General features: G+C 49.0%; 1 protein-coding gene and 238 non-coding genes across 239 annotated transcripts; all 239 read right to left on the reverse strand.

Annotated features, from left to right (window-relative positions):
* Positions 1 to 8,342: 8,342 nt before the first annotated feature.
* TRNAS-AGA (transfer RNA serine (anticodon AGA)) lies at positions 8,343 to 8,424 on the reverse strand. Its single transcript has one exon. It is a non-coding gene; the product is annotated as a tRNA-Ser (tRNA).
* Positions 8,425 to 20,143: 11,719 nt separating this feature from the next.
* TRNAS-AGA (transfer RNA serine (anticodon AGA)) lies at positions 20,144 to 20,225 on the reverse strand. Its single transcript has one exon. It is a non-coding gene; the product is annotated as a tRNA-Ser (tRNA).
* A 203-nt stretch (positions 20,226 to 20,428) lies between these two features.
* TRNAS-AGA (transfer RNA serine (anticodon AGA)) lies at positions 20,429 to 20,510 on the reverse strand. Its single transcript has one exon. It is a non-coding gene; the product is annotated as a tRNA-Ser (tRNA).
* Positions 20,511 to 20,713: 203 nt separating this feature from the next.
* On the reverse strand, positions 20,714 to 20,795 carry TRNAS-AGA (transfer RNA serine (anticodon AGA)). The gene has a single exon. It is a non-coding gene; the product is annotated as a tRNA-Ser (tRNA).
* Positions 20,796 to 20,998: 203 nt separating this feature from the next.
* TRNAS-AGA (transfer RNA serine (anticodon AGA)) lies at positions 20,999 to 21,080 on the reverse strand. Its single transcript has one exon. It is a non-coding gene; the product is annotated as a tRNA-Ser (tRNA).
* A 203-nt stretch (positions 21,081 to 21,283) lies between these two features.
* TRNAS-AGA (transfer RNA serine (anticodon AGA)) lies at positions 21,284 to 21,365 on the reverse strand. The gene has a single exon. It is a non-coding gene; the product is annotated as a tRNA-Ser (tRNA).
* A 203-nt stretch (positions 21,366 to 21,568) lies between these two features.
* Positions 21,569 to 21,650, reverse strand: TRNAS-AGA (transfer RNA serine (anticodon AGA)). The gene has a single exon. It is a non-coding gene; the product is annotated as a tRNA-Ser (tRNA).
* A 203-nt stretch (positions 21,651 to 21,853) lies between these two features.
* Positions 21,854 to 21,935, reverse strand: TRNAS-AGA (transfer RNA serine (anticodon AGA)). The gene has a single exon. It is a non-coding gene; the product is annotated as a tRNA-Ser (tRNA).
* A 203-nt stretch (positions 21,936 to 22,138) lies between these two features.
* On the reverse strand, positions 22,139 to 22,220 carry TRNAS-AGA (transfer RNA serine (anticodon AGA)). The gene has a single exon. It is a non-coding gene; the product is annotated as a tRNA-Ser (tRNA).
* A 5,445-nt stretch (positions 22,221 to 27,665) lies between these two features.
* On the reverse strand, positions 27,666 to 27,747 carry TRNAS-AGA (transfer RNA serine (anticodon AGA)). Its single transcript has one exon. It is a non-coding gene; the product is annotated as a tRNA-Ser (tRNA).
* Positions 27,748 to 27,949: 202 nt separating this feature from the next.
* TRNAS-AGA (transfer RNA serine (anticodon AGA)) lies at positions 27,950 to 28,031 on the reverse strand. Its single transcript has one exon. It is a non-coding gene; the product is annotated as a tRNA-Ser (tRNA).
* A 5,084-nt stretch (positions 28,032 to 33,115) lies between these two features.
* TRNAS-AGA (transfer RNA serine (anticodon AGA)) lies at positions 33,116 to 33,197 on the reverse strand. The gene has a single exon. It is a non-coding gene; the product is annotated as a tRNA-Ser (tRNA).
* An 8,002-nt stretch (positions 33,198 to 41,199) lies between these two features.
* Positions 41,200 to 41,281, reverse strand: TRNAS-AGA (transfer RNA serine (anticodon AGA)). The gene has a single exon. It is a non-coding gene; the product is annotated as a tRNA-Ser (tRNA).
* Positions 41,282 to 42,054: 773 nt separating this feature from the next.
* Positions 42,055 to 42,136, reverse strand: TRNAS-AGA (transfer RNA serine (anticodon AGA)). The gene has a single exon. It is a non-coding gene; the product is annotated as a tRNA-Ser (tRNA).
* A 203-nt stretch (positions 42,137 to 42,339) lies between these two features.
* On the reverse strand, positions 42,340 to 42,421 carry TRNAS-AGA (transfer RNA serine (anticodon AGA)). The gene has a single exon. It is a non-coding gene; the product is annotated as a tRNA-Ser (tRNA).
* A 203-nt stretch (positions 42,422 to 42,624) lies between these two features.
* On the reverse strand, positions 42,625 to 42,706 carry TRNAS-AGA (transfer RNA serine (anticodon AGA)). The gene has a single exon. It is a non-coding gene; the product is annotated as a tRNA-Ser (tRNA).
* Positions 42,707 to 43,478: 772 nt separating this feature from the next.
* On the reverse strand, positions 43,479 to 43,560 carry TRNAS-AGA (transfer RNA serine (anticodon AGA)). Its single transcript has one exon. It is a non-coding gene; the product is annotated as a tRNA-Ser (tRNA).
* Positions 43,561 to 44,048: 488 nt separating this feature from the next.
* TRNAS-AGA (transfer RNA serine (anticodon AGA)) lies at positions 44,049 to 44,130 on the reverse strand. Its single transcript has one exon. It is a non-coding gene; the product is annotated as a tRNA-Ser (tRNA).
* A 1,386-nt stretch (positions 44,131 to 45,516) lies between these two features.
* Positions 45,517 to 45,598, reverse strand: TRNAS-AGA (transfer RNA serine (anticodon AGA)). Its single transcript has one exon. It is a non-coding gene; the product is annotated as a tRNA-Ser (tRNA).
* Positions 45,599 to 46,371: 773 nt separating this feature from the next.
* TRNAS-AGA (transfer RNA serine (anticodon AGA)) lies at positions 46,372 to 46,453 on the reverse strand. Its single transcript has one exon. It is a non-coding gene; the product is annotated as a tRNA-Ser (tRNA).
* Positions 46,454 to 46,656: 203 nt separating this feature from the next.
* Positions 46,657 to 46,738, reverse strand: TRNAS-AGA (transfer RNA serine (anticodon AGA)). The gene has a single exon. It is a non-coding gene; the product is annotated as a tRNA-Ser (tRNA).
* Positions 46,739 to 46,941: 203 nt separating this feature from the next.
* Positions 46,942 to 47,023, reverse strand: TRNAS-AGA (transfer RNA serine (anticodon AGA)). The gene has a single exon. It is a non-coding gene; the product is annotated as a tRNA-Ser (tRNA).
* Positions 47,024 to 47,795: 772 nt separating this feature from the next.
* On the reverse strand, positions 47,796 to 47,877 carry TRNAS-AGA (transfer RNA serine (anticodon AGA)). Its single transcript has one exon. It is a non-coding gene; the product is annotated as a tRNA-Ser (tRNA).
* A 203-nt stretch (positions 47,878 to 48,080) lies between these two features.
* On the reverse strand, positions 48,081 to 48,162 carry TRNAS-AGA (transfer RNA serine (anticodon AGA)). The gene has a single exon. It is a non-coding gene; the product is annotated as a tRNA-Ser (tRNA).
* A 489-nt stretch (positions 48,163 to 48,651) lies between these two features.
* On the reverse strand, positions 48,652 to 48,733 carry TRNAS-AGA (transfer RNA serine (anticodon AGA)). The gene has a single exon. It is a non-coding gene; the product is annotated as a tRNA-Ser (tRNA).
* Positions 48,734 to 53,842: 5,109 nt separating this feature from the next.
* Positions 53,843 to 53,924, reverse strand: TRNAP-AGG (transfer RNA proline (anticodon AGG)). Its single transcript has one exon. It is a non-coding gene; the product is annotated as a tRNA-Pro (tRNA).
* Positions 53,925 to 55,266: 1,342 nt separating this feature from the next.
* On the reverse strand, positions 55,267 to 55,348 carry TRNAS-AGA (transfer RNA serine (anticodon AGA)). The gene has a single exon. It is a non-coding gene; the product is annotated as a tRNA-Ser (tRNA).
* A 202-nt stretch (positions 55,349 to 55,550) lies between these two features.
* On the reverse strand, positions 55,551 to 55,632 carry TRNAS-AGA (transfer RNA serine (anticodon AGA)). The gene has a single exon. It is a non-coding gene; the product is annotated as a tRNA-Ser (tRNA).
* A 203-nt stretch (positions 55,633 to 55,835) lies between these two features.
* On the reverse strand, positions 55,836 to 55,917 carry TRNAS-AGA (transfer RNA serine (anticodon AGA)). The gene has a single exon. It is a non-coding gene; the product is annotated as a tRNA-Ser (tRNA).
* A 773-nt stretch (positions 55,918 to 56,690) lies between these two features.
* Positions 56,691 to 56,772, reverse strand: TRNAP-AGG (transfer RNA proline (anticodon AGG)). The gene has a single exon. It is a non-coding gene; the product is annotated as a tRNA-Pro (tRNA).
* A 203-nt stretch (positions 56,773 to 56,975) lies between these two features.
* Positions 56,976 to 57,057, reverse strand: TRNAS-AGA (transfer RNA serine (anticodon AGA)). Its single transcript has one exon. It is a non-coding gene; the product is annotated as a tRNA-Ser (tRNA).
* Positions 57,058 to 57,545: 488 nt separating this feature from the next.
* TRNAS-AGA (transfer RNA serine (anticodon AGA)) lies at positions 57,546 to 57,627 on the reverse strand. Its single transcript has one exon. It is a non-coding gene; the product is annotated as a tRNA-Ser (tRNA).
* Positions 57,628 to 62,738: 5,111 nt separating this feature from the next.
* On the reverse strand, positions 62,739 to 62,820 carry TRNAS-AGA (transfer RNA serine (anticodon AGA)). Its single transcript has one exon. It is a non-coding gene; the product is annotated as a tRNA-Ser (tRNA).
* Positions 62,821 to 63,023: 203 nt separating this feature from the next.
* TRNAS-AGA (transfer RNA serine (anticodon AGA)) lies at positions 63,024 to 63,105 on the reverse strand. The gene has a single exon. It is a non-coding gene; the product is annotated as a tRNA-Ser (tRNA).
* Positions 63,106 to 63,308: 203 nt separating this feature from the next.
* Positions 63,309 to 63,390, reverse strand: TRNAS-AGA (transfer RNA serine (anticodon AGA)). The gene has a single exon. It is a non-coding gene; the product is annotated as a tRNA-Ser (tRNA).
* A 203-nt stretch (positions 63,391 to 63,593) lies between these two features.
* TRNAS-AGA (transfer RNA serine (anticodon AGA)) lies at positions 63,594 to 63,675 on the reverse strand. The gene has a single exon. It is a non-coding gene; the product is annotated as a tRNA-Ser (tRNA).
* Positions 63,676 to 63,878: 203 nt separating this feature from the next.
* Positions 63,879 to 63,960, reverse strand: TRNAS-AGA (transfer RNA serine (anticodon AGA)). Its single transcript has one exon. It is a non-coding gene; the product is annotated as a tRNA-Ser (tRNA).
* Positions 63,961 to 64,733: 773 nt separating this feature from the next.
* On the reverse strand, positions 64,734 to 64,815 carry TRNAS-AGA (transfer RNA serine (anticodon AGA)). Its single transcript has one exon. It is a non-coding gene; the product is annotated as a tRNA-Ser (tRNA).
* Positions 64,816 to 65,588: 773 nt separating this feature from the next.
* On the reverse strand, positions 65,589 to 65,670 carry TRNAS-AGA (transfer RNA serine (anticodon AGA)). Its single transcript has one exon. It is a non-coding gene; the product is annotated as a tRNA-Ser (tRNA).
* Positions 65,671 to 65,872: 202 nt separating this feature from the next.
* On the reverse strand, positions 65,873 to 65,954 carry TRNAS-AGA (transfer RNA serine (anticodon AGA)). Its single transcript has one exon. It is a non-coding gene; the product is annotated as a tRNA-Ser (tRNA).
* A 203-nt stretch (positions 65,955 to 66,157) lies between these two features.
* Positions 66,158 to 66,239, reverse strand: TRNAS-AGA (transfer RNA serine (anticodon AGA)). Its single transcript has one exon. It is a non-coding gene; the product is annotated as a tRNA-Ser (tRNA).
* Positions 66,240 to 66,727: 488 nt separating this feature from the next.
* TRNAS-AGA (transfer RNA serine (anticodon AGA)) lies at positions 66,728 to 66,809 on the reverse strand. Its single transcript has one exon. It is a non-coding gene; the product is annotated as a tRNA-Ser (tRNA).
* A 203-nt stretch (positions 66,810 to 67,012) lies between these two features.
* TRNAS-AGA (transfer RNA serine (anticodon AGA)) lies at positions 67,013 to 67,094 on the reverse strand. Its single transcript has one exon. It is a non-coding gene; the product is annotated as a tRNA-Ser (tRNA).
* Positions 67,095 to 67,297: 203 nt separating this feature from the next.
* On the reverse strand, positions 67,298 to 67,379 carry TRNAS-AGA (transfer RNA serine (anticodon AGA)). The gene has a single exon. It is a non-coding gene; the product is annotated as a tRNA-Ser (tRNA).
* A 203-nt stretch (positions 67,380 to 67,582) lies between these two features.
* On the reverse strand, positions 67,583 to 67,664 carry TRNAS-AGA (transfer RNA serine (anticodon AGA)). Its single transcript has one exon. It is a non-coding gene; the product is annotated as a tRNA-Ser (tRNA).
* A 203-nt stretch (positions 67,665 to 67,867) lies between these two features.
* Positions 67,868 to 67,949, reverse strand: TRNAS-AGA (transfer RNA serine (anticodon AGA)). The gene has a single exon. It is a non-coding gene; the product is annotated as a tRNA-Ser (tRNA).
* A 203-nt stretch (positions 67,950 to 68,152) lies between these two features.
* Positions 68,153 to 68,234, reverse strand: TRNAS-AGA (transfer RNA serine (anticodon AGA)). The gene has a single exon. It is a non-coding gene; the product is annotated as a tRNA-Ser (tRNA).
* Positions 68,235 to 68,437: 203 nt separating this feature from the next.
* Positions 68,438 to 68,519, reverse strand: TRNAS-AGA (transfer RNA serine (anticodon AGA)). Its single transcript has one exon. It is a non-coding gene; the product is annotated as a tRNA-Ser (tRNA).
* A 203-nt stretch (positions 68,520 to 68,722) lies between these two features.
* Positions 68,723 to 68,804, reverse strand: TRNAS-AGA (transfer RNA serine (anticodon AGA)). Its single transcript has one exon. It is a non-coding gene; the product is annotated as a tRNA-Ser (tRNA).
* A 773-nt stretch (positions 68,805 to 69,577) lies between these two features.
* On the reverse strand, positions 69,578 to 69,659 carry TRNAS-AGA (transfer RNA serine (anticodon AGA)). The gene has a single exon. It is a non-coding gene; the product is annotated as a tRNA-Ser (tRNA).
* Positions 69,660 to 70,432: 773 nt separating this feature from the next.
* TRNAS-AGA (transfer RNA serine (anticodon AGA)) lies at positions 70,433 to 70,514 on the reverse strand. The gene has a single exon. It is a non-coding gene; the product is annotated as a tRNA-Ser (tRNA).
* Positions 70,515 to 70,717: 203 nt separating this feature from the next.
* TRNAS-AGA (transfer RNA serine (anticodon AGA)) lies at positions 70,718 to 70,799 on the reverse strand. The gene has a single exon. It is a non-coding gene; the product is annotated as a tRNA-Ser (tRNA).
* Positions 70,800 to 71,287: 488 nt separating this feature from the next.
* Positions 71,288 to 71,369, reverse strand: TRNAS-AGA (transfer RNA serine (anticodon AGA)). The gene has a single exon. It is a non-coding gene; the product is annotated as a tRNA-Ser (tRNA).
* A 203-nt stretch (positions 71,370 to 71,572) lies between these two features.
* Positions 71,573 to 71,654, reverse strand: TRNAS-AGA (transfer RNA serine (anticodon AGA)). Its single transcript has one exon. It is a non-coding gene; the product is annotated as a tRNA-Ser (tRNA).
* Positions 71,655 to 71,857: 203 nt separating this feature from the next.
* TRNAS-AGA (transfer RNA serine (anticodon AGA)) lies at positions 71,858 to 71,939 on the reverse strand. Its single transcript has one exon. It is a non-coding gene; the product is annotated as a tRNA-Ser (tRNA).
* Positions 71,940 to 72,142: 203 nt separating this feature from the next.
* Positions 72,143 to 72,224, reverse strand: TRNAS-AGA (transfer RNA serine (anticodon AGA)). Its single transcript has one exon. It is a non-coding gene; the product is annotated as a tRNA-Ser (tRNA).
* Positions 72,225 to 72,426: 202 nt separating this feature from the next.
* Positions 72,427 to 72,508, reverse strand: TRNAS-AGA (transfer RNA serine (anticodon AGA)). Its single transcript has one exon. It is a non-coding gene; the product is annotated as a tRNA-Ser (tRNA).
* A 203-nt stretch (positions 72,509 to 72,711) lies between these two features.
* TRNAS-AGA (transfer RNA serine (anticodon AGA)) lies at positions 72,712 to 72,793 on the reverse strand. Its single transcript has one exon. It is a non-coding gene; the product is annotated as a tRNA-Ser (tRNA).
* Positions 72,794 to 73,281: 488 nt separating this feature from the next.
* Positions 73,282 to 73,363, reverse strand: TRNAS-AGA (transfer RNA serine (anticodon AGA)). The gene has a single exon. It is a non-coding gene; the product is annotated as a tRNA-Ser (tRNA).
* Positions 73,364 to 73,566: 203 nt separating this feature from the next.
* On the reverse strand, positions 73,567 to 73,648 carry TRNAP-AGG (transfer RNA proline (anticodon AGG)). The gene has a single exon. It is a non-coding gene; the product is annotated as a tRNA-Pro (tRNA).
* A 203-nt stretch (positions 73,649 to 73,851) lies between these two features.
* On the reverse strand, positions 73,852 to 73,933 carry TRNAS-AGA (transfer RNA serine (anticodon AGA)). The gene has a single exon. It is a non-coding gene; the product is annotated as a tRNA-Ser (tRNA).
* Positions 73,934 to 74,421: 488 nt separating this feature from the next.
* TRNAS-AGA (transfer RNA serine (anticodon AGA)) lies at positions 74,422 to 74,503 on the reverse strand. The gene has a single exon. It is a non-coding gene; the product is annotated as a tRNA-Ser (tRNA).
* A 202-nt stretch (positions 74,504 to 74,705) lies between these two features.
* On the reverse strand, positions 74,706 to 74,787 carry TRNAS-AGA (transfer RNA serine (anticodon AGA)). The gene has a single exon. It is a non-coding gene; the product is annotated as a tRNA-Ser (tRNA).
* A 203-nt stretch (positions 74,788 to 74,990) lies between these two features.
* On the reverse strand, positions 74,991 to 75,072 carry TRNAS-AGA (transfer RNA serine (anticodon AGA)). Its single transcript has one exon. It is a non-coding gene; the product is annotated as a tRNA-Ser (tRNA).
* A 488-nt stretch (positions 75,073 to 75,560) lies between these two features.
* On the reverse strand, positions 75,561 to 75,642 carry TRNAS-AGA (transfer RNA serine (anticodon AGA)). The gene has a single exon. It is a non-coding gene; the product is annotated as a tRNA-Ser (tRNA).
* Positions 75,643 to 75,845: 203 nt separating this feature from the next.
* Positions 75,846 to 75,927, reverse strand: TRNAP-AGG (transfer RNA proline (anticodon AGG)). The gene has a single exon. It is a non-coding gene; the product is annotated as a tRNA-Pro (tRNA).
* A 203-nt stretch (positions 75,928 to 76,130) lies between these two features.
* Positions 76,131 to 76,212, reverse strand: TRNAS-AGA (transfer RNA serine (anticodon AGA)). Its single transcript has one exon. It is a non-coding gene; the product is annotated as a tRNA-Ser (tRNA).
* A 488-nt stretch (positions 76,213 to 76,700) lies between these two features.
* Positions 76,701 to 76,782, reverse strand: TRNAS-AGA (transfer RNA serine (anticodon AGA)). Its single transcript has one exon. It is a non-coding gene; the product is annotated as a tRNA-Ser (tRNA).
* A 203-nt stretch (positions 76,783 to 76,985) lies between these two features.
* TRNAS-AGA (transfer RNA serine (anticodon AGA)) lies at positions 76,986 to 77,067 on the reverse strand. The gene has a single exon. It is a non-coding gene; the product is annotated as a tRNA-Ser (tRNA).
* Positions 77,068 to 77,270: 203 nt separating this feature from the next.
* Positions 77,271 to 77,352, reverse strand: TRNAS-AGA (transfer RNA serine (anticodon AGA)). Its single transcript has one exon. It is a non-coding gene; the product is annotated as a tRNA-Ser (tRNA).
* A 488-nt stretch (positions 77,353 to 77,840) lies between these two features.
* TRNAP-AGG (transfer RNA proline (anticodon AGG)) lies at positions 77,841 to 77,922 on the reverse strand. Its single transcript has one exon. It is a non-coding gene; the product is annotated as a tRNA-Pro (tRNA).
* Positions 77,923 to 78,125: 203 nt separating this feature from the next.
* On the reverse strand, positions 78,126 to 78,207 carry TRNAS-AGA (transfer RNA serine (anticodon AGA)). The gene has a single exon. It is a non-coding gene; the product is annotated as a tRNA-Ser (tRNA).
* Positions 78,208 to 78,410: 203 nt separating this feature from the next.
* On the reverse strand, positions 78,411 to 78,492 carry TRNAS-AGA (transfer RNA serine (anticodon AGA)). The gene has a single exon. It is a non-coding gene; the product is annotated as a tRNA-Ser (tRNA).
* A 203-nt stretch (positions 78,493 to 78,695) lies between these two features.
* TRNAS-AGA (transfer RNA serine (anticodon AGA)) lies at positions 78,696 to 78,777 on the reverse strand. The gene has a single exon. It is a non-coding gene; the product is annotated as a tRNA-Ser (tRNA).
* Positions 78,778 to 78,980: 203 nt separating this feature from the next.
* Positions 78,981 to 79,062, reverse strand: TRNAS-AGA (transfer RNA serine (anticodon AGA)). The gene has a single exon. It is a non-coding gene; the product is annotated as a tRNA-Ser (tRNA).
* Positions 79,063 to 79,833: 771 nt separating this feature from the next.
* Positions 79,834 to 79,915, reverse strand: TRNAS-AGA (transfer RNA serine (anticodon AGA)). Its single transcript has one exon. It is a non-coding gene; the product is annotated as a tRNA-Ser (tRNA).
* A 203-nt stretch (positions 79,916 to 80,118) lies between these two features.
* On the reverse strand, positions 80,119 to 80,200 carry TRNAS-AGA (transfer RNA serine (anticodon AGA)). The gene has a single exon. It is a non-coding gene; the product is annotated as a tRNA-Ser (tRNA).
* A 488-nt stretch (positions 80,201 to 80,688) lies between these two features.
* On the reverse strand, positions 80,689 to 80,770 carry TRNAS-AGA (transfer RNA serine (anticodon AGA)). The gene has a single exon. It is a non-coding gene; the product is annotated as a tRNA-Ser (tRNA).
* A 202-nt stretch (positions 80,771 to 80,972) lies between these two features.
* Positions 80,973 to 81,054, reverse strand: TRNAS-AGA (transfer RNA serine (anticodon AGA)). The gene has a single exon. It is a non-coding gene; the product is annotated as a tRNA-Ser (tRNA).
* A 771-nt stretch (positions 81,055 to 81,825) lies between these two features.
* Positions 81,826 to 81,907, reverse strand: TRNAS-AGA (transfer RNA serine (anticodon AGA)). The gene has a single exon. It is a non-coding gene; the product is annotated as a tRNA-Ser (tRNA).
* Positions 81,908 to 82,679: 772 nt separating this feature from the next.
* TRNAS-AGA (transfer RNA serine (anticodon AGA)) lies at positions 82,680 to 82,761 on the reverse strand. The gene has a single exon. It is a non-coding gene; the product is annotated as a tRNA-Ser (tRNA).
* Positions 82,762 to 82,964: 203 nt separating this feature from the next.
* TRNAS-AGA (transfer RNA serine (anticodon AGA)) lies at positions 82,965 to 83,046 on the reverse strand. The gene has a single exon. It is a non-coding gene; the product is annotated as a tRNA-Ser (tRNA).
* Positions 83,047 to 83,534: 488 nt separating this feature from the next.
* On the reverse strand, positions 83,535 to 83,616 carry TRNAS-AGA (transfer RNA serine (anticodon AGA)). The gene has a single exon. It is a non-coding gene; the product is annotated as a tRNA-Ser (tRNA).
* A 203-nt stretch (positions 83,617 to 83,819) lies between these two features.
* On the reverse strand, positions 83,820 to 83,901 carry TRNAS-AGA (transfer RNA serine (anticodon AGA)). Its single transcript has one exon. It is a non-coding gene; the product is annotated as a tRNA-Ser (tRNA).
* Positions 83,902 to 84,672: 771 nt separating this feature from the next.
* Positions 84,673 to 84,754, reverse strand: TRNAS-AGA (transfer RNA serine (anticodon AGA)). Its single transcript has one exon. It is a non-coding gene; the product is annotated as a tRNA-Ser (tRNA).
* A 203-nt stretch (positions 84,755 to 84,957) lies between these two features.
* On the reverse strand, positions 84,958 to 85,039 carry TRNAS-AGA (transfer RNA serine (anticodon AGA)). Its single transcript has one exon. It is a non-coding gene; the product is annotated as a tRNA-Ser (tRNA).
* Positions 85,040 to 85,527: 488 nt separating this feature from the next.
* TRNAS-AGA (transfer RNA serine (anticodon AGA)) lies at positions 85,528 to 85,609 on the reverse strand. Its single transcript has one exon. It is a non-coding gene; the product is annotated as a tRNA-Ser (tRNA).
* Positions 85,610 to 85,812: 203 nt separating this feature from the next.
* Positions 85,813 to 85,894, reverse strand: TRNAS-AGA (transfer RNA serine (anticodon AGA)). The gene has a single exon. It is a non-coding gene; the product is annotated as a tRNA-Ser (tRNA).
* Positions 85,895 to 86,665: 771 nt separating this feature from the next.
* TRNAS-AGA (transfer RNA serine (anticodon AGA)) lies at positions 86,666 to 86,747 on the reverse strand. The gene has a single exon. It is a non-coding gene; the product is annotated as a tRNA-Ser (tRNA).
* Positions 86,748 to 86,950: 203 nt separating this feature from the next.
* Positions 86,951 to 87,032, reverse strand: TRNAS-AGA (transfer RNA serine (anticodon AGA)). The gene has a single exon. It is a non-coding gene; the product is annotated as a tRNA-Ser (tRNA).
* Positions 87,033 to 87,235: 203 nt separating this feature from the next.
* On the reverse strand, positions 87,236 to 87,317 carry TRNAS-AGA (transfer RNA serine (anticodon AGA)). Its single transcript has one exon. It is a non-coding gene; the product is annotated as a tRNA-Ser (tRNA).
* Positions 87,318 to 87,520: 203 nt separating this feature from the next.
* On the reverse strand, positions 87,521 to 87,602 carry TRNAS-AGA (transfer RNA serine (anticodon AGA)). The gene has a single exon. It is a non-coding gene; the product is annotated as a tRNA-Ser (tRNA).
* A 488-nt stretch (positions 87,603 to 88,090) lies between these two features.
* Positions 88,091 to 88,172, reverse strand: TRNAS-AGA (transfer RNA serine (anticodon AGA)). Its single transcript has one exon. It is a non-coding gene; the product is annotated as a tRNA-Ser (tRNA).
* Positions 88,173 to 88,375: 203 nt separating this feature from the next.
* Positions 88,376 to 88,457, reverse strand: TRNAS-AGA (transfer RNA serine (anticodon AGA)). The gene has a single exon. It is a non-coding gene; the product is annotated as a tRNA-Ser (tRNA).
* Positions 88,458 to 88,660: 203 nt separating this feature from the next.
* TRNAS-AGA (transfer RNA serine (anticodon AGA)) lies at positions 88,661 to 88,742 on the reverse strand. The gene has a single exon. It is a non-coding gene; the product is annotated as a tRNA-Ser (tRNA).
* Positions 88,743 to 89,230: 488 nt separating this feature from the next.
* On the reverse strand, positions 89,231 to 89,312 carry TRNAS-AGA (transfer RNA serine (anticodon AGA)). Its single transcript has one exon. It is a non-coding gene; the product is annotated as a tRNA-Ser (tRNA).
* Positions 89,313 to 89,515: 203 nt separating this feature from the next.
* Positions 89,516 to 89,597, reverse strand: TRNAS-AGA (transfer RNA serine (anticodon AGA)). The gene has a single exon. It is a non-coding gene; the product is annotated as a tRNA-Ser (tRNA).
* Positions 89,598 to 89,800: 203 nt separating this feature from the next.
* Positions 89,801 to 89,882, reverse strand: TRNAS-AGA (transfer RNA serine (anticodon AGA)). Its single transcript has one exon. It is a non-coding gene; the product is annotated as a tRNA-Ser (tRNA).
* A 203-nt stretch (positions 89,883 to 90,085) lies between these two features.
* On the reverse strand, positions 90,086 to 90,167 carry TRNAS-AGA (transfer RNA serine (anticodon AGA)). The gene has a single exon. It is a non-coding gene; the product is annotated as a tRNA-Ser (tRNA).
* A 488-nt stretch (positions 90,168 to 90,655) lies between these two features.
* On the reverse strand, positions 90,656 to 90,737 carry TRNAS-AGA (transfer RNA serine (anticodon AGA)). The gene has a single exon. It is a non-coding gene; the product is annotated as a tRNA-Ser (tRNA).
* Positions 90,738 to 91,224: 487 nt separating this feature from the next.
* TRNAS-AGA (transfer RNA serine (anticodon AGA)) lies at positions 91,225 to 91,306 on the reverse strand. The gene has a single exon. It is a non-coding gene; the product is annotated as a tRNA-Ser (tRNA).
* Positions 91,307 to 91,509: 203 nt separating this feature from the next.
* Positions 91,510 to 91,591, reverse strand: TRNAS-AGA (transfer RNA serine (anticodon AGA)). Its single transcript has one exon. It is a non-coding gene; the product is annotated as a tRNA-Ser (tRNA).
* Positions 91,592 to 92,362: 771 nt separating this feature from the next.
* On the reverse strand, positions 92,363 to 92,444 carry TRNAS-AGA (transfer RNA serine (anticodon AGA)). The gene has a single exon. It is a non-coding gene; the product is annotated as a tRNA-Ser (tRNA).
* A 203-nt stretch (positions 92,445 to 92,647) lies between these two features.
* Positions 92,648 to 92,729, reverse strand: TRNAS-AGA (transfer RNA serine (anticodon AGA)). The gene has a single exon. It is a non-coding gene; the product is annotated as a tRNA-Ser (tRNA).
* Positions 92,730 to 92,932: 203 nt separating this feature from the next.
* Positions 92,933 to 93,014, reverse strand: TRNAS-AGA (transfer RNA serine (anticodon AGA)). The gene has a single exon. It is a non-coding gene; the product is annotated as a tRNA-Ser (tRNA).
* Positions 93,015 to 93,217: 203 nt separating this feature from the next.
* On the reverse strand, positions 93,218 to 93,299 carry TRNAS-AGA (transfer RNA serine (anticodon AGA)). The gene has a single exon. It is a non-coding gene; the product is annotated as a tRNA-Ser (tRNA).
* A 488-nt stretch (positions 93,300 to 93,787) lies between these two features.
* Positions 93,788 to 93,869, reverse strand: TRNAS-AGA (transfer RNA serine (anticodon AGA)). The gene has a single exon. It is a non-coding gene; the product is annotated as a tRNA-Ser (tRNA).
* Positions 93,870 to 94,356: 487 nt separating this feature from the next.
* TRNAS-AGA (transfer RNA serine (anticodon AGA)) lies at positions 94,357 to 94,438 on the reverse strand. The gene has a single exon. It is a non-coding gene; the product is annotated as a tRNA-Ser (tRNA).
* Positions 94,439 to 94,641: 203 nt separating this feature from the next.
* On the reverse strand, positions 94,642 to 94,723 carry TRNAS-AGA (transfer RNA serine (anticodon AGA)). Its single transcript has one exon. It is a non-coding gene; the product is annotated as a tRNA-Ser (tRNA).
* Positions 94,724 to 95,211: 488 nt separating this feature from the next.
* On the reverse strand, positions 95,212 to 95,293 carry TRNAS-AGA (transfer RNA serine (anticodon AGA)). The gene has a single exon. It is a non-coding gene; the product is annotated as a tRNA-Ser (tRNA).
* A 203-nt stretch (positions 95,294 to 95,496) lies between these two features.
* Positions 95,497 to 95,578, reverse strand: TRNAS-AGA (transfer RNA serine (anticodon AGA)). The gene has a single exon. It is a non-coding gene; the product is annotated as a tRNA-Ser (tRNA).
* A 203-nt stretch (positions 95,579 to 95,781) lies between these two features.
* TRNAS-AGA (transfer RNA serine (anticodon AGA)) lies at positions 95,782 to 95,863 on the reverse strand. Its single transcript has one exon. It is a non-coding gene; the product is annotated as a tRNA-Ser (tRNA).
* A 203-nt stretch (positions 95,864 to 96,066) lies between these two features.
* On the reverse strand, positions 96,067 to 96,148 carry TRNAS-AGA (transfer RNA serine (anticodon AGA)). Its single transcript has one exon. It is a non-coding gene; the product is annotated as a tRNA-Ser (tRNA).
* A 488-nt stretch (positions 96,149 to 96,636) lies between these two features.
* TRNAS-AGA (transfer RNA serine (anticodon AGA)) lies at positions 96,637 to 96,718 on the reverse strand. The gene has a single exon. It is a non-coding gene; the product is annotated as a tRNA-Ser (tRNA).
* Positions 96,719 to 96,921: 203 nt separating this feature from the next.
* On the reverse strand, positions 96,922 to 97,003 carry TRNAS-AGA (transfer RNA serine (anticodon AGA)). Its single transcript has one exon. It is a non-coding gene; the product is annotated as a tRNA-Ser (tRNA).
* Positions 97,004 to 97,206: 203 nt separating this feature from the next.
* On the reverse strand, positions 97,207 to 97,288 carry TRNAS-AGA (transfer RNA serine (anticodon AGA)). The gene has a single exon. It is a non-coding gene; the product is annotated as a tRNA-Ser (tRNA).
* A 773-nt stretch (positions 97,289 to 98,061) lies between these two features.
* On the reverse strand, positions 98,062 to 98,143 carry TRNAS-AGA (transfer RNA serine (anticodon AGA)). Its single transcript has one exon. It is a non-coding gene; the product is annotated as a tRNA-Ser (tRNA).
* Positions 98,144 to 98,346: 203 nt separating this feature from the next.
* On the reverse strand, positions 98,347 to 98,428 carry TRNAS-AGA (transfer RNA serine (anticodon AGA)). Its single transcript has one exon. It is a non-coding gene; the product is annotated as a tRNA-Ser (tRNA).
* A 203-nt stretch (positions 98,429 to 98,631) lies between these two features.
* TRNAS-AGA (transfer RNA serine (anticodon AGA)) lies at positions 98,632 to 98,713 on the reverse strand. The gene has a single exon. It is a non-coding gene; the product is annotated as a tRNA-Ser (tRNA).
* Positions 98,714 to 98,916: 203 nt separating this feature from the next.
* TRNAS-AGA (transfer RNA serine (anticodon AGA)) lies at positions 98,917 to 98,998 on the reverse strand. Its single transcript has one exon. It is a non-coding gene; the product is annotated as a tRNA-Ser (tRNA).
* Positions 98,999 to 99,486: 488 nt separating this feature from the next.
* On the reverse strand, positions 99,487 to 99,568 carry TRNAS-AGA (transfer RNA serine (anticodon AGA)). Its single transcript has one exon. It is a non-coding gene; the product is annotated as a tRNA-Ser (tRNA).
* Positions 99,569 to 99,771: 203 nt separating this feature from the next.
* On the reverse strand, positions 99,772 to 99,853 carry TRNAS-AGA (transfer RNA serine (anticodon AGA)). Its single transcript has one exon. It is a non-coding gene; the product is annotated as a tRNA-Ser (tRNA).
* Positions 99,854 to 100,625: 772 nt separating this feature from the next.
* On the reverse strand, positions 100,626 to 100,707 carry TRNAS-AGA (transfer RNA serine (anticodon AGA)). The gene has a single exon. It is a non-coding gene; the product is annotated as a tRNA-Ser (tRNA).
* Positions 100,708 to 100,909: 202 nt separating this feature from the next.
* Positions 100,910 to 100,991, reverse strand: TRNAS-AGA (transfer RNA serine (anticodon AGA)). Its single transcript has one exon. It is a non-coding gene; the product is annotated as a tRNA-Ser (tRNA).
* A 203-nt stretch (positions 100,992 to 101,194) lies between these two features.
* TRNAS-AGA (transfer RNA serine (anticodon AGA)) lies at positions 101,195 to 101,276 on the reverse strand. Its single transcript has one exon. It is a non-coding gene; the product is annotated as a tRNA-Ser (tRNA).
* Positions 101,277 to 101,479: 203 nt separating this feature from the next.
* On the reverse strand, positions 101,480 to 101,561 carry TRNAS-AGA (transfer RNA serine (anticodon AGA)). The gene has a single exon. It is a non-coding gene; the product is annotated as a tRNA-Ser (tRNA).
* A 203-nt stretch (positions 101,562 to 101,764) lies between these two features.
* On the reverse strand, positions 101,765 to 101,846 carry TRNAS-AGA (transfer RNA serine (anticodon AGA)). The gene has a single exon. It is a non-coding gene; the product is annotated as a tRNA-Ser (tRNA).
* Positions 101,847 to 102,049: 203 nt separating this feature from the next.
* Positions 102,050 to 102,131, reverse strand: TRNAS-AGA (transfer RNA serine (anticodon AGA)). The gene has a single exon. It is a non-coding gene; the product is annotated as a tRNA-Ser (tRNA).
* Positions 102,132 to 102,334: 203 nt separating this feature from the next.
* TRNAS-AGA (transfer RNA serine (anticodon AGA)) lies at positions 102,335 to 102,416 on the reverse strand. Its single transcript has one exon. It is a non-coding gene; the product is annotated as a tRNA-Ser (tRNA).
* A 202-nt stretch (positions 102,417 to 102,618) lies between these two features.
* Positions 102,619 to 102,700, reverse strand: TRNAS-AGA (transfer RNA serine (anticodon AGA)). The gene has a single exon. It is a non-coding gene; the product is annotated as a tRNA-Ser (tRNA).
* Positions 102,701 to 102,903: 203 nt separating this feature from the next.
* On the reverse strand, positions 102,904 to 102,985 carry TRNAS-AGA (transfer RNA serine (anticodon AGA)). Its single transcript has one exon. It is a non-coding gene; the product is annotated as a tRNA-Ser (tRNA).
* A 488-nt stretch (positions 102,986 to 103,473) lies between these two features.
* On the reverse strand, positions 103,474 to 103,555 carry TRNAS-AGA (transfer RNA serine (anticodon AGA)). The gene has a single exon. It is a non-coding gene; the product is annotated as a tRNA-Ser (tRNA).
* A 203-nt stretch (positions 103,556 to 103,758) lies between these two features.
* On the reverse strand, positions 103,759 to 103,840 carry TRNAP-AGG (transfer RNA proline (anticodon AGG)). The gene has a single exon. It is a non-coding gene; the product is annotated as a tRNA-Pro (tRNA).
* Positions 103,841 to 104,043: 203 nt separating this feature from the next.
* Positions 104,044 to 104,125, reverse strand: TRNAS-AGA (transfer RNA serine (anticodon AGA)). Its single transcript has one exon. It is a non-coding gene; the product is annotated as a tRNA-Ser (tRNA).
* A 488-nt stretch (positions 104,126 to 104,613) lies between these two features.
* Positions 104,614 to 104,695, reverse strand: TRNAS-AGA (transfer RNA serine (anticodon AGA)). Its single transcript has one exon. It is a non-coding gene; the product is annotated as a tRNA-Ser (tRNA).
* Positions 104,696 to 104,898: 203 nt separating this feature from the next.
* Positions 104,899 to 104,980, reverse strand: TRNAS-AGA (transfer RNA serine (anticodon AGA)). The gene has a single exon. It is a non-coding gene; the product is annotated as a tRNA-Ser (tRNA).
* A 488-nt stretch (positions 104,981 to 105,468) lies between these two features.
* Positions 105,469 to 105,550, reverse strand: TRNAS-AGA (transfer RNA serine (anticodon AGA)). The gene has a single exon. It is a non-coding gene; the product is annotated as a tRNA-Ser (tRNA).
* Positions 105,551 to 106,323: 773 nt separating this feature from the next.
* TRNAS-AGA (transfer RNA serine (anticodon AGA)) lies at positions 106,324 to 106,405 on the reverse strand. Its single transcript has one exon. It is a non-coding gene; the product is annotated as a tRNA-Ser (tRNA).
* A 203-nt stretch (positions 106,406 to 106,608) lies between these two features.
* On the reverse strand, positions 106,609 to 106,690 carry TRNAS-AGA (transfer RNA serine (anticodon AGA)). The gene has a single exon. It is a non-coding gene; the product is annotated as a tRNA-Ser (tRNA).
* A 488-nt stretch (positions 106,691 to 107,178) lies between these two features.
* On the reverse strand, positions 107,179 to 107,260 carry TRNAS-AGA (transfer RNA serine (anticodon AGA)). Its single transcript has one exon. It is a non-coding gene; the product is annotated as a tRNA-Ser (tRNA).
* A 203-nt stretch (positions 107,261 to 107,463) lies between these two features.
* On the reverse strand, positions 107,464 to 107,545 carry TRNAS-AGA (transfer RNA serine (anticodon AGA)). The gene has a single exon. It is a non-coding gene; the product is annotated as a tRNA-Ser (tRNA).
* A 203-nt stretch (positions 107,546 to 107,748) lies between these two features.
* TRNAS-AGA (transfer RNA serine (anticodon AGA)) lies at positions 107,749 to 107,830 on the reverse strand. The gene has a single exon. It is a non-coding gene; the product is annotated as a tRNA-Ser (tRNA).
* Positions 107,831 to 108,033: 203 nt separating this feature from the next.
* On the reverse strand, positions 108,034 to 108,115 carry TRNAS-AGA (transfer RNA serine (anticodon AGA)). Its single transcript has one exon. It is a non-coding gene; the product is annotated as a tRNA-Ser (tRNA).
* Positions 108,116 to 108,318: 203 nt separating this feature from the next.
* TRNAS-AGA (transfer RNA serine (anticodon AGA)) lies at positions 108,319 to 108,400 on the reverse strand. Its single transcript has one exon. It is a non-coding gene; the product is annotated as a tRNA-Ser (tRNA).
* Positions 108,401 to 108,603: 203 nt separating this feature from the next.
* TRNAS-AGA (transfer RNA serine (anticodon AGA)) lies at positions 108,604 to 108,685 on the reverse strand. Its single transcript has one exon. It is a non-coding gene; the product is annotated as a tRNA-Ser (tRNA).
* A 488-nt stretch (positions 108,686 to 109,173) lies between these two features.
* On the reverse strand, positions 109,174 to 109,255 carry TRNAS-AGA (transfer RNA serine (anticodon AGA)). Its single transcript has one exon. It is a non-coding gene; the product is annotated as a tRNA-Ser (tRNA).
* Positions 109,256 to 109,457: 202 nt separating this feature from the next.
* On the reverse strand, positions 109,458 to 109,539 carry TRNAS-AGA (transfer RNA serine (anticodon AGA)). Its single transcript has one exon. It is a non-coding gene; the product is annotated as a tRNA-Ser (tRNA).
* A 203-nt stretch (positions 109,540 to 109,742) lies between these two features.
* TRNAS-AGA (transfer RNA serine (anticodon AGA)) lies at positions 109,743 to 109,824 on the reverse strand. Its single transcript has one exon. It is a non-coding gene; the product is annotated as a tRNA-Ser (tRNA).
* A 488-nt stretch (positions 109,825 to 110,312) lies between these two features.
* On the reverse strand, positions 110,313 to 110,394 carry TRNAS-AGA (transfer RNA serine (anticodon AGA)). Its single transcript has one exon. It is a non-coding gene; the product is annotated as a tRNA-Ser (tRNA).
* Positions 110,395 to 110,597: 203 nt separating this feature from the next.
* TRNAP-AGG (transfer RNA proline (anticodon AGG)) lies at positions 110,598 to 110,679 on the reverse strand. Its single transcript has one exon. It is a non-coding gene; the product is annotated as a tRNA-Pro (tRNA).
* A 203-nt stretch (positions 110,680 to 110,882) lies between these two features.
* Positions 110,883 to 110,964, reverse strand: TRNAS-AGA (transfer RNA serine (anticodon AGA)). Its single transcript has one exon. It is a non-coding gene; the product is annotated as a tRNA-Ser (tRNA).
* A 487-nt stretch (positions 110,965 to 111,451) lies between these two features.
* On the reverse strand, positions 111,452 to 111,533 carry TRNAS-AGA (transfer RNA serine (anticodon AGA)). Its single transcript has one exon. It is a non-coding gene; the product is annotated as a tRNA-Ser (tRNA).
* A 488-nt stretch (positions 111,534 to 112,021) lies between these two features.
* On the reverse strand, positions 112,022 to 112,103 carry TRNAS-AGA (transfer RNA serine (anticodon AGA)). The gene has a single exon. It is a non-coding gene; the product is annotated as a tRNA-Ser (tRNA).
* Positions 112,104 to 112,306: 203 nt separating this feature from the next.
* TRNAS-AGA (transfer RNA serine (anticodon AGA)) lies at positions 112,307 to 112,388 on the reverse strand. The gene has a single exon. It is a non-coding gene; the product is annotated as a tRNA-Ser (tRNA).
* A 203-nt stretch (positions 112,389 to 112,591) lies between these two features.
* On the reverse strand, positions 112,592 to 112,673 carry TRNAS-AGA (transfer RNA serine (anticodon AGA)). The gene has a single exon. It is a non-coding gene; the product is annotated as a tRNA-Ser (tRNA).
* Positions 112,674 to 112,876: 203 nt separating this feature from the next.
* Positions 112,877 to 112,958, reverse strand: TRNAS-AGA (transfer RNA serine (anticodon AGA)). Its single transcript has one exon. It is a non-coding gene; the product is annotated as a tRNA-Ser (tRNA).
* Positions 112,959 to 113,446: 488 nt separating this feature from the next.
* Positions 113,447 to 113,528, reverse strand: TRNAS-AGA (transfer RNA serine (anticodon AGA)). The gene has a single exon. It is a non-coding gene; the product is annotated as a tRNA-Ser (tRNA).
* A 203-nt stretch (positions 113,529 to 113,731) lies between these two features.
* Positions 113,732 to 113,813, reverse strand: TRNAS-AGA (transfer RNA serine (anticodon AGA)). The gene has a single exon. It is a non-coding gene; the product is annotated as a tRNA-Ser (tRNA).
* Positions 113,814 to 114,016: 203 nt separating this feature from the next.
* Positions 114,017 to 114,098, reverse strand: TRNAS-AGA (transfer RNA serine (anticodon AGA)). Its single transcript has one exon. It is a non-coding gene; the product is annotated as a tRNA-Ser (tRNA).
* Positions 114,099 to 114,300: 202 nt separating this feature from the next.
* On the reverse strand, positions 114,301 to 114,382 carry TRNAS-AGA (transfer RNA serine (anticodon AGA)). The gene has a single exon. It is a non-coding gene; the product is annotated as a tRNA-Ser (tRNA).
* Positions 114,383 to 114,585: 203 nt separating this feature from the next.
* TRNAS-AGA (transfer RNA serine (anticodon AGA)) lies at positions 114,586 to 114,667 on the reverse strand. Its single transcript has one exon. It is a non-coding gene; the product is annotated as a tRNA-Ser (tRNA).
* Positions 114,668 to 114,870: 203 nt separating this feature from the next.
* Positions 114,871 to 114,952, reverse strand: TRNAS-AGA (transfer RNA serine (anticodon AGA)). Its single transcript has one exon. It is a non-coding gene; the product is annotated as a tRNA-Ser (tRNA).
* A 203-nt stretch (positions 114,953 to 115,155) lies between these two features.
* On the reverse strand, positions 115,156 to 115,237 carry TRNAS-AGA (transfer RNA serine (anticodon AGA)). Its single transcript has one exon. It is a non-coding gene; the product is annotated as a tRNA-Ser (tRNA).
* Positions 115,238 to 115,440: 203 nt separating this feature from the next.
* Positions 115,441 to 115,522, reverse strand: TRNAS-AGA (transfer RNA serine (anticodon AGA)). The gene has a single exon. It is a non-coding gene; the product is annotated as a tRNA-Ser (tRNA).
* Positions 115,523 to 115,725: 203 nt separating this feature from the next.
* On the reverse strand, positions 115,726 to 115,807 carry TRNAS-AGA (transfer RNA serine (anticodon AGA)). The gene has a single exon. It is a non-coding gene; the product is annotated as a tRNA-Ser (tRNA).
* A 1,058-nt stretch (positions 115,808 to 116,865) lies between these two features.
* Positions 116,866 to 116,947, reverse strand: TRNAS-AGA (transfer RNA serine (anticodon AGA)). Its single transcript has one exon. It is a non-coding gene; the product is annotated as a tRNA-Ser (tRNA).
* Positions 116,948 to 130,648: 13,701 nt separating this feature from the next.
* TRNAS-AGA (transfer RNA serine (anticodon AGA)) lies at positions 130,649 to 130,730 on the reverse strand. Its single transcript has one exon. It is a non-coding gene; the product is annotated as a tRNA-Ser (tRNA).
* Positions 130,731 to 130,933: 203 nt separating this feature from the next.
* TRNAS-AGA (transfer RNA serine (anticodon AGA)) lies at positions 130,934 to 131,015 on the reverse strand. The gene has a single exon. It is a non-coding gene; the product is annotated as a tRNA-Ser (tRNA).
* A 5,962-nt stretch (positions 131,016 to 136,977) lies between these two features.
* On the reverse strand, positions 136,978 to 137,059 carry TRNAS-AGA (transfer RNA serine (anticodon AGA)). Its single transcript has one exon. It is a non-coding gene; the product is annotated as a tRNA-Ser (tRNA).
* A 1,056-nt stretch (positions 137,060 to 138,115) lies between these two features.
* On the reverse strand, positions 138,116 to 138,197 carry TRNAS-AGA (transfer RNA serine (anticodon AGA)). The gene has a single exon. It is a non-coding gene; the product is annotated as a tRNA-Ser (tRNA).
* A 203-nt stretch (positions 138,198 to 138,400) lies between these two features.
* TRNAS-AGA (transfer RNA serine (anticodon AGA)) lies at positions 138,401 to 138,482 on the reverse strand. Its single transcript has one exon. It is a non-coding gene; the product is annotated as a tRNA-Ser (tRNA).
* Positions 138,483 to 138,684: 202 nt separating this feature from the next.
* Positions 138,685 to 138,766, reverse strand: TRNAS-AGA (transfer RNA serine (anticodon AGA)). Its single transcript has one exon. It is a non-coding gene; the product is annotated as a tRNA-Ser (tRNA).
* A 203-nt stretch (positions 138,767 to 138,969) lies between these two features.
* On the reverse strand, positions 138,970 to 139,051 carry TRNAS-AGA (transfer RNA serine (anticodon AGA)). The gene has a single exon. It is a non-coding gene; the product is annotated as a tRNA-Ser (tRNA).
* A 488-nt stretch (positions 139,052 to 139,539) lies between these two features.
* Positions 139,540 to 139,621, reverse strand: TRNAS-AGA (transfer RNA serine (anticodon AGA)). Its single transcript has one exon. It is a non-coding gene; the product is annotated as a tRNA-Ser (tRNA).
* A 203-nt stretch (positions 139,622 to 139,824) lies between these two features.
* Positions 139,825 to 139,906, reverse strand: TRNAP-AGG (transfer RNA proline (anticodon AGG)). Its single transcript has one exon. It is a non-coding gene; the product is annotated as a tRNA-Pro (tRNA).
* A 203-nt stretch (positions 139,907 to 140,109) lies between these two features.
* On the reverse strand, positions 140,110 to 140,191 carry TRNAS-AGA (transfer RNA serine (anticodon AGA)). The gene has a single exon. It is a non-coding gene; the product is annotated as a tRNA-Ser (tRNA).
* Positions 140,192 to 140,679: 488 nt separating this feature from the next.
* TRNAS-AGA (transfer RNA serine (anticodon AGA)) lies at positions 140,680 to 140,761 on the reverse strand. Its single transcript has one exon. It is a non-coding gene; the product is annotated as a tRNA-Ser (tRNA).
* Positions 140,762 to 141,532: 771 nt separating this feature from the next.
* On the reverse strand, positions 141,533 to 141,614 carry TRNAS-AGA (transfer RNA serine (anticodon AGA)). Its single transcript has one exon. It is a non-coding gene; the product is annotated as a tRNA-Ser (tRNA).
* Positions 141,615 to 142,102: 488 nt separating this feature from the next.
* Positions 142,103 to 142,184, reverse strand: TRNAS-AGA (transfer RNA serine (anticodon AGA)). The gene has a single exon. It is a non-coding gene; the product is annotated as a tRNA-Ser (tRNA).
* Positions 142,185 to 142,955: 771 nt separating this feature from the next.
* TRNAS-AGA (transfer RNA serine (anticodon AGA)) lies at positions 142,956 to 143,037 on the reverse strand. The gene has a single exon. It is a non-coding gene; the product is annotated as a tRNA-Ser (tRNA).
* Positions 143,038 to 143,240: 203 nt separating this feature from the next.
* On the reverse strand, positions 143,241 to 143,322 carry TRNAS-AGA (transfer RNA serine (anticodon AGA)). Its single transcript has one exon. It is a non-coding gene; the product is annotated as a tRNA-Ser (tRNA).
* Positions 143,323 to 143,810: 488 nt separating this feature from the next.
* Positions 143,811 to 143,892, reverse strand: TRNAS-AGA (transfer RNA serine (anticodon AGA)). Its single transcript has one exon. It is a non-coding gene; the product is annotated as a tRNA-Ser (tRNA).
* Positions 143,893 to 144,095: 203 nt separating this feature from the next.
* On the reverse strand, positions 144,096 to 144,177 carry TRNAS-AGA (transfer RNA serine (anticodon AGA)). Its single transcript has one exon. It is a non-coding gene; the product is annotated as a tRNA-Ser (tRNA).
* Positions 144,178 to 144,664: 487 nt separating this feature from the next.
* On the reverse strand, positions 144,665 to 144,746 carry TRNAS-AGA (transfer RNA serine (anticodon AGA)). The gene has a single exon. It is a non-coding gene; the product is annotated as a tRNA-Ser (tRNA).
* A 203-nt stretch (positions 144,747 to 144,949) lies between these two features.
* On the reverse strand, positions 144,950 to 145,031 carry TRNAS-AGA (transfer RNA serine (anticodon AGA)). Its single transcript has one exon. It is a non-coding gene; the product is annotated as a tRNA-Ser (tRNA).
* Positions 145,032 to 145,519: 488 nt separating this feature from the next.
* Positions 145,520 to 145,601, reverse strand: TRNAS-AGA (transfer RNA serine (anticodon AGA)). The gene has a single exon. It is a non-coding gene; the product is annotated as a tRNA-Ser (tRNA).
* A 203-nt stretch (positions 145,602 to 145,804) lies between these two features.
* TRNAS-AGA (transfer RNA serine (anticodon AGA)) lies at positions 145,805 to 145,886 on the reverse strand. The gene has a single exon. It is a non-coding gene; the product is annotated as a tRNA-Ser (tRNA).
* Positions 145,887 to 146,089: 203 nt separating this feature from the next.
* On the reverse strand, positions 146,090 to 146,171 carry TRNAS-AGA (transfer RNA serine (anticodon AGA)). The gene has a single exon. It is a non-coding gene; the product is annotated as a tRNA-Ser (tRNA).
* Positions 146,172 to 146,374: 203 nt separating this feature from the next.
* TRNAS-AGA (transfer RNA serine (anticodon AGA)) lies at positions 146,375 to 146,456 on the reverse strand. The gene has a single exon. It is a non-coding gene; the product is annotated as a tRNA-Ser (tRNA).
* Positions 146,457 to 146,944: 488 nt separating this feature from the next.
* TRNAS-AGA (transfer RNA serine (anticodon AGA)) lies at positions 146,945 to 147,026 on the reverse strand. The gene has a single exon. It is a non-coding gene; the product is annotated as a tRNA-Ser (tRNA).
* A 203-nt stretch (positions 147,027 to 147,229) lies between these two features.
* Positions 147,230 to 147,311, reverse strand: TRNAS-AGA (transfer RNA serine (anticodon AGA)). The gene has a single exon. It is a non-coding gene; the product is annotated as a tRNA-Ser (tRNA).
* A 772-nt stretch (positions 147,312 to 148,083) lies between these two features.
* TRNAS-AGA (transfer RNA serine (anticodon AGA)) lies at positions 148,084 to 148,165 on the reverse strand. The gene has a single exon. It is a non-coding gene; the product is annotated as a tRNA-Ser (tRNA).
* A 203-nt stretch (positions 148,166 to 148,368) lies between these two features.
* Positions 148,369 to 148,450, reverse strand: TRNAS-AGA (transfer RNA serine (anticodon AGA)). Its single transcript has one exon. It is a non-coding gene; the product is annotated as a tRNA-Ser (tRNA).
* A 203-nt stretch (positions 148,451 to 148,653) lies between these two features.
* TRNAS-AGA (transfer RNA serine (anticodon AGA)) lies at positions 148,654 to 148,735 on the reverse strand. The gene has a single exon. It is a non-coding gene; the product is annotated as a tRNA-Ser (tRNA).
* A 203-nt stretch (positions 148,736 to 148,938) lies between these two features.
* Positions 148,939 to 149,020, reverse strand: TRNAS-AGA (transfer RNA serine (anticodon AGA)). The gene has a single exon. It is a non-coding gene; the product is annotated as a tRNA-Ser (tRNA).
* Positions 149,021 to 150,078: 1,058 nt separating this feature from the next.
* On the reverse strand, positions 150,079 to 150,160 carry TRNAS-AGA (transfer RNA serine (anticodon AGA)). The gene has a single exon. It is a non-coding gene; the product is annotated as a tRNA-Ser (tRNA).
* Positions 150,161 to 150,362: 202 nt separating this feature from the next.
* TRNAS-AGA (transfer RNA serine (anticodon AGA)) lies at positions 150,363 to 150,444 on the reverse strand. The gene has a single exon. It is a non-coding gene; the product is annotated as a tRNA-Ser (tRNA).
* A 203-nt stretch (positions 150,445 to 150,647) lies between these two features.
* On the reverse strand, positions 150,648 to 150,729 carry TRNAS-AGA (transfer RNA serine (anticodon AGA)). The gene has a single exon. It is a non-coding gene; the product is annotated as a tRNA-Ser (tRNA).
* Positions 150,730 to 151,502: 773 nt separating this feature from the next.
* Positions 151,503 to 151,584, reverse strand: TRNAP-AGG (transfer RNA proline (anticodon AGG)). Its single transcript has one exon. It is a non-coding gene; the product is annotated as a tRNA-Pro (tRNA).
* A 203-nt stretch (positions 151,585 to 151,787) lies between these two features.
* TRNAS-AGA (transfer RNA serine (anticodon AGA)) lies at positions 151,788 to 151,869 on the reverse strand. The gene has a single exon. It is a non-coding gene; the product is annotated as a tRNA-Ser (tRNA).
* A 772-nt stretch (positions 151,870 to 152,641) lies between these two features.
* TRNAS-AGA (transfer RNA serine (anticodon AGA)) lies at positions 152,642 to 152,723 on the reverse strand. Its single transcript has one exon. It is a non-coding gene; the product is annotated as a tRNA-Ser (tRNA).
* A 488-nt stretch (positions 152,724 to 153,211) lies between these two features.
* TRNAS-AGA (transfer RNA serine (anticodon AGA)) lies at positions 153,212 to 153,293 on the reverse strand. The gene has a single exon. It is a non-coding gene; the product is annotated as a tRNA-Ser (tRNA).
* A 204-nt stretch (positions 153,294 to 153,497) lies between these two features.
* Positions 153,498 to 153,579, reverse strand: TRNAS-AGA (transfer RNA serine (anticodon AGA)). The gene has a single exon. It is a non-coding gene; the product is annotated as a tRNA-Ser (tRNA).
* Positions 153,580 to 153,782: 203 nt separating this feature from the next.
* Positions 153,783 to 153,864, reverse strand: TRNAS-AGA (transfer RNA serine (anticodon AGA)). Its single transcript has one exon. It is a non-coding gene; the product is annotated as a tRNA-Ser (tRNA).
* Positions 153,865 to 154,352: 488 nt separating this feature from the next.
* TRNAS-AGA (transfer RNA serine (anticodon AGA)) lies at positions 154,353 to 154,434 on the reverse strand. The gene has a single exon. It is a non-coding gene; the product is annotated as a tRNA-Ser (tRNA).
* A 203-nt stretch (positions 154,435 to 154,637) lies between these two features.
* TRNAS-AGA (transfer RNA serine (anticodon AGA)) lies at positions 154,638 to 154,719 on the reverse strand. Its single transcript has one exon. It is a non-coding gene; the product is annotated as a tRNA-Ser (tRNA).
* Positions 154,720 to 154,922: 203 nt separating this feature from the next.
* TRNAS-AGA (transfer RNA serine (anticodon AGA)) lies at positions 154,923 to 155,004 on the reverse strand. Its single transcript has one exon. It is a non-coding gene; the product is annotated as a tRNA-Ser (tRNA).
* A 488-nt stretch (positions 155,005 to 155,492) lies between these two features.
* TRNAS-AGA (transfer RNA serine (anticodon AGA)) lies at positions 155,493 to 155,574 on the reverse strand. Its single transcript has one exon. It is a non-coding gene; the product is annotated as a tRNA-Ser (tRNA).
* Positions 155,575 to 155,776: 202 nt separating this feature from the next.
* Positions 155,777 to 155,858, reverse strand: TRNAS-AGA (transfer RNA serine (anticodon AGA)). Its single transcript has one exon. It is a non-coding gene; the product is annotated as a tRNA-Ser (tRNA).
* A 203-nt stretch (positions 155,859 to 156,061) lies between these two features.
* On the reverse strand, positions 156,062 to 156,143 carry TRNAS-AGA (transfer RNA serine (anticodon AGA)). The gene has a single exon. It is a non-coding gene; the product is annotated as a tRNA-Ser (tRNA).
* Positions 156,144 to 156,631: 488 nt separating this feature from the next.
* Positions 156,632 to 156,713, reverse strand: TRNAS-AGA (transfer RNA serine (anticodon AGA)). Its single transcript has one exon. It is a non-coding gene; the product is annotated as a tRNA-Ser (tRNA).
* Positions 156,714 to 156,916: 203 nt separating this feature from the next.
* On the reverse strand, positions 156,917 to 156,998 carry TRNAP-AGG (transfer RNA proline (anticodon AGG)). The gene has a single exon. It is a non-coding gene; the product is annotated as a tRNA-Pro (tRNA).
* Positions 156,999 to 157,201: 203 nt separating this feature from the next.
* On the reverse strand, positions 157,202 to 157,283 carry TRNAS-AGA (transfer RNA serine (anticodon AGA)). Its single transcript has one exon. It is a non-coding gene; the product is annotated as a tRNA-Ser (tRNA).
* Positions 157,284 to 157,486: 203 nt separating this feature from the next.
* On the reverse strand, positions 157,487 to 157,568 carry TRNAS-AGA (transfer RNA serine (anticodon AGA)). The gene has a single exon. It is a non-coding gene; the product is annotated as a tRNA-Ser (tRNA).
* A 487-nt stretch (positions 157,569 to 158,055) lies between these two features.
* TRNAS-AGA (transfer RNA serine (anticodon AGA)) lies at positions 158,056 to 158,137 on the reverse strand. The gene has a single exon. It is a non-coding gene; the product is annotated as a tRNA-Ser (tRNA).
* Positions 158,138 to 158,340: 203 nt separating this feature from the next.
* Positions 158,341 to 158,422, reverse strand: TRNAS-AGA (transfer RNA serine (anticodon AGA)). The gene has a single exon. It is a non-coding gene; the product is annotated as a tRNA-Ser (tRNA).
* A 203-nt stretch (positions 158,423 to 158,625) lies between these two features.
* On the reverse strand, positions 158,626 to 158,707 carry TRNAS-AGA (transfer RNA serine (anticodon AGA)). The gene has a single exon. It is a non-coding gene; the product is annotated as a tRNA-Ser (tRNA).
* Positions 158,708 to 158,910: 203 nt separating this feature from the next.
* TRNAS-AGA (transfer RNA serine (anticodon AGA)) lies at positions 158,911 to 158,992 on the reverse strand. The gene has a single exon. It is a non-coding gene; the product is annotated as a tRNA-Ser (tRNA).
* Positions 158,993 to 159,195: 203 nt separating this feature from the next.
* On the reverse strand, positions 159,196 to 159,277 carry TRNAS-AGA (transfer RNA serine (anticodon AGA)). Its single transcript has one exon. It is a non-coding gene; the product is annotated as a tRNA-Ser (tRNA).
* A 488-nt stretch (positions 159,278 to 159,765) lies between these two features.
* Positions 159,766 to 159,847, reverse strand: TRNAS-AGA (transfer RNA serine (anticodon AGA)). The gene has a single exon. It is a non-coding gene; the product is annotated as a tRNA-Ser (tRNA).
* Positions 159,848 to 160,050: 203 nt separating this feature from the next.
* Positions 160,051 to 160,132, reverse strand: TRNAS-AGA (transfer RNA serine (anticodon AGA)). Its single transcript has one exon. It is a non-coding gene; the product is annotated as a tRNA-Ser (tRNA).
* A 203-nt stretch (positions 160,133 to 160,335) lies between these two features.
* TRNAS-AGA (transfer RNA serine (anticodon AGA)) lies at positions 160,336 to 160,417 on the reverse strand. Its single transcript has one exon. It is a non-coding gene; the product is annotated as a tRNA-Ser (tRNA).
* Positions 160,418 to 160,619: 202 nt separating this feature from the next.
* On the reverse strand, positions 160,620 to 160,701 carry TRNAS-AGA (transfer RNA serine (anticodon AGA)). The gene has a single exon. It is a non-coding gene; the product is annotated as a tRNA-Ser (tRNA).
* A 203-nt stretch (positions 160,702 to 160,904) lies between these two features.
* On the reverse strand, positions 160,905 to 160,986 carry TRNAS-AGA (transfer RNA serine (anticodon AGA)). The gene has a single exon. It is a non-coding gene; the product is annotated as a tRNA-Ser (tRNA).
* Positions 160,987 to 161,189: 203 nt separating this feature from the next.
* On the reverse strand, positions 161,190 to 161,271 carry TRNAS-AGA (transfer RNA serine (anticodon AGA)). Its single transcript has one exon. It is a non-coding gene; the product is annotated as a tRNA-Ser (tRNA).
* Positions 161,272 to 161,474: 203 nt separating this feature from the next.
* Positions 161,475 to 161,556, reverse strand: TRNAS-AGA (transfer RNA serine (anticodon AGA)). The gene has a single exon. It is a non-coding gene; the product is annotated as a tRNA-Ser (tRNA).
* Positions 161,557 to 163,184: 1,628 nt separating this feature from the next.
* On the reverse strand, positions 163,185 to 163,266 carry TRNAS-AGA (transfer RNA serine (anticodon AGA)). Its single transcript has one exon. It is a non-coding gene; the product is annotated as a tRNA-Ser (tRNA).
* Positions 163,267 to 169,003: 5,737 nt separating this feature from the next.
* On the reverse strand, positions 169,004 to 169,085 carry TRNAS-AGA (transfer RNA serine (anticodon AGA)). The gene has a single exon. It is a non-coding gene; the product is annotated as a tRNA-Ser (tRNA).
* A 6,304-nt stretch (positions 169,086 to 175,389) lies between these two features.
* On the reverse strand, positions 175,390 to 175,471 carry TRNAS-AGA (transfer RNA serine (anticodon AGA)). The gene has a single exon. It is a non-coding gene; the product is annotated as a tRNA-Ser (tRNA).
* A 203-nt stretch (positions 175,472 to 175,674) lies between these two features.
* On the reverse strand, positions 175,675 to 175,756 carry TRNAS-AGA (transfer RNA serine (anticodon AGA)). The gene has a single exon. It is a non-coding gene; the product is annotated as a tRNA-Ser (tRNA).
* A 7,106-nt stretch (positions 175,757 to 182,862) lies between these two features.
* On the reverse strand, positions 182,863 to 182,944 carry TRNAS-AGA (transfer RNA serine (anticodon AGA)). Its single transcript has one exon. It is a non-coding gene; the product is annotated as a tRNA-Ser (tRNA).
* Positions 182,945 to 183,147: 203 nt separating this feature from the next.
* Positions 183,148 to 183,229, reverse strand: TRNAS-AGA (transfer RNA serine (anticodon AGA)). Its single transcript has one exon. It is a non-coding gene; the product is annotated as a tRNA-Ser (tRNA).
* A 6,400-nt stretch (positions 183,230 to 189,629) lies between these two features.
* LOC142570306 (uncharacterized) lies at positions 189,630 to 190,800 on the reverse strand. Its single transcript, XM_075678701.1, has one exon. It carries the CDS (start codon positions 190,709 to 190,711, stop codon positions 189,665 to 189,667), a length of 1,047 nt encoding a protein of 348 aa, XP_075534816.1. The 5' UTR covers positions 190,712 to 190,800; the 3' UTR covers positions 189,630 to 189,664.
* Positions 190,801 to 195,587: 4,787 nt separating this feature from the next.
* Positions 195,588 to 195,669, reverse strand: TRNAS-AGA (transfer RNA serine (anticodon AGA)). The gene has a single exon. It is a non-coding gene; the product is annotated as a tRNA-Ser (tRNA).
* A 1,056-nt stretch (positions 195,670 to 196,725) lies between these two features.
* On the reverse strand, positions 196,726 to 196,807 carry TRNAS-AGA (transfer RNA serine (anticodon AGA)). Its single transcript has one exon. It is a non-coding gene; the product is annotated as a tRNA-Ser (tRNA).
* A 203-nt stretch (positions 196,808 to 197,010) lies between these two features.
* TRNAS-AGA (transfer RNA serine (anticodon AGA)) lies at positions 197,011 to 197,092 on the reverse strand. Its single transcript has one exon. It is a non-coding gene; the product is annotated as a tRNA-Ser (tRNA).
* A 488-nt stretch (positions 197,093 to 197,580) lies between these two features.
* On the reverse strand, positions 197,581 to 197,662 carry TRNAS-AGA (transfer RNA serine (anticodon AGA)). The gene has a single exon. It is a non-coding gene; the product is annotated as a tRNA-Ser (tRNA).
* Positions 197,663 to 206,278: 8,616 nt separating this feature from the next.
* Positions 206,279 to 206,360, reverse strand: TRNAS-AGA (transfer RNA serine (anticodon AGA)). Its single transcript has one exon. It is a non-coding gene; the product is annotated as a tRNA-Ser (tRNA).
* Positions 206,361 to 211,711: 5,351 nt separating this feature from the next.
* Positions 211,712 to 211,793, reverse strand: TRNAA-AGC (transfer RNA alanine (anticodon AGC)). The gene has a single exon. It is a non-coding gene; the product is annotated as a tRNA-Ala (tRNA).
* Positions 211,794 to 258,787: the final 46,994 nt, after the last annotated feature.

Raw genomic sequence — 258,787 nt, forward strand, 5'->3', positions numbered from 1 at the left:
TCTAGGTCGAGCTGAAGTACTGCAACACGGCCACCTATGACGTCACAGCACTCGAGCACACATCGCATCTTATGGATGTTTGAAAAAATAGATCGCCCTTTGATGCCACAAGTTTGATGGTCTGCGACTATTTCCTTGATGACGCCTTGAAGCCTGCTAGCTAAAACCTTCATAAATATTTTATAATCGACGTTTGTTAGTGAAATCGGTCTGTAGGATGACACAAATCTGAGTTTGTCTAGTTGATCGCTCTTCGGTATTAGAATGGTGTGCGTTTTTCCAAAGGAAGGTGGTAATGATTTCTTTTCGTATGCGTCATTAAATACATGCGCAAGCAAAGGCGCCAGCTCTCTTTTAAAAGCTTTATATAGACCCGCGCTGAGTCCATCAGGTCCCGGTGATTTACCCAAGTTCAAATCGTCGATTGCCTTTTCGACTTCTCTCTCCCTTATTTTTTCCTCTAATCGCTTTTTTACGTCATCGCTCAAACGTGGCATGCGATGCAGAAAACCTGCTTTAAAACCCTCAACATTCGCTTCCTGAAATGCGAAGAGCGAGTGATAGTACTCAAAGAAGGCGCGCTGAATGCTATCACTGTCTTCAACGACATTCCCATTCACTAAAATCTGCTCGACATGGTTTCTTCGTCCATACGCCTTCTCAAGACCCAGCGCCCTTTTAGTGGGCGTCTCCCCTGCCGCTAGTGCATCCGCTCGTGCTCGCACGATGGCTCCTTGATAGCGTTCCTTGTCAAACAGTTCAAGTTTTTCTTTGACGTTTCGCACATCGTCTTTGTACGCACCAGGCTCTTTGCACTCAAGCGTTAGCAGCTGCCCAAGCAGTGTTCTGAAACCCTTTTCTTTCATTTCCTTCTCGAATTTTTTACAACTGGATCTTTCTATTGCTTTCATTTTAATCTTTTCTTTAAAACATTCCCACTTCTCGACGATTGTTCCCGCAGCATCACATTGAACTTCATTAATCGCATCCCGTACTACCTGTAAAAAGGGCTGGTCATTTAGTAACAAGGCATTCAGTTTCCACATATCCCACTTAAATACATGTCGCTTTTTCATTATACCTACGTTACATTTCACAAGGCAGTGATCTGAAAACGACACTGGTACTACACAGTAACCGTGGCATCTTGGAATCATATCCAATGAAATGTACATTCGGTCCAAACGCGCATGGCTGCTGCCCTGAAAACGTGTAAAAGTCACTTGACGCCCCCCTTCCAGACATTCATAAACATCATCGAGTTCATTTTCATTAATTAAATTTGATAACACTTCACTGCTTCGGTCACGCACACCTGCATTATTGACTCTGTCTCCAGCACTCAACACACAATTAAAGTCCCCTAACATCATCACGCGCATATTACAACAAACATATCGTGAAAGGTTCGAAAAAAAACGGGCGCGCTCATCTACTGAATTCGGCGCATATACGCATATGATGCGGAACTCTGAATCACCCATAACAATATCACAAAGAACAATCCTTCCTGACTGACACGAAAAAATGCTCTGAATCTGCAGTCCAGGCAGCTTCTTCACAAGAAGAACGCACCCTCCAGCCGTGCCTACAGCATGGCTAACCACCGCAAAATACCTAGTCGTGAAACGTCGCACCATGCTCCCGGTCTCCTCCTCTCCTTCAACCTTAGTTTCCTGGACGGCTAGTACGTCTATGTCGTGGTCAGTGACCAAACGTAGGACCTGACTTTGCCTACGACTAGCCGCCAGCCCTCTCACGTTTAATGTGGCAATCCTCAGGGACGGTATTTGAGCCATCTTGATCTAAAAGAAAAGTAAAGTAGGCCCGGAGCATGGTGCTTACCGCTCACGACTAGCCCTCGGCTAGCCGCCTCCGGGACCTCCCGGTTTGTTGGTGTCCTTAGACGTGGCCGCTTTGTCGGCAGGCTTCCTTTCAGGCGGTACATTGGGCTTTGGCTTGTAGCCCATCCGCCTCCCATGAGGCGTCTTCGTCGGTGGTCCCTCACTGGTGCTGGGTGCCCGATCCTCGCGGTCCTTCGTCTGGTCGTGGGTGCGCTTGACGGAGGCAGCAAGAGCCCCAGTACGGTCGTCGTCGGTCTCGCCCTCGTCATGCTGCATTGCGGTCGCGTCGTCAGTTGCGTCTTCACTGACGTTTCCCGTCGCCTGCCCCTGGGTCGTAGCATCCCGTTCCGTCCTACTCGGCTTCTGAGTAGCCTCAGCCGCGTTGCCGTCTACCTCCAGAATCGTCGTCCCACTACTTGTCTCTGTCGACACCATGTCACCGGTTCCTTTAGCCGCGTCCTCCGCCTCGGCCACATCCATGAGGTGCTCTGCCGCAACATCATTCACTGGTGGGCCTGTCACAGCGGCATAGGACTTCACGCATTCAGCGTCGACGTGGCCGAAACGTCTGCACCGGGTACAACGCGGTACTCTGCACTCACGGCGGACGTGTCCCGTGCCGTGGCAGCGCAGGCACTGCATCGGTCGACCGGGAACGACGACCAAGGCTAACTCTCCACCGACGCGGATCTGATGGGGGAGGTCTTCCACCTTCATGCTGGCCTTCAGCTTGAGAAGGACGGTCCTGGTGGTTGAGGTCTTGGTTCCCATGTCTTCAACGCGCCACCGTTCCCGGCTCACCTCCTCCACCTTGCCGAAAGCCGCGAAAGCCGTCCGGACGTCCTCGTCGGCAACGCCGTAGAGCAGCCAGTGAAGCCTAAGCTTCACCTGTTGGTCCTGCGGGTCAATGATGAGGCACCGTCGTCCCTTCACTTGAAGTTCCTTCAGGGCAAGCAGCCTTTTCGTTGCAGTTGCATCGCAGAGGGTCACTGCCCAGACATGGTTGATTTGGTACGCCCCTATGCATACCACATCCGGCAGCAGGCCCGTCGGCAGAAGGGCATCCCTGAAATCCTCCACCTTGTACGGCCTCGCACGTACATCACCGTGCAAAAAGACGGTGTTAATCACCAGTTGTCCTTTAGGCAGCTGCGGCAAAATAAAAGCATAATCCTTATCATCGTTGAGCCTGTTTCCGCGGCCAAAAGTGGCCGCTGTCGCTGCTCCACTGGAGCCCATGATCCTGCTGACCGCTCAGCTCGGCTGCCGGAAGCAGAATGACCGCTCGGCCACGACTACTTCTTTTTCTTTATTGCCTGTTTTACACACAACGCACGTACAAAAAAGGTAACACGTTTGCTCTTAGTAGAACATTCCACGCGTTATAGTTAAAAACAGAAAGAGATAGTTGTACTTCGGTAAAAACACCGGCTGCATTTTGGGTAATGCAGCTTGGTTAGGGGAACCGAACTGTGGCCAATTTGTCTAATATGAGTAGCCACGCTGGTGGCTCCCCTTTGGCCTTATGTATGTCGCGTAGGTGCAGGATGTTTTCCACGAAATATTGCTGAGCAGAACGAGGTTGAAGAGCTTCATGCCTTACATCCATTCTTGTCTTCCAGACACTGTGCATGCAGAACAACATTATTGTGTCGCCCGGCACGTCTCCCGTCTCTTCAAAGGGCAGAAAGCGAATACCGAATGGTGTCAGAGGGAATTCTTTTTTGATGGTTCTTCGTAGGATGTCCCACAAGAACACTGAGCCCCAACAGTCTAGGAATATATGGTCTATAGTTTCCGGTTTATGGCATATAACGCAATCGATACTCCATGGTACAAACAAATCCTTCTCTCTTGGCCATGGTTTTGCGGGAAGCGTGCCGCTGTGCACAAGTAAGAAGAAATATTCGGTAGACGGCCTGATAGGCTTACTATTTACGCGTTCAAAGACATTGCGTTCAGGCACTAGAGCGTACGTTGAGTGGTATATAGGCACGGGGCACAAAATATCCACGAGGTCTTTATACAATTTCTTCCGGCCAACAATAGACAAATATTCGAGCCTGAATGTGCTTTGAACAAACGAAAAGTGCGTACCACTTCGCGCACATATCCTTTCACCACTACTTGTGGTGTTTCACATGATGTAACAATGAACTCAGATAATGCATTGTGTACTTGGACGTGTATAACAGATTCTAGAAATGGATTCCTTTGATCGCGAAGAAAAATAAACCTTGAGACATCTTGCCTTAAAAACAAATTGCACAAACCAAGACCTCCGTTATTCATGGTATGAAATAAGTTTAGCCTGCTTGTACGTTCCCATCCCGATCCCCAAACAAACGTTGCAAATATCCTGTGCAATTTTTGGACACACATCCTAGACATACATAGTACTTGTAACATATAGAACACTTTCGCTATGAGGAATGAGTTACACACAGTTGCATACGCAAACATTGAGAGATTCCGTCCTCCCCAGTTTCTTGTTTGCTCGTTTGCCCGCTCAGTTTCTGCTGTCCACTGCTCGGTCGGGCCGCGATAATGTTCGAGTGGTACGCCGAGGTAAGTAGCAGGTGTCTCGCAGAAATTTATAGTGTCGAAAATTTCTAGCGTAGATTCTCATTCACCATGCCAAAAACCTAAGCATTTTTGCCAGTTCATTGCACTTTCTGTAAGGCTTCAGAAAGTTCTTGCGGTATGCATAGCTACCTGAATACTTTCCTTATCAGTACAGAATACTGCGACATCGTCAGCATAGGATAAGGAAGCCGCGTATCTTTTTATTCATCATTAGATTTAAACACAGCTGTTCCAGGTAAATTTCAAATAGCAATGAACTGGCAGGGAATCCCTGTTTTACGCCAGAGTGTGCTGTAATGCTTTCGGTTAATTCTTTATTAATAATTAGTTTTGAAGAACAGCCAGTGTGGGCCATTTTTTCTCCATCACAAATGATGGTACCTACGTTGATGTATTCTAAGAGGGAGAAAAGAATGCTGTGGGTTACCTTATCGAAACCTTTTTCGAAGTCGAGTTGAACCATGGCTACCCGTTCGTGCATTATGTCACATAGTTCCAATATACTTCTGGTCACATGAATGTTCGTGAGTATGGTTCTCCCTTTGATTCCACAAGTTTCATGATCACCGACCAAGTTTGTAATCACAGACTGAAGTTGTTTAGATATAACTTCCATAAAGACCTTATAATCCGTGCTAGACTTATTGGCCGGTATGCTTCGGCTGACAGTAAGTTTACAGGGTCTTTGGTCTTTGGTAGTAGTACGACATGGCTTCTTTTAAATGACGGAGGCATCATTTTGGATTCATAAGCTTCTTCTATAAATCTGAGGAGCATTTCTGCCATTTGATGCTTAAAGAATTTATAAAAAGTGGCTCCCAGCCCGTCGGGACCCGGAGCTTTCCCTGTAGGCAAGTCATCTACCACATTTTCCAGTTCACTAACACTTATTGGTCTTTCAAGTTGCGTTTTCACTTCATCTTCTAATCGTGGCATGAACTTGAGAAAATGGGTCTCAAAGCCCTCTCGCACATTCGCCTTGCAGCCTAGCAGGTTTCTGAAACGTTCCACAAGCGCTCGTTCAATAACCTTTTGGTCTGTGCAAAGCACACCTTGGTAGCGCAGCTCTGTTATTGCATTTCTAGTAGCGTAGCTTCTCTCGTCGCTTAACGCTCGCTTAGTAGGTGTTTCGCCCATCTAGAGCCGCTCAGCACGCGACCTTATCATCGCAACTTGATATTTTTCCATATCAATATTCTCGAGTTGCCTTTTGACTTCTTTAACATTGTTTGCAAGAAGGCGAGGAAAGGTGCTTTCCGCATTTAAGAGATAGTCTAGAGTACGCTGCAACTCGGTTTCTTTCTGTCTTGTCTTGTAGCGTGAGACACTAGTTCTTTCGATTGCGCTCATAACTTCAGACTTAAAGTGCTCCCACAACTCGACAGGGCTGATTAAGTCGTTTTCCTGCATTTGTTTAATTTTTGCCGTTATTACTTCGATAAAGCTTTCGTCTTGCAGGAGGCTATCATTGAATTTCCAGAGGTCCCAATTAAAGATGCTCGTTTTATGCTTTGTGCGTATTGTAACGGTTACTAAGATATGGTCGCTAAAGCTTAGATGCTTAACGGCATATGTGTTAAAAAAGATAAAAGGATTGCTGTCAGATATACTCGGTCAAGTCGGGCGTGGCTTGTGCCTTGTAAATGCATGAACTGAACTCGCTTTTCTCGCAGCACATCACCTATATCGATTAGGTCGTATTGCAGAACGATTGCGCAAAATTGCAATGCGCTCTTATCATGTATCGGTAAGTTCTTGGCGTTGTCTTCAGCCATGCGTACAAAATTGAAGACTCCTAATAGTAACACATTTCTTTCGCATTTCAAGAAGGTTTCGATGTATCTGAAAAAATCTATGCGCTCACTAGCTTTCTTTAGTGCATAAATGCAAATGATTCGCCGTAGTGCCTCTATAACATAAAAATTGCAAACTACTAACCGACTACTTTCACAAACGATGACAGACTGCTCTACAATTCCAACGGAGTTACGCAAGAAAATTGCGCACCCCCCTGATTTACCCACGGCGTGGCACACACAGAGATTATATCTTTGCCGAAGGATTTCCAACATCTTATCAGTTTGTTCCTCACTTTCAATTTTTGTTTCCTGGATAGCCAGAATATCCATATCATTTTCTAATAACAGGCGGGTCAGTTGAACTTGCCGCCTTCGAGCTCCGAAGCCGCGTACGTTTAGTGTTGCACCACGAAGGGCTATTCTAGGATTAACGGCCATTGTAAGTATAGTTTACACAAACCGACACAAAATACTGTTCAGATGAGTGGAAACTTACAACGCTAGACCAGTGACCACCGCTACCTTTGCTGCACCCGATGCAGCACGTCGCTTGATTGAGTTGCCATCCGTGACGGTCCATTGTAGATGTAAGTCTTTCACCGCTCCAGTAACGAAGCGATTAGCCGAACTATGCTCCCGCTACAGCGGGGGCATAGACGGCGGCAGTTTCCTGTCTGGTGGCACGGTAGGTTTTGGCTTCAAGCTAGACCTACGGGTGGATGTTGTTCTGGAGGGAGGTTTTTCTGCACACTTTCAGTCAGAGCTCTGGTCGTCGCTACCCGCTTTTTCTCGCGGGCGCTTAGTGACTGCCGTAGCCGGCGTTCCCATAGTGACGTCGGTGCACGTTACTTCCTTCTTGCCTTCCCGTGCTTCGCAGGGTCCAGGCTCTTTGACAGTAGTTACGCTTGCGGTATCGTTTGCAGGTGTAAGCTTTTGAGGTAGTTCCTCAGTGACACTCTGAAGTTTCTGCGCTTCGTCTACATCGGGGGGCGTGTCCTCGGGCGTCTTGTCTTTGCAGGGATGTGTTTACCTTGCTGCTGCAGTCTCTCCGGCGTCGACCTGATCCATCAGGTGTTCCTCTAATACCTCACTAAGACCCGGCCCAGTGACGTTCGCGTAGCTACGCACGCACTGGGTCTCGTCATGGCCGTAGCGGTGACACAGCCCAGAGCGCGGCACACGACATTCGCGTCGTATATGACCAGTACCATGACACCGAAGGCAAGGGGGAGCTCTTCCTGGCACAATGACAAGTGCATGATCCTCTCCTACACGCACCTGGTGCGGTAGGTCTTCGACTGACGTCCCTGCCTTCAAACGCAACGACACTAGGCGTGTATGTGACCCCTTGTGGCTGCAACGGGTAACACGCCATTTTTCTCTGGAGCTTTCGGTCACGGTTCCGAATGGTGCCAGGGCTGCTTTGACGTCCTCAACGGGCGCGGTGTGGAGAAGCCAGTACAACTTCATTCTCACATCTTGGTTGCAGGGGTCTATCACAGCACAACGCTGGTCTTTCAAGCTAAAAGCTTTGGTAGACAAAAGCTTCTTCGTACCTTGAACGTCTTTGAAGGTGATGGCCCAGACGTAGTTCATTTGGTAGGCCCCGAGGGCAACCACTTCCGACATGGGCTGATGGCGAACTAGTGCATCACGAAAATGCTCGACGCGAAAAGGCCTTGCCTTCAACTCACCGTGTAAGAACACATTAGTAAGGACAGTAGTTCCTGATGCCCCCCCCCCCCAGCTGTGGCAAAACAAGTTGATAATCCTGTTGGGTCATTTCCGGAAACCTGATTCCGCGGCACGAATGGGCCGCAACAGCCGCTCATGCGGAGCTCGACATTCCACGACCGTACCGTACGGTAGCCGGAAGTAGAATCTCTCTCGGCCACGACTGCAACTGGCAACAGGGTACTCTGAATGGCCATTATTTGGTACTATTTCAGTTGCAAGACGCTCGTGTGTTTCTTAGGTTTGCTGAGGTCGGGCATGTGCCCGCGCTTCAATATTACGCGAAGAGACGTGGAAAGCGTGGAAACTAATTATTCTACAGTTGCTTCCTCTGCAAAAATGCGCACGAAGCCACACAGGCTCGCAAAAAAGGTATGCACGCAGTCGACAGGATTCGAACCTGTGCGGGGAGACCCCAACAGATTTCTAGTCTATCGCCTTAACCGCTCGGCCACGACTGCAACTTTTTTTTTCTTTATTGCCTGTTCGCAGCACAAACCAAGAACACATTCAAATGCTAAAACATGTCAACCACACTTTGGCTAACATTATATATTAAAATCGCTTCAGCTTGATCAGTTCATCAAGAATAGTCACCCACTCGGGAGGCTCACTCTGGGCACGATATATTTCCCGAATATACGCGACACTTTCGATGAAGTTTATTCTCGCCGGACGGGTATCGACATCCGAGTGTCGCACTGCCATTCTCGTTTTCCACAGACTGTGGAGGCCAAGGAGCATAAACATATCGTACGGAACTCCTCCTTCGTTATCGGTTGGCAAATATCGAATACCAAGAGGTGTAATCGGTAGTTCTTCTTTAAGTGTACGTTGTAAGACATCCCAATAAAATATTGGATCCCAGCAACCGATGAAAACGTGTTCAATGGGCTCTGGCTTTTTACAAAGTAAGCAGTTTACTGTCCATGGCACATATATTCCTTTTTCGCCTAACCATGTTTTTACGGGTAACGTGTTTGTGTGTAGCTTAAAGAAAGACGTTTTTTGAGAGGGTCTAACTGGCATTTTCTTCACCCGTTTCAGTACATCATCTCCTTGGCCTCCCCATTTTACAGACCTGTACAATGGTATTGGCAACATTGTGTCAACTAAGTCTTTATACAGTGTTTTTCTTGTCACAGAGCACAAATATCCCATGGAAAACCGCACAAGCAACATACGAAATGAAGCAACCACTTCGCGCAGATATCCCCTAATACTTCCTCCCTTCACATCACTGGTCGTTACAACATATTGCGGCAGTGCTTTTCCCAAACGGACTTGAATTACTGTGCGTAGAAAATCATTTCTCTGATCCCGAAAAAAAAAAAGAAAACGCGACACAATTTGTCTGATAAACAAATGCGACAGGCCTAGCCCACCACTTCGAGCTGAACGAAACAAATTGGTTCTGCTTATCCTCTCCCAACTAGAAGCCCATATGAATACGGCAAAAACACGATGCATTTTTTGCACGCTTGAACGACACATTGATAACACTTGCATAATATACCACACTTTCACCCGCCGTGGTTGCTCAGTGGCTATGGTGTTGGGCTGCTGAGCACGAGGTCGCGGGATCGAATCCCGGCCACGGCGGACGCATTTCGATGGGGGCGAAATGCGAAAACACGCGTGTTCTTAGATTTAGGTGCACGTTAAAGAACCCCAGGTGGTCAAAATTTCCGGAGTCCTCCACTAAGGCGTGCCTCATAATCAGAAAGTGGTTTTGGCACGTAAAACCCCAAATATTATTATTATTACCACACTTTCGCTACTAAAAAAAAATTGCACACAGAAGCGCGTCCAAACATTGACAAATCTCGGCCAAGCCAACCCTTTGATTTTTCACTCATTCTATCAGCTTCATCGGACCAGTACTGTGCGGTGTCATTATAGTGCTCGAGCGGCACACCCAAGTACTTAGTTGGTGTTGTTGACCACCGGATGTTTGCAAAGTGAGCTGGTATAATGTCCCAATGACCGTGCCATATACCGATGCTCTTATGCCAATTGATCTGGGATCCAGATTGTTCACAGTTCTTCTTTACAAGACGTACAGCTTCAAGAACGCTATCACGATCCTTGCAGAAGACTGCGATGTCTTCAGCGTATGCCAGTACCTTGACTTCAGAAAGCTGTAGCCGAAATCCTCGGACGTTGTCATTGCGTATCACTGCTAAACAGAAAGGCTCGAGGTACAATGCAAAAAGCAATGGACTTAGTGGACATCCTTGTCTAAGGGAAGATCTTAGTGACAGCTTCTCGCTGAGGGACTTATTATAATCATCTGTGTCGTGCACTGGTCGTAGACCATTTTGACGCCATCTAAGATTACTTTCCCTACGTTAACATATTCCAAAACAAGAAGAAGAGCATCGTGGGACACACGGTCGAAGGCTTTCGCCAGGTCGAGTTGCAACGAAGCAACGCGTCTAGCGAAAACGTCGCAACACTCTAGAACGCTTCGCGCTACGTGGCTGTTTGTTGTAATAGTGCGGCCTTTTATGCCGCAAGTTTGATGCGGACCGACAAGATTTGTAATGACTGTTTGAAGTCTCTTTGCCAATACCTTCATGAGTATTTTATAATCGGTATTTGTAATGCTAATTGGCTTGTATGCCCCAACCGATAAAAGCGCCTTGTGGTCATCTCTTTTCGGTATTAAAACCATGTGTGCACTTCTGAAAGAAGGTGGCAGTCGCTTGTATTTATGTGCCTCAGAGTATACAAGCTCCAACACTTGAGCAAGCCCAGGTGAAAATGCCTTATAAAAGGCGGCTCCTAAGCCATCGGGACCCGGTGATTTGCCTGCAGGAAGTTCTTCGATCGCGTATTCTATTTCCCGGACGCTTATCGGTTCCTCGACACTGGCTTTTACGTCGTCATCAACGCGCGGCATAAAATTCCCGAAACTTGCTTCAAATTTAGCTCCCACGTGGATTGGGACGCCTAACAACTTGCGGTAGTGTTCGGTAAAGGCCTGTTCAATCATATTCGAGTCGGAAGTAACCTCATCCCGATAATTAATCTGTCTTATTTCATTTTTCCTTGCGTACCTCTTTTTATCGGCAATGGCGCGTTTGTTCGGCGTTCCATCAACCCACAGTCTTTCCGTCCGTGCCCGAATGACTGCTGCTCTATATTTTTCCGTGTCAATAGCTTCCATCGCGCTTTTAACTGTTCTGATTTCATCACTAAATTTTCCAGGTTCCGCACTGTCCATAAAAATCAGAAAATTGAGTTCCTTCTGGAGCTCATTTTCTTTCATTTTTTCATTGTGTCTTCTAACAGTTCCTACTTCATTTGCAACCATTTTCACGCGAACCTTAGTCTTCCCATACTTCTGCCCAAGGTACACTCTCATTACTCAACATGTTTTTAATTTCGCGCTTTACGTCGTTTATAAATTTGTCATCACTTAGGTGTTTTCGTTAAATTTCCAAAGTGCCCAATCGAACCGCGGCTTTTTTGGCTTGGCACCGAGTGCGAACCACACTATACAGTGATCGCTAAAGGACACCGGCTTCACGACATATCGCATAGAGGCACAAGATCTAACGAGATGTAAGCTCTGTCAAGTCGTGCCTGGCAATCTCGTTGATAGTGTGTAAATTGCGGCTGTAGAGTACTGGCCAAAAGGCGACCAACGTCTTCTAGGTTGTAGTCATTTACTAAGGTGTTCGATATCACTGCACTCTTGTCCTGCGGGAATTCACGTTTAGCACGATCTTCTGCATGACACACACAATTAAAGTCACCAAGAAAGATGATGTATTTGTCACAACGAAGGTACTCTTCTAGATTCGAGAAAAAACGACATCTTTCATTGATATCATTTGGCGCATACACACATATCATCCTCCATTGTGATCCATTAAAAGAAAAATCAAGAACAATAAAACGCCCACTTTCGCTCACAGTAACCATATCTTCATTTATACCAATACCCCTTCGAACCAAGACAGCGCATCCACCAGACGTGCCGACAGCGTGACATTTGCATATATTATAATATGTTCTGAAAGGTGTTACCATTTTGTTTGTTTGCTCCTCGCTTTCAACTTTCGTCTCTTGTATAGCTATAATATCGAGTTCATTTTCAACGCATAGTCGGCTGAGCTGGTACTGCCTCCGTCTTGAAGCGAGGCCGCGTACATTAATAGTAGCAACTCGTATTCCCCTCTTCAAATCCATTGTTAATAAGCGGGAAAGGTAGGCATAAAAGAAAAACGTATATAATCACACGTAGCACTTCTAGGTCTACTTATACTTTCGTCTACAAGTGCTAACCGAAAGAGCAGCTGTTTCGCGACACATTGAAGTGCAGTCCATAAAATACCTTGCTTGAGCAGCAGCTGACCTCCCCGACCCTTCGGTAGCGTTGGGCTCTCGCAAGCTCGCGTCTGAGTGCCTTTACAGGCACAAGTCCCTACGGCTACTTTGGCGTCGGCGCCGCCGTTCTTTTGTCCGGCGGGATATTCGGCGTCGGCCGTAATGACGGCCGGCGCGTTACCACCGACTTTGGCGGCGGTTCCTCGCTGTTCGGTTTGCCAGTTTTCCCGCCGTCGCTTGTTGATTCTTCGTGTGTTCGCTTCCCGACCGCCACAATAGCATTGGTAACGTCCATCGCTTCGTTGTCAGCTGATGCCATAGTCGAAACGGCAGGCGTTTCTTTGGCCGCGATGTCTTGCTTATGAACGTCGACGGCCGAGCCCTCGCTCACAGGTCGCATAGGCGTTCCTGGCACACCCACCGCTCCAGCAGTCGTTTGCCCCTGCGGTTTCGGTGGTTGTGTCGCTGTGACCTTCGCCTCATTGGCGCTCCCGGCAGAGGCTTCCTCGGCAACCACTTCGTCCATAAGAAGTTCAGCGCTATCATCTGCAGCCGTCGGCCCCGTCACGTTTGCGTATGTCCTCACGCACTGCGACTCGTCATGGCCATGACGGCGACAACGTGCGCAGCGAGGGACGCGGCAGTCGCGCCGGATGTGCCCTGTGTTGCGGCAACGAAGGCAGAGCGGTGCTCTTCCAGGAATCACCACGAGAGCTTCCTCACCGGCTATCCGTAACAGATGAGGCATGTCGTCCGCCCCCAAGCCCTTCCTCGGCATCAGGGTGACCAGGCGCGTTGAAGAACCTTTATCCAGAAGACCATGCACCCGCCACCGCTCTCTTGTCACATCCGTCACTCGGCCGTAAGGCGTCAGGGCTTCACGAATGTCCTCGTCCGGCACGTTGTGTAACACCCAGTGTAGCTTGAGGTGCATTGCTTGATTTTCAGGGTCGACGACGATGCATGGTCTATCCTTCACCTTCAAGTCCTTTGCCCGCAGCAGTTCTTTCACTCCGTCACTACTTTTGAAAGTCACGGCCCACACATGACTCATTCGATACGCCCCTAGGGCGACAACGTCAGACAGCAACTTCATGCTCGACAGCATGTCACGGAAGTTTTCCGCCCGGTATGGCCTTGCATATCAGCATGCAAAAATAAAGTATTCGTAACAAGTCGCTCTGTTGGTAGTTGAGGCAGTAGCACCTGATAATCAGGATCCTCGTTAACAAAAAACCTAGAACCGCGGCCCTGCTGGGCCGCTGATGCCGCTCCGACGGAGCTCATGACAGCCACGTCCGTACACTACGGTGGCCGGAAGTGGAATCTCGGCCACGACTGCAACTTGCAAAAAGGCGCTCTAAAAGGCCATTATTCGGTATAAATTCAGTTGCAAGACGCTCGTCCGTTTCTTAGGTTTGTTGAGGTCGGGCATGTACCCGCGCTTCAATTTTAGTCGAAGAGACGTGGAAAGCGTGGAAACTAATTATTCTAAAGTTCCTTCCTCTGCAAAAATGCACACGAAGCCACACAGGCTTGCAAAAAAAAGTTATGCACGCAGTCGACAGGACTCGAACCTGTGCGGGGAGACCCCAATACATTTCTAGTCTATCGCCTTAACCGCTCGGCCACGACTGCATTTTTTTTATTTATTGCCGGTCTAAGGCCATATAGTTAGCAGACACTTATGTATCAAAAATTCCATCCACTGGAGGAGAAAGAAAAAGAAAACAATGGAAGGTACGTAAAGAAAGAAACCGTACAATAGAGCCGTCTGTCCATATTGGACCGGCGTTCTCTAACTAAAATTCCTTCATGGCTGTCAGGGGTTCTAGCCTCGACAGCCAATCCGGTACACATTCTTCTATTTTCTGCATTTCAATAAATCGCGACATACATTCTTTGAAGTAAACGCGAGCTGGCCTAGCGTCAGGATCGCAATGGTACCCTGCCATGCGAGCCCGCCATATACAGTGTAGAGCATTCAACAAAACAAAGTCATAGGGAACCCCGTCGTCATCTTTAATGGCCAGATACCTGATACCTTGGGGGTCCACCGGTAGCTCATTCTTCAGGGTTCGCTTTAAGACGTCCTAGAAGAAAACTGCCGCCAAGCAATGTAGGAAAACGTGATCTATATTTTCGGGCTTCTTGCATATCAAGCAGTGCGACCCCCAAGGTACGAGACAACCCCTTTCCTCCAGAAACGTCTTCACGGAGAGCGTTCCGGTGTGTAGCTTAAAGAAGAAGGTCTTTACCCCTGGTGGCACCTGCATGTGTTTTACTCTTTTAAGTACATCCTGTCCTGGCCCTCCACTGTATATGGCTCTGTATAAAGGCACTGGGAAAACAATGTCGCATACATCTCTATACAATGTTTTCCTTTTCACTTCACAAAGGTAATAATTTGTAAAACGAACAGAAAGGAAGTGTACACTGTCGACCACTTCCTTGAAATATCCACGCAGCGTTCCCGTCATGCTTGCCGTGCTAACAACATGTGCCGGCAAAGCGTTACTCAACCTTAGCTGGCATACGGTGCGCAGAAAAGGATCGCGCACATCGCGAAAAAACAAAAATCGGTTTACAACTTGACGAACAAAATGATGCGCCAGGCCCACACCCCCATCCTTAACTCTTTTGAACAAATTTGTTTGGCTGCACCGTTCCCATGTTGATCCCCAGATGAAAACCGCAAACACTCTGTGCAGCTTTTGCACATTTACTCTAGAACAATACAGTATTTGCAAGACGTAATATAACTTAGTAATAAAAAACATGTTACAAACTGTCGCTCTTGCAAACATGGACAGGTTATTACCTTTCCATTTATCTACTTTTAGAGCGCAGCTCTTTGGCGTCCGTTCCTGGGTTTCGCGTCGTCGTCGGCGTTGTCGTCGGCCTCGTAACCAGCTCCGCCCCCCTTTCATCCCCCCAGCGCTAGCAGCGACCGACTGATACCGCTGGATGCCGCTGACGCCGCTAGAGAGTCAAGATAACGTGACTGCATAGAACACCGTCGCCGCCATGCAGAAAGAGGAGGAAAGGGTCCCCCCCCCCTGTTCTTGTGTGGCGGATAGGGTGCTCTTCAGTTGCCGACGCGCCGGTTATTTCACGTAGGCCCCGGCACGTCGACGAATACGTGACCACCTTCCCACGGCTAGACCTGGTTCTTAGCGCTGCGGAAGCGAGGGTATCATATTGTTTGTGTCGGCATCGGCGGCGTTGTCCCTGAAACCAACTCCGCGCAGCTGGGGTTGACTCACTATCGGCGTCAGCGGCATCAGTCAGTCGCTGCTATCTCTTCCCTCCTCCCTTTATCGTGTTGTCCGCTTGCTGCGCGCGCTTCTGCCCCCATCGTTTGCCGCTGGGTGTACACGCCGCCCCCCTCCCCCCTCTTCCTGCGAGTCTCCGGTTGTCAAAGCGCCGGCTCGAACTTAATTCCTTTCTTCGCTCCTCCTCCAATGCAACCCCTGTGCGGTGGCAATCAGAGAGCCAGATCGGTGGCGGCGGATCTGTATATGTGCACCGCCCGAGCCGAAATTGCCGCTGCCGTTCGCCCTGTGCGGTGGCAATCAGAGAGCCAGATCGGTGGCGGCGGATCTGTATATGTGCACCGTCCGAGCCGAAATTGCCGCTGCCGTTCGCCACTGCGAAATTATCTGCCAGTTCTTTCTGAGCCAATACGAGACGACCGATGGAAGTCCTCCGTCTGCTGCTGCTGCTGCTGCTGCTAAACGAGCTGCCAGAGCAGAGGCCCAGCGCCGTCGCCGTCAGAATCCAGAGGTGCGTGCCGCCGAAGCAGAAGCTTACCTAGTGGAGTCTTTGTTACAGGAATACGTGTGAAAAATAAAAGAAAAATTCTGTGATAGCGCATACATGTGTTGCTCGATTTCTTTGCCTCAATCTATCGAATAGGTGAAACAGCTTATTTGCTGCGCTCAAATTTCGCATTAGGAAGTAACGTAATCGTCGGTAATTTTTCCTTTCAGTTCTTTGGTTTGGTTCCTCCAGTATTCGTCGCTGCTATTGTACCTGTCTAGGGGAACACCCAGATACCTTGTCGGAGTTTTCACCCAGTTCACGTTCGCGAAATAGTCGGGTGCAGAAAACCAGTCCCCGTGCCACAGCCCTAGCGATTTGCCCCAGTTTACTCTGCTATTCGTTACGGCACAGAAATGCTTTACTACAGATATTGTTTCCATTACACTCGGTTTGTCAGTGCAACACACTGCAATGTCATCTGCATATGCAAGCAACTTCACTTCTGTCGCTGCCAATCTGAAACCCCGTATTCCGTCATTTTCATTAATTGCTACACACATTGCTTCTACGTAGATAGCAAATAACAGCGGGCTGAGGGGGCAGCCTTGGCGCACTGAACGCATGATGCTAATGGGGGCCCCCAGAGACTTATTAACAATTAATCTTATTGTGCAATTCTGGTACGCCAAGGCCACGCCCTCAGTGATGATGGAACCGACATTAACATGATCTAAGATTGCAAACAAAATAACGTGTGCGACACAATCGAACGCTTTCTCTAGTCGAGCTGAAGAACTGCAACACCGCCACCGGTGACGTCACAGCACTCGAGCACACATCGCATCTTATGGATGTTTGAAAAAATAGATCGCCCTTTGATGCCACAAGTTTGATGGTCTGCGACTATTTCCCTGATGACGCCTTGAAGCCTGCTAGCTAAAACCTTCATAAATATTTTATAATCGACGTTTGTTAGTGAAATCGGTCTGTAGGATGACACGAATCTGAGTTTGTCTATTTGATCGCTCTTCGGTATTAGAATGGTGTGCGTTTTTCCAAAGGAAGGTGCATGCAAAGGCGCCAGCTCTCTTTTAAAAGCTTTATATAGACCCGCGCTGATTCCATCAGGTCCCGGCGATTTACCCATGTTCAAATCGTCGATTGCCTTTTCGACTTCGCTCGCCATTATTTTTTCCTCCAATAGCTTTTTTACGTCATCGCTCAAACGTGGCATGCGATGCAGAAAACCTGCTTTAAACCCCTCAACATTCGCTTCCTGAAATGCAAAAAGCGACTGGTAGTACTCAAAGAAGGCTTGACGAATGCTATCACTGTCTTCAACGACATTCCCGTTCACTAAAATCTGGTCGACATGGTTTCTTCGTCCATACGCCTTCTCCAAGCCGAGCGCCCTTCTTGTGGGCGCCTCCCTTGCCGCCAGTGCGTCTGCTCGTGCGCGCACTATTGCACCTTGATATCGTTCCTTGTCAAAAAGTTCAAGTTTTTCTTTGACGTTTCGCACATCGTCTTTGTACGCACCAGGCGCTCTGCACTCAAGCGTTAGCAGCTGCCCAAGCAGTGTTCTTAAACCCTTTTCTTTCATTTCCTTCTCGAATTTTTTACAACTGGATATTTCTATCGCTTTCATTTTAACCTTTTGTTTAAAACATTCCCACTTCTCGACGATTGTTTCCGCAGCATCACATTGAACTTCATTAACCGCATCCCGTACCACCTGTAAAAAGGGCTGGTCATTTAGTAACAAGGCATTCATTTTCCACATGTCCCATTTAAATACATGTCTCCTTTTCATTATACCTACGTTACATTTCACTAGGCAGTGATCTGAAAACGACACTGGTACTACACAGTAACCGTGGCATCTTGGAATTGTATCCAATGAAATGTACATTCGGTCCAAACGCGCATGGCTGCTGCCCTGAAAACGTGTAAAAGTCACTTGACGCCCCCCTTCCAGACATTCATAAACATCATCGAGTTGATTTTCATTAATTAAATTTGATAACACTTCACTGCTTCGGTCACGCACACCTGCATTATTGACTCTGTCTCCAGCACTCAACACACAATTAAAGTCGCCTAAGAGCATCACGCGCATATTACAACATACATATTGTGTAAGGTTCGAAAAAAACGGACGCGCTCATCTACTGAATTCGGCGCATATACGCATATGACGCGGAATTCAGCATCACACATAACAATATCACAGAGAACAATCCTTCCTGACTGACACGAAAAAGTACTTTGAATCTGCAGTCCAGGCAGCTTTTTCACAAGAAGAACGCACCCTCCAGCCGTGCCTACCGCATGGCTAACCACCACAAAAAACCTAGTCGTGAAACGTCGCACCATGCTCCCGGTCTCCTCCTCTCCTTCAACCTTAGTTTCCTGGACGGCTAGTACGTCTATGTCGTGGTCAGTGACCAAACGTAGGACCTGACTTTGCCTACGACTAGCCGCCAGCCCTCTCACGTTTAATGTGGCAATCCTCAGGGACGGTATTTGAGCCATCTTGATCTAAACGAAAAGTAAAGTAGACCCGGAGCATGGTGCTTACCGCTCACGACTAGCCCTCGGCTAGCCGCCTCCGGGACCTCCCGGTTTGTTGGTGTCCTTAGACGTGGCCGCTTTGTCGGCAGGCTTCCTTTCAGGCGGTACATTGGGCTTTGGCTTGTAGCCCATCCGCCTCCCATGAGGCGTCTTCGTCGGTGGTCCCTCACTGGTGCTGGGTGCCCGATCCTCGCGGTCCTTCGTCTGGTCGTGGGTGCGCTTGACGGAGGCAGCAAGAGCCCCAGTACGGTCGTCGTCGGTAACGCCCTCGTCCTGTTGCATTGCGGTCGCGTCGTCAGGTGCGTCTTCACTGACGCTTCCCGTCGCCTGCCCCTCAGTCGTAGCGACCTGTTCCGCCTTACTCGGTTTCTGGGTAGCCTCAGCCGCCTTTCCGTCCGCTTCCAGAGTCGTCGACCCACTAGTTGTAGCTGTCGAGACCGTGTCACCGGTTCCTTTAGCCGCATCCTCCGCCTCGGCCACGTCCATCACGTGCTCTGCCGCCACGTCAATAGCTGGTGAGCCTGTCACAGCGGCATAAGACTTCACGCAGTCCGCGTCAACGTGGCCGAAACGTCTGCACCGGGAACAGCGGGGGACTCTGCACTCTCGGCGGACGTGTCCCGTGCCGTGACAGCGCAGGCACTGCATCGGTCGACCGGCAACGACGACCAAGGCCAACTCACCGCCGACGCGGATTTGATGAGGAAGGTCCTCAACCTTCACGCTGCCCTTCAGTTTGAGGAGGACGGTCCTGGTCGTTGAGGTCTTGGTCCCCATGCCGTCTACGCGCCACCGCTCAGGGCTCACCTCCTCCACCTTGCCGAAAGCCGCGAACGCCGTCCGGACGTCCTCGTCGGCAACGCCGTACAGCAACCAGTGAAGCCTAATCTTCACTTGCTGGTCCTGCGGGTCAACGATGACGCACCGTCGTCCCTTAACTTGTAGTTCCTTAAGGTCCAGCATCCTTCTTGTGGCAGTCGCGTCGCTGAGGGTCACTGCCCAGACGTGGTTGATCTGGTACGCCCCTATGCATACCACGTCAGGCAACAGTCCCGTCGGCAGTAGGGCGTCTCTAAAATCCTCGACCTTGTAAGGTCTCGCGCGAACATCACCGTGCAAAAATACGGTGTTAATCACCACTTGTCCTTTAGGCAGTTGCGGCAAGATAAATGCATATTCCTTATCGTCACTCAGCCTGTTTCCGCGGCCAAAAGTAGCCGCTGTCGCTGCTCCACTGGAGCCCATGATTCTGCTGACCGCTCAGCTCGGCTGCCGGAAGCAGAATGTCGGCCACGACTGCAACTTGCACAAATGCGCTCTAAAAGGCCATTATTAGGTATAAATTCAGTTGCAAGACGCTCGTCTGTTTCTTAGGTTCGTTGAGGTCGGGCATGTGCCCCTGCTTCAATTTTACGCGAAGAGACGCGGAAACTAATTATTCTACAGTTGCTTCCTCTGCAAAAATGCGCACGAAGCCACACAGGCTTGCAAAAAAGGTATGCACGCAGTCGACAGGATTCGAACCTGTGCGGGGAGACCCCAATAGATTTCTAGTCTATCGCCTTAACCGCTCGGCCACGACTGCAACTTGCACAAATGCGCTCTAAAAGGCCATTATTAGGTATAAATTCAGTTGCAAGACGCTCGTCTGTTTCTTAGGTTCGTTGAGGTCGGGCATGTGCCCCCGCTTCAATTTTACGCGAAGAGACGTGGAAACTAATTATTCTACACTTGCTTCCTCTGCAAAAATGCGCACGAAGCCACACAGGCTTGCAAAAAAGGTATGCACGCAGTCGACAGGATTCGAACCTGTGCGGGGAGACCCCAATAGATTTCTAGTCTATCGCCTTAACCGCTCGGCCACGACTGCAACTTGCACAAATGCGCTCTAAAAGGCCATTATTAGGTATAAATTCAGTTGCAAGACGCTCGTCTGTTTCTTAGGTTCGTTGAGGTCGGGCATGTGCCCCCGCTTCAATTTTACGCGAAGAGACGCGGAAACTAATTATTCTACAGTTGCTTCCTCTGCAAAAATGCGCCCGAAGCCACACAGGCTTGCAAAAAAGGTATGCACGCAGTCGACAGGATTCGAACCTGTGCGGGGAGACCCCAATAGATTTCTAGTCTATCGCCTTAACCGCTCGGCCACGACTGCAACTTACAACAAGGAACTCTAAAGGGCCATTATTAGGTATAAATTCAGTTGCAAGACGCTCGTCTGTTTCTTAGGTTCGTTGAGGTCAGGCATGTGCCCCCGCTTCAACTTTACGCGAAGAGACGTGGAAACTAATTATTCTACAGTTGCTTCCTCGGCAAAAATGCGCACGAAGCCACACAGGCTTGCAAAGAAGGTATGCACGCAGTCGACAGGATTCGAACCTGTGCGGGGAGACCCCAATAGATTTCTAGTCTATCGCCTTAACCGCTCGGCCACGACTGCAACTTACAACAAGGTGCTCTAAAAGGCCAATATTAGGTATAAATTCAGTTGCAAGACGCTCGTCTGTTTCTTAGGTTCGTTGAGGTCGGGCATGTGCACCCGCTTCAATTTTACGCGAAGAGACGTGGAAACTAATTATTCTACAGTTGCTTCCTCTGCAAAAATGCGCACGAAGCCACACAGGCTTGCAAAAAAGGTATGCACGCAGTCGACAGGATTCGAACCTGTGCGGGGAGACCCCAATAGATTTCTAGTCTATCGCCTTAACCGCTCGGCCACGACTGCAACTTACAACAAGGTGCTCTAAAAGGCCATTATTAGGTATAAATTCAGTTGCAAGACGCTCGTCTGTTTCTTAGGTTCGTTGAGGTCGGGCATGTGCCCCCGCTTCAATTTTACGCGAAGAGACGTGGAAACTAATTATTCTACAGTTGCTTCCTCTGCAAAAATGCGCACGAAGCCACACTGGCTTGCAAAAAAGGTATGCACGCAGTCGACAGGATTCGAACCTGTGCGGGGAGACCCCAATAGATTTCTAGTCTATCGCCTTAACCGCTCGGCCACGACTGCAACTTGCACAAAGGCGCTCTACAAGGCCATTATTAGGTATAAATTCAGTTGCAAGACGCTCGTCTGTTTCTTAGGTTCCTTGAGGTCGGGCATGTGCCCCCGCTTCAATTTTACGCGAAGAGACGTGGAAACTAATTATTCTACAGTTGCTCCCTCTGCAAAAATGCGCACGAAGCCACACTGGCTTGCAAAAAAGGTATGCACGCAGTCGACAGGATTCGAACCTGTGCGGGGAGACCCCAATAGATTTCTAGTCTATCGCCTTAACCGCTCGGCCACGACTGCAACTTGCACAAAGGCGCTCTAAAAGGCCATTATTAGGTATAAATTCAGTTGCAAGACGCTCGTCTGTTTCTTAAGTTCCTTGAGGTCGGGCATGTGCCCCCGCTTCAATTTTACGCGAAGAGACGTGGAAACTAATTATTCTACAGTTGCTCCCTCTGCAAAAATACGCACGAAGCCACACAGGCTTGCAAAAAAGGTATGCACGCAGTCGACAGGATTCGAACCTGTGCGGGGAGACCCCAATAGATTTCTAGTCCATCGCCTTAACCGCTCGGCCACGACTGCAGCTTACAACAAGGTGCTCTAAAAGGCCATTATTAGGTATAAATTCAGTTGCAAGACGCTCGTCTGTCTCTTAGGTTCGTTGAGGTCGGGCATGTGCCCCCGCTTCAACTTTACGCGAAGAGACGAGGAAACTAATTATTCTACAGTTGCTTCCTCTGCAAGAATGCGTACGAAGCCACACAGGCTTGCAAAAAAGGTATGCACACAGTCGACAGGATTCGAACCTGTGCGGGGAGACCCCAATAGATTTCTAGTCTATCGCCTTAACCGCTCGGCTTTTTTTTTTTTCTTTATTGCCTGCTTAGACATTAACACACAAAAAAAAAACAAATCCATATACACAGTGCACCCACATCACATCAGGTGGGATGGTCGCTAAAATTTCTTGAGGCACACCAGCTCATCAAGGATGCTAACCCAGTCTGGGGTTTCGCTTTGTGCACGATACACTTCTCGTAATAGTGACATACTTTCAATGAAGTTCTCTCGCGCAGAGCACACATTCACATCAGCATGACGTACAGCCATTCTTGTTTTCCACAAACTGTGGAGACCCAGCAACATGAACATGTCGAACGGTGGCCCGTCATCGCTTTCAACTGGAAGGAACCGAATTCCATAGGGGTTTATGGGGAGTTCTTTTTTAAGAGTGCGCTGCAAGATGTCCCAGTGAAAGACAGCGTCCCAACACTCAATGAAGGCGTGTTCAATTGTTTCAGGCTTTTTACACAGCCGGCAATCGGTAGTCCAGGGTACGAATATTCCTTTCTGTTCTAGCCATACTTTAACGGGGAGGGTGTTCGTGTGTAGGTGGAAAAAGAAAGTTTTCGCAGCAGGTCTTACAGGCATCCTTTTGACTCGTTTCAGCACATCTTTTCCTGGGCCTCCACAATAAACACTCCTATACAGTGGGATAGGTAACATACTGTCAACTAAATCTGCGTACAGTTTCTTTCTTCTCACTGAGCACAAGTACTCCAGCGAAAAACGTGCGCAGAGTATTCTAAAAGATGCAACGACTTCACGATAGTACCCAGTCGCTCTAGTGATAGCACTAGATGTGGACACAACAAATTCAGGCAGTTCTGTTGCCATTTTCGCCTGAATGACCGTACGGAGGAAAACATTTCTTTCATCTCGCAGGAAGATGAACCGCGATACGATCTGTCTAATGAACAAGTGTGAGAGCCCAAGGCCCCCATTTCGAACTGTGCGAAAAAGATTTGTTCGACTGGATCGCTCCCAAGTGGAGTTCCAGATGAAGGTAGCAAACACTCGATGCATTTTTTGAACGTTTACACGGGACATGAACATTACTTGCAGTATGTACCAAACTTTGGCAATTAAAAATATATTGCAAGCTGAAGCACGTGCAAACACTGACAATCCCCGGCCCTGCCATCCTTTTATCTTTTCTTTCATTGATTCTATTTGGCCGGTCCACAACTGTGTCGAGTCCCGATAGTGCTCAAGGGGCACTCCTAGATACAGTGGAGGCACTGTAGTCCACTGCATACCGGCGAATTTTGTGGGTGTCGCGTCCCAGCTTCCATGCCATATCCCAACACTTTTTTCGAAGTTTATCTGGGCACCAGTGTATCTACAAAAGGATCTTGCAAGGCGGACAGCCTCGACCACGCTTTCCCTGTCTTCACAAAAGACGGCGACGTCATCTGCATAAGCTAGCATTTTAACTTCTGCGGCGTGCAGCCTAAAACCACGAATGTTTTCATTCCGTATGACTGCCATACAAAAGGGTTCGAGGTACAGGGCAAAAAGCAAGGGAGACAAGGGACAGCCTTGCCGTACAGACGAGCGGAGTGGCACCCGCGAACTAAGACACTTATTAACTATAAGCTGCATGTAACAGTCTTCATAAGCCATTTTAACGCCATCTACAATGACGCTCCCAACATTACAGTACTGCAGTATAGCGAAAAGCACCTCATGTGACACCCGGTCGAACGCCTTCGCAAGGTCTAGCTGCAACATGGCCACCCGACCCCCAATGGCATCGCAACATTCAAGCACATTCCTTGCAATGTGGGTGTTCGTGAAAATGGTGCGGCCTTTAATGCCACACGTCTGGTGTGGCCCTACAAGCTGCTGAATCACGCTTTGAAATCGTCGAGCCAGTACTTTCATAAATATTTTGTAATCTGTGTTGGTCAGACTTATCGGTCTGTATGAACTTACTGAAAGGAGCTTTTCCCGTTCATCGGTTTTCGGAATTAATACTATGTGCGAAGTCTGGAATGAGGGTGGTACTTTTTTAAATTCATACGCCTCTGAGAGTAGTCGGTGCAATATACACGCAAACTCCTGACTGAATGCCTTGTAAAAAGCGGCGCCTAGGCCGTCCGGCCCTGGCGATTTGCCTGATGGCAGTTCTTCTATCGCCCTTTCAATCTCGGACACAGCTATTGGTCTCTCAAGACTTTCTCTAACGTCGTCATCCAACCTTGGCATCTCGCTCATGAATTCACTCTCGAAGGCCAGTCCAGAAGGAGTCACATTGCCGAACAATTCGCGATAGTGTTCCACAAAAGCTTTCTCAATCGACGAAGCGTCTGACGTCACCTCGTTTTGAAAACGTATCTGTTGGATCTCATTTCTTGACGCGTGACGCTTTTCATCGCTCATTGCCCGTTTGTTTGGTATCTCACCCATCCATAGGCGTTCGCTTCTAGCGCGTATAACTGCTGCTTTGTATCGCTCGGCGTCGATAACTTCAAGCTCGTGTCTTACTTTCTTTACGTTTTCAGCTAATAGATCGTGACCCGCATTTTGTGCGCTTGACAGATATTCTAGCTGTCTTTGCAGCTCTCTTTGTTTCTGTAATTTATCGTGCTGAAGGCTGCTTCCTCTTTCTATTGCAATGAACTTAACTTGAATCTTAAATTCCTCCCATGTGGCAGTAAAATATTCACCCTCATTTGTCATCAACTCTGTTATCTTTTCCTTAACTCTGCGCACAAATGGTTCATCATCAAGCAGCTTTTCGTTGAATTTCCACATGTTCCAGTTGAATCGTGTTCTTTTAACTTTTTCCCCAATCGAGAAGCTTACCAGGCTATGGTCCGTGAACGATTGCGGTGCGACGTTATAACTATTACAAAGGGTGATCAAGTCGTCAGAAACATACACTCTGTCCAGCCTTGCTCGGCTATTTCGCTGAATGTGCGTGTACTGCGGAATCATACCATCAGTGAGGACTAGGCCCACATCTTCTAAGTTGTGGTCTTCAATTAGTCTGCTCAAAAGGAGAGCACTTTTATCGCGAACCCTTTCCCTTTTTAGTCGGTCTTCCGGAGAACACACACAGTTAAAATCACCAAGTAATATGACAAAGCGATCACATTTTAGATATTGCTCGATACATTCAAAAAACAAAAATCGATCATTCACATTGTTTGGCGCATAAACGCATACGAGCCGCCACAAATCGTGAGAAAAAGAAAAATCTACAATAAGCAAGCGGCCAGTTTCAGAAACAGTTACACTTTCTTCAATAATACCAGCACTCTTCCGTATTAACAACGCACATCCGCCTGATGTGCCATTCGCATGGCACACGCACACATTGTAATGCGCCGTGAAAGGCGTCACCATGCGATCGGTCTGCTCTTGGGTTTCGACCTTAGTTTCTTGTAAGGCAACTACATCGAGTTCCTTCTCCATACACAAGCGGCTAAGTTGATACTGCCTCCTTCGCGCTCCAAGGCCACGGACATTTAACGTGGCAACTCTCAGTGCTCTCTCTAGTTTCACCGCCATTTATCTGCAAAAGCAAGCCGATCGCACGGTGTCGCTGAAGAACAAGCGATCCAGACACACTGTAGAAAAATTTGCATGCATAACTTTTGCAATGAAAACCGCTCGATCGACACGCGTACCTTTAGAGCGTACGCGAAGCCCGATTCCAAAAAGGACGCCATCTCTTCACGACGTTAGTCCGGGCGCCCCAGTAGGCGCCGAGTCCTACTTAGGCGGTTTTGCCGCCGGCCGTCTGTCCGGCGGGATGTTTGGCTTCGGGCGCACGGGCCCACGACGACCCGCCTGCGCTTTTGGCGGCGGCTCGTCTTTGGCCCCGTTGTCAAGGTTGCCGTCCAGGTTGCCGGTCGAGTCCCTCGCTCTTTTCATAGCCACATTGCTTGCACTCGATTCTTCGACGTCCATCAAGGGAGTTGCCGGTCCGTGCTCCGTGGCGGCCTCCTCGGCAGTGGCGGATTTTGCGGCCGATTATTCTTTGGCTCCTTCGTTGCATGCCCTTTGCACTGCATCTTTCGGGCTCGTAGGCAGCACATTTACCACCTTCGTGGCTTTAGCAGCCGGCACATAAGGTGTTGCAACTATGTCCGCCGGTGGTACTAGCACGCGGGAAGCCTCATCAACGTCAGCCTCATCCATTAACAGGTCAGCCACGTCCTCTCGAAGCGCAGGTCCTGCGACGGATGCGTAAGTCTTAACACATTCCGTATCCTGGTGGCCGTAGCGACGGCATACTGCACATTTCGGGACGCGGCAGTCACGTCGGACATGTCCGGTGTTTCGGCACTTCAGGCAAAGGGGTGCTCTGCCCGGTACCACAACTAGGGTCTGCTCACCAGCTACACGAAGTTGATGGGGCAGGTCTTCTACGATCATACCCGTCTTCAGAACCAGGGACACCGCCCGTGTCGACGATGCTTTATCTTGAACTCCTTGAACACGCCACTTTTCATGGAAAACGTCCGTGACCTTTCCGAACGGTAACAGGGCTGTCCGTATATCCTCGTCCGACACGTTATGAAGCATCCAATGCAACTTCAGCCGCACGGCCTGATTGGCAGGATCAACGACAATGCACCGATGTTCATTCACCTTGAGGTTCTTGGCGCTTGAAAGCTTTTTCACGCCTTCGTCGCTCTTGAAAGTAACCGCCCAAACGTGGCTCATCTGATACGCCCCTAGGGCGATGACATCAGCAAGTAGGCCTAAGCTAGCCAACGCATCTCGGAAATGTTCCACACGATACGGCCTGGCACGCACATCCGCATGCAGAAAAACTGTATTTAAAACTATCCGACCTGTCGGCAATTGAGGCAGCAAAACTTGGTATTCCGGGTCTTCTGAGGCAAAACTCCTGGTACCGCGGCCCTGCTGGGCCGCTGAAGCCGCTCCTACGGAGCTCATGATCGGCACGTCCGCTCGCTAGCGCGGCAGAAAGCCGAATCCGCCTTAACCGCTCGGCCACGACTGCAACTTACAACAAGGTGCTCTAAAAGGCCATTATTAGGTATAAATTCAGTTGCAAGACGCTCGTCTGTTTCTTAGGTTCGTTGAGGTCGGGCATGTGCCCCCGCTTCAACTTTACGCGAAGAGACGAGGAAACTAATTATTCTACAGTTGCTTCCTCTGCAAGAATGCGTACGAAGCCACACAGGCTTGCAAAAAAGGTATGCACACAGTCGACAGGATTCGAACCTGTGCGGGGAGACCCCAATAGATTTCTAGTCTATCGCCTTAACCGCTCGGCCACGACTGCAACTTACAACAAGGTGCTCTAAAAGGCCATTATTAGGTATAAATTCAGTTGCAAGACGCTCGTCTGTTTCTTAGGTTCGTTGAGGTCGGGCATGTGCCCCCGCTTCAACTTTACGCGAAGAGACGAGGAAACTAATTATTCTACAGTTGCTTCCTCTACAAAAATTCGCACGAAGCCACACAGCCTTCCAAAAAAGTATGCACGCAGTCGACAGGATTCGAACCTGTGCGGGGAGACCCGAATAGATTTCTAGTCTATCGCCTTAACCGCTCGGCCACGACTGCAACTTTTTTTTATTTAATGCCGGTTTTCGACATAACACTGAATATACAAATACTACACACATGTCAGGAATACAAGCTTGCGGGGAAGAAAAAAAACAAAAAAAATTACAATAATGCCGACTGTCCGTATGGGACCGGCGTCGTCAAATTAAAATTCCTTTATGGCTGTCAGAGCTTCTAGCCTCGACAGCCAATCCGGTGCACATTCTTGCAATTTCTGTACATCAACGAACCGCGACATACATTCTCTAAAATATATGTGAACCGGGCGGGCGTCGGCATCGCAATGGTACCCTGCCATGCGAGCCCGCCATATACAGTGGAGTACATTCAACATAATAAAGTCGTATGGAACTCCCTCTTCATCCTTAATTGGCAGATACCGGATCCCTTGGAGGTCTACAGGTAATTCTTTCTTCAGTGTTCGCTTCAAGACGTCCCAGAAGAACACAGCCGCCCAGCAGTGCATGAACAGGTGATCGATGGTTTCGGGCTTCTTGCAGATCAAGCAGTGTGAACCCCACGGCACAAGACAGCCTCGCTCTTCCATAAATGTCTTCACGGAAAGTGTTCCAGTGTGGAGCTTAAAAAAGAAGGTTTTAACCCCTGGTGGCACCTGCATGCGTTTCACCCGTTTAAGGACGTCTTGTCCTGGCCCTCCACTGTATATGGCTCTGTATAAGGGCACTGGGAACACAATGTCGCTCACATCATTATACAGTGTTTTCCTTTTCACTTGACATAGATAATCTTTTGAAAAACGAACTGAAAGGAAGCGCACACTGTTGACCACTTCCTTAAGATAACCCCGAAGTTTTCCGGTCATGCTTGCCGTACTAACAACATACGCCGGCAATGCGTCGCTCAACCTGAGTTGACATACGGTGCGCAGAAAAGGATCGCGCACATCTCGAAAAAACAAAAAGCGGTTGACAAGTTGTCGAACAAAAAGATGTGCCAAGCCAACACCCCCGTCCTTCACTCTTCTAAACAAACTGGTTCGGCTAGCTCTCTCCCATGCTGATCCCCAGATGAAGACCGCGAACACTCTGTGCAGCCTTTGCACATTTGCCCTGGAACAATGCAACACTTGCATAACATAATATAACTTCGCTATAAAAAACATATTACAAATTGTCGCCCTTGAAAAAATAGACTGGTTAGTGCTTGTCCATCTGTCCACTTTTTCTTTCGTTTCATTAGTTCGGTTCCTCCAGTACTCATCGCTGCTCTTGTACCTGTCGAGGGGAACACCCAGATACTTCGTCGGAGTTTTCACCCAGTTGACATTGGCGAAGTATTCCGGTGCCGAAGACCACTCCCCGTGCCACAGCCCGAGGGATTTGCCCCAATTGACTTTGCTGTCCGTGACGTCACAGAAATGTTTTACTACAGCAATTGCTTCAGTCACACTTGGTTCGTCTGTGCAACACACTGCAACGTCATCAGCATACGCTAGCAGCTTCACTTCGGATTCTGCCAATCTAAAACCACGTATATTGTTATTTGCGGTAATGGCCACACACATTGCTTCTATGTATATAGCAAATAACAGAGGACTGAGGGGACAGCCTTGGCGCACTGAACGCATGATGTTAATGGGGGCCCCCAGCGACTTATTAACAATTAACCTTGTAGTGCAGTTCTGGTACGCCAAGGCCACACCCTCAGTGATGATGGTACCGGCATTAACATGATCCAATATGGAGAACAAAATAACGTGAGCGACGCAATCGAACGCTTTCTCAAGATCAAGCTGAAGAACTGCAACGCCGCCACCGGTGACGTCACAGCACTCGAGCACACACCGCATCTTATGGATGTTAGAAAAAATTGTTCGCCCTTTGATTCCACAAGTTTGATGGTCTGTGACGATTTCCTTTATGACACTTTGAAGTCTGGTCGCTAAAATCTTCATAAATATCTTGTAATCCACATTTGTTAGTGATATGGGCCTATAGGATGATACGAATCTCAGTTTATCTAATTTATCGTTCTTCGGAATTAGAATGGTGTGCGCTTTCCCAAAAGAAGGTGGCAATGATTTCTGCTCGTACGCTTCATTAAATACTTCTACTAATAAAGGGGCCAGTTCTCTTTTCAATGTCTTATATAAGGCGGCGCTGAGTCCATCTGGTCCCGGTGACTTGCCCAAGTTTAAATCGTCGATTGCCTTTTCGACTTCCGTCTCCGTTATTTTCCCTTCTAATCGCTCCTTAGCTTCATCACTCAAACGCGGCATGCGGTGCAGAAAGTCCGCTTTGAAACCCTCTAAATTCGCTTCCTGAAATGCAAAGAGCGACTGATAGTATTGGAAGAAGGCGTGTGCTATGCTCTCGTTGTCGTCAACAACAGCTCCATTCATTAAAAGTTGATCGACATGGTTTCGTCTTCCGTGTGCCTTCTCTAAACCGAGCGCCCTTTTAGTGGGCGTCTCCCCTGCCGCCAGTGCATCTGCTCTTGCTCGCACGATGGCACCTTGATAACGTTCTTTGTCGAACTGTTCAAGCTTTTCCTTGACGCTCCGCACATCGTCTTTGTACAGACCAGGCTCTCTGCACTCAAGCGTTATCAGCTGCTGAAGTAGTGTTCGCAAACCCTTTTCTTTATATTCCCTCTCAAATTTGAGGCAGCTTGACCTTTCTAAGGCTTTCATTTTAACTTTTTGTTTAACACATTCCCACTTTTCTGCTATTGTATCAGCCGCATCTTCGCGTATTTCATTAACCGCATCCCGCACTGCCTTTACAAAAGATGCATCATTTAATAACAAGTCATTGAGTTTCCATAGATGCCAATTAAATGCATGTTCCCTTTTCTTTATACCTATGTTACATTTTACCAGGCAGTGATCCGAAAATGACACGGGTACAACGCAATAACCGTGGCATCTTGGAATCGTGTCCAACGAAATGTACATGCGATCCAGTCGCGCATGACTACTGCCTTGAAAACGCGTAAATGTCACTTGACGCTCCCCTTCCAGACATTGAAAAACATCATCAAGTTCATTTTCATTAATTAATTTTGACAAAACGTCACTACTTCTATCACGCACGCCAGCATTGTTGGCTCGGTCTCTAGCACTCAACACACAATTGAAGTCCCCTAATAACACAACGCGCTTATTACAGCAAACATATTGTGAGAGGTTCGAAAAAAAGAGGACACGCTCGTCTACAGAATTCGGCGCATAAACGCATATGACGCGAAACTCAAAGTCAGAGATCGTAAAGTCACATAAAACAATCCTTCCATCCAGACAGGACCACACACTTTGAATATGTAAACCCGGCAGCTTCTTCACAAAAAGAATGCACCCCCCGGAGGTGCCTACCGCATGACTCACCACCACAAAGTACCTAGTCGTGAATCGTCGCACCATGCTCCCGGTCTCCTCCTCTCCGTCAACCTTGGTTTCCTGGACGGCTAGTACGTCTATGTCATGGTCCGTTACCAACCGTAGGACCTGACATTGCCTACGACTAGCCGCCAACCCTCGCACATTTAGTGTGGCAATACTAAGTGACGGTATTTCATCCATCTTCATCTAGCGAGAAAAGTAGGCCCGGAGCATGGTGCTTACCCTTCACGACCAGCCCTTGGCTAGCCGCCTCCGGGGCCATCCGGCTTCCCGGCATTGTTTGTCGTCGACACTTTGATCACAGGCTTTCTTTCAGGCGGCACATTCGGCTTTGGTTTGAAGCCCACCCGCCTCCCCTGGGGCGTCTTTGTCGGTGGTCCCTCGGTGGTGCTGGTCGCACCCTCGCCTTTGTCCTTGGTCTGGTCGTGGGGGCGTTTGACCGGGCCGCCAAGAGTCTCAGTCCGGTCGCCGTCTTTCACAGCCTCGTCCTGCTGCATTGCCGTCATACCGTTGTCGGGCGGGTCTTCACTAATGGTTCCCGTCGCGGGGCCCACAGCAGTCGCGCCCTGCGCCTTCCCACTCCGCTTCTCAGTACCTTGAGCAACCGTGCCTTCTGCGCCGACGGTCGACGTCTCGCCGACTGCCGCTGTCGGTACCAGGTCTCCGATGCCTGTAGCGGCGTCCTCCGTCTCGACCACGTCCATGACGTGCTCTGCGGCCACGTCGTTCACTGCTGGGCTTGTCACGGCGGCGTAGGATTTGACGCAGTCGGCGTCAACATGACGGAACCGTCTGCAGCGAGAACAGCGCGGAACTTTACACTCCCGGCGGACGTGCCCCGTGCCTTGGCAGCGCAGGCACTGCATGGGTCGACCAGGGACGACCACCAATGCCAGCTCTCCACCGACGCGGACGTGATGAGGAAGGTCTTCCATTTTCACGCCGCTTTTCAGCTTTAGAAGCACAGTCCTGGTTGTCGACGTCTTGTCGCCCAGGCCATGGACGCGCCACCTTTCCCGGCTTACCTCCTCCACCTTGCCGAAAGCCATGAACGCCGTCCGTATGTCCTCGTCTGCAACGCCATAGAGCAGCCAGTGAAGCCTAAGCTTCACCTGCTGGTCTTGCGGGTCCACGATGACACACCGTCTTCCCTTCACTTGCAGTTCCTTAAGGGCCATGAGGCGCTTCGTCGCAGTGGCGTCAGACAGGGTCACCGCCCAGACGTGGTTTATCTGGTACGCCCCTATGCATACCACGTCCGGCAGCAGTCCCGTCGGCAGAAGGGCGTCTCTAAAATCTTCGACCTTGTAAGGTCTGGCGCGTACATCACCGTGTAAAAACACGGTGTTAAAGGCAACTCGTCCTTTCGGCAGCTGAGGCAAAATAAACGGATAATCCTTATCGTCGTCGGTGATCCTGTTTCCGCGACCAAAAGTGGTCGCTGTCGCTGCCCCGGAAGAGGCCATGACCCTACGATCCGAACAGCTCGGCTGCCGGATGCAGAATGCCACGACTGCAACTTACAACAAGGCGCTCTAAAAGGCCATTATTAGGTATAAATTCAGTTGCAAGACGCTCGTCTGTCTCTTAGGTTCGTTGAGGTCGGGCATGTGCCCCCGCTTCAATTTTACGTGAAGAGACGCGGAAACTAATTATTCTACAGTTGCTTCCTCTGCAAAAATGCGCACGAAGCCACACAGGCTTGCAAAAAAGGTATGCACGCAGTCGACAGGATTCGAACCTGTGCGGGGAGACCCCAATAGATTTCTAGTCTATCGCCTTAACCGCTCGGCCACGACAGCAACTTACAACAAGGTGCTCTAAAGGGCCATTATTAGGTATAAATTCAGTTGCAAGACGCTCGTCTGTTTCTTAGGTTCGTTCAGGTCGGGCATGTGCCCCCGCTTCAATTTTACGCGAAGAGACGTGGAAACTAATTATTCTACAGTTGCTTCCTCTGCAAAAATGCGCACGAAGCCACACAGGCTTCCAAAAAAGCATGCACGCAGTCGACAGGATTCGAACTTGTGCGGGGAGACCCCGATAGATTTCTAGTCTATCGCCTTAACCGCTCGGCCACGACTGCAACTTGCACAAAGGCGCTCTAAAAAGACATTATTAGGTATAAATTCAGTTGCAAAACTCTCGTCTGTTTCTTAGGTTCGTTGAGGTCGGGCATGTGCCCCCGCTTCAATTTTACGCGAAAAGACGTGGAAACTAATTATTCTACAGTTGCTTCCTCTGCAGAAATGCGCACGAAGCCACACAGGCTTCCAAAAAAGCATGCACGCAGTCGACAGGATTCGAACTTGTGCGGGGAGACCCCAATAGATTTCTAGTCTATCGGCTTAACCGCTCGGCCACGACTGCAACTTGCACAAATGCGCTCTAAAAGGCCATTATTAGGTATAAATTCAGTTGCAAGACGCTCGTCTGTTACTTAGGTTCGTTGAGGTCGGGCATGTGCCCCCGCTTCAATTTTACGCGAAGAGACGTGGAAACTAATTATTCTACAGTTGCTTCCTCTGCAAAAATGCGCACGAAGCCACACAGGCTTGCAAAAAAGGTATGCACGCAGTCGACAGCATTCGAACCTGCGCGGGGAGACCCCAATAGATTTCTAGTCTATCGCCTTAGCCGCTCGGCCACGACTGCAACTTGCACAAAGGCGCTCTAAAAGGCCATTATTAGGTATAAATTCAGTTGCAAGACGCTCGTCTGCTTCTTAGGTTCGTTGAGGTCGGGCACGTGCCCCCGCTTCAATTTTACGCGAAGAGACGTGGAAACTAATTATTCTACAGTTGCTTCCTCTGCAAGAATGCGCACGAAGCCACACAGGCTTCCAAAAAAGGTATGCACGCAGTCGACAGGATTCGAACCTGTGCGGGGAGACCCCAATACATTTCTAGTCTATCGCCTTAACCGCTCGGCCACGACTGTTTTTTTTTTTTCTTTATTGCCAGTCCTCGACATATCACAACACAAATTCCTAAATGATATAAACAAAGACCAAAGAAGCAAAAAGGGATGAATACACAAACGGAACAAGGAACAGTAATATTTACATTCGCTGCCGTCCGCTACTGTGGCACGACGTTGTCGGATTAAAATTCCTTTAGTGCTGTAAGGGGTTCAACCCTCGACAGCCACTCAGGAACAGGCTGTTGCATCTTGATCACTTCCACATACCGTTGCATGGATTCACAAAAGTACAGACGCGCCGGTCGGGCATCCGGGTCACAATGGTAACCCGCCATTCTTGCGCGCCATAAACAGTGGAGGCCCGTAAGCATGATCAGGTCGTACGGGAAACCTTCGTCGTCATATACTGGCAGAAACCTGATTCCGTGGGGATCTATAGGTAGCTCCTTTTTTAGAGTCCTTTGTAACACGTCCCAGAAAAAGACCCCTTCCCAACAGTGGATGAAGACGTGATCTATGCTTTCTGTTTTTTTACATATAAGGCAGTTGGTTCCCCATGGCATGTAGAACCCACGTTGTTCAAGGAAGATTTTAACAGGTACAGTACCAGTGTGTAATTTAAAAAAGAACGATTTAGTGGCTGGTTGAACTGGCATCTTCTTCACCCTTTTCAATACATCTAGGCCTAGGCCTCCACTGTACGGGGCTCTGTACATAGGTACCAGCAAAACACTGTCACATAAATCACGATATAACTTATTCCGTTTTACACTCCACAAATATGCACTTGAAAAACGAACACGCAAAAAGGAAACACTCTGAACTATTTCCCGAAAGAAACCACGGACTGGTCCTGGCATTGTTTCCGTACCTACAACGAATTCGGGAAGTGATCTTGACAGCCTCATTTGGATCACCGTGCGCAGAAATGGGTCGTTTGTATCTCGAAAGAAGGAGAATCTATTCACCAGTTGACGCAAAAAGAGGTGCGCCAACCCCAGACCACCATCCTTCACGCGCCGGAAGAGATTATCTCGGCTACATCGCTCCCAGCTTGATGCACACACGAATACAGCGAACACGCGGTGCAGTTTCTGCACATTAATACGAGAGCACTGTAGTACCTGCATTACGTACCAGATCTTTGTCACGAGAAACATGTTGCACGCTGTAGCTCTCGCGAATATTGACAAGTAACAGGCGTTCCATCGGTCGGCTTTTTCTTTTAGTTGTTTTGTCCGCTCCTTCCAGTACTCGCTACTGTCCCTGTAGGCATCAAGGGGTGCTCCAAGGTACTTAACTGGCGTCGTGACCCAGTTTACGTTCGAAAAGTGGTCTGGTGTAGACGCCCATCTTCCATGCCAAAACCCCAAACATTTCTGCCAGTTAACGTAGCTGTTAGTGACGTTACCAAACTTTTTGACGATGTTAACAGTATTCAATACACTTTGTTTGTCCTTACAGCACACAGCCACATCGTCAGCGTATGCCAGTAGCTTCACTTCTGCTGATTGAAGACTAAACCCCTTAATACATTCATTTTCAATGATGGCCAGACATAGCGTTTCTATGTAGACACAAAACAGGAGTGGACTGAGTGGACAACCCTGGCGAACGGAGCGCTTCACGTTAATGGGGGCCCCCAACATCTGATTAATTATAAGTCTGGTATAGCAGCTCCGGTACGCCATGGTCACCCCTTCAGCGATTATGTGGCCAAAGTTAACGTGTTCAAGGATGGTAAGCAATATGTCGTGAGAAACACAATCAAACGCCTTCTCCAAGTCTAGCTGGAGGATGGCTACTGCATCGCACATGGCGTCACAACACTCCAGCACACACTTCATTTTATGGATGTTAGTGAAAATGGTTCTTCCACGAATACCACACGTCTGGTGTGGGCCGACTACTTCCTGAATAACTGACTGGACCCATCGTGCCAACACCTTCATCAATATTTTGTAGTCGCAGTTAGTAAGCGCTATGGGTCTGTAGGGGGAAAGTTGCTTGAGCTTTTCGGTCTCTTCTGTTTTCGGTATTAGTACTGTATGGGACTGGCCAAAGGATGGTGGAAGTATTTTCAGTTCATATGCTTCATTGAAAACTGCTGTTAACATAGGAGCTAGCTGGCTCTTGAACGATTTGTACCAAGCGGCACAAAGACCGTCTGGACCTGGCGACTTCCCAGGATTCAGGTCTTCGATGGCTTTCATCACTTCATGTTCTGTTAATGGTCGTTCTAAGGTTTCTTTAACCTCACTCGACAGCTGTGGGATTCGTTGCAAAAATAATTTCTTGAAATCGTGCATGTTGACAGGCCTGAATGTAAAAAGTTCTTTGTAATGCTCAAAGAAAGCACGCCCTATATTATTGTTATCCGTTAATACCACCCCTTCATATTCGATAGCCTCAATCTGCTTACGTCTCGAGTGCTTTTTTTCTAACCCCAGTGCTCTTTTCGTTGGCGTTTCCCCGCATGATAGCCTTTCTGCTCTGGCGCGCACTAGCGCACCTCGGAAGCGATCTTCGTCGAATACCTCGAGCTTCTTCTTAACGGCGCGCATATCTTGTTGATAGGCGCCAGGTTGCATGCATTCAAGCTTCGCAAATTTTTCTAGCAATGTTGTTAAATCCTTTTCTCTGGCCTTTTGTTCATATCGCAGTACGCTACTTCTTTCAATTGCCTTCAATTTAATGCTTTGCTTCAGCAACTCCCATTCCTCACCAAATTTCGTAGAACTGTCTGTTCCAAAAGAATTCAGAGCAGCCACTACATTTTCGTTAAAAGTTTCATCCCGTAACAGCTCTGCATTCAATTTCCACAGTTCCCAGACGAACTTGTTTCGTTCTTTCTTCCTGCCCACCGTGCATTTTACCAGGCAGTGGTCAGAATATGATATGGCCGTAACTGTGTAGCACTGGCATTTTTCAACTAAATCATATGAAAGATAGATACGGTCTAAGCGTGCGTGACTTGTGCCCTGAAAGTGAGTGTAGCTTACGTCTCCGTGACCGCGAAAACATTCTGCGATATCTTCTAATTCGAATTCGTGTGTGATCTGCGCCAGGATATCACTACTTTTGTCACAAACCACGCGACGCGTAGACCTATCCTCAGCTTTCAATACGCAGTTGAAGTCGCCTACACAGGCTATCATTTTTTGCACATGTAAATGATGCTTTAAACTCAAAAAGAAATTTGCCCTCTCTTGCACAGTATTAGGCGCATAAATGCAAAACACGCGCCATTGGACATTACAATAGCTGAAGTCACAAAAGACAAGTCGACCAGAAGTACAGGAGAAGTAACCATCTATAACAAGACCAGGGAGCTTCCTCACGAACAGCACACACCCTGCCGAAGTCCCTAAGGCGTGGCTCACTACCGTATAGTAGTTATACGTGAACCTTTGCACCATGCTCCCGGTCTCCTCCTCGCCGTCTACCTTGGTTTCTTGCACGGCTAAAACGTCGAGGTCGTGGTCCACTAGTAGTCTGTAAACCTGACTCTGTTTCCTTTTGGCGGCCAGACCTCGAACGTTTAGCGTGCCGAGGCTAAGCGACGGGTTGGTAGCCATTATTGGTGAAAACCGGAGGGGAGAAGGCCCAGAGCATGGTGCTCACCTTAACGTCTAGCTGACCGCTAGACGCCTCCGTGGCCATCCGGCGGCCGTCGCCCGGGTTCCTCTTTGGTCGGCTTCGGGGTAAGCCTACGGTCAGTCTCCAGGTTCGGCTTAGGCTTGAGGGTGGAGCGCCTTCCAGGTAGCGTCTTAGCGGGTGGTGCCTCGGAGTCACCGCCGGCCTTTCCGTCGACTTTCTCCTCGTGCTGCAGGGATCTCTTGACCGGTGCCGAGACGGATTCGACGCGGGCGCTAGCAGGGGTCGCGTTGTCGTCCGCCTCTGCCTGCGTTGCATCCGTAGCTGGCTGGTGGCTCTCATTTTCTTGCGGGGCCGTCTTCACGCTCTCGACTGTAGCTGCTGGTTCTTTGGGGGGAGGGATATTCCTTCCTCCTTCGGCTTGCTTGGTCGTCGCGCCGGTTTCTGCCGCCACTTTGCCGTTTCCAGCTCCCGTGGCCGCTTCCTCCGCCTCGGTCACGTCCATTACATGGTCTAACGTCGACGGCTCGCTCTCCGCCGAACCCGCGGCTACTGCGTATGAACGCACACAGTCCGCGTCGTTGTGTCCAAAAAGCCTGCACCGCGAGCAACGGGGAACCTTGCATTCACGACGAACGTGGCCAGAGCCCCGGCAGCGCAGGCACTGCATGGGACGTCCTGGGGCTACCACCAGCGCAAGCTCGCCGGCGACGCGGATCTGGTGGGGCAGGTCGTCGACTTTCATTCCTGCCTTCAGCTGCAGCAGCACTGCTCGGGTCGTCGAGCCCTTGTCGGAAACGCCATCCACTCGCCAGCGCTCCCGGGTCACTTCCGTCACCTTACCGAAGGAGGCCAGGGCGGTCTTGACGTCTTCGTCGTCCACCCCATGCAGAAGCCAGTGGATACGAAGCTTCACCTGTTGTTCCTTGGGGTCGATGACCAGGCAGCGACGCCCCTTCACCTGCAGCTCCTTCAGGGCCGCCAGCTTTTCGGCAGCCTCGGCTGTCTTCATCGTCACCGCCCATACATGGTTGATTTGGTATGCTCCAAGGGTGACGACGCCAGAGAGCATACCAACAGCTTGAAGCGCGTCTCGAAAATCTTCTACACGAAACGGGCGAACACGAGCGTCGCCGTGCAAAAAAACTGTGTTCAAAACAATACGTCCTGTAGGTAGGCGAGGCAAAATTATCTGGTAATCTTTATCTTCTTCCGTCGAAAGCCTGTTGCCGCGGCTAACAGCCGCATATGCCGCTCCATTGGAGCCCATGATCCCGCGATCCGTTCAGCTCGGGAGCCGGAAGCAGAAATGCTCGGCCACGACTGCAACTTACAACAAGGTGCTCTAAAAGGCCATTATTGGGTATAAATTCAGTTGCAAGACGCTCGTCTGTTTCTTAGGTTCGTTGAGGTCGGGCATGTGCCCCCGCTTCAAATTTACGCGAAGAGACGTGGAAACTAATTATTCTACAGTTGCTTCCTCTGCAAGAATGCGCACGAAGCCACACAGGCTTCCAAAAAACGTATGCACGCAGTCGAGAGGATTCGAACCTGTGCGGGGAGACCCCAATAGATTTCTAGTCTAACGCCTTAACCGCTCGGCCACGACTGCAACTTACAACAAGTTGCTCTAAAAGGCCATTATTAGGTATAAATTCAGTTTCAAGACGCTCGTCTGTTTCTTAGGTTCGTTGAGGTCGGGCATGTGCCCCCGCTTCAAATTTACGCGAAGAGACGTGGAAACTAATTATTCTACAGTTGCTTCCTCTGCAAGAATGCGCACGAAGCCCCACAGGCTTCCAAAAAAGGTATGCACGCAGTCGACAGGATTCGAACCTGTGCGGGGAGACCCCAATAGTTTTCTAGTCTAACGCCTTAACCGCTCGGCCACGACTGCAATTTTTTTTTTTTCTTTATTGCCAGTCCTCGACATAACACAACACAAATTCCTAAATGATATAAACAAAGACCAAAGAAGCAAAAAGGGATGAATACACAAACGGAACAAGGAACAGTAATATTTACATTCGCTGCCGTCCGCTACTGTGGCACGACGTTGTCGGATTAAAATTCCTTTAGTGCTGTAAGGGGTTCAACCCTCGACAGCCACTCAGGAACAGGCTGTTGCATCTTCATCACTTCCACATACCGTTGCATGGATTCACAAAAGTACAGACGCGCCGGTCGGGCATCCGGGTCACAATGGTAACCCGCCATTCTTGCGCGCCATAAACAGTGGAGGCCCGTAAGCATGATCAGGTCGTACGGGAAACCTTCGTCGTCATATACTGGCAGAAACCTGATTCCGTGGGGATCTATAGGTAGCTCCTTTTTTAGAGTCCTTTGTAACACGTCCCAGAAAAAGACCCCTTCCCAACAGTGGATGAAGACATGATCTATGCTTTCTGTTTTTTTACATATAAGGCAGTGGGTTCCCCATGGCATGTAGAACCCACGTTGTTCAAGGAAGAATTTAACAGGTAGAGTACCGGTGTGTAATTTAAAGAAGAACGATTTAGTGGCTGGTTGAACTGGCATCTTCTTCACCCTTTTCAATACATCTAGGCCTGGGCCTCCACTGTACGGGGCTCTGTACATAGGTACCAGCAAAACACTGTCACATAAATCACGATATAACTTTTTCCGTTTTACACTCCACAAATATGCACTTGAAAAACGAACACGCAAAAAGAAAACACTCTGAACTATTTCCCGAAAGAAACCACGGACTGGTCCTGGCATTATTTCCGTACCTACAACGAATTCGGGAAGTGATCTTGACAGCCTCATTTGGATCACCGTGCGCAGAAATGGGTCGTTTGTATCTCGAAAGAAGGAGAATCTATTCACCAGTTGACGCAGGAAGAGGTGCGCCAACCCCAGACCACCATCCTTCACGCGCCGGAAGAGATTATCTCGGCTACATCGCTCCCAGCTTGATGCCCACACGAATACAGCGAACACGCGGTGCAGTTTCTGCACATTAATACGAGAGCACTGTAGTACCTGCATTACGTACCAGATCTTTGTCACGAGAAACATGTTGCACGCTGTAGCTCTCGCGAATATCGGCCACGACTGCAACTTGCACAAATGCGCTCTAAAAGGCCATTATTAGGTATAAATTCAGTTGCAAGACGCTCGTCTGTTTCTTAGGTTCGTTGAGGTCGGGCATGTGCCCCCGCTTCAATTTTACGCGAAGAGACGTGGAAACTAATTATTCTACAGTTGCTTCCTCTGCAAGAATGCGCACGAAGCCACACAGGCTTGCAAAAAAGGCATGCACGCAGTCGACAGGATTCGAACCTGTGCGGGGAGACCCCAATAGATTTCTAGTCTATCGCCTTAACCGCTCGGCCACGACTGCAACTTGCACAAAGGCGCTCTAAAAGGCCATTATTAGGTATAAATTCAGTTGCAAGACGCTCGTCTGCTTCTTAGGTTCGTTGAGGTCGGGCATGTGCCCCCGCTTCAATTTTACGCGAAGAGACGTGGAAACTAATTATTCTACAGTTGCTTCCTCTGCAAGAATGCGCACGAAGCCACACAGGCTTCCAAAAAAGGTATGCACGCAGTCGACAGGATTCGAACTTGTGCGGGGAGACCCCAATAGATTTCTAGTCTATCGCCTTAACCGCTCCGCCACGACTGCAACTTGCACAAAGGCGCTCTAAAAGGCCATTATTAGGTATAAATTCAGTTGCAAGACGCTCGTCTGCTTCTTAGGTTCGTTGAGGTCGGGCACGTGCCCCCGCTTCAATTTTACGCGAAGAGACGTGGAAACTAATTATTCTACAGTTGCTTCCTCTGCAAGAATGCGCACGAAGCCACACAGGCTTCCAAAAAAGGTATGCACGCAGTCGACAGGATTCGAACTTGTGCGGGGAGACCCCAATAGATTTCTTGTCTATCGCCTTAACCGCTCGGCCACGACTGCAACTTGCACAAATGCGCTCTAAAAGGCCATTATTAGGTATAAATTCAGTTGCAAGACGCTCGTCTGTTTCTTAGGTTCGTTGAGGTCGGGCATGTGCCCCCGCTTCAATTTTACGCGAAGAGACGTGGAAACTAATTATTCTACAGTTGCTTCCTCTGCAAAAATGCGCACGAAGCCACACAGGCTTGCAAAAAAGGTATGCACGCAGTCGACAGGATTCGAACCTGTGCGGGGAGACCCCAATAGATTTCTAGTCTATCGCCTTAACCGCTCGGCCACGACTGCAACTTGCACAAAGGCGCTCTAAAAGGCCATTATTAGGTATAAATTCAGTTGCAAGACGCTCGTCTGCTTCTTAGGTTCGTTGAGGTCGGGCATGTGCCCCCGCTTCAATTTTACGCGAAGAGACGTGGAAACTAATTATTCTACAGTTGCTTCCTCTCCAAGAATGCGCACGAAGCCACACAGGCTTCCAAAAAAGGTATGCACGCAGTCGACAGGATTCGAACCTGTGCGGGGAGACCCCAATAGATTTCTAGTCTATCGCCTTAACCGCTCGGCCACGACTGCAACTTACAACAAGGTGCTCTAAAAGGCCATTATTAGGTATAAATTCAGTTGCAAGACGCTCGTCTGTTTCTTAGGTTCGTTGAGGTCGGGCATGTGCCCCCGCTTCAAATTTACGCGAAGAGACGTGGAAACTAATTATTCTACAGTTGCTTCCTCTGCAAGAATGCGCACGAAGCCACACAGGCTTGCAAAAAAGGTATGCACGCAGTCGACAGGATTCGAACCTGTGCGGGGAGACCCCAATAGATTTCTAGTCTATCGCCTTAACCGCTCGGCCACGACTGCAACTTGCACAAAGGCGCTCTAAAAGGCCATTATTAGGTATAAATTCAGTTGCAAGACGCTCGTCTGCTTCTTAGGTTCGTTGAGGTCGGGCACGTGCCCCCGCTTCAATTTTACGCGACGAGACGTGGAAACTAATTATTCTACAGTTGCTTCCTCTGCAGAAATGCGCACGAAGCCACACAGGCTTCCAAAAAAGGTATGCACGCAGTCGACAGGATTCGAACTTGTGCGGGGAGACCCCAATAGATTTCTAGTCTATCGCCTTAACCGCTCGGCCACGACTGCAACTTGCACAAATGCGCTCTAAAAGGCCATTATTAGGTATAAATTCTGTTGCAAGACGCTCGTCTGTTTCTTAGGTTCGTTGAGGTCGGGCATGTGCCCCCGCTTCAATTTTACGCGAAGAGACGTGGAAACTAATTATTCTACAGTTGCTTCCTCTGCAAAAATGCGCACGAAGCCACACAGGCTTGCAAAAAAGGTATGCACGCAGTCGACAGGATTCGAACTTGGGCGGGGAGACCCCAATAGATTTCTAGTCTATCGCCTTAACCGCTCGGCCACGACTGCAACTTGCACAAAGGCGCTCTAAAAGGCCATTATTAGGTATAAATTCAGTTGCAAGACGCTCGTCTGCTTCTTAGGTTCGTTGAGGTCGGGCATGTGCCCCCGCTTCAATTTTACGCGAAGAGACGTGGAAACTAATTATTCTACAGTTGCTTCCTCTGCAAGAATGCGCACGAAGCCACACAGGCTTCCAAAAAGGTATGCACGCAGTCGACAGGATTCGAACCTGTGCGGGGAGACCCCAATAGATTTCTAGTCTATCGCCTTAACCGCTCGGCCACGACGGCAACTTACAACAAGTTGCTCTAAAAGGCCATTATTAGGTATAAATTCAGTTTCAAGACGGTCGTCTGTTTCTTAGGTTCGTTGAGGTCGGGCATGTGCCCCCGCTTCAAATTTACGCGAAGAGACGTGGAAACTAATTATTCTACAGTTGCTTCCTCTGCAAGAATGCGCACGAAGCCACGCAGGCTTGCAAAAAAGGTATGCACGCATTCGACAGGATTCGAACCTGTGCGGGGAGACCCCAATAGATTTCTAGTCTATCGCCTTAACCGCTCGGCCACGACTGCAACTTGCACAAAGGCGCTCTAAAAGGCCATTATTAGGTATAAATTCAGTTGCAAGACGCTCGTCTGCTTCTTAGGTTCGTTGAGGTCGGGCACGTGCCCCCGCTTCAATTTTACGCGAAGAGACGTGGAAACTAATTATTCTACAGTTGCTTCCTCTGCAAGAATGCGCACGAAGCCCCACAGGCTTCCAAAAAAGGTATGCACGCAGTCGACAGGATTCGAACCTGTGCGGGGAGACCCCAATAGATTTCTAGTCTAACGCCTTAACCGCTCGGCCACGACTGCAATTTTTTTTTTCTTTATTGCCAGTCCTCGACATAACGCAACACAAATTCCTAAATGATATAAACAAAGACCAAAGAAGCAAAAAGGGATGAATACACAAACGGAACAAGGAACAGTAATATTTACATTCGCTGCCGTCCGCTACTGTGGCACGACGTTGTCGGATTAAAATTCCTTTAGTGCTGTAAGGGGTTCAACCCTCGACAGCCACTCAGGAACAGGCTGTTGCATCTTCATCACTTCCACATACCGTTGCATGGATTCACAAAAGTACAGACGCGCCGGTCGGGCATCCGGGTCACAATGGTAACCCGCCATTCTTGCGCGCCATAAACAGTGGAGGCCCGTAAGCATGATCAGGTCGTACGGGAAACCTTCGTCGTCATATACTGGCAGAAACCTGATTCCGTGGGGATCTATAGGTAGCTCCTTTTTTAGAGTCCTTTGTAACACGTCCCAGAAAAAGACCCCTTCCCAACAGTGGATGAAGACATGATCTATGCTTTCTGTTTTTTTACATATAAGGCAGTGGGTTCCCCATGGCATGTAGAACCCACGTTGTTCAAGGAAGAATTTAACAGGTAGAGTACCGGTGTGTAATTTAAAGAAGAACGATTTAGTGGCTGGTTGAACTGGCATCTTCTTCACCCTTTTCAATACATCTAGGCCTGGGCCTCCACTGTACGGGGCTCTGTACATAGGTACCAGCAAAACACTGTCACATAAATCACGATATAACTTTTTCCGTTTTACACTCCACAAATATGCACTTGAAAAACGAACACGCAAAAAGAAAACACTCTGAACTATTTCCCGAAAGAAACCACGGACTGGTCCTGGCATTATTTCCGTACCTACAACGAATTCGGGAAGTGATCTTGACAGCCTCATTTGGATCACCGTGCGCAGAAATGGGTCGTTTGTATCTCGAAAGAAGGAGAATCTATAAACCAGTTGACGCAGGAAGAGGTGCGCCAACCCCAGACCACCATCCTTCACGCGCCGGAAGAGATTATCTCGGCTACATCGCTCCCAGCTTGATGCCCACACGAATACAGCGAACACGCGGTGCAGTTTCTGCACATTAATACGAGAGCACTGTAGTACCTGCATTACGTACCAGATCTTTGTCACGAGAAACATGTTGCACGCTGTAGCTCTCGCGAATATCGGCCACGACTGCAACTTGCACAAATGCGCTCTAAAAGGCCATTATTAGGTATAAATTCAGTTGCAAGACGCTCGTCTGTTTCTTAGGTTCGTTGAGGTCGGGCATGTGCCCCCGCTTCAATTTTACGCGAAGAGACGTGGAAACTAATTATTCTACAGTTGCTTCCTCTGCAAGAATGCGCACGAAGCCACACAGGCTTGCAAAAAAGGCATGCACGCAGTCGACAGGATTCGAACCTGTGCGGGGAGACCCCAATAGATTTCTAGTCTATCGCCTTAACCGCTCGGCCACGACTGCAACTTGCACAAAGGCGCTCTAAAAGGCCATTATTAGGTATAAATTCAGTTGCAAGACGCTCGTCTGCTTCTTAGGTTCGTTGAGGTCGGGCATGTGCCCCCGCTTCAATTTTACGCGAAGAGACGTGGAAACTAATTATTCTACAGTTGCTTCCTCTGCAAGAATGCGCACGAAGCCACACAGGCTTCCAAAAAAGGTATGCACGCAGTCGACAGGATTCGAACTTGTGCGGGGAGACCCCAATAGATTTCTAGTCTATCGCCTTAACCGCTCCGCCACGACTGCAACTTGCACAAAGGCGCTCTAAAAGGCCATTATTAGGTATAAATTCAGTTGCAAGACGCTCGTCTGCTTCTTAGGTTCGTTGAGGTCGGGCACGTGCCCCCGCTTCAATTTTACGCGAAGAGACGTGGAAACTAATTATTCTACAGTTGCTTCCTCTGCAAGAATGCGCACGAAGCCACACAGGCTTCCAAAAAAGGTATGCACGCAGTCGACAGGATTCGAACTTGTGCGGGGAGACCCCAATAGATTTCTTGTCTATCGCCTTAACCGCTCGGCCACGACTGCAACTTGCACAAATGCGCTCTAAAAGGCCATTATTAGGTATAAATTCAGTTGCAAGACGCTCGTCTGTTTCTTAGGTTCGTTGAGGTCGGGCATGTGCCCCCGCTTCAATTTTACGCGAAGAGACGTGGAAACTAATTATTCTACAGTTGCTTCCTCTGCAAAAATGCGCACGAAGCCACACAGGCTTGCAAAAAAGGTATGCACGCAGTCGACAGGATTCGAACCTGTGCGGGGAGACCCCAATAGATTTCTAGTCTATCGCCTTAACCGCTCGGCCACGACTGCAACTTGCACAAAGGCGCTCTAAAAGGCCATTATTAGGTATAAATTCAGTTGCAAGACGCTCGTCTGCTTCTTAGGTTCGTTGAGGTCGGGCATGTGCCCCCGCTTCAATTTTACGCGAAGAGACGTGGAAACTAATTATTCTACAGTTGCTTCCTCTCCAAGAATGCGCACGAAGCCACACAGGCTTCCAAAAAAGGTATGCACGCAGTCGACAGGATTCGAACCTGTGCGGGGAGACCCCAATAGATTTCTAGTCTATCGCCTTAACCGCTCGGCCACGACTGCAACTTACAACAAGGTGCTCTAAAAGGCCATTATTAGGTATAAATTCAGTTGCAAGACGCTCGTCTGTTTCTTAGGTTCGTTGAGGTCGGGCATGTGCCCCCGCTTCAAATTTACGCGAAGAGACGTGGAAACTAATTATTCTACAGTTGCTTCCTCTGCAAGAATGCGCACGAAGCCACACAGGCTTGCAAAAAAGGTATGCACGCAGTCGACAGGATTCGAACCTGTGCGGGGAGACCCCAATAGATTTCTAGTCTATCGCCTTAACCGCTCGGCCACGACTGCAACTTGCACAAAGGCGCTCTAAAAGGCCATTATTAGGTATAAATTCAGTTGCAAGACGCTCGTCTGCTTCTTAGGTTCGTTGAGGTCGGGCACGTGCCCCCGCTTCAATTTTACGCGACGAGACGTGGAAACTAATTATTCTACAGTTGCTTCCTCTGCAGAAATGCGCACGAAGCCACACAGGCTTCCAAAAAAGGTATGCACGCAGTCGACAGGATTCGAACTTGTGCGGGGAGACCCCAATAGATTTCTAGTCTATCGCCTTAACCGCTCGGCCACGACTGCAACTTGCACAAATGCGCTCTAAAAGGCCATTATTAGGTATAAATTCTGTTGCAAGACGCTCGTCTGTTTCTTAGGTTCGTTGAGGTCGGGCATGTGCCCCCGCTTCAATTTTACGCGAAGAGACGTGGAAACTAATTATTCTACAGTTGCTTCCTCTGCAAAAATGCGCACGAAGCCACACAGGCTTGCAAAAAAGGTATGCACGCAGTCGACAGGATTCGAACTTGGGCGGGGAGACCCCAATAGATTTCTAGTCTATCGCCTTAACCGCTCGGCCACGACTGCAACTTGCACAAAGGCGCTCTAAAAGGCCATTATTAGGTATAAATTCAGTTGCAAGACGCTCGTCTGCTTCTTAGGTTCGTTGAGGTCGGGCATGTGCCCCCGCTTCAATTTTACGCGAAGAGACGTGGAAACTAATTATTCTACAGTTGCTTCCTCTGCAAGAATGCGCACGAAGCCACACAGGCTTCCAAAAAGGTATGCACGCAGTCGACAGGATTCGAACCTGTGCGGGGAGACCCCAATAGATTTCTAGTCTATCGCCTTAACCGCTCGGCCACGACGGCAACTTACAACAAGGTGCTCTAAAAGGCCATTATTAGGTATAAATTCAGTTGCAAGACGCTCGTCTGTTTCTTATGTTCGTTGAGGTCGGGCACGTGCCCCCGCTTCAAATTTACGCGAAGAGACGTGGAAACTAATTATTCTACAGTTGCTTCCTCTGCAAGAATGCGCACGAAGCCACACAGGCTTGCAAAAAAGGTATGCACGCAGTCGACAGGATTCGAACCTGTGCGGGGAGACCCCAATAGATTTCTAGTCTATCGCCTTAACCGCTCGGCCACGACTGCAACTTGCACAAAGGCGCTCTAAAAGGCCATTATTAGGTATAAATTCAGTTGCAAGACGCTCGTCTGCTTCTTAGGTTCTTTGAGGTCGGGCACGTGCCCCCGCTTCAATTTTACGCGAAGAGACGTGGAAACTAATTATTCTACAGTTGCTTCCTCTGCAAGAATGCGGACGAAGCCACACAGGCTTCCAAAAAAGGTATGCACGCAGTCGACAGGATTCGAACTTGTGCGGGGAGACCCCAAAAGATTTCTAGTCTATAGCCTTAACCGCTCGGCCACGACTGCAACTTGCACAAATGCGCTCTAAAAGGCCATTATTAGGTATAAATTCAGTTGCAAGACGCTCGTCTGTTTCTTAGGTTCGTTGAGGTCGGGCATGTGCCCCCGCTTCAATTTTACGCGAAGAGACGTGGAAACTAATTATTCTACAGTTGCTTCCTCTGCAAAAATGCGCACGAAGCCACACAGGCTTGCAAAAAAAGGTATGCACGCAGTCGACAGGATTCGAACCTGGGCGGGGAGACCCCAATAGATTTCTAGTCTATCGCCTTAACCGCTCGGCCACGACTGCTTTTTTTTTTTTCTTTATTGCCAGTACTCGACATAACACAACACAAATTCCTAAATGATATAAACAAAGACCAAAGAAGCAAAAAGGGATGAATACACAAACGGAACAAGGAACAGTAATATTTACATTCGCTGCCGTCCGCTACTGTGGCACGACGTTGTCGGATTAAAATTCCTTTAGTGCTGTAAGGGGTTCAACCCTCGACAGCCACTCAGGAACAGGCTGTTGCATCTTCATCACTTCCACATACCGTTGCATGGATTCACAAAAGTACAGACGCGCCGGTCGGGCATCCGGGTCACAATGGTAACCCGCCATTCTTGCGCGCCATAAACAGTGGAGGCCCGTAAGCATGATCAGGTCGTACGGGAAACCTTCGTCGTCATATACTGGCAGAAACCTGATTCCGTGGGGATCTATAGGTAGCTCCTTTTTTAGAGTCCTTTGTAACACGTCCCAGAAAAAGACCCCTTCCCAACAGTGGATGAAGACATGATCTATGCTTTCTGTTTTTTTACATATAAGGCAGTGGGTTCCCCCTGGCATGTAGAACCCACGTTGTTCAAGGAAGAATTTAACAGGTAGAGTACCAGTGTGTAATTTAAAAAAGAACGATTTAGTGGCTGGTTGAACTGGCATCTTCTTCACCCTTTTCAATACATCTAGGCCTGGGCCTCCACTGTACGGGGCTCTGTACATAGGTACCAGCAAAACACTGTCACATAAATCACGATATAACTTTTTCCGTTTTACACTCCACAAATATGCACTTGAAAAACGAACACGCATAAAGGAAACACTCTGAACTATTTCCCGAAAGAAACCACGGACTGGTCCTGGCATTATTTCCGTACCTACAACGAATTCGGGAAGTGATCTTGACAGCCTCATTTGGATCACCGTGCGCAGAAATGGGTCGTTTGTATCTCGAAAGAAGGAGAATCTATTCACCAGTTGACGCAGGAAGAGGTGCGCCAACCCCAGACCACCATCCTTCACGCGCCGGAAGAGATTATCTCGGCTACATCGCTCCCAGCTTGATGCCCACACGAATACAGCGAACACGCGGTGCAGTTTCTGCACATTAATACGAGAGCACTGTAGTACCTGCATTACGTACCAGATCTTTGTTACGAGAAACATGTTGCACGCTGTAGCTCTCGCGAATATTGACAAGTAACAGGCGTTCCATCGGTCGGCTTTTTCTTTTAGTTGTTTTGTCCGCTCCTTCCAGTACTCGCTACTGTCCTTGTAGGCATCAAGGGGTGCTCCAAGGTACTTCACTGGCGTCGTGACCCAGTTTACGTTCGAAAAGTGGTCTGGTGTAGACGCCCATCTTCCATGCCAAAACCCCAAACATTTCTGCCAGTTAACGTAGCTGTTAGTGACGTTACCAAACTTTTTGACGATATTAACAGTATTCAATACACTTTGTTTGTCCTTACAGCACACAGCCACATCGTCAGCGTATGCCAGTAGCTTCACTTCTGCTGATTGAAGACTAAACCCCTTAATACGTTCATTTTCAATGATGGCCAGACATAGCGTTTCTATGTAGACACAAAACAGGAGTGGACTGAGTGGACAACCCTGGCGAACGGAGCGCTTCACGTTAATGGGGGCCCCCAACATCTGATTGATTATAAGTCTGGTATAGCAGCTCCGGTACGCCATGGTCACCCCTTCAGTGATTATGTGGCCAAAATTAACGTGTTCAAGGATGGTAAGCAATATGTCGTGAGAAACACAATCAAACGCCTTCTCCAAGTCTAGCTGGAGGATGGCTACTGCATCGCACATGGCGTCACAACACTCCAGCACACACTTCATTTTATGGATGTTAGTGAGAATGGTTCTTCCACGAATACCACACGTCTGGTGTGGGCCGACTACTTCCTGAATAACTGACTGGACCCGTCGTGCCAACACCTTCATCAATATTTTGTAGTCACAGTTAGTAAGCGCTATGGGTCTGTAGGAGGAAAGTTGCTTGAGCTTTTCGGTCTCTTCTGTTGTCGGTATTAGTACTGTATGGGACTGGCCAAAGGATGGTGGAAGTATTTTCAGTTCATATGCTTCATTGAAAACTGCTGTTAAGATAGGAGCTAGGTGGCTTTTGAACGATTTGTACCATGCGGCACAAAGACCGTCTGGACCTGGCGACTTCCCAGGATTCAGGTCTTCGATGGCTTTCATCACTTCATGTTCTGTTAATGGTCGTTCTAAGGTTTCTTTAACCTCACTCGACAGCTGTGGGATTCGTTGCAAAAATAATTTCTTGAAATCGTGCATGTTGACAGGCCTGAATGTAAAAAGTTCTTTGTAATGCTCAAAGAAAGCACGCCCTATATTATTGTTATCCGTTAATACCACCCCTTCATATTCGATAGCCTCAATCTGCTTACGTCTCGAGTGCTTTTTTTCTAACCCCAGTGCTCTTTTCGTTGGCGTTTCCCCGCATGATAGCCTTTCTGCTCTGGCGCGCACTAGCGCACCTCGGAAGCGATCTTCGTCGAATACCTCGAGCTTCTTCTTAACGGCGCGCATATCTTGTTGATAGGCGCCAGGTTGCATGCATTCAAGCTTCGCAAATTTTTCTAGCAATGTTGTTAAATCCTTTTCTCTGGCCTTTTGTTCATATCGCAGTACGCTACTTCTTTCGATTGCCTTCAATTTAATGCTTTGCTTCAGCAACTCCCATTCCTCACCAAATTTCGTAGAACTGTCTGTTCCAAAAGAATTCAGAGCAGCCACTACATTTTCGTTAAAAGTTTCATCCCGTAACAGCTCTGCATTCAATTTCCACAGTTCCCAGACGAACTTGTTTCGTTCTTTCTTCCTGCCCACCGTGCATTTTACCAGGCAGTGGTCAGAATATGATATGGCCGTAACTGTGTAGCACTGGCATTTTTCAACTAAATCATATGAAAGATAGATACGGTCTAAGCGTGCGTGACTTGTGCCCTGAAAGTGAGTGTAGCTTACGTCTCCGTGACCGCGAAAACATTCTGCGATATCTTCTAATTCGAATTCGTGTGTGATCTGCGCCAGGATATCACTACTTTTGTCACAAACCACGCGACGCGTAGACCTATCCTCAGCTTTCAATACGCAGTTGAAGTCGCCTACACAGGCTATCATTTTTTGCACATGTAAATGATGCTTTAAACTCAAAAAGAAATTTGCCCTCTCTTGCACAGTATTAGGCGCATAAATGCAAAACACGTGCCATTGGACATTACAATAGCTGAAGTCACAAAAGACAAGTCGACCAGAAGTACAGGAGAAGTAACCATCTATAACAAGACCAGGGAGCTTCCTCACGAACAGCACACACCCTGCCGAAGTCCCTAAGGCGTGGCTCACTACAGTATAGTAGTTATACGTGAACCTTTGCACCATGCTCCCGGTCTCCTCCTCGCCGTCTACCTTGGTTTCTTGCACTGCTAAAACGTCGAGGTCGTGGTCCACTAGTAGTCTGTAAACCTGACTCTGTTTCCTTTTGGCGGCCAGACCTCGAACGTTTAGCGTGCCGAGGCTAAGCGACGGGTTGGTAGCCATTATTGGTGAAAACCGGAAGGGGAGAAGGCCCGGAGCATGGTGCTCACCTTAACGTCTAGCTGACCGCTAGACGCCTCCGTGGCCATCCGGCGGCCGTCGCCCGGGTTCCTCTTTGGTCGGCTTCGGGGTAAGCCTACGGTCAGTCTCCAGGTTCGGCTTAGGCTTGAGGGTGGAGCGCCTTCCAGGTAGCGTCTTAGCGGGTGGTGCCTCGGAGTCACCGCCGGCCTTTCCGTCGACTTTCTCCTCGTGCTGCAGGGATCTCTTGACCGGTGCCGAGACGGATTCGACGCGGGCGCTAGCAGGGGTCGCGTTGTCGTCCGCCTCTGCCTGCGTTGCATCCGTAGCTGGCTGGTGGCTCTCATTTTCTTGCGGGGCCGTCTTCACGCTCTCGACTGTAGCTGCTGGTTCTTTGGGGGGAGGGATATTCCTTCCTCCTTCGGCTTGCTTGGTCGTCGCGCCGGTTTCTGCCGCCACTTTGCCGTTTCCAGCTCCCGTGGCCGCTTCCTCCGCCTCGGTCACGTCCATTACATGGTCTAACGTCGACGGCTCGCTCTCCGCCGAACCCGCGGCTACTGCGTATGAACGCACACAGTCCGCGTCGTTGTGTCCAAAAAGCCTGCACCGCGAGCAACGGGGAACCTTGCATTCACGACGAACGTGGCCAGAGCCCCGGCAGCGCAGGCACTGCATGGGACGTCCTGGGGCTACCACCAGCGCAAGCTCGCCGGCGACGCGGATCTGGTGGGGCAGGTCGTCGACTTTCATTCCTGCCTTCAGCTGCAGCAGCACTGCTCGGGTCGTCGAGCCCTTGTCGGAAACGCCATCCACTCGCCAGCGCTCCCGGGTCACTTCCGTCACCTTACCGAAGGAGGCCAGGGCGGTCTTGACGTCTTCGTCGTCCACCCCATGCAGAAGCCAGTGGATACGAAGCTTCACCTGTTGTTCCTTGGGGTCGATGACCAGGCAGCGACGCCCCTTCACCTGCAGCTCCTTCAGGGCCGCCAGCTTTTCGGCAGCCTCGGCTGTCTTCATCGTCACCGCCCATACATGGTTTATTTGGTATGCTCCAAGGGCGACGACGCCAGAGAGCATACCAACAGCTTGAAGCGCGTCTCGAAAATCTTCTACACGAAACGGGCGAACACGAGCGTCGCCGTGCAAAAAAACTGTGTTCAAAACAATACGTCCTGTAGGTAGGCGAGGCAAAATTATTTGGTAATCTTTATCTTCTTCCGTCGAAAGCCTGTTGCCGCGGCTAACAGCCGCATATGCCGCTCCATTGGAGCCCATGATCCCGCGATCCGTTCAGCTCGGGAGCCGGAAGCAGAATGTCGGCCACGACTGCAACTTGCACAAATGCGCTCTAAAAGGCCATTATTAGGTATAAATTCAGTTGCAAGACGCTCGTCTGTTTCTTAGGTTCGTTGAGGTCGGGCACGTGCCCCCGCTTCAATTTTACGCGAAAAGACGTGGAAACTAATTATTCTACAGTTGCTTCCTCTGCAGAAATGCGCACGAAGCCACACAGGCTTCCAAAAAAGGTATGCACGCAGTCGACAGGATTCGAACTTGTGCGGGGAGACCCCAATAGATTCCTAGTCTATCGCCTTAACCGCTCGGCCACGACTGCAACTTGCACAAATGCGCTCTAAAAGGCCATTATTAGGTATAAATTCATTTGCAAGACGCTCGTCTGTTTCTTAGGTTCGTTGAGGTCGGGCATGTGCCCCCGCTTCAATTTTACGCGAAGAGACGTGGAAACTAATTATTCTACAGTTGCTTCCTCTGCAGAAATGCGCACGAAGCCACACAGGCTTCCAAAAAAGGTATGCACGCAGTCGACAGGATTCGAACTTGTGCGGGGAGACCCCAATAGATTTCTAGTCTATCGCCTTAACCGCTCGGCCACGACTGCAACTTGCACAAATGCGCTCTAAAAGGCCATTATTAGGTATAAATTCAGTTGCAAGACGCTCGTCTGTTTCTTAGGTTCGTTGAGGTCGGGCACGTGCCCCCGCTTCAATTTTACGCGAAAAGACGTGGAAACTAATTATCCTACAGCTGCTTCCTCTGCAGAAATGCGCACGAAGCCACACAGGCTTCCAAAAAAGCATGCACGCAGTCAACAGGATTCGAACTTGTGCGGGGAGACCCCAATAGATTTCTAGTCTATCGCCTTAACCGCTCGGCCACGACGGCAACTTACAACAAGGTGCTCTAAAAGGCCATTGTTAGGTATAAATTCAGTTGCAAGACGCTCGTCTGTTTCTTAGGTTCGTTGAGGTCGGGCACGTGCCCCCGCTTCAAATTTACGCGAAGAGACGTGGAAACTAATTATTCTACAGTTGCTTCCTCTGCAAGAATGCGCACGAAGCCACACAGGCTTGCAAAAAAGGTATGCACGCAGTCTACAGGATTCGAACCTGTGCGGGGAGACCCCAATAGATTTCTAGTCTATCGCCTTAACCGCTCGGCCACGACTGCAACTTGCACAAAGGCGCTCTAAAAGGCCATTATTAGGTATAAATTCAGTTGCAAGACGCTCGTCTGCTTCTTAGGTTCGTTGAGGTCGGGCACGTGCCCCCGCTTCAATTTTACGCGACGAGACGTGGAAACTAATTATTCTACAGTTGCTTCCTCTGCAGAAATGCGCACGAAGCCACACAGGCTTCCAAAAAAGGTATGCACGCAGTCGACAGGATTCGAACTTGTGCGGGGAGACCCCAATAGATTTCTAGTCTATCGCCTTAACCGCTCGGCCACGACTGCAACTTGCACAAATGCGCTCTGAAAGGCCATTATTAGGTATAAATTCAGTTGCAAGACGCTCGTCTGTTTCTTAGGTTCGTTGAGGTCGGGCATGTGCCCCCGCTTCAATTTTACGCGAAGAGACGTGGAAACTAATTATTCTACAGTTGCTTCCTCTGCAAAAATGCGCACGAAGCCACACAGGCTTGCAAAAAAGGTATGCACGCAGTCGACAGGATTCGAACCTGGGCGGGGAGACCCCAATAGATTTCTAGTCTATCGCCTTAACCGCTCGGCCACGACTGCAACTTGCACAAAAGCGCTCTAAAAGGCCATTATTAGGTATAAATTCCAGGTCAAGACGCTCGTCTGCTTCTTAGGTTCGTTGAGGTCGGGCATGTGCCCCCGCTTCAATTTTACGCGAAGAGACGTGGAAACTAATTATTCTACAGTTGCTTCCTCTGCAAGAATGCGCACGAAGCCACACAGGCTTCCAAAAAGGTATGCACGCAGTCGACAGGATTCGAACCTGTGCGGGGAGACCCCAATAGATTTCTAGTCTATCGCCTTAACCGCTCGGCCACGACGGCAACTTACAACAAGGTGCTCTAAAAGGCCATTATTAGGTATAAATTCAGTTGCAAGACGCTCGTCGGTTTCTTAGGTTCGTTGAGGTCGGGCACGTGCCCCCGCTTCAAATTTACGCGAAGAGACGTGGAAACTAATTATTCTACAGTTGCTTCCTCTGCAAGAATGCGCACGAAGCCACACAGGCTTGCAAAAAAGGTATGCACGCAGTCGACAGGATTCGAACCTGTGCGGGGAGACCCCAATAGATTTCTAGTCTATCGCCTTAACCGCTCGGCCACGACTGCAACTTGCACAAAGGCGCTCTAAAAGGCCATTATTAGGTATAAATTCAGTTGCAAGACGCTCGTCTGCTTCTTAGGTTCGTTGAGGTCGGGCACGTGCCCGCGCTTCAAATTTACGCGAAGAGACGTGGAAACTAATTATTCTACAGTTGCTTCCTCTGCAAGAATGCGCACGAAGCCACACAGGCTTCCAAAAAAGGTATGCACGCAGTCGACAGGATTCGAACTTGTGCGGGGAGACCCCAATAGATTTCTAGTCTATCGCCTTAACCGCTCGGCCACGACTGCAACTTGCACAAATGCGCTCTAAAAGGCCATTATTAGGTATAAATTCAGTTGCAAGACGCTCGTCTGTTTCTTAGGTTCGTTGAGGTCGGGCATGTGCCCCCGCTTCAATTTTACGCGAAGAGACGTGGAAACTAATTATTCTACAGTTGCTTCCTCTGCAAAAATGCGCACGAAGCCACACAGGCTTGCAAAAAAGGTATGCACGCAGTCGACAGGATTCGAACCTGGGCTGGGAGACCCCAATAGATTTCTAGTCTATCGCCTTAACCGCTCGGCCACGACTGCAACTTGCACAAATGCGCTCTAAAAGGCCATTATTAGGTATAAATTCAGTTGCAAGACGCTCGTCTGTTTCTTAGGTTCGTTGAGGTCGGGCACGTGCCCCCGCTTCAATTTTACGCGAAAAGACGTGGAAACTAATTATTCTACAGTTGCTTCCTCTGCAGAAATGCGCACGAAGCCACACAGGCTTCCAAAAAAGGTATGCACGCAGTCGACAGGATTCGAACTTGTGCGGGGAGACCCCAATAGATTCCTAGTCTATCGCCTTAACCGCTCGGCCACGACTGCAACTTGCACAAATGCGCTCTAAAAGGCCATTATTAGGTATAAATTCAGTTGCAAGACGCTCGTCTGCTTCTTAGGTTCGTTGAGGTCGGGCATGTGCCCCCGCTTCAATTTTGCGCGAAGAGACGTGGAAACTAATTATTCTACAGTTGCTTCCTCTGCAAGAATGCGCACGAAGCCACACAGGCTTCCAAAAAAGGTGTGCACGCAGTCGACAGGATTCGAACCTGTGCGGGGAGACCCCAATAGATTTCTAGTCTATCGCCTTAACCGCTCGGCCACGACTGCAACTTACAACAAGGTGCTCTAAAAGGCCATTATTAGGTATAAATTCAGTTGCAAGACGCTCGTCTGTTTCTTAGGTTCGTTGAGGTCGGGCATGTGGCCCCGCTTCAATTTTACGCGAAGAGACGTGGAAACTAATTATTCTACAGTTGCTTCCTCTGCAGAAATGCGCACGAAGCCACACAGGCTTCCAAAAAAGGTATGCACGCAGTCGACAGGATTCGAACTTGTGCGGGGAGACCCCAATAGATTTCTAGTCTATCGCCTTAACCGCTCGGCCACGACTGCAACTTGCACAAAGGCGCTCTAAAAGGCCATTATTAGGTATAAATTCAGTTGCAAGACGCTCGTCTGCTTCTTAGGTTCGTTGAGGTCGGGCACGTGCCCCCGCTTCAATTTTACGCGAAGAGACGTGGAAACTAATTATTCTACAGTTGCTTCCTCTGCAGAAATGCGCACGAAGCCCCACAGGCTTCCAAAAAAGGTATGCACGCAGTCGACAGGATTCGAACCTGTGCGGGGAGACCCCAATAGATTTCTAGTCTAACGCCTTAACCGCTCGGCCACGACTGCAACTTGCACTTTTTTTTTTTTTTTCTTTATTGCCAGTCCTCGACATAACACAACACAAATTCCTAAATGATATAAACAAAGACCAAAGAAGCAAAAAGGGATGAATACACAAACGGAACAAGGAACAGTAATATTTACATTCGCTGCCGTCCGCTACTGTGGCACGACGTTGTCGGATTAAAATTCCTTTAGTGCTGTAAGGGGTTCAACCCTCGACAGCCACTCAGGAACAGGCTGTTGCATCTTGATCACTTCGACATACCGTTGCATGGATTCACAGAAGTACAGACGCGCCGGTCGGGCATCCGGGTCACAATGGTAACCCGCCATTCTTGCGCGCCATAAACTGTGGAGGCCCGTAAGCATGATCAGGTCGTACGGGAAACCTTCGTCGTCATATACTGGCAGAAACCTGATTCCGTGGGGATCTATAGGTAGCTCCTTTTTTAGAGTCCTTTGTAGCACGTCCCAGAAAAAGACCCCTTCCCAACAGTGGATGAAGACGTGATCGATGCTTTCTGTTTTTTTACATATAAGGCAGTGGGTTCCCCATGGCATGTAGAACCCACGTTGTTCAAGGAAGATTTTAACAGGTACAGTACCAGTGTGTAATTTAAAAAAGAACGATTTAGTGGCTGGTTGAACTGGCATCTTCTTCACCCTTTTCAATACATCTAGGCCTGGGCCTCCACTGTACGGGGCTCTGTACATAGGTACCAGCAAAACACTGTCACATAAATCACGATATAACTTTTTCCGTTTTACACTCCACAAATATGCACTTGAAAAACGAACACGCAAAAAGGAAACACTCTGAACTATTTCCCGAAAGAAACCACGGACTGGTCCTGGCATTATTTCCGTACCTACAACGAATTCGGGAAGTGATCTTGACAGCCTCATTTGGATCACCGTGCGCAGAAATGGGTCGTTTGTATCTCGAAAGAAGGAGAATCTATTCACCAGTTGACGCAAGAAGAGGTGCGCCAACCCCAGACCACCATCCTTCACGCGCCGGAAGAGATTATCTCGGCTACATCGCTCCCAGCTTGATGCCCACACGAATACAGCGAACACGCGGTGCAGTTTCTGCACATTAATACGAGAGCACAGTAGTACCTGCATTACGTACCAGATCTTTGTCACGAGAAACATGTTGCACGCTGTAGCTCTCGCGAATATTGACAAGTAACAGGCGTTCCATCGGTCGGCTTTTTCTTTTAGTTGTTTTGTCCGCTCCTTCCAGTACTCGCTACTGTCCTTGTAGGCATCAAGGGGTGCTCCAAGGTACTTAACTGGCGTCGTGACCCAGTTTACGTTCGAAAAGTGGTCTGGTGTAGACGCCCATCTTCCATGCCAAAACCCCAAACATTTCTGCCAGTTAACGTAGCTGTTAGTGACGTTACCAAACTTTTTGACGATATTAACAGTATTCAATACACTTTGTTTGTCCTTACAGCACACAGCCACATCGTCAGCGTATGCCAGTAGCTTCACTTCTGCTGATTGAAGACTAAACCCCTTAATACATTCATTTTCAATGATGGCCAGACATAGCGTTTCTATGTAGACACAAAACAGGAGTGGACTGAGTGGACAACCCTGGCGAACGGAGCGCTTCACGTTAATGGGGGCCCCCAACATCTGATTAATTATAAGTCTGGTATAGCAGCTCCGGTACGCCATGGTCACCCTTTCAGTGATTATGTGGCCAAAATTAACGTGTTCAAGGATGGTAAGCAATATGTCGTGAGAAACACAATCAAACGCCTTCTCCAAGTCTAGCTGGAGGATGGCTACTGCATCGCACATGGCGTCACAACACTCCAGCACACACTTCATTTTATGGATGTTAGTGAAAATGGTTCTTCCACGAATACCACACGTCTGGTGTGGGCCGACTACTTCCTGAATAACTGACTGGACCCGTCGTGCCAACACCTTCATCAATATTTTGTAGTCACAGTTAGTAAGCGCTATGGGTCTGTAGGAGGAAAGTTGCTTGAGCTTTTCGGTCTCTTCTGTTTTCGGTATTAGTACTGTATGGGACTGGCCAAAGGATGGTGGAAGTATTTTCAGTTCATATCCTTCATTGAAAACTGCTGTTAAGATAGGAGCTAGGTGGCTTTTGAACGATTTGTACCATGCGGCACAAAGACCGTCTGGACCTGGCGACTTCCCAGGATTCAGGTCTTCGATGGCTTTCATCACTTCATGTTCTGTTAATGGTCGTTCTAAGGTTTCTTTAACCTCACTCGACAGCTGTGGGATTCGTTGCAAAAATAATTTCTTGAAATCGTGCATGTTGACAGGCCTGAATGTAAAAAGTTCTTTGTAATGCTCAAAGAAAGCACGCCCTATATTATTGTTATCCGTTAATACCACCCCTTCATATTCGATAGCCTCAATCTGCTTACGTCTCGAGTGCTTTTTTTCTAACCCCAGTGCTCTTTTCGTTGGCGTTTCCCCGCATGATAGCCTTTCTGCTCTGGCGCGCACTAGCGCACCTCGGAAGCGATCTTCGTCGAATACCTCGAGCTTCTTCTTAACGGCGCGCAGATCTTGTTGATAGGCGCCAGGTTGCATGCATTCAAGCTTCGCAAATTTTTCTAGCAATGTTGTTAAATCCTTTTCTCTGGCCTTTTGTTCATATCGCAGTACGCTACTTCTTTCGATTGCCTTCAATTTAATGCTTTGCTTCAGCAACTCCCATTCCTCACCAAATTTCGTAGAACTGTCTGTTCCAAAAGAATTCAGAGCAGCCACTACATTTTCGTTAAAAGTTTCATCCCGTAACAGCTCTGCATTCAATTTCCACAGTTCCCAGACGAACTTGTTTCGTTCTTTCTTCCTGCCCACCGTGCATTTTACCAGGCAGTGGTCAGAATATGATATGGCCGTAACTGTGTAGCACTGGCATTTTTCAACTAAATCATATGAAAGATAGATACGGTCTAAGCGTGCGTGACTTGTGCCCTGAAAGTGAGTGTAGCTTACGTCTCCGTGACCGCGAAAACATTCTGCGATATCTTCTAATTCGAATTCGTGTGTGATCTGCGCCAGGATATCACTACTTTTGTCACAAACCACGCGACGCGTAGACCTATCCTCAGCTTTCAATACGCAGTTGAAGTCGCCTACACAGGCTATCATTTTTTGCACATGTAAATGATGCTTTAAACTCAAAAAGAAATTTGCCCTCTCTTGCACAGTATTAGGCGCATAAATGCAAAACACGCGCCATTGGACATTACAATAGCTGAAGTCACAAAAGACAAGTCGACCAGAAGTACAGGAGAAGTAACCATCTATAACAAGACCAGGGAGCTTCCTCACGAACAGCACACACCCTGCCGAAGTCCCTAAGGCGTGGCTCACTACCGTATAGTAGTTATACGTGAACCTTTGCACCATGCTCCCGGTCTCCTCCTCGCCGTCTACCTTGGTTTCTTGCACGGCTAAAACGTCGAGGTCGTGGTCCACTAGTAGTCTGTAAACCTGACTCTGTTTCCTTTTGGCGGCCAGACCTCGAACGTTTAGCGTGCCGAGGCTAAGCGACGGGTTGGTAGCCATTATTGGTGAAAACCGGAGGGGAGAAGGCCCGGAGCATGGTGCTCACCTTAACGTCTAGCTGACCGCTAGACGCCTCCGTGGCCATCCGGCGGCCGTCGCCCGGGTTCCTCTTTGGTCGGCTTCGGGGTAAGCCTACGGTCAGTCTCCAGGTTCGGCTTAGGCTTGAGGGTGGAGCGCCTTCCAGGTAGCGTCTTAGCGGGTGGTGCCTCGGAGTCACCGCCGGCCTTTCCGTCGACTTTCTCCTCGTGCTGCAGGGATCTCTTGACCGGTGCCGAGATGGATTCGACGCGGGCGCTAGCAGGGGTCGCGTTGTCGTCCGCCTCTGCCTGCTTTGCATCCGTAGCTGGCTGGTGGCTCTCATTTTCTTGCGGGGCCGTCTTCACGCTCTCGACTGTAGCTGCTGGTTCTTTGGGGGGAGGGATATTCCTTCCTCCTTCGGCTTGCTTGGTCGTCGCGCCGGTTTCTGCCGCCACTTTGCCGTTTCCAGCTCCCGTGGCCGCTTCCTCCGCCTCGGTCACGTCCATTACATGGTCTAACGTCGACGGCTCGCTCTCCGCCGAACCCGCGGCTACTGCGTATGAACGCACACAGTCCGCGTCGTTGTGTCCAAAACGCCTGCACCGCGAGCAACGGGGAACCTTGCATTCACGACGAACGTGGCCAGAGCCCCGGCAGCGCAGGCACTGCATGGGACGTCCTGGGGCTACCACCAGCGCAAGCTCGCCGGCGACGCGGATCTGGTGGGGCAGGTCGTCGACTTTAATTCCTGCCTTCAGCTGCAGCAGCACTGCTCGGGTCGTCGAGCCCTTGTCGGAAACGCCATCCACTCGCCAGCGCTCCCTGGTCACTTCCGTCACCTTGCCGAAGGAGGCCAGCGCGGTCTTGACGTCTTCGTCGTCCACCCCATGCAGAAGCCAGTGGATACGAAGCTTCACCTGTTGTTCCTTGGGGTCGATGACCAGGCAGCGACGCCCCTTCACCTGCAGCTCCTTTAGGGCCGCCACCTTTTCGGCAGCCTCGGCTGTCTTCATCGTCACCGCCCATACATGGTTTATTTGGTATGCTCCAAGGGCGACGACGCCAGAGAGCATACCAACAGCTTGAAGCGCGTCTCGAAAATCTTCTACACGAAACGGGCGAACACGAGCGTCGCCGTGCAAAAAAACTGTGTTCAAAACAATACGTCCTGTAGGTAGGCGAGGCAAAATTATTTGGTAATCTTTATCTTCTTCCGTCGAAAGCCTGTTGCCGCGGCTAACAGCCGCATATGCCGCTCCATTGGAGCCCATGATCCCGCGATCCGTTCAGCTCGGGAGCCGGAAGCAGAATGACTGCAACTTGCACAAATGCGCTCTAAAAGGCCATTATTAGGTATAAATTCAGTTGCAAGACGCTCGTCTGTTTCTTAGGTTCGTTGAGGTCGGGCATGTGCCCCCGCTTCAATTTTACGCGAAGAGACGTGGAAACTAATTATTCTACAGTTGCTTCCTCTGCAAGAATGCGCACGAAGCCACACAGGCTTGCAAAAAAGGTATGCACGCAGTCGACAGGATTCGAACCTGTGCGGGGAGACCCCAATAGATTTCTAGTCTATCGCCTTAACCGCTCGGCCACGACTGCAACTTGCACAAAGGCGCTTTAAAAGGCCATTATTAGGTATAAATTCAGTTGCAAGACGCTCGTCTGCTTCTTAGGTTCGTTGAGGTCGGGCACGTGCCCCCGCTTCAATTTTACGCGACGAGACGTGGAAACTAATTATTCTACAGTTGCTTCCTCTGCAGAAATGCGCACGAAGCCACACAGGCTTCCAAAAAAGGTATGCACGCAGTCGACAGGATTCGAACCTGTGCGGGGAGACCCCAATAGATTTCTAGTCTATCGCCTTAACCGCTCGGCCACGACTGCAACTTGCACAAAGGCGCTTTAAAAGGCCATTATTAGGTATAAATTCAGTTGCAAGACGCTCGTCTGCTTCTTAGGTTCGTTGAGGTCGGGCACGTGCCCCCGCTTCAATTTTACGCGAAGAGACGTGGAAACGAATTATTCTACAGTTGCTTCCTCTGCAAGAATGCGCACGAAGCCACACAGGCTTCCAAAAAAGGTATGCACGCAGTCGACAGGATTCGAACCTGTGCGGGGAGACCCCAATAGATTTCTAGTCTATCGCCTTAACCGCTCGGCCACGACTGCAACTTGCACAAAGGCGCTCTAAAAGGCCATTATTAGGTATAAATTCAGTTGCAAGACACTCGTCTGCTTCTTAGGTTCGTTGAGGTCGGGCACGTGCCCCCGCTTCAATTTTACGCGAAGAGACGTGGAAACTAATTATTCTACAGTTGCTTCCTCTGCAAGAATGCGCACGAAGCCACACAGGCTTCCAAAGAAGGTATGCACGCAGTCGACAGGATTCGAACCTGTGCGGGGAGACCCCAATAGATTTCTGGTCTATCGCCTTAACCGCTCGGCCACGACTGCAACTTGCACAAAGGCGCTCTAAAAGGCCATTATTAGATATAAATTCAGTTGCAAGACGCTCGTCTGCTTCTTAGGTTCGTTGAGGTCGGGCACGTGCCCCCGCTTCAATTTTACGCGAAGAGACGTGGAAACTAATTATTCTACAGTTGCTTCCTCTGCAAGAATGCGCACGAAGCCACACAGGCTTGCAAAAAAGGTATGCACGCAGTCGACAGGATTCGAACCTGTGCGGGGAGACCCCAATAGATTTCTAGTCTATCGCCTTAACCGCTCGGCCACGACTGCAACTTGCACAAAGGCGCTCTAAAAGGCCATTATTAGGTATAAATTCAGTTGCAAGACGCTCGTCTGCTTCTTAGGTTCGTTGAGGTCGGGCACGTGCCCCCGCTTCAATTTTACGCGACGAGACGTGGAAACTAATTATTCTACAGTTGCTTCCTCTGCAGAAATACGCACGAAGCCACACAGGCTTCCAAAAAAGGTATGCACGCAGTCGACAGGATTCGAACTTGTGCGGGGAGACCCCAATAGATTTCTAGTCTATCGCCTTAACCGCTCGGCCACGACTGCAACTTGCACAAATGCGCTCTAAAAGGCCATTATTAGGTATAAATTCAGTTGCAAGACGCTCGTCTGCTTCTTAGGTTCGTTGAGGTCGGGCACGTGCCCCCGCTTCAATTTTACGCGACGAGACGTGGAAACTAATTATTCTACAGTTGCTTCCTCTGCAGAAATACGCACGAAGCCACACAGGCTTCCAAAAAAGGTATGCACGCAGTCGACAGGATTCGAACTTGTGCGGGGAGACCCCAATAGATTTCTAGTCTATCGCCTTAACCGCTCGGCCACGACTGCAACTTGCACAAAGGCGCTCTAAAAGGCCATTATTAGGTATAAATTCAGTTGCAAGACACTCGTCTGCTTCTTAGGTTCGTTGAGGTCGGGCACGTGCCCCCGCTTCAATTTTACGCGAAGAGACGTGGAAACTAATTATTCTACAGTTGCTTCCTCTGCAAGAATGCGCACGAAGCCACACAGGCTTCCAAAGAAGGTATGCACGCAGTCGACAGGATTCGAACCTGTGCGGAGAGACCCCAATAGATTTCTAGTCTATCGCCTTAACCGCTCGGCCACGACTGCAACTTGCACAAAGGCGCTCTAAAAGGCCATTATTAGATATAAATTCAGTTGCAAGACGCTCGTCTGCTTCTTAGGTTCGTTGAGGTCGGGCACGTGCCCCCGCTTCAATTTTACGCGAAGAGACGTGGAAACTAATTATTCTACAGTTGCTTCCTCTGCAAGAATGCGCACGAAGCCACACAGGCTTGCAAAAAAGGTATGCACGCAGTCGACAGGATTCGAACCTGTGCGGGGAGACCCCAATAGATTTCTAGTATATCGCCTTAACCGCTCGGCCACGACTGCAACTTGCACAAAGGCGCTCTAAAAGGCCATTATTAGGTATAAATTCAGTTGCAAGACGCTCGTCTGCTTCTTAGGTTCGTTGAGGTCGGGCACGTGCCCCCGCTTCAATTTTACGCGACGAGACGTGGAAACTAATTATTCTACAGTTGCTTCCTCTGCAGAAATGCGCACGAAGCCACACAGGCTTCCAAAAAAGGTATGCACGCAGTCGACAGGATTCGAACTTGTGCGGGGAGACCCCAATAGATTTCTAGTCTATCGCCTTAACCGCTCGGCCACGACTGCAACTTGCACAAATGCGCTCTAAAAGGCCATTATTAGGTATAAATTCAGTTGCAAGACGCTCGTCTGTTTCTTAGGTTCGTTGAGGTCGGGCATGTGCCCCCGCTTCAATTTTACGCGAAGAGACGTGGAAACTAATTATTCTACAGTTGCTTTCTCTGCAAAAATGCGCACGAAGCCACACAGGCTTGCAAAAAAGGTATGCACGCAGTCGACAGGATTCGAACCTGGGCGGGGAGACCCCAATAGATTTCTAGTCTATCGCCTTAACCGCTCGGCCACGACTGCAACTTGCACAAAGGCGCTCTAAAAGGCCATTATTAGGTATAAATTCAGTTGCAAGACGCTCGTCTGCTTCTTAGGTTCGTTGAGGTCGGGCATGTGCCCCCGCTTCAATTTTACGCGAAGAGACGTGGAAACTAATTATTCTACAGTTGCTTCCTCTGCAAGAATGCGCACGAAGCCACACAGGCTTCCAAAAAGGTATGCACGCAGTCGACAGGATTCGAACCTGTGCGGGGAGACCCCAATAGATTTCTAGTCTATCGCCTTAACCGCTCGGCCACGACGGCAACTTACAACAAGGTGCTCTAAAAGGCCATTATTAGGTATAAATTCAGTTGCAAGACGCTCGTCTGTTTCTTAGGTTCGTTGAGGTCGGGCACGTGCCCCCGCTTCAAATTTACGCGAAGAGACGTGGAAACTAATTATTCTACAGTTGCTTCCTCTGCAAGAATGCGCACGAAGCCACACAGGCTTGCAAAAAAGGTATGCACGCAGTCGACAGGATTCGAACCTGTGCGGGGAGACCCCAATAGATTTCTAGTCTATCGCCTTAACCGCTCGGCCACGACTGCAACTTGCACAAATGCGCTCTAAAAGGCCATTATTAGGTATAAATTCAGTTGCAAGACGCTCGTCTGCTTCTTAGGTTCGTTGAGGTCGGGCACGTGCCCCCGCTTCAATTTTACGCGACGAGACGTGGAAACTAATTATTCTACAGTTGCTTCCTCTGCAGAAATGCGCACGAAGCCACACAGGCTTCCAAAAAAGGTATGCACGCAGTCGACAGGATTCGAACTTGTGCGGGGAGACCCCAATAGATTTCTAGTCTATCGCCTTAACCGCTCGGCCACGACTGCAACTTGCACAAATGCGCTCTAAAAGGCCATTATTAGGTATAAATTCAGTTGCAAGACGCTCGTCTGTTTCTTAGGTTCGTTGAGGTCGGGCATGTGCCCCCGCTTCAATTTTACGCGAAGAGACGTGGAAACTAATTATTCTACAGTTGCTTCCTCTGCAAGAATGCGCACGAAGCCACACAGGCTTGCAAAAAAGGTATGCACGCAGTCGACAGGATTCGAACCTTTGCGGGGAGACCCCAATAGATTTCTAGTCTATCGCCTTAACCGCTCGGCCACGACTGCAACTTGCACAAAGGCGCTCTAAAAGGCCATTATTAGGTATAAATTCAGTTGCAAGACGCTCGTCTGCTTCTTAGGTTCGTTGAGGTCGGGCACGTGCCCCCGCTTCAATTTTACGCGAAGAGACGTGGAAACTAATTATTCTACAGTTGCTTCCTCTGCAAAAATGCGCACGAAGCCACACAGGCTTGCAAAAAAGGTATGCACGCAGTCGACAGGATTCGAACCTGTGCGCGGAGACCCCAATAGATTTCTAGTCTATCGCCTTAACCGCTCGGCCACGACTGCAACTTGCACAATGGCGCTCTAAAAGGCCATTATTAGGTATAAATTCAGTTGCAAGACGCTCGTCTGCTTCTTAGGTTCGTTGAGGTCGGGTATGTGCCCCCGCTTCAATTTTGCGCGAAGAGACGTGGAAACTAATTATTCTACAGTTGCTTCCTCTGCAAGAATGCGCACGAAGCCACACAGGCTTCCAAAAAAGGTATGCACGCAGTCGACAGGATTCGAACCTGTGCGGGGAGACCCCAATAGATTTCTAGTCTATCGCCTTAACCGCTCGGCCACGACTGCAACTTACAACAAGGTGCTCTAAAAGGCCATTATTAGGTATAAATTCAGTTGCAAGACGCTCGTCTGTTTCTTAGGTTCGTTGAGGTCGGGCATGTGCCCCCGCTTCAAATTTACGCGAAGAGACGTGGAAACTAATTATTCTACAGTTGCTTCCTCTGCAAGAATGCGCACGAAGCCACACAGGCTTGCAAAAAAGGTATGCACGCAGTCGACAGGATTCGAACCTGTGCGGGGAGACCCCAATAGATTTCTAGTCTATCGCCTTAACCGCTCGGCCACGACTGCAACTTGCACAAAGGCGCTTTAAAAGGCCATTATTAGGTATAAATTCAGTTGCAAGACGCTCGTCTGCTTCTTAGGTTCGTTGAGGTCGGGCACGTGCCCCCGCTTCAATTTTACGCGACGAGACGTGGAAACTAATTATTCTACAGTTGCTTCCTCTGCAGAAATGCGCACGAAGCCACACAGGCTTCCAAAAAAGGTATGCACGCAGTCGACAGGATTCGAACCTGTGCGGGGAGACCCCAATAGATTTCTAGTCTATCGCCTTAACCGCTCGGCCACGACTGCAACTTGCACAAAGGCGCTTTAAAAGGCCATTATTAGGTATAAATTCAGTTGCAAGACGCTCGTCTGCTTCTTAGGTTCGTTGAGGTCGGGCACGTGCCCCCGCTTCAATTTTACGCGAAGAGACGTGGAAACGAATTATTCTACAGTTGCTTCCTCTGCAAGAATGCGCACGAAGCCACACAGGCTTCCAAAAAAGGTATGCACGCAGTCGACAGGATTCGAACCTGTGCGGGGAGACCCCAATAGATTTCTAGTCTATCGCCTTAACCGCTCGGCCACGACTGCAACTTGCACAAAGGCGCTCTAAAAGGCCATTATTAGGTATAAATTCAGTTGCAAGACACTCGTCTGCTTCTTAGGTTCGTTGAGGTCGGGCACGTGCCCCCGCTTCAATTTTACGCGAAGAGACGTGGAAACTAATTATTCTACAGTTGCTTCCTCTGCAAGAATGCGCACGAAGCCACACAGGCTTCCAAAGAAGGTATGCACGCAGTCGACAGGATTCGAACCTGTGCGGGGAGACCCCAATAGATTTCTGGTCTATCGCCTTAACCGCTCGGCCACGACTGCAACTTGCACAAAGGCGCTCTAAAAGGCCATTATTAGATATAAATTCAGTTGCAAGACGCTCGTCTGCTTCTTAGGTTCGTTGAGGTCGGGCACGTGCCCCCGCTTCAATTTTACGCGAAGAGACGTGGAAACTAATTATTCTACAGTTGCTTCCTCTGCAAGAACGCGCACGAAGCCACACAGGCTTGCAAAAAAGGTATGCACGCAGTCGACAGGATTCGAACCTGTGCGGGGAGACCCCAATAGATTTCTAGTCTATCGCCTTAACCGCTCGGCCACGACTGCAACTTGCACAAAGGCGCTCTAAAAGGCCATTATTAGGTATAAATTCAGTTGCAAGACGCTCGTCTGCTTCTTAGGTTCGTTGAGGTCGGGCACGTGCCCCCGCTTCAATTTTACGCGACGAGACGTGGAAACTAATTATTCTACAGTTGCTTCCTCTGCAGAAATACGCACGAAGCCACACAGGCTTCCAAAAAAGGTATGCACGCAGTCGACAGGATTCGAACTTGTGCGGGGAGACCCCAATAGATTTCTAGTCTATCGCCTTAACCGCTCGGCCACGACTGCAACTTGCACAAATGCGCTCTAAAAGGCCATTATTAGGTATAAATTCAGTTGCAAGACGCTCGTCTGCTTCTTAGGTTCGTTGAGGTCGGGCACGTGCCCCCGCTTCAATTTTACGCGACGAGACGTGGAAACTAATTATTCTACAGTTGCTTCCTCTGCAGAAATACGCACGAAGCCACACAGGCTTCCAAAAAAGGTATGCACGCAGTCGACAGGATTCGAACTTGTGCGGGGAGACCCCAATAGATTTCTAGTCTATCGCCTTAACCGCTCGGCCACGACTGCAACTTGCACAAAGGCGCTCTAAAAGGCCATTATTAGGTATAAATTCAGTTGCAAGACACTCGTCTGCTTCTTAGGTTCGTTGAGGTCGGGCACGTGCCCCCGCTTCAATTTTACGCGAAGAGACGTGGAAACTAATTATTCTACAGTTGCTTCCTCTGCAAGAATGCGCACGAAGCCACACAGGCTTCCAAAGAAGGTATGCACGCAGTCGACAGGATTCGAACCTGTGCGGGGAGACCCCAATAGATTTCTAGTCTATCGCCTTAACCGCTCGGCCACGACTGCAACTTGCACAAAGGCGCTCTAAAAGGCCATTATTAGATATAAATTCAGTTGCAAGACGCTCGTCTGCTTCTTAGGTTCGTTGAGGTCGGGCACGTGCCCCCGCTTCAATTTTACGCGAAGAGACGTGGAAACTAATTATTCTACAGTTGCTTCCTCTGCAAGAATGCGCACGAAGCCACACAGGCTTGCAAAAAAGGTATGCACGCAGTCGACAGGATTCGAACCTGTGCGGGGAGACCCCAATAGATTTCTAGTATATCGCCTTAACCGCTCGGCCACGACTGCAACTTGCACAAAGGCGCTCTAAAAGGCCATTATTAGGTATAAATTCAGTTGCAAGACGCTCGTCTGCTTCTTAGGTTCGTTGAGGTCGGGCACGTGCCCCCGCTTCAATTTTACGCGACGAGACGTGGAAACTAATTATTCTACAGTTGCTTCCTCTGCAGAAATGCGCACGAAGCCACACAGGCTTCCAAAAAAGGTATGCACGCAGTCGACAGGATTCGAACTTGTGCGGGGAGACCCCAATAGATTTCTAGTCTATCGCCTTAACCGCTCGGCCACGACTGCAACTTGCACAAATGCGCTCTAAAAGGCCATTATTAGGTATAAATTCAGTTGCAAGACGCTCGTCTGTTTCTTAGGTTCGTTGAGGTCGGGCATGTGCCCCCGCTTCAATTTTACGCGAAGAGACGTGGAAACTAATTATTCTACAGTTGCTTTCTCTGCAAAAATGCGCACGAAGCCACACAGGCTTGCAAAAAAGGTATGCACGCAGTCGACAGGATTCGAACCTGTGCGGGGAGACCCCAATAGATTTCTAGTCTATCGCCTTAACCGCTCGGCCACGACGGCAACTTACAACAAGGTGCTCTAAAAGGCCATTATTAGGTATAAATTCAGTTGCAAGACGCTCGTCTGTTTCTTAGGTTCGTTGAGGTCGGGCACGTGCCCCCGCTTCAAATTTACGCGAAGAGACGTGGAAACTAATTATTCTACAGTTGCTTCCTCTGCAAGAATGCGCACGAAGCCACACAGGCTTGCAAAAAAGGTATGCACGCAGTCGACAGGATTCGAACCTGTGCGGGGAGACCCCAATAGATTTCTAGTCTATCGCCTTAACCGCTCGGCCACGACTGCAACTTGCACAAATGCGCTCTAAAAGGCCATTATTAGGTATAAATTCAGTTGCAAGACGCTCGTCTGCTTCTTAGGTTTGTTGAGGTCGGGCACGTGCCCCCGCTTCAATTTTACGCGACGAGACGTGGAAACTAATTATTCTACAGTTGCTTCCTCTGCAGAAATGCGCACGAAGCCACACAGGCTTCCAAAAAAGGTATGCACGCAGTCGACAGGATTCGAACTTGTGCGGGGAGACCCCAATAGATTTCTAGTCTATCGCCTTAACCGCTCGGCCACGACTGCAACTTGCACAAATGCGCTCTAAAAGGCCATTATTAGGTATAAATTCAGTTGCAAGACGCTCGTCTGTTTCTTAGGTTCGTTGAGGTCGGGCATGTGCCCCCGCTTCAATTTTACGCGAAGAGACGTGGAAACTAATTATTCTACAGTTGCTTCCTCTGCAAAAATGCGCACGAAGCCACACAGGCTTGCAAAAAAGGTATGCACGCAGTCGACAGGATTCGAACCTGGGCGGGGAGACCCCAATAGATTTCTAGTCTATCGCCTTAACCGCTCGGCCACGACTGCAACTTGCACGAAGGCGCTCTAAAAGGCCATTATTAGGTATAAATTCAGTTGCAAGACGCTCGTCTGCTTCTTAGGTTCGTTGAGGTCGGGCATGTGCCCCCGCTTCAATTTTACGCGAAGAGACGTGGAAACTAATTATTCTACAGTTGCTTCCTCTGCAAGAATGCGCACGAAGCCACACAGGCTTGCAAAAAAGGTATGCACGCAGTCGACAGGATTCGAACCTGTGCGGGGAGACCCCAATAGATTTCTAGTCTATCGCCTTAACCGCTCGGCCACGACTGCAACTTGCACAAAGGCGCTCTAAAAGGCCATTATTAGGTATAAATTCAGTTGCAAGACGCTCGTCTGTTTCTTAGGTTCGTTGAGGTCGGGCACGTGCCCCCGCTTCAATTTTACGCGACGAGACGTGGAAACTAATTATTCTACAGTTGCTTTCTCTGCAAAAATGCGCACGAAGCCACACAGGCTTGCAAAAATGGTATGCACGCAGTCGACAGGATTCGAACCTGGGCGGGGAGACCCCAATAGATTTCTAGTCTATCGCCTTAACCGCTCGGCCACGACTGCAACTTGCACAAAGGCGCTCTAAAAGGCCATTATTAGGTATAAATTCAGTTGCAAGACGCTCGTCTGCTTCTTAGGTTCGTTGAGGTCGGGCATGTGCCCCCGCTTCAATTTTACGCGAAGAGACGTGGAAACTAATTATTCTACAGTTGCTTTCTCTGCAAAAATGCGCACGAAGCCACACAGGCTTGCAAAAATGGTATGCACGCAGTCGACAGGATTCGAACCTGGGCGGGGAGACCCCAATAGATTTCTAGTCTATCGCCTTAACCGCTCGGCCACGACTGCAACTTGCACAAAGGCGCTCTAAAAGGCCATTATTAGGTATAAATTCAGTTGCAAGACGCTCGTCTGCTTCTTAGGTTCGTTGAGGTCGGGCATGTGCCCCCGCTTCAATTTTACGCGAAGAGACGTGGAAACTAATTATTCTACAGTTGCTTCCTCTGCAAGAATGCGCACGAAGCCACACAGGCTTCCAAAAAGGTATGCACGCAGTCGACAGGATTCGAACCTGTGCGGGGAGACCCCAATAGATTTCTAGTCTATCGCCTTAACCGCTCGGCCACGACGGCAACTTACAACAAGGTGCTCTAAAAGGCCATTATTAGGTATAAATTCAGTTGCAAGACGCTCGTCTGTTTCTTAGGTTCGTTGAGGTCGGGCACGTGCCCCCGCTTCAAATTTACGCGAAGAGACGTGGAAACTAATTATTCTACAGTTGCTTCCTCTGCAAGAATGCGCACGAAGCCACACAGGCTTGCAAAAAAGGTATGCACGCAGTCGACAGGATTCGAACCTGTGCGGGGAGACCCCAATAGATTTCTAGTCTATCGCCTTAACCGCTCGGCCACGACTGCAACTTGCACAAAGGCGCTCTAAAAGGCGATTATTAGGTATAAATTCAGTTGCAAGACGCTCGTCTGCTTCTTAGGTTCGTTGAGGTCGGGCACGTGCCCCCGCTTCAAATTTACGCGAAGAGACGTGGAAACTAATTATTCTACAGTTGCTTCCTCTGCAAGAATGCGCACGAAGCCACACAGGCTTCCAAAAAAGGTATGCACGCAGTCGACAGGATTCGAACTTGTGCGGGGAGACCCCAATAGATTTCTAGTCTATCGCCTTAACCGCTCGGCCACGACTGCAACTTGCACAAATGCGCTCTAAAAGGCCATTATTAGGTATAAATTCAGTTGCAAGACACTCGTCTGTTTCTTAGGTTCGTTGAGGTCGGGCATGTGCCCCCGCTTCAATTTTACGCGAAGAGACGTGGAAACTAATTATTCTACAGTTGCTTCCTCTGCAAAAATGCGCACGAAGCCACACAGGCTTGCAAAAAAGGTATGCACGCAGTCGACAGGATTCGAACCTGGGCGGGGAGACCCCAATAGATTTCTAGTCTATCGCCTTAACCGCTCGGCCACGACTGCAACTTGCACAAATGCGCTCTAAAAGGCCATTATTAGGTATAAATTCAGTTGCAAGACGCTCGTCTGTTTCTTAGGTTCGTTGAGGTCGGGCACGTGCCCCCGCTTCAATTTTACGCGAAAAGACGTGGAAACTAATTATTCTACAGTTGCTTCCTCTGCAGAAATGCGCACGAAGCCACACAGGCTTCCAAAAAAGGTATGCACGCAGTCGACAGGATTCGAACTTGTGCGGGGAGACCCCAATAGATTCCTAGTCTATCGCCTTAACCGCTCGGCCACGACTGCAACTTGCACAAATGCGCTCTAAAAGGCCATTATTAGGTATAAATTCAGTTGCAAGACGCTCGTCTGCTTCTTAGGTTCGTTGAGGTCGGGCATGTGCCCCCGCTTCAATTTTACGCGAAGAGACGTGGAAACTAATTATTCTACAGTTGCTTCCGCTGCAAGAATGCGCACGAAGCCACACAGGCTTGCAAAAAAGGTATGCACGCAGTCGACAGGATTCGAACCTGTGCGGGGAGACCCCAATAGATTTCTAGTCTATCGCCTTAACCGCTCGGCCACGACTGCAACTTGCACAAAGGCGCTCTAAAAGGCCATTATTAGGTATAAATTCAGTTGCAAGACGCTCGTCTGCTTCTTAGGTTCGTTGAGGTCGGGCACGTGCCCCCGCTTCAATTTTACGCGACGAGACGTGGAAACTAATTATTCTACAGTTGCTTCCTCTGCAGAAATGCGCACGAAGCCACACAGGCTTCCAAAAAAGGTATGCACGCAGTCGACAGGATTCGAACTTGTGCGGGGAGACCCCAATAGATTTCTAGTCTATCGCCTTAACCGCTCGGCCACGACTGCAACTTGCACAAATGCGCTCTAAAAGGCCATTATTAGGTATAAATTCAGTTGCAAGACGCTCGTCTGTTTCTTAGGTTCGTTGAGGTCGGGCATGTGCCCCCGCTTCAATTTTACGCGAAGAGACGTGGAAACTAATTATTCTACAGTTGCTTTCTCTGCAAAAATGCGCACGAAGCCACACAGGCTTGCAAAAATGGTATGCACGCAGTCGACAGGATTCGAACCTGGGCGGGGAGACCCCAATAGATTTCTAGTCTATCGCCTTAACCGCTCGGCCACGACTGCAACTTGCACAAAGGCGCTCTAAAAGGCCATTATTAGGTATAAATTCAGTTGCAAGACGCTCGTCTGCTTCTTAGGTTCGTTGAGGTCGGGCATGTGCCCCCGCTTCAATTTTACGCGAAGAGACGTGGAAACTAATTATTCTACAGTTGCTTCCTCTGCAAGAATGCGCACGAAGCCACACAGGCTTCCAAAAAGGTATGCACGCAGTCGACAGGATTCGAACCTGTGCGGGGAGACCCCAATAGATTTCTAGTCTATCGCCTTAACCGCTCGGCCACGACGGCAACTTACAACAAGGTGCTCTAAAAGGCCATTATTAGGTATAAATTCAGTTGCAAGACGCTCGTCTGTTTCTTAGGTTCGTTGAGGTCGGGCACGTGCCCCCGCTTCAAATTTACGCGAAGAGACGTGGAAACTAATTATTCTACAGTTGCTTCCTCTGCAAGAATGCGCACGAAGCCACACAGGCTTGCAAAAAAGGTATGCACGCAGTCGACAGGATTCGAACCTGTGCGGGGAGACCCCAATAGATTTCTAGTCTATCGCCTTAACCGCTCGGCCACGACTGCAACTTGCACAAAGGCGCTCTAAAAGGCGATTATTAGGTATAAATTCAGTTGCAAGACGCTCGTCTGCTTCTTAGGTTCGTTGAGGTCGGGCACGTGCCCCCGCTTCAAATTTACGCGAAGAGACGTGGAAACTAATTATTCTACAGTTGCTTCCTCTGCAAGAATGCGCACGAAGCCACACAGGCTTCCAAAAAAGGTATGCACGCAGTCGACAGGATTCGAACTTGTGCGGGGAGACCCCAATAGATTTCTAGTCTATCGCCTTAACCGCTCGGCCACGACTGCAACTTGCACAAATGCGCTCTAAAAGGCCATTATTAGGTATAAATTCAGTTGCAAGACACTCGTCTGTTTCTTAGGTTCGTTGAGGTCGGGCATGTGCCCCCGCTTCAATTTTACGCGAAGAGACGTGGAAACTAATTATTCTACAGTTGCTTCCTCTGCAAAAATGCGCACGAAGCCACACAGGCTTGCAAAAAAGGTATGCACGCAGTCGACAGGATTCGAACCTGGGCGGGGAGACCCCAATAGATTTCTAGTCTATCGCCTTAACCGCTCGGCCACGACTGCAACTTGCACAAATGCGCTCTAAAAGGCCATTATTAGGTATAAATTCAGTTGCAAGACGCTCGTCTGTTTCTTAGGTTCGTTGAGGTCGGGCACGTGCCCCCGCTTCAATTTTACGCGAAAAGACGTGGAAACTAATTATTCTACAGTTGCTTCCTCTGCAGAAATGCGCACGAAGCCACACAGGCTTCCAAAAAAGGTATGCACGCAGTCGACAGGATTCGAACTTGTGCGGGGAGACCCCAATAGATTCCTAGTCTATCGCCTTAACCGCTCGGCCACGACTGCAACTTGCACAAATGCGCTCTAAAAGGCCATTATTAGGTATAAATTCAGTTGCAAGACGCTCGTCTGCTTCTTAGGTTCGTTGAGGTCGGGCATGTGCCCCCGCTTCAATTTTGCGCGAAGAGACGTGGAAACTAATTATTCTACAGTTGCTTCCTCTGCAAGAATGCGCACGAAGCCACACAGGCTTCCAAAAAAGGTATGCACGCAGTCGACAGGATTCGAACCTGTGCGGGGAGACCCCAATAGATTTCTAGTCTATCGCCTTAACCGCTCGGCCACGACTGCAACTTACAACAAGGTGCTCTAAAAGGCCATTATTAGGTATAAATTCAGTTGCAAGACGCTCGTCTGTTTCTTAGGTTCGTTGAGGTCGGGCATGTGGCCCCGCTTCAATTTTACGCGAAGAGACGTGGAAACTAATTATTCTACAGTTGCTTCCTCTGCAGAAATGCGCACGAAGCCACACAGGCTTCCAAAAAAGGTATGCACGCAGTCGACAGGATTCGAACTTGTGCGGGGAGACCCCAATAGATTTCTAGTCTATCGCCTTAACCGCTCGGCCACGACTGCAACTTGCACAAAGGCGCTCTAAAAGGCCATTATTAGGTATAAATTCAGTTGCAAGACGCTCGTCTGCTTCTTAGGTTCGTTGAGGTCGGGCACGTGCCCCCGCTTCAATTTTACGCGAAGAGACGTGGAAACTAATTATTCTACAGTTGCTTCCTCTGCAGAAATGCGCACGAAGCCCCACAGGCTTCCAAAAAAGGTATGCACGCAGTCGACAGGATTCGAACCTGTGCGGGGAGACCCCAATAGATTTCTAGTCTAACGCCTTAACCGCTCGGCCACGACTGCAACTTGCACAAATGCGCTCTAAAAGGCCATTATTAGGTATAAATTCAGTTGCAAGACGCTCGTCTGTTTCTTAGGTTCGTTGAGGTCGGGCATGTGCCCCCGCTTCAATTTTACGCGAAGAGACGTGGAAACTAATTATTCTACAGTTGCTTCCTCTGCAAGAATGCGCACGAAGCCACACAGGCTTGCAAAAAACGTATGCACGCAGTCGACAGGATTCGAACCTGTGCGGGGAGACCCCAATAGATTTCTAGTCTATCGCCTTAACCGCTCGGCCACGACTGCAACTTGCACAAAGGCGCTCTAAAAGGCCATTATTAGGTATAAATTCAGTTGCAAGACGCTCGTCTGCTTCTTAGGTTCGTTGAGGTCGGGCATGTGCCCCCGCTTCAATTTTACGCGAAGAGACGTGGAAACTAATTATTCTACAGTTGCTTCCTCTGCAAGAATGCGCACGAAGCCACACAGGGTTCCAAAAAAAGCATGCATGCAGTCGACAGGATTCGAACCTGCGCGGGGAGACCCCAATAGATTTCTAGTCTATCGCCTTAACCGCTCGGCCACGACTGCAACTTGCACAAAGGCGCTCTAAAAGGCCATTATTAGGTATAAATTCAGTTGCAAGACGCTCGTCTGCTTCTTAGGTTCGTTGAGGTCGGGCACGTGCCCCCGCTTCAATTTTACGCGAAGAGACGTGGAAACGAATTATTCTACAGTTGCATCCTCTGCAAGAATGCGCACGAAGCCACACAGGCTTCCAAAAAAGGTATGCACGCAGTCGACAGGATTCGAACTTGTGCGGGGAGACCCCAATAGATTTCTAGTCTATCGCCTTAACCGCTCGGCCACGACTGCAACTTGCACAAATGCGCTCTAAAAGGCCATTATTAGGTATAAATTCAGTTGCAAGACGCTCGTCTGTTTCTTAGGTTCGTTGAGGTCGGGCACGTGCCCCCGCTTCAATTTTACGCGAAAAGACGTGGAAACTAATTATTCTACAGTTGCTTCCTCTGCAGAAATGCGCACGAAGCCACACAGGCTTCCAAAAAAGGTATGCACGCAGTCGACAGGATTCGAACTTGTGCGGGGAGACCCCAATAGATTCCTAGTCTATCGCCTTAACCGCTCGGCCACGACTGCAACTTGCACAAATGCGCTCTAAAAGGCCATTATTAGGTATAAATTCAGTTGCAAGACGCTCGTCTGCTTCTTAGGTTCGTTGAGGTCGGGTATGTGCCCCCGCTTCAATTTTGCGCGAAGAGACGTGGAAACTAATTATTCTACAGTTGCTTCCTCTGCAAGAATGCGCACGAAGCCACACAGGCTTCCAAAAAAGGTATGCACGCAGTCGACAGGATTCGAACCTGTGCGGGGAGACCCCAATAGATTTCTAGTCTATCGCCTTAACCGCTCGGCCACGACTGCAACTTACAACAAGGTGCTCTAAAAGGCCATTATTAGGTATAAATTCAGTTGCAAGACGCTCGTCTGTTTCTTAGGTTCGTTGAGGTCGGGCATGTGGCCCCGCTTCAATTTTACGCGAAGAGACGTGGAAACTAATTATTCTACAGTTGCTTCCTCTGCAGAAATGCGCACGAAGCCCCACAGGCTTCCAAAAAAGGTATGCACGCAGTCGACAGGATTCGAACCTGTGCGGGGAGACCCCAATAGATTTCTAGTCTAACGCCTTAACCGCTCGGCCACGACTGCAACTTGCACAAAGGCGCTCTAAAAGGCCATTATTAGGTATAAATTCAGTTGCAAGACGCTCGTCTGCTTCTTAGGTTCGTTGAGGTCGGGCACGTGCCCCCGCTTCAATTTTACGCGAAGAGACGTGGAAACTAATTATTCTACAGTTGCTTCCTCTGCAGAAATGCGCACGAAGCCCCACAGGCTTCCAAAAAAGGTATGCACGCAGTCGACAGGATTCGAACCTGTGCGGGGAGACCCCAATAGATTTCTAGTCTAACGCCTTAACCGCTCGGCCACGACTGCAACTTGCACAAATGCGCTCTAAAAGGCCATTATTAGGTATAAATTCAGTTGCAAGACGCTCGTCTGTTTCTTAGGTTCGTTGAGGTCGGGCATGTGCCCCCGCTTCAATTTTACGCGAAGAGACGTGGAAACTAATTATTCTACAGTTGCTTCCTCTGCAAGAATGCGCACGAAGCCACACAGGCTTGCAAAAAAGGTATGCACGCAGTCGACAGGATTCGAACCTGTGCGGGGAGACCCCAATAGATTTCTAGTCTATCGCCTTAACCGCTCGGCCACGACTGCAACTTGCACAAAGGCGCTCTAAAAGGCCATTATTAGGTATAAATTCAGTTGCAAGACGCTCGTCTGCTTCTTAGGTTCGTTGAGGTCGGGCATGTGCCCCCGCTTCAATTTTACGCGAAGAGACGTGGAAACTAATTATTCTACAGTTGCTTCCTCTGCAAGAATGCGCACGAAGCCACACAGGGTTCCAAAAAAGCATGCACGCAGTCGACAGGATTCGAAGTTGTGCGGGGAGACCCCAATAGATTTCTAGTCTATCGCCTTAACCGCTCGGCCACGACTGCAACTTGCACAAAGGCGCTCTAAAAAGACATTATTAGGTATAAATTCAGTTGCAAGACGCTCGTCTGTTTCTTAGGTTCGTTGAGGTCGGGCATGTGCCCCCGCTTCAATTTTACGTGAAAAGACGTGGAAACTAATTATTCTACAGTTGCTTCCTCTGCAGAAATGCGCACGAAGCCACACAGGCTTCCAAAAAAGCATGCACGCAGTCGACAGGATTCGAACTTGTGCGGGGAGACCCCAATAGATTTCTAGTCTATCGCCTTAACCGCTCGGCCACGACTGCAACTTGCACAAATGCGCTCTAAAAGGCCATTATTAGGTATAAATTCAGTTGCAAGACGCTCGTCTGTTTCTTAGGTTCGTTGAGGTCGGGCATGTGCCCCCGCTTCAATTTTACGCGAAGAGACGTGGAAACTAATTATTCTACAGTTGCTTCCTCTGCAAAAATGCGCACGAAGCCACACAGGCTTGCAAAAAAGGTATGCACGCAGTCGACAGGATTCGAACCTGCGCGGGGAGACCCCAATAGATTTCTAGTCTATCGCCTTAACCGCTCGGCCACGACTGCAACTTGCACAAAGGCGCTCTAAAAGGCCATTATTAGGTATAAATTCAGTTGCAAGACGCTCGTCTGCTTCTTAGGTTCGTTGAGGTCGGGCACGTGCCCCCGCTTCAATTTTACGCGAAGAGACGTGGAAACGAATTATTCTACAGTTGCTTCCTCTGCAAGAATGCGCACGAAGCCACACAGGCTTCCAAAAAAGGTATGCACGCAGTCGACAGGATTCGAACCTGTGCGGGGAGACCCCAATAGATTTCTAGTCTATCGCCTTAACCGCTCGGCCACGACTGCAACTTGCACAAAGGCGCTCTAAAAGGCCATTATTAGGTATAAATTCAGTTGCAAGACGCTCGTCTGTTTCTTAGGTTCGTTGAGGTCGGGCATGTGGCCCCGCTTCAATTTTACGCGAAGAGACGTGGAAACGAATTATTCTACAGTTGCTTCCTCTGCAGAAATGCGCACGAAGCCACACAGGCTTCCAAAAAAGGTATGCACGCAGTCGACAGGATTCGAACTTGTGCGGGGAGACCCCAATAGATTTCTAGTCTATCGCCTTAACCGCTCGGCCACGACTGCAACTTGCACAAAGGCGCTCTAAAAGGCCATTATTAGGTATAAATTCAGTTGCAAGACGCTCGTCTGCTTCTTAGGTTCGTTGAGGTCGGGCACGTGCCCCCGCTTCAATTTTACGCGAAGAGACGTGGAAACTAATTATTCTACAGTTGCTTCCTCTGCAGAAATGCGCACGAAGCCCCACAGGCTTCCAAAAAAGGTATGCACGCAGTCGACAGGATTCGAACCTGTGCGGGGAGACCCCAATAGATTTCTAGTCTAACGCCTTAACCGCTCGGCCACGACTGCAACTTGCACAAATGCGCTCTAAAAGCCATTATTAGGTATAAATTCAGTTGCAAGACGCTCGTCTGTTTCTTAGGTTCGTTGAGGTCGGGCATGTGCCCCCGCTTCAATTTTACGCGAAGAGACGTGGAAACTAATTATTCTACAGTTGCTTCCTCTGCAAGAATGCGCACGAAGCCACACAGGCTTGCAAAAAAGGTATGCACGCAGTCGACAGGATTCGAACCTGTGCGGGGAGACCCCAATAGATTTCTAGTCTATCGCCTTAACCGCTCGGCCACGACTGCAACTTGCACAAAGGCGCTCTAAAAGGCCATTATTAGGTATAAATTCAGTTGCAAGAGGCTCGTCTGCTTCTTAGGTTCGTTGAGGTCGGGCATGTGCCCCCGCTTCAATTTTACGCGAAGAGACGTGGAAACTAATTATTCTACAGTTGCTTCCTCTGCAAGAATGCGCACGAAGCCACACAGGGTTCCAAAAAAGCATGCACGCAGTCGACAGGATTCGAAGTTGTGCGGGGAGACCCCAATAGATTTCTAGTCTATCGCCTTAACCGCTCGGCCACGACTGCAACTTGCACAATGGCGCTCTAAAAAGACATTATTAGGTATAAATTCAGTTGCAAGACGCTCGTCTGTTTCTTAGGTTCGTTGAGGTCGGGCATGTGCCCCCGTTTCAATTTTACGTGAAAAGACGTGGAAACTAATTATTCTACAGTTGCTTCCTCTGCAGAAATGCGCACGAAGCCACACAGGCTTCCAAAAAAGCATGCACGCAGTCGACAGGATTCGAACTTGTGCGGGGAGACCCCAATAGATTTCTAGTCTATCGCCTTAACCGCTCGGCCACGACTGCAACTTGCACAAATGCGCTCTAAAAGGCCATTATTAGGTATAAATTCAGTTGCAAGACGCTCGTCTGTTTCTTAGGTTCGTTGAGGTCGGGCATGTGCCCCCGCTTCAATTTTACGCGAAGAGACGTGGAAACTAATTATTCTACAGTTGCTTCCTCTGCAAAAATGCGCACGAAGCCACACAGGCTTGCAAAAAAGGTATGCACGCAGTCGACAGGATTCGAACCTGCGCGGGGAGACCCCAATAGATTTCTAGTCTATCGCCTTAACCGCTCGGCCACGACTGCAACTTGCACAAAGGCGCTCTAAAAGGCCATTATTAGGTATAAATTCAGTTGCAAGACGCTCGTCTGCTTCTTAGGTTCGTTGAGGTCGGGCACGTGCCCCCGCTTCAATTTTACGCGAAGAGACGTGGAAACGAATTATTCTACAGTTGCTTCCTCTGCAAGAATGCGCACGAAGCCACACAGGGTTCCAAAAAAGCATGCACGCAGTCGACAGGATTCGAAGTTGTGCGGGGAGACCCCAATAGATTTCTAGTCTATCGCCTTAACCGCTCGGCCACGACTGCAACTTGCACAATGGCGCTCTAAAAAGACATTATTAGGTATAAATTCAGTTGCAAGACGCTCGTCTGTTTCTTAGGTTCGTTGAGGTCGGGCATGTGCCCCCGTTTCAATTTTACGTGAAAAGACGTGGAAACTAATTATTCTACAGTTGCTTCCTCTGCAGAAATGCGCACGAAGCCACACAGGCTTCCAAAAAAAGCATGCACGCAGTCGACAGGATTCGAACTTGTGCGGGGAGACCCCAATAGATTTCTAGTCTATCGCCTTAACCGCTCGGCCACGACTGCAACTTGCACAAATGCGCTCTAAAAGGCCATTATTAGGTATAAATTCAGTTGCAAGACGCTCGTCTGTTTCTTAGGTTCGTTGAGGTCGGGCATGTGCCCCCGCTTCAATTTTACGCGAAGAGACGTGGAAACTAATTATTCTACAGTTGCTTCCTCTGCAAGAATGCGCACGAAGCCACACAGGCTTCCAAAAAAGGTATGCACGCAGTCGACAGGATTCGAACCTGTGCGGGGAGACCCCAATAGATTTCTAGTCTATCGCCTTAACCGCTCGGCCACGACTGCAACTTGCACAAAGGCGCTCTAAAAGGCCATTATTAGGTATAAATTCAGTTGCAAGACGCTCGTCTGTTTCTTAGGTTCGTTGAGGTCGGGCACGTGCCCCCGCTTCAATTTTACGCGAAGAGACGTGGAAACGAATTATTCTACAGTTGCTTCCTCTGCAAGAATGCGCACGAAGCCACACAGGCTTCCAAAAAAGGTATGCACGCAGTCGACAGGATTCGAACCTGTGCGGGGAGACCCCAATAGATTTCTAGTCTATCGCCTTAACCGCTCGGCCACGACTGCAACTTACAACAAGGTGCTCTAAAAGGCCATTATTAGGTATAAATTCAGTTTCAAGACGCTCGTCTGTTTCTTAGGTTCGTTGAGGTCGGGCATGTGCCCCCGCTTCAAATTTACGCGAAGAGACGTGGAAACTAATTATTCTACAGTTGCTTCCTCTGCAAGAATGCGCACGAAGCCACACAGGCTTGCAAAAAAGGTATGCACGCATTCGACAGGATTCGAACCTGTGCGGGGAGACCCCAATAGATTTCTAGTCTATCGCCTTAACCGCTCGGCCACGACTGCAACTTGCACAAAGGCGCTCTAAAAGGCCATTATTAGGTATAAATTCAGTTGCAAGACGCTCGTCTGCTTCTTAGGTTCGTTGAGGTCGGGCACGTGCCCCCGCTTCAATTTTACGCGAAGAGACGTGGAAACTAATTATTCTACAGTTGCTTCCTCTGCAAGAATGCGCACGAAGCCCCACAGGCTTCCAAAAAAGGTATGCACGCAGTCGACAGGATTCGAACCTGTGCGGGGAGACCCCAATAGATTTCTAGTCTAACGCCTTAACCGCTCGGCCACGACTGCAACTTGCACAAATGCGCTCTAAAAGGCCATTATTAGGTATAAATTCAGTTGCAAGACGCTCGTCTGTTTCTTAGGTTCGTTGAGGTCGGGCATGTGCCCCCGCTTCAATTTTACGCGAAGAGACGTGGAAACTAATTATTCTACAGTTGCTTCCTCTGCAAGAATGCGCACGAAGCCACACAGGCTTGCAAAAAAGGTATGCACGCAGTCGACAGGATTCGAACCTATGCGGGGAGACCCCAATAGATTTCTAGTCTATCGCCTTAACCGCTCGGCCACGACTGCAACTTGCACAAAGGCGCTCTAAAAGGCCATTATTAGGTATAAATTCAGTTGCAAGACGCTCGTCTGCTTCTTAGGTTCGTTGAGGTCGGGCATGTGCCCCCGCTTCAATTTTACGCGAAGAGACGTGGAAACTAATTATTCTACAGTTGCTTCCTCTGCAAGAATGCGCACGAAGCCACACAGGGTTCCAAAAAAGCATGCACGCAGTCGACAGGATTCGAAGTTGTGCGGGGAGACCCCAATAGATTTCTAGTCTATCGCCTTAACCGCTCGGCCACGACTGCAACTTGCACAAAGGCGCTCTAAAAAGACATTATTAGGTATAAATTCAGTTGCAAGACGCTCGTCTGTTTCTTAGGTTCGTTGAGGTCGGGCATGTGCCCCCGCTTCAATTTTACGTGAAAAGACGTGGAAACTAATTATTCTACAGTTGCTTCCTCTGCAGAAATGCGCACGAAGCCACACAGGCTTCCAAAAAAGCATGCACGCAGTCGACAGGATTCGAACTTGTGCGGGGAGACCCCAATAGATTTCTAGTCTATCGCCTTAACCGCTCGGCCACGACTGCAACTTGCACAAATGCGCTCTAAAAGGCCATTATTAGGTATAAATTCAGTTGCAAGACGCTCGTCTGTTTCTTAGGTTCGTTGAGGTCGGGCATGTGCCCCCGCTTCAATTTTACGCGAAGAGACGTGGAAACTAATTATTCTACAGTTGCTTCCTCTGCAAAAATGCGCACGAAGCCACACAGGCTTGCAAAAAAGGTATGCACGCAGTCGACAGGATTCGAACCTGCGCGGGGAGACCCCAATAGATTTCTAGTCTATCGCCTTAACCGCTCGGCCACGACTGCAACTTGCACAAAGGCGCTCTAAAAGGCCATTATTAGGTATAAATTCAGTTGCAAGACGCTCGTCTGCTTCTTAGGTTCGTTGAGGTCGGGCACGTGCCCCCGCTTCAATTTTACGCGAAGAGACGTGGAAACGAATTATTCTACAGTTGCTTCCTCTGCAAGAATGCGCACGAAGCCACACAGGCTTCCAAAAAAGGTATGCACGCAGTCGACAGGATTCGAACCTGTGCGGGGAGACCCCAATAGATTTCTAGTCTATCGCCTTAACCGCTCGGCCACGACTGCAACTTGCACAAAGGCGCTCTAAAAGGCCATTATTAGGTATAAATTCAGTTGCAAGACGCTCGTCTGTTTCTTAGGTTCGTTGAGGTCGGGCATGTGGCCCCGCTTCAATTTTACGCGAAGAGACGTGGAAACGAATTATTCTACAGTTGCTTCCTCTGCAGAAATGCGCACGAAGCCACACAGGCTTCCAAAAAAGGTATGCACGCAGTCGACAGGATTCGAACTTGTGCGGGGAGACCCCAATAGATTTCTAGTCTATCGCCTTAACCGCTCGGCCACGACTGCAACTTGCACAAAGGCGCTCTAAAAGGCCATTATTAGGTATAAATTCAGTTGCAAGACGCTCGTCTGCTTCTTAGGTTCGTTGAGGTCGGGCACGTGCCCCCGCTTCAATTTTACGCGAAGAGACGTGGAAACTAATTATTCTACAGTTGCTTCCTCTGCAGAAATGCGCACGAAGCCCCACAGGCTTCCAAAAAAGGTATGCACGCAGTCGACAGGATTCGAACCTGTGCGGGGAGACCCCAATAGATTTCTAGTCTAACGCCTTAACCGCTCGGCCACGACTGCAACTTGCACAAATGCGCTCTAAAAGGCCATTATTAGGTATAAATTCAGTTGCAAGACGCTCGTCTGTTTCTTAGGTTCGTTGAGGTCGGGCATGTGCCCCCGCTTCAATTTTACGCGAAGAGACGTGGAAACTAATTATTCTACAGTTGCTTCCTCTGCAAGAATGCGCACGAAGCCACACAGGCTTGCAAAAAAGGTATGCACGCAGTCGACAGGATTCGAACCTGTGCGGGGAGACCCCAATAGATTTCTAGTCTATCGCCTTAACCGCTCGGCCACGACTGCAACTTGCACAAAGGCGCTCTAAAAGGCCATTATTAGGTATAAATTCAGTTGCAAGAGGCTCGTCTGCTTCTTAGGTTCGTTGAGGTCGGGCATGTGCCCCCGCTTCAATTTTACGCGAAGAGACGTGGAAACTAATTATTCTACAGTTGCTTCCTCTGCAAGAATGCGCACGAAGCCACACAGGGTTCCAAAAAAGCATGCACGCAGTCGACAGGATTCGAAGTTGTGCGGGGAGACCCCAATAGATTTCTAGTCTATCGCCTTAACCGCTCGGCCACGACTGCAACTTGCACAATGGCGCTCTAAAAAGACATTATTAGGTATAAATTCAGTTGCAAGACGCTCGTCTGTTTCTTAGGTTCGTTGAGGTCGGGCATGTGCCCCCGCTTCAATTTTACGTGAAAATACGTGGAAACTAATTATTCTACAGTTGCTTCCTCTGCAGAAATGCGCACGAAGCCACACAGGCTTCCAAAAAAGCATGCACGCAGTCGACAGGATTCGAACTTGTGCGGGGAGACCCCAATAGATTTCTAGTCTATCGCCTTAACCGCTCGGCCACGACTGCAACTTGCACAAATGCGCTCTAAAAGGCCATTATTAGGTATAAATTCAGTTGCAAGACGCTCGTCTGTTTCTTAGGTTCGTTGAGGTCGGGCATGTGCCCCCGCTTCAATTTTACGCGAAGAGACGTGGAAACTAATTATTCTACAGTTGCTTCCTCTGCAAAAATGCGCACGAAGCCACACAGGCTTGCAAAAAAGGTATGCACGCAGTCGACAGGATTCGAACCTGCGCGGGGAGACCCCAATAGATTTCTAGTCTATCGCCTTAACCGCTCGGCCACGACTGCAACTTGCACAAAGGCGCTCTAAAAGGCCATTATTAGGTATAAATTCAGTTGCAAGACGCTCGTCTGCTTCTTAGGTTCGTTGAGGTCGGGCACGTGCCCCCGCTTCAATTTTACGCGAAGAGACGTGGAAACGAATTATTCTACAGTTGCTTCCTCTGCAAGAATGCGCACGAAGCCACACAGGCTTCCAAAAAAGGTATGCACGCAGTCGACAGGATTCGAACCTGTGCGGGGAGACCCCAATAGATTTCTAGTCTATCGCCTTAACCGCTCGGCCACGACTGCAACTTGCACAAAGGCGCTCTAAAAGGCCATTATTAGGTATAAATTCAGTTGCAAGACGCTCATCTGTTTCTTAGGTTCGTTGAGGTCGGGCACGTGCCCCCGCTTCAATTTTACGCGAAGAGACGTGGAAACGAATTATTCTACAGTTGCTTCCTCTGCAAGAATGCGCACGAAGCCACACAGGCTTCCAAAAAAGGTATGCACGCAGTCGACAGGATTCGAACCTGTGCGGGGAGACCCCAATAGATTTCTAGTCTATCGCCTTAACCGCTCGGCCACGACTGCAACTTGCACAAAGGCGCTCTAAAAGGCCATTATTAGGTATAAATTCAGTTGCAAGACGCTCGTCTGTTTCTTAGGTTCGTTGAGGTCGGGCACGTGCCCCCGCTTCAATTTTACGCGAAGAGACGTGGAAACGAATTATTCTACAGTTGCTTCCTCTGCAAGAATGCGCACGAAGCCACACAGGCTTCCAAAAAAGGTATGCACGCAGTCGACAGGATTCGAACCTGTGCGGGGAGACCCCAATAGATTTCTAGTCTATCGCCTTAACCGCTCGGCCACGACTGCAACTTACAACAAGGTGCTCTAAAAGGCCATTATTAGGTATAAATTCAGTTTCAAGACGCTCGTCTGTTTCTTAGGTTCGTTGAGGTCGGGCATGTGCCCCCGCTTCAAATTTACGCGAAGAGACGTGGAAACTAATTATTCTACAGTTGCTTCCTCTGCAAGAATGCGCACGAAGCCACACAGGCTTGCAAAAAAGGTATGCACGCATTCGACAGGATTCGAACCTGTGCGGGGAGACCCCAATAGATTTCTAGTCTATCGCCTTAACCGCTCGGCCACGACTGCAACTTGCACAAAGGCGCTCTAAAAGGCCATTATTAGGTATAAATTCAGTTGCAAGACGCTCGTCTGCTTCTTAGGTTCGTTGAGGTCGGGCACGTGCCCCCGCTTCAATTTTACGCGAAGAGACGTGGAAACTAATTATTCTACAGTTGCTTCCTCTGCAAGAATGCGCACGAAGCCCCACAGGCTTCCAAAAAAGGTATGCACGCAGTCGACAGGATTCGAACCTGTGCGGGGAGACCCCAATAGATTTCTAGTCTAACGCCTTAACCGCTCGGCCACGACTGCAACTTGCACAAATGCGCTCTAAAAGGCCATTATTAGGTATAAATTCAGTTGCAAGACGCTCGTCTGTTTCTTAGGTTCGTTGAGGTCGGGCATGTGCCCCCGCTTCAATTTTACGCGAAGAGACGTGGAAACTAATTATTCTACAGTTGCTTCCTCTGCAAGAATGCGCACGAAGCCACACAGGCTTGCAAAAAAGGTATGCACGCAGTCGACAGGATTCGAACCTATGCGGGGAGACCCCAATAGATTTCTAGTCTATCGCCTTAACCGCTCGGCCACGACTGCAACTTGCACAAAGGCGCTCTAAAAGGCCATTATTAGGTATAAATTCAGTTGCAAGACGCTCGTCTGTTTCTTAGGTTCGTTGAGGTCGGGCACGTGCCCCCGCTTCAATTTTACGCGAAGAGACGTGGAAACGAATTATTCTACAGTTGCTTCCTCTGCAAGAATGCGCACGAAGCCACACAGGCTTCCAAAAAAGGTATGCACGCAGTCGACAGGATTCGAACCTGTGCGGGGAGACCCCAATAGATTTCTAGTCTATCGCCTTAACCGCTCGGCCACGACTGCAACTTACAACAAGGTGCTCTAAAAGGCCATTATTAGGTATAAATTCAGTTTCAAGACGCTCGTCTGTTTCTTAGGTTCGTTGAGGTCGGGCATGTGCCCCCGCTTCAAATTTACGCGAAGAGACGTGGAAACTAATTATTCTACAGTTGCTTCCTCTGCAAGAATGCGCACGAAGCCACACAGGCTTGCAAAAAAGGTATGCACGCATTCGACAGGATTCGAACTTGTGCGGGGAGACCCCAATAGATTTCTAGTCTATCGCCTTAACCGCTCGGCCACGACTGCAACTTGCACAAATGCGCTCTAAAAGGCCATTATTAGGTATAAATTCAGTTGCAAGACGCTCGTCTGTTTCTTAGGTTCGTTGAGGTCGGGCATGTGCCCCCGCTTCAATTTTACGCGAAGAGACGTGGAAACTAATTATTCTACAGTTGCTTCCTCTGCAAAAATGCGCACGAAGCCACACAGGCTTGCAAAAAAGGTATGCACGCAGTCGACAGGATTCGAACCTGCGCGGGGAGACCCCAATAGATTTCTAGTCTATCGCCTTAACCGCTCGGCCACGACTGCAACTTGCACAAAGGCGCTCTAAAAGGCCATTATTAGGTATAAATTCAGTTGCAAGACGCTCGTCTGCTTCTTAGGTTCGTTGAGGTCGGGCACGTGCCCCCGCTTCAATTTTACGCGAAGAGACGTGGAAACGAATTATTCTACAGTTGCTTCCTCTGCAAGAATGCGCACGAAGCCACACAGGCTTCCAAAAAAGGTATGCACGCAGTCGACAGGATTCGAACCTGTGCGGGGAGACCCCAATAGATTTCTAGTCTATCGCCTTAACCGCTCGGCCACGACTGCAACTTGCACAAAGGCGCTCTAAAAGGCCATTATTAGGTATAAATTCAGTTGCAAGACGCTCATCTGTTTCTTAGGTTCGTTGAGGTCGGGCACGTGCCCCCGCTTCAATTTTACGCGAAGAGACGTGGAAACGAATTATTCTACAGTTGCTTCCTCTGCAAGAATGCGCACGAAGCCACACAGGCTTCCAAAAAAGGTATGCACGCAGTCGACAGGATTCGAACCTGTGCGGGGAGACCCCAATAGATTTCTAGTCTATCGCCTTAACCGCTCGGCCACGACTGCAACTTGCACAAAGGCGCTCTAAAAGGCCATTATTAGGTATAAATTCAGTTGCAAGACGCTCGTCTGTTTCTTAGGTTCGTTGAGGTCGGGCACGTGCCCCCGCTTCAATTTTACGCGAAGAGACGTGGAAACGAATTATTCTACAGTTGCTTCCTCTGCAAGAATGCGCACGAAGCCACACAGGCTTCCAAAAAAGGTATGCACGCAGTCGACAGGATTCGAACCTGTGCGGGGAGACCCCAATAGATTTCTAGTCTATCGCCTTAACCGCTCGGCCACGACTGCAACTTACAACAAGGTGCTCTAAAAGGCCATTATTAGGTATAAATTCAGTTTCAAGACGCTCGTCTGTTTCTTAGGTTCGTTGAGGTCGGGCATGTGCCCCCGCTTCAAATTTACGCGAAGAGACGTGGAAACTAATTATTCTACAGTTGCTTCCTCTGCAAGAATGCGCACGAAGCCACACAGGCTTGCAAAAAAGGTATGCACGCATTCGACAGGATTCGAACCTGTGCGGGGAGACCCCAATAGATTTCTAGTCTATCGCCTTAACCGCTCGGCCACGACTGCAACTTGCACAAAGGCGCTCTAAAAGGCCATTATTAGGTATAAATTCAGTTGCAAGACGCTCGTCTGCTTCTTAGGTTCGTTGAGGTCGGGCACGTGCCCCCGCTTCAATTTTACGCGAAGAGACGTGGAAACTAATTATTCTACAGTTGCTTCCTCTGCAAGAATGCGCACGAAGCCCCACAGGCTTCCAAAAAAGGTATGCACGCAGTCGACAGGATTCGAACCTGTGCGGGGAGACCCCAATAGATTTCTAGTCTATCGCCTTAACCGCTCGGCCACGACTGCAACTTGCACAAAGGCGCTCTAAAAAGACATTATTAGGTATAAATTCAGTTGCAAGACGCTCGTCTGTTTCTTAGGTTCGTTGAGGTCGGGCATGTGCCCCCGCTTCAATTTTACGTGAAAAGACGTGGAAACTAATTATTCTACAGTTGCTTCCTCTGCAGAAATGCGCACGAAGCCACACAGGCTTCCAAAAAAGCATGCACGCAGTCGACAGGATTCGAACTTGTGCGGGGAGACCCCAATAGATTTCTAGTCTATCGCCTTAACCGCTCGGCCACGACTGCAACTTGCACAAATGCGCTCTAAAAGGCCATTATTAGGTATAAATTCAGTTGCAAGACGCTCGTCTGTTTCTTAGGTTCGTTGAGGTCGGGCATGTGCCCCCGCTTCAATTTTACGCGAAGAGACGTGGAAACTAATTATTCTACAGTTGCTTCCTCTGCAAAAATGCGCACGAAGCCACACAGGCTTGCAAAAAAGGTATGCACGCAGTCGACAGGATTCGAACCTGTGCGGGGAGACCCCAATAGATTTCTAGTCTAACGCCTTAACCGCTCGGCCACGACTGCAACTTGCACAAATGCGCTCTAAAAGGCCATTATTAGGTATAAATTCAGTTGCAAGACGCTCGTCTGTTTCTTAGGTTCGTTGAGGTCGGGCATGTGCCCCCGCTTCAATTTTACGCGAAGAGACGTGGAAACTAATTATTCTACAGTTGCTTCCTCTGCAAGAATGCGCACGAAGCCACACAGGCTTGCAAAAAAGGTATGCACGCAGTCGACAGGATTCGAACCTGTGCGGGGAGACCCCAATAGATTTCTAGTCTATCGCCTTAACCGCTCGGCCACGACTGCAACTTGCACAAAGGCGCTCTAAAAGGCCATTATTAGGTATAAATTCAGTTGCAAGAGGCTCGTCTGCTTCTTAGGTTCGTTGAGGTCGGGCATGTGCCCCCGCTTCAATTTTACGCGAAGAGACGTGGAAACTAATTATTCTACAGTTGCTTCCTCTGCAAGAATGCGCACGAAGCCACACAGGGTTCCAAAAAAGCATGCACGCAGTCGACAGGATTCGAAGTTGTGCGGGGAGACCCCAATAGATTTCTAGTCTATCGCCTTAACCGCTCGGCCACGACTGCAACTTGCACAATGGCGCTCTAAAAAGACATTATTAGGTATAAATTCAGTTGCAAGACGCTCGTCTGTTTCTTAGGTTCGTTGAGGTCGGGCATGTGCCCCCGCTTCAATTTTACGTGAAAAGACGTGGAAACTAATTATTCTACAGTTGCTTCCTCTGCAGAAATGCGCACGAAGCCACACAGGCTTCCAAAAAAGCATGCACGCAGTCGACAGGATTCGAACTTGTGCGGGGAGACCCCAATAGATTTCTAGTCTATCGCCTTAACCGCTCGGCCACGACTGCAACTTGCACAAATGCGCTCTAAAAGGCCATTATTAGGTATAAATTCAGTTGCAAGACGCTCGTCTGTTTCTTAGGTTCGTTGAGGTCGGGCATGTGCCCCCGCTTCAATTTTACGCGAAGAGACGTGGAAACTAATTATTCTACAGTTGCTTCCTCTGCAAAAATGCGCACGAAGCCACACAGGCTTGCAAAAAAGGTATGCACGCAGTCGACAGGATTCGAACCTGCGCGGGGAGACCCCAATAGATTTCTAGTCTATCGCCTTAACCGCTCGGCCACGACTGCAACTTGCACAAAGGCGCTCTAAAAGGCCATTATTAGGTATAAATTCAGTTGCAAGACGCTCGTCTGCTTCTTAGGTTCGTTGAGGTCGGGCACGTGCCCCCGCTTCAATTTTACGCGAAGAGACGTGGAAACGAATTATTCTACAGTTGCTTCCTCTGCAAGAATGCGCACGAAGCCACACAGGCTTCCAAAAAAGGTATGCACGCAGTCGACAGGATTCGAACCTGTGCGGGGAGACCCCAATAGATTTCTAGTCTATCGCCTTAACCGCTCGGCCACGACTGCAACTTGCACAAAGGCGCTCTAAAAGGCCATTATTAGGTATAAATTCAGTTGCAAGACGCTCATCTGTTTCTTAGGTTCGTTGAGGTCGGGCACGTGCCCCCGCTTCAATTTTACGCGAAGAGACGTGGAAACGAATTATTCTACAGTTGCTTCCTCTGCAAGAATGCGCACGAAGCCACACAGGCTTCCAAAAAAGGTATGCACGCAGTCGACAGGATTCGAACCTGTGCGGGGAGACCCCAATAGATTTCTAGTCTATCGCCTTAACCGCTCGGCCACGACTGCAACTTGCACAAAGGCGCTCTAAAAGGCCATTATTAGGTATAAATTCAGTTGCAAGACGCTCGTCTGTTTCTTAGGTTCGTTGAGGTCGGGCACGTGCCCCCGCTTCAATTTTACGCGAAGAGACGTGGAAACGAATTATTCTACAGTTGCTTCCTCTGCAAGAATGCGCACGAAGCCACACAGGCTTCCAAAAAAGGTATGCACGCAGTCGACAGGATTCGAACCTGTGCGGGGAGACCCCAATAGATTTCTAGTCTATCGCCTTAACCGCTCGGCCACGACTGCAACTTACAACAAGGTGCTCTAAAAGGCCATTATTAGGTATAAATTCAGTTTCAAGACGCTCGTCTGTTTCTTAGGTTCGTTGAGGTCGGGCATGTGCCCCCGCTTCAAATTTACGCGAAGAGACGTGGAAACTAATTATTCTACAGTTGCTTCCTCTGCAAGAATGCGCACGAAGCCACACAGGCTTGCAAAAAAGGTATGCACGCATTCGACAGGATTCGAACCTGTGCGGGGAGACCCCAATAGATTTCTAGTCTATCGCCTTAACCGCTCGGCCACGACTGCAACTTGCACAAAGGCGCTCTAAAAGGCCATTATTAGGTATAAATTCAGTTGCAAGACGCTCGTCTGCTTCTTAGGTTCGTTGAGGTCGGGCACGTGCCCCCGCTTCAATTTTACGCGAAGAGACGTGGAAACTAATTATTCTACAGTTGCTTCCTCTGCAAGAATGCGCACGAAGCCCCACAGGCTTCCAAAAAAGGTATGCACGCAGTCGACAGGATTCGAACCTGTGCGGGGAGACCCCAATAGATTTCTAGTCTATCGCCTTAACCGCTCGGCCACGACTGCAACTTGCACAAAGGCGCTCTAAAAAGACATTATTAGGTATAAATTCAGTTGCAAGACGCTCGTCTGTTTCTTAGGTTCGTTGAGGTCGGGCATGTGCCCCCGCTTCAATTTTACGTGAAAAGACGTGGAAACTAATTATTCTACAGTTGCTTCCTCTGCAGAAATGCGCACGAAGCCACACAGGCTTCCAAAAAAGCATGCACGCAGTCGACAGGATTCGAACTTGTGCGGGGAGACCCCAATAGATTTCTAGTCTATCGCCTTAACCGCTCGGCCACGACTGCAACTTGCACAAATGCGCTCTAAAAGGCCATTATTAGGTATAAATTCAGTTGCAAGACGCTCGTCTGTTTCTTAGGTTCGTTGAGGTCGGGCATGTGCCCCCGCTTCAATTTTACGCGAAGAGACGTGGAAACTAATTATTCTACAGTTGCTTCCTCTGCAAAAATGCGCACGAAGCCACACAGGCTTGCAAAAAAGGTATGCACGCAGTCGACAGGATTCGAACCTGCGCGGGGAGACCCCAATAGATTTCTAGTCTATCGCCTTAACCGCTCGGCCACGACTGCAACTTGCACAAAGGCGCTCTAAAAGGCCATTATTAGGTATAAATTCAGTTGCAAGACGCTCGTCTGCTTCTTAGGTTCGTTGAGGTCGGGCACGTGCCCCCGCTTCAATTTTACGCGAAGAGACGTGGAAACGAATTATTCTACAGTTGCTTCCTCTGCAAGAATGCGCACGAAGCCACACAGGCTTCCAAAAAAGGTATGCACGCAGTCGACAGGATTCGAACCTGTGCGGGGAGACCCCAATAGATTTCTAGTCTATCGCCTTAACCGCTCGGCCACGACTGCAACTTGCACAAAGGCGCTCTAAAAGGCCATTATTAGGTATAAATTCAGTTGCAAGACGCTCGTCTGTTTCTTAGGTTCGTTGAGGTCGGGCATGTGGCCCCGCTTCAATTTTACGCGAAGAGACGTGGAAACGAATTATTCTACAGTTGCTTCCTCTGCAGAAATGCGCACGAAGCCACACAGGCTTCCAAAAAAGGTATGCACGCAGTCGACAGGATTCGAACTTGTGCGGGGAGACCCCAATAGATTTCTAGTCTATCGCCTTAACCGCTCGGCCACGACTGCAACTTGCACAAAGGCGCTCTAAAAGGCCATTATTAGGTATAAATTCAGTTGCAAGACGCTCGTCTGCTTCTTAGGTTCGTTGAGGTCGGGCACGTGCCCCCGCTTCAATTTTACGCGAAGAGACGTGGAAACTAATTATTCTACAGTTGCTTCCTCTGCAGAAATGCGCACGAAGCCCCACAGGCTTCCAAAAAAGGTATGCACGCAGTCGACAGGATTCGAACCTGTGCGGGGAGACCCCAATAGATTTCTAGTCTAACGCCTTAACCGCTCGGCCACGACTGCAACTTGCACAAATGCGCTCTAAAAGGCCATTATTAGGTATAAATTCAGTTGCAAGACGCTCGTCTGTTTCTTAGGTTCGTTGAGGTCGGGCATGTGCCCCCGCTTCAATTTTACGCGAAGAGACGTGGAAACTAATTATTCTACAGTTGCTTCCTCTGCAAAAATGCGCACGAAGCCACACAGGCTTGCAAAAAAGGTATGCACGCAGTCGACAGGATTCGAACCTGCGCGGGGAGACCCCAATAGATTTCTAGTCTATCGCCTTAACCGCTCGGCCACGACTGCAACTTGCACAAAGGCGCTCTAAAAGGCCATTATTAGGTATAAATTCAGTTGCAAGACGCTCGTCTGCTTCTTAGGTTCGTTGAGGTCGGGCACGTGCCCCCGCTTCAATTTTACGCGAAGAGACGTGGAAACGAATTATTCTACAGTTGCTTCCTCTGCAAGAATGCGCACGAAGCCACACAGGCTTCCAAAAAAGGTATGCACGCAGTCGACAGGATTCGAACCTGTGCGGGGAGACCCCAATAGATTTCTAGTCTATCGCCTTAACCGCTCGGCCACGACTGCAACTTGCACAAAGGCGCTCTAAAAGGCCATTATTAGGTATAAATTCAGTTGCAAGACGCTCATCTGTTTCTTAGGTTCGTTGAGGTCGGGCACGTGCCCCCGCTTCAATTTTACGCGAAGAGACGTGGAAACGAATTATTCTACAGTTGCTTCCTCTGCAAGAATGCGCACGAAGCCACACAGGCTTCCAAAAAAGGTATGCACGCAGTCGACAGGATTCGAACCTGTGCGGGGAGACCCCAATAGATTTCTAGTCTATCGCCTTAACCGCTCGGCCACGACTGCAACTTACAACAAGGTGCTCTAAAAGGCCATTATTAGGTATAAATTCAGTTTCAAGACGCTCGTCTGTTTCTTAGGTTCGTTGAGGTCGGGCATGTGCCCCCGCTTCAAATTTACGCGAAGAGACGTGGAAACTAATTATTCTACAGTTGCTTCCTCTGCAAGAATGCGCACGAAGCCACACAGGCTTGCAAAAAAGGCATGCACGCATTCGACAGGATTCGAACCTGTGCGGGGAGACCCCAATAGATTTCTAGTCTATCGCCTTAACCGCTCGGCCACGACTGCAACTTGCACAAAGGCGCTCTAAAAGGCCATTATTAGGTATAAATTCAGTTGCAAGACGCTCGTCTGCTTCTTAGGTTCGTTGAGGTCGGGCACGTGCCCCCGCTTCAATTTTACGCGAAGAGACGTGGAAACTAATTATTCTACAGTTGCTTCCTCTGCAAGAATGCGCACGAAGCCCCACAGGCTTCCAAAAAAGGTATGCACGCAGTCGACAGGATTCGAACCTGTGCGGGGAGACCCCAATAGATTTCTAGTCTAACGCCTTAACCGCTCGGCCACGACTGCAACTTGCACAAATGCGCTCTAAAAGGCCATTATTAGGTATAAATTCAGTTGCAAGACGCTCGTCTGTTTCTTAGGTTCGTTGAGGTCGGGCATGTGCCCCCGCTTCAATTTTACGCGAAGAGACGTGGAAACTAATTATTCTACAGTTGCTTCCTCTGCAAGAATGCGCACGAAGCCACACAGGCTTGCAAAAAAGGTATGCACGCAGTCGACAGGATTCGAACCTGTGCGGGGAGACCCCAATAGATTTCTAGTCTATCGCCTTAACCGCTCGGCCACGACTGCAACTTACAACAAGGTGCTCTAAAAGGCCATTATTAGGTACAAATTCAGTTGCAAGACGCTCGTCTGTTTCTTAGGTTCGTTGAGGTCGGGCATGTGCCCCCGCTTCAAATTTACGCGAAGAGACGTGGAAACTAATTATTCTACAGTTGCTTCCTCTGCAAGAATGCGCACGAAGCCACACAGGCTTGCAAAAAAGGTATGCACGCAGTCGACAGGATTCGAACCTGTGCGGGGAGACCCCAATAGATTTCTAGTCTATCGCCTTAACCGCTCGGCCACGACTGCAACTTGCACAAAGGTGCTCTAAAAGGCCATTATTAGGTATAAATTCAGTTGCAAGACGCTCGTCTGCTTCTTAGGTTCGTTGAGGTCGGGCACGTGCCCCCGCTTCAATTTTACGCGACGAGACGTGGAAACTAATTATTCTACAGTTGCTTCCTCTGCAAAAATGCGCACGAAGCCACACAGGCTTGCAAAAAAGGTATGCACGCAGTCGACAGGATTCGAACCTGTGCGGGGAGGCCCCAATAGATTTCTAGTCTATCGCCTTAACCGCTCGGCCACGACGGCAACTTACAACAAGGTGCTCTAAAAGGCCATTATTAGGTATAAATTCAGTTGCAAGACGCTCGTCTGTTTCTTAGGTTCGTTGAGGTCGGGCATGTGCCCCCGCTTCAATTTTACGCGAAGAGACGTGGAAACTAATTATTCTACAGTTGCTTCCTCTGCAAAAATGCGCACGAAGCCACACAGGCTTGCAAAAAAGGTATGCACGCATTCGACAGGATTCGAACCTGTGCGGGGAGACCCCAATAGATTTCTAGTCTATCGCCTTAACCGCTCGGCCACGACTGCAACTTGCACAAAGGCGCTCTAAAAGGCCATTATTAGGTATAAATTCAGTTGCAAGACGCTCGTCTGCTTCTTAGGTTCGTTGAGGTCGGGCACGTGCCCCCGCTTCAATTTTACGCGAAGAGACGTGGAAACTAATTATTCTACAGTTGCTTCCTCTGCAAGAATGCGCACGAAGCCCCACAGGCTTCCAAAAAAGGTATGCACGCAGTCGACAGGATTCGAACCTGTGCGGGGAGACCCCAATAGATTTCTAGTCTAACGCCTTAACCGCTCGGCCACGACTGCAACTTGCACAAATGCGCTCTAAAAGGCCATTATTAGGTATAAATTCAGTTGCAAGACGCTCGTCTGTTTCTTAGGTTCGTTGAGGTCGGGCATGTGCCCCCGCTTCAATTTTACGCGAAGAGACGTGGAAACTAATTATTCTACAGTTGCTTCCTCTGCAAGAATGCGCACGAAGCCACACAGGCTTGCAAAAAAGGTATGCACGCAGTCGACAGGATTCGAACCTGTGCGGGGAGACCCCAATAGATTTCTAGTCTATCGCCTTAACCGCTCGGCCACGACTGCAACTTACAACAAGGTGCTCTAAAAGGCCATTATTAGGTACAAATTCAGTTGCAAGACGCTCGTCTGTTTCTTAGGTTCGTTGAGGTCGGGCATGTGCCCCCGCTTCAAATTTACGCGAAGAGACGTGGAAACTAATTATTCTACAGTTGCTTCCTCTGCAAGAATGCGCACGAAGCCACACAGGCTTGCAAAAAAGGTATGCACGCAGTCGACAGGATTCGAACCTGTGCGGGGAGACCCCAATAGATTTCTAGTCTATCGCCTTAACCGCTCGGCCACGACTGCAACTTGCACAAAGGTGCTCTAAAAGGCCATTATTAGGTATAAATTCAGTTGCAAGACGCTCGTCTGCTTCTTAGGTTCGTTGAGGTCGGGCACGTGCCCCCGCTTCAATTTTACGCGACGAGACGTGGAAACTAATTATTCTACAGTTGCTTCCTCTGCAAAAATGCGCACGAAGCCACACAGGCTTGCAAAAAAGGTATGCACGCAGTCGACAGGATTCGAACCTGTGCGGGGAGACCCCAATAGATTTCTAGTCTATCGCCTTAACCGCTCGGCCACGACGGCAACTTACAACAAGGTGCTCTAAAAGGCCATTATTAGGTATAAATTCAGTTGCAAGACGCTCGTCTGTTTCTTAGGTTCGTTGAGGTCGGGCATGTGCCCCCGCTTCAAATTTACGCGAAGAGACGTGGAAACTAATTATTCTACAGTTGCTTCCTCTGCAGAAATGCGCACGAAGCCACACAGGCTTCCAAAAAAGGTATGCACGCAGTCGACAGGATTCGAACTTGTGCGGGGAGACCCCAATAGATTTCTAGTCTATCGCCTTAACCGCTCGGCCACGACTGCAACTTGCACAAATGCGCTCTAAAAGGCCATTATTAGGTATAAATTCAGTTGCAAGACGCTCGTCTGTTTCTTAGGTTCGTTGAGGTCGGGCATGTGCCCCCGCTTCAATTTTACGCGAGGAGACGTGGAAACTAATTATTCTACAGTTGCTTCCTCTGCAAAAATGCGCACGAAGCCACACAGGCTTGCAAAAAAGGTATGCACGCAGTCGACAGGATTCGAACCTGTGCGGGGAGACCCCAATAGATTTCTAGTCTATCGCCTTAACCGCTCGGCCACGACGGCAACTTACAAGAAGGTGCTCTAAAAGGCCATTATTAGGTATAAATTCAGTTGCAAGACGCTCGTCTGTTTCTTAGGTTCGTTGAGGTCGGGCATGTGCCCCCGCTTCAAATTTACGCGAAGAGACGTGGAAACTAATTATTCTACAGTTGCTTCCTCTGCAAGAATGCGCACGAAGCCACACAGGCTTGCAAAAAAGGTATAAACGCAGTCGACAGGATTCGAACCTGTGCGGGGAGACCCCAATAGATTTCTAGTCTATCGCCTTAACCGCTCGGCCACGACTGCAACTTGCACAAAGGCGCTCTAAAAGGCCATTATTAGGTATAAATTCAGTTGCAAGACGCTCGTCTGCTTCTTAGGTTCGTTGAGGTCGGGCACGTGCCCCCGCTTCAATTTTACGCGAAGAGACGTGGAAACTAATTATTCTACAGTTGCTTCCTCTGCAGAAATGCGCACGAAGCCACACAGGCTTCCAAAAAAGGTACGCACGCAGTCGACAGGATTCGAACTTGTGCGGGGAGACCCCAATAGATTTCTAGTCTATCGCCTTAACCGCTCGGCCACGACTGCAACTTGCACAAATGCGCTCTAAAAGGCCATTATTAGGTATAAATTCAGTTGCAAGACGCTCGTCTGTTTCTTAGGTTCGTTGAGGTCGGGCATGTGCCCCCGCTTCAATTTTACGCGAAGAGACGTGGAAACTAATTATTCTACAGTTGCTTCCTCTGCAAAAATGCGCACGAAGCCACACAGGCTTGCAAAAAAGGTATGCACGCAGTCGACAGGATTCGAACCTGTGCGGGGAGACCCCAATAGATTTCTAGTCTATCGCCTTAACCGCTCGGCAACGACTACAACTTGCACGAAGGCGCTCTAAAAGGCCATTATTAGGTATAAATTCAGTTGCAAGACGCTCGTCTGCTTCTTAGGTTCGTTGAGGTCGGGCATGTGCCCCCGCTTCAATTTTACGCGAAGAGACGTGGAAACTAATTATTCTACAGTTGCTTCCTCTGCAAGAATGCGCACGAAGCCACACAGGCTTCCAAAAAGGTATGCACGCAGTCGACAGGATTCGAACCTGTGCGGGGAGACCCCAATAGATTTCTAGTCTATCGCCTTAACCGCTCGGCCACGACGGCAACTTACAACAAGGTGCTCTAAAAGGCCATTATTAGGTATAAATTCAGTTGCAAGACGCTCGTCTGTTTCTTAGGTTCGTTGAGGTCGGGCATGTGCCCCCGCTTCAAATTTACGCGAAGAGACGTGGAAACTAATTATTCTACAGTTGCTTCCTCTGCAAGAATGCGCACGAAGCCACACAGGCTTGCCAAAAGGTATGCACGCAGTCGACAGGATTCGAACCTGTGCGGGGAGACCCCAATAGATTTCTAGTCTATCGCCTTAACCGCTCGGCCACGACTGCAACTTGCACAAAGGCGCTCTAAAAGGCCATTATTAGGTATAAATTCAGTTGCAAGACGCTCGTCTGCTTCTTAGGTTCGTTGAGGTCGGGCACGTGCCCCCGCTTCAATTTTACGCGAAGAGACGTGGAAACTAATTATTCTACAGTTGCTTCCTCTGCAAGAATGCGCACGAAGCCACACATGCTTGCAAAAAAGGCATGCACGCAGTCGACAGGATTCGAACCTGTGCGGGGAGACCCCAATAGATTTCTAGTCTATCGCCTTAACCGCTCGGCCACGACTGCAACTTGCACAAAGGCGCTCTAAAAGGCCATTATTAGGTATAAATTCAGTTGCAAGACGCTCGTCTGCTTCTTAGGTTCGTTGAGGTCGGGCACGTGCCCCCGCTTCAATTTTACGCGAAGAGACGTGGAAACTAATTATTCTACAGTTGCTTCCTCTGCAGAAATGCGCACGAAGCCACACAGGCTTCCAAAAAAGGCATGCACGCAGTCGACAGGATTCGAACCTGTGCGGGGAGACCCCAATAGATTTCTAGTCTATCGCCTTAACCGCTCGGCCACGACTGCAACTTGCACAAAGGCGCTCTAAACGGCCATTATTAGGTATAAATTCAGTTGCAAGACGCTCGTCTGCTTCTTAGGTTCGTTGAGGTCGGGCACGTGCCCCCGCTTCAATTTTACGCGAAGAGACGTGGAAACTAATTATTCTACAGTTGCTTCCTCTGCAAGAATGCGCACGAAGCCACACAGGCTTCCAAAAAAGGTATGCACGCAGTCGACAGGATTCGAACCTGTGCGGGGAGACCCCAATTGATTTCTAGTCTATCGCCTTAACCGCTCGGCCACGACTGCAGCTTACAACAAGGTGCTCTAAAAGGCCATTATTAGGTATAAATTCAGTTGCAAGACGCTCGTCTGCTTCTTAGGTTCGTTGAGGTCGGGCATGTGCCCCCGCTTTAATTTTACGCGAAGAGACGTGGAAACTAATTATTCTACAGTTGCTTCCTCTGCAAGAATGCGCACGAAGCCACACAGGCTTCCAAAAATGGTATGCACGCAGTCGACAGGATTCGAACCTGTGCGGGGAGACCCCAATTGATTTCTAGTCTATCGCCTTAACCGCTCGGCCACGACTGCAGCTTACAACAAGGTGCTCTAAAAGGCCATTATTAGGTATAAATTCAGTTGCAAGACGCTCGTCTGTTTCTTAGGTTCGTTGAGGTCGGGCACGTGCCCCCGCTTCAATTTTACGCGAAGAGACGTGGAAACTAATTATTCTACAGTTGCTTCCTCTGCAGAAATGCGCACGAAGCCCCACAGGCTTGCAAAAAAGGTATGCACGCAGTCGACAGGATTCGAACCTGGGCGGGGAGACCCCAATAGATTTCTAGTCTATCGCCTTAACCGCTCGGCCACGACTGCAACTTGCACAAAGGCGCTCTAAAAGGCCATTATTAGGTATAAATTCAGTTGCAAGACGCTCGTCTGCTTCTTAGGTTCGTTGAGGTCGGGCATGTGCCCCCGCTTCAATTTTACGTGAAGAGACGTGGAAACTAATTATTCTACAGTTGCTTCCTCTGCAAGAATGCGCACGAAGCCACACAGGCTTCCAAAAAGGTATGCACGCAGTCGACAGGATTCGAACCTGTGCGGGGAGACCCCAATAGATTTCTAGTCTATCGCCTTAACCGCTCGGCCACGACGGCAACTTACAACAAGGTGCTCTAAAAGGCCATTATTAGGTATAAATTCAGTTGCAAGACGCTCGTCTGTTTCTTAGGTTCGTTGAGGTCGGGCACGTGCCCCCGCTTCAAATTTACGCGAAGAGACGTGGAAACTAATTATTCTACAGTTGCTTCCTCTGCAAGAATGCGCACGAAGCCACACAGGCTTGCAAAAAAGGTATGCACGCAGTCGACAGGATTCGAACCTGTGCGGGGAGACCCCAATAGATTTCTAGTCTATCGCCTTAACCGCTCGGCCACGACTGCAACTTGCACAAAGGCGCTCTAAAAGGCCATTATTAGGTATAAATTCAGTTGCAAGACGCTCGTCTGCTTCTTAGGTTCGTTGAGGTCGGGCACGTGCCCCCGCTTCAAATTTACGCGAAGAGACGTGGAAACTAATTATTCTACAGTTGCTTCCTCTGCAAGAATGCGCACGAAGCCACACAGGCTTCCAAAAAAGGTATGCACGCAGTCGACAGGATTCGAACTTGTGCGGGGAGACCCCAATAGATTTCTAGTCTATCGCCTTAACCGCTCGGCCACGACTGCAACTTGCACAAATGCGCTCTAAAAGGCCATTATTAGGTATAAATTCAGTTGCAAGACGCTCGTCTGTTTCTTAGGTTCGTTGAGGTCGGGCATGTGCCCCCGCTTCAATTTTACGCGAAGAGACGTGGAAACTAATTATTCTACAGTTGCTTCCTCTGCAAAAATGCGCACGAAGCCACACAGGCTTGCAAAAAAGGTATGCACGCAGTCGACAGGATTCGAACCTGGGCGGGGAGACCCCAATAGATTTCTAGTCTATCGCCTTAACCGCTCGGCCACGACTGCAACTTGCACAAATGCGCTCTAAAAGGCCATTATTAGGTATAAATTCAGTTGCAAGACGCTCGTCTGTTTCTTAGGTTCGTTGAGGTCGGGCACGTGCCCCCGCTTCAATTTTACGCGAAAAGACGTGGAAACTAATTATTCTACAGTTGCTTCCTCTGCAGAAATGCGCACGAAGCCACACAGGCTTCCAAAAAAGGTATGCACGCAGTCGACAGGATTCGAACTTGTGCGGGGAGACCCCAATAGATTCCTAGTCTATCGCCTTAACCGCTCGGCCACGACTGCAACTTGCACAAATGCGCTCTAAAAGGCCATTATTAGGTATAAATTCAGTTGCAAGACGCTCGTCTGCTTCTTAGGTTCGTTGAGGTCGGGCATGTGCCCCCGCTTCAATTTTGCGCGAAGAGACGTGGAAACTAATTATTCTACAGTTGCTTCCTCTGCAAGAATGCGCACGAAGCCACACAGGCTTCCAAAAAAGGTATGCACGCAGTCGACAGGATTCGAACCTGTGCGGGGAGACCCCAATAGATTTCTAGTCTATCGCCTTAACCGCTCGGCCACGACTGCAACTTACAACAAGGTGCTCTAAAAGGCCATTATTAGGTATAAATTCAGTTGCAAGACGCTCGTCTGTTTCTTAGGTTCGTTGAGGTCGGGCATGTGGCCCCGCTTCAATTTTACGCGAAGAGACGTGGAAACTAATTATTCTACAGTTGCTTCCTCTGCAGAAATGCGCACGAAGCCACACAGGCTTCCAAAAAAGGTATGCACGCAGTCGACAGGATTCGAACTTGTGCGGGGAGACCACAATAGATTTCTAGTCTATCGCCTTAACCGCTCGGCCACGACTGCAACTTGCACAAAGGCGCTCTAAAAGGCCATTATTAGGTATAAATTCAGTTGCAAGACGCTCGTCTGCTTCTTAGGTTCGTTGAGGTCGGGCACGTGCCCCCGCTTCAATTTTACGCGAAGAGACGTGGAAACTAATTATTCTACAGTTGCTTCCTCTGCAGAAATGCGCACGAAGCCCCACAGGCTTCCAAAAAAGGTATGCACGCAGTCGACAGGATTCGAACCTGTGCGGGGAGACCCCAATAGATTTCTAGTCTAACGCCTTAACCGCTCGGCCACGACTGCAACTTGCACAAATGCGCTCTAAAAGGCCATTATTAGGTATAAATTCAGTTGCAAGACGCTCGTCTGTTTCTTAGGTTCGTTGAGGTCGGGCATGTGCCCCCGCTTCAATTTTACGCGAAGAGACGTGGAAACTAATTATTCTACAGTTGCTTCCTCTGCAAGAATGCGCACGAAGCCACACAGGCTTGCAAAAAAGGTATGCACGCAGTCGACAGGATTCGAACCTGTGCGGGGAGACCCCAATAGATTTCTAGTCTATCGCCTTAACCGCTCGGCCACGACTGCAACTTGCACAAAGGCGCTCTAAAAGGCCATTATTAGGTATAAATTCAGTTGCAAGACGCTCGTCTGCTTCTTAGGTTCGTTGAGGTCGGGCACGTGCCCCCGCTTCAATTTTACGCGAAGAGACGTGGAAACTAATTATTCTACTGTTGCTTCCTCTGCAAGAATGCGCACGAAGCCACACAGGCTTCCAAAAAAGGTATGCACGCAGTCGACAGGATTCGAACTTGTGCGTGGAGACCCCAATAGATTTCTAGTCTATCGCCTTAACCGCTCGGCCACGACTGCAACTTGCACAAATGCGCTCTAAAAGGCCATTATTAGGTATAAATTCAGTTGCAAGACGCTCGTCTGTTTCTTAGGTTCGTTGAGGTCGGGCATGTGCCCCCGCTTCAATTTTACGCGAAGAGACGTGGAAACTAATTATTCTACAGTTGCTTCCTCTGCAAGAATGGGCACGAAGCCACACAGGCTTGCAAAAAAGGTATGCACGCAGTCGACAGGATTCGAACCTGTGCGGGGAGACCCCAATAGATTTCTAGTCTATCGCCTTAACCGCTCGGCCACGACTGCAACTTGCACAAAGGCGCTCTAAAAGGCCATTATTAGGTATAAATTCAGTTGCAAGACGCTCGTCTGCTTCTTAGGTTCGTTGAGGTCGGGCACGTGCCCCCGCTTCAATTTTACGCGAAGAGACGTGGAAACTAATTATTCTACTGTTGCTTCCTCTGCAAGAATGCGCACGAAGCCACACAGGCTTCCAAAAAAGGTATGCACGCAGTCGACAGGATTCGAACTTGTGCGTGGAGACCCCAATAGATTTCTAGTCTATCGCCTTAACCGCTCGGCCACGACTGCAACTTGCACAAATGCGCTCTAAAAGGCCATTATTAGGTATAAATTCAGTTGCAAGACGCTCGTCTGTTTCTTAGGTTCGTTGAGGTCGGGCATGTGCCCCCGCTTCAATTTTACGCGAAGAGACGTGGAAACTAATTATTCTACAGTTGCTTCCTCTGCAAAAATGCGCACGAAGCCACACAGGCTTGCAAAAAAGGTATGCACGCAGTCGACAGGATTCGAACCTGTGCGCGGAGACCCCAATAGATTTCTAGTCTATCGCCTTAACCGCTCGGCCACGATTGCAACTTGCACAATGGCGCTCTAAAAGGCCATTATTAGGTATAAATTCAGTTGCAAGACGCTCGTCTGCTTCTTAGGTTCGTTGAGGTCGGGTATGTGCCCCCGCTTCAATTTTGCGCGAAGAGACGTGGAAACTAATTATTCTACAGTTGCTTCCTCTGCAAGAATGCGCACGAAGCCACACAGGCTTCCAAAAAAGGTATGCACGCAGTCGACAGGATTCGAACCTGTGCGGGGAGACCCCAATAGATTTCTAGTCTATCGCCTTAACCGCTCGGCCACGACTGCAACTTACAACAAGGTGCTCTAAAAGGCCATTATTAGGTATAAATTCAGTTGCAAGACGCTCGTCTGTTTCTTAGGTTTGTTGAGGTCGGGCATGTGCCCCCGCTTCAAATTTACGCGAAGAGACGTGGAAACTAATTATTCTACAGTTGCTTCCTCTGCAAGAATGCGCACGAAGCCACACAGGCTTGCAAAAAAGGTATGCACGCAGTCGACAGGATTCGAACCTGTGCGGGGAGACCCCAATAGATTTCTAGTCTATCGCCTTAACCGCTCGGCCACGACTGCAACTTGCACAAAGGCGCTCTAAAAGGCCATTATTAGGTATAAATTCAGTTGCAAGACGCTCGTCTGCTTCTTAGGTTCGTTGAGGTCGGGCACGTGCCCCCGCTTCAATTTTACGCGACGAGACGTGGAAACTAATTATTCTACAGTTGCTTCCTCTGCAGAAATGCGCACGAAGCCACACAGGCTTCCAAAAAAGGTATGCACGCAGTCGACAGGATTCGAACTTGTGCGGGGAGACCCCAATAGATTTCTAGTCTATCGCCTTAACCGCTCGGCCACGACTGCAACTTGCACAAATGCGCTCTAAAAGGCCATTATTAGGTATAAATTCAGTTGCAAGACGCTCGTCTGTTTCTTAGGTTCGTTGAGGTCGGGCATGTGCCCCCGCTTCAATTTTACGCGAAGAGACGTGGAAACTAATTATTCTACAGTTGCTTCCTCTGCAAAAATGCGCACGAAGCCACACAGGCTTGCAAAAAAGGTATGCACGCAGTCGACAGGATTCGAACCTGGGCGGGGAGACCCCAATAGATTTCTAGTCTATCGCCTTAACCGCTCGGCCACGACTGCAACTTGCACGAAGGCGCTCTAAAAGGCCATTATTAGGTATAAATTCAGTTGCAAGACGCTCGTCTGCTTCTTAGGTTCGTTGAGGTCGGGCATGTGCCCCCGCTTCAATTTTACGCGAAGAGACGTGGAAACGAATTATTCTACAGTTGCTTCCTCTGCAAGAATGCGCACGAAGCCACACAGGCTTCCAAAGAAGGTATGCACGCAGTCGACAGGATTCGAACCTGTGCGGGGAGACCCCAATAGATTTCTAGTCTATCGCCTTAACCGCTCGGCCACGACTGCAACTTGCACAAAGGCGCTCTAAAAGGCCATTATTAGGTATAAATTCAGTTGCAAGACGATCGTCTGCTTCTTAGGTTCGTTGAGGTCGGGCACGTGCCCCCGCTTCAATTTTACGCGAAGAGACGTGGAAACGAATTATTCTACAGTTGCTTCCTCTGCAAGAATGCGCACGAAGCCACACAGGCTTCCAAAAAAGGTATGCACGCAGTCGACAGGATTCGAACCTGTGCGGGGAGACCCCAATAGATTTCTAGTCTATCGCCTTAACCGCTCGGCCACGACTGCAACTTGCACAAAGGCGCTCTAAAAGGCCATTATTAGGTATAAATTCAGTTGCAAGACACTCGTCTGCTTCTTAGGTTCGTTGAGGTCGGGCACGTGCCCCCGCTGCAATTTTACGCGAAGAGACGTGGAAACGAATTATTCTACAGTTGCTTCCTCTGCAAGAATGCGCACGAAGCCACACAGGCTTCCAAAGAAGGTATGCACGCAGTCGACAGGATTCGAACCTGTGCGGGGAGACCCCAATAGATTTCTAGTCTATCGCCTTAACCGCTCGGCCACGACTGCAACTTGCACAAAGGCGCTCTAAAAGGCCATTATTAGGTATAAATTCAGTTGCAAGACGATCGTCTGCTTCTTAGGTTCGTTGAGGTCGGGCACGTGCCCCCGCTTCAATTTTACGCGAAGAGACGTGGAAACGAATTATTCTACAGTTGCTTCCTCTGCAAGAATGCGCACGAAGCCACACAGGCTTCCAAAAAAGGTATGCGCGCAGTCGACAGGATTCGAACCTGTGCGGGGAGACCCCAATAGATTTCTAGTCTATCGCCTTAACCGCTCGGCCACGACTGCAACTTGCACAAAGGCGCTCTAAAAGGCCATTATTAGGTATAAATTCAGTTGCAAGACACTCGTCTGCTTCTTAGGTTCGTTGAGGTCGGGCACGTGCCCCCGCTTCAATTTTACGCGAAGAGACGTGGAAACTAATTATTCTACAGTTGCTTCCTCTGCAAGAATGCGCACGAAGCCACACAGGCTTCCAAAGAAGGTATGCACGCAGTCGACAGGATTCGAACCTGTGCGGGGAGACCCCAATAGATTTCTAGTCTATCGCCTTAACCGCTCGGCCACGACTGCAACTTGCACAAAGGCGCTCTAAAAGGCCATTATTAGGTATAAATTCAGTTGCAAGACGCTCGTCTGCTTCTTAGGTTCGTTGAGGTCGGGCACGTGCCCCCGCTTCAATTTTACGCGACGAGACGTGGAAACTAATTATTCTACAGTTGCTTCCTCTGCAGAAATGCGCACGAAGCCACACAGGCTTCCAAAAAAGGTATGCACGCAGTCGACAGGATTCGAACTTGTGCGGGGAGACCCCAATAGATTTCTAGTCTATCGCCTTAACCGCTCGGCCACGACTGCAACTTGCACAAATGCGCTCTAAAAGGCCATTATTAGGTATAAATTCAGTTGCAAGACGCTCGTCTGTTTCTTACGTTCGTTGAGGTCGGGCATGTGCCCCCGCTTCAATTTTACGCGAAGAGACGTGGAAACTAATTATTCTACAGTTGCTTTCTCTGCAAAAATGCGCACGAAGCCACACAGGCTTGCAAAAAAGGTATGCACGCAGTCGACAGGATTCGAACCTGGGCGGGGAGACCCCAATAGATTTCTAGTCTATCGCCTTAACCGCTCGGCCACGACTGCAACTTGCACAAAGGCGCTCTAAAAGGCCATTATTAGGTATAAATTCAGTTGCAAGACGCTCGTCTGCTTCTTAGGTTCGTTGAGGTCGGGCATGTGCCCCCGCTTCAATTTTACGCGAAGAGACGTGGAAACTAATTATTCTACAGTTGCTTCCTCTGCAAGAATGCGCACGAAGCCACACAGGCTTCCAAAAAGGTATGCACGCAGTCGACAGGATTCGAACCTGTGCGGGGAGACCCCAATAGATTTCTAGTCTATCGCCTTAACCGCTCGGCCACGACGGCAACTTACAACAAGGTGCTCTAAAAGGCCATTATTAGGTATAAATTCAGTTGCAAGACGCTCGTCTGTTTCTTAGGTTCGTTGAGGTCGGGCACGTGCCCCCGCTTCAAATTTACGCGAAGAGACGTGGAAACTAATTATTCTACAGTTGCTTCCTCTGCAAGAATGCGCACGAAGCCACACAGGCTTGCAAAAAAGGTATGCACGCAGTCGACAGGATTCGAACCTGTGCGGGGAGACCCCAATAGATTTCTAGTCTATCGCCTTAACCGCTCGGCCACGACTGCAACTTGCACAAAGGCGCTCTAAAAGGCCATTATTAGGTATAAATTCAGTTGCAAGACGCTCGTCTGCTTCTTAGGTTCGTTGAGGTCGGGCACGTGCCCCCGCTTCAAATTTCCGCGAAGAGACGTGGAAACTAATTATTCTACAGTTGCTTCCTCTGCAAGAATGCGCACGAAGCCACACAGGCTTCCAAAAAAGGTATGCACGCAGTCGACAGGATTCGAACTTGTGCGGGGAGACCCCAATAGATTTCTAGTCTATCGCCTTAACCGCTCGGCCACGACTGCAACTTGCACAAATGCGCTCTAAAAGGCCATTATTAGGTATAAATTCAGTTGCAAGACGCTCGTCTGTTTCTTAGGTTCGTTGAGGTCGGGCATGTGCCCCCGCTTCAATTTTACGCGAAGAGACGTGGAAACTAATTATTCTACAGTTGCTTCCTCTGCAAAAATGCGCACGAAGCCACACAGGCTTGCAAAAAAGGTATGCACGCAGTCGACAGGATTCGAACCTGGGCGGGGAGACCCCAATAGATTTCTAGTCTATCGCCTTAACCGCTCGGCCACGACTGCAACTTGCACAAATGCGCTCTAAAAGGCCATTATTAGGTATAAATTCAGTTGCAAGACGCTCGTCTGTTTCTTAGGTTCGTTGAGGTCGGGCACGTGCCCCCGCTTCAATTTTACGCGAAAAGACGTGGAAACTAATTATTCTACAGTTGCTTCCTCTGCAGAAATGCGCACGAAGCCACACAGGCTTCCAAAAAAGGTATGCACGCAGTCGACAGGATTCGAACTTGTGCGGGGAGACCCCAATAGATTCCTAGTCTATCGCCTTAACCGCTCGGCCACGACTGCAACTTGCACAAATGCGCTCTAAAAGGCCATTATTAGGTATAAATTCAGTTGCAAGACGCTCGTCTGCTTCTTAGGTTCGTTGAGGTCGGGCATGTGCCCCCGCTTCAATTTTGCGCGAAGAGACGTGGAAACTAATTATTCTACAGTTGCTTCCTCTGCAAGAATGCGCACGAAGCCACACAGGCTTCCAAAAAAGGTATGCACGCAGTCGACAGGATTCGAACCTGTGCGGGGAGACCCCAATAGATTTCTAGTCTATCGCCTTAACCGCTCGGCCACGACTGCAACTTGCACAAAGGCGCTCTAAAAGGCCATTATTAGGTATAAATTCAGTTGCAAGACGCTCGTCTGCTTCTTAGGTTCGTTGAGGTCGGGCACGTGCCCCCGCTTCAATTTTACGCGAAGAGACGTGGAAACTAATTATTCTACAGTTGCTTCCTCTGCAAGAATGCGCACGAAGCCACACAGGGTTCCAAAAAAGCATGCACGCAGTCGACAGGATTCGAAGTTGTGCGGGGAGACCCCAATAGATTTCTAGTCTATCGCCTTAACCGCTCGGCCACGACTGCAACTTGCACAAAGGCGCTCTAAAAAGACATTATTAGGTATAAATTCAGTTGCAAGACGCTCGTCTGTTTCTTAGGTTCGTTGAGGTCGGGCACGTGCCCCCGCTTCAATTTTACGCGAAGAGACGTGGAAACTAATTATTCTACAGTTGCTTCCTCTGCAAGAATGCGCACGAAGCCACACAGGCTTGCAAAAAAGGTATGCACGCAGTCGACAGGATTCGAACCTGTGCGGGGAGACCCCAATAGATTTCTAGTCTATCGCCTTAACCGCTCGGCCACGACTGCAACTTACAACAAGGTGCTCTAAAAGGCCATTATTAGGTATAAATTCAGTTTCAAGACGCTCGTCTGTTTCTTAGGTTCGTTGAGGTCGGGCATGTGCCCCCGCTTCAAATTTACGCGAAGAGACGTGGAAACTAATTATTCTACAGTTGCTTCCTCTGCAAGAATGCGCACGAAGCCACACAGGCTTGCAAAAAAGGTATGCACGCATTCGACAGGATTCGAACCTGTGCGGGGAGACCCCAATAGATTTCTAGTCTATCGCCTTAACCGCTCGGCCACGACTGCAACTTGCACAAAGGCGCTCTAAAAGGCCATTATTAGGTATAAATTCAGTTGCAAGACGCTCGTCTGCTTCTTAGGTTCGTTGAGGTCGGGCACGTGCCCCCGCTTCAATTTTACGCGAAGAGACGTGGAAACTAATTATTCTACAGTTGCTTCCTCTGCAAGAATGCGCACGAAGCCCCACAGGCTTCCAAAAAAGGTATGCACGCAGTCGACAGGATTCGAACCTGTGCGGGGAGACCCCAATAGATTTCTAGTCTATCGCCTTAACCGCTCGGCCACGACTGCAACTTGCACAAAGGCGCTCTAAAAGGCCATTATTAGGTATAAATTCAGTTGCAAGACGCTCGTCTGCTTCTTAGGTTCGTTGAGGTCGGGCACGTGCCCCCGCTTCAATTTTACGCGAAGAGACGTGGAAACTAATTATTCTACAGTTGCTTCCTCTGCAAGAATGCGCACGAAGCCCCACAGGCTTCCAAAAAAGGTATGCACGCAGTCGACAGGATTCGAACCTGTGCGGGGAGACCCCAATAGATTTCTAGTCTATCGCCTTAACCGCTCGGCCACGACTGCAACTTACAACAAGGTGCTCTAAAAGGCCATTATTAGGTACAAATTCAGTTGCAAGACGCTCGTCTGTTTCTTAGGTTCGTTGAGGTCGGGCATGTGCCCCCGCTTCAAATTTACGCGAAGAGACGTGGAAACTAATTATTCTACAGTTGCTTCCTCTGCAAGAATGCGCACGAAGCCACACAGGCTTGCAAAAAAGGTATGCACGCAGTCGACAGGATTCGAACCTGTGCGGGGAGACCCCAATAGATTTCTAGTCTATCGCCTTAACCGCTCGGCCACGACTGCAACTTGCACAAAGGCGCTCTAAAAGGCCATTATTAGGTATAAATTCAGTTGCAAGACGCTCGTCTGCTTCTTAGGTTCGTTGAGGTCGGGCACGTGCCCCCGCTTCAATTTTACGCGACGAGACGTGGAAACTAATTATTCTACAGTTGCTTCCTCTGCAAAAATGTGCACGAAGCCACACAGGCTTGCAAAAAAGGTATGCACGCAGTCGACAGGATTCGAACCTGTGCGGGGAGACCCCAATAGATTTCTAGTCTATCGCCTTAACCGCTCGGCCACGACGGCAACTTACAACAAGGTGCTCTAAAAGGCCATTATTAGGTATAAATTCAGTTGCAAGACGCTCGTCTGTTTCTTAGGTTCGTTGAGGTCGGGCATGTGCCCCCGCTTCAAATTTACGCGAAGAGACGTGGAAACTAATTATTCTACAGTTGCTTCCTCTGCAGAAATGCGCACGAAGCCACACAGGCTTCCAAAAAAGGTATGCACGCAGTCGACAGGATTCGAACTTGTGCGGGGAGACCCCAATAGATTTCTAGTCTATCGCCTTAACCGCTCGGCCACGACTGCAACTTGCACAAATGCGCTCTAAAAGGCCATTATTAGGTATAAATTCAGTTGCAAGACGCTCGTCTGTTTCTTAGGTTCGTTGAGGTCGGGCATGTGCCCCCGCTTCAATTTTACGCGAAGAGACGTGGAAACTAATTATTCTACAGTTGCTTCCTCTGCAAAAATGCGCACGAAGCCACACAGGCTTGCAAAAAAGGTATGCACGCAGTCGACAGGATTCGAACCTGTGCGGGGAGACCCCAATAGATTTCTAGTCTATCGCCTTAACCGCTCGGCCACGACGGCAACTTACAACAAGGTGCTCTAAAAGGCCATTATTAGGTATAAATTCAGTTGCAAGACGCTCGTCTGTTTCTTAGGTTCGTTGAGGTCGGGCATGTGCCCCCGCTTCAAATTTACGCGAAGAGACGTGGAAACTAATTATTCTACAGTTGCTTCCTCTGCAAGAATGCGCACGAAGCCACACAGGCTTGCAAAAAAGGTATGCACGCAGTCGACAGGATTCGAACCTGTGCGGGGAGACCCCAATAGATTTCTAGTCTATCGCCTTAACCGCTCGGCCACGACTGCAACTTGCACAAAGGCGCTCTAAAAGGCCATTATTAGGTATAAATTCAGTTGCAAGACCCTCGTCTGCTTCTTAGGTTCGTTGAGGTCGGGCACGTGCCCCCGCTTCAATTTTACGCGAAGAGACGTGGAAACTAATTATTCTACAGTTGCTTCCTCTGCAAAAATGCGCACGAAGCCACACAGGCTTGCAAAAAAGGTATGCACGCAGTCGACAGGATTCGAACCTGTGCGGGGAGACCCCAATAGATTTCTAGTCTATCGCCTTAACCGCTCGGCCACGACTGCAACTTGCACGAAGGCGCTCTAAAAGGCCATTATTAGGTATAAATTCAGTTGCAAGACGCTCGTCTGCTTCTTAGGTTCGTTGAGGTCGGGCATGTGCCCCCGCTTCAATTTTACGCGAAGAGACGTGGAAACTAATTATTCTACAGTTGCTTCCTCTGCAAGAATGCGCACGAAGCCACACAGGCTTCCAAAAAGGTATGCACGCAGTCGACAGGATTCGAACCTGTGCGGGGAGACCCCAATAGATTTCTAGTCTATCGCCTTAACCGCTCGGCCACGACGGCAACTTACAACAAGGTGCTCTAAAAGGCCATTATTAGGTATAAATTCAGTTGCAAGACGCTCGTCTGTTTCTTAGGTTCGTTGAGGTCGGGCATGTGCCCCCGCTTCAAATTTACGCGAAGAGACGTGGAAACTAATTATTCTACAGTTGCTTCCTCTGCAAGAATGCGCACGAAGCCACACAGGCTTGCAAAAAAGGTATGCACGCAGTCGACAGGATTCGAACCTGTGCGGGGAGACCCCAATAGATTTCTAGTCTATCGCCTTAACCGCTCGGCCACGACTGCAACTTGCACAAAGGCGCTCTAAAAGGCCATTATTAGGTATAAATTCAGTTGCAAGACGCTCGTCTGCTTCTTAGGTTCGTTGAGGTCGGGCACGTGCCCCCGCTTCAATTTTACGCGAAGAGACGTGGAAACTAATTATTCTACAGTTGCTTCCTCTGCAAGAATGCGCACGAAGCCACACAGGCTTGCAAAAAAGGCATGCACGCAGTCGACAGGATTCGAACCTGTGCGGGGAGACCCCAATAGATTTCTAGTCTATCGCCTTAACCGCTCGGCCACGACTGCAACTTGCACAAAGGCGCTCTAAAAGGCCATTATTAGGTATAAATTCAGTTGCAAGACGCTCGTCTGCTTCTTAGGTTCGTTGAGGTCGGGCACGTGCCCCCGCTTCAATTTTACGCGAAGAGACGTGGAAACTAATTATTCTACAGTTGCTTCCTCTGCAGAAATGCGCACGAAGCCACACAGGCTTCCAAAAAAGGCATGCACGCAGTCGACAGGATTCGAACCTGTGCGGGGAGACCCCAATAGATTTCTAGTCTATCGCCTTAACCGCTCGGCCACGACTGCAACTTGCACAAAGGCGCTCTAAAAGGCCATTATTAGGTATAAATTCAGTTGCAAGACGCTCGTCTGCTTCTTAGGTTCGTTGAGGTCGGGCACGTGCCCCCGCTTCAATTTTACGCGAAGAGACGTGGAAACTAATTATTCTACAGTTGCTTCCTCTGCAAGAATGCGCACGAAGCCACACAGGCTTCCAAAAAAGGTATGCACGCAGTCGACAGGATTCGAACCTGTGCGGGGAGACCCCAATTGATTTCTAGTCTATCGCCTTAACCGCTCGGCCACGACTGCAACTTGCACGAAGGCGCTCTAAAAGGCCATTATTAGGTATAAATTCAGTTGCAAGAGGCTCGTCTGCTTCTTAGGTTCGTTGAGGTCGGGCATGTGCCCCCGCTTCAATTTTACGCGAAGAGACGTGGAAACTAATTATTCTACAGTTGCTTCCTCTGCAAGAATGCGCACGAAGCAACACAGGCTTCCAAAAAAGGTATGCACGCAGTCGACAGGATTCGAACCTGTGCGGGGAGACCCCAATTGATTTCTAGTCTATCGCCTTAACCGCTCGGCCACGACTGCAGCTTACAACAAGGTGCTCTAAAAGGCCATTATTAGGTATAAATTCAGTTGCAAGACGCTCGTCTGTTTCTTAGGTTCGTTGAGGTCGGGCACGTGCCCCCGCTTCAATTTTACGCGAAGAGACGTGGAAACTAATTATTCTACAGTTGCTTCCTCTGCAAGAATGCGCACGAAGCCACACAGGCTTCCAAAAAAGGTATGCACGCAGTCGACAGGATTCGAACTTGTGCGGGGAGACCCCAATAGATTTCTAGTCTATCGCCTTAACCGCTCGGCCACGACTGCAACTTGCACAAAGGCGCTCTAAAAGGCCATTATTAGGTATAAATTCAGTTGCAAGACGCTCGTCTGCTTCTTAGGTTCGTTGAGGTCGGGCACGTGCCCCCGCTTCAATTTTACGCGAAGAGACGTGGAAACTAATTATTCTACAGTTGCTTCCTCTGCAAGAATGCGCACGAAGCCACACAGGCTTCCAAAAAAGGTATGCACGCAGTCGACAGGATTCGAACCTGTGCGGGGAGACCCCAATTGATTTCTAGTCTATCGCCTTAACCGCTCGGCCACGACTGCAGCTTACAACAAGGTGCTCTAAAAGGCCATTATTAGGTATAAATTCAGTTGCAAGACGCTCGTCTGTTTCTTAGGTTCGTTGAGGTCGGGCACGTGCCCCCGCTTCAATTTTACGCGAAGAGACGTGGAAACTAATTATTCTACAGTTGCTTCCTCTGCAAGAATGCGCACGAAGCCGCACAGGCTTGCAAAAAAGGCATGCACGCAGTCGGCAGGATTCGAACCTGTGCGGGGAGACCCCAATTGATTTCTAGTCTATCGCCTTAACCGCTCGGCCACGACTGCAGCTTACAACAAGGTGCTCTAAAAGGCCATTATTAGGTATAAATTCAGTTGCAAGACGCTCGTCTGTTTCTTAGGTTCGTTGAGGTCGGGCACGTGCCCCCGCTTCAATTTTACGCGAAGAGACGTGGAAACTAATTATTCTACAGTTGCTTCCTCTGCAAGAATGCGCACGAAGCCGCACAGGCTTGCAAAAAAGGCATGCACGCAGTCGGCAGGATTCGAACCTGTGCGGGGAGACCCCAATAGATTTCTAGTCTATCGCCTTAACCGCTCGGCCACGACTGCTTTTTTTTTTCTTTATTGCCTGCTTAGACATTAACACAAAAAAAAAAACAAATCCATATACACAGTGCACCCACATCACATCAGGTGGGATGGTCGCTAAAATTTCTTGAGGCACACCAGCTCATCAAGGATGCTAACCCAGTCTGGGGTTTCGCTTTGTGCACGATACACTTCTCGTAATAGTGACATACTTTCAATGAAGTTCTCTCGCGCAGAGCACACATTCACATCAGCATGACGTACAGCCATTCTTGTTTTCCACAAACTGTGGAGACCCAGCAACATGAACATGTCGAACGGTGGCCCGTCATCGCTTTCAACTGGAAGGAACCGAATTCCATAGGGGTTTATGGGGAGTTCTTTTTTAAGAGTGCGCTGCAAGATGTCCCAGTGAAAGACAGCGTCCCGACACTCAATGAAGGCGTGTTCAATTGTTTCAGGCTTTTTACACAGCCGGCAATCGGTAGTCCAGTGTACGAATATTCCTTTCTGTTCTAGCCATACTTTAACGGGGAGGGTGTTCGTGTGTAGGTGGAAAAAGAAAGTTTTCGCAGCAGGTCTTACAGGCATCCTTTTGACTCGTTTCAGCACATCTTTTCCTGGGCCTCCACAGTAAACACTCCTATACAGTGGGATAGGTAACATACTGTCAACTAAATCTGCGTACAGTTTCTTTCTTCTCACTGAGCACAAGTACTCCAGCGAAAAACGTGCGCAGAGTATTCTAAAAGATGCAACGACTTCACGATAGTACCCAGTCGCTCTAGTGATAGCACTAGATGTGGACACAACAAATTCAGGCAGTTCTGTTGCCATTTTCGCCTGAATGACCGTACGGAGGAAAACATTTCTTTCATCTCGCAGGAAGATGAACCGCGATACGATCTGTCTAATGAACAAGTGTGAGAGCCCATGGCCCCCATTTCGAACTGTGCGAAAGAGATTTGTTCGACTGGATCGCTCCCAAGTGGAGTTCCAGATGAAGGTAGCAAACACTCGATGCATTTTTTGAACGTTTACACGGGACATGAACATTACTTGCAGTATGTACCAAACTTTGGCAATTAAAAATATATTGCAAGCTGAAGCACGTGCAAACACTGACAATCCCCGGCCCTGCCATCCTTTTATCTTTTCTTTCATTGATTCTATTTGGCCGGTCCACAACTGTGTCGAGTCCCGATAGTGCTCAAGGGGCACTCCTAGATACAGTGGAGGCACTGTAGTCCACTGCATACCGGCGAATTTTGTGGGTGTCGCGTCCCAGCTTCCATGCCATATCCCAAAACTTTTTTCGAAGTTTATCTGGGCACCAGTGTACCTACAAAAGGATCTTACAAGGCGGACAGCCTCGACCACGCTTTCCCTGTCTTCACAAAAGACGGCGACGTCATCTGCATAAGCTAGCATTTTAACTTCTGCGGCGTGCAGCCTAAAACCACGAATGTTTTCATTCCGTATGACTGCCATACAAAAGGGTTCGAGGTACAGGGCAAAAAGCAAGGGAGACAAGGGACAGCCTTGCCGTACAGACGAGCGGAGTGGCACCCGCGAACTAAGACACTTATTAACTATAAGCTGCATGTAACAGTCTTCATAAGCCATTTTAACGCCATCTACAATGACGCTCCCAACATTACAGTACTGCAGTATAGCGAAAAGCACCTCATGTGACACCCGGTCGAACGCCTTCGCAAGGTCTAGCTGCAACATGGCCACCCGACCCCCAATGGCATCGCAACATTCAAGCACATTCCTTGCAATGTGGGTGTTCGTGAAAATGGTGCGGCCTTTAATGCCACACGTCTGGTGTGGCCCTACAAGCTGCTGAATCACGCTTTGAAATCGTCGAGCCAGTACTTTCATAAATATTTTGTAATCTGTGTTGGTCAGACTTATCGGTCTGTATGAACTTACTGAAAGGAGCTTTTCCCGTTCATCGGTTTTCGGAATTAATACTATGTGCGAAGTCTGGAATGAGGGTGGTACTTTTTTAAATTCATACGCCTCTGAGAGTAGTCGGTGCAATATACACGCAAACTCCTGACTGAATGCCTTGTAAAAAGCGGCGCCTAGGCCGTCCGGCCCTGGCGATTTGCCTGATGGCAGTTCTTCTATCGCCCTTTCAATCTCGGACACAGCTATTGGTCTCTCAAGACTTTCTCTAACGTCGTCATCCAACCTTGGCATCTCGCTCATGAATTCACTCTCGAAGGCCAGTCCAGAAGGAGTCACATTGCCGAACAATTCGCGATAGTGTTCCACAAAAGCTTTCTCAATCGACGAAGCGTCTGACGTCACCTCGTTTTGAAGACGTATCTGTTGGATCTCATTTCTTGACGCGTGACGCTTTTCATCGCTCATTGCCCGTTTGTTTGGTATCTCACCCATCCATAGGCGTTCGCTTCTAGCGCGTATAACTGCTGCTTTGTATCGCTCGGCGTCGATAACTTCAAGCTCGTGTCTTACTTTCTTTACGTTTTCAGCTAATAGATCGTGACCCGCATTTTGTGCGCTTGACAGATATTCTAGCTGTCTTTGCAGCTCTCTTTGTTTCTGTAATTTATCGTGCTGAAGGCTGCTTCCTCTTTCTATTGCAATGAACTTAACTTGAATCTTAAATTCCTCCCATGTGGCAGTAAAATATTCACCCTCATTTGTCATCAACTCTGTTATCTTTTCCTTAACTCTGCGCACAAATGGTTCATCATCAAGCAGCTTTTCGTTGAATTTCCACATGTTCCAGTTGAATCGTGTTCTTTTAACTTTTTCCCCAATCGAGAAGCTTACCAGGCTATGGTCCGTGAACGATTGCGGTGCGACGTTATAACTATTACAAAGGGTGATCAAGTCGTCAGAAACATACACTCTGTCCAGCCTTGCTCGGCTATTTCGCTGAATGTGCGTGTACTGCGGAATCATACCATCAGTGAGGACTAGGCCCACATCTTCTAAGTTGTGGTCTTCAATTAGTCTGCTCAAAAGGAGAGCACTTTTATCGCGAACCCTTTCCCTTTTTAGTCGGTCTTCCGGAGAACACACACAGTTAAAATCACCAAGTAATATGACAAAGCGATCACATTTTAGATATTGCTCGATACATTCAAAAAACAAAAATCGATCATTCACATTGTTTGGCGCATAAACGCATACGAGCCGCCACAAATCGTGAGAAAAAGAAAAATCTACAATAAGCAAGCGGCCAGTTTCAGAAACAGTTACACTTTCTTCAATAATACCAGCACTCTTCCGTATTAACAACGCACATCCGCCTGATGTGCCATTCGCATGGCACACGCACACATTGTAATGCGCCGTGAAAGGCGTCACCATGCGATCGGTCTGCTCTTGGGTTTCGACCTTAGTTTCTTGTAAGGCAACTACATCGAGTTCCTTCTCCATACACAAGCGGCTAAGTTGATACTGCCTCCTTCGCGCTCCAAGGCCACGGACATTTAACGTGGCAACTCTCAGTGCTCTCTCTAGTTTCACCGCCATTTATCTGCAAAAGCAAGCCGATCGCACGGTGTCGCTGAAGAACAAGCGATCCAGACACACTGTAGAAAAATTTGCATGCATAACTTTTGCACTGAAAACCGCTCGATCCACACGCGTACCTTTAGAGCGTACGCGAAGCCCGATTCCAAAAAGGACGCCATCTCTTCACGACGTTAGTCCGGGCGCCCCAGTAGGCGCCGAGTCCTACTTAGGCGGTTTTGCCGCCGGCCGTCTGTCCGGCGGGATGTTTGGCTTCGGGCGCACGGGCACACGACGACCCGCCTGCGCTTTTGGCGGCGGCTCGTCTTTGGCCCCGTTGTCAAGGTTGCCGTCCAGGCTGCCGTCCAGGTTGCCGGTCGAGTCCCTCGCTCTTTTCATAGCCACATTGCTTGCACTCGATTCTTCGACGTCCATCAAGGGAGTTGCCGGTCCGTGCTCCGTGGCGGCCTCCTCGGCAGTGGCGGATTTTGCGGCCGATTCTTCTTTGGCTCCTTCGTTGCTTGCCCTTTGCACTGCATCTTTCGGGCTCGTAGGCAGCACATTTACCACCTTCGTGGCTTTAGCAGCCGGCACATAAGGTGTTGCAACTATGTCCGCCGGTGGTACTAGCACGCGGGAAGCCTCATCAACGTCAGCCTCATCCATTAACAGGTCAGCCACGTCCTCTCGGAGCGCAGGTCCTGCGACGGATGCGTAAGTCTTAACACATTCCGTATCCTGGTGGCCGTAGCGACGGCATACTGCACATTTCGGGACGCGGCAGTCACGTCGGACATGTCCGGTGTTTCGGCACTTCAGGCAAAGGGGTGCTCTGCCCGGTACCACAACTAGGGTCTGCTCACCAGCTACACGAAGTTGATGGGGCAGGTCTTCTACGGTCATACCCGTCTTCAGAACCAGGGACACCGCCCGTGTCGACGATGCTTTATCTTGAACTCCTTGAACACGCCACTTTTCATGGAAAACGTCCGTGACCTTTCCGAACGGGAACAGGGCTGTCCGTATATCCTCGTCCGACACGTTATGAAGCATCCAATGCAACTTCAGCCGCACGGCCTGATTGGCAGGATCAACGACAATGCACCGATGTTCATTCACCTTGAGGTTCTTGGCGCTTGAAAGCTTTTTCACGCCTTCGTCGCTCTTGAAAGTAACCGCCCAAACGTGGCTCATCTGATACGCCCCTAGGGCGATGACATCAGCAAGTAGGCCTAAGCTAGCCAACGCATCTCGGAAATGTTCCACACGATACGGCCTGGCACGCACATCCGCATGCAGAAAAACTGTATTTAAAACTATCCGACCTGTCGGCAATTGAGGCAGCAAAACTTGGTATTCCGGGTCTTCTGAGGCAAAACTCCTGGTACCGCGGCCCTGCTGGGCCGCTGAAGCCGCTCCTACGGAGCTCATGATCGGCACGTCCGCTCGCTAGCGCGGCAGAAGCCGCGCTCGGCCACGACTGCAACTTGCACAAAGGCGCTCTAAAAGGCCATTATTAGGTATAAATTCAGTTGCAAGACGCTCGTCTGTTTCTTAGGTTCGTTGAGGTCGGGCATGTGCCCCCGCTTCAATTTTACGCGAAAAGACGTGGAAACTAATTATTCTACAGTTGCTTCCTCTGCAGAAATGCGCACGAAGCCACACAGGCTTCCAAAAAAGCATGCACGCAGTCGACAGGATTCGAACTTGTGCGGGGAGACCCCAATAGATTTCTAGTCTATCGCCTTAACCGCTCGGCCACGACTGCAACTTACAACAAGGTGCTCTAAAAGGCCATTATTAGGTATAAATTCAGTTGCACGACGCTCGTCTGTTTCTTAGGTTCGTTGAGGTCGGGCATGTGCCCCCGCTTCAATTTTACGCGAAGAGACGTGGAAACTAATTATTCTACAGTTGCTTCCTCTGCAAGAATGCGCACGAAGCCACACAGGCTTCCAAAAAACGTATGCACGCAGTCGACAGGATTCGAACCTGTGCGGGGAGACCCCAATAGATTTCTAGTCTATCGCCTTAACCGCTCGGCCACGAGTGCAACCTACAACAAGGTGCTCTAAAAGGCCATTATTAGGTATAAATTCAGTTGCACGACGCTCGTCTGTTTCTTAGGTTCGTTGAGGTCGGGCATGTGCCCCCGCTTCAATTTTACGCGAAGAGACGTGGAAACTAATTATTCTACAGTTGCTTCCTCTGCAAGAATGCGCACGAAGCCACACAGGCTTCCAAAAAACGTATGCACGCAGTCGACAGGATTCGAACCTGTGCGGGGAGACCCCAATTGATTTCTAGTCCATCGCCTTAACCGCTCGGCCACGACTGCAACTTACAACAAGGTGCTCTAAAAGGCCATTATTAGGTATAAATTCGGTTGCAAGACGCTCGTCTGTTTCTTAGGTTCGTTGAGGTCGGGCATGTGCCCCCGCTTCAAATTTACGCGAAGAGACGTGGAAACTAATTATTCTACAGTTGCTTCCTCTGCAAAAATGCGCACGAAGCCACACAGGCTTGCAAAAAAGGTATGCACGCAGTCGACAGGATTCGAACCTGTGCGGGGAGACCCCAATTGATTTCTAGTCCATCCCCTTAACCGCTCGGCCACGACTGCAACTTACAACAAGGTGCTCTAAAAGGCCATTATTAGGTATAAATTCAGTTGCAAGACGCTCGTCTGTTTCTTAGGTTCGTTGAGGTCGGGCATGTGCCAACGCTTCAAATTTACACGAACAGACGTGGAAACTAATTATTCTACAGTTGCTTCCTCTGCAAGAATGCGCACGAAGCCACACAGGCTTCCAAAAAACGTATGCACGCAGTCGACAGGATTCGAACCTGTGCGGGGTGACCCCAATAGATTTCTAGTCTATCGCCTTAACCGCTCGGCCACTTTTTTTTTTTTTTCTTTATTGCCAGTCCTCGACATAACACAACACAAATTCCTAAATGATATAAACAAAGACCAAAGAAGCAAAAAGGGATGAATACACAAACGGAACAAGGAACAGTGATATTTACATTCGCTGCCGTCCGCTACTGTGGCACGACGTTGTCGGATTAAAATTCCTTTAGTGCTGTAAGGGGTTCAACCCTCGACAGCCACTCAGGAACAGGCTGTTGCATCTTGATCACTTCCACATACCGTTGCATGGATTCACAAAAGTACAGACGCGCCGGTCGGGCATCCGGGTCACAATGGTAACCCGCCATTCTTGCGCGCCATAAACTGTGGAGGCCCGTAAGCATGATCAGGTCGTACGGGAAACCTTCGTCGTCATATACTGGCAGAAACCTGATTCCGTGGGGATCTATAGGTAGCTCCTTTTTTAGAGTCCTTTGTAGCACGTCCCAGAAAAAGACCCCTTCCCAACAGTGGATGAAGACGTGATCTATGCTTTCTGTTTTTTTACATATAAGGCAGTGGGTTCCCCATGGCATGTAGAACCCACGTTGTTCAAGGAAGATTTTAACAGGTACAGTACCAGTGTGTAATTTAAAAAAGAACGATTTAGTGGCTGGTTGAACTGGCATCTTCTTCACCCTTTTCAATACATCTAGGCCTGGGCCTCCACTGTGCGGGGCTCTGTACATAGGTACCAGCAAAACACTGTCACATAAATCACGATATAACTTTTTCCGTTTTACACTCCACAAATATACACTTGAAAAACGAACACGCAAAAAGGAAACACTCTGAACTATTTCCCGAAAGAAACCACGGACTGGTCCTGGCATTATTTCCGTACCTACAACGAATTCGGGAAGTGATCTTGACAGCCTCATTTGGATCACCGTGCGCAGAAATGGGTCGTTTGTATCTCGAAAGAAGGAGAATCTATTCACCAGTTGACGCAAGAAGAGGTGCGCCAACCCCAGACCACCATCCTTCACGCGCCGGAAGAGATTATCTCGGCTACATCGCTCCCAGCTTGATGCCCACACGAATACAGCGAACACGCGGTGCAGTTTCTGCACATTAATACGAGAGCACTGTAGTACCTGCATTACGTACCAGATCTTTGTCACGAGAAACATGTTGCACGCTGTAGCTCTCGCGAATATTGACAAGTAACAGGCGTTCCATCGGTCGGCTTTTTCTTTTAGTTGTTTTGTCCGCTCCTTCCAGTACTCGCTACTGTCCTTGTAGGCATCAAGGGGTGCTCCAAGGTACTTAACTGGCGTCGTGACCCAGTTTACGTTCGAAAAGTGGTCTGGTGTAGACGCCCACCTTCCATGCCAAAACCCCAAACATTTCTGCCAGTTAACGTAGCTGTTAGTGACGTTACCAAACTTTTTGACGATATTAACAGTATTCAATACACTTTGTTTGTCCTTACAGCACACAGCCACATCGTCAGCGTATGCCAGTAGCTTCACTTCTGCTGATTGAAGACTAAACCCCTTAATACATTCATTTTCAATGATGGCCAGACATAGCGTTTCTATGTAGACACAAAACAGGAGTGGACTGAGTGGACAACCCTGGCGAACGGAGCGCTTCACGTTAATGGGGGCCCCCAACATCTGATTAATTATAAGTCTGGTATAGCAGCTCCGGTACGCCATGGTCACCCCTTCAGTGATTATGTGGCCAAAATTAACGTGTTCAAGGATGGTAAGCAATATGTCGTGAGAAACACAATCAAACGCCTTCTCCAAGTCTAGCTGGAGGATGGCTACTGCGTCGCACATGGCGTCGCAACACTCCAGCACACACTTCATTTTATGGATGTTAGTGAAAATGGTTCTTCCACGAATACCACACGTCTGGTGTGGGCCGACTACTTCCTGAATAACTGACTGGACCCGTCGTGCCAACACCTTCATCAATATTTTGTAGTCACAGTTAGTAAGCGCTATGGGTCTGTAGGAGGAAAGTTGCTTGAGCTTTTCGGTCTCTTCTGTTTTCGGTATTAGTACTGTATGGGACTGGCCAAAGGATGGTGGAAGTATTTTCAGTTCATATGCTTCATTGAAAACTGCTGTTAAGATAGGAGCTAGGTGGCTTTTGAACGATTTGAACCATGCGGCACAAAGACCGTCTGGACCTGGCGACTTCCCAGGATTCAGGTCTTCGATGGCTTTCATCACTTCATGTTCTGTTAATGGTCGTTCTAAGGTTTCTTTAACCTCACTCGACAGCTGTGGGATTCGTTGCAAAAATAATTTCTTGAAATCGTGCATGTTGACAGGCCTGAATGTAAAAAGTTCTTTGTAATGCTCAAAGAAAGCACGCCCTATATTATTGTTATCCGTTAATACCACCCCTTCATATTCGATAGCCTCAATCTGCTTACGTCTCGAGTGCTTTTTTTCTAACCCCAGTGCTCTTTTCGTTGGCGTTTCCCCGCATGATAGCCTTTCTGCTCTGGCGCGCACTAGCGCACCTCGGAAGCGATCTTCGTCGAATACCTCGAGCTTCTTCTTAACGGCGCGCATATCTTGTTGATAGGCGCCAGGTTGCATGCATTCAAGCTTCGCAAATTTTTCTAGCAATGTTGTTAAATCCTTTTCTCTGGCCTTTTGTTCATATCGCAGTACGCTACTTCTTTCGATTGCCTTCAATTTAATGCTTTGCTTCAGCAACTCCCATTCCTCACCAAATTTCGTAGGACTGTCTGTTCCAAAAGAATTCAGAGCAGCCACTACATTTTCGTTAAAAGTTTCATCCCGTAACAGCTCTGCATTCAATTTCCACAGTTCCCAGACGAACTTGTTTCGTTCTTTCTTCCTGCCCACCGTGCATTTTACCAGGCAGTGGTCAGAATATGATATGGCCGTAACTGTGTAGCACTGGCATTTTTCAACTAAATCATATGAAAGATAGATACGGTCTAAGCGTGCGTGACTTGTGCCCTGAAAGTGAGTGTAGCTTACGTCTCCGTGACCGCGAAAACATTCTGCGATATCTTCTAATTCGAATTCGTGTGTGATCTGCGCCAGGATATCACTACTTCTGTCACAAACCACGCGACGCGTAGACCTATCCTCAGCTTTCAATACGCAGTTGAAGTCGCCTACACAGGCTATCATTTTTTGCACATGTAAATGATGCTTTAAACTCAAAAAGAAATTTGCCCTCTCTTGCACAGTATTAGGCGCATAAATGCAAAACACGCGCCATTGGACATTACAATAGCTGAAGTCACAAAAGACAAGTCGACCAGAAGTACAGGAGAAGTAACCATCTATAACAAGACCAGGGAGCTTCCTCACGAACAGCACACACCCTGCCGAAGTCCCTAAGGCGTGGCTCACTACTGTATAGTAGTTATACGTGAACCTTTGCACCATGCTCCCGGTCTCCTCCTCGCCGTCTACCTTGGTTTCTTGCACGGCTAAAACGTCGAGGTCGTGGTCCACTAGTAGTCTGTAAACCTGACTCTGTTTCCTTTTGGCGGCCAGACCTCGAACGTTTAGCGTGCCGAGGCTAAGCGACGGGTTGGTAGCCATTATTGGTGAAAACCGGAGGGGAGAAGGCCCGGAGCATGGTGCTCACCTTAACGTCTAGCTGACCGCTAGACGCCTCCGTGGCCATCCGGCGGCCGTCGCACGGGTTCCTCTTTGGTCGGCTTCGGGGTAAGCCTACGGTCAGTCTCCAGGTTCGGCTTAGGCTTGAGGGTGGAGCGCCTTCCAGGTAGCGTCTTAGCGGGTGGTGCCTCGGAGTCACCGCCGGCCTTTCCGTCGACTTTCTCCTCGTGCTGCAGGGATCTCTTGACCGGTGCCGAGACGGATTCGACGCGGGCGCTAGCAGGGGTCGCGTTGTCGTCCGCCTCTGCCTGCGTTGCATCCGTAGCTGGCTGGTGGCTCTCATTTTCTTGCGGGGCCGTCTTCACGCTCTCGACTGTAGCTGCTGGTTCTTTGGGGGGAGGGATATTCCTTCCTCCTTCGGCTTGCTTGGTCGTCGCGCCGGTTTCTGCCGCCACTTTGCCGTTTCCAGCTCCCGTGGCCGCTTCCTCCGCCTCGGTCACGTCCATTACATGGTCTAACGTCGACGGCTCGCTCTCCGCCGAACCCGCGGCTACTGCGTATGAACGCACACAGTCCGCGTCGTTGTGTCCAAAACGCCTGCACCGCGAGCAACGGGGAACCTTGCATTCACGACGAACGTGGCCAGAGCCCCGGCAGCGCAGGCACTGCATGGGACGTCCTGGGGCTACCACCAGCGCAAGCTCGCCGGCGACGCGGATCTGGTGGGGCAGGTCGTCGACTTTCATTCCTGCCTTCAGCTGCAGCAGCACTGCTCGGGTCGTCGAGCCCTTGTCGGAAACGCCATCTACTCGCCAGCGCTCCCGGGTCACTTCCGTCACCTTGCCGAAGGAGGCCAGCGCGGTCTTGACGTCTTCGTCGTCCACCCCATGCAGAAGCCAGTGGATACGAAGCTTCACCTGTTGTTCCTTGGGGTCGATGACCAGGCAGCGACGCCCCTTCACCTGCAGCTCCTTCAGGGCCGCCACCTTTTCGGCAGCCTCGGCTGTCTTCATCGTCACCGCCCATACATGGTTTATTTGGTATGCTCCAAGGGCGACGACGCCAGAGAGCATACCAACAGCTTGAAGCGCGTCTCGAAAATCTTCTACACGAAACGGGCGAACACGAGCGTCGCCGTGCAAAAAAACTGTGTTCAAAACAATACGTCCTGTAGGTAGGCGAGGCAAAATTATTTGGTAATCTTTATCTTCTTCCGTCGAAAGCCTGTTGCCGCGGCTAACAGCCGCATATGCCGCTCCATTGGAGCCCATGATCCCGCGATCCGTTCAGCTCGGGAGCCGGAAGCAGAATGAACCGCTCGGCCACGACTGCAACTTACAACAAGGTGCTCTAAAAGGCCATTATTAGGAATAAATTCAGTTGCACGACGCTCGTCTGTTTCTTAGGTTCGTTGAGGTCGGGCATGTGCCCCCGCTTCAATTTTACGCGAAGAGACGTGGAAACTAATTATTCTACAGTTGCTTCCTCTGCAAGAATGCGCACGAAGCCACACAGGCTTCCAAAAAACGTATGCACGTAGTCGACAGGATTCGAACCTGTGCGGGGAGACCCCAATTGATTTCTAGACCATCGCCTTAACCGCTCGGCCACGACTGCAACTTACAACAAGGTGCTCTAAAAGGCCATTATTAGGTATAAATTCAGTTGCAAGACGCTCGTCTGCTTCTTAGGTTCGTTGAGGTCGGGCATGTGCCCCCACTTCAATTTTACGCGAAGAGACGTGGAAACTACTTATTCTACAGTTGCTTCCTCTGCAAGAATGCGCACGAAGCCACACAGGCTCGCAAAAAAGGTATGCACGCAGTCGACAGGATTCGAACCTGTGCGGGGAGAGGCCATTATTAGGAATAAATTCAGTTGCACGACGCTCGTCTGTTTCTTAGGTTCGTTGAGGTCGGGCATGTGCCCCCGCTTCAATTTTACGCGAAGAGACGTGGAAACTAATTATTCTACAGTTGCTTCCTCTGCAAGAATGCGCACGAAGCCACACAGGCTTCCAAAAAACGTATGCACGTAGTCGACAGGATTCGAACCTGTGCGGGGAGACCCCAATTGATTTCTAGTCCATCGCCTTAACCGCTCGGCCACGACTGCAACTTACAACAAGGTGCTCTAAAAGGCCATTATTAGGTATAAATTCAGTTGCAAGACGCTCGTCTGCTTCTTAGGTTCGTTGAGGTCGGGCATGTGCCCCCACTTCAATTTTACGCGAAGAGACGTGGAAACTACTTATTCTACAGTTGCTTCCTCTGCAAGAATGCGCACGAAGCCACACAGGCTCGCAAAAAAGGTATGCACGCAGTCGACAGGATTCGAACCTGTGCGGGGAGAGCCCAATAGATTTCTAGTCTATCGCCTTAACCGCTCGGCCACGACTGCAACTTGCACAAAGGCGCTCTAAAAGGCCATTATTAGGTATAAATTCAGTTGCAAGACGCTCGTCTGTTTCTTAGGTTCGTTGAGGTCGGGCATGTGCCCCCGCTTCAATTTTACGCGAAAAGACGTGGAAACTAATTATTCTACAGTTGCTTCCTCTGCAGAAATGCGCACGAAGCCACACAGGCTTCCAAAAAAGCATGCACGCAGTCGACAGGATTCGAACTTGTGCGGGGAGACCCCAATAGATTTCTAGTCTATCGCCTTAACCGCTCGGCCACGACTGCAACTTGCACAAATGCGCTCTAAAAGGCCATTATTAGGTATAAATTCAGTTGCAAGACGCTCGTCTGTTTCTTAGGTTCGTTGAGGTCGGGCATGTGCCCCCGCTTCAATTTTACGCGAAAAGACGTGGAAACTAATTATTCTACAGCTGCTTCCTCTGCAGAAATGCGCACGAAGCCACACAGGCTTCCAAAAAAGCATGCACGCAGTCAACAGGATTCGAACTTGTGCGGGGAGACCCCAATAGATTTCTAGTCTATCGCCTTAACCGCTCGGCCACGACTGCAACTTGCACAAATGCGCTCTAAAAGGCCATTATTAGGTATAAATTCAGTTGCAAGACGCTCGTCTGTTTCTTAGGTTCGTTGAGGTCGGGCATGTGCCCCCGCTTCAATTTTACGCGAAGAGACGTGGAAACTAATTATTCTACAGTTGCTTCCTCTGCAAGAATGCGCACGAAGCCACACAGGCTTCCAAAAAACGTATGCACGCAGTCGACAGGATTCGAACCTGTGCGGGGAGACCCCAATTGATTTCTAGTCCATCGCCTTAACCGCTCGGCCACGACTGCAACTTACAACAAGGTGCTCTAAAAGGCCATTATTAGGTATAAATTCGGTTGCAAGACGCTCGTCTGTTTCTTAGGTTCGTTGAGGTCGGGCATGTGCCCCCGCTTCAAATTTACGCGAAGAGACGTGGAAACTAATTATTCTACAGTTGCTTCCTCTGCAAAAATGCGCACGAAGCCACACAGGCTTGCAAAAAAGGTATGCACGCAGTCGACAGGATTCGAACCTGTGCGGGGAGACCCCAATTGATTTCTAGTCCATCCCCTTAACCGCTCGGCCACGACTGCAACTTACAACAAGGTGCTCTAAAAGGCCATTATTAGGTATAAATTCAGTTGCAAGACGCTCGTCTGTTTCTTAGGTTCGTTGAGGTCGGGCATGTGCCAACGCTTCAAATTTACACGAACAGACGTGGAAACTAATTATTCTACAGTTGCTTCCTCTGCAAGAATGCGCACGAAGCCACACAGGCTTCCAAAAAACGTATGCACGCAGTCGACAGGATTCGAACCTGTGCGGGGAGACCCCAATAGATTTCTAGTCTATCGCCTTAACCGCTCGGCCACGACTGCAACTTACAACAAGGTGCTCTAAAAGGCCATTATTAGGTATGAATTCAGTTGCAAGACGCTCGTCTGTTTCTTAGGTTCGTTGAGGTCGGGCATGTGCCCCCGCTTCAAATTTACGCGACGAGACGTGGAAACTAATTATTCTACAGTTGCTTCCTCTGCAAGAATGCGCACGAAGCCAGACAGGCTTCCAAAAAACGTTTGCACGCAGTCGACAGGATTCGAACCTGTTCGGGGAGACCCCAATAGATTTCTAGTCTATCGCCTTAACCGCTCGGCCACGACTGCAACTTGCACAAAGGCGCTCTAAAAGGCCATTATTAGGTATAAATTCAGTTGCACGACGCTCGTCTGTTTCTTAGGTTCGTTGAGGTCGGGCATGTGCCCCCGCTTCAATTTTACGCGAAGAGACGTGGAAACTAATTATTCTACAGTTGCTTCCTCTGCAAGAATGCGCACGAAGCCACACAGGCTTCCAAAAAACGTATGCACGCAGTCGACAGGATTCGAACCTGTGCGGGGAGACCCCAATAGATTTCTAGTCTATCGCCTTAACCGCTCGGCCACTTTTTTTTTTTTTCTTTATTGCCAGTCCTCGACATAACACAGCACAAATTCCTAAATGATATAAACAAAGACCAAAGAAGCAAAAAGGGATGAATACACAAACGGAACAAGGAACAGTAATATTTACATTCGCTGCCGTCCGCTACTGTGGCACGACGTTGTCGGATTAAAATTCCTTTAGTGCTGTAAGGGGTTCAACCCTCGACAGCCACTCAGGAACAGGCTGTTGCATCTTGATCACTTCCACATACCGTTGCATGGATTCACAAAAGTACAGACGCGCCGGTCGGGCATCCGGGTCACAATGGTAACCCGCCATTCTTGCGCGCCATAAACTGTGGAGGCCCGTAAGCATGATCAGGTCGTACGGGAAACCTTCGTCGTCATATACTGGCAGAAACCTGATTCCGTGGGGATCTATAGGTAGCTCCTTTTTTAGAGTCCTTTGTAGCACGTCCCAGAAAAAGACCCCTTCCCAACAGTGGATGAAGACGTGATCTATGCTTTCTGTTTTTTTACATATAAGGCAGTGGGTTCCCCATGGCATGTAGAACCCACGTTGTTCAAGGAAGATTTTAACAGGTACAGTACCAGTGTGTAATTTAAAAAAGAACGATTTAGTGGCTGGTTGAACTGGCATCTTCTTCACCCTTTTCAATACATCTAGGCCTGGGCCTCCACTGTGCGGGGCTCTGTACATAGGTACCAACAAAACACTGTCACATAAATCACGATATAACTTTTTCCGTTTTACACTCCACAAATATGCACTTGAAAAACGAACACGCAAAAAGGAAACACTCTGAACTATTTCCCGAAAGAAACCACGGACTGGTCCTGGCATTATTTCCGTACCTACAACGAATTCGGGAAGTGATCTTGACAGCCTCATTTGGATCACCGTGCGCAGAAATGGGTCGTTTGTATCTCGAAAGAAGGAGAATCTATTCACCAGTTGACGCAAGAAGAGGTGCGCCAACCCCAGACCACCATCCTTCACGCGCCGGAAGAGATTATCTCGGCTACATCGCTCCCAGCTTGATGCCCACACGAATACAGCGAACACGCGGTGCAGTTTCTGCACATTAATACGAGAGCACTGTAGTACCTGCATTACGTACCAGATCTTTGTCACGAGAAACATGTTGCACGCTGTAGCTCTCGCGAATATTGACAAGTAACAGGCGTTCCATCGGTCGGCTTTTTCTTTTAGTTGTTTTGTCCGCTCCTTCCAGTACTCGCTACTGTCCTTGTAGGCATCAAGGGGTGCTCCAAGGTACTTAACTGGCGTCGTGACCCAGTTTACGTTCGAAAAGTGGTCTGGTGTAGACGCCCACCTTCCATGCCAAAACCCCAAACATTTCTGCCAGTTAACGTAGCTGTTAGTGACGTTACCAAACTTTTTGACGATATTAACAGTATTCAATACACTTTGTTTGTCCTTACAGCACACAGCCACATCGTCAGCGTATGCCAGTAGCTTCACTTCTGCTGATTGAAGACTATACCCCTTAATACATTCATTTTCAATGATGGCCAGACATAGCGTTTCTATGTAGACACAAAACAGGAGTGGACTGAGTGGACAACCCTGGCGAACGGAGCGCTTCACGTTAATGGGGGCCCCCAACATCTGATTAATTATAAGTCTGGTATAGCAGCTCCGGTACGCCATGGTCACCCCTTCAGTGATTATGTGGCCAAAATTAACGTGTTCAAGGATGGTAAGCAATATGTCGTGAGAAACACAATCAAACGCCTTCTCCAAGTCTAGCTGGAGGATGGCTACTGCGTCGCACATGGCGTCGCAACACTCCAGCACACACTTCATTTTATGGATGTTAGTGAAAATGGTTCTTCCACGAATACCACACGTCTGGTGTGGGCCGACTACTTCCTGAATAACTGACTGGACCCGTCGTGCCAACACCTTCATCAATATTTTGTAGTCACAGTTAGTAAGCGCTATGGGTCTGTAGGAGGAAAGTTGCTTGAGCTTTTCGGTCTCTTCTGTTTTCGGTATTAGTACTGTATGGGACTGGCCAAAGGATGGTGGAAGTATTTTCAGTTCATATGCTTCATTGAAAACTGCTGTTAAGATAGGAGCTAGGTGGCTTTTGAACGATTTGAACCATGCGGCACAAAGACCGTCTGGACCTGGCGACTTCCCAGGATTCAGGTCTTCGATGGCTTTCATCACTTCATGTTCTGTTAATGGTCGTTCTAAGGTTTCTTTAACCTCACTCGACAGCTGTGGGATTCGTTGCAAAAATAATTTCTTGAAATCGTGCATGTTGACAGGCCTGAATGTAAAAAGTTCTTTGTAATGCTCAAAGAAAGCACGCCCTATATTATTGTTATCCGTTAATACCACCCCTTCATATTCGATAGCCTCAATCTGCTTACGTCTCGAGTGCTTTTTTTCTAACCCCAGTGCTCTTTTCGTTGGCGTTTCCCCGCATGATAGCCTTTCTGCTCTGGCGCGCACTAGCGCACCTCGGAAGCGATCTTCGTCGAATACCTCGAGCTTCTTCTTAACGGCGCGCATATCTTGTTGATAGGCGCCAGGTTGCATGCATTCAAGCTTCGCAAATTTTTCTAGCAATGTTGTTAAATCCTTTTCTCTGGCCTTTTGTTCATATCGCAGTACGCTACTTCTTTCGATTGCCTTCAATTTAATGCTTTGCTTCAGCAACTCCCATTCCTCACCAAATTTCGTAGGACTGTCTGTTCCAAAAGAATTCAGAGCAGCCACTACATTTTCGTTAAAAGTTTCATCCCGTAACAGCTCTGCATTCAATTTCCACAGTTCCCAGACGAACTTGTTTCGTTCTTTCTTCCTGCCCACCGTGCATTTTACCAGGCAGTGGTCAGAATATGATATGGCCGTAACTGTGTAGCACTGGCATTTTTCAACTAAATCATATGAAAGATAGATACGGTCTAAGCGTGCGTGACTTGTGCCCTGAAAGTGAGTGTAGCTTACGTCTCCGTGACCGCGAAAACATTCTGCGATATCTTCTAATTCGAATTCGTGTGTGATCTGCGCCAGGATATCACTACTTCTGTCACAAACCACGCGACGCGTAGACCTATCCTCAGCTTTCAATACGCAGTTGAAGTCGCCTACACAGGCTATCATTTTTTGCACATGTAAATGATGCTTTAAACTCAAAAAGAAATTTGCCCTCTCTTGCACAGTATTAGGCGCATAAATCCAAACACGCGCCATTGGACATTACAATAGCTGAAGTCACAAAAGACAAGTCGACCAGAAGTACAGGAGAAGTAACCATCTATAACAAGACCAGGGAGCTTCCTCACGAACAGCACACACCCTGCCGAAGTCCCTAAGGCGTGGCTCACTACTGTATAGTAGTTATACGTGAACCTTTGCACCATGCTCCCGGTCTCCTCCTCGCCGTCTACCTTGGTTTCTTGCACGGCTAAAACGTCGAGGTCGTGGTCCACTAGTAGTCTGTAAACCTGACTCTGTTTCCTTTTGGCGGCCAGACCTCGAACGTTTAGCGTGCCGAGGCTAAGCGACGGGTTGGTAGCCATTATTGGTGAAAACCGGAGGGGAGAAGGCCCGGAGCATGGTGCTCACCTTAACGTCTAGCTGACCGCTAGACGCCTCCGTGGCCATCCGGCGGCCGTCGCCCGGGTTCCTCTTTGGTCGGCTTCGGGGTAAGCCTACGGTCAGTCTCCAGGTTCGGCTTAGGCTTGAGGGTGGAGCGCCTTCCAGGCAGCGTCTTAGCGGGTGGTGCCTCGGAGTCACCGCCGGCCTTTCCGTCGACTTTCTCCTCGTGCTGCAGGGATCTCTTGACCGGTGCCGAGACGGATTCGACGCGGGCGCTAGCAGGGGTCGCGTTGTCGTCCGCCTCTGCCTGCGTTGCATCCGTAGCTGGCTGGTGGCTCTCATTTTCTTGCGGGGCCGTCTTCACGCTCTCGACTGTAGCTGCTGGTTCTTTGGGGGGAGGGATATTCCTTCCTCCTTCGGCTTGCTTGGTCGTCGCGCCGGTTTCTGCCGCCACTTTGCCGTTTCCAGCTCCCGTGGCCGCTTCCTCCGCCTCGGTCACGTCCATTACATGGTCTAACGTCGACGGCTCGCTCTCCGCCGAACCCGCGGCTACTGCGTATGAACGCACACAGTCCGCGTCGTTGTGTCCAAAACGCCTGCACCGCGAGCAACGGGGAACCTTGCATTCACGACGAACGTGGCCAGAGCCCCGGCAGCGCAGGCACTGCATGGGACGTCCTGGGGCTACCACCAGCGCAAGCTCGCCGGCGACGCGGATCTGGTGGGGCAGGTCGTCGACTTTCATTCCTGCCTTCAGCTGCAGCAGCACTGCTCGGGTCGTCGAGCCCTTGTCGGAAACGCCATCTACTCGCCAGCGCTCCCGGGTCACTTCCGTCACCTTGCCGAAGGAGGCCAGCGCGGTCTTGACGTCTTCGTCGTCCACCCCATGCAGAAGCCAGTGGATACGAAGCTTCACCTGTTGTTCCTTGGGGTCGATGACCAGGCAGCGACGCCCCTTCACCTGCAGCTCCTTCAGGGCCGCCACCTTCTCGGCAGCCTCGGCTGTCTTCATCGTCACCGCCCATACATGGTTTATTTGGTATGCTCCAAGGGCGACGACGCCAGAGAGCATACCAACAGCTTGAAGCGCGTCTCGAAAATCTTCTACACGAAACGGGCGAACACGAGCGTCGCCGTGCAAAAAAACTGTGTTCAAAACAATACGTCCTGTAGGTAGGCGAGGCAAAATTATTTGGTAATCTTTATCTTCTTCCGTCGAAAGCCTGTTGCCGCGGCTAACAGCCGCATATGCCGCTCCATTGGAGCCCATGATCCCGCGATCCGTTCAGCTCGGGAGCCGGAAGCAGAATGAACCGCTCGGCCACGACTGCAACTTACAACAAGGTGCTCTAAAAGGCCATTATTAGGAATAAATTCAGTTGCACGACGCTCGTCTGTTTCTTAGGTTCGTTGAGGTCGGGCATGTGCCCCCGCTTCAATTTTACGCGAAGAGACGTGGAAACTAATTATTCTACAGTTGCTTCCTCTGCAAGAATGCGCACGAAGCCACACAGGCTTCCAAAAAACGTATGCACGTAGTCGACAGGATTCGAACCTGTGCGGGGAGACCCCAATTGATTTCTAGTCCATCGCCTTAACCGCTCGGCCACGACTGCAACTTACAACAAGGTGCTCTAAAAGGCCATTATTAGGTATAAATTAAGTTGCAAGACGCTCGTCTGCTTCTTAGGTTCGTTGAGGTCGGGCATGTGCCCCCACTTCAATTTTACGCGAAGAGACGTGCAAACTACTTATTCTACAGTTGCTTCCTCTGCAAGAATGCGCACGAAGCCACACAGGCTCGCAAAAAAGGTATGCACGCAGTCGACAGGATTCGAACTTGTGCGGGGAGACCCCAATAGATTTCTAGTCTATCGCCTTAACCGCTCGGCCACGACTGCAACTTGCACAAATGCGCTCTAAAAGGCCATTATTAGGTATAAATTCAGTTGCAAGACGCTCGTCTGTTTCTTAGGTTCGTTGAGGTCGGGCATGTGCCCCCGCTTCAATTTTACGCGAAAAGACGTGGAAACTAATTATTCTACAGCTGCTTCCTCTGCAGAAATGCGCACGAAGCCACACAGGCTTCCAAAAAAGCATGCATGCAGTCGACAGGATTCGAACTTGTGCGGGGAGACCCCAATAGATTTCTAGTCTATCGCCTTAACCGCTCGGCCACGACTGCAACTTGCACAAATGCGCTCTAAAAGGCCATTATTAGGTATAAATTCAGTTGCAAGACGCTCGTCTGTTTCTTAGGTTCGTTGAGGTCGGGCATGTGCCCCCGCTTCAATTTTACGCGAAGAGACGTGGAAACTAATTATTCTACAGTTGCTTCCTCTGCAGAAATGCGCACGAAGCCACACAGGCTTCCAAAAAAGCATGCACGCAGTCGACAGGATTCGAACTTGTGCGGGGAGACCCCAATAGATTTCTAGTCTATCGCCTTAACCGCTCGGCCACGACTGCAACTTGCACAAAGGCGCTCTAAAAAGACATTATTAGGTATAAATTCAGTTGCAAGACGCTCGTCTGTTTCTTAGGTTCGTTGAGGTCGGGCATGTGCCCCCGCTTCAATTTTACGCGAAAAGACGTGGAAACTAATTATTCTACAGTTGCTTCCTCTGCAGAAATGCGCACGAAGCCACACAGGCTTCCAAAAAAGCATGCACGCAGTCGACAGGATTCGAACTTGTGCGGGGAGACCCCAATAGATTTCTAGTCTATCGCCTTAACCGCTCGGCCACGACTGCAACTTACAACAAGGTGCTCTAAAAGGCCATTATTAGGTATAAATTCAGTTGCACGACGCTCGTCTGTTTCTTAGGTTCGTTGAGGTCGGGCATGTGCCCCCGCTTCAATTTTACGCGAAGAGACGTGGAAACTAATTATTCTACAGTTGCTTCCTCTGCAAGAATGCGCACGAAGCCACACAGGCTTCCAAAAAATGTATGCACACAGTCGACAGGATTCGAACCTGTGCGGGGAGACCCCAATAGATTTCTAGTCTATCGCCTTAACCGCTCGGCCACGAGTGCAACTTACATCAAGGTGCTCTAAAAGGCCATTATTAGGTATAAATTCAGTTGCAAGACGCTCGTCTGTTTCTTAGGTTCGTTGAGGTCGGGCATGTGCCCCCGCTTCAAATTTACGCGAAGAGACGTGGAAACTAATTATTCTACAGTTGCTTCCTCTGCAAAAATGCGCACGAAGCCACACAGGCTTGCAAAAAAGGTATGCACGCAGTCGACAGGATTCGAACCTGTGCGGGGAGACCCCAATAGATTTCTAGTCTATCGCCTTAACCGCTCGGCCACGACTGCAATTTGCACAAAGGCGCTCTAAAAGGCCATTATTAGGTATAAATTCAGTTGCAAGACGCTCGTCTGCTTCTTAGGTTCGTTGTGGTCGGGCATGTGCCCCCGCTTCAAATTTACGCGAAGAGACGTGGAAACTAATTATTCTACAGTTGCTTCTTCTGCAAGAATGCGCACGAAGCCACACAGGCTTCCAAAAAAGGTATGCACGCAGTCGACAGGATTCGAACCTGTGCGGGGAGACCCCAATAGATTTCTAGTCTATCGCCTTAACCGCTCGGCCACGACTGCAACTTACAACAAGGTGCTCTAAAAGGCCATTATTAGGTATAAATTCAGTTGCAAGACGCTCGTCTGCTTCTTAGGTTCGTTGAGGTCGGGCATGTGCCCCCGCTTCAATTTTACGCGAAGAGACGTGGAAACTAATTATTCTACAGTTGCTTCTTCTGCAAGAATGCGCACGAAGCCACACAGGCTTCCAAAAAGGTATGCACGCAGTCGACAGGATTCGAACCTGTGCGGGGAGACCCCAATAGATTTCTAGTCTATCGCCTTAACCGCTCGGCCACGACGGCAACTTACAACAAGGTGCTCTAAAAGGCCATTATTAGGTATAAATTCAGTTGCAAGACGCTCGTCTGTTTCTTAGGTTCGTTGAGGTCGGGCACGTGCCCCCGCTTCAAATTTACGCGAAGAGACGTGGAAACTAATTATTCTACAGTTGCTTCCTCTGCAAAAATGCGCACGAAGCCACACAGGCTTGCAAAAAAGGTATGCACGCAGTCGACAGGATTCGAACCTGTGCGGGGAGACCCCAATAGATTTCTAGTCTATCGCCTTAACCGCTCGGCCACGACTGCAACTTGCACAAAGGCGCTCTAAAAGGCCATTATTAGGTATAAATTCAGTTGCAAGACGCTCGTCTGCTTCTTAGGTTCGTTGAGGTCGGGCACGTGCCCCCGCTTCAAATTTACGCGAAGAGACGTGGAAACTAATTATTCTACAGTTGCTTCCTCTGCAAGAATGCGCACGAAGCCACACAGGCTTCCAAAAAAGGTATGCACGCAGTCGACAGGATTCGAACTTGTGCGGGGAGACCCCAGTAGATTTCTAGTCTATCGCCTTAACCGCTCGGCCACGACTGCAACTTGCACAAATGCGCTCTAAAAGGCCATTATTAGGTATAAATTCAGTTGCAAGACGCTCGTCTGTTTCTTAGGTTCGTTGAGGTCGGGCATGTGCCCCCGCTTCAATTTTACGCGAAGAGACGTGGAAACTAATTATTCTACAGTTGCTTCCTCTGCAAAAATGCGCACGAAGCCACACAGGCTTGCAAAAAAGGTATGCACGCAGTCGACAGGATTCGAACCTGGGCGGGGAGACCCCAATAGATTTCTAGTCTATCGCCTTAACCGCTCGGCCACGACTGCAACTTGCACAAATGCGCTCTAAAAGGCCATTATTAGGTATAAATTCAGTTGCAAGACGCTCGTCTGTTTCTTAGGTTCGTTGAGGTCGGGCACGTGCCCCCGCTTCAATTTTACGCGAAAAGACGTGGAAACTAATTATTCTACAGTTGCTTCCTCTGCAGAAATGCGCACGAAGCCACACAGGCTTCCAAAAAAGGTATGCACGCAGTCGACAGGATTCGAACTTGTGCGGGGAGACCCCAATAGATTCCTAGTCTATCGCCTTAACCGCTCGGCCACGACTGCAACTTGCACAAATGCGCTCTAAAAGGCCATTATTAGGTATAAATTCAGTTGCAAGACGCTCGTCTGCTTCTTAGGTTCGTTGAGGTCGGGCATGTGCCCCCGCTTCAATTTTGCGCGAAGAGACGTGGAAACTAATTATTCTACAGTTGCTTCCTCTGCAAGAATGCGCACGAAGCCACACAGGCTTCCAAAAAAGGTATGCACGCAGTCGACAGGATTCGAACCTGTGCGGGGAGACCCCAATAGATTTCTAGTCTATCGCCTTAACCGCTCGGCCACGACTGCAACTTACAACAAGGTGCTCTAAAAGGCCATTATTAGGTATAAATTCAGTTGCAAGACGCTCGTCTGTTTCTTAGGTTCGTTGAGGTCGGGCATGTGGCCCCGCTTCAATTTTACGCGAAGAGACGTGGAAACTAATTATTCTACAGTTGCTTCCTCTGCAGAAATGCGCACGAAGCCACACAGGCTTCCAAAAAAGGTATGCACGCAGTCGACAGGATTCGAACTTGTGCGGGGAGACCCCAATAGATTTCTAGTCTATCGCCTTAACCGCTCGGCCACGACTGCAACTTGCACAAAGGCGCTCTAAAAGGCCATTATTAGGTATAAATTCAGTTGCAAGACGCTCGTCTGCTTCTTAGGTTCGTTGAGGTCGGGCACGTGCCCCCGCTTCAATTTTACGCGAAGAGACGTGGAAACTAATTATTCTACAGTTGCTTCCTCTGCAAGAATGCGCACGAAGCCACACAGGCTTGCAAAAAAGGTATGCACGCAGTCGACAGGATTCGAACCTGTGCGGGGAGACCCCAATAGATTTCTAGTCTATCGCCTTAACCGCTCGGCCACGACTGCAACTTGCACAAAGGCGCTCTAAAAGGCCATTATTAGGTATAAATTCAGTTGCAAGACGCTCGTCTGCTTCTTAGGTTCGTTGAGGTCGGGCATGTGCCCCCGCTTCAATTTTACGCGAAGAGACGTGGAAACTAATTATTCTACAGTTGCTTCCTCTGCAAGAATGCGCACGAAGCCACACAGGGTTCCAAAAAAGCATGCACGCAGTCGACAGGATTCGAAGTTGTGCGGGGAGACCCCAATAGATTTCTAGTCTATCGCCTTAACCGCTCGGCCACGACTGCAACTTGCACAAAGGCGCTCTAAAAAGACATTATTAGGTATAAATTCAGTTGCAAGAGGCTCGTCTGTTTCTTAGGTTCGTTGAGGTCGGGCATGTGCCCCCGCTTCAATTTTACGTGAAAAGACGTGGAAACTAATTATTCTACAGTTGCTTCCTCTGCAGAAATGCGCACGAAGCCACACAGGCTTCCAAAAAAGCATGCACGCAGTCGACAGGATTCGAACTTGTGCGGGGAGACCCCAATAGATTTCTAGTCTATCGCCTTAACCGCTCGGCCACGACTGCAACTTGCACAAATGCGCTCTAAAAGGCCATTATTAGGTATAAATTCAGTTGCAAGACGCTCGTCTGCTTCTTAGGTTCGTTGAGGTCGGGCATGTGCCCCCGCTTCAATTTTGCGCGAAGAGACGTGGAAACTAATTATTCTACAGTTGCTTCCTCTGCAAGAATGCGCACGAAGCCACACAGGCTTCCAAAAAAGGTATGCACGCAGTCGACAGGATTCGAACCTGTGCGGGGAGACCCCAATAGATTTCTAGTCTATCGCCTTAACCGCTCGGCCACGACTGCAACTTACAACAAGGTGCTCTAAAAGGCCATTATTAGGTATAAATTCAGTTGCAAGACGCTCGTCTGTTTCTTAGGTTCGTTGAGGTCGGGCATGTGGCCCCGCTTCAATTTTACGCGAAGAGACGTGGAAACTAATTATTCTACAGTTGCTTCCTCTGCAGAAATGCGCACGAAGCCACACAGGCTTCCAAAAAAGGTATGCACGCAGTCGACAGGATTCGAACTTGTGCGGGGAGACCCCAATAGATTTCTAGTCTATCGCCTTAACCGCTCGGCCACGACTGCAACTTGCACAAAGGCGCTCTAAAAGGCCATTATTAGGTATAAATTCAGTTGCAAGACGCTCGTCTGCTTCTTAGGTTCGTTGAGGTCGGGCACGTGCCCCCGCTTCAATTTTACGCGAAGAGACGTGGAAACTAATTATTCTACAGTTGCTTCCTCTGCAAGAATGCGCACGAAGCCACACAGGCTTGCAAAAAAGGTATGCACGCAGTCGACAGGATTCGAACCTGTGCGGGGAGACCCCAATAGATTTCTAGTCTATCGCCTTAACCGCTCGGCCACGACTGCAACTTGCACAAAGGCGCTCTAAAAGGCCATTATTAGGTATAAATTCAGTTGCAAGACGCTCGTCTGCTTCTTAGGTTCGTTGAGGTCGGGCATGTGCCCCCGCTTCAATTTTACGCGAAGAGACGTGGAAACTAATTATTCTACAGTTGCTTCCTCTGCAAGAATGCGCACGAAGCCACACAGGGTTCCAAAAAAGCATGCACGCAGTCGACAGGATTCGAAGTTGTGCGGGGAGACCCCAATAGATTTCTAGTCTATCGCCTTAACCGCTCGGCCACGACTGCAACTTGCACAAAGGCGCTCTAAAAAGACATTATTAGGTATAAATTCAGTTGCAAGAGGCTCGTCTGTTTCTTAGGTTCGTTGAGGTCGGGCATGTGCCCCCGCTTCAATTTTACGTGAAAAGACGTGGAAACTAATTATTCTACAGTTGCTTCCTCTGCAGAAATGCGCACGAAGCCACACAGGCTTCCAAAAAAGCATGCACGCAGTCGACAGGATTCGAACTTGTGCGGGGAGACCCCAATAGATTTCTAGTCTATCGCCTTAACCGCTCGGCCACGACTGCAACTTGCACAAATGCGCTCTAAAAGGCCATTATTAGGTATAAATTCAGTTGCAAGACGCTCGTCTGTTTCTTAGGTTCGTTGAGGTCGGGCATGTGCCCCCGCTTCAATTTTACGCGAAGAGACGTGGAAACTAATTATTCTACAGTTGCTTCCTCTGCAAAAATGCGCACGAAGCCACACAGGCTTGCAAAAAAGGTATGCACGCAGTCGACAGGATTCGAACCTGCGCGGGGAGACCCCAATAGATTTCTAGTCTATCGCCTTAACCGCTCGGCCACGACTGCAACTTGCACAAAGGCGCTCTAAAAGGCCATTATTAGGTATAAATTCAGTTGCAAGACGCTCGTCTGCTTCTTAGGTTCGTTGAGGTCCGGCACGTGCCCCCGCTTCAATTTTACGCGAAGAGACGTGGAAACGAATTATTCTACAGTTGCTTCCTCTGCAAGAATGCGCACGAAGCCACACAGGCTTCCAAAAAAGGTATGCACGCAGTCGACAGGATTCGAACCTGTGCGGGGAGACCCCAATAGATTTCTAGTCTATCGCCTTAACCGCTCGGCCACGACTGCAACTTGCACAAAGGCGCTCTAAAAGGCCATTATTAGGTATAAATTCAGTTGCAAGACGCTCGTCTGTTTCTTAGGTTCGTTGAGGTCGGGCATGTGGCCCCGCTTCAATTTTACGCGAAGAGACGTGGAAACGAATTATTCTACAGTTGCTTCCTCTGCAGAAATGCGCACGAAGCCACACAGGCTTCCAAAAAAGGTATGCACGCAGTCGACAGGATTCGAACTTGTGCGGGGAGACCCCAATAGATTTCTAGTCTATCGCCTTAACCGCTCGGCCACGACTGCAACTTGCACAAAGGCGCTCTAAAAGGCCATTATTAGGTATAAATTCAGTTGCAAGACGCTCGTCTGCTTCTTAGGTTCGTTGAGGTCGGGCACGTGCCCCCGCTTCAATTTTACGCGAAGAGACGTGGAAACTAATTATTCTACAGTTGCTTCCTCTGCAGAAATGCACACGAAGCCCCACAGGCTTCCAAAAAAGGTATGCACGCAGTCGACAGGATTCGAACCTGTGCGGGGAGACCCCAATAGATTTCTAGTCTAACGCCTTAACCGCTCGGCCACGACTGCAACTTGCACAAATGCGCTCTAAAAGGCCATTATTAGGTATAAATTCAGTTGCAAGACGCTCGTCTGTTTCTTAGGTTCGTTGAGGTCGGGCATGTGCCCCCGCTTCAATTTTACGCGAAGAGACGTGGAAACTAATTATTCTACAGTTGCTTCCTCTGCAAGAATGCGCACGAAGCCACACAGGCTTGCAAAAAAGGTATGCACGCAGTCGACAGGATTCAAACCTGTGCGGGGAGACCCCAATAGATTTCTAGTCTATCGCCTTAACCGCTCGGCCACGACTGCAACTTGCACAAAGGCGCTCTAAAAGGCCATTATTAGGTATAAATTCAGTTGCAAGAGGCTCGTCTGCTTCTTAGGTTCGTTGAGGTCGGGCATGTGCCCCCGCTTCAATTTTACGCGAAGAGACGTGGAAACTAATTATTCTACAGTTGCTTCCTCTGCAAGAATGCGCACGAAGCCACACAGGGTTCCAAAAAAGCATGCACGCAGTCGACAGGATTCGAAGTTGTGCGGGGAGACCCCAATAGATTTCTAGTCTATCGCCTTAACCGCTCGGCCACGACTGCAACTTGCACAAAGGCGCTCTAAAAAGACATTATTAGGTATAAATTCAGTTGCAAGACGCTCGTCTGTTTCTTAGGTTCGTTGAGGTCGGGCATGTGCCCCCGCTTCAATTTTACGTGAAAAGACGTGGAAACTAATTATTCTACAGTTGCTTCCTCTGCAAGAATGCGCACGAAGCCACACAGGCTTCCAAAAAAGGTATGCACGCAGTCGACAGGATTCGAACCTGTGCGGGGAGACCCCAATAGATTTCTAGTCTATCGCCTTAACCGCTCGGCCACGACTGCAACTTGCACAAAGGCGCTCTAAAAGGCCATTATTAGGTATAAATTCAGTTGCAAGACGCTCGTCTGTTTCTTAGGTTCGTTGAGGTCGGGCACGTGCCCCCGCTTCAATTTTACGCGAAGAGACGTGGAAACGAATTATTCTACAGTTGCTTCCTCTGCAAGAATGCGCACGAAGCCACACAGGCTTCCAAAAAAGGTATGCACGCAGTCGACAGGATTCGAACCTGTGCGGGGAGACCCCAATAGATTTCTAGTCTATCGCCTTAACCGCTCGGCCACGACTGCAACTTACAACAAGGTGCTCTAAAAGGCCATTATTAGGTATAAATTCAGTTTCAAGACGCTCGTCTGTTTCTTAGGTTCGTTGAGGTCGGGCATGTGCCCCCGCTTCAAATTTACGCGAAGAGACGTGGAAACTAATTATTCTACAGTTGCTTCCTCTGCAAGAATGCGCACGAAGCCACACAGGCTTGCAAAAAAGGTATGCACGCATTCGACAGGATTCGAACCTGTGCGGGGAGACCCCAATAGATTTCTAGTCTATCGCCTTAACCGCTCGGCCACGACTGCAACTTGCGCAAAGGCGCTCTAAAAGGCCATTATTAGGTATAAATTCAGTTGCAAGACGCTCGTCTGCTTCTTAGGTTCGTTGAGGTCGGGCAAGTGCCCCCGCTTCAATTTTACGCGAAGAGACGTGGAAACTAATTATTCTACAGTTGCTTCCTCTGCAAGAATGCGCACGAAGCCCCACAGGCTTCCAAAAAAGGTATGCACGCAGTCGACAGGATTCGAACCTGTGCGGGGAGACCCCAATAGATTTCTAGTCTAACGCCTTAACCGCTCGGCCACGACTGCAACTTGCACAAATGCGCTCTAAAAGGCCATTATTAGGTATAAATTCAGTTGCAAGACGCTCGTCTGTTTCTTAGGTTCGTTGAGGTCGGGCATGTGCCCCCGCTTCAATTTTACGCGAAGAGACGTGGAAACTAATTATTCTACAGTTGCTTCCTCTGCAAGAATGCGCACGAAGCCACACAGGCTTGCAAAAAAGGTATGCACGCAGTCGACAGGATTCGAACCTGTGCGGGGAGACCCCAATAGATTTCTAGTCTATCGCCTTAACCGCTCGGCCACGACTGCAACTTACAACAAGGTGCTCTAAAAGGCCATTATTAGGTACAAATTCAGTTGCAAGACGCTCGTCTGTTTCTTAGGTTCGTTGAGGTCGGGCATGTGCCCCCGCTTCAAATTTACGCGAAGAGACGTGGAAACTAATTATTCTACAGTTGCTTCCTCTGCAAGAATGCGCACGAAGCCACACAGGCTTGCAAAAAAGGTATGCACGCAGTCGACAGGATTCGAACCTGTGCGGGGAGACCCCAATAGATTTCTAGTCTATCGCCTTAACCGCTCGGCCACGACTGCAACTTGCACAAAGGTGCTCTAAAAGGCCATTATTAGGTATAAATTCAGTTGCAAGACGCTCGTCTGCTTCTTAGGTTCGTTGAGGTCGGGCACGTGCCCCCGCTTCAATTTTACGCGACGAGACGTGGAAACTAATTATTCTACAGTTGCTTCCTCTGCAAAAATGCGCACGAAGCCACACAGGCTTGCAAAAAAGGTATGCACGCAGTCGACAGGATTCGAACCTGTGCGGGGAGACCCCAATAGATTTCTAGTCTATCGCCTTAACCGCTCGGCCACGACGGCAACTTACAACAAGGTGCTCTAAAAGGCCATTATTAGGTATAAATTCAGTTGCAAGACGCTCGTCTGTTTCTTAGGTTCGTTGAGGTCGGGCATGTGCCCCCGCTTCAAATTTACGCGAAGAGACGTGGAAACTAATTATTCTACAGTTGCTTCCTCTGCAGAAATGCGCACGAAGCCACACAGGCTTCCAAAAAAGGTATGCACGCAGTCGACAGGATTCGAACTTGTGCGGGGAGACCCCAATAGATTTCTAGTCTATCGCCTTAACCGCTCGGCCACGACTGCAACTTGCACAAATGCGCTCTAAAAGGCCATTATTAGGTATAAATTCAGTTGCAAGACGCTCGTCTGTTTCTTAGGTTCGTTGAGGTCGGGCATGTGCCCCCGCTTCAATTTTACGCGAAGAGACGTGGAAACTAATTATTCTACAGTTGCTTCCTCTGCAAAAATGCGCACGAAGCCACACAGGCTTGCAAAAAAGGTATGCACGCAGTCGACAGGATTCGAACCTGTGCGGGGAGACCCCAATAGATTTCTAGTCTATCGCCTTAACCGCTCGGCCACGACGGCAACTTACAACAAGGTGCTCTAAAAGGCCATTATTAGGTATAAATTCAGTTGCAAGACGCTCGTCTGTTTCTTAGGTTCGTTGAGGTCGGGCATGTGCCCCCGCTTCAAATTTACGCGAAGAGACGTGGAAACTAATTATTCTACAGTTGCTTCCTCTGCACGAATGCGCACGAAGCCACACAGGCTTGCAAAAAAGGTATAAACGCAGTCGACAGGATTCGAACCTGTGCGGGGAGACCCCAATAGATTTCTAGTCTATCGCCTTAACCGCTCGGCCACGACTGCAACTTGCACAAAGGCGCTCTAAAAGGCCATTATTAGGTATAAATTCAGTTGCAAGACGCTCGTCTGCTTCTTAGGTTCGTTGAGGTCGGGCACGTGCCCCCGCTTCAATTTTACGCGAAGAGACGTGGAAACTAATTATTCTACAGTTGCTTCCTCTGCAGAAATGCGCACGAAGCCACACAGGCTTCCAAAAAAGGTATGCACGCAGTCGACAGGATTCGAACTTGTGCGGGGAGACCCCAATAGATTTCTAGTCTATCGCCTTAACCGCTCGGCCACGACTGCAACTTGCACAAATGCGCTCTAAAAGGCCATTATTAGGTATAAATTCAGTTGCAAGACGCTCGTCTGTTTCTTAGGTTCGTTGAGGTCGGGCATGTGCCCCCGCTTCAATTTTACGCGAAGAGACGTGGAAACTAATTATTCTACAGTTGCTTCCTCTGCAAAAATGCGCACGAAGCCACACAGGCTTGCAAAAAAGGTATGCACGCAGTCGACAGGATTCGAATCTGTGCGGGGAGACCCCAATAGATTTCTAGTCTATCGCCTTAACCGCTCGGCCACGACTGCAACTTGCACGAAGGCGCTCTAAAAGGCCATTATTAGGTATAAATTCAGTTGCAAGACGCTCGTCTGCTTCTTAGGTTCGTTGAGGTCGGGCATGTGCCCCCGCTTCAATTTTACGCGAAGAGACGTGGAAACTAATTATTCTACAGTTGCTTCCTCTGCAAGAATGCGCACGAAGCCACACAGGCTTCCAAAAAGGTATGCACGCAGTCGACAGGATTCGAACCTGTGCGGGGAGACCCCAATAGATTTCTAGTCTATCGCCTTAACCGCTCGGCCACGACGGCAACTTACAACAAGGTGCTCTAAAAGGCCATTATTAGGTATAAATTCAGTTGCAAGACGCTCGTCTGTTTCTTAGGTTCGTTGAGGTCGGGCATGTGCCCCCGCTTCAAATTTACGCGAAGAGACGTGGAAACTAATTATTCTACAGTTGCTTCCTCTGCAAGAATGCGCACGAAGCCACACAGGCTTGCAAAAAAGGTATGCACGCAGTCGACAGGATTCGAACCTGTGCGGGGAGACCCCAATAGATTTCTAGTCTATCGCCTTAACCGCTCGGCCACGACTGCAACTTGCACAAAGGCGCTCTAAAAGGCCATTATTAGGTATAAATTCAGTTGCAAGACGCTCGTCTGCTTCTTAGGTTCGTTGAGGTCGGGCACGTGCCCCCGCTTCAATTTTACGCGAAGAGACGTGGAAACTAATTATTCTACAGTTGCTTCCTCTGCAAGAATGCGCACGAAGCCACACAGGCTTGCAAAAAAGGCATGCACGCAGTCGACAGGATTCGAACCTGTGCGGGGAGACCCCAATAGATTTCTAGTCTATCGCCTTAACCGCTCGGCCACGACTGCAACTTGCACAAAGGCGCTCTAAAAGGCCATTATTAGGTATAAATTCAGTTGCAAGACGCTCGTCTGCTTCTTAGGTTCGTTGAGGTCGGGCACGTGCCCCCGCTTCAAATTTACGCGAAGAGACGTGGAAACTAATTATTCTACAGTTGCTTCCTCTGCAGAAATGCGCACGAAGCCACACAGGCTTCCAAAAAAGGCATGCACGCAGTCGACAGGATTCGAACCTGTGCGGGGAGACCCCAATAGATTTCTAGTCTATCGCCTTAACCGCTCGGCCACGACTGCAACTTGCACAAAGGCGCTCTAAAAGGCCATTATTAGGTATAAATTCAGTTGCAAGACGCTCGTCTGCTTCTTAGGTTCGTTGAGGTCGGGCACGTGCCCCCGCTTCAATTTTACGCGAAGAGACGTGGAAACTAATTATTCTGCAGTTGCTTCCTCTGCAAGAATGCGCACGAAGCCACACAGGCTTCCAAAAAAGGTATGCACGCAGTCGACAGGATTCGAACCTGTGCGGGGAGACCCCAATTGATTTCTAGTCTATCGCCTTAACCGCTCGGCCACGACTGCAGCTTACAACAAGGTGCTCTAAAAGGCCATTATTAGGTATAAATTCAGTTGCAAGACGCTCGTCTGTTTCTTAGGTTCGTTGAGGTCGGGCACGTGCCCCCGCTTCAATTTTACGCGAAGAGACGTGGAAACTAATTATTCTACAGTTGCTTCCTCTGCAAGAATGCGCACGAAGCCACACAGGCTTCCAAAAAAGGTATGCACGCAGTCGACAGGATTCGAACCTGTGCGGGGAGACCCCAATTGATTTCTAGTCTATCGCCTTAACCGCTCGGCCACGACTGCAACTTGCACGAAGGCGCTCTAAAAGGCCATTATTAGGTATAAATTCAGTTGCAAGACGCTCGTCTGCTTCTTAGGTTCGTTGAGGTCGGGCATGTGCCCCCGCTTCAATTTTACGCGAAGAGACGTGGAAACTAATTATTCTACAGTTGCTTCCTCTGCAAGAATGCGCACGAAGCCACACAGGCTTCCAAAAAAGGTATGCACGCAGTCGACAGGATTCGAACCTGTGCGGGGAGACCCCAATTGATTTCTAGTCTATCGCCTTAACCGCTCGGCCACGACTGCAGCTTACAACAAGGTGCTCTAAAAGGCCATTATTAGGTATAAATTCAGTTGCAAGACGCTCGTCTGTTTCTTAGGTTCGTTGAGGTCGGGCACGTGCCCCCGCTTCAATTTTACGCGAAGAGACGTGGAAACTAATTATTCTACAGTTGCTTCCTCTGCAGAAATGCGCACGAAGCCCCACAGGCTTGCAAAAAAGGTATGCACGCAGTCGACAGGATTCGAACCTGGGCGGGGAGACCCCAATAGATTTCTAGTCTATCGCCTTAACCGCTCGGCCACGACTGCAACTTGCACAAAGGCGCTCTAAAAGGCCATTATTAGGTATAAATTCAGTTGCAAGACGCTCGTCTGCTTCTTAGGTTCGTTGAGGTCGGGCATGTGCCCCCGCTTCAATTTTACGCGAAGAGACGTGGAAACTAATTATTCTATAGTTGCTTCCTCTGCAAGAATGCGCACGAAGCCACACAGGCTTCCAAAAAGGTATGCACGCAGTCGACAGGATTCGAACCTGTGCGGGGAGACCCCAATAGATTTCTAGTCTATCGCCTTAACCGCTCGGCCACGACGGCAACTTACAACAAGGTGCTCTAAAAGGCCATTATTAGGTATAAATTCAGTTGCAAGACGCTCGTCTGTTTCTTAGGTTCGTTGAGGTCGGGCACGTGCCCCCGCTTCAAATTTACGCGAAGAGACGTGGAAACTAATTATTCTACAGTTGCTTCCTCTGCAAGAATGCGCACGAAGCCACACAGGCTTGCAAAAAAGGTATGCACGCAGTCGACAGGATTCGAACCTGTGCGGGGAGACCCCAATAGATTTCTAGTCTATCGCCTTAACCGCTCGGCCACGACTGCAACTTGCACAAAGGCGCTCTAAAAGGCCATTATTAGGTATAAATTCAGTTGCAAGACGCTCGTCTGCTTCTTAGGTTCGTTGAGGTCGGGCACGTGCCCCCGCTTCAAATTTACGCGAAGAGACGTGGAAACTAATTATTCTACAGTTGCTTCCTCTGCAAGAATGCGCACGAAGCCACACAGGCTTCCAAAAAAGGTATGCACGCAGTCGACAGGATTCGAACTTGTGCGGGGAGACCCCAATAGATTTCTAGTCTATCGCCTTAACCGCTCGGCCACGACTGCAACTTGCACAAATGCGCTCTAAAAGGCCATTATTAGGTATAAATTCAGTTGCAAGACGCTCGTCTGTTTCTTAGGTTCGTTGAGGTCGGGCATGTGCCCCCGCTTCAATTTTACGCGAAGAGACGTGGAAACTAATTATTCTACAGTTGCTTCCTCTGCAAAAATGCGCACGAAGCCACACAGGCTTGCAAAAAAGGTATGCACGCAGTCGACAGGATTCGAACCTGGACGGGGAGACCCCAATAGATTTCTAGTCTATCGCCTTAACCGCTCGGCCACGACTGCAACTTGCACAAATGCGCTCTAAAAGGCCATTATTAGGTATAAATTCAGTTGCAAGACGCTCGTCTGTTTCTTAGGTTCGTTGAGGTCGGGCACGTGCCCCCGCTTCAATTTTACGCGAAAAGACGTGGAAACTAATTATTCTACAGTTGCTTCCTCTGCAGAAATGCGCACGAAGCCACACAGGCTTCCAAAAAAGGTATGCACGCAGTCGACAGGATTCGAACTTGTGCGGGGAGACCCCAATAGATTCCTAGTCTATCGCCTTAACCGCTCGGCCACGACTGCAACTTGCACAAATGCGCTCTAAAAGGCCATTATTAGGTATAAATTCAGTTGCAAGACGTTCGTCTGCTTCTTAGGTTCGTTGAGGTCGGGCATGTGCCCCCGCTTCAATTTTGCGCGAAGAGACGTGGAAACTAATTATTCTACAGTTGCTTCCTCTGCAAGAATGCGCACGAAGCCACACAGGCTTCCAAAAAAGGTATGCACGCAGTCGACAGGATTCGAACCTGTGCGGGGAGACCCCAATAGATTTCTAGTCTATCGCCTTAACCGCTCGGCCACGACTGCAACTTACAACAAGGTGCTCTAAAAGGCCATTATTAGGTATAAATTCAGTTGCAAGACGCTCGTCTGTTTCTTAGGTTCGTTGAGGTCGGGCATGTGGCCCCGCTTCAATTTTACGCGAAGAGACGTGGAAACTAATTATTCTACAGTTGCTTCCTCTGCAGAAATGCGCACGAAGCCACACAGGCTTCCAAAAAAGTATGCACGCAGTCGACAGGATTCGAACTTGTGCGGGGAGACCACAATAGATTTCTAGTCTATCGCCTTAACCGCTCGGCCACGACTGCAACTTGCACAAAGGCGCTCTAAAAGGCCATTATTAGGTATAAATTCAGTTGCAAGACGCTCGTCTGCTTCTTAGGTTCGTTGAGGTCGGGCACGTGCCCCCGCTTCAATTTTACGCGAAGAGACGTGGAAACTAATTATTCTACAGTTGCTTCCTCTGCAGAAATGCGCACGAAGCCCCACAGGCTTCCAAAAAAGGTATGCACGCAGTCGACAGGATTCGAACCTGTGCGGGGAGACCCTAATAGATTTCTAGTCTAACGCCTTAACCGCTCGGCCACGACTGCAACTTGCACAAATGCGCTCTAAAAGGCCATTATTAGGTATAAATTCAGTTGCAAGACGCTCGTCTGTTTCTTAGGTTCGTTGAGGTCGGGCATGTGCCCCCGCTTCAATTTTACGCGAAGAGACGTGGAAACTAATTATTCTACAGTTGCTTCCTCTGCAAGAATGCGCACGAAGCCACACAGGCTTGCAAAAAAGGTATGCACGCAGTCGACAGGATTCGAACCTGTGCGGGGAGACCCCAATAGATTTCTAGTCTATCGCCTTAACCGCTCGGCCACGACTGCAACTTGCACAAAGGCGCTCTAAAAGGCCATTATTAGGTATAAATTCAGTTGCAAGACGCTCGTCTGCTTCTTAGGTTCGTTGAGGTCGGGCACGTGCCCCCGCTTCAATTTTACGCGAAGAGACGTGGAAACTAATTATTCTACTGTTGCTTCCTCTGCAAGAATGCACACGAAGCCACACAGGCTTCCAAAAAAGGTATGCACGCAGTCGACAGGATTCGAACTTGTGCGTGGAGACCCCAATAGATTTCTAGTCTATCGCCTTAACCGCTCGGCCACGAATGCAACTTGCACAAATGCGCTCTAAAAGGCCATTATTAGGTATAAATTCAGTTGCAAGACGCTCGTCTGTTTCTTAGGTTCGTTGAGGTCGGGCATGTGCCCCCGCTTCAATTTTACGCGAAGAGACGTGGAAACTAATTATTCTACAGTTGCTTCCTCTGCAAAAATGCGCACGAAGCCACACAGGCTTGCAAAAAAGGTATGCACGCAGTCGACAGGATTCGAACCTGTGCGCGGAGACCCCAATAGATTTCTAGTCTATCGCCTTAACCGCTCGGCCACGACTGCAACTTGCACAATGGCGCTCTAAAAGGCCATTATTAGGTATAAATTCAGTTGCAAGACGCTCGTCTGCTTCTTAGGTTCGTTGAGGTCGGGTATGTGCCCCCGCTTCAATTTTGCGCGAAGAGACGTGGAAACTAATTATTCTACAGTTGCTTGCTCTGCAAGAATGCGCACGAAGCCACACAGGCTTCCAAAAAAAGGTATGCACGCAGTCGACAGGATTCGAACCTGTGCGGGGAGACCCCAATAGATTTCTAGTCTATCGCCTTAACCGCTCGGCCACGACTGCAACTTACAACAAGGTGCTCTAAAAGGCCATTATTAGGTATAAATTCAGTTGCAAGACGCTCGTCTGTTTCTTAGGTTCGTTGAGGTCGGGCATATGCCCCCGCTTCAAATTTACGCGAAGAGACGTGGAAACTAATTATTCTACAGTTGCTTCCTCTGCAAGAATGCGCACGAAGCCACACAGGCTTGCAAAAAAGGTATGCACGCAGTCGACAGGATTCGAACCTGTGCGGGGAGACCCCAATAGATTTCTAGTCTATCGCCTTAACCGCTCGGCCACGACTGCAACTTGCACAAAGGCGCTCTAAAAGGCCATTATTAGGTATAAATTCAGTTGCAAGACGCTCGTCTGCTTCTTAGGTTCGTTGAGGTCGGGCACGTGCCCCCGCTTCAATTTTACGCGACGAGACGTGGAAACTAATTATTCTACAGTTGCTTCCTCTGCAGAAATGCGCACGAAGCCACACAGGCTTCCAAAAAAGGTATGCACGCAGTCGACAGGATTCGAACTTGTGCGGGGAGACCCCAATAGATTTCTAGTCTATCGCCTTAACCGCTCGGCCACGACTGCAACTTGCACAAATGCGCTCTAAAAGGCCATTATTAGGTATAAATTCAGTTGCAAGACGCTCGTCTGTTTCTTAGGTTCGTTGAGGTCGGGCATGTGCCCCCGCTTCAATTTTACGCGAAGAGACGTGGAAACTAATTATTCTACAGTTGCTTCCTCTGCAAAAATGCGCACGAAGCCACACAGGCTTCCAAAGAAGGTATGCACGCAGTCGACAGGATTCGAACCTGTGCGGGGAGACCCCAATAGATTTCTAGTCTATCGCCTTAACCGCTCGGCCACGACTGCAACTTGCACAAAGGCGCTCTAAAAGGCCATTATTAGGTATAAATTCAGTTGCAAGACGATCGTCTGCTTCTTAGGTTCGTTGAGGTCGGGCACGTGCCCCCGCTTCAATTTTACGCGAAGAGACGTGGAAACGAATTATTCTACAGTTGCTTCCTCTGCAAGAATGCGCACGAAGCCACACAGGCTTCCAAAAAAGGTATGCACGCAGTCGACAGGATTCGAACCTGTGCGGGGAGACCCCAATAGATTTCTAGTCTATCGCCTTAACCGCTCGGCCACGACTGCAACTTGCACAAAGGCGCTCTAAAAGGCCATTATTAGGTATAAATTCAGTTGCAAGACACTCGTCTGCTTCTTAGGTTCGTTGAGGTCGGGCACGTGCCCCCGCTTCAATTTTACGCGAGGAGACGTGGAAACTAATTATTCTACAGTTGCTTCCTCTGCAAGAATGCGCACGAAGCCACACAGGCTTCCAAAGAAGGTATGCACGCAGTCGACAGGATTCGAACCTGTGCGGGGAGACCCCAATAGATTTCTAGTCTATCGCCTTAACCGCTCGGCCACGACTGCAACTTGCACAAAGGCGCTCTAAAAGGACATTATTAGGCATAAATTCAGTTGCAAGACGCTCGTCTGCTTCTTAGGTTCGTTGAGGTCGGGCACGTGCCCCCGCTTCAATTTTACGCGACGAGACGTGGAAACTAATTATTCTACAGTTGCTTCCTCTGCAGAAATGCGCACGAAGCCACACAGGCTTCCAAAAAAGGTATGCACGCAGTCGACAGGATTCGAACTTGTGCGGGGAGACCCCAATAGATTTCTAGTCTATCGCCTTAACCGCTCGGCCACGACTGCAACTTGCACAAATGCGCTCTAAAAGGCCATTATTAGGTATAAATTCAGTTGCAAGACGCTCGTCTGTTTCTTAGGTTCGTTGAGGTCGGGCATGTGCCCCCGCTTCAATTTTACGCGAAGAGACGTGGAAACTAATTATTCTACAGTTGCTTTCTCTGCAAAAATGCGCACGAAGCCACACAGGCTTGCAAAAAAGGTATGCACGCAGTCGACAGGATTCGAACCTGGGCGGGGAGACCCCAATAGATTTCTAGTCTATCGCCTTAACCGCTCGGCCACGACTGCAACTTGCACAAAGGCGCTCTAAAAGGCCATTATTAGGTATAAATTCAGTTGCAAGACGCTCGTCTGCTTCTTAGGTTCGTTGAGGTCGGGCATGTGCCCCCGCTTCAATTTTACGCGAAGAGACGTGGAAACTAATTATTCTACAGTTGCTTCCTCTGCAAGAATGCGCACGAAGCCACACAGGCTTCCAAAAAGGTATGCACGCAGTCGACAGGATTCGAACCTGTGCGGGGAGACCCCAATAGATTTCTAGTCTATCGCCTTAACCGCTCGGCCACGACGGCAACTTACAACAAGGTGCTCTAAAAGGCCATTATTAGGTATAAATTCAGTTGCAAGACGCTCGTCTGTTTCTTAGGTTCGTTGAGGTCGGGCACGTGCCCCCGCTTCAAATTTACGCGAAGAGACGTGGAAACTAATTATTCTACAGTTGCTTCCTCTGCAAGAATGCGCACGAAGCCACACAGGCTTGCAAAAAAGGTATGCACGCAGTCGACAGGATTCGAACCTGTGCGGGGAGACCCCAATAGATTTCTAGTCTATCGCCTTAACCGCTCGGCCACGACTGCAACTTGCACAAAGGCGCTCTAAAAGGCCATTATTAGGTATAAATTCAGTTGCAAGACGCTCGTCTGCTTCTTAGGTTCGTTGAGGTCGGGCACGTGCCCCCGCTTCAAATTTACGCGAAGAGACGTGGAAACTAATTATTCTACAGTTGCTTCCTCTGCAAGAATGCGCACGAAGCCACACAGGCTTCCAAAAAAGGTATGCACGCAGTCGACAGGATTCGAACTTGTGCGGGGAGACCCCAATAGATTTCTAGTCTATCGCCTTAACCGCTCGGCCACGACTGCAACTTGCACAAATGCGCTCTAAAAGGCCATTATTAGGTATAAATTCAGTTGCAAGACGCTCGTCTGTTTCTTAGGTTCGTTGAGGTCGGGCATGTGCCCCCGCTTCAATTTTACGCGAAGAGACGTGGAAACTAATTATTCTACAGTTGCTTCCTCTGCAAAAATGCGCACGAAGCCACACAGGCTTGCAAAAAAGGTATGCACGCAGTCGACAGGATTCGAACCTGGGCGGGGAGACCCCAATAGATTTCTAGTCTATCGCCTTAACCGCTCGGCCACGACTGCAACTTGCACAAATGCGCTCTAAAAGGCCATTATTAGGTATAAATTCAGTTGCAAGACGCTCGTCTGTTTCTTAGGTTCGTTGAGGTCGGGCACGTGCCCCCGCTTCAATTTTACGCGAAAAGACGTGGAAACTAATTATTCTACAGTTGCTTCCTCTGCAGAAATGCGCACGAAGCCACACAGGCTTCCAAAAAAGGTATGCACGCAGTCGACAGGATTCGAACTTGTGCGGGGAGACCGCAATAGATTCCTAGTCTATCGCCTTAACCGCTCGGCCACGACTGCAACTTGCACAAATGCGCTCTAAAAGGCCATTATTAGGTATAAATTCAGTTGCAAGACGCTCGTCTGCTTCTTAGGTTCGTTGAGGTCGGGCATGTGCCCCCGCTTCAATTTTGCGCGAAGAGACGTGGAAACTAATTATTATACAGTTGCTTCCTCTGCAAGAATGCGCACGAAGCCACACAGGCTTCCAAAAAAGGTATGCACGCAGTCGACAGGATTCGAACCTGTGCGGGGAGACCCCAATAGATTTCTAGTCTATCGCCTTAACCGCTCGGCCACGACTGCAACTTACAACAAGGTGCTCTAAAAGGCCATTATTAGGTATAAATTCAGTTGCAAGACGCTCGTCTGTTTCTTAGGTTCGTTGAGGTCGGGCATGTGGCCCCGCTTCAATTTTACGCGAAGAGACGTGGAAACTAATTATTCTACAGTTGCTTCCTCTGCAAGAATGCGCACGAAGCCACACAGGCTTGCAAAAAAGGTATGCACGCAGTCGACAGGATTCGAACCTGTGCGGGGAGACCCCAATAGATTTCTAGTCTATCGCCTTAACCGCTCGGCCACGACTGCAACTTGCACAAAGGCGCTCTAAAAGGCCATTATTAGGTATAAATTCAGTTGCAAGACGCTCGTCTGCTTCTTAGGTTCGTTGAGGTCGGGCACGTGCCCCCGCTTCAATTTTACGCGAAGAGACGTGGAAACTAATTATTCTACAGTTGCTTCCTCTGCAAGAATGCGCACGAAGCCACACAAGGTTCCAAAAAAGCATGCACGCAGTCGACAGGATTCGAAGTTGTGCGGGGAGACCCCAATAGATTTCTAGTCTATCGCCTTAACCGCTCGGCCACGACTGCAACTTGCACAAAGGCGCTCTAAAAAGACATTATTAGGTATAAATTCAGTTGCAAGACGCTCGTCTGTTTCTTAGGTTCGTTGAGGTCGGGCACGTGCCCCCGCTTCAATTTTACGCGAAGAGACGTGGAAACGAATTATTCTACAGTTGCTTCCTCTGCAAGAATGCGCACGAAGCCACACAGGCTTCCAAAAAAGGTATGCACGCAGTCGACAGGATTCGAACCTGTGCGGGGAGACCCCAATAGATTTCTAGTCTATCGCCTTAACCGCTCGGCCACGACTGCAACTTACAACAAGGTGCTCTAAAAGGCCATTATTAGGTATAAATTCAGTTTCAAGACGCTCGTCTGTTTCTTAGGTTCGTTGAGGTCGGGCATGTGCCCCCGCTTCAATTTTACGCGAAGAGACGTGGAAACTAATTATTCTACAGTTGCTTCCTCTGCAAGAATGCGCACGAAGCCCCACAGGCTTCCAAAAAAGGTATGCACGCAGTCGACAGGATTCGAACCTGTGCGGGGAGACCCCAATAGATTTCTAGTCTAACGCCTTAACCGCTCGGCCACGACTGCAACTTGCACAAATGCGCTCTAAAAGGCCATTATTAGGTATAAATTCAGTTGCAAGACGCTCGTCTGTTTCTTAGGTTCGTTGAGGTCGGGCATGTGCCCCCGCTTCAATTTTACGCGAAGAGACGTGGAAACTAATTATTCTACAGTTGCTTCCTCTGCAAGAATGCGCACGAAGCCACACAGGCTTGCAAAAAAGGTATGCACGCAGTCGACAGGATTCGAACCTGTGCGGGGAGACCCCAATAGATTTCTAGTCTATCGCCTTAACCGCTCGGCCACGACTGCAACTTACAACAAGGTGCTCTAAAAGGCCATTATTAGGTACAAATTCAGTTGCAAGACGCTCGTCTGTTTCTTAGGTTCGTTGAGGTCGGGCATGTGCCCCCGCTTCAAATTTACGCGAAGAGACGTGGAAACTAATTATTCTACAGTTGCTTCCTCTGCAAGAATGCGCACGAAGCCACACAGGCTTGCAAAAAAGGTATGCACGCAGTCGACAGGATTCGAACCTGTGCGGGGAGACCCCAATAGATTTCTAGTCTATCGCCTTAACCGCTCGGCCACGACTGCAACTTGCACAAAGGCGCTCTAAAAGGCCATTATTAGGTATAAATTCAGTTGCAAGACGCTCGTCTGCTTCTTAGGTTCGTTGAGGTCGGGCACGTGCCCCCGCTTCAATTTTACGCGACGAGACGTGGAAACTAATTATTCTACAGTTGCTTCCTCTGCAAAAATGCGCACGAAGCCACACAGGCTTTCAAAAAAGGTATGCACGCAGTCGACAGGATTCGAACCTGTGCGGGGAGACCCCAATAGATTTCTAGTCTATCGCCTTAACCGCTCGGCCACGACGGCAACTTACAACAAGGTGCTCTAAAAGGCCATTATTAGGTATAAATTCAGTTGCAAGACGCTCGTCTGTTTCTTAGGTTCGTTGAGGTCGGGCATGTGCCCCCGCTTCAAATTTACGCGAAGAGACGTGGAAACTAATTATTCTACAGTTGCTTCCTCTGCAGAAATGCGCACGAAGCCACACAGGCTTCCAAAAAAGGTATGCACGCAGTCGACAGGATTCGAACTTGTGCGGGGAGACCCCAATAGATTTCTAGTCTATCGCCTTAACCGCTCGGCCACGACTGCAACTTGCACAAATGCGCTCTAAAAGGCCATTATTAGGTATAAATTCAGTTGCAAGACGCTCGTCTGTTTCTTAGGTTCGTTGAGGTCGGGCATGTGCCCCCGCTTCAATTTTACGCGAAGAGACGTGGAAACTAATTATTCTACAGTTGCTTCCTCTGCAAAAATGCGCACGAAGCCACACAGGCTTGCAAAAAAGGTATGCACGCAGTCGACAGGATTCGAACCTGTGCGGGGAGACCCCAATAGATTTCTAGTCTATCGCCTTAACCGCTCGGCCACGACGGCAACTTACAACAAGGTGCTCTAAAAGGCCATTATTAGGTATAAATTCAGTTGCAAGACGCTCGTCTGTTTCTTAGGTTCGTTGAGGTCGGGCATGTGCCCCCGCTTCAAATTTACGCGAAGAGACGTGGAAACTAATTATTCTACAGTTGCTTCCTCTGCAAGAATGCGCACGAAGCCACACAGGCTTGCAAAAAAGGTATGCACGCAGTCGACAGGATTCGAACCTGTGCGGGGAGACCCCAATAGATTTCTAGTCTATCGCCTTAACCGCTCGGCCACGACTGCAACTTGCACAAAGGCGCTCTAAAAGGCCATTATTAGGTATAAATTCAGTTGCAAGACGCTCGTCTGCTTCTTAGGTTCGTTGAGGTCGGGCACGTGCCCCCGCTTCAATTTTACGCGAAGAGACGTGGAAACTAATTATTCTACAGTTGCTTCCTCTGCAAAAATGCGCACGAAGCCACACAGGCTTGCAAAAAAGGTATGCACGCAGTCGACAGGATTCGAACCTGTGCGGGGAGACCCCAATAGATTTCTAGTCTATCGCCTTAACCGCTCGGCCACGACTGCAACTTGCACGAAGGCGCTCTAAAAGGCCATTATTAGGTATAAATTCAGTTGCAAGACGCTCGTCTGCTTCTTAGGTTCGTTGAGGTCGGGCATGTGCCCCCGCTTCAATTTTACGCGAAGAGACGTGGAAACTAATTATTCTACAGTTGCTTCCTCTGCAAGAATGCGCACGAAGCCACACAGGCTTCCAGAAAGGTATGCACGCAGTCGACAGGATTCGAACCTGTGCGGGGAGACCCCAATAGATTTCTAGTCTATCGCCTTAACCGCTCGGCCACGACGGCAACTTACAACAAGGTGCTCTAAAAGGCCATTATTAGGTATAAATTCAGTTGCAAGACGCTCGTCTGTTTCTTAGGTTCGTTGAGGTCGGGCATGTGCCCCCGCTTCAAATTTACGCGAAGAGACGTGGAAACTAATTATTCTACAGTTGCTTCCTCTGCAAGAATGCGCACGAAGCCACACAGGCTTCCAAAAAAGGTATGCACGCAGTCGACAGGATTCGAACCTGTGCGGGGAGACCCCAACAGATTTCTAGTCTATCGCCTTAACCGCTCGGCCACGACTGCAACTTGCACAAAGGCGCTCTAAAAGGCCATTATTAGGTATAAATTCAGTTGCAAGACGCTCGTCTGCTTCTTAGGTTCGTTGAGGTCGGGCACGTGCCCCCGCTTCAATTTTACGCGAAGAGACGTGGAAACTAATTATTCTACAGTTGCTTCCTCTGCAAGAATGCGCACGAAGCCACACAGGCTTGCAAAAAAGGCATGCACGCAGTCGACAGGATTCGAACCTGTGCGGGGAGACCCCAATAGATTTCTAGTCTATCGCCTTAACCGCTCGGCCACGACTGCAACTTGCACAAAGGCGCTCTAAAAGGCCATTATTAGGTATAAATTCAGTTGCAAGACGCTCGTCTGCTTCTTAGGTTCGTTGAGGTCGGGCACGTGCCCCCGCTTCAATTTTACGCGAAGAGACGTGGAAACTAATTATTCTACAGTTGCTTCCTCTGCAGAAATGCGCACGAAGCCACACAGGCTTCCAAAAAAGGCATGCACGCAGTCGACAGGATTCGAACCTGTGCGGGGAGACCCCAATAGATTTCTAGTCTATCGCCTTAACCGCTCGGCCACGACTGCAACTTGCACAAAGGCGCTCTAAAAGGCCATTATTAGGTATAAATTCAGTTGCAAGACGCTCGTCTGCTTCTTAGGTTCGTTGAGGTCGGGCACGTGCCCCCGCTTCAATTTTACGCGAAGAGACGTGGAAACTAATTATTCTACAGTTGCTTCCTCTGCAAGAATGCGCACGAAGCCACACAGGCTTCCAAAAAAGGTATGCACGCAGTCGACAGGATTCGAACCTGTGCGGGGAGACCCCAATTGATTTCTAGTCTATCGCCTTAACCGCTCGGCCACGACTGCAGCTTACAACAAGGTGCTCTAAAAGGCCATTATTAGGTATAAATTCAGTTGCAAGACGCTCGTCTGTTTCTTAGGTTCGTTGAGGTCGGGCACGTGCCCCCGCTTCAATTTTACGCGAAGAGACGTGGAAACTAATTATTCTACAGTTGCTTCCTCTGCAAGAATGCGCACGAAGCCACACAGGCTTCCAAAAAAGGTATGCACGCAGTCGACAGGATTCGAACCTGTGCGGGGAGACCCCAATTGATTTCTAGTCTATCGCCTTAACCGCTCGGCCACGACTGCAACTTGCACGAAGGCGCTCTAAAAGGCCATTATTAGGTATAAATTCAGTTGCAAGAGGCTCGTCTGCTTCTTAGGTTCGTTGAGGTCGGGCATGTGCCCCCGCTTCAATTTTACGCGAAGAGACGTGGAAACTAATTATTCTACAGTTGCTTCCTCTGCAAGAATGCGCACGAAGCCACACAGGCTTCCAAAAAAGGTATGCACGCAGTCGACAGGATTCGAACCTGTTCGGGGAGACCCCAATTGATTTCTAGTCTATCGCCTTAACCGCTCGGCCACGACTGCAGCTTACAACAAGGTGCTCTAAAAGGCCATTATTAGGTATAAATTCAGTTGCAAGACGCTCGTCTGTTTCTTAGGTTCGTTGAGGTCGGGCACGTGCCCCCGCTTCAATTTTACGCGAAGAGACGTGGAAACTAATTATTCTACAGTTGCTTCCTCTGTAAGAATGCGCACGAAGCCACACAGGCTTCCAAAAAAGGTATGCACGCAGTCGACAGGATTCGAACTTGTGCGGGGAGACCCCAATAGATTTCTAGTCTATCGCCTTAACCGCTCGGCCACGACTGCAACTTGCACAAAGGCGCTCTAAAAGGCCATTATTAGGTATAAATTCAGTTGCAAGACGCTCGTCTGCTTCTTAGGTTCGTTGAGGTCGGGCACGTGCCCCCGCTTCAATTTTACGCGAAGAGACGTGGAAACTAATTATTCTACAGTTGCTTCCTCTGCAAGAATGCGCACGAAGCCACACAGGCTTCCAAAAAAGGTATGCACGCAGTCGACAGGATTCGAACCTGTGCGGGGAGACCCCAATTGATTTCTAGTCTATCGCCTTAACCGCTCGGCCACGACTGCAGCTTACAACAAGGTGCTCTAAAAGGCCATTATTAGGTATAAATTCAGTTGCAAGACGCTCGTCTGTTTCTTAGGTTCGTTGAGGTCGGGCACGTGCCCCCGCTTCAATTTTACGCGAAGAGACGTGGAAACTAATTATTCTACAGTTGCTTCCTCTGCAAGAATGCGCACGAAGCCGCACAGGCTTGCAAAAAAGGCATGCACGCAGTCGGCAGGATTCGAACCTGTGCGGGGAGACCCCAATAGATTTCTAGTCTATCGCCTTAACCGCTCGGCCACGACTGCTTTTTTTTTTCTTTATTGCCTGCTTAGACATTAACACACAAAAAAAAAAACAAATCCATATACACAGTGCACCCACATCACATCAGGTGGGATGGTCGCTAAAATTTCTTGAGGCACACCAGCTCATCAAGGATGCTAACCCAGTCTGGGGTTTCGCTTTGTGCACGATACACTTCTCGTAATAGTGACATACTTTCAATGAAGTTCTCTCGCGCAGAGCACACATTCACATCAGCATGACGTACAGCCATTCTTGTTTTCCACAAACTGTGGAGACCCAGCAACATGAACATGTCGAACGGTGGCCCGTCATCGCTTTCAACTGGAAGGAACCGAATTCCATAGGGGTTTATGGGGAGTTCTTTTTTAAGAGTGCGCTGCAAGATGTCCCAGTGAAAGACAGCGTCCCAACACTCAATGAAGGCGTGTTCAATTGTTTCAGGCTTTTTACACAGCCGGCAATCGGTAGTCCAGTGTACGAATATTCCTTTCTGTTCTAGCCATACTTTAACGGGGAGGGTGTTCGTGTGTAGGTGGAAAAAGAAAGTTTTCGCAGCAGGTCTTACAGGCATCCTTTTGACTCGTTTCAGCACATCTTTTCCTGGGCCTCCACAGTAAACACTCCTATACAGTGGGATAGGTAACATACTGTCAACTAAATCTGCGTACAGTTTCTTTCTTCTCACTGAGCACAAGTACTCCAGCGAAAAACGTGCGCAGAGTATTCTAAAAGATGCAACGACTTCACGATAGTACCCAGTCGCTCTAGTGATAGCACTAGATGTGGACACAACAAATTCAGGCAGTTCTGTTGCCATTTTCGCCTGAATGACCGTACGGAGGAAAACATTTCTTTCATCTCGCAGGAAGATGAACCGCGATACGATCTGTCTAATGAACAAGTGTGAGAGCCCATGGCCCCCATTTCGAACTGTGCGAAAGAGATTTGTTCGACTGGATCGCTCCCAAGTGGAGTTCCAGATGAAGGTAGCAAACACTCGATGCATTTTTTGAACGTTTACACGGGACATGAACATTACTTGCAGTATGTACCAAACTTTGGCAATTAAAAATATATTGCAAGCTGAAGCACGTGCAAACACTGACAATCCCCGGCCCTGCCATCCTTTTATCTTTTCTTTCATTGATTCTATTTGGCCGGTCCACAACTGTGTCGAGTCCCGATAGTGCTCAAGGGGCACTCCTAGATACAGTGGAGGCACTGTAGTCCACTGCATACCGGCGAATTTTGTGGGTGTCGCGTCCCAGCTTCCATGCCATATCCCAACACTTTTTTCGAAGTTTATCTGGGCACCAGTGTACCTACAAAAGGATCTTACAAGGCGGACAGCCTCGACCACGCTTTCCCTGTCTTCACAAAAGACGGCGACGTCATCTGCATAAGCTAGCATTTTAACTTCTGCGGCGTGCAGCCTAAAACCACGAATGTTTTCATTCCGTATGACTGCCATACAAAAGGGTTCGAGGTACAGGGCAAAAAGCAAGGGAGACAAGGGACAGCCTTGCCGTACAGACGAGCGGAGTGGCACCCGCGAACTAAGACACTTATTAACTATAAGCTGCATGTAACAGTCTTCATAAGCCATTTTAACGCCATCTACAATGACGCTCCCAACATTACAGTACTGCAGTATAGCGAAAAGCACCTCATGTGACACCCGGTCGAACGCCTTCGCAAGGTCTAGCTGCAACATGGCCACCCGACCCCCAATGGCATCGCAACATTCAAGCACATTCCTTGCAATGTGGGTGTTCGTGAAAATGGTGCGGCCTTTAATGCCACACGTCTGGTGTGGCCCTACAAGCTGCTGAATCACGCTTTGAAATCGTCGAGCCAGTACTTTCATAAATATTTTGTAATCTGTGTTGGTCAGACTTATCGGTCTGTATGAACTTACTGAAAGGAGCTTTTCCCGTTCATCGGTTTTCGGAATTAATACTATGTGCGAAGTCTGGAATGAGGGTGGTACTTTTTTTAAATTCATACGCCTCTGAGAGTAGTCGGTGCAATATACACGCAAACTCCTGACTGAATGCCTTGTAAAAAGCGGCGCCTAGGCCGTCCGGCCCTGGCGATTTGCCTGATGGCAGTTCTTCTATCGCCCTTTCAATCTCGGACACAGCTATTGGTCTCTCAAGACTTTCTCTAACGTCGTCATCCAACCTTGGCATCTCGCTCATGAATTCACTCTCGAAGGCCAGTCCAGAAGGAGTCACATTGCCGAACAATTCGCGATAGTGTTCCACAAAAGCTTTCTCAATCGACGAAGCGTCTGACGTCACCTCGTTTTGAAGACGTATCTGTTGGATCTCATTTCTTGACGCGTGACGCTTTTCATCGCTCATTGCCCGTTTGTTTGGTATCTCACCCATCCATAGGCGTTCGCTTCTAGCGCGTATAACTGCTGCTTTGTATCGCTCGGCGTCGATAACTTCAAGCTCGTGTCTTACTTTCTTTACGTTTTCAGCTAATAGATCGTGACCCGCATTTTGTGCGCTTGACAGATATTCTAGCTGTCTTTGCAGCTCTCTTTGTTTCTGTAATTTATCGTGCTGAAGGCTGCTTCCTCTTTCTATTGCAATGAACTTAACTTGAATCTTAAATTCCTCCCATGTGGCAGTAAAATATTCACCCTCATTTGTCATCAACTCTGTTATCTTTTCCTTAACTCTGCGCACAAATGGTTCATCATCAAGCAGCTTTTCGTTGAATTTCCACATGTTCCAGTTGAATCGTGTTCTTTTAACTTTTTCCCCAATCGAGAAGCTTACCAGGCTATGGTCCGTGAACGATTGCGGTGCGACGTTATAACTATTACAAAGGGTGATCAAGTCGTCAGAAACATACACTCTGTCCAGCCTTGCTCGGCTATTTCGCTGAATGTGCGTGTACTGCGGAATCATACCATCAGTGAGGACTAGGCCCACATCTTCTAAGTTGTGGTCTTCAATTAGTCTGCTCAAAAGGAGAGCACTTTTATCGCGAACCCTTTCCCTTTTTAGTCGGTCTTCCGGAGAACACACACAGTTAAAATCACCAAGTAATATGACAAAGCGATCACATTTTAGATATTGCTCGATACATTCAAAAAACAAAAATCGATCATTCACATTGTTTGGCGCATAAACGCATACGAGCCGCCACAAATCGTGAGAAAAAGAAAAATCTACAATAAGCAAGCGGCCAGTTTCAGAAACAGTTACACTTTCTTCAATAATACCAGCACTCTTCCGTATTAACAACGCACATCCGCCTGATGTGCCATTCGCATGGCACACGCACACATTGTAATGCGCCGTGAAAGGCGTCACCATGCGATCGGTCTGCTCTTGGGTTTCGACCTTAGTTTCTTGTAAGGCAACTACATCGAGTTCCTTCTCCATACACAAGCGGCTAAGTTGATACTGCCTCCTTCGCGCTCCAAGGCCACGGACATTTAACGTGGCAACTCTCAGTGCTCTCTCTAGTTTCACCGCCATTTATCTGCAAAAGCAAGCCGATCGCACGGTGTCGCTGAAGAACAAGCGATCCAGACACACTGTAGAAAAATTTGCATGCATAACTTTTGCACTGAAAACCGCTCGATCCACACGCGTACCTTTAGAGCGTACGCGAAGCCCGATTCCAAAAAGGACGCCATCTCTTCACGACGTTAGTCCGGGCGCCCCAGTAGGCGCCGAGTCCTACTTAGGCGGTTTTGCCGCCGGCCGTCTGTCCGGCGGGATGTTTGGCTTCGGGCGCACGGGCACACGACGACCCGCCTGCGCTTTTGGCGGCGGCTCGTCTTTGGCCCCGTTGTCAAGGTTGCCGTCCAGGCTGCCGTCCAGGTTGCCGGTCGAGTCCCTCGCTCTTTTCATAGCCACATTGCTTGCACTCGATTCTTCGACGTCCATCAAGGGAGTTGCCGGTCCGTGCTCCGTGGCGGCCTCCTCGGCAGTGGCGGATTTTGCGGCCGATTCTTCTTTGGCTCCTTCGTTGCTTGCCCTTTGCACTGCATCTTTCGGGCTCGTAGGCAGCACATTTACCACCTTCGTGGCTTTAGCAGCCGGCACATAAGGTGTTGCAACTATGTCCGCCGGTGGTACTAGCACGCGGGAAGCCTCATCAACGTCAGCCTCATCCATTAACAGGTCAGCCACGTCCTCTCGGAGCGCAGGTCCTGCGACGGATGCGTAAGTCTTAACACATTCCGTATCCTGGTGGCCGTAGCGACGGCATACTGCACATTTCGGGACGCGGCAGTCACGTCGGACATGTCCGGTGTTTCGGCACTTCAGGCAAAGGGGTGCTCTGCCCGGTACCACAACTAGGGTCTGCTCACCAGCTACACGAAGTTGATGGGGCAGGTCTTCTACGGTCATACCCGTCTTCAGAACCAGGGACACCGCCCGTGTCGACGATGCTTTATCTTGAACTCCTTGAACACGCCACTTTTCATGGAAAACGTCCGTGACCTTTCCGAACGGGAACAGGGCTGTCCGTATATCCTCGTCCGACACGTTATGAAGCATCCAATGCAACTTCAGCCGCACGGCCTGATTGGCAGGATCAACGACAATGCACCGATGTTCATTCACCTTGAGGTTCTTGGCGCTTGAAAGCTTTTTCACGCCTTCGTCGCTCTTGAAAGTAACCGCCCAAACGTGGCTCATCTGATACGCCCCTAGGGCGATGACATCAGCAAGTAGGCCTAAGCTAGCCAACGCATCTCGGAAATGTTCCACACGATACGGCCTGGCACGCACATCCGCATGCAGAAAAACTGTATTTAAAACTATCCGACCTGTCGGCAATTGAGGCAGCAAAACTTGGTATTCCGGGTCTTCTGAGGCAAAACTCCTGGTACCGCGGCCCTGCTGGGCCGCTGAAGCCGCTCCTACGGAGCTCATGATCGGCACGTCCGCTCGCTAGCGCGGCAGAAGCCGCGCTCGGCCACGACTGCAACTTGCACAAAGGCGCTCTAAAAGGCCATTATTAGGTATAAATTCAGTTGCAAGACGCTCGTCTGTTTCTTAGGTTCGTTGAGGTCGGGCATGTGCCCCCGCTTCAATTTTACGCGAAGAGACGTGGAAACTAATTATTCTACAGTTGCTTCCTCTGCAAGAATGCGCACGAAGCCACACAGGCTTCCAAAAAAGGTATGCACGCAGTCGACAGGATTCGAACCTGTGCGGGGAGACCCCAATTGATTTCTAGTCTATCGCCTTAACCGCTCGGCCACGACTGCAACTTGCACAAAGGCGCTCTAAAAGGCCATTATTAGGTATAAATTCAGTTGCAAGACGCTCGTCTGCTTCTTAGGTTCGTTGAGGTCGGGCACGTGCCCCCGCTTCAATTTTACGCGAAGAGACGTGGAAACTAATTATTCTACAGTTGCTTCCTCTGCAAGAATGCGCACGAAGCCACACAGGCTTCCAAAAAAGGTATGCACGCAGTCGACAGGATTCGAACCTGTGCGGGGAGACCCCAATTGATTTCTAGTCTATCGCCTTAACCGCTCGGCCACGACTGCAGCTTACAACAAGGTGCTCTAAAAGGCCATTATTAGGTATAAATTCAGTTGCAAGACGCTCGTCTGTTTCTTAGGTTCGTTGAGGTCGGGCACGTGCCCCCGCTTCAATTTTACGCGAAGAGACGTGGAAACTAATTATTCTACAGTTGCTTCCTCTGCAAGAATGCGCACGAAGCCGCACAGGCTTGCAAAAAAGGCATGCACGCAGTCGGCAGGATTCGAACCTGTGCGGGGAGACCCCAATAGATTTCTAGTCTATCGCCTTAACCGCTCGGCCACGACTGCTTTTTTTTTTTCTTTATTGCCTGCTTAGACATTAACACACAAAAAAAAACAAATCCATATACACAGTGCACCCACATCACATCAGGTGGGATGGTCGCTAAAATTTCTTGAGGCACACCAGCTCATCAAGGATGCTAACCCAGTCTGGGGTTTCGCTTTGTGCACGATACACTTCTCGTAATAGTGACATACTTTCAATGAAGTTCTCTCGCGCAGAGCACACATTCACATCAAGATGACGTACAGCCATTCTTGTTTTCCACAAACTGTGGAGACCCAGCAACATGAACATGTCGAACGGTGGCCCGTCATCGCTTTCAACTGGAAGGAACCGAATTCCATAGGGGTTTATGGGGAGTTCTTTTTTAAGAGTGCGCTGCAAGATGTCCCAGTGAAAGACAGCGTCCCAACACTCAATGAAGGCGTGTTCAATTGTTTCAGGCTTTTTACACAGCCGGCAATCGGTAGTCCAGTGTACGAATATTCCTTTCTGTTCTAGCCATACTTTAACGGGGAGGGTGTTCGTGTGTAGGTGGAAAAAGAAAGTTTTCGCAGCAGGTCTTACAGGCATCCTTTTGACTCGTTTCAGCACATCTTTTCCTGGGCCTCCACAGTAAACACTCCTATACAGTGGGATAGGTAACATACTGTCAACTAAATCTGCGTACAGTTTCTTTCTTCTCACTGAGCACAAGTACTCCAGCGAAAAACGTGCGCAGAGTATTCTAAAAGATGCAACGACTTCACGATAGTACCCAGTCGCTCTAGTGATAGCACTAGATGTGGACACAACAAATTCAGGCAGTTCTGTTGCCATTTTCGCCTGAATGACCGTACGGAGGAAAACATTTCTTTCATCTCGCAGGAAGATGAACCGCGATACGATCTGCCTAATGAACAAGTGTGAGAGCCCATGGCCCCCATTTCGAACTGTGCGAAAGAGATTTGTTCGACTGGATCGCTCCCAAGTGGAGTTCCAGATGAAGGTAGCAAACACTCGATGCATTTTTTGAACGTTTACACGGGACATGAACATTACTTGCAGTATGTACCAAACTTTGGCAATTAAAAATATATTGCAAGCTGAAGCACGTGCAAACACTGACAATCCCCGGCCCTGCCATCCTTTTATCTTTTCTTTCATTGATTCTATTTGGCCGGTCCACAACTGTGTCGAGTCCCGATAGTGCTCAAGGGGCACTCCTAGATACAGTGGAGGCACTGTAGTCCACTGCATACCGGCGAATTTTGTGGGTGTCGCGTCCCAGCTTCCATGCCATATCCCAACACTTTTTTCGAAGTTTATCTGGGCACCAGTGTACCTACAAAAGGATCTTACAAGGCGGACAGCCTCGACCACGCTTTCCCTGTCTTCACAAAAGACGGCGACGTCATCTGCATAAGCTAGCATTTTAACTTCTGCGGCGTGCAGCCTAAAACCACGAATGTTTTCATTCCGTATGACTGCCATACAAAAGGGTTCGAGGTACAGGGCAAAAAGCAAGGGAGACAAGGGACAGCCTTGCCGTACAGACGAGCGGAGTGGCACCCGCGAACTAAGACACTTATTAACTATAAGCTGCATGTAACAGTCTTCATAAGCCATTTTAACGCCATCTACAATGACGCTCCCAACATTACAGTACTGCAGTATAGCGAAAAGCACCTCATGTGACACCCGGTCGAACGCCTTCGCAAGGTCTAGCTGCAACATGGCCACCCGACCCCCAATGGCATCGCAACATTCAAGCACATTCCTTGCAATGTGGGTGTTCGTGAAAATGGTGCGGCCTTTAATGCCACACGTCTGGTGTGGCCCTACAAGCTGCTGAATCACGCTTTGAAATCGTCGAGCCAGTACTTTCATAAATATTTTGTAATCTGTGTTGGTCAGACTTATCGGTCTGTATGAACTTACTGAAAGGAGCTTTTCCCGTTCATCGGTTTTCGGAATTAATACTATGTGCGAAGTCTGGAATGAGGGTGGTACTTTTTTAAATTCATACGCCTCTGAGAGTAGTCGGTGCAATATACACGCAAACTCCTGACTGAATGCCTTGTAAAAAGCGGCGCCTAGGCCGTCCGGCCCTGGCGATTTGCCTGATGGCAGTTCTTCTATCGCCCTTTCAATCTCGGACACAGCTATTGGTCTCTCAAGACTTTCTCTAACGTCGTCATCCAACCTTGGCATCTCGCTCATGAATTCACTCTCGAAGGCCAGTCCAGAAGGAGTCACATTGCCGAACAATTCGCGATAGTGTTCCACAAAAGCTTTCTCAATCGACGAAGCGTCTGACGTCACCTCGTTTTGAAGACGTATCTGTTGGATCTCATTTCTTGACGCGTGACGCTTTTCATCGCTCATTGCCCGTTTGTTTGGTATCTCACCCATCCATAGGCGTTCGCTTCTAGCGCGTATAACTGCTGCTTTGTATCGCTCGGCGTCGATAACTTCAAGCTCGTGTCTTACTTTCTTTACGTTTTCAGCTAATAGATCGTGACCCGCATTTTGTGCGCTTGACAGATATTCTAGCTGTCTTTGCAGCTCTCTTTGTTTCTGTAATTTATCGTGCTGAAGGCTGCTTCCTCTTTCTATTGCAATGAACTTAACTTGAATCTTAAATTCCTCCCATGTGGCAGTAAAATATTCACCCTCATTTGTCATCAACTCTGTTATCTTTTCCTTAACTCTGCGCACAAATGGTTCATCATCAAGCAGCTTTTCGTTGAATTTCCACATGTTCCAGTTGAATCGTGTTCTTTTAACTTTTTCCCCAATCGAGAAGCTTACCAGGCTATGGTCCGTGAACGATTGCGGTGCGACGTTATAACTATTACAAAGGGTGATCAAGTCGTCAGAAACATACACTCTGTCCAGCCTTGCTCGGCTATTTCGCTGAATGTGCGTGTACTGCGGAATCATACCATCAGTGAGGACTAGGCCCACATCTTCTAAGTTGTGGTCTTCAATTAGTCTGCTCAAAAGGAGAGCACTTTTATCGCGAACCCTTTCCCTTTTTAGTCGGTCTTCCGGAGAACACACACAGTTAAAATCACCAAGTAATATGACAAAGCGATCACATTTTAGATATTGCTCGATACATTCAAAAAACAAAAATCGATCATTCACATTGTTTGGCGCATAAACGCATACGAGCCGCCACAAATCGTGAGAAAAAGAAAAATCTACAATAAGCAAGCGGCCAGTTTCAGAAACAGTTACACTTTCTTCAATAATACCAGCACTCTTCCGTATTAACAACGCACATCCGCCTGATGTGCCATTCGCATGGCACACGCACACATTGTAATGCGCCGTGAAAGGCGTCACCATGCGATCGGTCTGCTCTTGGGTTTCGACCTTAGTTTCTTGTAAGGCAACTACATCGAGTTCCTTCTCCATACACAAGCGGCTAAGTTGATACTGCCTCCTTCGCGCTCCAAGGCCACGGACATTTAACGTGGCAACTCTCAGTGCTCTCTCTAGTTTCACCGCCATTTATCTGCAAAAGCAAGCCGATCGCACGGTGTCGCTGAAGAACAAGCGATCCAGACACACTGTAGAAAAATTTGCATGCATAACTTTTGCACTGAAAACCGCTCGATCCACACGCGTACCTTTAGAGCGTACGCGAAGCCCGATTCCAAAAAGGACGCCATCTCTTCACGACGTTAGTCCGGGCGCCCCAGTAGGCGCCGAGTCCTACTTAGGCGGTTTTGCCGCCGGCCGTCTGTCCGGCGGGATGTTTGGCTTCGGGCGCACGGGCACACGACGACCCGCCTGCGCTTTTGGCGGCGGCTCGTCTTTGGCCCCGTTGTCAAGGTTGCCGTCCAGGCTGCCGTCCAGGTTGCCGGTCGAGTCCCTCGCTCTTTTCATAGCCACATTGCTTGCACTCGATTCTTCGACGTCCATCAAGGGAGTTGCCGGTCCGTGCTCCGTGGCGGCCTCCTCGGCAGTGGCGGATTTTGCGGCCGATTCTTCTTTGGCTCCTTCGTTGCTTGCCCTTTGCACTGCATCTTTCGGGCTCGTAGGCAGCACATTTACCACCTTCGTGGCTTTAGCAGCCGGCACATAAGGTGTTGCAACTATGTCCGCCGGTGGTACTAGCACGCGGGAAGCCTCATCAACGTCAGCCTCATCCATTAACAGGTCAGCCACGTCCTCTCGGAGCGCAGGTCCTGCGACGGATGCGTAAGTCTTAACACATTCCGTATCCTGGTGGCCGTAGCGACGGCATACTGCACATTTCGGGACGCGGCAGTCACGTCGGACATGTCCGGTGTTTCGGCACTTCAGGCAAAGGGGTGCTCTGCCCGGTACCACAACTAGGGTCTGCTCACCAGCTACACGAAGTTGATGGGGCAGGTCTTCTACGGTCATACCCGTCTTCAGAACCAGGGACACCGCCCGTGTCGACGATGCTTTATCTTGAACTCCTTGAACACGCCACTTTTCATGGAAAACGTCCGTGACCTTTCCGAACGGGAACAGGGCTGTCCGTATATCCTCGTCCGACACGTTATGAAGCATCCAATGCAACTTCAGCCGCACGGCCTGATTGGCAGGATCAACGACAATGCACCGATGTTCATTCACCTTGAGGTTCTTGGCGCTTGAAAGCTTTTTCACGCCTTCGTCGCTCTTGAAAGTAACCGCCCAAACGTGGCTCATCTGATACGCCCCTAGGGCGATGACATCAGCAAGTAGGCCTAAGCTAGCCAACGCATCTCGGAAATGTTCCACACGATACGGCCTGGCACGCACATCCGCATGCAGAAAAACTGTATTTAAAACTATCCGACCTGTCGGCAATTGAGGCAGCAAAACTTGGTATTCCGGGTCTTCTGAGGCAAAACTCCTGGTACCGCGGCCCTGCTGGGCCGCTGAAGCCGCTCCTACGGAGCTCATGATCGGCACGTCCGCTCGCTAGCGCGGCAGAAGCCGCGCTCGGCCACGACTGCAACTTGCACAAAGGCGCTCTAAAAGGCCATTATTAGGTATAAATTCAGTTGCAAGACGCTCGTCTGTTTCTTAGGTTCGTTGAGGTCGGGCATGTGCCCCCGCTTCAATTTTACGCGAAAAGACGTGGAAACTAATTATTCTACAGTTGCTTCCTCTGCAGAAATGCGCACGAAGCCACACAGGCTTCCAAAAAAGCATGCACGCAGTCGACAGGATTCGAACTTGTGCGGGGAGACCCCAATAGATTTCTAGTCTATCGCCTTAACCGCTCGGCCACGACTGCAACTTACAACAAGGTGCTCTAAAAGGCCATTATTAGGTATAAATTCAGTTGCACGACGCTCGTCTGTTTCTTAGGTTCGTTGAGGTCGGGCATGTGCCCCCGCTTCAATTTTACGCGAAGAGACGTGGAAACTAATTATTCTACAGTTGCTTCCTCTGCAAGAATGCGCACGAAGCCACACAGGCTTCCAAAAAACGTATGCACGCAGTCGACAGGATTCGAACCTGTGCGGGGAGACCCCAATAGATTTCTAGTCTATCGCCTTAACCGCTCGGCCACGAGTGCAACCTACAACAAGGTGCTCTAAAAGGCCATTATTAGGTATAAATTCAGTTGCACGACGCTCGTCTGTTTCTTAGGTTCGTTGAGGTCGGGCATGTGCCCCCGCTTCAATTTTACGCGAAGAGACGTGGAAACTAATTATTCTACAGTTGCTTCCTCTGCAAGAATGCGCACGAAGCCACACAGGCTTCCAAAAAACGTATGCACGCAGTCGACAGGATTCGAACCTGTGCGGGGAGACCCCAATTGATTTCTAGTCCATCGCCTTAACCGCTCGGCCACGACTGCAACTTACAACAAGGTGCTCTAAAAGGCCATTATTAGGTATAAATTCGGTTGCAAGACGCTCGTCTGTTTCTTAGGTTCGTTGAGGTCGGGCATGTGCCCCCGCTTCAAATTTACGCGAAGAGACGTGGAAACTAATTATTCTACAGTTGCTTCCTCTGCAAAAATGCGCACGAAGCCACACAGGCTTGCAAAAAAGGTATGCACGCAGTCGACAGGATTCGAACCTGTGCGGGGAGACCCCAATTGATTTCTAGTCCATCCCCTTAACCGCTCGGCCACGACTGCAACTTACAACAAGGTGCTCTAAAAGGCCATTATTAGGTATAAATTCAGTTGCAAGACGCTCGTCTGTTTCTTAGGTTCGTTGAGGTCGGGCATGTGCCAACGCTTCAAATTTACACGAACAGACGTGGAAACTAATTATTCTACAGTTGCTTCCTCTGCAAGAATGCGCACGAAGCCACACAGGCTTCCAAAAAACGTATGCACGCAGTCGACAGGATTCGAACCTGTGCGGGGAGACCCCAATAGATTTCTAGTCTATCGCCTTAACCGCTCGGCCACGACTGCAACTTACAACAAGGTGCTCTAAAAGGCCATTATTAGGTATGAATTCAGTTGCAAGACGCTCGTCTGTTTCTTAGGTTCGTTGAGGTCGGGCATGTGCCCCCGCTTCAAATTTACGCGACGAGACGTGGAAACTAATTATTCTACAGTTGCTTCCTCTGCAAGAATGCGCACGAAGCCAGACAGGCTTCCAAAAAACGTTTGCACGCAGTCGACAGGATTCGAACCTGTTCGGGGAGACCCCAATAGATTTCTAGTCTATCGCCTTAACCGCTCGGCCACGACTGCAACTTGCACAAAGGCGCTCTAAAAGGCCATTATTAGGTATAAATTCAGTTGCACGACGCTCGTCTGTTTCTTAGGTTCGTTGAGGTCGGGCATGTGCCCCCGCTTCAATTTTACGCGAAGAGACGTGGAAACTAATTATTCTACAGTTGCTTCCTCTGCAAGAATGCGCACGAAGCCACACAGGCTTCCAAAAAACGTATGCACGCAGTCGACAGGATTCGAACCTGTGCGGGGAGACCCCAATAGATTTCTAGTCTATCGCCTTAACCGCTCGGCCACTTTTTTTTTTTTTTTTTCTTTATTGCCAGTCCTCGACATAACACAACACAAATTCCTAAATGATATAAACAAAGACCAAAGAAGCAAAAAGGGATGAATACACAAACGGAACAAGGAACAGTAATATTTACATTCGCTGCCGTCCGCTACTGTGGCACGACGTTGTCGGATTAAAATTCCTTTAGTGCTGTAAGGGGTTCAACCCTCGACAGCCACTCAGGAACAGGCTGTTGCATCTTGATCACTTCCACATACCGTTGCATGGATTCACAAAAGTACAGACGCGCCGGTCGGGCATCCGGGTCACAATGGTAACCCGCCATTCTTGCGCGCCATAAACTGTGGAGGCCCGTAAGCATGATCAGGTCGTACGGGAAACCTTCGTCGTCATATACTGGCAGAAACCTGATTCCGTGGGGATCTATAGGTAGCTCCTTTTTTAGAGTCCTTTGTAGCACGTCCCAGAAAAAGACCCCTTCCCAACAGTGGATGAAGACGTGATCTATGCTTTCTGTTTTTTTACATATAAGGCAGTGGGTTCCCCATGGCATGTAGAACCCACGTTGTTCAAGGAAGATTTTAACAGGTACAGTACCAGTGTGTAATTTAAAAAAGAACGATTTAGTGGCTGGTTGAACTGGCATCTTCTTCACCCTTTTCAATACATCTAGGCCTGGGCCTCCACTGTGCGGGGCTCTGTACATAGGTACCAGCAAAACACTGTCACATAAATCACGATATAACTTTTTCCGTTTTACACTCCACAAATATGCACTTGAAAAACGAACACGCAAAAAGGAAACACTCTGAACTATTTCCCGAAAGAAACCACGGACTGGTCCTGGCATTATTTCCGTACCTACAACGAATTCGGGAAGTGATCTTGACAGCCTCATTTGGATCACCGTGCGCAGAAATGGGTCGTTTGTATCTCGAAAGAAGGAGAATCTATTCACCAGTTGACGCAAGAAGAGGTGCGCCAACCCCAGACCACCATCCTTCACGCGCCGGAAGAGATTATCTCGGCTACATCGCTCCCAGCTTGATGCCCACACGAATACAGCGAACACGCGGTGCAGTTTCTGCACATTAATACGAGAGCACTGTAGTACCTGCATTACGTACCAGATCTTTGTCACGAGAAACATGTTGCACGCTGTAGCTCTCGCGAATATTGACAAGTAACAGGCGTTCCATCGGTCGGCTTTTTCTTTTAGTTGTTTTGTCCGCTCCTTCCAGTACTCGCTACTGTCCTTGTAGGCATCAAGGGGTGCTCCAAGGTACTTAACTGGCGTCGTGACCCAGTTTACGTTCGAAAAGTGGTCTGGTGTAGACGCCCACCTTCCATGCCAAAACCCCAAACATTTCTGCCAGTTAACGTAGCTGTTAGTGACGTTACCAAACTTTTTGACGATATTAACAGTATTCAATACACTTTGTTTGTCCTTACAGCACACAGCCACATCGTCAGCGTATGCCAGTAGCTTCACTTCTGCTGATTGAAGACTAAACCCCTTAATACATTCATTTTCAATGATGGCCAGACATAGCGTTTCTATGTAGACACAAAACAGGAGTGGACTGAGTGGACAACCCTGGCGAACGGAGCGCTTCACGTTAATGGGGGCCCCCAACATCTGATTAATTATAAGTCTGGTATAGCAGCTCCGGTACGCCATGGTCACCCCTTCAGTGATTATGTGGCCAAAATTAACGTGTTCAAGGATGGTAAGCAATATGTCGTGAGAAACACAATCAAACGCCTTCTCCAAGTCTAGCTGGAGGATGGCTACTGCGTCGCACATGGCGTCGCAACACTCCAGCACACACTTCATTTTATGGATGTTAGTGAAAATGGTTCTTCCACGAATACCACACGTCTGGTGTGGGCCGACTACTTCCTGAATAACTGACTGGACCCGTCGTGCCAACACCTTCATCAATATTTTGTAGTCACAGTTAGTAAGCGCTATGGGTCTGTAGGAGGAAAGTTGCTTGAGCTTTTCGGTCTCTTCTGTTTTCGGTATTAGTACTGTATGGGACTGGCCAAAGGATGGTGGAAGTATTTTCAGTTCATATGCTTCATTGAAAACTGCTGTTAAGATAGGAGCTAGGTGGCTTTTGAACGATTTGAACCATGCGGCACAAAGACCGTCTGGACCTGGCGACTTCCCAGGATTCAGGTCTTCGATGGCTTTCATCACTTCATGTTCTGTTAATGGTCGTTCTAAGGTTTCTTTAACCTCACTCGACAGCTGTGGGATTCGTTGCAAAAATAATTTCTTGAAATCGTGCATGTTGACAGGCCTGAATGTAAAAAGTTCTTTGTAATGCTCAAAGAAAGCACGCCCTATATTATTGTTATCCGTTAATACCACCCCTTCATATTCGATAGCCTCAATCTGCTTACGTCTCGAGTGCTTTTTTTCTAACCCCAGTGCTCTTTTCGTTGGCGTTTCCCCGCATGATAGCCTTTCTGCTCTGGCGCGCACTAGCGCACCTCGGAAGCGATCTTCGTCGAATACCTCGAGCTTCTTCTTAACGGCGCGCATATCTTGTTGATAGGCGCCAGGTTGCATGCATTCAAGCTTCGCAAATTTTTCTAGCAATGTTGTTAAATCCTTTTCTCTGGCCTTTTGTTCATATCGCAGTACGCTACTTCTTTCGATTGCCTTCAATTTAATGCTTTGCTTCAGCAACTCCCATTCCTCACCAAATTTCGTAGGACTGTCTGTTCCAAAAGAATTCAGAGCAGCCACTACATTTTCGTTAAAAGTTTCATCCCGTAACAGCTCTGCATTCAATTTCCACAGTTCCCAGACGAACTTGTTTCGTTCTTTCTTCCTGCCCACCGTGCATTTTACCAGGCAGTGGTCAGAATATGATATGGCCGTAACTGTGTAGCACTGGCATTTTTCAACTAAATCATATGAAAGATAGATACGGTCTAAGCGTGCGTGACTTGTGCCCTGAAAGTGAGTGTAGCTTACGTCTCCGTGACCGCGAAAACATTCTGCGATATCTTCTAATTCGAATTCGTGTGTGATCTGCGCCAGGATATCACTACTTCTGTCACAAACCACGCGACGCGTAGACCTATCCTCAGCTTTCAATACGCAGTTGAAGTCGCCTACACAGGCTATCATTTTTTGCACACGTAAATGATGCTTTAAACTCAAAAAGAAATTTGCCCTCTCTTGCACAGTATTAGGCGCATAAATGCAAAGCACGCGCCATTGGACATTACAATAGCTGAAGTCACAAAAGACAAGTCGACCAGAAGTACAGGAGAAGTAACCATCTATAACAAGACCAGGGAGCTTCCTCACGAACAGCACACACCCTGCCGAAGTCCCTAAGGCGTGGCTCACTACTGTATAGTAGTTATACGTGAACCTTTGCACCATGCTCCCGGTCTCCTCCTCGCCGTCTACCTTGGTTTCTTGCACGGCTAAAACGTCGAGGTCGTGGTCCACTAGTAGTCTGTAAACCTGACTCTGTTTCCTTTTGGCGGCCAGACCTCGAACGTTTAGCGTGCCGAGGCTAAGCGACGGGTTGGTAGCCATTATTGGTGAAAACCGGAGGGGAGAAGGCCCGGAGCATGGTGCTCACCTTAACGTCTAGCTGACCGCTAGACGCCTCCGTGGCCATCCGGCGGCCGTCGCCCGGGTTCCTCTTTGGTCGGCTTCGGGGTAAGCCTACGGTCAGTCTCCAGGTTCGGCTTAGGCTTGAGGGTGGAGCGCCTTCCAGGTAGCGTCTTAGCGGGTGGTGCCTCGGAGTCACCGCCGGCCTTTCCGTCGACTTTCTCCTCGTGCTGCAGGGATCTCTTGACCGGTGCCGAGACGGATTCGACGCGGGCGCTAGCAGGGGTCGCGTTGTCGTCCGCCTCTGCCTGCGTTGCATCCGTAGCTGGCTGGTGGCTCTCATTTTCTTGCGGGGCCGTCTTCACGCTCTCGACTGTAGCTGCTGGTTCTTTGGGGGGAGGGATATTCCTTCCTCCTTCGGCTTGCTTGGTCGTCGCGCCGGTTTCTGCCGCCACTTTGCCGTTTCCAGCTCCCGTGGCCGCTTCCTCCGCCTCGGTCACGTCCATTACATGGTCTAACGTCGACGGCTCGCTCTCCGCCGAACCCGCGGCTACTGCGTATGAACGCACACAGTCCGCGTCGTTGTGTCCAAAACGCCTGCACCGCGAGCAACGGGGAACCTTGCATTCACGACGAACGTGGCCAGAGCCCCGGCAGCGCAGGCACTGCATGGGACGTCCTGGGGCTACCACCAGCGCAAGCTCGCCGGCGACGCGGATCTGGTGGGGCAGGTCGTCGACTTTCATTCCTGCCTTCAGCTGCAGCAGCACTGCTCGGGTCGTCGAGCCCTTGTCGGAAACGCCATCTACTCGCCAGCGCTCCCGGGTCACTTCCGTCACCTTGCCGAAGGAGGCCAGCGCGGTCTTGACGTCTTCGTCGTCCACCCCATGCAGAAGCCAGTGGATACGAAGCTTCACCTGTTGTTCCTTGGGGTCGATGACCAGGCAGCGACGCCCCTTCACCTGCAGCTCCTTCAGGGCCGCCACCTTTTCGGCAGCCTCGGCTGTCTTCATCGTCACCGCCCATACATGGTTTATTTGGTATGCTCCAAGGGCGACGACGCCAGAGAGCATACCAACAGCTTGAAGCGCGTCTCGAAAATCTTCTACACGAAACGGGCGAACACGAGCGTCGCCGTGCAAAAAAACTGTGTTCAAAACAATACGTCCTGTAGGTAGGCGAAGCAAAATTATTTGGTAATCTTTATCTTCTTCCGTCGAAAGCCTGTTGCCGCGGCTAACAGCCGCATATGCCGCTCCATTGGAGCCCATGATCCCGCGATCCGTTCAGCTCGGGAGCCGGAAGCAGAATGAACCGCTCGGCCACGACTGCAACTTACAACAAGGTGCTCTAAAAGGCCATTATTAGGAATAAATTCAGTTGCACGACGCTCGTCTGTTTCTTAGGTTCGTTGAGGTCGGGCATGTGCCCCCGCTTCAATTTTACGCGAAGAGACGTGGAAACTAATTATTCTACAGTTGCTTCCTCTGCAAGAATGCGCACGAAGCCACACAGGCTTCCAAAAAACGTATGCACGTAGTCGACAGGATTCGAACCTGTGCGGGGAGACCCCAATTGATTTCTAGTCCATCGCCTTAACCGCTCGGCCACGACTGCAACTTACAACAAGGTGCTCTAAAAGGCCATTATTAGGTATAAATTCAGTTGCAAGACGCTCGTCTGCTTCTTAGGTTCGTTGAGGTCGGGCATGTGCCCCCACTTCAATTTTACGCGAAGAGACGTGGAAACTACTTATTCTACAGTTGCTTCCTCTGCAAGAATGCGCACGAAGCCACACAGGCTCGCAAAAAAGGTATGCACGCAGTCGACAGGATTCGAACCTGTGCGGGGAGAGCCCAATAGATTTCTAGTCTATCGCCTTAACCGCTCGGCCACGACTGCAACTTGCACAAAGGCGCTCTAAAAGGCCATTATTAGGTATAAATTCAGTTGCAAGACGCTCGTCTGTTTCTTAGGTTCGTTGAGGTCGGGCATGTGCCCCCGCTTCAATTTTACGCGAAAAGACGTGGAAACTAATTATTCTACAGTTGCTTCCTCTGCAGAAATGCGCACGAAGCCACACAGGCTTCCAAAAAAGCATGCACGCAGTCGACAGGATTCGAACTTGTGCGGGGAGACCCCAATAGATTTCTAGTCTATCGCCTTAACCGCTCGGCCACGACTGCAACTTGCACAAATGCGCTCTAAAAGGCCATTATTAGGTATAAATTCAGTTGCAAGACGCTCGTCTGTTTCTTAGGTTCGTTGAGGTCGGGCATGTGCCCCCGCTTCAATTTTACGCGAAAAGACGTGGAAACTAATTATTCTACAGCTGCTTCCTCTGCAGAAATGCGCACGAAGCCACACAGGCTTCCAAAAAAGCATGCACGCAGTCGACAGGATTCGAACTTGTGCGGGGAGACCCCAATAGATTTCTAGTCTATCGCCTTAACCGCTCGGCCACGACTGCAACTTGCACAAATGCGCTCTAAAAGGCCATTATTAGGTATAAATTCAGTTGCAAGACGCTCGTCTGTTTCTTAGGTTAGTTGAGGTCGGGCATGTGCCCCCGCTTCAATTTTACGCGAAGAGACGTGGAAACTAATTATTCTACAGTTGCTTCCTCTGCAAGAATGCGCACGAAGCCACACAGGCTTCCAAAAAACGTATGCACGCAGTCGACAGGATTCGAACCTGTGCGGGGAGACCCCAATTGATTTCTAGTCCATCGCCTTAACCGCTCGGCCACGACTGCAACTTACAACAAGGTGCTCTAAAAGGCCATTATTAGGTATAAATTCGGTTGCAAGACGCTCGTCTGTTTCTTAGGTTCGTTGAGGTCGGGCATGTGCCCCCGCTTCAAATTTACGCGAAGAGACGTGGAAACTAATTATTCTACAGTTGCTTCCTCTGCAAAAATGCGCACGAAGCCACACAGGCTTGCAAAAAAGGTATGCACGCAGTCGACAGGATTCGAACCTGTGCGGGGAGACCCCAATTGATTTCTAGTCCATCCCCTTAACCGCTCGGCCACGACTGCAACTTACAACAAGGTGCTCTAAAAGGCCATTATTAGGTATAAATTCAGTTGCAAGACGCTCGTCTGTTTCTTAGGTTCGTTGAGGTCGGGCATGTGCCAACGCTTCAAATTTACACGAACAGACGTGGAAACTAATTATTCTACAGTTGCTTCCTCTGCAAGAATGCGCACGAAGCCACACAGGCTTCCAAAAAACGTATGCACGCAGTCGACAGGATTCGAACCTGTGCGGGGAGACCCCAATAGATTTCTAGTCTATCACCTTAACCGCTCGGCCACGACTGCAACTTACAACAAGGTGCTCTAAAAGGCCATTATTAGGTATGAATTCAGTTGCAAGACGCTCGTCTGTTTCTTAGGTTCGTTGAGGTCGGGCATGTGCCCCCGCTTCAAATTTACGCGACGAGACGTGGAAACTAATTATTCTACAGTTGCTTCCTCTGCAAGAATGCGCACGAAGCCAGACAGGCTTCCAAAAAACGTTTGCACGCAGTCGACAGGATTCGAACCTGTTCGGGGAGACCCCAATAGATTTCTAGTCTATCGCCTTAACCGCTCGGCCACGACTGCAACTTGCACAAAGGCGCTCTAAAAGGCCATTATTAGGTATAAATTCAGTTGCACGACGCTCGTCTGTTTCTTAGGTTCGTTGAGGTCGGGCATGTGCCCCCGCTTCAATTTTACGCGAAGAGACGTGGAAACTAATTATTCTACAGTTGCTTCCTCTGCAAGAATGCGCACGAAGCCACACAGGCTTCCAAAAAACGTATGCACGCAGTCGACAGGATTCGAACCTGTGCGGGGAGACCCCAATAGATTTCTAGTCTATCGCCTTAACCGCTCGGCCACTTTTTTTTTTTTTTTTCTTTATTGCCAGTCCTCGACATAACACAACACAAATTCCTAAATGATATAAACAAAGACCAAAGAAGCAAAAAGGGATGAATACACAAACGGAACAAGGAACAGTAATATTTACATTCGCTGCCGTCCGCTACTGTGGCACGACGTTGTCGGATTAAAATTCCTTTAGTGCTGTAAGGGGTTCAACCCTCGACAGCCACTCAGGAACAGGCTGTTGCATCTTGATCACTTCCACATACCGTTGCATGGATTCACAAAAGTACAGACGCGCCGGTCGGGCATCCGGGTCACAATGGTAACCCGCCATTCTTGCGCGCCATAAACTGTGGAGGCCCGTAAGCATGATCAGGTCGTACGGGAAACCTTCGTCGTCATATACTGGCAGAAACCTGATTCCGTGGGGATCTATAGGTAGCTCCTTTTTTAGAGTCCTTTGTAGCACGTCCCAGAAAAAGACCCCTTCCCAACAGTGGATGAAGACGTGATCTATGCTTTCTGTTTTTTTACATATAAGGCAGTGGGTTCCCCATGGCATGTAGAACCCACGTTGTTCAAGGAAGATTTTAACAGGTACAGTACCAGTGTGTAATTTAAAAAAGAACGATTTAGTGGCTGGTTGAACTGGCATCTTCTTCACCCTTTTCAATACATCTAGGCCTGGGCCTCCACTGTGCGGGGCTCTGTACATAGGTACCAGCAAAACACTGTCACATAAATCACGATATAACTTTTTCCGTTTTACACTCCACAAATATGCACTTGAAAAACGAACACGCAAAAAGGAAACACTCTGAACTATTTCCCGAAAGAAACCACGGACTGGTCCTGGCATTATTTCCGTACCTACAACGAATTCGGGAAGTGATCTTGACAGCCTCATTTGGATCACCGTGCGCAGAAATGGGTCGTTTGTATCTCGAAAGAAGGAGAATCTATTCACCAGTTGACGCAAGAAGAGGTGCGCCAACCCCAGACCACCATCCTTCACGCGCCGGAAGAGATTATCTCGGCTACATCGCTCCCAGCTTGATGCCCACACGAATACAGCGAACACGCGGTGCAGTTTCTGCACATTAATACGAGAGCACTGTAGTACCTGCATTACGTACCAGATCTTTGTCACGAGAAACATGTTGCACGCTGTAGCTCTCGCGAATATTGACAAGTAACAGGCGTTCCATCGGTCGGCTTTTTCTTTTAGTTGTTTTGTCCGCTCCTTCCAGTACTCGCTACTGTCCTTGTAGGCATCAAGGGGTGCTCCAAGGTACTTAACTGGCGTCGTGACCCAGTTTACGTTCGAAAAGTGGTCTGGTGTAGACGCCCACCTTCCATGCCAAAACCCCAAACATTTCTGCCAGTTAACGTAGCTGTTAGTGACGTTACCAAACTTTTTGACGATATTAACAGTATTCAATACACTTTGTTTGTCCTTACAGCACACAGCCACATCGTCAGCGTATGCCAGTAGCTTCACTTCTGCTGATTGAAGACTAAACCCCTTAATACATTCATTTTCAATGATGGCCAGACATAGCGTTTCTATGTAGACACAAAACAGGAGTGGACTGAGTGGACAACCCTGGCGAACGGAGCGCTTCACGTTAATGGGGGCCCCCAACATCTGATTAATTATAAGTCTGGTATAGCAGCTCCGGTACGCCATGGTCACCCCTTCAGTGATTATGTGGCCAAAATTAACGTGTTCAAGGATGGTAAGCAATATGTCGTGAGAAACACAATCAAACGCCTTCTCCAAGTCTAGCTGGAGGATGGCTACTGCGTCGCACATGGCGTCGCAACACTCCAGCACACACTTCATTTTATGGATGTTAGTGAAAATGGTTCTTCCACGAATACCACACGTCTGGTGTGGGCCGACTACTTCCTGAATAACTGACTGGACCCGTCGTGCCAACACCTTCATCAATATTTTGTAGTCACAGTTAGTAAGCGCTATGGGTCTGTAGGAGGAAAGTTGCTTGAGCTTTTCGGTCTCTTCTGTTTTCGGTATTAGTACTGTATGGGACTGGCCAAAGGATGGTGCAAGTATTTTCAGTTCATATGCTTCATTGAAAACTGCTGTTAAGATAGGAGCTAGGTGGCTTTTGAACGATTTGAACCATGCGGCACAAAGACCGTCTGGACCTGGCGACTTCCCAGGATTCAGGTCTTCGATGGCTTTCATCACTTCATGTTCTGTTAATGGTCGTTCTAAGGTTTCTTTAACCTCACTCGACAGCTGTGCGATTCGTTGCAAAAATAATTTCTTGAAATCGTGCATGTTGACAGGCCTGAATGTAAAAAGTTCTTTGTAATGCTCAAAGAAAGCACGCCCTATATTATTGTTATCCGTTAATACCACCCCTTCATATTCGATAGCCTCAATCTGCTTACGTCTCGAGTGCTTTTTTTCTAACCCCAGTGCTCTTTTCGTTGGCGTTTCCCCGCATGATAGCCTTTCTGCTCTGGCGCGCACTAGCGCACCTCGGAAGCGATCTTCGTCGAATACCTCGAGCTTCTTCTTAACGGCGCGCATATCTTGTTGATAGGCGCCAGGTTGCATGCATTCAAGCTTCGCAAATTTTTCTAGCAATGTTGTTAAATCCTTTTCTCTGGCCTTTTGTTCATATCGCAGTACGCTACTTCTTTCGATTGCCTTCAATTTAATGCTTTGCTTCAGCAACTCCCATTCCTCACCAAATTTCGTAGGACTGTCTGTTCCAAAAGAATTCAGAGCAGCCACTACATTTTCGTTAAAAGTTTCATCCCGTAACAGCTCTGCATTCAATTTCCACAGTTCCCAGACGAACTTGTTTCGTTCTTTCTTCCTGCCCACCGTGCATTTTACCAGGCAGTGGTCAGAATATGATATGGCCGTAACTGTGTAGCACTGGCATTTTTCAACTAAATCATATGAAAGATAGATACGGTCTAAGCGTGCGTGACTTGTGCCCTGAAAGTGAGTGTAGCTTACGTCTCCGTGACCGCGAAAACATTCTGCGATATCTTCTAATTCGAATTCGTGTGTGATCTGCGCCAGGATATCACTACTTCTGTCACAAACCACGCGACGCGTAGACCTATCCTCAGCTTTCAATACGCAGTTGAAGTCGCCTACACAGGCTATCATTTTTTGCACACGTAAATGATGCTTTAAACTCAAAAAGAAATTCGCCCTCTCTTGCACAGTATTAGGCGCATAAATGCAAAACACGCGCCATTGGACATTACAATAGCTGAAGTCACAAAAGACAAGTCGACCAGAAGTACAGGAGAAGTAACCATCTATAACAAGACCAGGGAGCTTCCTCACGAACAGCACACACCCTGCCGAAGTCCCTAAGGCGTGGCTCACTACTGTATAGTAGTTATACGTGAACCTTTGCACCATGCTCCCGGTCTCCTCCTCGCCGTCTACCTTGGTTTCTTGCACGGCTAAAACGTCGAGGTCGTGGTCCACTAGTAGTCTGTAAACCTGACTCTGTTTCCTTTTGGCGGCCAGACCTCGAACGTTTAGCGTGCCGAGGCTAAGCGACGGGTTGGTAGCCATTATTGGTGAAAACCGGAGGGGAGAAGGCCCGGAGCATGGTGCTCACCTTAACGTCTAGCTGACCGCTAGACGCCTCCGTGGCCATCCGGCGGCCGTCGCCCGGGTTCCTCTTTGGTCGGCTTCGGGGTAAGCCTACGGTCAGTCTCCAGGTTCGGCTTAGGCTTGAGGGTGGAGCGCCTTCCAGGTAGCGTCTTAGCGGGTGGTGCCTCGGAGTCACCGCCGGCCTTTCCGTCGACTTTCTCCTCGTGCTGCAGGGATCTCTTGACCGGTGCCGAGACGGATTCGACGCGGGCGCTAGCAGGGGTCGCGTTGTCGTCCGCCTCTGCCTGCGTTGCATCCGTAGCTGGCTGGTGGCTCTCATTTTCTTGCGGGGCCGTCTTCACGCTCTCGACTGTAGCTGCTGGTTCTTTGGGGGGAGGGATATTCCTTCCTCCTTCGGCTTGCTTGGTCGTCGCGCCGGTTTCTGCCGCCACTTTGCCGTTTCCAGCTCCCGTGGCCGCTTCCTCCGCCTCGGTCACGTCCATTACATGGTCTAACGTCGACGGCTCGCTCTCCGCCGAACCCGCGGCTACTGCGTATGAACGCACACAGTCCGCGTCGTTGTGTCCAAAACGCCTGCACCGCGAGCAACGGGGAACCTTGCATTCACGACGAACGTGGCCAGAGCCCCGGCAGCGCAGGCACTGCATGGGACGTCCTGGGGCTACCACCAGCGCAAGCTCGCCGGCGACGCGGATCTGGTGGGGCAGGTCGTCGACTTTCATTCCTGCCTTCAGCTGCAGCAGCACTGCTCGGGTCGTCGAGCCCTTGTCGGAAACGCCATCTACTCGCCAGCGCTCCCGGGTCACTTCTGTCACCTTGCCGAAGGAGGCCAGCGCGGTCTTGACGTCTTCGTCGTCCACCCCATGCAGAAGCCAGTGGATACGAAGCTTCACCTGTTGTTCCTTGGGGTCGATGACCAGGCAGCGACGCCCCTTCACCTGCAGCTCCTTCAGGGCCGCCACCTTTTCGGCAGCCTCGGCTGTCTTCATCGTCACCGCCCATACATGGTTTATTTGGTATGCTCCAAGGGCGACGACGCCAGAGAGCATACCAACAGCTTGAAGCGCGTCTCGAAAATCTTCTACACGAAACGGGCGAACACGAGCGTCGCCGTGCAAAAAAACTGTGTTCAAAACAATACGTCCTGTAGGTAGGCGAGGCAAAATTATTTGGTAATCTTTATCTTCTTCCGTCGAAAGCCTGTTGCCGCGGCTAACAGCCGCATATGCCGCTCCATTGGAGCCCATGATCCCGCGATCCGTTCAGCTCGGGAGCCGGAAGCAGAATGAACCGCTCGGCCACGACTGCAACTTACAACAAGGTGCTCTAAAAGGCCATTATTAGGAATAAATTCAGTTGCACGACGCTCGTCTGTTTCTTAGGTTCGTTGAGGTCGGGCATGTGCCCCCGCTTCAATTTTACGCGAAGAGACGTGGAAACTAATTATTCTACAGTTGCTTCCTCTGCAAGAATGCGCACGAAGCCACACAGGCTTCCAAAAAACGTATGCACGTAGTCGACAGGATTCGAACCTGTGCGGGGAGACCCCAATTGATTTCTAGTCCATCGCCTTAACCGCTCGGCCACGACTGCAACTTACAACAAGGTGCTCTAAAAGGCCATTATTAGGTATAAATTCAGTTGCAAGACGCTCGTCTGCTTCTTAGGTTCGTTGAGGTCGGGCATGTGCCCCCACTTCAATTTTACGCGAAGAGACGTGGAAACTACTTATTCTACAGTTGCTTCCTCTGCAAGAATGCGCACGAAGCCACACAGGCTCGCAAAAAAGGTATGCACGCAGTCGACAGGATTCGAACCTGTGCGGGGAGAGCCCAATAGATTTCTAGTCTATCGCCTTAACCGCTCGGCCACGACTGCAACTTGCACAAAGGCGCTCTAAAAGGCCATTATTAGGTATAAATTCAGTTGCAAGACGCTCGTCTGTTTCTTAGGTTCGTTGAGGTCGGGCATGTGCCCCCGCTTCAATTTTACGCGAAAAGACGTGGAAACTAATTATTCTACAGTTGCTTCCTCTGCAGAAATGCGCACGAAGCCACACAGGCTTCCAAAAAAGCATGCACGCAGTCGACAGGATTCGAACTTGTGCGGGGAGACCCCAATAGATTTCTAGTCTATCGCCTTAACCGCTCGGCCACGACTGCAACTTGCACAAATGCGCTCTAAAAGGCCATTATTAGGTATAAATTCAGTTGCAAGACGCTCGTCTGTTTCTTAGGTTCGTTGAGGTCGGGCATGTGCCCCCGCTTCAATTTTACGCGAAAAGACGTGGAAACTAATTATTCTACAGCTGCTTCCTCTGCAGAAATGCGCACGAAGCCACACAGGCTTCCAAAAAAGCATGCACGCAGTCGACAGGATTCGAACTTGTGCGGGGAGACCCCAATAGATTTCTAGTCTATCGCCTTAACCGCTCGGCCACGACTGCTTTTTTTTTTTTTTCCTTTATTGCCTGCTTAAACATTAACACACACAAAAAAAAACAAATCCATATACACAGTGCACCCACATCACATCAGGTGGGATGGTCGCTAAAATTTCTTGAGGCACACCAGCTCATCAAGGATGCTAACCCAGTCTGGGGTTTCGCTTTGTGCACGATACACTTCTCGTAATAGTGACATACTTTCAATGAAGTTCTCTCGCGTAGAGCACACATTCACATCAGCATGACGTACAGCCATTCTTGTTTTCCACAAACTGTGGAGACCCAGCAACATGAACATGTCGAACGGTGGCCCGTCATCGCTTTCAACTGGAAGGAACCGAATTCCATAGGGGTTTATGGGGAGTTCTTTTTTAAGAGTGCGCTGCAAGATGTCCCAGTGAAAGACAGCGTCCCAACACTCAATGAAGGCGTGTTCAATTGTTTCAGGCTTTTTACACAGCCGGCAATCGGTAGTCCAGGGTACGAATATTCCTTTCTGTTCTAGCCATACTTTAACGGGGAGGGTGTTCGTGTGTAGGTGGAAAAAGAAAGTTTTCGCAGCAGGTCTTACAGGCATCCTATTGACTCGTTTCAGCACATCTTTTCCTGGGCCTCCACAATAAACACTTCTATACAGTGGGATAGGTAACATACTGTCAACTAAATCTGCGTACAGTTTCTTTCTTCTCACTGAGCACAAGTACTCCAGCGAAAAACGTGCGCAGAGTATTCTAAAAGATGCAACGACTTCACGATAGTACCCAGTCGCTCTAGTGATAGCACTAGATGTGGACACAACAAATTCAGGCAGTTCTGTTGCCATTTTCGCCTGAATGACCGTACGGAGGAAAACATTTCTTTCATCTCGCAGGAAGATGAACCGCGATACGATCTGTCTAATGAACAAGTGTGAGAGCCCAAGGCCCCCATTTCGAACTGTGCGAAAAAGATTTGTTCGACTGGATCGCTCCCAAGTGGAGTTCCAGATGAAGGTAGCAAACACTCGATGCATTTTTTGAACGTTTACACGGGACATGAACATTACTTGCAGTATGTACCAAACTTTGGCAATTAAAAATATATTGCAAGCTGAAGCACGTGCAAACACTGACAATCCCCGGCCCTGCCATCCTTTTATCTTTTCTTTCATTGATTCTATTTGGCCGGTCCACAACTGTGTCGAGTCCCGATAGTGCTCAAGGGGCACTCCTAGATACAGTGGAGGCACTGTAGTCCACTGCATACCGGCGAATTTTGTGGGTGTCGCGTCCCAGCTTCCATGCCATATCCCAACACTTTTTTCGAAGTTTATCTGGGCACCAGTGTACCTACAAAAGGATCTTACAAGGCGGACAGCCTCGACCACGCTTTCCCTGTCTTCACAAAAGACGGCGACGTCATCTGCATAAGCTAGCATTTTAACTTCTGCGGCGTGCAGCCTAAAACCACGAATGTTTTCATTCCGTATGACTGCCATACAAAAGGGTTCGAGGTACAGGGCAAAAAGCAAGGGAGACAAGGGACAGCCTTGCCGTACAGACGAGCGGAGTGGCACCCGCGAACTAAGACACTTATTAACTATAAGCTGCATGTAACAGTCTTCATAAGCCATTTTAACGCCATCTACAATGACGCTCCCAACATTACAGTACTGCAGTATAGCGAAAAGCACCTCATGTGACACCCGGTCGAACGCCTTCGCAAGGTCTAGCTGCAACATGGCCACCCGACCCCCAATGGCATCGCAACATTCAAGCACATTCCTTGCAATGTGGGTGTTCGTGAAAATGGTGCGGCCTTTAATGCCACACGTCTGGTGTGGCCCTACAAGCTGCTGAATCACGCTTTGAAATCGTCGAGCCAGTACTTTCATAAATATTTTGTAATCTGTGTTGGTCAGACTTATCGGTCTGTATGAACTTACTGAAAGGAGCTTTTCCCGTTCATCGGTTTTCGGAATTAATACTATGTGCGAAGTCTGGAATGAGGGTGGTACTTTTTTAAATTCATACGCCTCTGAGAGTAGTCGGTGCAATATACACGCAAACTCCTGACTGAATGCCTTGTAAAAAGCGGCGCCTAGGCCGTCCGGCCCTGGCGATTTGCCTGATGGCAGTTCTTCTATCGCCCTTTCAATCTCGGACACAGCTATTGGTCTCTCAAGACTTTCTCTAACGTCGTCATCCAACCTTGGCATCTCGCTCATGAATTCACTCTCGAAGGCCAGTCCAGAAGGAGTCACATTGCCGAACAATTCGCGATAGTGTTCCACAAAAGCTTTCTCAATCGACGAAGCGTCTGACGTCACCTCGTTTTGAAGACGTATCTGTTGGATCTCATTTCTTGACGCGTGACGCTTTTCATCGCTCATTGCCCGTTTGTTTGGTATCTCACCCATCCATAGGCGTTCGCTTCTAGCGCGTATAACTGCTGCTTTGTATCGCTCGGCGTCGATAACTTCAAGCTCGTGTCTTACTTTCTTTACGTTTTCAGCTAATAGATCGTGACCCGCATTTTGTGCGCTTGACAGATATTCTAGCTGTCTTTGCAGCTCTCTTTGTTTCTGTAATTTATCGTGCTGAAGGCTGCTTCCTCTTTCTATTGCAATGAACTTAACTTGAATCTTAAATTCCTCCCATGTGGCAGTAAAATATTCACCCTCATTTGTCATCAACTCTGTTATCTTTTCCTTAACTCTGCGCACAAATGGTTCATCATCAAGCAGCTTTTCGTTGAATTTCCACATGTTCCAGTTGAATCGTGTTCTTTTAACTTTTTCCCCAATCGAGAAGCTTACCAGGCTATGGTCCGTGAACGATTGCGGTGCGACGTTATAACTATTACAAAGGGTGATCAAGTCGTCAGAAACATACACTCTGTCCAGCCTTGCTCGGCTATTTCGCTGAATGTGCGTGTACTGCGGAATCATACCATCAGTGAGGACTAGGCCCACATCTTCTAAGTTGTGGTCTTCAATTAGTCTGCTCAAAAGGAGAGCACTTTTATCGCGAACCCTTTCCCTTTTTAGTCGGTCTTCCGGAGAACACACACAGTTAAAATCACCAAGTAATATGACAAAGCGATCACATTTTAGATATTGCTCGATACATTCAAAAAACAAAAATCGATCATTCACATTGTTTGGCGCATAAACGCATACGAGCCGCCACAAATCGTGGGAAAAAGTAAAATCTACAATAAGCAAGCGGCCAGTTTCAGAAACAGTTACACTTTCTTCAATAATACCAGCACTCTTCCGTATTAACAACGCACATCCGCCTGATGTGCCATTCGCATGGCACACGCACACATTGTAATGCGCCGTGAAAGGCGTCACCATGCGATCGGTCTGCTCTTGGGTTTCGACCTTAGTTTCTTGTAAGGCAACTACATCGAGTTCCTTCTCCATACACAAGCGGCTAAGTTGATACTGCCTCCTTCGCGCTCCAAGGCCACGGACATTTAACGTGGCAACTCTCAGTGCTCTCTCTAGTTTCACCGCCATTTATCTGCAAAAGCAAGCCGATCGCACGGTGTCGCTGAAGAACAAGCGATCCAGACACACTGTAGAAAAATTTGCATGCATAACTTTTGCACTGAAAACCGCTCGATCCACGCGCGTACCTTTAGAGCGTACGCGAAGCCCGATTCCAAAAAGGACGCCATCTCTTCACGACGTTAGTCCGGGCGCCCCAGTAGGCGCCGAGTCCTACTTAGGCGGTTTTGCCGCCGGCCGTCTGTCCGGCGGGATGTTTGGCTTCGGGCGCACGGGCACACGACGACCCGCCTGCGCTTTTGGCGGCGGCTCGTCTTTGGCCCCGTTGTCAAGGTTGCCGTCCAGGCTGCCGTCCAGGTTGCCGGTCGAGTCCCTCGCTCTTTTCATAGCCACATTGCTTGCACTCGATTCTTCGACGTCCATCAAGGGAGTTGCCGGTCCGTGCTCCGTGGCGGCCTCCTCGGCAGTGGCGGATTTTGCGGCCGATTCTTCTTTGGCTCCTTCGTCGCATGGCCTTTGCACTGCATCTTTCGGGCTCGTAGGCAGCACATTTACCACCTTCGTGGCTTTAGCAGCCGGCACATCAGGTGTTGCAACTATGTCCGCCGGTGGTACTAGCACGCGGGAAGCCTCATCAACGTCAGCCTCATCCATTAACAGGTCAGCCACGTCCTCTCGAAGCGCAGGTCCTGCGACGGATGCGTAAGTCTTAACACATTCCGTATCCTGGTGGCCGTAGCGACGGCATACTGCACATTTCGGGACGCGGCAGTCACGTCGGACATGTCCGGTGTTTCGGCACTTCAGGCAAAGGGGTGCTCTGCCCGGTACCACAACTAGGGTCTGCTCACCAGCTACACGAAGTTGATGGGGCAGGTCTTCTACGGTCATACCCGTCTTCAGAACCAGGGACACCGCCCGTGTCGACGATGCTTTATCTTGAACTCCTTGAACACGCCACTTTTCATGGAAAACGTCCGTGACCTTTCCGAACGGTAACAGGGCTGTCCGTATATCCTCGTCCGACACGTTATGAAGCATCCAATGCAACTTCAGCCGCACGGCCTGATTGGCAGGATCAACGACAATGCACCGATGTTCATTCACCTTGAGGTTCTTGGCGCTTGAAAGCTTTTTCACGCCTTCGTCGCTCTTGAAAGTAACCGCCCAAACGTGGCTCATCTGATACGCCCCTAGGGCGATGACATCGGCAAGTAGGCCTAAGCTAGCCAACGCATCTCGGAAATGTTCCACACGATACGGCCTGGCACGCACATCCGCATGCAGAAAAACTGTATTTAAAACTATCCGACCTGTCGGCAATTGAGGCAGCAAAACTTGGTATTCCGGGTCTTCTGAGGCAAAACTCCTGGTACCGCGGCCCTGCTGGGCCGCTGAAGCCGCTCCTACGGAGCTCATGATCGGCACGTCCGCTCGCTAGCGCGGCAGAAAGCCGAATCCCGGCCACGACTGCAACTTGCACAAATGCGCTCTAAAAGGCCATTATTAGGTATAAATTCAGTTGCAAGACGCTCGTCTGTTTCTTAGGTTCGTTGAGGTCGGGCATGTGCCCCCGCTTCAATTTTACGCGAAGAGACGTGGAAACTAATTATTCTACAGTTGCTTCCTCTGCAGAAATGCGCACGAAGCCACACAGGCTTCCAAAAAAGCATGCACGCAGTCGACAGGATTCGAACTTGTGCGGGGAGACCCCAATAGATTTCTAGTCTATCGCCTTAACCGCTCGGCCACGACTGCAACTTGCACAAAGGCGCTCTAAAAAGACATTATTAGGTATAAATTCAGTTGCAAGACGCTCGTCTGTTTCTTAGGTTCGTTGAGGTCGGGCATGTGCCCCCGCTTCAATTTTACGCGAAAAGACGTGGAAACTAATTAGTCTACTGTTGCTTCCTCTGCAGAAATGCGCACGAAGCCACACAGGCTTCCAAAAAAGCATGCACGCAGTCGACAGGATTCGAACTTGTGCGGGGAGACCCCAATAGATTTCTAGTCTATCGCCTTAACCGCTCGGCCACGACTGCAACTTACAACAAGGTGCTCTAAAAGGCCATTATTAGGTATAAATTCAGTTGCACGACGCTCGTCTGTTTCTTAGGTTCGTTGAGGTCGGGCATGTGCCCCCGCTTCAATTTTACGCGAAGAGACGTGGAAACTAATTATTCTACAGTTGCTTCCTCTGCAAGAATGCGCACGAAGCCACACAGGCTTCCAAAAAATGTATGCACGCAGTCGACAGGATTCGAACCTGTGCGGGGAGACCCCAATAGATTTCTAGTCTATCGCCTTAACCGCTCGGCCACGAGTGCAACCTACAACAAGGTGCTCTAAAAAGCCATTATTAGGTATAAATTCAGTTGCAAGACGCTGGTCTGTTTCTTAGGTTCGTTGAGGTCGGGCATGAGCCCCCGCTTCAATTTTACGCGAAGAGACGTGGAAACTAATTATTCTACAGTTGCTTCCTCTGCAAAAATGCGCACGAAGCCACACAGGCTTGCAAAAAAGGTATGCACGCAGTCGACAGGATTCGAACCTGTGCGGGGAGACCCCTATAGATTTCTAGTCTATCGCCTTAACCGCTCGGCCACGACTGCAACTTACAACAAGGTGCTCTAAAAGGCCATTATTAGGTATAAATTCAGTTGCAAGACGCTCGTCTGTTTCTTAGGTTCGTTGAGGTCGGGCATGTGCCCCCGCTTCAAATTTACGCGAAAAGACGTGGAAACTAATTATTCTACAGTTGCTTCCTCTGCAGAAATGCGCACGAAGCCACACAGGCTTCCAAAAAAGCATGCACGCAGTCGACAGGATTCGAACTTGTGCGGGGAGACCCCAATAGATTTCTAGTCTATCGCCTTAACCGCTCGGCCACGACTGCAACTTACAACAAGGTGCTCTAAAAGGCCATTATTAGGTATAAATTCAGTTGCACGACGCTCGTCTGTTTCTTAGGTTCGTTGAGGTCGGGCATGTGCCCCCGCTTCAATTTTACGCGAAGAGACGTGGAAACTAATTATTCTACAGTTGCTTCCTCTGCAAGAATGCGCACGAAGCCACACAGGCTTCCAAAAAATGTATGCACGCAGTCGACAGGATTCGAACCTGTGCGGGGAGACCCCAATAGATTTCTAGTCTATCGCCTTAACCGCTCGGCCACGAGTGCAACCTACAACAAGGTGCTCTAAAAAGCCATTATTAGGTATAAATTCAGTTGCAAGACGCTCGTCTGTTTCTTAGGTTCGTTGAGGTCGGGCATGTGCCCCCGCTTCAATTTTACGCGAAGAGACGTGGAAACTAATTATTCTACAGTTGCTTCCTCTGCAAGAATGCGCACGAAGCCACACAGGCTTCCAAAAAACGTATGCACGCAGTCGACAGGATTCGAACCTGTGCGGGGAGACCCCAATAGATTTCTAGTCTATCGCCTTAACCGCTCGGCCACGAGTGCAACCTACAACAAGGTGCTCTAAAAAGCCATTATTAGGTATAAATTCACTTGCAAGACGCTGGTCTGTTTCTTAGGTTCGTTGAGGTCGGGCATGTGCCCCCGCTTCAATTTTACGCGAAGAGACGTGGAAACTAATTATTCTACAGTTGCTTCCTCTGCAAAAATGCGCACGAACCACACAGGCTTGCAAAAAAGGTATGCACGCAGTCGACAGGATTCGAACCTGTGCGGGGAGACCCCAATAGATTTCTAGTCTATCGCCTTAACCGCTCGGCCACGACTGCAACTTACAACAAGGTGCTCTAAAAGGCCATTATTAGGTATAAATTCAGTTGCAAGACGCTCGTCTGTTTCTTAGGTTCGTTGAGGTCGGGCATGTGCCCCCGCTTCAAATTTACGCGAAGAGACATGGAAACTAATTATTCTACAGTTGCTTCCTCTGCAAAAATGCGCACGAAGCCACACAGGCTTGCAAAAAAGGTATGCACGCAGTCGACAGGATTCGAACCTGTGCGGGGAGACCCCAATAGATTTCTAGTCTATCGCCTTAACCGCTCGGCCACGACTGCAATTTGCACAAAGGCGCTCTAAAAGGCCATTATTAGGTATAAATTCAGTTGCAAGACGCTCGTCTGCTTCTTAGGTTCGTTGAGGTCGGGCACGTGCCCCCGCTTCAATTTTACGCGAAGAGACGTGGAAACTAATTATTCTACAGTTGCTTCCTCTGCAAGAATGCGCACGAAGCCACACAGGCTTCCAAAAAAGGTATGCACGCAGTCGACAGGATTCGAACCTGTGCGGGGAGACCCCAATAGATTTCTAGTCTATCGCCTTAACTGCTCGGCCACGACTGAAACTTGCACAAAGGCGCTCTAAAAAGACATTATTAGGTATAAATTCAGTTGCAAGACGCTCGTCTGTTTCTTAGGTTCGTTGAGGTCGGGCATGTGCCCCCGCTTCAAATTTACGCGAAGAGACGTGGAAACTAATTATTCTACAGTTGCTTCCTCTGCAAAAATGCGCACGAAGCCACACAGGCTTGCAAAAAAGGTATGCACGCAGTCGACAGGATTCGAACCTGTGCGGGGAGACCCCAATAGATTTCTAGTCTATCGCCTTAACCGCTCGGCCACGACTGCAATTTGCACAAAGGCGCTCTAAAAGGCCATTATTAGGTATAAATTCAGTTGCAAGACGCTCGTCTGTTTCTTAGGTTCGTTGAGGTCGGGCATGTGCCCCCGCTTCAAATTTACGCGAAGAGACGTGGAAACTAATTATTCTACAGTTGCTTCCTCTGCAAGAATGCGCACGAAGCCACACAGGCTTCCAAAAAACGTATGCACGCAGTCGACAGGATTCGAACCTGTGCGGGGAGACCCCAATAGATTTCTAGTCTATCGCCTTAACCGCTCGGCCACGAGTGCAACTTACAACAAGGTGCTCTAAAAGGCCATTATTAGGTATAAATTCAGTTGCAAGACGCTCGTCTGTTTCTTAGGTTCGTTGAGGTCGGGCATGTGCCCCCGCTTCAAATTTACGCGAAGAGACGTGGAAACTAATTATTCTACAGTTGCTTCCTCTGCAAGAATGCGCACGAAGCCACACAGGCTTCCAAAAAAGGTATGCACGCAGTCGACAGGATTCGAACCTGTGCGGGGAGACCCCAATAGATTTCTAGTCTATCGCCTTAACCGCTCGGCCACGAGTGCAACCTACAACAAGGTGCTCTAAAAAGCCATTATTAGGTATAAATTCAGTTGCAAGACGCTGGTCTGTTTCTTAGGTTCTGTTGCGTTTCGCCTGCGACACGTGGTTTTGCCGGCGCGACTGCGGCGGGGCGGCAGACATTTTGGCCCGATCGTCGTCGCCGCAACACTCATCGCCAGGTGTTTCCAGGCGCGACTGCGGCGATGCGACCGCCTAGGGATCATCCTCGCATTCCAGTCATTGTGCCCGAAACAGGCGATGCCAAAGCAGGGATCTCATTCCAGTCATTGTGCCCGAAACAGGCGATGCCAAAGCAGGGATCTCGTTCCAGTCATTGTGCCCGAAACAGGCGATGCCAAAGCAGGGACCATCCTCTCATTACAGTCATTGTGTCCGACCGGCAGCGCCACGACAGGGTGCTACGAGATCGTGCTCGACATGGTGCTACGGCATCGCTACGACAGTGTGCGTCACCATTAGCCCATTGTACATTCACGTGCTCGTCTTTTGAGGGGTTCCTTCTTGCCCTCAACTGCGAGAGTATAAAAACAGCTGCCCCCGGACGCCAAAAAGAGGGCTCCGATTTCTTCTGTTGAGTGAAGTGCTCTCCCGTCTCTCTACTTCGGTCAAACCTGACCGCCAACTCTTTGCGATGTTAAAATAAACAAGTTGTTTTGTTGTTACCAGTCGACTCTTGCTTTGCCGGGACCTTCGGATGCTTCCAGTTGTACCCCAGGCCGCCAGGCCAACGCTACCCTTGGGGCTTGCGACCCAGGTACAACCACGGGCGTCAGCGCCGAGTTCCCAACAGATCGTACCAGCAGTCAGATCCAAACATCTGGTTGCCAGCGGTGAGATCGCCTCCGACTTCAAACAACTGTCTGCCAGCGGAGAGATCGCGACAACGGAGGCCAGCAGCGAAGATATGCAGTTGACTGTATGCTGAGCAGCTCAACAACGATCCGGGAGCAGTGCAACGAGCCCTGTGTGATGACTGGTTGCCTGCAGCGGAACGACTGCGCTGAATTCTTGGCTGCGAGGTTTGGTGAGTGCGGGACTTTCTTCTTCTGAGCTTTGCCAGGCTTTTGTTAGTGTCAGAAACAGAGCTGGTAATTGTGGTTGTCGTTGCTGCCGGGTTAGTTTGCGGCAAGACAATAATAGGCAGTAGAGAAAGCAGCATTCAGAGCAGCCATGGATTTGAAGTCGTTCCGCAAACCGAAATTGTTGGAGCTTGCAAGAGAGTTGGGTCTGGATGTCTCAGACAAACTCAGAAAACCAGAACTGCTAAAGGCTATTCTTGAGTTAGAGGCTGAGGATGACGAGCTGTCGGAATGCCTTGAGACCATTGAGGAGAGGTCAAAAAGACATGAGCGCGAACTTAAAGAGCAAAAAGAGAGACAGGAGCGCGAACTTAGAGAGCAGAAAGAAATAGAAGAGCGCGAACACGCTTTGGAAATGAAGCGTCTCGAGGTAGAGATGGAACGCGCTCGTAATGGAAGTCAGGCACACGGTGCAGGAGAACGAGTATTGTTCAAAATGACTCACCTGATGCGGCCGTTTAAGCTTGGAGAGGACATTGGTTTGTTCCTGGTTAACTTTGAGCGAACGTGCGAGAAGCAGGGGTTCTCTCGGGAAACGTGGCCACAGCGCTTGCTCACTTTGTTACCCGGCGAGGCGGCCGACGTAGTCGCTCGCTTGAATAGAGAGGAGGCAGAGGATTTCGACAAAGTGAAATCGAGTCTGCTAAAGAAGTACAGGCTGTCAGCGGAGGCGTTCCGTCGGAAGTTTCGGGAAAATGAGAAAGGCAGAAGTGAGTCATACACAGAGTTTGCGTACAGGCTTATGTCAAACATGCAGGAGTGGCTCAAAGAAGAGAAAGCGTTTGGTGACCACGATAAAGTTCTGCAGTGCTTCGGGCTGGAACAGTTTTATAGTCGGTTACCTGAGAACGTGCGGTACTGGGTCTTGGATAGGCCAGACGTTTGTACGGTGGCTAAAGCCGCTGAGCTAGCCGAAGAGTTTGTGACGCGTCGGGCTCGCGGAGCTAAGGACGGTCAAAAGGGTGAATTTGGCTCGAAGTTTGAGAGGCCGAAGTTCACACCCATGAGAGCAAAGGGGAACACACGTAGTGCGGATGCGAGTGAAAGCAGTGCGACCGAACCTAAGGAGACGGCGGCAGCCGAAGCCGAACGCAGAAAGCGGTTCGAGACGAGGCAAGCGCGCATTTGTTATACGTGCCAGAAGCCGGGTCACTTTTCGGCGCAGTGTCCGGAAACAAAACCAAAAGTTGTGTTTTTGTCAATATGCAGCACTGACGAGAACATGAAGCTTCTCGAGCCTTACATGCGAGACCTCCTCGTGAACGGGAAAGAGTGCCGAGTGCTTCGCGATTCCGCAGCTACAATGGATGTAGTTCACCCCTCTTACGTAGAACCCCATATGTTCACGGGCGAGTGCGCATGGATCAAGCAAGCCGTGGAAGCTCATAGCGTGTGTCTGCCCGTAGCAAAAGTGCTTATTGAAGGACCTTTCGGAGCGCTTGAGACGGAGGCGGCAGTGTCATCTATGCTGCCCCCCCAGTACCCGTACCTATTTTCGAACAGGTCCGATCTCCTCCTGCGCGAGAAGGGGCTTTTGTTTGGTGAGGCTAGCGTTCAGGCCTTAACCAGATCGAAGGTTCGGGAGCTCGCTGCAAAGGCGGTAGTTGCGGGGCCGACGTTATCGAACAATGAGAAAGGGTCAGAGGCGCAGCAAGCTGATATTCAGAGCACGCCCGAACTGAATAAAATTGAGCCTGTAGCGTTGAAGGCGCCAGATACTGGAGAGGAAATGCCCGACACGGGAAAGTTAGAAGAGCTATCTGCAGATTTGCTCATCGCGCCTACGTCAGACAGACTTAATAGGTTGCTAAAAGTCAGCCGGTCGGCTTTGATAGCCGAGCAAAAGAAGGATGGCAGCCTAGAAAACATACGCTGCAATGTCAAGGAAGGTATCGCCAAGAAAAATGCTCGTTTTCTGGAAAGAGGTGGAGTCCTGTACCGGAAGTATCTAGACCGCAGAGGAGTGGAGTTCGATCAGCTGATCGTGCCTCAATGCTATCGTCAGGATCTGTTGCGCTTGTCGCACGGGGGTTCGTGGTCCGGACACCTAGGAGTTAAGAAAACTAAGGACCGTCTCTTGCAAGAGTACTATTGGCCAGGGTGTTTTCGGGACGCAGACCATTTCGTGAGGACATGTGACACTTGTCAGCGGGTGGGCAAACCAGGGGACAAATCGAGGGCGCCGTTGAAATTGGTACCTATCATTACGGAGCCTTTTAGACGGCTCGTTATTGATACAGTGGGACCTCTGCCGGTAACAGCCACGGGGTACAGACACATTTTGACTGTGATCTGCCCAGCGACAAAGTTCCCTGAAGCAGTGCCGCTTAAAGAACTCAGCTCAGTTGAAATAGTCAATGCACTACTGTCCATATTTGCGCGAGTTGGTTTTCCTGCGGAAATCCAATCAGATCAGTGCACAGTGTTTACTAGCGCTTTGACGACAACTTTTCTCGAAAGGTGTGGGGTAAAGCTGTTACACAGCTCAGTGTACCACCCACAGTCGAATTCCGTTGAGAAGCTCCACTCCGTCATGAAGCGCGTGTTGAGAGCATTGTGTTTTGAACATCAAACTGACTGGGAGCTGTGTCTGCCTGGGGTGATGTTTGCATTAAGGACCGCGCCGCATGCGGCTACGGGGTTTTCGCCAGCTGAACTGGTGTACGGTCGCTCGCTGCGATCTCCGCTTCGCATGCTTCGAGAATCGTGGGAAGGCAGGGGCGACGACCCAGTCGTGGTGGAGTACGTGCTTAAGCTCCTCGAACGCTTAAGAAGGGCACAGGAGTTGTCAGGTGAAGCAATGGCAAAGGCCCAGCAGAGGGCCAAGGTTTATTATGATCGGACCGCCAGGGCCCGTCGTTTTGAGGTGGGCGATGAGGTCATGATATTGCGCACATCGCTAAACAACAAACTAGACGTGCAGTGGGAGGGCCCAGCACGAATTGTTCAGAAACTGTCGGACGTTAACTACGTGGTGAGTCTGCCAGGAAAGCGGAAAGCACAGCAAGTTTACCACTGTAATCTGCTCAAACCTTATAGACAAAGGGAAGCAGTGGTGTGCATGATGGTAAACGTTCCTGAAGAGCTTCCGGTCGAGCTTCCGGGACTAGGCTCAGTGACGAACAGGGAAGACACCGATCAGGTCATTAGTGACTTAGTCAGTGGAGCATCGCTGTCGCCTGAGCAGAAAACCGAACTACACCAGCTCTTACAAGAGTTTCAAGGTCTGTTCTCTGAGAGGCCTGGTAGGACTTCTGTACTTACTCATGATATAGAACTTACCTCCCCAGAGCCAGTACGATCCAAGGCGTATCGGGTGTCACCCCGCCAGAGCGATATTATGGAGGCTGAGGTAAAGAAAATGCTACAGCTCGGTGTTATTGAGGCAGGTGAGAGTGATTATACCTCCCCTTTGATTTTAGTTGAGGTACCGGGCAAGGAACCTCGTCCTTGCGTCGACTACCGCAGGCTTAATTCCATCACTAAGGATCAAATTTATCCGATCCCTAACATCGAGGAGCGCCTTGAGAAAGTTAGTAGCGCTCAGTTTATTTCCACCCTAGATCTTGTCAGGGGTTATTGGCAGGTTCCACTTACAGAAGAGGCTAGTAGGTATGCGGCGTTCATTTCACCAATGGGAACATTCCGTCCTAAAGTGTTGAGTTTTGGTTTGAAGAACGCGCCATACTGTTTTTCAAGCCTCATGGATAAAGTGTTGCGGGTACAGCAAGAATTCGCTTTACCGTATCTAGACGACGTAGCGATATTCTCCGCATCCTTTTCTGAGCATATGGCACACTTGCGGGCAGTGCTAACCCGCCTGCGCGAAGCGGGCTTGACAGTCAAGGCTCCTAAGTGCCAGTTAGCACAGGCCGAGGTTGTCTACCTCGGTCACGTGATTGGTCGGGGTCGTCGCCGCCCCTCTGAAATAAAGGTGGCCGCTCTGCGAGACTTCCCGCAACCGCGCACGAAGACCGATATTCGGTCGTTCTTAGGTGTCGCCGGCTACTATCAGAGGTACATCCCCAGGTACTCTGATATCGCGGCTCCCCTGACGGATGCTCTAAGAAAGACAGAGCCGCAAACAGTCGTCTGGGACGAGACAAAGGAAAGAGCTTTTAGCGCCCTAAAGAGTGCCCTAACAAGCCAGCCTGTGCTACGATCGCCAGACTATACAAAAGGGTTCGTTGTTCAGTGCGATGCTAGTGAGCGAGGCATGGGCGTTGTACTGTGCCAACGGGAAAATGGAGAAGTAGAACACCCCGTCCTGTATGCTAGTCGTAAGCTGACCAGTCGTGAGCAGGCGTATAGCGCCACCGAGAAAGAGTGTGCGTGTCTCGTGTGGGCCGTTCAGAAATTGTCATGCTATCTAGCCGGCTCAAGGTTTATCATTGAGACGGATCACTGCCCTCTCCAATGGCTGCAGACCATCTCTCCCAAAAATGGCCGCCTCCTGCGCTGGAGCCTCGCTTTGCAACAATATTCCTTTGAGGTGCCTTACAAAAAGGGGAGTCTCAACGGTAACGCCGATGGCTTAAGACGAAGCCCCTAACGTAGGAATCAGCCTCAAAATTGTTTGTTACTGATGTTTTTCTTCCTGAGGCAGAATTTTTAACATATTGCTTTTGTTTAGTTTTTCAAAGTGATGACATGCTTTCTAGTGCAATTTTCCAATTTGTGGACGCGTTCTAAGTGCTGCTAGACTACTGTAAGGAACTAGGCAGTGGTATAGAAGGGGAAAGAGCCTGGCAGGGCTTAGTGAGGGTTGTGCCGTGCTTGCTGACTGAGCGGTTGAGTTTCAGCGTAGTTCTAACGCTTGCCGGGAACGAGAACAAAAATGTGAACTCTCCCGAAGTCACTTTGCAGTGTCCTGTGCGAACCTGAACGAGACAACGAGGCCTTCTCTGTGCGCTGCGCTCAAGAAACGTCGAGGGACGCCCGACTTCGGTTATGAGCATCATCGAGCGACATCCCTCCGGACAGCGGATGCAGTCCCCTGACCATCGGGATCTCCTTCCCCCGGCGGGGCGGTCTGTTACGTTTCGCCTACGACGCGCGGTTTAGCCGGCGCGGCTGCAACAAAGCGGCAGACATTTTGGCCCGTTCGGCGCCGCCGCTACGCCTCCCCGCCAAGCGCGTCCAGGCATGTTCCGATGCCACGTGTCTTCATGTGCGTGTGTGAGTGTATGTGCATATTGGTGCCCACGCTTGTCGAAGCGCGGCAGCCGGGGAGAGGAGCTCCCAACAACTGTGAAGCGAGGGGGTCTGACAGGCGCCGACACGACAGTGTGAGCCACCTTCTCCTCCCCATTGTGCCCGACCGGCGCCGACACGACAGTGTGAGCCACCTTCTCCTCCCCATTGTGCCCGACCGGCGCCGACACGACAGTAGGAGCCACCTTCTCCTCCCCATTGTGCCCGAACGGCGCCGGCACGACGGCTGCGTCACCTTATCCCATTGTGCCCGACCGGCGGCGACACGACAGTATGAGCCACCTTCTCCTCCCCATTGTGCCCGAACGGCGCCGGCACGACGGCTGCGCCACCTTATCCCATTGTGCCGAGCGGCACAGTCACGTGCTCGTCTATAGAGGGGTTCCTTCTTGCCCTCAACTGCGAGAGTATAAAAGCAGCTGCCCCCGGACGCCAAAAGAAGGCTCCGATTTCTTCTGTTGAGTAACGTGCTCTCCCGTCTCTCTACTTCGGTCAACCTGACCACCAACTCTTTGCGATGTTAGAATAAACAAGTTGTTTTGTTGTTACCAGTCGACTCATGCTTTGCCGGGACCTTCGGATGCTTCCAGTTGTACCCCAGGCCGCCAGGCCAACGCTACCCTTGGGGCTTGCGACCCAGGTGCAACAACGGGCGTCAGCGCCGAGTTCCCAACAAATCGTGCCAGCGGTACGATTACAACAGTATAAATTTAGTTGCAAGACGCTCGTCTGTTTCTTAGGTTCGTTGAGGTCGGGCATGTGCCCCCGCTTCAATTTTACGCGAAGAGACGAGGAAACTAATTATTCTACAGTTGCTTCCTCTGCAAAAATTCGCACGAAGCCACACAGGCTTCCAAAAAAGTATGCACGCAGTCGACAGGATTCGAACCTGTGCGGGGAGACCCCAATAGATTTCTAGTCTATCGCCTTAAACGCTCGGCCACGACTGCAACTTGCAAAAAGGCGCTCTAAAAGGCCATTATTAGGTACAAATTCAGTTGCAAGACGCTCGTCAGTTTCTTAGGTTCGTTGAGGTCTGGCATGTGCCCCCGCTTCAACTTTTACGCGAAGAGACGTGGAAACTAATTATTCTACAGTTGCTTCCTCTGCAAAAATTCGCACGAAGCCACACAGGCTTGCAAAAAAGGTATGCACGCAGTCGACAGGATTCGAACCTGTGCGGGGAGACCCTATAGATTTCTAGTCTATCACCTTAACCGCTCGGCCACGGCTGCAACTTGCACGAAGGCGCTCTAAAAGGCCATTATTAGGTATAAATTCAGTTGCAAGACTCTCGTCTGTTGCTTAGGTTCGTTGAGGTCGGGCATGTGCCCCCGCTTCAACTTTTACGCGAAGAGACGTGGAAACTAATTATTCTACAGTTGCTTCCTCTGCAAAAATTCGCACGAAGCCACACAGGCTTGCAAAAAAGGTATGCACGCAGTCGACAGGATTCGAACCTGTGCGGGGAGACCCCAATAGATTTCTAGTCTGTCGCCTTAACCGCTCGGCCACGACTGCAACTTGCAAATAGGCGCTCTAAAAGGTCATTATTAGGTATTAATTCAGTTGCAAGACGCTCGTCTCTTTCTTCGGTTCGTTGAGGTCGGGCATGTGCCCCCGCTTCAATTTTACGCGAAGAGACGTGGAAAGCGTGGAAACTAATTATTCTACAGTTGCTTCCTCTACAAAAAATTCGCACGAAGCCACACAGGCTTGCAAAAAAGGAATGCACGCAGTCGACAGGATTCGAACCTGTGCGGGGAGACCTCAATAGATTTCTAGTCTATCGCCTTAACCGCTCGGCCACGACTGCAACTTGCAAATGGGTGCTCTAAAAGGTCATTATTAGGTATTAATTCAGTTGCAAGACTCTCGTCTGTTTCTTAGGTTGGTTGAGGTCGGGCACGTGTCCGCGCTTCAATTTTACGTGAAGAGACGTGGAAAGCGTGGAAACTAATTATTCTACAGTTGCTTCCTCTGCAAAAATGTGCATGAAGATACAGAGGCTTGAAAAAAAAACTTCTCATCCGTTAAGAAAAATTAATAAGTAAAAGCCACATGCTATATGTGAGCTGGCGTTGTTTAAAATTCTTTAAGATTAGCCAGGGCTTCTATCCTGGCCACCCAAGGCGGAGGACACACATGTGTAGCAAGCACATCAAGAAAACGTGTTACTTGTTCTCGAAGGAAAACACTGGCTGGTCTTGCATCGGGATTGCAATAGAAGCCAGCCATGCGGGCTCGCCGTATACAGTAGAGGCCAGTTAACATTATCTGATCGAAAGGTGTTCCGTCCTCATCTTCTATCGGTAGATACCTTATGCCATGTGGATCAAGAGGAAATTCTTTATTGTTCGCTGTAGAACATCCCAAAAGAAAACTCCCGCCCAACAGTGCAAGAAAACATGGTCTATTGTTTCTGGTTGTTTGCATATCAAGCAATGTGAGCCCCATGGCATGTAAAATCCCCTTTCTTCTAAAAACGTTGCAACTGATAGTGTTCCTGTGTGTAGTTTGAAAAAGAAAGTTTTCATACCAGGTGGTACCTGCATTTTTTTTTACACGTTTGAAAACATTCTGGGCTGGGCCTCGACTTTATATAGTTCGGTACCGAGGTGGGGGAAAAAGGCTGTCCAATAGATCATTGCTCAGCGTTTTTCTTGTGACCGTAAACAAATATTCTTAGCAAAACCGTACAGCAAAGAAACGAACACTCAGCACAATTTCTTTATAGAAACCGAACACTGCCCCCGGTACACTTTGAGAGCTTATAATAAACTCTGGTAACGAATGCGCAAGTCTAACCTTGCAAACCGATTGAAGAAATGGATCACCATTGTTCCTGAAGAAAAAGAACCGTCTGACTAATTGCCTCACAAAGAGGTGGGCCAGCCCTATCCCTCCATCTTTCACCCGCCTGAACAGATTGTTGCGGCTTCATCTCTCCCATCCAGAACCCCACACAAACATGGCAAAAACTCTGTGCAATTTCTGTACATTGGCTCTGTTACAAAAAATGAATTGCATAGCGTACCATAGCTTAGCTACGAAAAACAAGTTGCACACAGTAGCCTTTGCAAATACTGAAAGGTGTTTTGCTTTCCACGCCTCAGCCTTCTCTTTAACCCTTTTAAGCTCGCACTGCCAGTATTCGTCACTCTGTTTATAAGCTTCAAGTGGTACACCCAGGTATTTTGCTGGCGTTGTCGACCACGTGACATTCCCAAAGATAGCGGGGGTCTTAGGCCACTCACTCCCCATGCCAAATACCGTGGCACTTGCTCCAGTTTACTCTACTTCCAGTGATTTCGCCAAATTTTTTAACAACATTTATCGTTTGAAAAACGCTCTCCTTGTCATTGCAACACACGGCTACGCCATCAGCATAGGCCAGAAGTTAAACTTCTGATGCTTGCATTGTAAACCCATGAATACATTTGTTCTCAATCATTGCCAAACACAGAGTCTCTAAATAAATGCAGAACAGGAGTGGGCTGGCTGGGCAGCCCTGACGCACGGAACGTTGAATGCTGATGGGGGCCCCCAGTGAGTTGTTAATTATAAGCTTAGTAGTTCCGTTCCGGTACGCCCTGGCCACCCCGTCAGTAATTATGGACCCGACATTTATATGCTTTAGAATGGCAATTAAAATAACATGAGCAACACAGTCAAAAGCTTTCTCCAAATCAAGTCGGAGAATAGCAATTCGCGACCTTAAGGCGTCACAATATTCTAGAATTGATCTCATTATGTGTATGTTTGTGCTAATAGTACGCCCCTTGATGCCGCATGTTTGGTGACTACCTACTATGGTTTCCATTACTGATTGCAACCTGCCAGCGATGATCTTCATGAATACTGTGTAATCATTGTTGGTAAGGGATATTGGTCTGTACGACGTTACATGTTTTAGTTTCGTAGGCTCGTCGGTCTTAGGGATGAGCACGGTGTGCGCTTCCCCGAAAGAATATGGCAATGAATTTACTTCATACGCTTCGTTAAAGACGTCAGCGAGAAGAGGCGACAAGTCTGATTTAAATTGTTTATAAAAAGCGGTGCAAAGGCCATCGGGACCCGGCGATTTTCCAGTTTTCAAATCATCAATTGCCTTTTCCTCTTCACGTGCTGATATCGGTGCCTCTAGTCTGTTCTTCGTGTCGTCGCTGAGTTGTGTCATGCGTCCCAAAAACGTGGCTTTAAAGGCATCTACTTCAACAGGACTCGATGCAAAAAGCTGTTGAAAGTGCTGGAAAAACACTTGTGCTATGTCCTCACAGTCGGTTATTTCGTGATTATCTACTTCAAGTACGTCTATGTGGTTACGCCGTGCGTGCCTCTTTTCAAGACCGAGCGCACGTTTAGTTGGAGCCCCATCTGCTGTCAATGCCTCAGCCCTTGCGCGTATAATCGCTCCCCGATATCGCTCTTCATCGCATGGCTCCAATTTTGATTTGATGCTACGCAAATCGTCTTTGTATGCGCCCGGTTGGCTGCACTCTAAGGCCGTTAACTTTTCCAACACCACCCTTAATATTTGGGTTTTTACGTGCCAAAACCACTTTCTGATTATGAGGCACGCCGTAGTGGAGGACTCCGGAAATTTTGACCACCTGGGGTTCTTTAACGTGCACCTAAATCTAAGCACACGGGTGTACACCACCCTTAGTTCTTTCTCTTTAACTCTTTCTTCGTACTTTATTTTACAGGAGCGATCGATGGCGGCTAGTTTAATTCGCTGTTTAAAATTTTCCCACCTTTCGGTGACTCCCAACACGTTGTTATTTCCCACTTCTTTCAAATATTCCTGTACTTTGCTTAGAAAAAGCTCGGCAGTTAACAATTTGGAATTCATTTTCCACATCTCCCACGTGAAAGTGTGGTGCTTTGCTTTGCGTCCAACATACATCTTGACCAAACAGTGATCAGTGAATGAAAGAGGCGTGACACTGTAGCTGTTACACAGGGGTATTACGTCTAGTGACACGTACATTCTGTCTAGACGAGCGTGACTGTTGCCCTGGAAGTGTGTGTAATGAACGTCGCGTGTTCCAACCAGACAGTCAGCCACGTCGTCTAGGTCGAACTCGGCTAATAATTCAGTAAGGACATGACAGCTTTTGTCATTTGTTCTTCGGCCTGTTCTGTCCCGATCTCGGAGTACACAATTAAAATCCCCCAGAATTATCACTTTTCTGTTCATGCCAATGTGCGTCCTCAAGGATGAAAAAAGCTGAGTGCGCTCTTCACAAACATTGGGTGCATATACACACAAAACACGCCACGAATCATTACCAACATTAAAGTCAACGTACACTAACCTGCCTGAAGGGCATGAAAAATAATTTTGGATAGATAAGCCGGGAAGTTTCCTAATAAATAAAATAACACCCGCCGACGCACCTTTAGCATTGCTCACTACCGCGTAGTACAAAGACGTAAACCTTAGCACCATGCCCCGGGTCTCCTCCTCCCCTTCAACCTTTGTCTCCTGCACGGCCAGAACGTCGAGGTCTTGGTCCACCATCATCCGGTACACTTGGCTTTGTTTACGCTTGGCGGCCAGACCTCTCACGTTTAGCGTGCCTAAGCTAAGCTTTGGGTTGGTTGCCATTGCTAATACGGGAAAGTGAGAGAGGCCCGGAGCACGGTGCTCACCACAACGTCTAGCCAGCTGCTAGACGCCTCCGGGACCGTCCGGTGGTCTGGTGTGGTCCGCAGACGGTTGTGGCTTGTCGCCGGCCTTCCTATCCCGGTGAATGTTTGGAGAGGGCTTGAAGCTGCTCCTTCTCGTCAAAGTTGTCTTTGCAGGTGGCCCGTCGGCATGGTTCTTTGCAGCTGTTTTCCCGTCGGTAGCGTGTAGTGGCGTCTTAAAGGTAGCGTTGTCGCTCCTATCCATAGGGTCGCTGGTTGGGGGCGGATTCCCACCTTCTGTCTCGCATGCGGCTTCATCAACTACAAGGCAGTTTTCCTTGCTTTTCGCCCGCTCTCCTGTAAGACCCGTTGTCATCTTTTCGAGGGTAACAAATACATCTTTTGCATCTTTCGCTGCCTTCGATGTCGCCTCAGCATTGCTGGCACTCTCCTTGTCACCAGCCCCCTTAGCAGCGTCCTCGGCTTCAGCAGCGTCCATCGTCATCTGCGCGACGACCTCGTTCGCTGGTGGCCCAACAGCTGCCGCGTACGTGCACACACACTGATCTTCGGTGTGTCCGAAGCTGCGACATCGAGCTCAACGCGGCACTTTGCACTGGAGACAGACGTGTCCGACACCCTTGCATCGTAGGCACTGCATCGGCCGTTCAGGCGCTACGACAAGGGCCACTTCACCGGCAACTCAGATTTGGTGTGGGTTGTCATCTACTTTCATCCCGCTCTTCAACTTCAGCAGAACTGTCCTAGACGTTGAGTCCTTGTCGCCTACTCCTCTGAGCCGCCATCGTTCTCTCGTCACTTCCATGACCTTGCCAAAGGCCGCCAGCGCTGCCTTTATATCTTCGTCAGCCACCCAATACAACAGCCAATGAAGGCGGAGGCGTACCTGTTGGTCTTGAGGGTCGACGATTACGCAGCGACGCCCCTTCACGTTGACCTCTTTCAACGCCAGCATCCTTTTCGTTGCCTCGTCACTCGAGAAGGTGACTGCCCATACATGGCTGATCTGGTAGGCTCCTAGGGCCAGGACCTCCGGCAGCAATCCAGTTGGCGCGAGCACACCTCGAAAGTCTTCGACCCTATAGGGCCTCGCTCGCACGTCGCGATGCAAATACACGGTGTTTTTCACGAGAGATCCCTTGGGCAGTGGTGGCAAAATAAACTGGTAGCTCGCTACTTCATTATCGTCCATAAGCCTGTAACCGCGGCCGGTGGCCGCAATAACCGCTCCTTCAGAGCCTATGATTCACACGTCCGTACAGCTCGGCTGCCGGAAGTAGAAATCTCGGCCACGACTGCAACTGGCAACAAGGTGCACTAAATGGCCATTACTCGGTACAAATTCAGTTGCAAGACACTCGTCCGTTTCTTAGGTTTCTTGAGGTCGGGCATCCGCCGCCCTTCAATTTTACGCGAAGAGACGTGGAGAGTGTGGTAACTAATTATTCTACAGTTGCTTCCTCTGCACAAATGCGCATGAAGATACACAGGCTTGAAAAAAAAAGTTATGCACGCAGTCGATAGGATTCGAACCTGTGCGGGGAGACCCCAATAGATTGCTAGTCTATCGCCTTAACCACTCGGCCACGCCTGCTTTTGTTTTTTCACTTTCTTTATTGCCAGTCCTCGACATGTCACCACAACACACATTCCTTAAATGATATACACAAAAACGAAAGAAAAAAATAATGAATACAAAAACCGAACAAGAAACAGTAATGTACACATTCGTTGCCGTCCGTTACTGTGGCACGACATTGTCGTATTAAAATTCCTTGAGCGCTGTCAGGGATTCAACCCTCGACAGCCACTCAGGAGCAGGCTGTTGCAACTTCTGCACTTCTGCATATCGCTGCATACATTCTCGGAAGTATACATGCGCTGGTCGGCCATCCGGGTCACAATGGTAGCACGCCATTTATGCGCGCCATAAACAATGGATGCCCGTAAGCATAATAAGGTCGTACGGGAATCCTTCGTCATCATTTACTGCCAGGAACCTCATTCCATGTGGATCTATCGGTAACTCCTTTTTTAATGTCCTTTGCAACACGTCCCAGAAAACCCCCCCCCCCCAACAGTGGATTAAGACATGATCTATGCTTTCCGGTTTTTTTTACAGATAAGGCAGCGGGTTCCCTATGGCATGTAGAACCCACGTTGTTCCAGTAAGTTTTGAACAGGTAAGGTACCGGTATGTAATTTAAAGAAGAAAGATTTCGTGGCTGGTTGAACTGGCATCTTCTTCACCCTTTTAAATACGTCTAGGCCTGGGCCTCCACTGTACACAGCTCTGTACATGGGTACAAGCAAAACACTATCACACAAATCACGATATAACTTTTTCAGTTTTGCACTCCACAAATATTCACTTGAAAAACGAACATGCAAAAAAGAAACACTATCAACTATTTCCCGAAAGAAACCACGGACAGATCTTGGCATTATTTCAGTACCCACTACAAATTCGGGAAGTGCTCTTGACAGCCTGATATGAATCACGGTGCGCAGAAATTGTCATTTGTGTCTCGAAAAAAGAAGAACCTGATCAACCAGTTGACGCAAGAAGAGGTGCGCCAACCCCGGACCACCATCCTTTACACGCCGGAAGAGATTATCTCGTCTGCATCGCTCCCAGCTCGATGCCCACACGAATACAGCGAACACGCGGTGCAGTTCCTACACATTAATCCGTGAGCACTGTAGGACCTGCACTACCTACCAGATCTTCGTCACGAGAAACATGTTGCACGCTGTAGCTCTCGCGAACATTGACAAGTGACAGGCGTTCCATCGGTCGGCTTTTTCATTTAGTTCTTTTGTCCGCTCCTTCCAGTACTCGCTACTGTCCTTGTAGGCATCAAGGGGTGCGCCAAGGTACTTAACTGGTGTCGTAACCCAGTTTACGTTCGAAAAGTGGTCTGGTGTAGACGCCCATCTTCCATGCCAAAACCCCAAATATTTCTGCCAGTTAACGTAGCTGTAAGTGACGTCACCAAATTTTTTGACGATATTAACAGTATTCAATACACTTTGTTTGTCTTTACAGCACACAGCCACATAGTCAGCGTATGCCAGTCGCCTAACTTCTGGTGATTGAAGACAAAACCCCTTAATACATTCATTTTCGATGATGGCTTGACATAGCGTTTATATGTAAACACAAAACAGGAGTGGACTGAGTGGACAACCCTGGCGAACGGAGCGCTTCACGTTAATGGGGGCCCCCTACGTCTGATTAATTATAAGTCAGGTATAGCAGCTCCGGTACGCCATGGTCACCCCCTCAGTGATTATGTGGCCAAAATTAACGTATTCAAGGATGGTGAGCAATATCTCGTGAGAAATGCCATCAAACGCTTTCTCCAAGTCAAGCTGGAGGATCGCTACTGCATCACACAGGGCGTCACAACACTCCAACACACACTTCATCTTATGGATGCTAGTGAAAATGGTTCTACCGCGAATGCTACACGTCGGGTGTGGGCCGACTACTTCCTCAATAACTGACTGCACCCGCCGTGCCAGCACATTCAGCAATATTTTGTAGTCGCAGTTAGTAAGCGCTATGAGTCTGTAGGAGGAAAGTTGTTTGAGCTTTTTGGTCTCTAAAGTTTTTGGTATTAGTACTGTATGGGACTGGCCAAAGGATGGTGGAAATATTTTCAGTTCGTAGGCTTCATTGAAAACTGCGGTTAATATAGGAGCTGGGTGGCCTTTAAACGAGTTGTACCTAGCGGCACCAGGACCGTCTGGACCTGGTGACTTCCCAGGGTTCAGGTCGTCGATGGCCTTCACCACTTCATGTTCTGTGATTGGCCCTTGTAACGCTTCTTTAACTTCATTCGAAAGCTGTGGCATTCGCTGCAAAAATAGATGCTTGAAACCATGCGTGTTGACATGCTTGAATGCAAAAAAGCTTTTGGTAATGCTCAAAGAACGCACGCCATATGTTATTGTTATCGGTTAATACCACCCCTTCATATTCAATGGCCTCAATTTGCTTACGTCTGGAATGTTTTTTTTTTTTGTAGCCCCAGTGCTCTTTTCGTTGGCGTTTCCCCGCATGATAGCCTTTCCGCTCTCGCGAGCACTAGCGCACTTCGGAAGCGCTCTTCGTCGAACACCTCGAGCTTCTTCTTAACGGTGCGCATATCTTGTTGATAGGCGCCAGGTTGCATGCATTGAAGCTTCAAAAAATTTTCCAGCAATGTTGTTAAATCCTTTTCTCTGGCCTTTTCTTCATATCGCAGTACGCTACTTCTTTCGATTGCCTTCAGTTTAATGCTTTGCTTCAGCAACTCCTATTCCTCACCAAATTTCATAGAACTGTCAGTTCCAAAAGAATTCAGAGCAGCCACTACCTTTTCGTTAAAAGTTTCATCCCGTAACAACTCTGCATTCAATTGCCATAGTTCCCACACGAACTTGTTTCGTTCTTTCTTGCTGCCCACCTTGCATTTTACCAGGCAGTGGTCAGAATATGATATGGCCGTAATTGTATAGAACTGGCATTTTTCAACTAAATCATGTGAAAAATGCATAGGGTCTAAGCGTGCGGGACTTGTGCCCTGAAAGTGAGTGTACCTTACGTCTCCGTGAGCGCGAAAACACTCAGCGATATCTTCTCATTCGAACTCAAGTGTAATCTGCGCCAGGATATCGCTACTTTTGTCACAAACCACGCGTTACGCGTAGACCTATCAGCGTTCAATACGCCGTTGAAGTCGCCTACACAGGCTATCATTTTTTGCACATGGAAATGATGCTTGAAACTCAAAAAGAAATTTGCCCTCTCTAGCACAGTATTAGGCGCATAAATGTAAAACACGCGCCATTGGACATTACAATAGCTGAAGTCACAAAAGAGAAGTCGACCAGAAATGCACGAGAAGTAACCATCTATGACAAGACCAGGGAGCTTCCTCACGAACAGCACACACCCTGCCGAAATCCCTAAGGCGTGGCTCACTACCGTATAGTATTTATACGTGAACCTTTGCACCATGCTGCGGGTCTCCTCCTCGCCGTTTACCTTGGTTTCTTGCACTGCTGAAATGTCGAGGTCGTGGTCCACTAGCAGTCTATACACCTGACTCTGTTTCCTTTTGGCAGCCAGACCTCGAACGTTTAGCGTGCCGAGGCTAAGCGACGGGTTGGTAGCCATTATTAATGAGAACCGGAGGGGAGAAGGCCCGGAGCATGGTGCTCACCTTAACGTCTAGCTGACCACTAGACGCCTCCGTGGCCATCCGGTGGCCGGCGCCCGAGTTCGTCTTTGGTCGGTTTCGGGTAAGCCTACGGTCAGCCTCCAGGTTCGGTTTAGGCTTGAGGGTAGAGCGTCTTCCCGGTAGCGTCTTAGCGGGCGGTGCCTCGGAGTCACCGCCGGCCTTTCCGTCGACTTTCACCTCCTGCAGCAAGGACCGGTGCCGAGACGCATTCGACGCGGGCGCCAGTTGGGGACGCGTTGTCTTCCTTTGCCTGAGTAGCATCCGTAGCTGGCTGGCAGCCCAAATTTCCTTGCGGGGCCGTCCTCACACTCTCGAGTGTAGCTGCTGGCTCCTAGGGGGAGGTACATTGTTCCACCCTCCTTCGGTCGACGTGGTCGTCCCGCTCGTTTCAGCCACCACGTTGCTGTTTCCAGCTCCCTTGGCCACGTCCATCACGTCCACGTCACGTCCATCACGTCCTCGGTCACGTCCATCATATGTTCCGAGTTTGACGGAACGCTCTGCGCCAAGCCCGCGGCTACTGCGTAAGAACGTACACAGTCCGCGTAGTTGTGTCCGAAAAGCCTGCACCGGGAGCAACGGGGAACCTTACATTCTCGACGAACGTGACCAGAGCCCCGGCAGCGCAGGCACTGCATGGGGCGACCTGGGACTACCACCAGCGCAAGCTCGCCGGCGACGCGGAACTGGTGGGGCAGGTCGTCAACTTTCATCCCAGTCTTGAGCTGCAGCAGCACTGCTCGGGTGGTAGAGCCCTTGTCGCAAACGCCATCCACTCGCCAGCGCTCCCGGGTCACTTCAGTCACTTTGCCAATGGAGGCAAGCGCGGTCTTGACATCTTCGTCATCCACCCCATGCAGAAGCCAGTGGATACGAAGCTTCACTTGTTGTTCCTTGGGGTCGATCACCAGGCAGCGACGCCCCTTCACCTGCAGCTCCTTGAGTGCCGCCAGCTTTTGGGCAGCCTCGGCTGTCTTCATCGTCACCGCCCATACATGGTTGATTTGGTATGCTCCAAAGCCGACGACGCCAGAGAGCATACCAACAACTTGAAGCGCGTCTCGAAAATCTTCTACACGAAACGGGCGAACACGAGCGTCGCCGTGCAGAAAAAAAACTGTGTTTAAAACAATACGTCCTGTAGGTAGCCGAGGCAAAATTATCTGGTAATCCTTATCTTCTTCCGTTGAAAGCCTGTTGCCGCCGCTAACAGCCGCATATGCCCCTCCATTGGAGCGCATGATCCCGCGATCCGTTCAGCTCGGGAGCATGAAGCAGAATGACGGCCACCACTGCAACTGGCAACAAGGTGCTCTGAATGGCCATTACTCTGTACAAATTCAGTTGTAAGATACTCGTCTGTTTCTTAGGTTTTTTGAGGTCGGGCATGTGCCCGCTCTTCAATTTTACGCGAATAGTGGTGGAAAGTGTGGTAACTAAATATTCTACAGTTGCTTCCTCTGCGAAAATGCGCATGAAGCCACACAGGCTCGCCAAAATATTATGCACGCAGTCGACAGTATACGAACCTGTGCGGGGAGACCCCCATAGATTTCAAGTCTAGCGCCTCAACCGCTGGGCCACGACTGTTTTTTTTCTATATTTCCGGTAATCAGCAGTGCATAGCAAGGGCCACATAAGGAACATGTGTACACACACCGATGAACTTCTCATCCGCCCCCGCAGGGGCGTCTGCGTCAGCAGGCGTTTGGTGTGTTGCGACACCACGTACCCGAGCACACGAGAGTTCTACTCTCCCGCGTCTTACCGTGCGCGGCGTAGCCGTGTCCGGGGAAAAGGGGATCCTAGGAGTTGAGCCAATGCCGGTGTTTGGACCTTTACGGCCCCTCGGCGGCGGCAACACAACCCTTTGGCCTCGGCTTCACGTAGACGGCACCCCCGGACTGACCCACCCGGGGGAAATAAGTAGTTGCCTTTTCCTGTCTCTCTCTCTCCCTCCAATCTTCGTCTTTCTCTCACTTTTCATCTTTCCTGTCTTCTCCTAGCTTCCGCTTACTTCCAATTTTTCCAGGCAGCAAGGGTTAACCTTGTGTGAATAGCCAACCTAGGTTATATCATATTTAGTTATAGTGGTAATGTACAGCTGGCGTTTGCAGGCCGTGTTTCGCAGGTCCTGCAACGTCCCCTTGTGGAGCTCCACGGCGCGTGGCTGGCGTTACTACCGAAATTACAATCTCTTATGGCTTCTTCTTTCCCCCCATTACATGATCGCTCCCTCAAGAGGGGGCGCACCGATGATGTCTTCGAATTTTTCACCCGTCAAAAAGAAACTTGTCCTCGTTTCCACGTAGTGCACTCCGAAACACCAGACAAACCCGTGCGAACAATCTCACCATTCCTCGTGTCCAAGTCTCTTACCCAAGTTCTTGGTACAGGTTATAAAGCATCCAGGATGGCAAGCGGCGATCTCCTCTTGGAACTCTGCAACCAGAAGCAATGTGAAAAGCTACCCAATCTAGCTTCATTTGGTGACGCCAAAGTAACAGTAACTCCTCATCGTACCATGAATACAACCCGTGGCGTAGTCTCTGATGATGATCTCTTGGAGCTGACTGAGGCTGAGCTCTTGGAGGGCTTCAGTGAGTAGAACGTCATCAACGTTAAGCGAATTAAGATGAGGCGTGACAACGAGGAAATACAGACCAAACACCTGATACTTACTTTTATCACTAGTGTGCTGCCCGAGTCCATAGAGGCCGGGTATATCAAGCTCCGTGTTCGGCCATACATCCCCAATAGTGTGCGTTGCTTGAAATGCCAGCGTTTCGGTCACAGGTCACAGAGCTGCCGAGGCCGTCAAACCTGCGCGAAATGCAGTGCTCATGAGCACACTTCTGAATCTTGTGAAAAGTCTCTCCACTGCGTAAACTGTGAAGGCGAGCACGCTGCATACTCGCGGTCGTGCCCATCTTGGAAGAAAGAAAAGGAAATAGTTACAATTAAAGTAAAAGAAAACATAAGTTTCAAAGAGGCACGCAGACGCGTATCCTTCCTGCCAAAGCACACTTTTGCCAATGTGGCGCGTCAGGGCTCAGCGCCACAACGGTCTCCGGCGGCTGTCCGACCCACACCCGGTGAGGCGGCAGTCACGCTATCCGCCCCCTCGATCGCTGCAGCTAACGCTGCTAGGCTAACACAGCAGACAGGGCCATCGACCCCGAATGTGGGCGCAGCCGAAGGTACCCCAACCTCCCCGACCCCATCCAGCGCTGGCAACAGCCGGCGCAGCCAGATCCCTCAGGGAGCCCCATCGACCTCCGGGCTGGTGGACTCAGGGGTCTTGCCTTCCGAGGCAGGACCCTCACAGAAAACGTCTCGCTCGCAAGAGCATGTGTCCGGCGCCTCGCAAGAGGCAATGGACACTACACCTGTCCTCATGGCGCGCGAGGCGCCTAAGGAGCGGCGAGGCTCCATTGAACGCTCCAGAAAGGGCAAAACCCCGATTACAGGGCCTCGAAAGAGCTCTGTAATCTAAGGCATAACTTCCGTTTCCGTACACACAGCACCTATTGATTTCCAATATGGATACCCAAATAATTCAATGGAACGTCAGAGGTCTTCTTAGAAACCTTGATGATGTGCAGGAACTCATCCAAAAACACAATCCAAAAGTGCTGTGTTTACAGGAAACACACGTAAAATACAAATACACGAACTTTCTCCGACAGTATATAACTTTTCGCAAAGATCGCGATGATGCTGTCGCATCATCGGGCGGTGTCGCCATTGTCATCCATAAGAGCATTGCGTGTCAACTTTTACAGCTACAAACGCCTCTCAAAGCAGTGGCGGTTCGAGCTGTTCTCCTAAACAAACTCATCACCGTTAGCTCTCTTTACATACCCCCACATTACAATATAACGAAACATGAATTCCAATCCTATATAGATCAGTTACCAGAACCTTATGTTGTTCTTGGCGATTTCAATGCGCACAGCTCCCTGTGGGGCGACTCTCGTATAGACGCGCGAGGTCGTCTTCTTGAACAGTTCCTTTTTTCTTCTGGTACGTGCCTTCTGAATAAGAAGGAACCCACATATTACTGTCTTGCAAACAGAACTTTTTCCTCAATTGATCTCAGCATAGTCTCCCCGTCTATACTGCCTGAACTCGAATGGGAAGTTATAAACAATCCTTACGGGAGCGACCACTTCCCCATACTGCTGAGAACATATAAAGAAAACGAATATCTAGCACAGGCTCCTAGGTGGAAGATCGATACAGCCGACTGGGAGAAATTCTGAACTCTCACTAGTATCTCACGGAATGACATGTCTTCTTTAGAAATTGATGCTGCTGTGGAGTATTTTACAGCGTTCATAATAGATGCCGCATCAAAATGCATATCCGAAGTAAGTTGTTTTGCATGCAAACGACGTGTACCGTGGTGGAACAACGAATGTACAATCGCCCGTAGGAAACAGAACAAAGCGTGGGGATCGTTACGCGCCTCTCCCACTGCAGGGAATCTCATTAACTTCAAAAAAGCAAAGTCTCAAGCCAGGAGAACGCGCCGACAGGCCAGAAGAGAGAGTTGGCAGAAGTTTTTATCGGGTATCAACTCTTAACCAGAGGAGGCGAAAGTCTGGAACAGGGTTAACAGGATAAAAGGAAGACAAACTTGTTCACTCCCCCTGGTAAACACACAAGGCGATACCCTGCTTGAACAAGCAGACTCACTTGGGGAGCTCTTTCAGAGTGTGTCAAGTTCCAACAATTATTCAAAACCCTTTCTCAAATATAAACAAATAGAAGAATGCAAGCCACTCATAAGAAAGTGTCGGCAGAATGAACCGTTCAACCACCCCTTTAGTATTGCAGAGTTGAGAGCTGCCTTGAGCGCATGCAAGAGCTCTGCACCGGGATCTGACAGAATCATGTATGAAATGCTGAAAAACTTACACAATGACACGCAAGTTAGACTACTTACACTTTTCAACACTATCTGGGACGCAGGGTACCTTCCGACCGCATGGAAAAAAGCCATTGTGGTCCCTCTTTTAAGACAAGGCAAAGATCCTTCCTCAGTGGCAAGCTCCCGCCCGATAGCCCTCACAAGTTGCATGTGTAAGGTATTTGAAAAAATGATAAATCGGCGACTCATCCATTTCCTTGAACAGAACAAAATGCTTGATCCCTATCAGTGTGGTTTCCGAGAAGGGCGCTCCACAACCGACCATACTGTACGTATTTAAGGAAATATCCGGGACGCATTTATACATAAACACTTCTTCTTATCGATATTTCTCGATATGGAAAAAGCGTATGACACAACGTGGCGATACGGGATCTTGCGAGACTTATCGGAAATGGGCATTCATGGTAATATGCTAAACGTAATAAAAAGTTTCTTGTCCAATCGCACCTTCCGGGTAAAAGTTGGCAATGTGCTGTCACGTCCTTTTACACAAGAAACTGGTGTACCCCAGGGTGGTGTGCTCAGTTGCACACTCTTTATTGTTAAGATGACAACACTTCGTGCTTCCTTACCATCGGCAATTTTGTATTCCGTCTATGTGGACGACATTCAAATAGGTTTCAAATCCTGTAACCTCGCAGTGTGCGAGAGACAGGTACAGCATGGTTTGAACAAGGTGTCACAGTAGGCAGAGAAAAATGGATTTAAAATCAATCCTCATAAGAGTTCTTGTGTTTTGTTTACAAGAAAGAGAGGCCCGGTTCCGGATCCTTGCTGAGAACTGTGTGGACAACAGATACCTGTAAACAAAGAGCACAAATTTCTAGTTGTTATACTTGACAATAGACTCACTTTCGTCATCCACACATTAAACATCTTAAAGAAAAGTGTCTGAAAACAATGAACCTAATCAAACTTCTATCCCAGACTACGTGGGGTAGTGAAAGGAAGTGCCTAATGAATCTCTATAAGAGCCTCATCCGGTCACGATTAGATTATGGCGCCGTGGTATATAACTCGGCCGCCCCGAGCGCGCTAAAGATGCTAGACCCTGTTCACCATCTAGGTATCCGCTTAGCCACGGGCGCTTTCAGAACAAGCCCGATTGAAAGCTTATATGCCGAATCGAATGAATGGTCTCTCCACCTACAGAGATCATACATCAGCTTTACATATTTCCTTAAAGTACGCTCTAATCCTGAACATCCATGTTTTGATACCGTTACTGATATGACGTGCGCTACACTTTTCGGCAACCGTCCCTCCATAAGACAGCCTTTCTCGCTGCGTGTGAAGAAGCTTAGCGATGAAATGCATGTCCCACTCCTCGAGCATCGCTTAATGCACCAAACCAAGCTCTTACCTCCTTAGGAGTGGCAGGTGATACAATGTGGCATATCCTTTATAAAAGTTACAAAGCCCGCTCCTGAGGCCGAAATCAGAATGCATTTCCTAGAACTTCAGTACAAACACTCCTGTGCAGAGTTCTACACAGTGTTGTAATCGCACCGCTGGCACGAGTTGTTGGGAACTCGGCGCTGACGCCCGTTGTTGCACCTGGGTCGCAAGCCCCAAGGGTAGCGTTGGCCTGGCGGCCTGGGGTACAACTGGAAGCATCCGAAGGTCCCGGCAAAGCATGAGTCGACTGGTAACAACAAAACAACTTGTTTATTCTAACATCGCAAAGAGTTGGCGGTCAGGTTGACCGAAGTAGAGAGACGGGAGTGCACGTTACTCAACAGAAGAAATCGGAGCCCCCTTTGGCGTCCGGGGGCAGCTGCTTTTATACTCTCGCAGTTGAGGGCAAGAAGGAACCCCTCTATAGACGAGCACGTGACTGTGCCGCTCGGGCATAATGGGATGAGAAGGTGGCGTAGCCGTCGTGCCGGCGCCGTTCGGGCACAATGGGAAGAGAAGGTGGCGCATACGTCGTGTCGGCGCCGGTCAGACCCCCTCGCTTCACAGTTGGGGGAGCTCCTCTCCCCGGCTGCCGCGCTTCGACAAGCGTGGGCACCAACATGCACATACACACACACACGCACATGAAGACACGTGGCATTAGAACAGGCTTGGACGCGCTTGGCGGGGAGGCGTAGCGGCGGCGCCGAACGGGCCAAAATGTCTGCCGCTTTGAACGAAGCCCCGGCGTCCGTTGCAGCCGCGCCGGCTAAACCGCGCGTCGTAGGCGAAACGTAACAGACCGCCCCGCCGGGGGAAGGAGATCCCGATGGCCAGGGGACTGCATCCGCTGTCCGGAGGGATGTCGCTCGATGATGCTCATAACCGAAGTCGGGCGTCCCTCGACGTTTCTTGAGCGCAGCGCGCAGAGAAGGCCTCGTTCTCTCGTTCAGGTTCGCACTGGACACTGCAAAGTGACTTCGGGAGAGTTCACATTTTTGTTCTCGTTCCCGGCAAGCGTTAGAACTACGCTGAAACTCAACCGCTTAGTCAGCAAGCACGGCACAACCCTCACTAAGCCCTGCCAGGCTCTTTCCCCTTCTATACCACTGCCTAGTTCCTTACAGTAGTCTAGCAGCACTCAGAACGCGTCCACAAATTGGAAAATTGCACTAGAAAGAACATCATCACTTTGAAACACTACACAAAAGCAATATGTTAAAAATCCTGCCTCAGGAAGAAAAACATCAGTAACAAACAATTTTGAGGCTGATTCCTACGTTAGGGGCTTCGACTTAAGCCATCGGCGTTACCGTTGAGACTCCCCTTTTTGTAACGCACCTCAGAGGAATATTGTTGCAAAGCGAGGCTCCAGCGCAGGAGGCGGCCATTTTTGGGAGAGATGGTCTGCAGCCATTGGAGAGGGCAGTGATCCGTCTCAATGATAAACCTCGAGCCGGCTAGATAGCATGACAATTTCTGAACGGCCCACACGAGACACGCACACTCTTTCTCGGTGGCGCTGTACGCCTGCTCACGACTGGTCAGCTTACGACTAGCATACAGGACGGGGTGTTCTACTTCTCCATTTTCCCGTTGGCACAGTACAACGCCCATGCCTCGCTCACTAGCATCGCACTGAACTACGAACCCTTTTGTGTAGTCTGGCGATCGTAGCACAGGCTGGCTTGTTAGGGCGCTCTTTAGGGCGCTAAAAGCTCTTTCCTTTGTCTCGTTCCAGACGACTGTTTGCGGCTCTGTCTTTCTTAGAGCATCCGTCAGGGGAGCCGCGATATCAGAGTACCTGGGGATGTACCTCTGATAGTAGCCGGCGACACCTAAGAACGACCGAATATCGGTCTTCGTGCGCGGTTGCGGGAAGTCTCGCACAGCGGCCACCTTTATTTCAGAGGGGCGGCGACGACCCTGACCAATCACGTGACCGAGGTAGACAACCTCGGCCTGTGCTAACTGGCACTTGGGAGCCTTGACTGTCAAGCCCGCTTCGCGCAGGCGGGTTAATACTGCCCGCAAGTGTGCCATATGCTCAGACCAGGATGCGGAGAATATCGCTACGTCGTCTAAATACGGTAAAGCGAATTCTTGCTGTCCCCGCAACACTTTATCCATGAGGCTTGAAAAACAGTATGGCGCGTTCTTCAAACCAAAGCTCAACACTTTAGGACGGAATGTTCCCATTGGTGAAATGAACGCCGCATACCTACTAGCCTCTTCTGTAAGTGGAACCTGCCAATAACCCCTGACAAGATCTAGGGTGGAAATAAACTGAGCGCTACTAACTTTCTCAAGGCGCTCCTCGATGTTAGGGATCGGATAAATTTGATCCTTAGTGATGGAATTAAGCCTGCGGTAGTCGACGCAAGGACGAGGTTCCTTGCCCGGTACCTCAACTAAAATCAAAGGGGAGGTATAATCACTCTCACCTGCCTCAATAACACCGAGCTGTAGCATTTTCTTTACCTCAGCCTCCATAATATCGCTCTGGCGGGGTGACACCCGATACGCCTTGGATCGTACTGGCTCTGGGGAGGTAAGTTCTATATCATGAGTAAGTACAGAAGTCCTACCAGGCCTCTCAGAGAACAGACCTTGAAACTCTTGTAAGAGCTGGTGTAGTTCGGTTTTCTGCTCAGGCGACAGCGATGCTCCACTGACTAAGTCACTAATGACCTGATCGGTGTCTTTCCTGTTCGTCACAGAGCTTAGTCCCGGAAGCTCGACCGGAAGCTCTTCGGGAACGTTTACCATCATGCACACTACTGCTTCCCTTTGTCTATAAGGTTTGAGCAGATTACAGTGGTAAACTTGCTGTGCTTTCCGCTTTCCTGGCAGACTCACCACGTAGTTGACGTCTGACAGTTTTTGAACAATCCGTGCTGGGCCCTCCCACTGCACGTCTAGTTTGTTGTTTAGCGATGTGCGCAATATCATGACCTCATCGCCCACCTCAAAACGACGGGCCTTGGCGGTCCGATCATAATAAAAATTGGCCCTCTGCTGGGCCTTTGCCATTGCTTCACCTGACAACTCCTGAGCCCTTCTTAAGCGTTCGAGGAGCTTAAGCACGTACTCCACCACGACTGGGTCGTCGCCCCTGCCTTCCCACGATTCTCGAAGCATGCGAAGCGGAGACCGAAGCGAGCGACCGTACACCAGCTCAGCTGGCGAAAACCCCGTAGCCGCATGCGGCGCGGTCCTTAATGCAAACATCACCCCAGGCAGACACAGCTCCCAGTCAGTTTGATGTTCAAAACACAAGGCTCTCAACACGCGCTTCATGACGGAGTGGAGCTTCTCAACGGAATTCGACTGTGGGTGGTACACTGAGCTGTGTAACAGCTTTACCCCACACCTTTCGAGAAAAGTTGTCGTCAAAGCGCTAGTAAACACTGTGCCCTGATCTGATTGGATTTCCGCAGGAAAACCAACTCGCGCAAATATGGACAGTAGTGCATTGACTATCTCAACTGAGCTGAGTTCTTTAAGCGGCACTGCTTCAGGGAACTTTGTCGCTGGGCAGATCACAGGTAAAATGTGTCTGTACCCCGTGGCTGTTACCGGCAGAGGTCCCACTGTATCAATAACGAGCCGTCTAAAAGGCTCCGTAATGATAGGTACCAATCTCAACGGCGCCCTTGATTTGTCCCCTGGTTTGCCCACCCGCTGACAGGTGTCACATGTCCTCACGAAATGGTCTGCGTCCCGAAAACACCCTGGCCAATAGTACTCTTGCAAGAGACGGTCCTTAGTTTTCTTAACTCCTAGGTGTCCGGACCACGAACCCCCATGCGACAAGCGCAACAGATCCTGACGATCGCATTGAGGAACGATCAGCTGATCGAACTCCACTCCCCTGCGGTCTAGATACTTCCGGTACAGGACCCCACCTCTTTCCACAAAGCGAGCATTTTTCTTGGCGATGCCTTCCTTGACAATGCAGCGTATGTTTTCTAGGCTGCCATCCTTCTTTTGCTCGGCTATCAAAGCCGACCGGCTGACTTTTAGCAACCTATTAAGTCCGTCTGACGTAGGCGCGATGAGCAAATCTGCAGATAGCTCTTCTAACTTTCCCGCATCGGGAATTTCCTCTCCAGTATCTGGCGCCTTCAACGCTACAGGCTCAATTTTATTCAGTTCGGGCGTGCTCTGAATATCGGCTTGCTGCGCCTCTGACCCTTTTTCATTGTTTGATAACGTCGGCCCCGCAACTACCGCCTTTGCAGCGAGCTCCCGAACCTTTGATCTGGTTAAGGTCTGAACGCTAGCCTCACCAAACAAAAGCCCCTTCTCGCGCAGGAGGTGATCGGACCTGTTCGAAAATAGGTACGGGTACTGAGGGGGCAGCATAGATGACACTGCGGCCTCCGTTTCAAGTGCTCCGAAAGGTCCTTCAATAAGCACTTTTGCTACGGGCAGACACACGCTATGAGCTTCCACGGATTGCTTGATCCATGCGCACTCGCCCGTGAACATATGGGGTTCTACGTAAGACGGGTGAACTACATCAATTGTAGCTGCGGAATCGCGAAGCACTCGGCACTCTTTCCCGTTCACGAGGAGGTCTCGCATGTAAGGCTCGAGAAGCTTCATGTTCTCGTCAGTGCTGCATATTGACAAAAACACAACTTTTGGTTTTGTTTCCGGACACTGCGCCGAAAAGTGACCCGGCTTCTGGCACGTATAACAAACGCGCGCTTGCCTCGTCTCGAACCGCTTTCTGCGTTCGGCTTCGGCTGCCGCCGTCTCCTTAGGTTCGGTCGCACTGCTTTCACTCGCATCCGCACTACGTGTGTTCCCCTTTCCTCTCATGGGTGTGAACTTCGGCCTCTCAAACTTCGAGCCAAATTCACCCTTTTGACCGTCCTTAGCTCCGCGAGCCCGACGCGTCACAAACTCCTCGGCTAGCTCAGCGGCTTTAGCCACCGTACAAACGTCTGGCCTATCCAAGACCCAGTACCGCACGTTCTCAGGTAACCGACTATAAAACTGTTCCAGCCCGAAGCACTGCAGAACTTTATCGTGGTCACCAAACGCTTTCTCTTCTTTGAGCCACTCCTGCATGTTTGACATAAGCCTGTACGCAAACTCTGTGTATGACTCACTTCTGCCTTTCTCATTTTCCCGAAACTTCCGACGGAACGCCTCCGCTGACAGCCTGTACTTCTTTAGCAGACTCGATTTCACTTTGTCGAAATCCTCTGCCTCCTCTCTATTCAAGCGAGCGACTACGTCGGCCGCCTCGCCGGGTAACAAAGTGAGCAAGCGCTGTGGCCACGTTTCCCGAGAGAACCCCTGCTTCTCGCACGTTCGCTCAAAGTTAACCAGGAACAAACCAATGTCCTCTCCAAGCTTAAACGGCCGCATCAGGTCAGTCATTTTGAACAATACGCGTTCTCCTGCACCGTGTGCCTGACTTCCATTACGAGCGCGTTCCATCTCTACCTCAAGACGCTTCATTTCCAAAGCGTGGTCGCGCTCTTGTTGCTCTCGCTCTTTCTGTTCTTTACGTTCACGCTCTTCTTTTTCTTTCTGTTCTTTAATTTCGCGCTCCTGTCTTTTTGCCGTCTCCCTCTCCTCAATGGTCTCAAGGCATTCCGACAGCTCGTCATCCTCAGCTTCTAACTCAAGAATAGCCCTTAGCAGTTCTGGTTTTCTGAGTTTGTCTGAGACATCCAGACCCAACTCTCTTGCAAGCTCCAGCAATTTCGGTTTGCGCCACGACTTCAAATCCATGGCTGCTCTAAATGCTGCTTTCTCTACTGCCTAATATTATCTTGCCGCAAACTAACCCGGCAGCAACGACAACCACAATTACCAGCTCTGTTTCTGACACTAACAAAAGCCTGGCAAAGCTCAGAAGAAGAAAGTCCCGCACTCACCAAACCTCGCAGCCAAGAGTTCAGCGCAGTCGTTCCGCTGCAGGCAACCAGTCATCACACAGGGCTCGTTGCACTGCTCCCGGATGGTCGTTGTGCTGCTCAGCATACAGTCAACTGCATATCTTCGCTGCTGGCCTCCGTTGTCGCGATCTTACCGCTGGCAGACAGTTGTTGTAATCGCACCGCTGGCACGAGTTGTTGGGAACTCGGCGCTGACGCCCGTTGTTGCACCTGGGTCGCAAGCCCCAAGGGTAGCGTTGGCCTGGCGGCCTGGGGTACAACTGGAAGCATCCGAAGGTCCCGGCAAAGCATGAGTCGACTGGTAACAACAAAACAACTTGTTTATTCTAACATCGCAAAGAGTTGGCGGTCAGGTTGACCGAAGTAGAGAGACGGGAGTGCACGTTACTCAACAGAAGAAATCGGAGCCCCATTTGGCGTCCGGGGGCAGCTGCTTTTATATTCTCGCAGTTGAGGGCAAGAAGGAACCCCTCTATAGACGAGCACGTGACTGTGCCGCTCGGGAACAATGGGATGAGAAGGTGGCGTAGCCGTCGTGCCGGCGCCGTTCGGGCACAATGGGAAGAGAAGGTGGCGCATACGTCGTGTCGGCGCCGGTCAGACCCCCTCGCTTCACAGTTGGGGGAGCTCCTCTCCCCGGCTGCCGCGCTTCGACAAGCGTGGGCACCAACATGCACATACACACACACACGCACATGAAGACACGTGGCATTAGAACAGGCTTGGACGCGCTTGGCGGGGAGGCGTAGCGGCGGCGCCGAACGGGCCAAAATGTCTGCCGCTTTGAACGAAGCCCCGGCGTCCGTTGCAGCCGCGCCGGCTAAACCGCGCGTCGTAGGCGAAACGTAACAACAGACGCTTCGAAGTCAAATGCCGGGGTATCCTATGCAGCCGTCGGCCCATCTTTCTCGGAATCCGATGTACTGCATCCGGAGAGAGAGAGAGAGAGAGAGAGAATAAACATTTTTATTGGGTGAATGCAGCTTTGGAGAGGCGTCCTCATTCCAGAATGCCTTGAGCTAGCGCCGCGTCCTGGGCCCTCGCAATCAGCCGTTGCTGATCCTCGAGGTCGGAGCTGGCCAAGGTTCTCTCCCAAAGCTCGTTAGTGGGGTAAGGGTTCGGAGAATTTAATGGTGCCGCTCTGCAACCCCCTACTATGTGGCTGACGGACCCGGGCTTTGCGCAGAAGCGGCATTGCGGAGAGAATTGTGTAGGGTCAATGAGATAATTGCTGGTTGGGTGGGGGAATGTACTAACCTGTAGAGCTCGGAGGAATCGCTCCTGCTCTCTAGGTAGTGATTTGTGTGGGGGTGCATATGTTCTGCGGGTTAGCTTGTAGTGTTGTGTGACGTCTTGGTAAGAGACTAGAGGGTGCATGCGCTCGGGTTCAGATTCCTCGGCGTCGGCTCGGTGGGTCAGATATCGAGCCACGTGGTTGGCGACCTCATCGCCAGGAATGCCTTGATGAGCTGGCGCCCAGATGATCATGACTGATCTCGTTGGCGGCTTTTGATTGATGATCCGGAGCGTAGTGGTATGAATTCTGCCGCTAGCAAAGTTGCGGCACGCCTGTTGGGACTCGGTCACTACGACTTCAACCTCTGTTTGGGAGAGCGCGAGGGCTATGGCCGCTTCCTCAGCTTGGAGGGAATTGTTTCGTGTGAGCGAAATGCTGCTCCGATGTTCTGTGTTGACGACTACGGTGGCTGTTGTGGCTGCGCGTCTGGAGTAAGAAGCCGCGTCCGTGTAGGCTGTAGAGGGTAAAGTCCCGTATCGCTTGTGTATGGCGAGAGCGCGGGCCTCCCTTCGCTTTGCGTGGTGCACTGGGTGCATATTGCGAGGCAAAGGACGTACGGTGATGTTGCTCCGGATGGCATGGGGTAAGCTCACAATCTGAGGCGGCGGATGGCTCAGAGGGGCACAGAGTCCCAGGCGTAAGAGAAACAAGCATCCGGAAACAAGCATCATTACGGCCGAGGCCTACGCATTACTCTCTGCTGTGAAGCATATAACTTCGAAGATCAAAACTTCCAAAAGCAGCGATCTATACAGACTCTCTAAGCGTCGTGAAGGCCTTAATGTCACTCTACACACATAAAAATACCGTATTCAATGAACTGTATTCGGTATTGTGCAAAGCGTACTCATCTAACCAGAATATCATAATATGTTGGGTCGCTGGCCATAGGGGAATCGAAGGTAACGTTCTCACGGACGAGATGGCCACGTCAATCACATCGCAACCCGTTAACCCTACCGCTGATGTGCCTGTCACAGATCTCAGACCTTTCTTGCGAACGAGGCTGCGGGACCACTGGCAACGCATGTGGGATGCGGAAACGGATAATAAGCTCCACCTAATAAAGCCACAGTTAGGACTCTGGCCCTCTACTACAAAATCGCGCCGAACAGATGTCCTATTCTGTCGTCTCCGAATAGGACACACATTTGGCGCACATAATTTTCTACTTACTGTAAGAGAGCCACCAACCTGTGGTAGATGCGGGGAGAGGCTGACCGTACTTCACGTCCTCCTGGAGTGTCGGGAAGCTGAATCTAAGAGAAAGAGACATTTTCCCTTAGCATACCGGCAGCACATTCCTCTTCATCCTGCAATGTTTCTCGGTCCAGAACCGCTTTTTAATACAGACACAGTCCTAGGTTTCCTCAGAGATTTGGTCATACATGTTATTAGTCCCATACATTCGTAGCGCTTCCTCTCTTTAGAGGATGCCGCTGGGATAGTTGTACTGTATAGCACATGCCTCCAGGCCCTTGTGTTTTAAGGGCTCTGGTGAGACAGTTGTGCTGTAGTTAATTTTTGCTTCTTACATGTTCTTTATATCATATCATTCTCTCGCATTGCAGTGTAAGGATCACAGTACTCGTCATTAGACATCGCCATAATCTTATAGCACGTAGATTTTACGCGCTTTACAGCGACTGTATTTAGGCCCCTCTACAGCCAAGTCACATCTTCTTCACAAAACTCATCATTCCATCACGAAATCACTATCACTGTCTTGGCGCTCTTTGGCCATACCTGGCCCTTGCGCCAGTAAAAACCACACATTCATTCATTCTTCTCATCCGTGATGAATAAATATGTAAAAGTCGCTTGTTATATAAGAACATGTGTTCTTTGAAATCCTTTAAGATTAGCCAGGGTTTCTATCCTGGTGATCGAACGTGGAGGACACTCTTGCGTAGCAACCACATAAAAAAACGTGTTATTCGTTTTTGGAAATATACACGGGTTGGTCTTCCATCGAGATCGCTATAGAAGACTGCCATGCGGATTCGCCATATACAGTAGAGGCCAGTTAACATTATTTGACCTAAAAGTGTTCCGTCCTCGTCAACTATCGGTAGATATCTTATGCCGTGTGAGTAAAGAGGAAATTCTTTCGTTATTGTTGGCTGTAAAACCGCCCAGAAGAAAAGTCCCGCCCAGCTGTGTAAAAAAAAACATGATTTATTGTCTCAGGTTGTTTGCATATGAAGGAATATGAGCCCCATGGCATGTAAAAGCCATTTCTTCTAAGAACGTTGCAACTGACAGTGTACCGGTGTGTAATTTGAAAGAGAACCTTTTCATACCTGGTGGGAGGTAGAAGACCGAGGAGTGCGGACGTGCTTCGTGTCGGCTCCGCTACTTTCCTGTGTTTTTGAACACAGGAAAAACATGCGAAAAATAACCTGATAATCTTCAGCCTGTTGGTCAGAAAACCGAAGTCCTGTAATCAATCCGAGGGAGCACATGTTCACCGATCACTGCGGTGGCCGGAAGTGCAATCTCGGCCACGAGTGTAACTGTTAACAGGGTGCCTGAACTGACTGGTCACTACGCTGGACAAATGCAATTGCTTTTGTTGTTTTCCTTTGGTGCGTGGCGGTCAGGCATGTGACCACCCTGGCAACTCAAGATCCCACTCTGGCTTGCAAAAAAAGTTTAAGATAAGTCATGCAGTCGACAAGATTCGTATCTGCGCGAGGAGACCGCAACTAAATTCTAGTCCATCGCCTTAACCGCTCGGTCACAACTGCCGCTGCTGAAAGTACTCCTACTCTGAATGGTCCCTGCTCTGAACAAATTAAGTTCCAGGATGCTGTTGTTGTTTTCCTTAGGCGCGTGGTGGTCGGGCATGTGACCACCTTTTAAATTTACGCGAAGTCACGTAGAACATGCGTTAACTAAATGTTCTACGCGCATTTGCTTCCTCTACAAAAATGCACAAGGTTTACTCGGGCTTGCAAAAAAATTACTCACGCAGTGGACACTGTTTCAACCTGTGCGGGAAGAAGCCAATGGATTTCTAAGCCATCGCCCTTCTAATATCCTGTATCTTTACCTCCCGGCCACGACTGCTTCTTCTTTTGTGTGTGTTTTGTGGTATTATTATGAATAATTTTACGGTGAAGAGTTTCTTTTGTGCTTGTAGACGCTGCTATGACTGCTTTAGCCGGTGTGTAAACCTTATCAAAGTGTGTGTATACTCGGACACGACTTCGCTGCCCACAGTACCCCTGCTCTTCTTTACTGCAAGTTGCTTCTGTAGACTGCGTGCATTGCAAGTTGGATTTGCAAGTAGCTCTTCTTAGTATGTGCCTGGGGCACATACCCAGTAGCTTATATTGGCGACATTTTGTAGGCTGGACTATCTCCGGACTCGGCCCACGAAAGAGGCTGGAAACATACCTCATATGAAAAGACTACAAATAAGAAAGACTTCATGTTTAAAAGTGCACGCTTCTAAACGAACAAATATTCATAACTTGGGATGAAATATTATTTTACTTTCAAAACGATACCGCGAGGTCTTCCTGGCGTACCCTTATTGCCATTCCATCAACATCACGACATCGTGTCACACCATTGTTGCAATGCTATCGTGTTCGCTGCATGGTCGTCGTTCCATCGTCGACATGCCATTGTCGCACGGTGGTTCTCATACCGTCGTTATCGTTCAAGGATCCCAATAGCATTGCTGTGATGCCGTCGTCATCACGCCGTGGTTGTCATACCATCGTCGTCATACCAGTGACGTCATGGCATTGACGCTATACCATCGTCTCTTTCCATCGTCGTCAGTGCATTGTGGTTATACATTGGGCGTAATGCAGTCGTGACGGTTTCACCATCGTCACGCCGTCGCCGTCACGGTGTCGTCGTCATTCCGCCATCGTCGTTACTTCGTCGTCAATCTATTATTGCCATGCGTGGAATCCGCTTCTTCGAGCGTTAGCCCTGGCTTCTTCTTCGGCAAAAGTACAAATATTTCGTGATTTTAAAGCTGAGGCCTTTGTGCTGAAACAAAAAAACATAACAATAAATAGGACGATAATAAAACCCTTCTGAGTTGTTGTATAGCCTGGCTCTTGCAGAATCATTGTATGGTTGTATAGCCTTTAATTAACCGCGTACCTAAAATTCACGTTTCATATAGACTGCAAGATGTGTTTCGGCCCTCCAAAGCATTTGTTTCTTGAAATTTATGGTTTCACGAATACTCTTCGAGTCAGGAATCCCCATGACATAGTTGTGTAATCAACACGGACACTCACCACCAATATACTTAATATTTAAGAGAGCACAAGATGATTGTGAAAAAGGCTTCCCTGTAGGAACCGCAAGTTCTTTTGTTCTTTTATGCTATTAGTATTCTGGTTGTCGGTGTTCGTATTTTTACGCAACTGGTCCTTTTCTTTCTTGTCTACGTTCTTGCAGCGTTCCAGAGCGTGTTTTCCTCAATGCATTTCGCGGGAACCACGGTGTTTTTCCACTGGTGCTGGCAATTTGAGCTCTGGCAGGTTGACGCCACACGTGTGACATCATCTCCAGTGGTTGTCGGAGTGGCCCCTTCAAGAAGGGCGCGCCAGGTTTTCTTTGACACCTTAGCATTTCTTGCGGCTATATAGGTGAAATATTTTGCAGACATAATCGGTACCGTGGAATCTAGGCACCACAGTTGCTCGTTTGCAACGCTCAAACCTGGTGTAGGACCCATGAGGCTTCGCAGTGGTGGTGCCTCCTTTCTTTTTTTCTAGTCTGGTTAAATAGTAGTGTGCAGAACCTTCGACATGTCGGTCTTGCAGTCTAGGTTTTGTGAAGCGTCTGCGCATAATAAAACGCTTGAACATCCATGCGTGCACTGCTGATTAGAATGTTTTCTGTTTGACGTATCAGTAGAAGATGGCACCAGCCCTTTGAAGTGTACACTGATATGGTAGCAACGCCTTTTGAGTATCGCCCAAAGTGCCCGGTAGCGCAGCAGCTCCTTTATCATGAGATGGCCAGTATCACCTTAAAGTGCCGAAACATTCCTTTGTGTTTAAATATAACATCAACCTTGCATTAGTTGATGGTGGGCGCTCACTCGATGTGCAAAAGCACTGCGAACAATTTAACACTGCGTGTCACTGGCAGCGCCATTACTGTGCAATATATATGTTGCGCTATTGTTTCTTCATGGAAGGCGACACAGATTTCCACAGACTTGCATTCCCGAGTGGATGAAATTGCACTCCGGAGTACAAAGGAAGATACCAGTATAAAGAGCACTGCCAGCCCTTACGCGCAGGCATTCGTATCTTTGGCGAGTAGAAGTGGCAGAAACACAGCACAATGACCAGCAACCACTACAAGAAATCGAACGAGGAAACACGCATGCAATCTGGCAAGCGCGACCACCACTTGTGTTTTCGTCAAGTTAACGTACGAACACTGCGAAATCGATGCCACCGCGAAAACGGCGATCAGGAGTCAGTATCCGACGAGAACTGCCGCGTTCCTGCGTCTTTGCCTTCCTCTTCGCAATACCAAGAAACTGATGGTGCTCGCCACATCCCGTACTCTGACTCTGAGCCTTCTCAATCAAGTGTAGTCACCCACCCACCACCACACGTCAACTCCAGCCTGGAGGGCGAAGAGCCCGCAGGGAAAACGAACGTTGCCACGCTGTCCAAGGACGCTCAACTGCTGTTGCTGCAAAGTCCTGAAGCTACAAGCGACTCAGAGGATGACTCCGCGCGGAACTGCGTTTCTCTCGACCAGCCCACTGGTTACCTCAACGGAGCTGCGAGCAGCGGACCCATGTGCAGGATCTGCCATGAAGGGGATCAAGAGAATCCACTCGTGTCCCCCTGCAGCTGCACTGGCACCATGGGCTTCGTGCATGTGTCCTGCCTGGAGCACTGGCTGAACGAGCAGAACGTTGACATCTGCGAGCTCTGCGGTGAGCATTTCCATATGTCGGCCCAACCCATAAGCATGCGCCGGTTCTTGGACTATATCTGGCAGAGCGAGGGGCGGCTGCGACAAGCGTTGCTGAGCGACCTTGTCTACTTGGCCATGGTGACATCAGCCATAGCGTTCTCCTTGGTCATGCTGGTGGCAGCATTGGAAGTGCTTCAGTCGAATGGTCTTGTCTGGCAGGTAGTCGTGGTTTTCACAAGCGGCGCATTCCACGGTTATTTCCTGGCTGTTTTGTTCCGCAAGCTGCGCAGCCGGTACCATTCGTTCATGAGGTGGCAGTTAGAGAACCCGGTGCGCCGTGTCGTGGCAGTGCCGACGGTCATAGAACTGAGTGTTGATCCGACAGAACGCGATGACGCGAGTGCAGCCGGAGAGCCATCGACGTCCGGTTGACGTTGTCTCCGCTAGCATCAACAGGACAGAGCATATGGCTACTGCAGAGCGTCAAGATAGAGGCGGCTATTGAACGTTGTTGGAACTGCCGCCAAAACTGCTTCGCCAGAAGACCTGCCATCTAGGCCTACGGGCTGTAGAAGACAAGCTACGAGCTTGACTCATGCGGACTATGCAGAGGTAGCGCTGAAACCATCGAGGTGCTGCTCATGTTGCTTGATCATTTTAATGCTCGGGTTTGTTGAAGACGCGCTATTTCTTATGAAGAGTATAGGCTTGGGCTGGTTGGTAATACATAGTTACACTAGAAGCACAGCGCGGGAAGGACGATCGACAAAGACTAGACTGGAACTGTCTAGTGTTTGTCGATCGTCCTTCCCGCGCTATGCATCTAGTGTAACTATTTCTTATGCGATTTATTTTCATTACCTTTGCTTGAACATCACAAGCGTCGTATGCCAATATTGTTTTAGCATTTTTAATGGTCCACTTTCGTCCAAATAAAATCCTGAGTTTCATGTATAATAAAAGGTGTAATCTATGGATACAATTACATTTAATTTGAAATTTTGCAAGCGGTAATACTAGTCTTTCGTATTCACGTATAGTGAGCCGGAAAAGCATTGGCTGGTAGAAATCTGTATTTACGCGCCCTTCTGGCCACTATCGTGTTACCTGGAGCAAGAGACGGGGACTAACTCATTGCTACGCAGACGCTCCAGTCCATCAACGAATAAATCGTATTTGAGCTCTGGGCAAGTAATTCTTTCGCGCTCTGGCTAGTTCATTCGACGTCTTAAACCATTATATAGGCAATCGAAAAGCGATAAAGCGCGTCTGTGGCTGCTACAAGTCACAATCAACTGGACTTGCGTCGGCATCTCATGCTGCAGCTATCCGCGCATCCGCGTCAGCTCGACGAGTGCGTTTGCGTATTTTTTATTTCTTTAATTGTTTTTTTTTATTGAAACGTGTCTTTCGATATCACCTGTGAAAAATAACGCAATTCAGTCTGTTCATGTAGACTGTATATGAAGAGGCAGGCATTACGTGTAACTTGCACGACAAATTTAATTTGCCATGTAGCTGATAAACGAAATTCGCCAATATCGTATTTCTTTTTAAATATTCACTTCGTCAGTTTGTAGAGTTTGTTTGCGAAGTGAGTTCTGTCCAGTAGAATTCGTTCGAGTAGAATCACTTTCAAGATATCCGTCCCCAAAGTATGCTAAATTATACATATTGGCGTTGCAGACATTCCCGTTCCGAACTCTTCGAGGGAGGCTCTTGTTTCAACTTAATAGCAGCGCCAATATACATTGTACTATATTTTTATGACGCGTGTGTCATAACTGGTGAAAGTCTTAGTATTTCCGTTAAGCGTGAATGACCGCACAATTTCAATATTTAACGGAAAGGGAACAATGAAAAAGTTCATCTGGAAATAATTTCACCCCCAGTGCTGCTTGAACATTGAGATTCACTGCGCAAGTTACGTCTGCGATCTCTGGTAACCAATCTGAACCGGCCAAATTGCAATTTGAGGGCAATGATAATTTTTCACAGGATAAAATAAATAAAAGCGGGCTGTATTCCAAATGCGCCGGAATTTAGGTTTGGTATAAGATTGTACTCACGAAAACGAAGGAAGACAGCGAGGCAATGGGGAGTCTACAGATAAAGGTGGTGTAGTGTCCGCCCGTGTCCGGTTATCCACGCCGTTTCTTTTTTTAAGGTCGCGGACTTTGTAAAGCATTACGTAATACGTATATTTCCACGTAACGCTTTGGGCGTTAGGCCACGGCCTATACTAGCACTTGCCAGGAGAAAGGAAAACATCGTTGCGCTTACGCTTCCGGCTAAGTTCGAAGATGCCTTCGCAATGCAGCTTGAGAGTACTTCGCCCACAGTGACATGCGATAGCGCTCAGCAACGATTGAATATTTCCTAATGAATTCTTTTTGAAGCCTCATTGTTCATTATAACTACAGTGTAGCAGAAACGGTTATTGTGTTCAAGGGTGGCACGTTAAATGCATTGCCGTGAGACCGAGACTTGGATGCCAGCCTATGCGACAACAGCGCCGCGGCCAACATCCATCGCATAGGGCTCCCCGTCGCTTATTCCTGCTGTTTTCAGTTGAGCTGATTGTGCGCCGCTAGCATGTGCGTCCAACTTTGTGCTGTTGGACGACACGGTGAAGACGACAGACGTCTGTAGTGAGGACATCTTTCGTCCTCACGAGTCCCGTCCAAGCGCTGTTTGTTCCCGTCCTAAAGAAGCACCAGCCAGCCCAGATCAGCACACTCCATGTAAGTGAAGCTTATAATTATGAGTGAATTATACTTATAAAATTATTTACCTAATAATTCAAGTGAGTAATTATTTATCGGTTAAGCGCCTAATTATTACTATGTGTGGTGGGGTTTGACATTAATTATTTTATAATGATTACTGAGTAATTATCTGATTAATCATTTTAATATTAATTTTGGTATATCCATAGACTGTTGATCCAGGGAGTTTGAGAAGTTAAGTAGCCATTCTCTTTACAGAATGTCTATGTATTGTTGAGTGATATCTGCATACGAAGGAGTAGGTTTTCATTCTTAAGTTTCTTCATGTGTGACACGTAATTGTAACAATCGCATGTGCATCTCAACAGCTGTTGATTTTCTGCAGCCTAACGATGTATATATAAGCAACAACTGTGACTTCTACTGTTAATTCAAAACGCTTCATTTCATAATGCCAAGTTTTATGTAACGAGCTGGCTCGCTCTCCTTTTTAATATATTTAGGATTTCTTAGACTCTCTCACGCAATACTCCAGCTCGGAGCATGTGAGGATCTTGAATAAGAAATTATGAAAGTAAAGCTATAAACTTTCAAAAGCGCAAGCGGCGCAATGAGCCGTCGTTGCCGAACGCGCTGGCTTGCATGCGGGAAATTCTTCACTATGTTCTATTCCGCCTCCAGAGAATCGTGCCTATGGACTAATGTTAGAGTATTGGGGAAATGTGCTAAAAGGGTCGTGTGTTCGAATTCTGTCGTCGGCAAATTTATCATATGTATTGCCTGATATATATATATATATATATATATATATATATATATATATATATATATATATATATATATGGGGCACATACCCAGTCGCACATATCGGCCAGCGAAAGACAGACAGACAGACAAAGAACTGTACTAATGTTCCTGAGGAAACGCGTTAGGGTACCGCCCTTTTCAGGGAGTCCCCTAAGCAGTCGCGGGCCGCACCCACGTGAGGCTAAAAAAATGGCCGATACGGGAAAGTGGTGGTACCTCGCTTAGAAGGACTTCATCTTTAAAAAGCACCTTTGTAAGCAAACAAGTATTCGCACGTTCCAATGAAATGTTTTATTTTCAAAACAAAACTGTGAGGTGTTTCTGGCGCACCCTTATTATCATTGCAACGGCCTCATGACATCGTGTCATACCGTGGTGTTCATTCCATCGTCGTCATTCTAGCAGCGTCATACTAGCAGGCCACGTAAATACCAAAAGTTCAAGATCTAAAAAAGATTATCGTGAACAGGGATTCCCTGTAGTAGCCGAAACGTCTTTTGTTCTTTCAAATTTTTACCATTTTTGTTGTCGGTGTTAGTGTCTTTACGCGCAAATGACTTGTTTACCTTTTTGCAGCGCGAAGCAGTTGCGCAGCCGGTTTTCTTCACTGTGGTTCACCGGAATCCCTGAATTTTTTCGCCAGTGCTGGCTATATGTGCTCTAAGGGTGATGACATAGGTGTGACGTCATTTAAGGTGATTGTTTGGGTGACCCCTTCGGGAAGAGCTCGCCGGTACTGCTTTGAATTCCCAGCTGTTCTTGCGGCTTCGTCGTTGTAATACTGGTACAACCGCACTTGCTCGTTCGCAGTGCTAAAACCTGGTGTGGGGGCTTTTCTTGTCTGTTCGGGTTGAATACTAGAAGAGTTGACTGTTGGGCTAGTTGGTCGTCCATATTTGAAGTAGTAGCTTAGCGCAAATAAAACCACGGACACAAGGAAGCGCTTGTCCTTGTCTGTCTTCCTTGTGTCCGTGGTTTTATTTGCGCTAAGCTACTACTTCAAATAGGGTTGAATACTGATACGGGGAACCTTGAGCACCCGCTCATGCAGTCGTGGATTGATCAATCGTCTGCACACAATACAACGTCAAAATAGCCATGCGTGTGTTGCCGATTAGAATGTTTTATGTTTACCGACTGACAGAGAGATGACACCGGTTTGGAAAGGCGGCAGCGCCACAAAAGAAAAAAAAAGAAAAACACGGACGGCGACTACACAACAAAGACGAGCACCGGTACTTTTGCACTGGACACTGATATGAGAGCAACGCCATTTGGAAATGGTCTGTAGTGCCCTGTAGCGCAGCAGCTCCTATAGACCAGAATTTCCAGCACCTCTAGGTGGCCGCTAGAGTGTACTAGAATACGGTTAGTGGAACGAGCGGCTCGGGCGGCGTATGCTCTGCAGCGAGGCGTGCAGCGACGAAAAATAATGTGGCAGCGCTGCGATCGAAATGGATTGAGTCGCATCTAGGTCGTGCTGTTGGAAACTGCTGGCAAATTCTGCTCGGCGGAGTCGTTCGTACTGCTTCGCGCGCTGCTGTTTACGATCAGACTGCTGAAATAGTGTTTATTTTTGGATATGACCGGTATTTATGCCTTAGGAGTATATGCCTTTCTTTCCCTTCTTTATTTTATTTATATTTAATGTCGTTCGGTGACTGTGCGTGCGTTGCGGCCGCAGTGTCGGCTGTCATTCTATTTTAATTTATGGTTCCCTTTGGAAAACATATATTTTTCTTGTTCTTCAAGCAGTATGCATCTCTCGTGTGTATTTTTGCGCATATAGTTTTTCATCAGGTCTTGCGGAACGCAGACGAAAAAAAAAACATATGTAAGCTTCCTGTTTGCCGCTTCAGACAAATAAAACATATCTGCACCATCCAACACTGTACTCAGATTTAGGGGGAAGTAGCCTTATAGAAAAATTTAAAAAAACGGTCAGTGTAACATCCCATTCATGCTCCCATCTTCCTCGCGTAACAGAATGCAGAGTAATTGGTACCGATTCTTTTATTACTGTCGGATCTCGGGCGCCGAAAACAGTCTTAGGTGGCCATTACATATGCTAATCTTTGGCTCGTAAGTCGTGTGAATCTTTTCGTCCAATGCACGCTTAACAACAACAAAAAAAAAGAAAAGGCGGTGATGTAGCCTAATTAGTGGCGACATAGTGAAGGCGTTGCGCTGCTAAACTCGAGCTCAAGTACGGGTTCAAACCAGGTTGCGGAATTCGATGGGAACGAAATCGAAAAACACTCGCGTACTTCTGTTTAGGTGTACTTACAGAACCCCAGGTGTGGAGAACTGAACAGGGTGCTTCGTAATCATATCGCCAGACGCAAAACGCCAAGTTATTTTAGTTAAAAAATATAGATAAAAGGAGGCAGCTGCGTCATTCGGTTTCTTGATGGGTGTAAACCAAATAAATTGTTCTCGAGTCTGATTTATGAGAAAAACATGTTACGCTCATCTTATATTTCATAAATAAATGTAATGTCATTCCCAACTGTGCGTCCGCTCAACTAAGCAGCTTCTGTATTATAAACGGCTGTTTTCAGTTAACCGGCGCAGTAATATAAGAACAACTATAAAGCAATTAAAGGAACGGTATGCCTCACATACACGTAAAAAACGACAATAACCGAGGGGCCCGATTTTTATTAGTCATATCATAAGAAGCCAACAAACACTGACACGAAGGACAACATAGGAGAAGTAAATTGTGCTTCATAAAAGAAATAAAGACACGATAAATTAATTGAAATGAAAGTGGATGAACAAACAACTTGCCCCAGGTGGGCAACTATCCCACAATCTTCACATTTCGCCTGCCAATTGAGCTACCGCGGCGCTGTTTCCTCATCCACTTTCTTGGGTATTTATGTTTCCTAGTAGAACCCTGGAAGTGTTAGCCAGCGCCACCACTCACAGAACTTGATGGCGGACGTGGAAGGTCCTTTCTGCCGCAGGCATCACGTTCTCGTGACGCCTGCGAGACCCTCGTTATGTATTAACGAGCGTCTCGAATCCGGCAACATTGATGCCTTCAGTTAGCATATGTGGGTTTATTGACCAGCCGCCTTCACCCAAAAAGATCACGTTCGCCTGACGCTTGCGCAGAAAGGACGTTCCACGTCCTCCACCAAGGTATGCGAGTGGTGGCACTGGCTAACATTCCCAGGGTTCTTCTAGGAAACTTAAATACCCAAGAAAGTTGATGGGGAAACAGCGCCGCGGTAGGTCAATTGGTAGAGCATCGCACGCGAAATGCGAAGGTTGTGGGATCGTTCCCCACCTGCGGCAAGTTGTTTTTTCATCCACTTTCATTTCCATTAATTTATAGTTTCTTTATTTCATTTATTAAGCACAAGTAATTTCCCCTATGTTGTCCTTGGTGTCAGTGTTTGTTCGCTTCTTATATCACATACACTTAGGGATATTTGTAGGTCTGCAGTGTTCGCTGAAGAAGGTGAGTGTGGTGCCACATTGAACACCCAGTTTTAATTGGTTGCATACATGGTGATACTGCCAAAAAAGGTGTTTTCCTTGCCTGAATCAAGATAGCAGATTTACAGGCTGCCCCAAAACGGGGCTGTTATATTGAATGACAGCTGCGAACACGTTCAGCACAACCGATTAGCACCCGTGCGTTAATTCTCTCAGGAACTGGTGCGTCTCTCCGCAACAGCCACGACTTTACAACACCACAATAATTCGGAATAACAGTCCTCACTTGCATCGGCCCCTCACCTACGAGACTTCAAAAGGGGTTGCTATGTATTACATTGGAACGGAAACAGCTATTCGATAATTTGTAATAGTGAATTCTGAAGCCGAATAAGATCCAAACAGCAAACATCGTCCGATTGGACTTGTATCTACTTGTATGTTTCTACTTAATTTTGCCTGCTTGCATATTGAACGAGATCGCTAAACAAGCCACTGAGATTACATAGGCAAAGACTTCCCGGTCTCCCCGATTCAATGTGAGTACATATGCAATATATTTTCCCTATCACTGTTGTTCATATTAACGACCAATAATTGCCTTGATTGCTTTTCTAGGAGAGAGAGAGAAACAAAAGAGAGGAAAGGTAGAGGGGTTAACCGGACGCACGCCCGGTTTGCTACCCTGCACTGGGGGAGAGGGTCTGGGGACGAAAAGAGGAAGGCAGGAGATAGAGAGAGCACAGTTTCGCGCACATTTGAATGTTCGCACCGAGTCTACACATGGTTAATAATAATAATATTTGGGGTTTTACGTGCCAAAACCACTTTCTGATTATGAGGCACGCCGTAGTGGAGGACTCCGGAAATTTTGACCACCTGGGGTTCTTTAACGTGCACCTAAATCTAAGCACACGGGTGTTTTCGCATTTCGCCCCCATCGAAATGCGGCCGCCGTGGCCGGGATTCGATCCCGCGACCTCGTGCTCAGCAGCCCAACACCATAGCCACTGAGCAACCACGGCGGGTCTACACATGGTTGCCAAGACCTGTCGACTTAAGGTATTTCAAGAACGCTTTCGTGGCTTTCTGTGCCGTCGACGTGTAGGGCCAAGTTTGATTGGTCCACCTGGGGCTGGTGCAGCTTTTAAACGAAACACGCATATTCCGGTCGGGAGCTGTCACTTTTTCAATGAGTGCATTTGGAATATTTGATAATTTTTCTCTTACATATATGTCTTTATCTATATGTCTATGTACCGTTAGGTTTACGTAGAAGTGCATTGATCATCTGCGTCTCTTCACGCCACGCGGTCAATATCCATGTACGACATCTCTGAATGGAACAGCAGTTCTGTTAGGGAAAGGCGGAAAAGGTTTCTCGAGTGGCTGAGCGTGAGCATCGCACAATTCAAGCAGTTCAAGCAACCACGCATTGCGCCTAAGAAAGAAAAAATAAACCAATCAAATGAGGCATGAAAGTGCGCGCAGCCGTGTATATGTGCACGCTAGTCATATGCTGCTTTCTCTTTTCCGTGGTCACGAGTATTGGAATTCGGCTCACTCATGTGCATGAAACACACAGGACGCGAGAGCCGTCAATTTCCGTGCAGGCTTCTTTATTTGTCCTAACGCAACAACCAGTGCGCAAAATGACGTAGTCGACACGGGCTCCCAAAAGCTTTCTGCTGACCTCTCTTTCATATCCAAAATGCAGTAAAATGGTACACAAGTCGTTCGACATGCGTATCTTTTCAGTTTCGAGCTTGTGCGCGGCAGCTGCACGACTATTTGAGAACAACGCAATCCGCGTAGCATTCCGCGCATGCCATGATAAGCGCCCTCTTTCGCTTCAAGCTTCAACCTGGATCGTCTGTTTCTCGGGGCGGCCAGTAAGGGGCGAGCATTTAGTAGCAATATTGTCACGAGTTTAAAACTAATTACACGGTGTATTTAAAAGAGATACATAAACAGCAACTGAGATTCCCGAGAGGCTGTTGCCCCTTCGTCGTCCGTTGTCCGCATTTTCTTTTTTATTGAAGTGAATATTAGGAGAGGTTGGCGCCTTTATGGTGGCACCGGCTACTCCTTGTCACTTGGCAAAGGAAATAAATTTGCGTAGAAAGGGAGAATAGCGACACGAAATATGGCACTCAGTAGAACACTGGATAAATAAAAAATATACAGTCCAACAGTACATGAGTCGCAAAGTTGTGTGCATTAGTTCAGTCCACGTACGCATACATAAAGTCAGATATTTAGAACAGCCATGACACAAAACACATGTAATGCACTGCAAGTACAGAACAGAATTATACATATTGCATAAAAGTTGCGATCGCCACATAAACCAATTATGAATCACGAACAACATTTATGTTACTCATTTAACGCATTCGGATCATCTGATACCTAATATTTTCCCAAAATGTTGGTCTCCTCTAAAAACTTTTTCAGAGCAAGAAGCGCTCTTTTTTGAAGGCCCGCAGTTGGCCATGGGCCAAGTATTTTTTTTAGAGTGAATGGTCTTCTGTCTAATATCAACAAATTTGCTTGCAGTACCCTTCTTTGTGGATTGTATTTAGTGCACTCGAGGAGAAGATGATGCACATCTTCGTCTGCATGGCCACAAGAACACTGTAGAATAGACACGTTTTATCCTGTACAAGAAGTGTTTAGTGAATGCAGTACCAAGACGCAGGCGGTGTACCAATGTTTCAAATTTTCTGTTGTCTCTTAGATTTTCCGGCATTGTTAAGTTTATACATGGGTCTATAAAGTATAACTCAGAGTTTTTAGTTTGCTGGTCAAACCAGGTAGTTTTGCTGAGGCGACAAGAAATCTGTCTCAGGAGCAGACGGACTTCACTACGCAATAGAGGAAGATTGGTGTCTCCGCGTTATTGTGCGCCCGATTCGCAGCTGCGTCCGCTGCAGTATTTCCAGTAATATTGCAGTGCCCAGGTGTCCACTGGAATGCAATTACGTGGTTCATTGCGCTTGCTTTTGTAAGTTCTTTGAGTGTCTCATACAATAGCAAAGTGTTCAAAGAATTTTTCTTATTGCTCTGTAGTAATGTGAGAGCGGCTTGCGAATCGCTAAAGATAACCCATTTTTGCGAATGTTCTTTTGATGCTATGAAACGCAAAGCACACAGGATTGCAAACAGTTCTGCCACGGTGGAAGATGACTCTCAGGATAATTTAAATGTTTGCTCTAGCGCTAAATGTGGGATGACGAATGCTGAAGTCGAGGAATTTTTATGACACGAACCATCTGTATAAACGTGTATGTACTGGGGATATAAGGAGTAAATTTGGAAGAGTGCCAGTTGCTGTGCGGCTACTATGAACATGTCTCTCTTAGATATAATCCCGTCAACCGATAATTCTATTTTAAGACATGTTAACATCCAGGGAGGGTAACAAACATCCACTTTGCATAATTCAAATCTTGGTAATAATGCTTTATGTTCTCGAACAACATCGTGAATTTTGCTTTTGTTTCTTTCGGTAAGCGCGAGGTTTAATGGATGATTCTCGTGTTGGGTTAAGATGCGATAAATATGTCGGCATGTTTCAACCGTTCGTATGACTGGGAATGGTGGGTGACGAGCTTCAGCAATTACTAAAGAACTCGAGGTAGCCTGCGGAACCCCAAGACACACTCGCAGCCCTCTTGCCAGTAAACGTTGAAGACGTTCCTCAGAAGTTGGCGATAAACCATGGAGAATAGGTGCCGAGTAAGCAATTTTTTGTTTTTTGAGTGCGTTATGGAACTTGTAGTAGCGAAGAGACTGATCCCCCCCCCCCCACGTTGTGCCTGCGAGTCGCCGACGTACGTTTATTACTGCATTGGTCTGCTTTTCAATTGCGCGGATGTGTGAAGCCCATGTGAGCTGGCGGTCAAGAATAATTCCAAGAAATTTATGCTCTTTCACAAACATCAAAGTTTGCCCATTAAGCGTAAGTTGGAAATTATTCAGCTGTCGTCTAGTAAAAGGAAGTACGGCTGTCTTTGCGTATGAAAGACTCATGCCTCTTTCTTTTAAAAAGGTGTCGATACTATCAAGACCCTCTTGCAGCGTTGTTTGAATGTCTTGTATATGAGATCCAGAGGCCCTATGCAGATGTCATCTGCGTACAGCGAATACTGTAGACCAGACGGGAGGTTTAGTGGCAAGGCTGCCATGACGCAGTTGAATAAAAACGGACTGAGAACACTGCCCTGCGGAACGCCCTGTGTGATGCTGTGATAATTACTCGCGCCTTCGATTGTTTCCATAAATATTTTTCTTTCTTTCAAGAAATTTGATACCCATCGTAGTGCTCAACCGTGTAGGCCAAGCTCTAACATACCAGCAAGGATGTGTATGTGACTTACAGTGTCGAATGCTCTTTGAATGTCTAAAAATACTGCTAATGTCACATTTCCGCAACTTCGTTCATGTTCGACGCATGTGGCAATGTCTAGTACTGAATCCATTGTACACCGATTTTGTCGAAAACCGGTCATGTAGTTCGAAAACACATTTCTGTGTTCGCACCACCACTGCAGTCGACGGTCTATCGTCTTCTCCATTAGTTTGGAAAAACAGCTTGTGAGGCTGACGGGTCAGTAGGAGTCAAGACAAAGGGGAGTCCTTCCTGGTTTTAGTACTGGAATTACTCGCGCTAATTTCCATGAATCTGGCAGAGCCTCTCTTATCCAGATGTCATTAAATATCTCCAAAAGAGCCATTCTTCCTACAGGACCTAGGTTCTTTAACATCATATACGTGATACCATCTGGGCCTGCGGATGTCTTTGTACGGCATGACGAAAGAGCATATTTCAATTCATTTAGACTAAACTCACAGTCAAGTTGAGGATGTTGTGACATAAAGCACGCACGAACTTTCTGTTCTGCTAGTGGTATCGAACTTATACATTGTAGGCAAGTGAACGGAATTCCTGGTCTGGATATAAGTTGACAGAATTCGTCAGCAACAGACGTTTCCGGAGTGCTTCGAGCTACGGCAAGGGCACGGAAGGGATGGCTCTGGGTAACTGGACCACTAAAAGATCGGACAACTGACCATATTCTGGGAACTGGAGTAAAGGGAGACAACGACGCGCAGTATTCTCGCCACCTTCTCGTACCTAAATTTTGTAAGCGTCTGCGCGAAGTTGACCGAGCTTTCTGTGTCATCTTGTAGTCATCCAGCTTTCCACTGCGGCGGTAAGCCCGTTCTGCGCGTCTTCTAATTGCTCTTAGACATTCATATTCCCCGTCGACTGCAGCGTATTCATTTGGAACAATGACTTGCTTTGTGCAGATCTCGTAAGACTCACACAAGATATTTGCAAAACTTTAAAAACTCGGATTTTCGCCCAATGAGTTAAGTGGTGACGAAAACTTTGCCAATTAGTATATTTTGAGTAGCGCCGGGTCCCCTCACTCCGTATGAGGCGATGTTTTACCAGGATCGGAAAATGATCACTACCGTGCGTTTCTATGTCCGTTGACCATTCAACGCCATCAAGAAGGTCTTGTGAGCAGAGCGTGACGTCTATACAGCTTGAGTAACGAAACCCCCGCAAGAACTTTGGGGAGCTGTCATTTAACACGATAAGATTACTTTTTTCGGCGGCAGACTCTATGTTGCTTCCACGGGAATCGTTATATTCACTGCCCCAGATGACGTTATGTGCGTTGAAGTCCCCACAAACCAGCACATGTGAGTTTGCGATACCAAACACATTCACCAAGCTGTCTACTGATATTTTGCTAGCACATTGTAGATAAAGACTCATCACTGTGACGCTTGTATTTCTGAAAGATATCTTGCATGCTACGAACTCCGGTATATTTAAATCGCTCGACTGTATTAAATAGGACGGCAGGTCCTTTCTCACACATAACATCGCTCTGCTAGTAGTAGTAGTATAAACTTTTATTAAAAAAAAATCACACTCAGGTTCAGTGGGTGGGTCCCTCAGTCCAGGGCCCCACTGGCGATCGCGGCACGCCGGGCTTGGTCGAGAAGGGCCAATTGGTCCTCCCGCACCGTGCTGGCTAGCCACACCTCCCACTGCCTACTGTTGGAGTTTTGCCCCATAAGGGGTGATTGGATTTCTTGTGGCCGACTCTGTCACGACCATGTGATATGGTCAAGAGATGGCCGCCCTCCGCACCAAGGGCAAGTGTTGGGATACCGGGTGGGGTGTATGTGGTGTAGTAGGAGTAGCTGTGGGTATGTTACTTCCAGCAATGCGCGATGATTTATATATAACATACTTTGAAAGACGAAAGTCATCTCTTACGCCTGCCTCCTGTATACATAAAACAGGAAAGTTATGTTGAGCTAGTAGTTTGCGAAAATCAGCTGGCTTATTTCGAAGGCTATTAGCATTCCACTGAAATACGAAAACATTGTTGTAACGATTATTCATTGTAAGCCTGCCGTGGAGCTGTTGGTGGTTGTGGAAGCACCAACGATTCCATAGAAAGCCGTGCTTTTACCTCTGGTAGGTTGTTTGCTTGTGGAATGGCACTTAGAATTGCACGCAGAGCTGTGAATAGCATGGGCAGGATCATCTGGGCTACGGGTAAAGACTCGTAATCACCAAACGATGCTGAAGCTCCATGCGCGCTCGAAGCAGGTCGCTGAAGAATTGACTGAGATGGTCGCTGGGATGACTGGTGTGGTTGATGCGAATGCTGAGGTAGTCGCTCAGATGTTAAATGAGGTTGCTGTGTCAATGGCTGAGGGCGTTGCTGAGAAGGTCGGCGATTTTCACTCGAAGCCTGGGTAAGGTGAGTAGCATTCTCTGAAGGTGGATCATGCCGCTCGCTATCTGAACGTTGTCGACCTGAGTGCTTTAGAGCTGCAGAATAGCTCATATGGACCCCTTGCTCTTTTTCTTTGTTAGGAGTTGGAGGCGCACATCTTACAGCATCAAGGTTGGGTGGGGGCGCATTACGAGAAGGCAGCCTTCCATATTTTAACTCATGTCTGCGTAACCTTGAGGCAGCTCTGCTCTGAGGGCACCCGTAGTAGGAAGCTGTATGGTTTCCGCCACAGTTGGCGCACTTTGGCTGACACACAGACTTGCACTCTGAATGGTTGTGGTCTTCTGAGCATATCTTGCAGCGACGCTGACTGCGGCAGTTCTTCGATAGATGTCCAAATCTCTGGCACTTGTAGCATCTTAGAGCAGGGCCATGATATTCTTCTACGGGGTGGCTCGTGAAACCTAAATGCACTCGTTGTGGCATTGGTTTGTCTTCTCTGAAATAAAGAATGACGGTTCTCAGAGGGCGTGATTCTACCGCTCCGTCTTCTTGGCGATCGTAGCGCGCCTGACGACGGGCAGATGTCATTCCAGAATCCTTCAGGAAGTCAACCAGTTGTTCTTCCGTATACTTAATTGGCACATGGCGTATCTTGCCAACATTCTTGGTATAAGACGCCGGAATGAATGGCTTGACTTCCAAACCAGCAACTTCGCTCTTCGACAGTAGATGTCTTGCAGATGAGACTGAAGTAACGTTCACAGAGAAACTTCCATCTCTATTCACGCGGAAAGACTGCACTTTTTCTTTTGCTGCAGAGACAATTTCCGACGCAGCGCGGTTTGGATTCACTTGCCAGAAGTTCCGTCCTTCCTGTGATGGTCGAAAAACAACCGAAATTCCCTCAGGCCGCTTCTTTTTATACGTTACCAAGGAGAACGGCGTTTCATCGCAGTCTATATCTTCATCTTCACTTAGATCATAGGTAGATGTTTTGTCGTCGTCAACCCGTGGTTTCTTGGCTTCACTTTCGCTGGTCTCAGCCATATTCACTGAAGGTGCGCTGGAAGGTAGGGCGGCGTTGAAAACTAGCGTCGCCGGCTTGATGACATCGGGCGCTTGTTGTGGCACTTTCGAATGCGGCGCCGACTCTGCGGCACTCATGCGCCTAGGAACGCGCTGTCGGACATATGGCTCGTGCCGGTGTTCTTTGCTGCCTACCGCCGTGGTAGGCGTAGATGCGCTGCGGAGCGCAGTCAAACCACGCGATATTGTGCGTGCGCATTGTCCTGTTTTGCCATTGTAACACGACTTCCAGGGGAAAAACCACCGTTCCGGTGCTTCAGACGGGGCCATTGATAAGGGCATAGTAAGGCTTAATCCGAGAGACGTGTACGACGTCAGGTGATGTGGAACCGGGCGACATGACAGAGGTCGCGGGGATTATCTCGTAAGTGAAATTGGTGACCTGACGTAGAACGCGGTAAAAGCCTTTGTAGCATGGAAGGAGTTTCTCGGAGAGCGCCACTCGGCGGCAAGGGGACCAAAGTAGTACTAGAGAGCCTGGTGAAAAGTATGTGTCATGATGGCGGCGATTGTAAGCGTGCTGTTGAGTTTCCTGCGATGCCAACAAACGAGTACGAGCAAGCTGGCGCACATGGTCAGCATGGGCGCTGGCGTCGCGGGCATACTCGGTCTTCGAATCCCGTACCAAGGAGAGTGGAGTGTTCAATGGTAATACAGGGTCATGAGCGAAGAGCAAGTAAAAGGGCCAATACCCGGCAGTATCGGGGCGTGATGAATTATAGTCGAACGTGACATAAGGCAGCGCCACATCCCAGTCCTTGTGGTTGCGTTAAACTTATTTCGATAGCACGTCAGTAAAGGTACAATTAAGTCGTTCAGTACGACCGTTGATCTGGGGATGATAGGAGGTAGCCAGTTTGTGCTTGGTAGAACATGAGCCTAGGATATAGGCAATGACTTGGGAGAGGAAAGTGCGGCCGCGTTTCGGTAAGGACCTGTCGCGGGGCGCCATGTACTAAAATGATATCCCGGGGCCCTCTCTCGCTTGAAACTTGAACCTGGATCGTCTGTTTCTCGGTGCGACCATTAGGGGGCGAGCATTTAGCAGCAATATTGTCACGGGTATAAAACTACTTACACGATGTATTTAAAGGAGATACGTAAACAGCAGCTGAGACTCCCTAGAAGCTGTTGCCCCTTCGTCGTTTTCACCGTCGTCAACATTGTCCTCTTTTCCCACCTAACAATATAATAAGAAGACCTTTGTGGCGCAACGCACCGCGCCGTCCCAAAGGGAACGCTCATAGCGTCCATCCATCCATCCATCGCCAATATCCAAAGCAATGGAAGTCTCATAATGACTACTGCCTATTTTAAGTAAAGGTATCTTCAGCAATAGTAGGTGTCATATACATTGCTTGAATGTTAATCGTATTAATGTCGACAGTCTGAATACTGTCGGACTTCTTTTTTTCGCAGTGACACGTTCATTGCTAACATCAAAAAGTAATGGCCAATCTTCACATTTTTAATAAGTTCCAACTGAAATCACAGGGCAGGCACGTTTCCATTTTAAATCAATTTCTCTCATTGGCATGGACTATCGTGGCGCAGTTAATTTTCGCAAACATGCAAAGTATATTCACTCTTCGGCTCCTTTGGAATGCAATCTGGTCCGCATTTCCCATAAAATGTATATTTGAGCAGCCCCCAGTAAATTTTACACAGTCATAATCTTTGAAAGCACGCAGATGCTGTCAAAGTCTATGACGGGACAGTGAGCTGGCACGGGAACTGTATTGCGACGTCGCCACCAGTCTTTCGTGTATGGGTCTTTTTTGGCTTCCCGAGCCTCCTTTCGCGGCAGAAGTGCCTTTTGGGGTCTTGTGGAAACGTAATTTGCTTGTGAACCAAGGCTTGCTTTTCTCTTTAATGTGCCTCGAAATTTTTGGAATTCTTCCGCTATAGCATGAGTGGTGAAAAGTACTATTGAAGCGGACTGAGGGCGTGCACCGACCCCATGCACGGTAACGCGTGTTGTGGCTGCGACACTTGATCTTCCCTAAAATGCGAAAAAAAATTGACTCCTTCGTGGGAGGCTTAGGCCCGGCCATCATAAAGTGCTGGTTCTACAATAAAAGTTTATTCCTCCTCCTCCTCCTTATTATCCGCATTTCGCACATAAACGCAAATGACCCGTCAGTCACATTCAGCCAAGGAAAAATTGCCCCACACAATCCTATCTGACACATATGAAAAATAATGTTGTGTCACAAGGCCTTTAAACTTAAAAAAAATAATGCAGCCAGTGATGTTCCTGGCTGACAGCAACAAAATACTTAGACGTGAAACGAATCACCATGCTTCCACTTTGCTCCACCGCTTCCACTTTAGCTTGTTATACTGCCAACAAGTCCAGGTCCTGGTCTACCAAGAACCTATAGACCTGACTGCTTTTTCTTGGCAGCCAGTCCTCGCACATTAAGTGCGCCGAAACTCAAAGGCTGGTTGGAAGCCATCGTTGACTAACAGTGTTAGAGGGCAACCCGAAGCATGGTGCTTACATTTAACGTCTAGCACATCACTAAACCTCATCGGGCTTGTACGTTTGCCCGGTGTCATTCTGCTGCGGCGCCGGTTTGTTCGCGACCCGCCTGCCTGTCGCGACGGTGGGCATTGGCTCGTAGCCCGAACGTCTACCCAGGGACGCCTTAGCAGGCAGTCCGTCCATCTTACTTCACTCGGTGTGACCTTTGACACCGTCTTCTATGTCCAACGGTCGCTTGACGTCCGCGCCAGCGGCCGGCGTATTGGTGGCGCCGTGAGCTGTCTGATGGGTTTGCCGGGGTGGTTACACGTGGTCGGAGCGCGGACTACAGCAACTAAAGGGAGATACTCAGTCCTCTTTAGAGGCGTCTTTAGCTTCCATTGCCGGTGTCGTTGAAGATTTAGTCGCGGGTTTAGACGACCCATGTGCCTCTTCCTTGGCAGGTGCAACTGTGGTGGCCGCTTCCTGTAGATTCGCCACGTACCCTGTAGCCCTGACCGTGTCTTCGGCCTCAACCACGTCTATGGCTTGCTCTGCTGTACGTCTTGTCAGTCTAAGCCTGGCCTGCCGCTGGGGCGTAGGACCACCGCTTGGAGCCAGCACGCCCGAAACGTCTGCAGAGTGAGCATCTTGGCACGTTGCAGTCACGGCGTACGTGGACGTTTCCTTTGCAGTGCAAGCACTGTATCGGCCGGCCAGGGGCTACAACGAGGGCCAGCTTACCGGTGACTCAGATCTGTTCTGGCAGGTCATACATGGTGGCACCGCTCTTGAAGTTCAACAATATCGACCTCATGGTGGAGCCTTTGTCACTGACGCCTTCGACGCGCCAGAGTTCCGAGCTCGCCTCTAGCACCTTGCCAAAGACCGCAAATGCCATCTTCATATCCTCTCCCTCGACACCATCAATTATCCAAGGGTCCCATGATGAGACAGCGCAGCCCCTGCACCTGAAGCTCCTTGAAGGCCAGCAGCCTCTTTGTTGCATCAGCGCCACACATAGTGACCGCCCATGCCGACATAATTTATCTGGTATGCCCGCAGTGTGAGGTCTTCAGCCAGCAGTCCAGTATATCAGCGCGTCACGAAAACCTTCGACCCTATAGGACCTCGCCCAGATGTTGCCGTGTAAAGACACGTTGTTTAACGCGACGCGGAGCGTGGGCAGCTGCGGCAAAACAATCTGATACTCGCTATCGTCGTTCTCGTTGAGCCTGTTTCCGCAGGTGAAGCCCGCCAGAGTTGCTTCATGGAAGCACATGATTACACGTCCTTTCGGTGTGGCTACTGGAATTGGAATGGTCGGCCACGACTGCCGCCACTACAAATAGAGTGCTCTGGATAGTCATTATTAGATTCAAATTCAGCTGCTCTTCTTTTTCTTGGGTGCGTTGCGATCGGGCATGTGACCACTCTAATTTTAGGCAAAGTCAGGTTGAACGTGTGGTAGCTAAATGTTCCACATTTGCTTCCTCTACAAAAAGGCACATGGTCCTACTGAAGCTAGCAAAAAAAACGAACACAGTCAACAGCATTTGAACTTATGCGGGGAGACCCCACAGATTTCTCGTCCATCGCGTTAACCACTGGGCCACGTCGGCTGCTTTTCTTCATTACCTTGTGATTAACATTTCGCAAATAGTACAATGGCAAACAAAATATACATCAAAATCCTTCGCCATTCGGCTAGTTCGCATGTTCTAAAATAGCTTAATTTTGGCCAATTGATCAAAAACTAATTCACCCCGGAAGATCATTTAGTGCCTTGTAGACATCTCGTATATAGACAACAGCTTCACTGAAATAGTATCTCGCCAATCATGGATTCAAATTCGCATGTCTGAGGTGCACTCTTGTTAGTCAGATGCTGTGCATACATATCACTATGAAAGCACTGACTTCCTCTTGCTCAGCACAAGGTAGGTACCAAATTCCGAAAGGATCTTAAGGCAGGTCTTTTTTAAAGTCCTTTGAAGTACATCCCATAAGAACATGGCGTCATGGCAGTTAAATAAAACATGTTCACTTGTTCCCGGTTTTCTACAAATTAGAAAGTTGTCACACATGGAACGAAGAAGCCTTTGCTCAGCAACCATGGCTTTACAGGGAGGGTGCCGGTACGCTTTTGAAAAAAAGAAATATTTCATTGAGGGTTTCACTGGCGTTCGGTTAGTACGCTTGAGGACGTCGCAAATTAGTCTTCGCACGAACGCGCGCAGTACAAATCTCCACAAATGCTACAACTTCTCGTAGGTAGCCAGATAAGACCGCTAGCCGAAGAAATACATTGACACTCTTCGTAGTCTGGCAAGGAATCTCGTAATCGCACTTGGATTACTGTTCGAAAAGAAACGTGGACCTGTTGACGCAAGAAAAGAAAAACCTCGTCAAATTCTGCTTGAAAAACAAGTGCGATAGTGCCAAGCTCCTGTTTTTAACTTTACGAAAAAGGTTGCAACGGCTCATGCGCTCCCAAATAGACGCCCAGATAAAAACTGCAAAACCTCTATGCGGTCTTCGTACAGAAAACACTAGTTATGCTAATCACCTGTAGCACATAACACACCTGAGCAATTAAAAACACACTAAACAGTGGCTCTTGAAATCTTAGAAAAAATTACGGTCGCCAATCTTTCTATTTGTAATTTAAATCTTCTTGCTTTATCTGCTCAATAGTCTTTGCTGTCCTTATAGTGTTCCAGTGGAACTCCCAAATAGCTATCGGGAGTTGTGCTTCATTGTCTGTTGTAAAATGTGTCTGGAGCATGTTGCCGGTGGTCATGCCACAAACGAAGACATTCTGTCCAGCTGATCATGCTTCCTGTTGCTGTACAGAAATCCTTTGCCGCTTCTACAACGCCACGCACGCTTACTTCATCTGTGCAAAAGGCAGCTATATCGTCAGCATAAGCAAGGAGCCCAAATTCACTGTTGCAGAAAGTGTAGCCATTAATACTCGGATTTGCGAGTGCCTTAAAGGACAAAATGTGTCCAAATCAAGAAGAAAGTAAGGGATATTCAAAATTATAACGTGAGCAAGACTGAGGAAGCAGTAAAAAATGGACGCAGGATGAAATCAGTGAGAAAACTTGGCATAGGACAAAGCCAACACGTATGCACTGAAAGATAAGAACCGTAAAATCATCAGTAACTTCGAAGCTATAGTAAAAACAGCGGAAGAATTCTATGCTGACCTGCACAGTACCCAGAGCGGTAGTACTGAAGAGGAACTGAAGTAGTACTGAAGAGGTTACGGAGGCTTTTTCTATAACTAGCGATGAAGTTAGAAGGGACTTGCAAGGCATGAAACTGGCAAAAGCGGCAGAAGCAGACGGAATAACAGTTGATTTAATCGAAGATGCAGGAGACGTCATGCTCGAAAAGCTTGTGAAATTTATGCGAAATGTATCACGACTTTAAGGGTCCTAGCGAACTGGAAGAATGAAAACATTATACTAATTCACAAAAAGGGAGACGTTAAAGAATTAAATAATTATAGGCCGATTAGGTTACATCCAGTATTGCATAAAACATTCACCAAGATACTTTCGAATAGAATAAGAGCAACAATGCACTTCAGTCAACGAAGTGGACAGGGTAGCTTCAGGAAGGGATACTCTACAATGGATCACATCCATGTCATTAATCAGGTAATCGAGAAATCTGCAGACTACAGTCACACTCTATAAATGGCTTTCATAGATTACGAAAAGGCATTTGATTCAGTAGAGATACCAGGAATTATAGAGGCATTACGCAATCTAGGAGCACAGGAGGCTTACGTAAATATTTAGGAAATTATCTACGGAAATTCCACAGATACCTAAATTTTCCACAAGAAAAGAATAAAGATACCTATAAAGAAAGGGGCCAGGCAAGGAGGCACAATTTCTGCAATGCTGTTACTGCATGCTTGGAAGAAGTGTTCAAGCTATTAAACTGGCAAGGATTAGGAGCGAGGATCAGCGGCGTATATCTGAGCAACTTTCGGTTTGCAGATGACGTCCTGTTCAGCACCAGTGTAGATGAGTTACAACAAATGATTGAGAACTTTAAAGTGACATTAAAGTCAAATATTAAGTCAAGCTAGAGTGATAGATTAGTGCTCGGGAATCTCCAAGGCGCGAGTATTATCGCGAACAGAGCCTTAATAACCGAGAAATCGAGGTAACTGCAGAACATGATTAGCGACTCCCCCGGGACATTCAAGTACTTGCCAGATGACGAAAGCACTACTCAGTTAAACTCTGTCACAAGTACTGAGTCACTCGTTGAAAAAAACATCCTTGTATGGTATCATAAGATAAAATAAACTGCTGCTTGTCTATTTATATTTCCTTCCTAAAAAAAACACTGATTGAAATTACCCTTGACGACTCCGCGCCACCCACGCTTTCGCGTTTTAGTAGTTTTGTTATCGGGTAGTGCTGCGGCGGTTTAGCTGGCTCGCGAAACTTGCACAAACTTCAAGTAGCAGAGAATTCAGCTTCTTGTGATGTCGCGGGATGCCCGAACGGTCTATGCCACTTGACTAAAAAGCAGCTGCAGCGGCGAATCCGCCTGTTTTGGCTCTTTACCGCCGTCTGTCAGGCACCGTTTTACTCTGCGATGGCAGCAAAGGGTGGGGATGGCGTATGCAACGTCACCACTTTCCTGGTTGGGTGGCGGGAGATTTGAATTTTGAAAAAGGTATTCGGACCCTTCAGAAGAAATTTTTTTGTAAACTAAGTATTTTCTTGGCGCGAAACAAGCGTCGCGAGGTTTCTGGAATGGTAGTTAACCACTCCACTTCGACTTAGTATTTGCCTTTAGTGCACCTTTAACAACGAAAGAAAGAGTCGGGTCGAAGATCACTATGCAGAAGACATAGATAATCCTGAATAGATTGGCAAGAGAAGAGTTGCGGATCGCCAGTCAAACTCTCGAGTTTGTGAATGAGTAAGCTTACCTATGTCAACTACTTATAGGAGACACTGATCATGATAACGAAATTTACAGAAGAATAAAATCGGTTGGAGTGCTTGCGGGGGACATTGTCAGATACTGACAGGAAAATTAACCGTTATCATTGATAAGAAATATGTACAATCAGGGCATTCTAGCGGTGCCAACATGTGGGGCAGACACTTGGAGATTCACAAAGAAGCTCGAGAACAAGGTAAGGACCATGCAAAGAGCGACAGAACGAAGATTGCTAGGCGTAACGTTAAGAAACAGGAAGACAGCGGTGTGGATGAGAGAGCAAATGGGGATAGCTGATATTCTATTTTACAGTAAGAAAAATAATGGAGCTGGGCAGCTCATGTAATGCGTAGGTTACATAACCGGGTACCAAGTGGAGGGAAGCGCAGTCGAGGACGCCAGAAGACTAGGTGGGGCGACGAAATTAGGAAATTCGCAGGCGCTTGTTGGAATCGGTCGGCGCAGAGCAGGGGTAATATATAGGCTGATGATGATTATTATTATTATTATTATTATTATTATTATTATTATTATTATTATTATTATTATTATTATTATTATTATTATTGTTATTATTATGTTGGGAGCTCTGGTTAACGGAGGCAAGGAACACACGTTTTGACAGGTTGATACGGAGTCGACTGGCTTTATTCAAACGTAAAAGCAGGTGTGCCGAGAGGCTGTGCTGGTGCCCCCCCCGGGCGAGCAGGGGGCAATGGCCTCCACTTCGTGGCATGGTGAGAGGAGCATAGGGCAATGACCCCCATGGCGAGGCGAACCGGATTTCCAAGGAGCTGGGACAACGAAGGGACGGAGGGTTGCTACAAATACAAAGAGTTCGAGGTAAAGATCAAAAAGGAGTGATGACAAACAACATACTTGTTTTACAGATCATTCAAAGCAAATACTTTCACTCAGTTTCTTATTGATCGCAAGTTCCGCTATACATTCATCATACACCATTTTCATGCCATCTAGAATTATAGATGATACATTGACATAATTCAGGATAAGGAACAATATTTCGTGCACAATTTTATCAAATGCCTTTTTCAAATGTACTTGAAGCATAGGAACTCGATCCTTCATGGCATCGCAGCAGTGGAGAACAGTTTTTGTCACGTGGATATTTGTAAGGATGGATCTACCTATAATTGCGGCGATCTGATGTTGACCTACAAGAGAACTGATAACACTTTGGAAACGGTGAGGCGAAACTTTCATGATATCTTGTAATCAATATTAGTTACAATTATCGGCCGGTATGCTTCTATTGAAGTCAGTTTAACTTCGTCATTAATTTTCGGGATCAGCATCATGTGGGATGTTCGCAAGGTCGATGGTGCTAGTTTCTTTTTATAGCATTCTTTCCTTTTTTTTATAACCCGGTGTAGAGATTCTGCCAGTTCACTTCTGAAGTGCTTGTATACAGCTGCACCGAGACCGTCTGGACCAGGCGCTTCACCAGGACTGCGATAGGACTGAGATTCAACTTCTGCGACTGTTATTGGCCTTTCAAGTGACCTTTTTTTCGTAATCAAGCCTAGGCATAAGCGGCAGAAAGGCAGTTCAAAGCCGTTCAGTA

This window comes from Dermacentor variabilis, chromosome 1 (assembly GCF_050947875.1).
Source record: "Dermacentor variabilis isolate Ectoservices chromosome 1, ASM5094787v1, whole genome shotgun sequence".
Taxonomy (NCBI): Eukaryota; Metazoa; Arthropoda; class Arachnida; order Ixodida; family Ixodidae; genus Dermacentor; species Dermacentor variabilis.

What these genes read in the sequence shown, in the direction of transcription:
- LOC142570306 (XM_075678701.1), bottom strand. Translation starts at nt 190,711, where the DNA reads ATGAAAGAAAAGATAAAAGGATGGCAGGGCCGGGGATTGTCAGTGTTT.